Source organism: Scomber scombrus, chromosome 5, assembly GCF_963691925.1.
Source record: "Scomber scombrus chromosome 5, fScoSco1.1, whole genome shotgun sequence".
NCBI lineage: Eukaryota > Metazoa > Chordata > Actinopteri > Scombriformes > Scombridae > Scomber > Scomber scombrus.
This window is the reverse complement of record NC_084974.1, coordinates 16631576-16919590: the sequence shown is the minus strand read 5'-3', so window position 1 is coordinate 16919590 and position 288015 is coordinate 16631576. Positions and strand designations below refer to the sequence as shown.

General features: G+C 38.8%; 16 protein-coding genes and 1 non-coding gene across 20 annotated transcripts; 14 read left to right on the top strand and 3 right to left on the bottom strand.

Moving 5' to 3' along the window:
• Positions 1-5816: 5816 nt before the first annotated feature.
• zpld1b (zona pellucida-like domain containing 1b) lies at positions 5817-10970 on the top strand. Its single transcript, XM_062419499.1, has 10 exons — positions 5817-5940; positions 7252-7472; positions 7586-7767; positions 8093-8165; positions 8930-9027; positions 9361-9441; positions 9631-9802; positions 9895-10000; positions 10528-10557; positions 10798-10970. The coding sequence occupies exons 1-10, from the start codon at positions 5835-5837 to the stop codon at positions 10968-10970; spliced, it is 1242 nt and encodes a 413-aa protein (XP_062275483.1). The 5' UTR covers positions 5817-5834.
• A 2625-nt stretch (positions 10971-13595) lies between these two features.
• On the top strand, positions 13596-18419 carry si:ch211-229d2.5 (zona pellucida-like domain-containing protein 1). Its single transcript, XM_062419859.1, has 10 exons — positions 13596-13692; positions 14131-14348; positions 14743-14927; positions 15024-15096; positions 15243-15340; positions 16588-16668; positions 16985-17153; positions 17246-17348; positions 18087-18107; positions 18283-18419. Exons 1-10 carry the CDS (start codon positions 13596-13598, stop codon positions 18417-18419), a joined length of 1182 nt encoding a protein of 393 aa, XP_062275843.1.
• A 38675-nt stretch (positions 18420-57094) lies between these two features.
• LOC133980844 (CD166 antigen homolog A-like) lies at positions 57095-96501 on the top strand. The gene is made up of 16 exons (XM_062419660.1): positions 57095-57356; positions 81137-81243; positions 81479-81695; positions 81823-81887; positions 82345-82432; positions 82655-82828; positions 83938-84062; positions 84207-84339; positions 87283-87395; positions 87491-87617; positions 88081-88202; positions 91983-92115; positions 92907-92936; positions 93386-93497; positions 94582-94717; positions 94816-96501. The coding sequence occupies exons 1-15, from the start codon at positions 57296-57298 to the stop codon at positions 94682-94684; spliced, it is 1710 nt and encodes a 569-aa protein (XP_062275644.1). The 5' UTR covers positions 57095-57295; the 3' UTR covers positions 94685-94717; positions 94816-96501.
• A 16241-nt stretch (positions 96502-112742) lies between these two features.
• On the top strand, positions 112743-125073 carry dyrk1ab (dual-specificity tyrosine-(Y)-phosphorylation regulated kinase 1A, b). Of its 3 annotated transcripts, XM_062418860.1 has the most exons (12): positions 112743-113552; positions 115696-115765; positions 117431-117627; positions 117951-118043; positions 118186-118374; positions 118599-118746; positions 118849-119135; positions 119264-119410; positions 119972-120112; positions 120252-120555; positions 120829-120953; positions 121436-125073. In XM_062418860.1, the coding sequence occupies exons 2-12, from the start codon at positions 115756-115758 to the stop codon at positions 122021-122023; spliced, it is 2229 nt and encodes a 742-aa protein (XP_062274844.1). In that variant the 5' UTR covers positions 112743-113552; positions 115696-115755; the 3' UTR covers positions 122024-125073. The 3 variants fall into 3 exon arrangements, with proteins under 3 accessions (XP_062274844.1, XP_062274845.1, XP_062274847.1); XM_062418861.1 differs by lacking the exon at positions 115696-115765; XM_062418863.1 differs by lacking the exons at positions 112743-113552; positions 115696-115765 and adding an exon at positions 113802-113917.
• Positions 125074-125328: 255 nt separating this feature from the next.
• Positions 125329-125400, top strand: trnap-cgg (transfer RNA proline (anticodon CGG)). Its single transcript has one exon. It is a non-coding gene; the product is annotated as a tRNA-Pro (tRNA).
• Positions 125401-126362: 962 nt separating this feature from the next.
• On the top strand, positions 126363-130165 carry thap12b (THAP domain containing 12b). Its single transcript, XM_062419114.1, has 5 exons — positions 126363-126661; positions 127413-127533; positions 127637-127744; positions 127839-127875; positions 127997-130165. Exons 1-5 carry the CDS (start codon positions 126573-126575, stop codon positions 129901-129903), a joined length of 2262 nt encoding a protein of 753 aa, XP_062275098.1. The 5' UTR covers positions 126363-126572; the 3' UTR covers positions 129904-130165.
• Positions 130166-131323: 1158 nt separating this feature from the next.
• On the top strand, positions 131324-137440 carry map6b (microtubule-associated protein 6b). The gene is made up of 3 exons (XM_062419115.1): positions 131324-132033; positions 134578-134791; positions 137231-137440. Exons 1-3 carry the CDS (start codon positions 131324-131326, stop codon positions 137438-137440), a joined length of 1134 nt encoding a protein of 377 aa, XP_062275099.1.
• Positions 137441-143208: 5768 nt separating this feature from the next.
• Positions 143209-148643, top strand: zgc:112083 (uncharacterized protein LOC550461 homolog). 2 transcript variants are annotated; one of them, XM_062419258.1, is made up of 10 exons: positions 143209-143245; positions 143705-143879; positions 145093-145319; positions 145422-145533; positions 145655-145807; positions 145910-145984; positions 146509-146629; positions 147064-147202; positions 147289-147413; positions 147532-148643. In XM_062419258.1, the coding sequence occupies exons 2-10, from the start codon at positions 143729-143731 to the stop codon at positions 147962-147964; spliced, it is 1536 nt and encodes a 511-aa protein (XP_062275242.1). In that variant the 5' UTR covers positions 143209-143245; positions 143705-143728; the 3' UTR covers positions 147965-148643. The 2 variants fall into 2 exon arrangements, with proteins under 2 accessions (XP_062275242.1, XP_062275241.1); XM_062419257.1 differs by having other exon boundaries at positions 143217-143245; positions 143680-143879.
• An 8753-nt stretch (positions 148644-157396) lies between these two features.
• Positions 157397-176737, bottom strand: LOC133980313 (mediator of RNA polymerase II transcription subunit 13-like). The gene is given in 36 exon segments (XM_062419001.1): positions 157397-158418; positions 158514-158614; positions 159144-159308; positions 160123-160268; positions 160415-160597; positions 160705-160863; positions 160956-161098; positions 161194-161417; positions 161521-161712; positions 162419-162635; positions 163962-164337; positions 164437-164632; positions 164760-164983; positions 165087-165254; positions 165374-166263; positions 166992-167191; positions 167296-167492; positions 167592-167682; positions 167883-168022; positions 168146-168176; positions 168389-168605; positions 168699-169415; positions 169509-169616; positions 169706-169782; positions 169784-169819; positions 169821-169844; positions 169846-169865; positions 169966-170089; positions 170092-170162; positions 170861-170929; positions 170932-171025; positions 171027-171058; positions 171176-171321; positions 173526-173694; positions 174880-175114; positions 175874-176737. Coding segments are annotated over 36 exon segments (6381 nt in total). The 5' UTR covers positions 175940-176737; the 3' UTR covers positions 157397-158285.
• An 816-nt stretch (positions 176738-177553) lies between these two features.
• c18h3orf33 (c18h3orf33 homolog (H. sapiens)) lies at positions 177554-182237 on the top strand. Its single transcript, XM_062419342.1, has 5 exons — positions 177554-177718; positions 178078-178137; positions 178942-179101; positions 180529-180689; positions 181703-182237. Exons 1-5 carry the CDS (start codon positions 177554-177556, stop codon positions 181964-181966), a joined length of 810 nt encoding a protein of 269 aa, XP_062275326.1. The 3' UTR covers positions 181967-182237.
• A 25836-nt stretch (positions 182238-208073) lies between these two features.
• On the top strand, positions 208074-241068 carry plch1 (phospholipase C, eta 1). Its single transcript, XM_062419442.1, has 22 exons — positions 208074-208314; positions 210883-211126; positions 211521-211650; positions 214100-214270; positions 215632-215725; positions 218117-218320; positions 219140-219260; positions 222127-222298; positions 224128-224235; positions 227489-227644; positions 228396-228458; positions 229710-229804; positions 231672-231769; positions 231876-232055; positions 233510-233617; positions 233922-234046; positions 234313-234397; positions 235788-235934; positions 236312-236391; positions 236540-236599; positions 237104-237482; positions 238337-241068. Exons 1-22 carry the CDS (start codon positions 208179-208181, stop codon positions 241066-241068), a joined length of 5688 nt encoding a protein of 1895 aa, XP_062275426.1. The 5' UTR covers positions 208074-208178.
• A 2204-nt stretch (positions 241069-243272) lies between these two features.
• On the top strand, positions 243273-247364 carry LOC133980971 (extracellular calcium-sensing receptor-like). The gene is made up of 11 exons (XM_062419858.1): positions 243273-243517; positions 243816-244010; positions 244164-244263; positions 244407-244586; positions 244706-244894; positions 245018-245575; positions 245700-245909; positions 246013-246136; positions 246241-246434; positions 246567-246848; positions 246942-247364. Exons 1-11 carry the CDS (start codon positions 243273-243275, stop codon positions 247362-247364), a joined length of 2700 nt encoding a protein of 899 aa, XP_062275842.1.
• A 3066-nt stretch (positions 247365-250430) lies between these two features.
• On the top strand, positions 250431-257953 carry LOC133980969 (extracellular calcium-sensing receptor-like). The gene is made up of 12 exons (XM_062419857.1): positions 250431-250846; positions 253835-254092; positions 254383-254621; positions 254742-254824; positions 254975-255154; positions 255278-255466; positions 255593-256105; positions 256233-256442; positions 256562-256685; positions 256790-256983; positions 257146-257427; positions 257531-257953. The coding sequence occupies exons 1-12, from the start codon at positions 250431-250433 to the stop codon at positions 257951-257953; spliced, it is 3111 nt and encodes a 1036-aa protein (XP_062275841.1).
• A 4010-nt stretch (positions 257954-261963) lies between these two features.
• On the top strand, positions 261964-268140 carry LOC133980968 (extracellular calcium-sensing receptor-like). The gene is made up of 12 exons (XM_062419856.1): positions 261964-262129; positions 262996-263218; positions 263508-263725; positions 263887-263978; positions 264394-264573; positions 264681-264869; positions 264998-265489; positions 265726-265935; positions 266056-266179; positions 266333-266526; positions 267344-267625; positions 267718-268140. The coding sequence occupies exons 1-12, from the start codon at positions 261964-261966 to the stop codon at positions 268138-268140; spliced, it is 2793 nt and encodes a 930-aa protein (XP_062275840.1).
• Positions 268141-270144: 2004 nt separating this feature from the next.
• LOC133980967 (extracellular calcium-sensing receptor-like) lies at positions 270145-274427 on the top strand. The gene is made up of 12 exons (XM_062419855.1): positions 270145-270410; positions 270566-270807; positions 270968-271050; positions 271309-271488; positions 271573-271761; positions 271859-272075; positions 272118-272401; positions 272569-272778; positions 272892-273015; positions 273237-273430; positions 273617-273898; positions 274005-274427. Exons 1-12 carry the CDS (start codon positions 270145-270147, stop codon positions 274425-274427), a joined length of 2694 nt encoding a protein of 897 aa, XP_062275839.1.
• Positions 274428-276533: 2106 nt separating this feature from the next.
• On the bottom strand, positions 276534-280290 carry LOC133980966 (extracellular calcium-sensing receptor-like). Its single transcript, XM_062419854.1, has 9 exons — positions 280151-280290; positions 279592-279886; positions 279356-279442; positions 278858-279127; positions 278544-278750; positions 278183-278458; positions 277749-277976; positions 277511-277634; positions 276534-277417 (listed from the first exon to the last, which is right to left on the bottom strand). The coding sequence occupies exons 1-9, from the start codon at positions 280258-280260 to the stop codon at positions 276534-276536; spliced, it is 2481 nt and encodes an 826-aa protein (XP_062275838.1). The 5' UTR covers positions 280261-280290.
• Positions 280291-282927: 2637 nt separating this feature from the next.
• On the bottom strand, positions 282928-286793 carry LOC133980224 (extracellular calcium-sensing receptor-like). The gene is made up of 9 exons (XM_062418881.1): positions 286585-286793; positions 286036-286330; positions 285786-285872; positions 285253-285522; positions 284942-285148; positions 284580-284855; positions 284128-284355; positions 283917-284040; positions 282928-283838 (listed from the first exon to the last, which is right to left on the bottom strand). Exons 1-9 carry the CDS (start codon positions 286791-286793, stop codon positions 282928-282930), a joined length of 2607 nt encoding a protein of 868 aa, XP_062274865.1.
• Positions 286794-288015: the final 1222 nt, after the last annotated feature.

The window sequence follows — 288015 nt, the reverse complement described above, 5'->3', positions numbered from 1 at the left end:
CAGGCCAGGATCACTCTAACGGAGTGACGCATAGGAGGCGTGTTAGATGAGGGCAACAGGATCGTGGGTAGGGAGGGAACAACAATGCAGGCAAAGGAAACAAACACTGCAAACATATAACGTCCCTGTAGATGTGCTCAAACACAAACATGCTCACTGAATGTATGAAATGTTTTTCCTGACAGAAAGCACTGATGTGAATGTACAATATTGTTTTTTTCTTATCAATCCTTGTCTTGTTGACATTGCTTGATAGTCCCACATACCCCACAGCTGTATGTGTTGTTTTTAAAAAAAAAAACATTATTGCAAAATCACCCATTTTATCCTTTGAATATTTCTTTTCTTTTCTTCTGAACTCATTAAAACCCAATATGCAGCAAAATGTGTGACAAAATACATATTGTCACCTCCATATAAGGACATATTTCTTGTTTTCTATTTTATGGATTATACATAAACAAATATATGTGCTCTTCCTGTTTACCAACCTCTGTTCACCTCATATGAACAAACCTCTCAGACCTCTCAGACCCTCAGATTTATGCTACATAACAATAAAGTTTGTGGTTCAATTCTGGCAACAGATCTTTGTTGCATGTCATTTCCTATCTCTCTCCCCACTTGTTTCCTTTAACCTCTTAACTGTCACTGTGTAATAAAAGCATACAATATACAAACTGTATATAAAAATGGCAAACGTATACATTTATTAGGGAATTTTAAGGGGTAGTGGAGTGTAAAACTGTACTGTCAGCAACAATCACAGATACAGAGCGTATGAAAATCCATTGTATTTTAACAGCTGGGCTCTCTGAAACCCCAAACAGAAGCATTGTGACATTTTCTGTAGCAGACATCTTGAAACATGTCATCAAATAAAAACGTTTACAACTAAATTTGGAAAAGTCATGAACTACCAAGGTGATAAAACAATGTTTTTGAATTGATAGACCCCTAAACAGAACATAAGGACTATATTTTGAAGCAATTGAGATGGGCTTAACATGGCCAGACCCACAGTCGCCTTGAGGCAAAAATGAGCTGTAGGCACTTTTTAGTCCACCCGCAACAAAAAAAAATCAATTTTTCTCAGAGAACCAGAAACCCACCATTACTCCTCACTGGAATACTTCCCATACTCTGGATTTGCTGTGTGACACTTTATTCACAGACCAAGTATTTAAGTTGTCTAACACCTTACACATTGTAGAAAGTGAGAATTTGCAATGGCATTTGATGTTGCTGTCATTGAACATAAGCTGGAGTTTAGCAAATTTAGCAATTTAGTTTAACAATATCAAAGGATATATTTTGATACAGACTCACCTCATGAGAGAGATCATCAGGAGACGGTAAAAATGTTAGCGCTATCTAAAGGGGCCTAAACATTTCAGTTTTATTCTGCTTTATGGGTGGATATTACCAAATGAAACATAGTAAAAGTTCAGTCAGGAAGACTATCTTCATGCAACTCCATTTTTAATATCTCTATTTCAACTCAAACAGCTGATCGAGGACATTCACGCTTTCAGTTAAACTAATCAGATTCCATTTCAATCTCTGTGAGCCAGTCATCTCGTTGCTGTCAAACCTTTAAAACTGTTCCTCTTTCTGCTGCTGTCAGCTGTCATTTCAGTGCCAGATCAGTGCAACCCTCCTCCACCTCCGTCAATTCCCATGTTCATCAGATCCAGTGTCCACGGATTGTTCCACTGAGCTCATCACAGTCCTGCTCCACACCACATCCATCCACATCATCATCCACTGCTATCACCCCTTCACCACCACCAGTGTCTAGATATTTCAGCGGACATTTCTGTGTTCTCCTCATGGCATGATCTCTCTCTGCAATGGTGTCACGATGGGGTCTAATCCAGACTTCTCACATAGTTTTTCAACCTTCCCTTGAGTGCACACAATGTCAAATAAATGTAATTTAATTACTTTCTAAGCTTCTTCTTCAATTAAGTCTCTCCTGTTTGAAATTAATTTGTTGTTTTTTTTGGCATAGACATCTTTATTCAGAAGTTGACAGACAGGAAACATGGGAGAGAGAAGGGGGTGTGACATGCAGTAAAGGACTTCCGGCCAGGATTCGAACCGGGGTCGGCTGCGTACGTGGAATGCACTCTAACCACTCGACCACCTGCACCTGAAATTAATTTGTAATCAAATGACCACAAAGCAGTTGCCATACAGACAAGCTGTAGCCTGTTTATAAAACAGCCTTAAGCTTATAGACGTGCCTAATTTAATTTAAATTATTCAGTGCATATACAAAGACAGCAGTGCTATAAAAAAAGGAAATCTGAACATTAACAAGTCCATGACGACTGGACAAACGCCATCTGTTGTGGAAGATCATGAGATACAACCCGAAATCTCCAGAACGGATACTTGTGGTTTGTTTTGTCATCTGCATAAAGACAGATTGCACACACATGCAAGAGTGCACCCAATGAAAACTGCTAGTGTCAAACTTTTTGTAACAAGATGTTCTGTCTATACTATTTAGCTCAGAGTGAACAGAGGAAGCTGTTTTATCAAGCAACACTAACAGAGTTCATCATCTTCAGGATCAAGGCGCTTTAAAAAACACTAACATATGCATGCAGCACAGAACCCTGCTGATAACCAAGCACACACTCACCCACTCTAAAATAGGTGAGATACACGCATACACGCGCACACACATGCACGTAACTTCAGCAGTGAGTTTGTCCTTTTTTTCTTCTTTTTTTTCAGGGCACGTTTTCAAAATGAAAAATGGTGAAGCTCTTGTGTAGATCTGCTGCAATACAATGACAGGAGTGTGTCAAAACACCACAACAAGGACAGATGATGTGGCGAATTTACAATTATACACGAGCACACACATTACATACAAGGCCCACAAGGACACTTCAGCACTGACAGATCGTAATGCAAAGTAGCAACAGCACATACATCGTCTCATATTCCTTCCACTCATACAATTTGTCTCACAATATAAATCCTTCATATCCTACACATGCTGACTTAAAGATATTTAATTTTGATAGAAAGTTTTTTTTTTCAAAAGGCGATATTCACACATTCAACTATCAGATGCAGGTGCAGTAGAAAGTATCACTTCAGTGTTGAGAAAGAAAGATCATGCCAGCTCTTGCTCAACATCACAATTTATTGATCCCCTTTCAGTCCTTCTAGACCTTCGTCAAGAGTATTTTAAACTATTCATACATCAGAAATCTTAAATAGACAATGCTTAACCCATTTTGTGTTTACAGGTATGGGACAATTATTGTCCTGTTGAAGTGTCTCTCAGTAATAGTGACAATATGTACAATTTGTCACATTACAGTCCACACATAAGAAAAAGAAAAGAAAACAGGAACAAGTGAGGCACCATGGCACACATTTATGTCTATTTACAAGAATATTTACAGAAAATGCATATCTAATGAGTGCAAGCATCAGCCTTGCAGCTTTCATGAGGCATTCATAGTTGTGCAATCATATGAAATACTTGTATATTGAGTGCACCATAAATAGGTCTATTTGATCTCAAAGCTTCTTAAAGCATAACATGCCATGGACTCTCATCATTCAGTCCTTTGTGGGATAATGTTGGCAAATTAAATATCCAGTATATTTCTCTTGTGTTAAGAATTGTATTAATGTTACAGTCTCTCTCTGGTCACCTTTTCAATTACCTGGAAACTGAATGACGAGGCGTCATGTTTGAAATCATTGAAATGTACAGCTATTGGGTAATTAATATAATTTCTCCTTATAGAGCTCTTGTGTTCACTTGTTCACCTGATTTCAACAACTTTTTTACCTTTATTGGAAAACAGAGATCTGCTCTTTATAAAAATGCACCTGAGAAGTGCTTAAAGAAGTTAGATACCACAGTGCTTTATGTTTTATTATTGGCTTTGGCAGTCTTGTAAACCACTGTACTCTATATGCTGCTACTAAGTTGCTATCTCTGTATGTGCACAGACTTTCACATGAGTTGTCTTTTATATAGAAATCTCTCCTTGGGCTCATTCCCCCTCATCTGTGTACACACACGTGTAAAAACCAAAATCAGTATGGCCTGCACTCCCATGATATTCTACAGATGTTAGAACAGAATAAGGCAAAAAAGCTTTTCAATGTGTCTCCCCTTCTTCCTGAAATAATCTACAAAAAGAGTTGAAATTGTCAGAGCTGTGCTGAGCTTTCCCCATTACTATGGGGAAATTTAAGTCCATTTTAAAAAAATGAGAAAATACTTGGTCAGTGTGATAGCTCTTAAATCTTTTCTCTCAATCTTTAATAAAAGACTGAAGCCACAGCTCTGTTGTGAACACTGCTGCACTTGAAAAAGGAAAAAAATGCTTTTATGCATTCTCCAAGCATTGCCTCTGGGCACTGCCTGTTGGTATCTATGTCCATTCAGACTCAAACTTAGCTTTTACTTGAGTGTTGTCTCCTGACTAGAACCTTACTTGGGTTGTATAAGCTCTCACATGTACGTTGCTTTGGATAAAAGTGTTAAAAAACTATTAAATGTTTATGCTGCTCTCTTGGCCAGGTCATTCTTAAAGAAGAGATTTTAATCTTAAATGTAGTCTTTACCTGGTTAAATAATGAATATAATAATTAAAAATGTAATGGAAGTGAGACTAACCTACAAGGACATTTGAAGTGGAACATGATATGTATAGTTTTTATCCTACAAATAGCACCTTTAACTTTGTATGAAATAGTTCAATGATAAAAAAAAAAACTCAGAACGTATAGAAGAGGGAAACAGATTTTCCCCTGATACAAGTTTAAGGTGTTTATGTAACCTTTTAGTTTTTGTTAGATGGACTGCAGTAAAATCAAAAGTGAGTGTGGTATCTCAAGGCAGAGCAAGAAAGTGTAAAACAAACTCAAGATTCCACTTTTGCCTTCTGCGACACTGAACATGCCGTGCGGTGAACGCCGCTGAGAGCCTTTACTCTAAGTGATGCCTTCTGCATCACAATTATCTACACACAGCCCTGCATCAGACCGTGAGTTGACTTTTATGTTCATGTGAATGTGGGCCGCAGCAGCAGTCGATGACAGCTTAATTCCCGGGCTGCCCCCTCTCCCCGCTGAGGTCCTCTGTTTGTGTGAGCTGACAGACAGAGATCAGACTGAGGAGAGATGAGTGAGAACCCTTCCAGTACGCTCAGGTTTCTGGGCTCTGTGAAAAGATTTGTTCAGACCATTCATATCTGATGGAGTTTCCCATGTTTTGCACTGTTGTTGAAGTGTTTGGATAATGAATCTCTCTATCTTTCATATCTTTGTGCACACAACAGATACAAGGCTGACGTTCAGTTTAGTTTAAATCTTCGATGCCACCAAAAGTACATCCCACGTTGTTGAACTTTTCTCTCGTCACACACCCTGGTAAGAGGGGTTCCAATCAATAACTTTGGATGTAGCAGGAAACAGGTAAACAGGTGTAGAGAAAAAAATAGAAGTGGAGGCAGAGAGAGGGGATGAATTGAGCTGGAAAGAGGGGTGACCTCAGTTTAAAAGGGGTTGGGAAATAGAGGGTTTAGGCCAACATGTGTGAGTGAGGTAAAAGGAGGCAGAAGGAGCAGGATAAGAAGGATTTAGGGGACCTGGGGAAAGAAGGTAGTACTGCTTTGATAGAGGTCAGAGTGTGAAGTTGTCGAGGAAACAGGCGAGGCAGGGGAGGATTGTTTCAAACATCTAATTTTGAGATAAGTGCCGTTTTTGAACACGTACCCGAGGAATGTGGTTAATGCAATGTTGACCTTTTGAAGATGACGGTGGGCAAACCTCTCTCAGGCGCTGAAATGACACGAGTGTGCTTGATCGTCCTGCTGATGAGTAACGCTGCTTCAGTCTCAACGCAGTTTAATGGATACAACTGTGATGCCAACTACCACAGCAGGTTTCCCGGTGAGAATGATCCAGATAACATATGTTCACTTTTCAGATTAGAAACGCTTCTTTTACTCTGATTGCAGATATGAGACATACGGCTTCTGTCAGTAGTGGAAAGACACATTTTACTCTTTACAACTGTCAGGTACTTGTACTTTATTGTTGAGCAGCTTTATGTAATTTTACATAATGTGATGGGTATGTAATATATATCTAAAATACAACATATGAAACTTTATCAGTAAGATATCAATGAAAACCTCCTCTTATATCCATCATTATCTCCGATGTTTTCACAGTCCACCAGAGACAGAGATATACCTTTAATGTCTGACATCAAGAAATATATGAAAATAGAAACTATTATATGATTAATAGATTTTTTCTTTCAGGGTGCATTTGTTAGTTATATTAAAGATAAAAACATGTAAGGCCTGGCTGTATATTGAACAATCACATGGATCATGAAGCATTGAAGTAAACACTTTCAGGGACAAATTATGAGTATTGTTACTTTTGATACTTAATGATGCTGCTGATACTATTGAGTATGACCATAACTTTTACTTGTAATAAAGTATTTTTACATTTACATAAGTAAGTAAAGGATTTCAATATTTCTTCCACTTCTGACTTGAATCTTCTAGGGTTAGGATTAGGTTAGGATTGTGATGCAGGGACCTAACAAAATAGCATAAACACATTAACAGACCTGTACCTGCAATTTGGGAGCAGATGATTTGGCCTCTTTGGAGCTCTGGTGGTTTTCTCAAATTGGCCTCAAAAACCTCAAATCAAAGGTCAAATTGTTAGAACTTTTTTAACAGCTTACAAAAACTAGTAATCGTAACATGACTTATCTTTGCAGCAGTGTGTTCAATTGTTATTTAACTAAAGCTCTCTAATTAACATTTTAGATTTTAGTTTTCATTTGTTAGTAAATTGGCAGAGAACGATAAGAAGCAAGAAATAGTCTTGCACCCCTAACTCCCCTTAAAATTGTAGTTTTTACACTAATAGTTTTTGTACAGTTTAAACAAATGTTTTGTTTTAATTAATTTCCTACTTTCACACAGAGCCAGGCTAGCCGTTTCCCCTCTGTTTTCAGTCTTTATGCTAAAATAATTGGCTAAATAAATTTTAAACTACTTTTAAAATCCATGTCCTCATAATCCAAAAATCCTGAGGTTGTTTTCATTCCCAACATCTAATAGGCAACATCTTACAATTAATCAGGTGAAAGAGGTTCTGCAGCTTGAAGACAATAAACGCTGGTCAAAAGTCTAAACTTCCTCTCAACTTTTTCATCCCTCTCTGTTTCTCCAGGCGAGCGGGACATCAGTGTGTACTGCGGGGTTCAGACCATCACCTTGAAGATCAACTTCTGCCCCGTGCTGTTTTCCGGCTACACTGACACAGATTTGGCCCTGAATGGTCGTCACGGGGACGCCCAGTGCCGTGGCTTCATCAACAACAACACCTTCCCAACAGCAGTCCTGTTCAGTATCAGTCTCAGCACCCTTGAGGCCTGTGGTAACAGCCTGGTGGTAAAGAATACACAAACACGAGAACACTGTGTTAATATAATCAATAGGTACCTTCACTGTGCTGTTTATTGGCTTGAGACAAAGTGACGTGGCCGAGATGTTTCTTTCCGCAGGTCAGCACAGCCTACGGGGCCAACGCCTATGGGAATATGTCTCTAGTACAAATTGGGAACCTCTCGGGCTATATCGACACCCCTGACCCACCAGCTATAATCAGCTACTTGCCCAGTTTGTTGTATAAATTCAGCTGCAGCTACCCACTGGAGTACCTGGTCAATAACTCACAGCTGGCATCGTAAGTTGCTGCCCAAAAAAGATCTCTCAGTGTCCAAAGATAGCCTAACCTTTCAGGAATTACTCAGTGGATGTGTTCCTCTTCAGCTGTATGAAGACTTTTTAATTTAATTAAGAGCCTTGATTATTGTTTTTCTGAACTGTGTTGACATTTAAGTAACTCATTTAAAAGCCTGAGTGGCTTTGCGTCTTATGATTTTCACTAAACAGTTTATTCCTACAAAACACGTTAAAAAAAAGAGAAACTGATCAAGATGTAGAGTAAGTAAAGCAAACACCCACAACATGTAAGTAAATAGCACTAAAATAAATGTGTCTTTTCACAGCTCTTCTGCTGCTGTCTCTGTCAAGGACAGCAACGGTACATTTGTGAGCACACTGAGTATGATCTTGTACAATGTGAGTAAAATACTGCATTCAGCCTGTTGCGTGCAATCATTTTCGTTTCAATTCATGGTGGTTATTAGATTATAAAGTTCAGCGGGATTTGGATCAATCAGAATTGAGTTCATGATCTTTGAATCATGTTTGTGTTTTCTTAAAAAAAAAAAAAAAAAGTTGGCCATGTTAGCAGATTGAATCTTCAAGGATAAGTCTAGAGAGTTTTCATATTTTTCTGAATTTTTTGTGTAGCAAAGTCCTGACATGTCAGTGTGTCTCAATGTTATTCCTTCTTATTTTGAATCTATCCATATACATCATCCTGCAACTGTAAATACTCACTAGAGCAACAAATGTGTATAAATCCGCTACTGAATATAGTCCTCAAAAAATGCATAGTTTACTCATGTTTGAGTAAAATTTACTTATGACTACAGTGCTGAAAAAATATTTAACCTTTTCAACAATAAGAAACTATGTATTCATGACATGTTTTAAAGATTAATGGATTCAGTAAGAATAAATGGGCTTGGGGATAAGAGCCTTAGACAGCAAGGAAGCCGGACTTTACTGAGAGACAGACACAAACACATTTGCTTTTGGTAATTTCATAAGATAAACATAGAATATCACCAGCCTTATCTTTTAACACCTCATTACTACAGGACTGAACCCACATACAGATCCTTTTACAGTCATTTCAAGTTTACAAATGTGTATTTGAAATAAAAAATACACATACTATATTTTTCTTTCCTTCGCTTTGACTCTTTTCTGAACAGGATTCAACCTACAATCAACCTCTCTCTATTCCAATGGCTGGACTGGCTCTGAAAACCAGAGTATTTGCTGCTGTGAAGGCCACAAACTTGGACAAACGGTACCACAAAACAATTGTTGACTTGTGAATATTTGTTTAACTTTAAAAATGTGATAAATGTCTGTGAAAATGTTGCTAATCTAACATACATTTCAACAATGTCTACAAAGCAGAGATACGATTTGGGATATAGTCAATCACAGCATCTTTCCCACCATTATTTTTCCTGAGTCAGACTTTTCTTTCTATGGTTTGCTTACATTCATTAAGCCATTATGTTATTATATGATGTGAAGGCGCCAGTCTGCAGGAGAGAAAGGCAGATCTGCGCTTTCCCATGTGTAGTTAGATCTCTATCCTCTATCCAAATCTCACAGTTTTGTCCCCATGCAGGTGGAACATCTTGATGGACTACTGTTACACAACCCCCTCAGGGAATCCTAATGATGAACTACGCTACGACCTATTCTTTGGGTAATCTTGCTTTTTTTCCCCTCAAGATGATAGACCACAAAAGGGAGCCATTATCTATTCAGGCTCTTAACCTCCGCGGATATCCATGAAGGCTACTTTTTTCCTCAATGAATACTTAAGCATACGTCAAATAGTAATTTTCAGTGTGTGCATGCATGTGTATTTGTGTTTCGTGCTCTTTTGACACAGCTGCTACAAAGACCCACAAACGACCGTTTTTGAGAATGGAAAGAGTCAGATGGGCCGTTTTTCCTTCGAGGTCTTCCGTTTTGTGAAACACAGACACCAGAAGATGTCGACCGTGTTTTTGCACTGTGTCACAAAGCTTTGCAGAGCAGACGACTGCATCATGCTCATGCCAGTAAGTACGAGAAATCATGAATCTCAATCTGCGACTCCCCATGTGCCTCCCTGACCTCACAGAGTAATAAAATCTGATTATGTGATTGGCAGATCTGTGGGCGACGACGCAGGCGGGATGAAGGAGTGAATCCTGATTCCCTCCCAGCAGCATCTGGGAACGCCATTATCACCGCTGGACCAATCATCACCAGGAGTGGTACAAACAATAAAGTCACTCTTAAAGGAATAGTTTGCCATTTTGGGACATATATTTATTTGCTACCTTGCTGGATAACATTGTAATATCTGTACAGACCAAATGTAAGGCTACTGTTAGCAACCGGTTAGCTTATCTATGGCCAAAAGATAGTCCTACACATGGTAAAAACCAAAACGTTTTTTGTCAAAATTACACAAATTAAATATACTGTGTTAATTAAAGAGCTTTAGAGGTGCTGGTAAGTGGATTTTTATTAACTCTGTACAGAATCAGGATAGCTTTTATCCCCTTTTTCAAGTCTGTATACAAAGCTAAGCTAATCAGCTGCTAGCTGCAGTTTCATATTTAATAGATTGATATGAAAGTGGTATAAATGTTCTCATCTAATTCTTGGTAAGAAAATGAATAAACACATTTCCTAAAATCATTCCTTTAAATTGAGATCATACATCTACAGAACCATTGAGAATTAACGTATCTGTAAAATTAACCATGATAAACACTTTTTAAAATATTTTTTTCAGATGAAACTCCTGTCAACAACTCTCAACTAGGTAAGTTCTCTTGTGCAAGGTTAAGAGACATAAAGAGGTTTAAAATATGACCTGTGACTAAGTCCTGGGATAGGCGGACAGGAGATACCCATGGAAATTGTTGATTTAAGGCAACAACAACAAAAAGGTTCCACTTCTCTTTCTGAAAGAAAAAGAAACAAACTCAGGTCATGTTAAGCCCCACGTCAAAGAATGTGTCTGTTTTAAGTTTCTGCTATTGTTCACCTTTCCCTCCACCAGCATCTGGTGACCCCTCCCATCCGATGAACCCGGTGACCAGCGCTCTGATCTCAGGCGTGGTCATTCTGGGCGTGGTCAGCGTGGGCTTCTTACTGCTGTTGCTCCACCTCCTGCAGAAGTCCCGCCTCTCAATGGCCGCAGCCTCAGGTGTTTGGAACCCCAGCTTTAAATGACCACACATCTGTATATAACAACATCTGTGTACTGACCAAATGTGCAGAGTATGTAAACGTTGGACACACAAACTTAAACACATTATTAAATTTGTATTGTATTGTTTTAGGTGTTGTGTGTTTATTGCCTTCAATACCTCATTATTCCTGTCCCTCATTGCCCTCTAATGTTTGGCCAGTTACAATGTTTACAGAAGCTTTGCAACAGTTGTGTTTAATTATATATACTTATTTTACTTTTTTTTTTACAAATTTAAACCACAATATGAACAATTATCATAATGTTTTACTGTCATAATGTTGACTTTGAATCTGCATTTACCCCCAATGAACAAATAAGCATCATACACTGTTTTTAAATACATTTAGTGCATTTAATTTTTATGTTTACATTTATTTTCAAGCTCTTTGCTGCTTTAGACAATTTAGCTGTATAATTGTTAAAGGGATAGTTAAATATTTTGTTTATTCCATTAAAAAAATCATTTTTAAATGGCATTTTTATGGGGTGTTTGTAATGGATGAATTGGCAAGCTTTTAAAGGTGCTGTTAGATGTTAATTGCTTGAGTCAGGCTAGCTGTTTCCCCCTGCTTCCAGGCTTTATGCTAAGTTAAGCTAACAAGCTGCTTGATATTTACTGTACAGACATGACAGTTATATTAATCATCCTGTTTAACTCTCAGCAAGAAAGTACATTTCAAAAATAATCTTCTTACTGTACTCACTTATTCTGGAGTAAGTATGTGAGTAAGAGGACCTTGAGCTGAGACTGTTTTTATCAAATGCTTTTTGGAAGGACAAGAATATCAAGACAACTGGATTCAAGCAATGAATATGCAAAAGTTCCTGTTTTGTTTTTGTTTTTTATTGGCAGCATTATTTCATACTTACAATGTGAATAACTGTACATTTTTATGAATGTTTGTATTTACAACATGGCTTTTGGCAAGTTCTTTCATCAACATAAACATTTAACTTCTCCACATGACATATTTCTACTGTGACCAAAGTAAATAAATTCTGTTAATTCTTTAGATGCCATCTCCCTCATGATTTCTCTAATTACAATCAGTAAAGTTTACTTATTTTCCTTTACTAAATTGGCACATATGCGTGAAAGTTTTTCAAATGTCATGGCCTCTATGGGTGTCCAATGTCCAGGAAAATGAACAAACCGGGCAGTTCCAGATCTCATTGGATGACCGCCAGAATTAATCTTTCAATTTTTGCTGTATTGATTTTCTTTCCGATGACCTATATAAATGTCTATTTGGCGGCAGCTGCGTCTCACGTGTCTGACACCAAGGCTGTATTTGCGACCCGCACGGCTCTACTGCATTCATTGCTCTTTATCACTCTAATCCCTTATTTCAAAAGCTATTTTGTGATGTATTCAGCGTGCAAAATGACCACTGATAACTGAAATGAGAGGAATAAATGTTATCATCCTCCCTCTCAGTTTACTATCAGCAGTAATTGATTAAACCCTCCTCCCTAAATGGAAATGAGGCTGGGGTTTGTTCTGAATGTTGAAGCCAAGTTCAGCCAAGTGAAACCCAAAGAAAACTTTTATTTCTTAAGACCTGAGGAATATTTGGGAGGGTGCGTGTGGGCAAGTTGACAGAAAGGATTCTAAGCACATTTAAGTGCACATATCATGACAATAATAATGTGTCCTGCATTTAACAGTGTGGCTTCAGACGTTTGATAAAAGATTGACGGAGACGCCCATCCGCCAATTTGACCCTGATCAGAGCTTTCCATTCCCAGGTGGCTCACCTGACAAGATTGGGTTACTAACTGTCCCTCATTTTCTTTCAGTTAAATTGCAGTATGATCCAAATATGAAATCATGCTCTAAATATGTGGGAAAGTGTGCTTTGGATCACAAGAAGAAATACATGTATTCTGATGTAAATCATGTGCAATACACACTTCAGCATTAAGACTTTCACAAGGTGCAAACAGTTAAAATGCAAGTCAATCTAACATCTTCAAGATGATAACATGCCACTGAATTGTGAGCGTCAAAAGTCATCATGCATATGATCCTCATCAAGGTCACATAAAACCACCAAACACCTCAGAAGACAACAGACCCTCTTTTCTTTATTGTACGTGAGGTCCCAGCTGGATAGAAACCATACATTCCCTTACTTTATTAAGTTTCATATTAGTAGGTAATGGGGCTTTGTTTCACACAAAAGTCACAAAGAGCCTTATGGGCATTGTTTAAGTATGTAACTTTGAAGAGGACTGTGTTGGGTTTCATCATTTGCCTCAAGGAAAGCACCACAACACCTCAGCCACAAAAAGTGAATTGTTTCGTGCAAGTTGAGGCAGCCCCACCAAAAGTGGCCCTGACCCTGTTTCTATCCAATCCCAAACAGTATTGTGACCACACGACGGTCATGTTCACCATATATAGAGCCCACTGCTCTCTGATCCTAAACCAGCAAAGAGACTGAGGAGGTAAGATCCAGACACCAACAAAGTTTCCCTGATTGACAGCACTGGATTATACATTTAAATTGGGCCTCAATGGATTTATTTTCATCTGAATTGTGCTGGACTTGACATCTGTGTGTTTCCCTCAGCTTTTTCACAGAAGGCAGAGCAGTGAGATGGCTTTATTCAGCTTCCTCATTCTGACCTCCCTGTGTATTGCGGGCCGAGAGGCCCTCAGCCTATCTGACTGCGATGCGTTTGCCAGACGACCAAGTAAGATGATCGTGACCTTCAATCTCACGCTTTTGTTTTGGACCAAGGGGGTCATATTGATTTTAGTTCAGGTGTAGACCTTTAGGAGGGTTGTATTGATTTTAGTTTTGCTTCAGATATTGAATCACCACACTTGAAAGAATGTGCCTACCACAGAATGAGGTTAAAAAAGGTTTAATGAACTAAATATTCATTCATTCGTCATAGTGGTGGCAATCTTGTGCAACTATTTATTTTTATTTTTAGATAACATGGAATGAATATATGAAAGGATGTAATATATTTTAAAATTTTGATTACATGATTTGATTTTCATTACATGTGTGCACCACATTTTTTCATAACATTTCTCATATACTCAATAGCTCAAATGCTAAATAGCTCAGTTCTATTAAAATGAATAAAAATCCTATTATTATTTTCAAATATCACCATCAGAATACACTGATATCACAGTGGTGTGTGGCACATCTGCCATTAGCCTGGCTATTCAGATCTGCCCGGCTATCTACACTGGATACAACGAGAGTTTACTGATTCTCAACCACATCAGTGACATGGACTGTCAGGGGACGCTGGACACCTCTGTGGCGCCTCCTGTGGTGAGATTCAGCTTCCCCATCACAGAAGGAAACGCCTGCGGGAGTAAATTCTTGGTGAGTATTATATCAATGTTGATTTCTGTTTTCAAGTCATGATGTATGATGATCATGAGCGTGTTAGTGTTTGGCTGAGGAGAGAGTTAAAGAAGATTTGAGAAACAATATAGGATAATCTGAGTTGTGTTCAGGTTCAGATAAGACAATGGATAAAAAGAGAAGTCACTAGCTGGAAAGTCTTAAGAGGATTTCATCCAAGCATATATGAGGTGAATCAGTCTGCTCTTTAAGTCAGACACATGCAATCACTCAAGCTTCCTTTTCTGAGGAGAGTTATTCCATTTTCTTTCTGAAATTTCATCACCACTGCCTGCTGTGCTAGAGACGATGGGCAACATTTATTTTTAACTATTTCTTTAAAAAAACATGTTTCCATTTAATAATTCCTCAGACCACTAGCGCACCAGGGACGGGAATATTCTCAGACTTCTCCAACATCCAGACTGTCAACGTGAGTGGAGTGGTCCGATCTTTCGACCCCACCATTGGAACAATCACCTACAACGCAGAGCTCAAGTATTACTATTCATGTGCATATCCACTGGAGTATCTCATCAACAACACCCAGATGGATGTGTAAGTGAAAACCTACATTAATACCATGGTTGAAAGGAAGAATGGCAGAATTTCTAATGTTTCACATGCATGATCACATTTCTTTCCTCCTTGTAGGTCGTCCTCCTCCATTGCTTTGAAGGATAACAATGGGAGCTTCATCAGCACCCTAAGCATGGCCTTGTACCAGGTGACACTCAATTCCTCTCTCGCATACATATCCTCATTTCTGCCTGGCACCGCCAAACTGTAGCAGCTGTAACTCTAGAAGATGAATCCTATGTGAGAGCTTGTATAATGTTTTATTTTAAGTGTTAAATTGCCTTCCTTTGCCAGGATATAAATTACACCACGCCCCTTGTCATGCCACCTCTGGGCATCGAGCTAAGGACAAAAGTCTACGTGCAGGTGGTTGCATCCAACCTGACATCCCAGTAAGAATCTTCATCATTACACATCATCACACCTGCAGCTTTCCTTTGTCTCATTGAGATCTGGGCCCGTATTTGTCAAACTTATAAGAATTACACTTTCTCAAGAGTCGCTGTGAGGAATAAGACACGGTAATGATTGGAAGATGACAAATCAAGAACAATCTTTTTTACATATGGGTGAAACAATTGGAAATTTGCTAAAATGGAAAAAAGCCAGACTGGAACAGGAAATACATTATGTTGATAAAGAATTTAGTGCAGACAATGGGAATGCACTGGAAGTGATTGCAAATGTGTTTACACACCTAACTTAAAGATCTCATCTAGACATGTTTGTTGTTGTTGTTGTTGTTGTTGTCGTTTTCCCCACAAAAATGCTTAGTTACCATGTCAGAATTCCTTACAATGACACTTTCTCCTTCTACCTCATTATAGTGTATGATTATGCAGATTTTCTTCATTTTAAAAGTTTAACTGTTGAATAGTAGATGTCTCCTATCTCACTGTAAAGTCTACTCTCAGTGTGCACTGGTGGCTTCAAGTCTCCACATCACACTTGTATAAGTTGCATACTTGCCATCCATTGGTCCAAACTAGTTGTACCGCGCTAATAGGTTTGCACCTTAAACTTGAATTTTTCATGAGCACAGAGAAACTTTCCACTTTCAGCATTTCAATGTGACGACAGTCTTCGATTGTCAAACTCTGCACATACATCATTCTGCAGAGTGAAGCTCAAACACCCAACTGTAGGAGCAAGAAGAAAACATATTTTTGACTGGAGAGAGTGCAAAAAATGGGTTCAGATGTAATGAATTATTTATTATGACCAATAATATTTAATACATTCACTCCAAAATGTGTCAGACCATATGTGATCACCTTTTTCTTTACTGCAATGGGTCTTAACCTATCTTAAGAGACCACTGGAGCTCTCTTAAATTTAAGAGCATTTCCATTTCATAAGAAATTTAATAAACAGCTTTTGTGCATGAAAGTAAATTTATAATCGTTCCCATTCAGTCCAAAATTAACTTTTAGCAGTTTGATAAATACAGGTCCTGGGTGTTGATAATGTATGAATGGCTGCATGCAAGCGAAGGGCTAGATTATTATTATTTTTTTAAAGGTTTTCCATTTCTCCTAGTTTCCAACCGCATATATCTTGATAAATTGCAAATTTGAGGATTCCACCTGTGACCTGGAGTCTCTGATTCGGTGCTGGGGACATCATTCTTTCTCCATAGGTACTTTGTTCACCTGGATCGGTGCTACGCATCAGTGTCTCCACAGCCCTCCAACTCCACCTCCTTTAATCTGTTTGTCTCGTAAGTCAAAAAGCAAACACACTCAAACTCACACTATACTGCTTTCTACTTTTTGTAACTTTTGAATTTCTTCCAGTCCTTCAAGGCTTGATAATGAGTTCAGTCTTTTTGTGCAGCAGTCCAGCTTTGAATTTAAACCTTTTCACATATCTGCAGGTTTCCTCTCTTCCATGTAATGAGTATGCCAGCTACCTGTAAATCCAAAGGGAGCCCTAGTCTTGATTGTCTCCCTGCCTTTCTTTCATTAATACACTGCCTGTATGTATCCATGTCATGTGCAAATGGGGCACTTGTGAGGTTCGCCTTTTATTGAAAGGTGCTCTATAGATCAGCTGACCACCATGCTGGAGAACGGGGATAGCCAAAAGGCCCGCTTCTACTTCTCAGCGTTCCGCTTCATCGAGCAGCAGAATGAGACCATCTCCACCTACTATCTGCACTGCATCACCCGGCTCTGCGAGCGCAGCGTCTGCAGCACCTTCAAGGTAGGAATAAGGTGCCTCTTGCATTTAAAGCAGAAATCTTCAATTCCAGCCAGATCCTCAGCTCATATCCCTGCATCTGGTTTGATCCACAGCAATGCAACAGGAAGAGGAGGAGTTTGGAGACCACTGTTGTCCAGGAGAGCATCACAGAGCCATCTGTGCTCACAGTGGCTATAAAGGCCAGGAGAGAGAGCCGTATGTTCTGCTTCCTGTTTGTGAAAATGTATCATTGAAGGAGTCAGACAAAAGATCTGTAAACTGTACTGATAGCTCCCAGCAGCAAGTAACATTTTCATCTGCACACTAAATATGACGCTACAGCGATGAGAGATTTATCTTAGCTTAACATAAAGGCTGGAAAAAGTGGGAAACAGCTAGCCTGGCTCTGTGTAAAATCTGCCTACAGGCTCCCCTAAAGTTCACTAATTTACCTGTTGCATTTGGTTTGTTTAATCCATATGAAAACCAAAGTGTAAAAACATCAAGCTGCAGTTTTGCAAGAGGTTACGTGCTGGACTATTTCTTGGCCTGGAGCAGTGACTGCAGTGACTTATTGCCCCTGGCCATAACATAGCTACCAATAAAAACCACAACATGCCATTTTTACACTTTTGGCCAGTTTAAACAAACAAGACGTGTTAATTAGTGAGGTGTAGGGGTGCTGGTAGGAGAATTGTATCCTTTATGACAGAAAAAAAATCAATAAAATGTATAAATGAGAAATAGTAAATAGAAAAATAATCTGACTCCTGCCTTCAATTTGTTTTCTTGAAACTGTGTCCTGTTTGTCAAATATAGAGTTTAACCCCTGATCACTGCCTGATTCCTTGCTTCTGCTTCTTTCTCTGTAAAGTTAAATTGAACATTTTAATATATTTTGCTAAATGTTTATCTCTCATAATAAAATACTGACTCTTTCCATCTTCCTTGCAGCCATTCTATCCAAAGAACAGGGTAAGTATGTTTTTTTATTAACTTGACTGCCATGAGAACAGCCATTCACAAAATGTTTAATTAATTAGATTCCTTCAGAATGAAAAGCATTTCATATCTGCAGCAAGTCATAACTTTTTCTGTTGTCTGCTGGAATAATGCATCCCATTTTGGTGTCAATCTCATTTGTGCACAGTGCTTTCTGGTGGCCAGCCTAATGGCAAGAGCACGTCTGTTGGTCTGGGGATTGCTGTGGCCGTCCTCATTGTTGTAGGGGCGGCAGCCATTTTGATGGCTGCATCCTTTTATCGAAAGCTGAAGCGGCTAAGCTAGCAGCGGCACCATAATGTTGATGAACAATCAGATCAAATTAAAAGACATGATGAGTTAAATTCACATACTGGTGGAGGTGCATAATGTATGTAGGACTCTGCTTTACTTAAATTGATTGGAGCACTTAATGTTTCTTCCCAACTGTTCAGACTGCTACAAGCTATGGATGATTAAATCTGACTAAAACACCTATCATGATACAAAAAGAAAAGAAAGGTAGAAAGAAATGGGTTGAAGCAAAAAGAAAGATGTTAGATTTGGTTTGTTGTCAGTGTGTAAATATTCTTTGATTCAAGTATTCAGCATGCAATTCATAAAGAAACATCTGTGTATGAATCATGAACACGAATGATTAAGACAGTGGATTGTTTAACATCTACTTTCGATGCTTTAACAAACAGCACAGGTTTTATTTGCGCAAGGCAGAGCTGACTCAGTTTAATTGGGCTGCTGTAATTCTATCTGTTGCATGTTATATGTAGAAAAGCATGCGTAATAAATTAAATTCTAGATGCAAAATATGTGTACCATTACCCTACATTGTGTATACCAACAGAAAAACAGATGGTGTCACATTAAGTGCAACAACACCAAGAAAATAAGAGGGTAAATGTAGTTATTTATTTGAAGATTTTGCTTGTTTGAATTATGTATTCAAGCCTGAATATTCTCAGGGGAATTTAGTTGGTTTGAATATTTGTAATAATGTATACAATACTGTGGCAACTGTTCTGAGAAATTTTGTACATTTACAAGAAGTGAATGATTGCTGCTGTGTATATTTTTGCCTATTAAAGTTGGCAGGATATGAAAAAAGAGGGTGTGTTTTCCAACAGCAGACACTCACCTGCCACCTACAGTAGCCTACATGCTGCATGCAGTGAACAACAGCCCTACATTCAAGTGCACTTCACAGTCCACGTGAAACAATCCCTGACACACAAGAAGACTTTGATTATCGTCGGTTCAGCCGGGGAATTTAAAGGAAATGAAAAGGATTAATTCATCAAACCGAGTAAAACTGGCACACACTTCTATGCTGTTTTATAACTGGAAGAATGTAGATCGTACAAAAAGTGGAGCTGCTCAATATGAATATCAGTTTTTCAAATTCAGTTTGAGATTTGATTTGCCTTGCTTTGGAAGTGCAGAGGATAAAACACAGTTTGTGTTCAGGTTTGTGGAGTGATGTTTTTGTAACGACTCTCCACTAGAGGGTGTCTAATCACCATTCTTTAATCTCATTATTTGAGGGCTTTTGCTACTGTTGTGATTTTTAAGTTTACCTGTCCACAGTGGCATTGATTAGTACATTTTTATGGATAGTTTAGCAACCAGAACTAAATCTAAAACAATGTCTGAGAATCAAGACATTTAATCGATACATTTCAATCAGGATTAGATTTGTTGCTGCACAACATATTCCTCTTCAAAGCTAGTTGTTGTGACAGCTCCATGGAGAGAAACTGCTTGTATTCCTAGTTTATATGGTCATGAAGAAGGTAAGATCAATGATTTTCTGAGTGATCCAGTGCAAAGTGAGATGTCTTCTCCTGTATACCATAAAATGAACAAGCAAAGCAATCAGCTGGCTTGACAAATGATCTAATTACGAGTTTCTGTATTGTTAAGTAGGCCATGACAAACTCCATGACAGACGACCCACTTTGTTACTCGAGGGGGGATAAATCAGCTGAGCTGGAAGGTATTGCTCCATTAGGACTGCAGTAACTGTATGTTCTGGATAAATCCCCCTTTTATGAGTTCCCTGTAATTTAATTAAACCAACAGGGATAAACGCATGGTCTGTCGCTCTCTAATGGTGTGGACATTAACCTTTAGATCTAGCTGCTTTGCCCTCCAAAATGTTAACAGCCTTGGGAGCCAGAGTGAAGAGCAGCTAAAAATTGACACTTGCTGCTTAGGCTATGTTTCTCCTAATATTCAAAATTGACTCATATGGTGATTCAACTCTGTAAGCAGCATTTGTATCGCTGCTATTAAAACTGTTTATTTCCTACCGTTATCTGCAAAAGACATGAAATCTCTGTCTGTGAGGATGAAATCATACTCTGCAATTCATTTTGCTATTATTGGTCTTAATGTTTTGGTCGGTTTTGTACTCAGCTGAAAGAATAATTGTCCTGTCATTTAAATTCTAATTAATATGCATATGAGTCTGTCTGTAGGCTATACATTATGTTTAGTAGACAGCACAGTTATGAAAAATTGATGGACCAGCTGTAATTTAGCACTGGCATATGAACATGAGGAGTCTTGGAATATGATGAGTTTGAATAAACAGTGTCAGAGTTGTGCTAATGGGCTGATGCGATGTGCTAATGTGCCAAAAAATAAAGCTGTGATGAGTATAAAAGGCAGGTAAATGTGGAAAACTTTACAAAGGCAGGACTGTGTTAGACTGCTGAACAGGCGAAGTCACATTGGAAGGTCGTTCCATTAACCTTTTGTAATGAGACAGTGAAGCTGGGAAACTGCCGGCAAAGTGTAATGTCATGTTCACGTCATATCAGAGGAAGCAGAAGAAGAACGGGATAGGACAGCACTTCTTTGTGACATCCTGCATGTATTTAAATGAATAGTTCGAGGTTTAGGTGAATATACTTATTTGCTTTCTTGCAGAGTTAGATTAGAAGATCGATACCACTTTTATATCTGACAGAGATGATTCAATTAGCATAAAGACTAGAAAAAGGGAAAACAGCTATCCTAACTCTGTCCACAAATCTAAAGCTCACCAATTAAAACATATTTGGTTTGTTTAATATGTGCAATAACTAAAGTGTAAAAGGGACAATACTTTTGGACAGAGCTTTACTGCTCTTTGTCCGTTTCTAGTATGTATGCTACGTAAAGCTAACTGCCACACAATTAACTTTCTGCAAGAAAGCCAAAATTTTAATTAGCCAGCTTTGGATAGCGGATTTTGTCACCTTTGGATACAGCCAAACTCATTTTCAGTTTCCCCCAGTTTCCCCCTGTTTCCCTTTCCATATTCAGAATTTAGCTTTCCTGGCTCCAGCTTAACAGTTAGATTACACTGAAGGACAAACAGCGATGTCGATCGCCTCATCTAACTCTGAGCAAGAATGTAAATAAGCATATTTCTCCAAAATGTCAGACTATTCATGTTCACATCATCAAAGCTGTAATTATAACTGGGAAAGTGGGAGTTTTATGAAAGCTGAGACTTAACTCCTACATACTGTTCATAGTCTGACCCTTTACAGTATCCTCTCATAATTAGTTTAAATACCAAACTTCTAAACTCACATGTGTCTTTATGCATAAACCCTATCAGTCATTATTAGATGGATGGTTATTCCTTCATTTGTTTATGGAGAAAAAATATTCACAGCCACAAATATCATTATGCAAATATATTATGGTCCTTTGTTAAATAAAAAAGAAAAAGATAACAGCCAACATGATTTCATGAATTGAATTTTATTGAATGTAAAGAATGCAACAACATTATTCGATTGTGAGTACAATTTAATATATTCTGCGTCACTTCGGGAAAAGTCCTAAAATGTCATGCTAACAGAAAGATGTCTGAAAATGAGTCAAATTTTACCTTTAGTCTACAATATGTAAGAGTTGATTAATTACATGGAAGTGCTTAAACTCTGCCATTCAGCGTAATTAAACCTTTATATAATGGATATAGTTAATGTGCAGAATTTTTTAAAACCTTAACACAATCATAAATGGTTAAATATGGAAATCTTTTTCATGTCTACTATCTGTATGTCCTGACGCAGCAAGAGTCAAAAGACTTAACCAGGTTTTGCAGTCAGCAGCTGGTTTTTATTTGATACAAATTAAATGTAGCATATGCCCAAGTGTAGGTATAGCATCAGTACAGTCAGTGTATGTGAAGGGGCTTTGTTAGTGTGGCTCCAATTAGTGTTCAGAGAGGGAGTGGGTAAGGGTGAATGTAGGACACCAGAAGACAATGCTGAGCCTTCAGGGGGGTGTTGTGGGATAAATTCAACAAACTCTCATTGCTGCTGCCCACTTGACCGTAAATGTCTTACAAGTGAAGATTATTTCCAATCGTTGATCACTGCAAACATGAAGACAAAAAGAGAGATCAAAAGGAGAAACAGAGAGTCTGAGTCTATTATGAAGATGGTTTGACTGACATGTTGCTAGAAGCATAATACGTCTTATGTGAGTATGGGCATTTGAACCTCTGATTAGCATTAACTTTCAAAAGTAATGAGTTGGCGTGGAGATTCACAGTCAGACAGAAAAATCTTATAGCGTCATCTACAAGTGAAACTGTACCAAGTGCTACAGACTTGTTCAGTATCCCCATCTGTACTTTGCTGAACTTGGTTATCATGCACTTTTACATTTAAGAGGTATGGCAGTTAATACGCTGTTTGGTGGTGTTTCACTAATGGCCACCATGTGATACTGTTGGTGCCAATGCTAATTCGTAAACATTCCCATGGAGAACTTATTTTTCAGTTTATTTAAGACAACAAAACTGTATAAATATCATGCTATAATGTTACAGTAGAATTTACCATTTACAATCCGTTAAAAGCATCAGGCCACGCCTTCAAAATGTTGGCAAACAATTACAGACAAATAATGAAGTAATACCTCATTTGTTGGTCCATTTTTTTCCAGCGTCATCTAAATATGGTGTTTACCAAGTTTGGTGAAGATTAAATGAAATATGTGCTAGCAGAAGCAAAATATGCGTTTAGCAAAAAATCCAAAATGGCGGAAATGGGCGTGGTATCTATCTATCTATCTATCTATCTATCTATCTATCTATCTATCTATCTATCTATCTATCTATCTATCTATCTATCTATCTATCTATCTATCTAGAATATGCTAGAAAGAAGGAAAATGATATGCCCTTAAAGAGCTGATATTTGAATGGTTTCTCTGAGAGTATGAAAAAACATACTGAGGAATAATAAATACAGCTTCGGAGAACAATAGTGTGCAAGTTTGTCAGCATTTACTGTGTCACTGTTGTTGAAATTAGTGCCAAAATACATTTTTGAAACGTGTTCTCAATTTGTGGAGTTTACAAGCTCCTTGCCTCTAAATGAGTGCAATCAGTTGCTCTGCCTCTTCTGATTGCTAAGATTAGCAGGGAAATCTTCCAGCAGGAAAAGGGTGATGACATAAAGTGATGATTGTTCATTGGAGAAATAAATTCAAAATTAATCTTAGTTACCTTTGGGGTCCATAAAATACTTTTTCACATCTATTTTCATGTGAAACCAAATCTTCACAAACAAATAAACAAACTGTTTTGCCTCCATTTCTTGTTCTGATTACAAATGTGGGCTGTGGTGTTATATTGAGAATTAAACCATTTAAAATAAGATGCTTAAAGGACAAGTCTGATTATATCTTTTTTTCCTTTTTTTTTTAAATTAACAACAACGAACCCCAAAACCAACAATTAATTGTTCTTAATAATTGGTTGTGCATTAGTTAGCCACAGAGTTGTACTTGTTGACATGTTCCTTTATTACAGTAACCATGGACACTGTAGTACGTTTTGTGTCAATCCCACATACACCGCCCTGCTGATAAATACAAAAAACTTGTATTAATTGTTCCCTACAAATGCAGTATTTTATCCTGTTTGAATTATATTTGCAAAAAACTACAGTGCCCAGCTTTTTTAGGAAATTATTTTTTCTTTTAAATAATGAATATATGAACTGGTGACCTTTAAAGATTCTGTCTTCAGTAGAAAAGAGTCACACAGAGGCTGGGGAAGTTGCGAGAGATGGACAAACACATGTTGGTCTTCTAATGGGATTGTTAGACATTGAAAAAAATACAGAATATTACCAACTTTAATTCTTGCATTCATTTTTTCTCTTATTTTTCCTCTTTGGGGAAACACAATAGGCTGTAAACACATCGACACATTACCACCAAATACAAATGTTATGGCGGCTTTGTTGGGAGACAACTACAAATTACATATCTGGTAGACACAAAGTGACATCAGCATTTATTTGGAGTCATGTTTTTGTTCACCTGATGAATGGAAGTCCAATATTCTCTCTGCTTTCAGTTTGTTGTTGCTCTCCTGAGGGAAATGTCTGCCTCTTCAGCCACTAAATGCTCCACTGTGTTCACTAGCTAATCTTTGTCTGTCATTTGGGGGCTGTAGGGGGCTATCACAGCTTTTTATTTAAAACAGTTGCCTGCAAAGTGAAGTTGATGAGTTGATAGTGAACCACTATGGTAATGTTGCAGCTGTAAGACCAAAACAATGTGCTGAAAGACACTAAATCACTCTATATCCGAGGAGATCCTACTCAGGTGAGTGACTTCATCACCTGTGACTCCTTTTTTACATTACGTATAGTCATTTGTATTGATTAGTGCAACTTTAAATATGTCATCAACACCTGATTACATAACTTACCATGTAAAATTGCAAATAGGGGCAAGTCTGAAACTGCTTTGAGGATTTGGTCATGCAAAGTTTAGACAGAATAAAGAGAGGTAGAATGTCAAATCCCTCCAAAAGGGGGAATAATCCTATTCTGGATGAGCGGCTCCAGTCTTCCTCCATACCTGCAGTTGAAATCCTCTTAAAGGGTTTTTTCAGGACTTTTAGATTATCAGAGTATGCATCCCTTACACCTGGGTAAGTATGTGAGAAACACTGGAATTTCTCTAAGAAGAGCTGGCCACCCAAGAGAAAAGTATTAAATGTCGTCTGTGCCTGAGCACTTTGGAATCCCTGAAAGCATCTCCAAATTCACTCTGTGAGTTCAGTTTAGTCGAGTTTAAAGCTTTCTGAGAGAGAGGCCATTATCCATTATTTTCTTCTTCTTAGAATTATGGCAAGTTCTATTCAGGATCATTTTATTGCCTGCATTTGGATATTCCATTGTTGTGTCCTGAATAAATTGCCTGAAAAGTGAAAAAGGCCAGCATCACCTTGTCCCACTTCATCTTAACTTATTTGTCAAGCTGTCCATCATCCTTTCAACAGGGGGCTACTTGTTAATGATTGATGCAGCACCTCTTAATGTGATGGATGAATCGCCTGCTGCATGATGGGACAGGGGTGAGTCACCCTCCCCTGCTACCCTCCCCCACCACTCACCGCCACTCCCTGCGTAGGGGAGACACACGCCTTGTGTCCATCCATGGTGGAACAAAGGCACATTCAATTTAAGCCCCATCAATAATGTACAGCTGAGGAGGTCTTTTGCTAAAGCAGCCCTGTAAAAGCCAGGGCATTGTTTGGGTGAGGCAATGGTTTCGACTGTTATATTATCTCAGGGTCTGTACACCGAGTCATGTATCGTATCATTGTTTTATTTATTGTTGCACGGCAGCGTCACTGTGATGTCTGAAAGCCCTCTTGAGATGCTTTCTTTCTCTGGAGGCTGCAGCCTGGGCGCTGGAGAATGTGTCAAAAGAAAGATAAGAAGGATGTCATGGTTTTTGATTTATCACCCATGTCAAACATTTGCACCCACTGTCTATAAACGGGAAATTTGTTTACTCTATGTAGAAGCTGGACTGATGCGTTCTGTGTATGAAATCTTTCATTTTATGCAAATTAGTTTTTTATATACTGTATATATTATGAAACATTTTTTAAAATGCACCTCAAAGACACATCCTGATAAGAGAGAGAAGGGAATAATGAAGCCAGCAAAGAAATAGAAAGTTCAGCAATCACTAAATCAACAAAGTAAAAAGTAATAAAACATTACATAAAATCATGAAGCTATGAAAATTATACTGTCTTTGATCTCATTCCACGATTGAGGGTTCCTGATAGTAAATGCACAGTCAACTTCTATTCAAACCCTTCTATCCTCATACTTTCAGATGACCGCCCCATAAAAAACCCCATGTGAGGATGTCAGTCTACACACAATATCTAATGGGTACTTTAATGGTGAGCGACATAGCTTGGGGATGAACTCAGATGTGTTTTAAAGATAATCAATAACTATGCTAAAACGGAAACAGAAACAGGGCCACCCCATCTTTTTACCAGCTAAAATCTTTGCAGAAACATTTTGTAAATGGACAACAATGTGTAGAAAGCTGCTGTGATGTAAATTGGATGTGATAGAGTCATGGATAACAGTTTTTAGCAGATAAAAAAAGCTGACATATTTGAGATTTCCTCAATTTTGGAAGAATTACAATTTCATAAAGAGAAAAAAGAAACAAAGTTGTCAAAGATATCACTTAGATTTTCTGTCTATGAGGCACAGCAGTGCTTTGAGCCAAATGCTTGTATCAGGATGCTAACTTGTTCATGCTCACAGCGACAATGCCAACATGCTGATGTTAAGTAGGTGTAATGTCTGCCAGGCTCACTATCTTTGTTCTGCATATGTGAACATGCTAACATTTGTTAATTAGCACTAAACACAATGTGCAGCTGAGGCTGATGGGAGTGGCATCAGTTTTGCAGGTACCTGGTCAAAACAAAATCTACACTGAATTTCATAACAATCCATCCAACAGTTATTGAGATATTTAATTCTGAAGCAAAAATGTAAACATCATGATGGTGCTATACAGGAAAGGTTTCATCCTCTGGAGACTGGATGTTTCATGGACTAAATTGGTGACTACTAACCATTGCCATCCCTAGAGCTAAGCCATTAGCACGGCTAAAAATGAGAGACAACATTGTGTGATAAGAGGCCAAGCCATCAGTCAGCTCAGCTGTGGCAATCATGTTATTGGGTCCTACAATGAGGAGCTCACTTTAATGTATTAAGGTGCAGCATTCAATTTTGAAGGTCATAAAGAGGGTGAAGGAGAGATTCAGCTGTTAAATAAAAAGCTTTAGCTGTATCATTGTCATAAAAGTTCAAGGTGAAGGTTATGTCTTTGAGTTAAGTGGCCCAAGGGTAACATAGAAAAAGAAATGGACCTAAAGGGGAACCCTACAGTGTTTTTTTTTTGACTGCAGAGGATTTACCTCTCCAGCACAAACAGAGAAAGTCAAACTGCTTTAAAGTTATTTCACCAAAGCAGCCAAAGGAGTGTTTGAGCCTTCAGCATGAATCACATGATCAGTGGTGTCAAAAGCTGCACTAAGGTCTAGAAGGATCAAAACAGATGTTTGTTTTTTTCTTCTGCCATCTGCTAATAGGCCTTCCGGTCCTTTCATGAGAGTGGATTTAAAAGTGAGGCTGAAAATCCTCAGAATAATTATTTATATACCTGAGTGAAATTAGCTGATTAGCAATTAACGTTTCAAGGAGCATTCATTTGACTTTGTCTACCAGATGAAGAGTTTCAAACTGAAACTGTGAGACTTTACTGGAATAAACCCTGTATAATAGATCTGAATTCTAGTGGACAAAACCAGACATCCAGACATCTTTGTTGCAGATTTCCTGTGTCTGTAGACTCAAAAAGCCATGTAAACAGTTTTAAAAATCCACTGATCTGTTAGGAGCAAACAGTAGTCACACCTGTTCACACGTAGGAATTTGTGCTCATTTAGCCCTTCTTTTAACCTGACACCAACATGGTGCGCAGGGGGCAAAGAGACAAGCAGCACTTACACAAACAACTGCATCCCCTCATACAATACAAATGCCCTTCGACACCAATGGCTGAGAGGGGCAGCTTTGCCCCCAATCCATCTGTGGCCACTGGGGAGCCTGTGAGGATCATGGTTCATAATTCATAGAAGGAGCCAGACATCCATAGAGAGACAACCTGAGGCAGGGAGGGGGCTTGCTGGGATGAACCCTTTTCATTATGCATTGGATCTCTGACTTCAAAATTCAGAAGCGAACGCTGGGTGCTCTGTGGATTTTTTTGAGAGCTGAGAGGTTATTAGTTCAGTCAGATGTGCACACACAGACACACTCTGTGGTCAGGCAGGTCAGGATATACTGAATATCGAGTAATTGCATACATTCTTGTTTGAGGAAGGCTCCACTTCATGTTTGCACAGGTCAGTGATTAAGCAGGATGAGCTAGCAAACTCCTGGGATGTAAAGCAGTGACAAACAGGACTGCTCTAAAGGTTCTGCTAAATCCCCTTAGTGAAGTCATACTCCCACTTCTCAGTTAAATCCTGCAAAGCTGCATTCTCAGGAGTTAAGAGTGATGACAAATGTTAATAAGAGGCTTGATCCAGAATTAAATTACCCTTTTTTTAAGCGCACATCACAGGTGATGTTGTTTTACATGCTGTTGTGTGAAATATGCCATGTCTTCATGTTTTTTTCAGTTCAGAGGCGGAGTCAAAGACAAATATCTACTGTGTTGTACAATGAAGTTGTACTGAATTGTATAGATTTTTCTACCCTCACCCATATATCAAGCAAGTTGTGCAACTGACCCAAACCAAACCAAACCTGACGTTTTTAATTAGAGATAACGGTAGAGTGATCACAGGAAATGAGAGGAGAGAGGTAGGGACTAACATGCAGCACAGGTGAGGTCAGGGTTGGGTCTCAACCGTAGCAGTCAGGGTTAATCTTAATATAATGAATATTTTTGTATTAATAATGTAAAATGAGTTTGTGTAATGTGAAAGGGGCACCCACAAAGAACTATCACTTGATTCTCACTTGAACCTTTTAGTTAATTGTTTGGGTCACTTTACTGTTTTGGCTCTCTCAGCAGTTCCATGGTGTCGTTTTCAGATGCAACAGGAAGCTGTTTTCAGTGAAAAATCTCACCAATGTGCACAACCTGTTCAGTACCACATGTTAAACAGACACAGTTAGTGAACAGCTAGAAACCAAAACAGAGCTAAAAGGAGAGTGAATATTGGTCTTATATTTCTCAGGTGGCCAGAAACACAAAATCAAATAAATGGTTATGTTTCTCTGCATCTCCTGGATGTGTAAGTGGGCAACTGCTGCTAAAAAATAAAACATATAAACTTAAAAGTGAAAATATGTCAGTTTTACATTTACAGCTTATTTGCTTTAAAAAATAAATATTTTCTTAGTTTTAGGCCAATGCAGAGCCCCAGAAAATTCCCTCACAACCACAAGGCCTCATATTGGTGGGATTTCACACTGCTGGAGTGATCTTGACCAGCACATTGACTCTCCGCAAGATCTAAAGGCATCCCTCTGGTACTCACTCTGCACTCTGACCTCCATGTGCAGAAAGTGAAAGCAAAAGTTCCAGCAGGACCAGTGAAATAAATATCACATTATTATTACACTAGTTTTAATAACTAAATGTAAAGCTGTTTGTATCCTGTTGGCATTTCCATCCAGCCTTCAATCGACTGATTGATTATTTGAAATCCAGAGAGAGATTCATATGATATATTAGCAAACACAGACACAATAAAGATATGAATGTATTTTGTCTATCCTTAATAACAATCAACTTATAAACAGTGACAGCTAATAACATATTTCCATTATGGTCCATTTAAATTGAAAAGAGAGAATGATGTTCGCTTGTCCGGCAATAACACACTACATAACTCTCAAACATTAAAATATTTGATTCCACCTTTCGTCTAGCAGAATGATGAATTGCTTTTCACACTCTTCATTTGTCTCGTCTGTCTTCATCAGCATTTTCTTAAACATTGTCTCATTTTTCTCTCTGATAGAGTGAGAAAGACTGATTTCTCACTTAAAACATTCAGCGACTTCCCTTTTCTTTTTCTCACTCCTCTAGCATCTTTCATCTTTTGTCTTTGGTTGTCTCTTTCTGTTTAGTTTTCTATTTTTTCGGTGTGGTTTGAAATGTTTAACAAGAATTCTGAACTGATAATGCATACTAATGTCCACACACCTTTTCTCTGTTATTTTTTTCCTCTTGTATGAAATGCTGCTTGCTGAACGGGTTGTTTTATATGATTTTTATCCGCCTTTACATATGTGTATTGTGATTGTGTTATGCATGTTTGCATAATTAGGGAAACTGAACTTCCTTTGTTTGTTTTTTTTTTCTTTTCATCTTTGTTATATGTACATGTCTGCTCCTGTGGGTGCATGTGCATATGATATTCCACAGTAAACACACTGAGTGAGGAGAACATAACATCTTTGAAGTCATTGTTCACTCCACTGAGGGAAATTATGATATGATGTATTGTGTGTGCATGTTGTGTGTGTATAAGTGTGCACAGAATATCTGCAAAGAATTTCTCCAAATAAGTTTAACTTTGGAATAGCACAATACAAAAACAGATAAACCATGATGAACCAGTATAACACTTAATGTGAATACGGTTATATAAATAGCACTAATGCACTGATTACAGCAATACTGCATGTGACCACATCTACAGTCCACTCTGCCATGCGGTTCACTCAATGAAATTTCCATTTCTTTTTGACGATAATTTGTTTCATTCATAAATAATCACTTCCTCTTTTTACTGCAGCCGTAATGCATGGTTTTCAAGCAGCACTTATCATAAAATCTATAGAATGTTGAGGTGCCTGTAATGTAAACTACTGAAGAAGAGAGACACTCCTGTGGTCAGCATTCCAGGAAGTAATCAATGAGCACAAGCAATGTAGATTCATTACAATAAATTGTGTGAACTTTATATCACATTTTGAAATAACAGGGTTATGTAACATACTGTAGGACCTGGGTGTGGTGTCATATATACAAGTACAATTTGTATTCATATGTACAAACTTGACTCAGTAAAAAAAAGGGAAAAAAAGACATGAGTCCTACACAAATTTCCAAATTCAGCTCATGCTCATTCTTTTGTAAACTTAATAAACAATTGCACTTTTGCGTGTTTATACAGGTTTAGATATTTAACTGGAGGCAAAATGATTAGGTATGTGCTTCACTACCTCCTATTCCTTACCCTTTTTAAAATGCTGAAATAGTGCAGAGTCCCTGTGGGAGTTTCTGAGGAGGGAACCCAAAACACGGCAGCTTCAGTGCACAGAGAGCCGCTCCCATGACACATTTGTACTGGAGAAGGGGATTTATCCTGTTTGGGGGAAGCAAGATCTGAGATCTCAGCATCTGCTCTCCAGCTTGGCACTGTGAGTGCTGGAGGCAAGGCACATCAACACCGTTTGATTAAAGATTTATACCCTTTCAGACATGTTTTCTCTCATTTTTTAGCAAACCTTATCTCCTACATTTTGCTGAGAGCTGTTTAAAGTGAGGGAGTGGCAAATATGCAGTAATAAAGGATGTAATGGGGCAATATTAGAGGTATTTACATTTGAAAACAGAGCAAAAATCATTAAATTAAAAAAAAATTCTATTGATTGTCAGCTTTGGATTATCTCCAGTTAATGCATGACTGGAATGCAGTTTAACTTCATTCACTCTCCCCACTAAACAAATATATAAAAGCCTTCATTCAGAAGATTTGCATTTGAGTTGGAGATGGCACTGCAATTCAAATGCCCTTTTGTCCACTATGGTCGCTGTTGAACATAAGGATTGTTACCCTTATATCCATTCAATAAATATACATTTTAAAATCAAGCCATATTCATATGAATCTCACCCCCAACACACAATTATTTTCTGAGAAGATGGCAATGCATTTGGAAACAAATTCAACAAGAACAAGAGCAACAAAAAACCCACATTCAAGAATACATACAGACATAAGAACACAGAAAATATACAGCAACCAGTCACCACTCAGAGCACACACAATTTAAATGATCAAAAGCCAAACTAAAAAAGTAGATTTTCAAATGTTGTTTAAAATTGTCAATAGACTCGGCTAATTTGATGAAAGGGGGGAGACAATAATCGGATATACCACCAAAGCAACTGATTATTTGGCTCAAGGGAGAAAAAGATAGGACTAAGGATTGACACCTGGGATACCCAATATAACAGGGGAGCAGATGAGGATCCATAGAGACAGAAAAAACATCTTTTTGATATATTTGACACAAACCACTCCAGAGCATTTTCTGAGTATTTAGTCGATTAATCAGGATGGTGTGATCAGTGTTATCAAAGGCAGTGCTCACGTTGAGTAAGACCAAGATGGAGTGTTCCCCCTTCTTCAGCCTGTACAAGGATGTCATTAATGACTCATAACAGAACAGTTTCCGTACTGTGGTATTGACGAAAACCAGATTGAAATTGAATTGGAATTCTTTTCTCCAGTATTTTGGAAATAAAAGGACGTTTTGAGATGGGTCTAAAATTGTTCAACACAGCTGGATCAAGGCCAGGTTTTTTTTAAAGAAGGGGCTGGACACTGGCTGTCTTAAACTAATCAGGGACATAACCAGAGGTTAGGAACATGTTTTTTTCCCATGGTAATTGGGGCAAAATGGGTTAGTAAATTTAAGTGGATCAAGGGCACAATGTCGGATCTGATTCTATTCATCTGGTTACTTGTTATTGTTGATACAATCACAATCTTCAGTTGACGGTGGCAGAGAAAGCAGCAGGAGCTGGTTGCAAAAGCTGATTGATTGTTCTCAGAGCTCAAGGATTTTGTTTATTAGCAGTAATTAAGTCTGAGAAGTAATCTGTTCTTGCATCCTTGATTTTTTGATTGAGCAAAGTTAAAAGTTCTTTCATGTGTAGAAAAAAACATTGAGTTTTGTCTTTTTCCATCTGCACTCAGATGGGCAGTCCTGCTTACAGCCACAGATATGAATATGAAAATGGCCATTGTATAAATCAGAGAAAGTAGAACTTTGAAGCAGACTGATTATTAAACGTGTAGAAACATACTGTTCCCTACTGAATTAGAGAAGTTGCCTGGATGCAAGAGTCAAATAGAATATATTTATGATTGGAGACAAGGTCTATCAATGAAAGAGAGTTATAGTCAGGCCCAGAGTACAAACAAGGTGAAGGGTGTGGCCTTGGTTATAAGTTGAACCAGAGACATGCTGCATGCTGAATGAATCAGTAAGGAATCCAGTGGCAAAATGGTTAGACAGGTCATCGATGTGGATATTAAAATCCCCTACAAGAATAATTATATCATAATTAAGGAAATTGGAGGATAGGGATTCAGAAAATGTTTATAAAAAGCTGTTGTTTGGTTGAGATGAGCATCTCAAAGCTCTGAAAATGACAAACAACAATATTTTGTTAAGAATCACAATAAGGTAAGTGATATGATCCCAAACAAGCAAAATCCAAAGCATTTAAGGTACATTTGAAGATAGACTTATCTTTAGGTCAGTTTAGAAAAAAAAATGTCATCATAAGATATGGATAAGAGAGCAATGACAGTCCATCCAGATAATTCAGTATCGCTGAAATACAGTTTATTAAAAAGATTGGAAATGTCAAAAAGAGAAGTTTACCACCAAGCTACTAGGATTGACACTATTTTATTAAAGGATTTCATTATAAAAAGTAATTGTGAAAGTTGCAGTAAAAGGAGATGAGGATGAGGATTATGGTAATTTGTTTATGTGTCTGTGGGAGGAATGGTATTTACTCAATAATTACCTTTTTTGAAGAACATTTGGTTCAATAAGAGATTTATTGATGATGTTTTATTTTTTTACTACTGAAGAAGAACTTCATGGTTTTTGCAAATACATTAATAATACTTACCCTACATTAAGATAAACCATGGAGTACAGTCAAGAGAACATTCAATTCTTGGATTTATTAATATCTGTGAATTAGAGTGGAGAGCTTGATACCTCTATATTTTGAAAATATACTGACAGAAGTGTTATCTCACATACCCAAAGTCACCATCCTAAGGGAGTGCTAGCCAACATCCCCTACGGTCAGTTTGTAAGGCTAAAATGTATATGTATAAAGATAGTGATTTTGTTGTGAAAGCAAGAGAAATAAAGACAAGATTTGTCCAAAGAGGTTATTTTGTTCATTTCATAAACTGAAAGACTTCTCTTCAGAATCTCTTTTGTGTTTGAATACAATACTATTTCTGGTAAGGTTAAGAACATTATCAAAAAACACTGGAGTCGACTAAAATGTGACCTCTTTTTTGGAAAATATGTCTGCCTCAATGCCAAGGTTTTGCTATAAAAGGGGATAGAATATTGGGGGCATCTGTGTATGGAGAGTATGAAATCTAACCGGCTCTCTGAGGCAGTAAATGGGAATCATAGATGTGGTAGATGCACACACTAGTCTAACACTTATGATACTGGAGAGTTTCTCACCCTCACGTAAAGGTAAAAATTATAATATCTTATATATCTATATCTTATATATCTATATACTGAAGTGTCCATATGGCTCTGTATATGTAGACCAAATTAAGCACAATCCGAAGTTGAGAATAGCTGAACATAAAGCAGCTATAAGAAATGGAAACATGGATCATGCTATTGCAAGGCTCTGCTGCTTCCCTTAAATTCATAGCGATTGAAAGAGTCTAACCCTAGGGGTGGCGATATCATAAATCACTTATTGAAAAGGGAATTATTTTGAATATATACTCTGACTGCCTTGGGGCCTCATGGGTTGAATGAGGCACTGGGCTGTTTTGGTCTATTTCTGTAACATGTGCTTGTATATCTAACCTACATTGTTTCTCTTTGCCTACAGGTGTATGTAGGTAAAACTGAGCGTGGCACAAACGCTTCCTTCCCTTCCCCCATTAAGACAGGTATATCTAGTCTGTATTCATCTCCTCTTATTTTTGGGATGTATTATGTATTTTGTATAGTTCTGTTTTTTTCTAATATCAGTATTTTTTCATTTTCAATATTAGAAAATCTATTTATTTTTAGAATCGTAGTTGTTGTTGCCTGTTATTTGCTTTTTGAAATGCATTTGTGTTGGAAAATTAGTTGTTGCATGTGAATCTGATCAGCACTTGACTATTTCAAAGTACACCTGATGGCAATTAAACACAGAGCCAATCTGATGAAGCAAAGTGTGAAATGCGTAGTTCACTCCCTTCATTTTTTAAAAATTTAATCTGTTGGTAAAATGGTGTCAATTCCAGTATTCTGGTGTGCACTTGTATACTTCATTTTTGACTATTTTAATATGCCCTGCTTCAGCTGGCACTCAGCTCTGTGGGCCTCTTAAACACAAAATTGTCCTCCCCTTATCCTTAACCTCTTGTCCTGTTCCATTGTGCTTACAGTACAAGAGGACACAATGAGATATACCAGTACTGATACTCCATGCCTACCAAATAATAATTTTCGGGGAAATCTCATGTTACCGTATACAATATAGCCACATTTGTTTTGAAAAGGAGGGTTGACCTTTGTTTTTTTCAACAGGAAAAACTGGTTCTCTTGCTATTGATTTCACTATAAATGCTCATATAAGGTTGCATACAACAAGCCTAGGTGAACTGGTGCATGCGGAAAATAACTCATGGAGAAAACATTTACTGAGGTTAACATGAGAGAGAAAGGTTGCAAATAAAAATTATAGCTTACAAATACCTCCTAGAAAGCATTAAAACGTCGCTGCCTGATTATACACGAGGGGAGAAATTATGCTTTAAAGGCTGTTGGTTCATATACACCTGAGTGGGCTGTTTTCTACTGAAGGTGTCAGTCTGCCTGTGCCCTGCAGCCTTGGACAACACCAGTGACTTTTAATTGGTCTCTCTGTCAGAGAATCAAAATGCAAAGCCTGCTCTCAGCCCTTTAATTCTCCACCGGATTGCATGAGTAAAAGCTTTAATAAGTTTGACTTTTTTTGTTAGCATTTAATAATAATGATCAGTACTAAGTCATCTATAAGACATTAGTTAATGATAAACTAATCATGAACAAAAGATTAACATACCTTTTCTAAATTTTCTGAATTTTTCTGAATTACTAAAAATATGTTGACACATTACAATTATGCTGTAAGTCTATAAATGATAAGTTAAATCAGAAATATTAATGAACAAATCATTAGTAGATAGTTAATGATTTATTTGATGTTATATTATGAATCACCTGTGAGCACCAAAGCAGTTAGAAGAAATTATGTAATTACATGAACAAGCATTGTCAAATAATTCGTTGATAATTTGATTTTATGTGGATACACATTTACAAATGATTTACAGTCAGGACAAATACACAGACCTAACTCCACATAGATTTTAAATCCTCAGCTTTCCTGTGTTTCCAGTATTTGCCAGGTGCTTTGTAGATTGTAGCATGTGGCAGTGTTTGTGAGTCTACGGTAAGGGGAATACCTGAACCTGTACATGTTGGGACCTGCAAATATAGCTCTATACCATCCCCTACTACTTTTGTTATTAATGATGTGTAAATGTATAACTAAGTCATTCACTAAGTGCCTTTGCATCCCCCTAATCTTAAATGTAAACAATTCATCATACATAAATGTCTAATCTATCATTTTCAGATTACTCTTCCTGTAACAAAGGCTGTAACAAACCTTTATGCATCCCCCTCATCAACAGTGTAAACACGTAAGCCAAGTAAAGCCTTAGTGAAAAAGTAAGAAGAATTAGCTCAACCACTTAATTGAAGTCAACATGAATTATATCAGACTTGATTAAATTGAGTAAAGGTTTAGAGAATTGCAATCAATATTGAGTTGCATCAACTGTAATAGTCAATTTAAATCATTTTAACAACTCTTCTTATTGGACTTCTAATACATCCATGGGTTGGCCCACGGCCAGTCCAGCCAAAAATAACATCAACAAACAACAGAACAAGTTTATCTGGGATTTGTTTCTCAATATAGACTATAAAAGAGCCTTAAACACAGACACAGTGTGTATCTCTTTTGTTTAAATTCAGCTACCAGCTTTAGGACTGACAGTTTTGCTTCAGCTGCTGTTGTAAGCAACGAATATAAAATGCTTGGGTGAATTTCAGACTGGACATTGTGTCCCATTGTTAATTTGATTGTAATCTGCAATCTCACTGCTGGATGCCACTAAATCCTACACACAGGTCCTTTGATTTTAGTTTGCTCTAAACTAATTTATCCGTACTAACACACATTAATACACAGTAATGTGGGGTGATACCACATTGAGAGGTGCTACTGCTACTGTGGCTAACATGCTAATGTACTAATGAGCATGACAACTTTTACAAACTGCATCAAATTGGTACAGTATTAAAAATGCACGCACAAGCATTTAACTTCTGCAAGTCACACTAACTCCAATATCGGGTGGTGTAATGCTCCCATTATCTAAAGTTATTCTGCCAAATAGCTGCTTCTGCTTTCCCTCCGCTTAATAGACTGCAGCTGCACCCTGTAGTGTTACCTCCACACAAAAGGCTAAAACTTGAATTTAAACACACACAACGGATCCCAACAAAGAATCAGCACTGTCAACACATCAAGGTCAAAACGGTTTTGTCAAAGCACGGCAGGTCATCAGGAACTTTTGGTATAAGCCAATTACTTAGTTATTGGACTCTGCTTACAACAAAGTTTTCAAAACCATGATTTTGTGACACCTGTTACAAAGGACATAGAAATGAAATGTTCACTACTCTTGAGAAAAGCTTTTTTTAGGATAGATATTAAATTGTAAAATAATCTACAGCCAAAGAATAATAACATCATTTCATATAATCACTTTGAATGGCTCACAAGTGATTCACGATAACTAAGCACTTAATTAATTAATTAACCATCTACCAATGATTTGTTCATGAAAATTTCATAATTAACTAATCATTTATAGATTACTCACAACACATCTGTGTCACATATTTGTAGCATTAACTTATAATTTTCAAAGGTATATTAATGTTTTATTCATATTCGTTTATCATTAACTAATGTCTTATGAATAATTTGCTACTAATCAGTATTAATCAGTATTATTATAAAGTATTACCCTTTTTTAATTGTATATGAGCAAGTGAAGATTGAACGTGTCGTCCCAAATATTTTTTTATTAGATGTAAAGTTGATTTTACGCATTTATTTTTGTTCCATTGGGTTGAATGAATTTGCTCTTTAATTAATTGCTTTTTAAAATGTGTTCATCAATATTTCTTCACAGTCCCCAAAGAGAAGCCATCAGATCATCTCAGCAAAGTGTAAAGTGAGGAAATACAAACTGAAATATTAAATACAGTAGTTTTAGTGGGCTTGAGAGTCAATCTTGGGTTGATGCCTGATGTTAATTTTTCATGAGATGAGTTGTTTGCAGTTGACTCATCACAAGTGAGTGAGTGAGAGATGAATGTGAAAGTGGTTGGACGCTGATTCATTACTCAGGAAACATGATGGACTTACTCACAAGCACATCATTGTTGCTCTGAGGCCTCTGGAAATAGAGGTCAGGGATTCAGGGAAGGCTGGGGAGTCGACCTCTGACCCTTATAAGAGGAATGTGCAGGGATGCCTTATTTAGATGGAAAGAAGTGCCGGAAGGCTTTGTTGGGGCGTCAGTAGTTCAATCGTCCCTGGAAGCATAGACACCACCCTCGGGATCATTTACTGGACATAATATAACATGACATTCAAGGAAATTGTGTTTTGTTAGAGCCTGTCTGTCGTTTTGTAGTTTTGACCATGATTATACAGGGTTACGATAACATTTTACTCACTAACGTAATAGTGGCCTGACACAGAGATATCACAACAGTGCAGTCCAGTGGTACAAGAAACATGAGCCACACAGATTCATACAAATCTGTAATTACTTGGAGGTGAAAATAAAGGTGATGCACCTCAAGTGTGCGTTACAAATATGTTCCAAATGTGCATGTGCAAACAAAAAGCTGGTCTTTTTCCACAAAACCCATTGTGTTCCATTGTTAATTTGGTTGTAATCTGCAATCTCACTGCTGGATGCCACTAAATCCCACACACAGGTCCTTTAATTTTAGTTTGCTCTAAACTAATGTATCCGTACTAACACACATTAATACACAGTAATGTGGGGTGATACCACATTAAGAGGTGCTACTGCTACTGTGGCTAACATGCTAATGTACTAATGAGCATGAAAAATGCACGCACAAGCATTTAACTTCTGCAAGTCACACTAACTCCAATATCGGTTGGTGTGATGCTCCCAGTTATTCTGCCAAATAGCTGCTTCTGCTTTACCTCCACTTAATAGCCTGCAGCTGCACCCTGTAGTGTTACCTCCACACAAAAGGCTAAAACTTGAATTTAAACACACACAACTGATCCCAACAAAGAATCAGCACTGTCAACACATCAAGGTCAAAACGGTTTTGTCAAAGCACGGCAGGTCATCAGGAACTTTTGGTATAAGCCAATTACTTAGTTATTGGATTCAGCTTACAACAAAGTCAAAACCATGATTTTGTGACACCTGTTACAAAGGACATGTAAATGAAATGTTCACTACTCTTGTGAAAAGCTTTTTTTAGGATAGATATTAAATTGTAAAATAATCTACAGCCAAAGAATAATAACATAATTTCATATAATCACTTTGAATGGCTCACAAGTGATTCACGATAACTATGATTGTGCAAACAAAATAACTACGTCGAATCAATGTTTTTACAGAAAGTATTTAAAGTAAAGTAAATGTGATGTAACAAAGATACCCACACATTTGCATAAATACTAAGAGGACCTACTGTCCCCACCCACCCTGAGTGTTTAAAACCAAGTTTTGAATTCACAATAAACACAAATGAAATAGCAGTTGATTTTGTAAATGCAGGACAGATACATCAGTAAAAATATCAGTAAAGTATATCAGTAAAAAGTATTTTTATTTTATTTAAGCCACTTAGTCTTGACTTGCAAAACATTTGTGACCTCCTTTGACCTGGGATGCAACAAGTTTGTTGAAAAGTCTGTCAGCCTATAGCTAATTTGCTTATTCAGATCTGATGGCAATGTGGTTTGAATCAAGATGACAAGAGTGCATATCAATACCAGGTGTAAACACAAAGGCTTATGATCCAAATAATAATAATAATTTATCCAGAGACAGACCACATCAGTCCCTACGGATTTAATTCATATGGACACATTTCGTAATAATCCAAATTATTAAAAATACAGCCCTGAAATATACCCAATAGTATGCAATGTAGTATGTCAATTTGTTTAGACATGCATGGTAACATTTAAAAAATGATTTAATAATGTAGCTCAGACAGCAGAGTTTATAACTAAAAAGCTATAAATATTACATTAGATGTACCTGCGCAGCTGCACTTGTAAATTGCCATGGGAGATATTGTATTTTTTTATGTAGGCTAATAAATTAAACACTGTTGGAATTTTATAAGATCACAAAGGTTTCAGCTTCTAATATTGTAGTGCTGATTTATTAATAGGGATAAACTCCAAGAAGTTTTCAGAGAGACAGATGAAAGAAATTAGAGACTGCACTGAGTCTCAGTGGAAAAGTACTGTAGCTCAACCGGAAGTGGTTTCAGGACTTTGGCTTTCTATTAGACCCTTCGGAAAGCTACCCCAGAGCCACAGATGACATTATATAACTGTTTTCACAGGCTAAGTACTCCACATAGTAAACTGATGGCAAAGTGCCTCTTTTAAAGATTATGCTATAAAAACTGATGGTTTGTTTACAACAGGTCTGATCTTCTATGGGTACTGGCCCTTGGCTTTCTCTAATAAAGATGTGAGTAAAATGTAATGGTAACCAACATAAATGAAGGCCAAACTCTGAAAACATGATTCAGGATGTTAGAGGAATAGCTGAACATTTTGGGAAATAAAAGCTTTCTTACAGATATATCCAACAAGGGTTGACTGGAGGGCAAATGGACTTGGTTCTAGATACTTTACGTTTGAACTTTCGAGTATCTACAACAAGTCCAGTTGCCCTTGACTCAACCTTTTGTGGATAACCATGACCTGGATGACTGAGAATCTCCAAAGACATCTTACTAAGCATTTTGGGATGAACACCATTAGAAAGGTATGGGAGTTCTAAATTCAGACTACAGAAACTACCTACGGTTTCACCTGAGATGCAGGCGCAGACTCATACCAAACAGCCTGTGTCTAGGTACTATGGTGAAAGGCTGCAGAGCTGGAGTGATCCTAGAGCACACATAGAACCTGCTATTGAATGAGAGCGTGAGACAGGTCCATTTCACCATTGAAGCTTTGAATAAAGAGGCTGACGGCTTATTTCCGAAGTGAAATCACATCTGCCCAGTGAAGTCTTGGAGAAGGATTTCATTGAGAAGGCATAACTATCTCAACATACCAAAAGTAAGGAAAGTCAGAAAGGGAAATTCCAAAACCTGCCAACAACACTAGGAAAGTAGAAGAATTTACCTGGAGGCAAAAGAAAGATAATTACACACTGGATGAAACATACAACAGATGGGTGAGGAACCGGTGAGACAGGGAACTTCCAATCAGAGCAAGATGTATTTTCAAGTTTCTACAACCGAGTCCAGTTACCCCAATTCAACTCTCTTATGCATCTAAGCTACAGCTTTTTGTAAACAACAACTAATTAACATATAACATGTTAATTAGCATTGGTGGAAAGTACATTTACTGTACTTAAATGCAATTTTGAGACACTTTATTTGATGATTTGGGGAAATATGATTTCTGTTATTTGGGAAAGTAAAAGTAAAAGAAAATGGAAATACTTGAATATTTCCATTTAATGCTACTTTATACTTACACTCCACTACATTTCGAAAGGGAAATAGTGTTTCTACTCCACTACATTTAATTGACAGCTTTAGTTTTGACACAATGGATAATAAAACCAGCTTTTAAAATACAATGCATTGTTAAAGATGAAACCAGTGGTTTCTTGCGTTTTTTTTGCTTTTGACATGTCAGTTTCACATTTCAGATGTTGTTAACAGATCCACCAAATAGTGATTTTTCTCTCTAAACATCTCACATGGTTTAATTTCAATAAATGTTCATATGATCCAATAATTTACCAAAAACCAAAGATTAGAGAAAAAGTCCAAAAACTGAAGACAAATTTGTGTATCATAACTTTTTTTTCTTCTTTCCTTTCCCATTAATCATCTTACCACCCCTCAGATTTTAACCTGACGCGCCAGATGGTTTGTTACACAAAACCATCTGAGAAGTTGTCCATAGAAACTGTTCGGAAAAGGGCAGGGACTTTCAAAAAATACTTGACAGGTGATGGATGAACCATCTGTCTATCACCGTATATCACTGTCTTACCTTGTGAGGCAGCTGGATTCACCCGGATGCTGATTGGTCTGAACAACTGGTGGTTTGGAAACAAACGCATAACTTGAGGCTGTAAGATAATTACTTGATCACTTAACTTCAGTAACCTTTAAAGTAAGAGACTGAGAACAGAAGTCGTCGAACAGCCAACTGGGACTTTTATTGAAGATGTATCAAACACAACAGACACCAACAAAGACTAGCGAAAACAGCTCCTTTCACAGCCCCCCTCCAGACTCTTTATACTACTGTTTTGGCATGTAGGCGTAATTTTTTATTGTGTGTGTGTCAAGTCAACCTGACCTGGCGTGTTCAGCCAAGATTCGAGTTCCTGGAAGCCTAATAACTTTCTCGTAAGTGTTAGCTTCCTGATCTCCTTTTGGGGATACCGATATGGTAAAAACAACTCCTTAAAAAGGCTTGTTGCGACATCCCCAACTGGTACAACTATTGACCTTTCATCTCTCTTGTTGTTCTCACATTTTACTATGATGCACACATATCTGCCTCTACAAGGCCTGACAACACAGATTGTAATGTGAATTCAGCTGACCCACAAGGTAACTCACATTTACCTGTTGACTCTTTGGAAGATGTTGGTAACCACTGGTCAAAACTAAAGTAGTGTAAACTAGCTCCACCTCCAGCGGCTACAACAGTAACATGCTGCTCTAACACTGATGCTTCAGTATTAATAATCTAATGATTTCATATACAATAATATATCAGTCAGGGGGACCAAACCCCTTCTTCTACTGCCATGCTTTAAATACATTTTGCTACTAATACATGTGTACACATTGTACACATTACATTGCTGTATTGGTACTTTTACTTAAGTAAAGGATCTGCATACTTATACTACTATTAATTGGGAGCTTATTGGGAGATGGTAGGTCGATTGTGTTACCATGGGACGGAGCCTGGCTAGTTGTTTCTCTGTGTTTCAAGTCTAAGTGAAGCTAACTGGCTGCTGGTTGTAGTTTCAAATTTACTGTTCAGTCGAGAGCGGTATCAATCTTCAAATCCAACTCTAAGTAAAACATGAAATAAACAAATAAGCATATTTCCTAAATTCCCTAACATTCCATATATAAGAATATAACTGCAAAAGTTGATGCATACAGAGGAACAGTAATACACACATTGGATCTCACAAACACTTCATGCTGATACAATGAGTGAAATGACAATACAGATCAAGGATTGCTATTGGTCTCATTGTTAGTGTCATACATTAGAAATCACAAAGAGCAGAGGCACTCAGGTGTTTTCAGAAATGTCACCAGAATATTATGCTGTCCACGTATCAGGCTAGATTAATGGTTTGTTATCCTCGTGGCAGTTGCCAAGGCTACTGGAAGATGAATGAAATGTGACTTGTTTCTGTAGAAAAGGGACACCAAGATGCACTACAAAGGAGATTTAAAGAGGTTGTCTAATTAGAGATAGAGATGGGCAGGTCTACTCATTATCAATCCATACAGACACTCAACGTGAAAATAGGGTTGACATCAGTGAGTAATTGCATTACCCCTCACCTCTTTCTCCGCTACACACTTCAACCATGTGCTGTAGGATTGCCGATTGCTACACATGAGGAGAGAGTAAGGTAAACCACTTCAATGTGAAATGCACATACTTAAAGGAAAATACAGGTACAGGTATTTTTAAACATTATTTTAGGCCACTTAATGTAAATTACTTTTTTTTTCAGAGCTGTAATTTTTCAATTTTCTTTTTTTTTTCATCATCTTTCAAGCAAAGTTTGGTCTCCATGTATACAAAATGGACAGCCAAAAAGGGCTGCATTGTTGCTGAAAAATCAAGTCCAGTCTAATCCAGAATATGATTACAATGTATAATGTTTCTTTTCTTTTTTTTTTGCATTAAAAATGTTCTGCAATCAGCACACAATTTATATCTGCATACTAACAATTTGAGACTGCAACAACATACGTAACTATTTTCCACTACAGAAACAATTTACAACCTGAACCTTTGAGAACTTGTAGAGCAAAGGAGGTTGGTACTGCCTTGCTATTGCAATGTATTTTACAAACCAGGAAGAATAAGATGTATGTCATTAAAAATTTCTGTGCTTTCCACTCTTAAAAGTTCAAAGTTTTAAAAGGTGCCTGCTGCACAGAACTGAAATGATGGTCACTTCTACATTGTTGTGTTTGTTGTAGTTAAAATGTGACAACAAATCAGCTTGTCCATTCACGAGCGACAGCTGCTTGACTAATCACAGGCGACAGCCCTGCAATCAATCCCCCTCCCCCGCCAGTACCTGGAACTTGATTTAGTACTGAAGGATGTCAAACTGAAATTTAGCTCCAGTTACTTGTCTCCAAGAGACAGTGGAAACAAAAGGAGATCATGGTGCAACGGCAACAAGTTCAGTAATAGGTTGGTTAGTCTCTGTAATGGAAAAACAACATTAGAAAGAATCATAATGTCACCTGGATTATATTTTAATCATGATAATGAACCTGCAAAGTCACAAAATGTCTATGCTCACTGACACATATTTTATTTGTTCTATTTACAAATTATTATTCATTTTTGATAGTTAAGTTTGGACGACTCAAAGCATGTGGTTAAGGTTGGGAAGGATTATGGTCTTGATTACATTTTGGAAATCAAAGCACAAGACAAGATGTGTCCACTTCTTCAACAGTCAAAACAAAGTTAGTTGTGATGTAAGTAGTAGTAAGTAGTCATGAAGTATGCAGGATGCAAACCCCTCTCAGTCCTGCACTTTGGACATTTGTGCAGTATATAAAAATGTAACACTTCCTGGACTGGAAAACAACATTGTCATGACCATAATACAAAGCAGTTTCCTCCAAAACATTATTGGGCAAAACCATTTAGTAGTATTTAAATGTAATCTTTAAGGAGACAGGCTTGAACTGTTAAATGTCATATATCAGACCATCCTTGAATGCACCAATGAGTTTGCAGTACAGCACAGCGTAAACATATCAATGACAGAATTAGACAATTGGCAAATTGATGTATTACCTATCTCAAGCAAGTTTCAGATCAGTACATGCTGATTTTAATAGTGCACTGAAATGAATGCAAAATGATGGCTGGCTAGAAGAGGGAACATCAATCAACAATCTTGTGATTTGCTTTGAAAAATGACCAGTAATGCAGAGGATGCAAAAACATTGTGTTCACTACTGGATGGAAGATGAAAAACTGCTATTATGATCCTCAAAAAGCCTCCATGATAATATGGTATCTGCAGTAGAAATTCTGCACCAGTATGCTCAATGCAACAATGCTCTGGTGTGATCAGTGTGCATGTCTGGAGGCGTGGCAGGTTCACAGGAGGTGTAAGCAGCCCATTAACCATGAGAGCAGCCTGAGCCTCACAAGAGACAGCTAATCTTGTTTTACTTTGCAAATGCATTTGCTTCCACTAAATTGCAACAGCAAGCTGTCTCTGGGCGGATATCAATATACAAAATTGAGCGATTGTTTTTACTGCTTTTGACCTCTCCTGAATTTGAGTTAATCTGGTTAAATTACTGACAAATAAATCTAATTATGAAAATGTGGTTATCACAGAAATACAAGTGATGTACATCAGGGACAAAGAAGAGGTTTTACATTTAACAGCTGTAATGGACAGTGCAAAGGCACAAAGGCTTTTGACAGATATCTCAAAATATTATCCTTCACACCAAGGACTTTTAAAAATAGGATTGTTGAGTCTTTTTTTAGAGCTGAATGATTCGCTTATGATGGCTCTGATATTTGCATGGTTGTCTCAGACACTGCAGAAACTTCCTCTGCAGTGCATGATAAGCTGCACCTCCTGATTCCGCCTGACAGCAGCCTGACAAGCTAATAATGGTTTACTGAGACACTTAGGTTTCCCTAAATGTTTTCCATTTCAGCAATATAAGGCATGCTTTGAAATGGCAAGTGCAGAGGACACCACACGCAATATATATATATATATATATATATATTATATATGAAAATCCTCTTAATTTGACTTAAAGCTGCACAATATGTTTATATTAACATTTTATTTAAGAAAAAAAACTATGTGTAATGTAAAAGGAGTAAATCATAGCGACAAACCCACATTATCACTCTCCTCTACAGTTCTCCCCAATTCTAAAGAGCTTTTTAGGGTCCTTTTCCAGCTTACAAATGTACTGTTGTAGTCCCCTCTCTTCAAAACTCATAGTGAGAAAAAAGCATTGATAAAACTACAGAGCTATCTGCCCAGCACCTTTGGCAGATAGACAGTTAGCAACGGGCTGGTACTGTATGTACAGTGGAGCACTGAGAATCTAAAGAACCAGTTATTTCCAGTTGGTGAAGACCAACACAGTGCTTCAAGAAAAGGGAATATTTGACTTCCATCCGTTAGTTGGCCAGACTAGTGATTGCAAATAAACAAAGGATAAAATAATACATCCAACAAATACGTGTAAATACAGGCAACTATTTGCTGACATGTTCGTCATATCAGCTTTATGTCAGTGTTGCTGAAACCCTGTGTGCTAAAACAGAAGTCAATGTTAACTGACAGAAATATTTCACTATTATTTATAGACAGAAATGACTATATGCCATTTGCTTGATATTGCATGGTATGTACTTCCAGTTTGAAGTGTCATTTTGAAACTCAGATACGGCCAGGAGTAATGGGTAATTGAAATAAAGAAGGGGTTAAAGGGTCAGTTTTAATGTGGGTACACTATATTGATTCAAAAGTTCTTATTTTTAAACTCTGCTTTGATGTGTGTGTATGTGAGTGAAAGGGCATCCAATCAGTGGTTGCTTATCAAGTATAATACTTTGTGATTAAAGTTTTTAATTACTGGCTGAACTAACTGTTTAGAAATCATGCATCATAACCGTCAAAATATTTCTAACAAACACCATCTGTGTCTAGATTTATCAGGCTTTTGCTGCCACTGCTTAACTTTTAAAAAGGTTATTTAGAACCAATCAGCCTCTGTAATAAGAAGTCATGAAATTCAGAGCTGTCTCACAAGAGCAGGTTTAGGTTGAATGGCACAGCTAGCTAATCTCCATATGAAATGCACACTACAAAGGGGGAAATTAGCTGCAAAGAGTAATTGTTTAGAATGAGGCATGGAGAAAGTAAGCACAAGAGAGTGAAGGCAGCAGAGCAGGGAAATACCGGCTCAGTCAAGTAATGAGTCACCCTGTACATGTCCCACGAGTTCACACACAGAACCCCAAAGTGATAAAAAACTGTAAAAAATCCAGCCAGTGCTTAGCAAGATTAATTGCATGTTGATTTCCTAAATGGGATCAGATTGAGGAGTTCAGAAACTTCTGAATAAAAAGGAGCCTGAACCAGTGGTCTAAGCAGTCTTTTGTCATTTAATCACAACATTTCTATCACAAAGCAGTGAATAATGCTGCAATCCATTGTACTTCGAACTTGGAAAAAAACAACTTCTGCCATGGAAAAAGTGCAGTGCAAAGATCATTCAGGTTGGAATTTCAAGTCGAGAACTTGGGCATGATCAGTCCAGTAGAGGTTTGCTGATAGATACACACCTGATGTCACAGCAATATGGCACTGCACACAGTGAGCAATAAGCAGAATTACCTTTTCATCAAGTTTTACTTTCTGTAGTGTTTCTGTTGTGAACTGTGACTTTGTAGTTGCCATTCCCATTCACTTGATTTGTGCTTGATAGAAGTCTTTGTGAGCATGACAAAATCTAATCTGTTAAATCATCTGCTATAGTGTTGGGTTGGAATGAAACTCTGCATGTACATTACCCTCCAAACATCAGTTTGCTGCAGGCGCCCATGTTTTCCAGAGCAGATGCACTGGGACGCATTTAGATTGCAAGTCAGAAAAAAACAAATTGGAACTATTGACTTCCGACTTGCAATGGATTGCAGCATCAATCCATGAAAAGGTGAACAGGGAGGAACCAAAACATCACAATGTCATTAAAAGTACAACCCAAAGCCAACATGAACCAACATTAGCCAAACAGGTTGAAGTCACCTGAGGCATGTCACAGTTATTTAATGTCAGCATGAACAACAGAGCAAAACATGTAAACACTAAATAGAGGCAACATATGTAAGGCCAGATTTTAGATATGTACTGCTTTTGTAATCCATTACCTGCCCTCAGGCAGGTTTCAGAGTCATTTGCATTGTTTCAAACTGTCCCGGGATGTAACAATGGCAAACACCATGCCCTTTTCTACCCCAAGCAACAGCAGCAGCCAGCTCTGCTGCACCCAGCTGTCTCCCTCTGCAGCTGAAGTTGCATTGTCATGGACACGGCATGAGGCAAAGGGAAAACCGGCTAGATACAGTGCTGATTGTTATGGTAACATCCGTTTGTTTGGAGGTGTCGTGCAAATGTAGGTGGGGCTAATTGCACTATGTTCTCGTAGGTCACTAGCGTGCATAAACTCTATGGCTTCTCACTCAGAGCCTGAGGGCAAAGAAGAGATAATGTCAGCCTGACTTGGGCCAACAAACAGACCACTGCTCCTGCCCCAGACTGGTATTGTACCAGTAAAAACCTTCAGGGCAAAGATGCCCCAATCCCTCCACATTCCAGAGTCAGGGGGCTTTAGTCGTCCCTCCTCTGCAGTTCAACCGCCTGTGTTTACACAGTCTTTAATCAGATCTGTGTTGGACTGTTGAGGGTTGGGCTGGATCCGCATTGTTGCCTCAAACAATGACTGGCTTTATGGTAGCAGTGTGAGGTGACACCTGTAAGGTGCTTCTTTCACACCCTGCAAACAAGGTATTAGGAAGTAAATAAGTAAGTAAACTTTATTTGTGTGGTGCTTTTCAAAACAGGAGATACGAAGTGCTTTCCAACAGGAAGGACATGAAGAAAGACAGACAATATACAAGGAATGGAAGCATTAAAACTGAATGTATCAAAGTATCAATATTAAGCTAAAGTGATTCCAGTAAAATGCTGTTATACATTTGAAGTCATTAAGCACAATGTAGTCTCTCATTATGTTTAATTTGCTACCATACTTACAATGTTAAAATCCTCAGGTAATGCAAAATATTTCAGCTCTGTCTGCAAAATGATTGGTTTCTGTCAATGACATCATACTGATGTCAGACTGACTGATTGGATCCCTGCAGGAAAGTACCTCATCTATAATTTTCTTGAATTCACTCAAGACACCTGGCAATCAGAAATGTTTGAGGAGGAATCAACCAGTGTTTGCAACCAGAGAATTCTGGTTACTGCATGTTAAGGACTAAAACAATAGGCATTAAAACTGCTTCACCACTGAGGAGCTTGTTCCAATTAATTAATTCAGCAATGAAATGCAAGAGTATCAACAATGCATACTGTTTGTTTTTGTGAATGACTGTCACCAACTGGGACCAGCACAAGGATCATGAGCAGTAGTGCATTCAGAAATCTGACACCCCCTCAAAATAATAGACAATACTAATTCTTCATTGGAGACGAGAATACATTTAGAGAATGTTGGGGAGCTGTTTACTTCTTTAATCCAAGCTAGATTTACTGGAGATAAATACAGATTATTTTGACTCACTTATTTTATGCTAAACTAAAATATCTCACTGTACAGAGAGGGCATGATTGACAAAGGCAATGAGAAGATGAAAGTCTGATGCAGATTAAACAAATAAGGAGAAAACACTTTAAGTAAAGACATATCTGTTGTCAGGAGGTTGTTACAGCTGCATTGGGGAGCAATACTACACATTGAATTAAAAAAAAGCTCTAAAAACCCACTTTATGCTACCAGATAGTCACTACTACTAAAGCTAGTTAGCGAGCCAGATATTTTTCTCACTTGGTGGAAACCAAAACAGAGCGACAATATTAGACTTTTTTATCACACAAACAGGACTCCAAATAAATTCTAATTTTGCTCCTAATCTGCTATATGTGTAAATAGGTGACTTTTTGTTAACACATTCAACTTAAAAGGCGACAGACAATATGTGAGACTTGTTTGCCGCTTGTACTTCAAGATTCATAATATGATTTTTAAAAAAGCAGACAAAACCTCTGGTTGTCATTTCAAATTTGTTATTAAATCTATCCATAAATGCATACATAAACAGGCTCCTGAGTCACTCAGTGACTGTCAGAAACCCAAAGAGGTTTCTGACAGTCGCTCAGGGGCATCTATGGGGAATTGTAAGCTGCTATTTTGTTGAATGTTTTTCTCTGTTAAGGGGATCAAACTCCTTACCTGCTCACAAATGGGATTATTTTAAACTCAGGAAGAGGAAGAAACTGTTTGTCAAGAACAGACAAGATGATCTGGTGCTTCTCATTAAATTTTTATGGTATTTTTTAATATCTCTTTTCTTTGTGTTGTTTTGTAAGTATTTTCTCTGCTATGGTACAATATGTTCCGCTAATCCAAATTAAATACTAAAAAATCATTAAATAATATTTTTAATATATATATATATATATATATGTGTGTTTGTATAAAAGTGACAGTAATATATGCATACAGCTACTTTTGTCACATTTGACCAAATAACCTTCCAAGGTCCCAACATTTTGTGGTGTATCACACTGAAACTGCAAAATAGGATTATTGTAATGTAATGTAATGTGAAGCTTAGAAATCTTAACATATAGCTATCAGTGGCTGTGTTCCTCTTCTTCTACATTGTACAAAATACATTTAGATCAAACCGCACCAGTTTCCACTCCCAGGCCATAAATGGCATCAGCTGATTCAGCTGTTGTGGAAGGAAAAAAAATAAAAGTTCTTCGTTTTTTATATTTGATTACTTTGTCATCTGTTTGATATTCTTGACATGCCCTTTTCACTCCAATATATCAAGAGATTGTATCTCACTTCTGCTGGTATCTACCCCTTCTGCTTTAAAGATTAACTGGCGAACAGAATGTCAACCTGCTTTCACCACTGTATTGTAAAAAAAAAAAATCAGCAGCAAATGATAGAGCACAGACAAATTATTCCAACAGCTTTGCCTTTGAAATCCCAGCCCAGTGAGCAATTAAAACTTTTTAATTTTCATAACAGAATTCCCATAACTTGACTTATCTTTTGTTTAAGAGTTAATTTTATGGAACATTTGGATGTTGCACGTCATCATCAGAAAGTAGTGAAAAAAGTATTCCCAAAATATCTATTGCCGTATAAAAGAGGGATAACAAGAATCTGCCATTTGTGTTTATCCTGGGTTGTTGTTCAAAGCATCTGCCTGAAGCAGGCGGCATCGAAGTTCTGCCGTCTCCACCAGCAACGAGCCGCCATTAACTGACAAACCGACAAATACTTCCAGGCTCAGGCGGGAAATAAACAATACTGACAGCTGACAGATGCCTGAGTTGTAGCAGACTGGTCTACATCTTCATGAATAATTTCTCTTCCTTTCATGTTGCCAATGAATTACATTCATGCATTGACAACCAGGTAATTTAGGAAAAACAGACACAACCAGCAGCCAAGCCTGCCAGACTGGGTCGAATATATAACACACCAACAGCTGCATACTTTGCAGAATGCAGGTGGCGAAAAGCTGTGAACATTTCACCTGTAATTCATCTGAACTCTATTTTTTCCCCACAGCCCTTGCAGTAATTGATTCTCCCTCACAGATTTTATCGACTATCAGCTGGGATGGTTTCTTTTCTTTGAATATGAATTCCTCAAACAATCCCTGTGACTTGACGTAATCTTTACAGTTAATACATGGTCTCTATATTTGGTGAAAAAGAACCGAGGCACAGAAATCTGTTCAGGAACAAAACAAATATAGAAATGTGTTCATCAAAATCATCATTGCAGACTGTGAAGTATGCCATATGTACGCCACATACGAAATGTACGTTTTATGGTGATTACATACAGTGAAATGAGACAATAGACACCTCTCAGGGTTTTTATTAAACACTTGTAATTCTCTGCAGCATCTCCCCAACAGGTTGTAGGCCTGTTGGAATCACTTTCTTTCAGCATGCACAATGGTTTCACAAGGAATTTGTCTCGGTAAATTTGCGCTGACATGCTGCAAGACAGTTCCACAATACAGGATTAACCGACTACACGCAGGATAAAAACCCCTCACGAGGTGACAAGACATACAGTACCAAAACAAGAACAATTACACGTTCATAACGGATTATCTGTACCACTGTGAGGTTAATGGCAAAATAGTTAGCACTGACAGAAGTACAAATACAGTTACATGCTTCTGACCATTTATGACCAAAGTGTCAGGCACCAGGCGCCTCTCTAAGCATTTATTTGTGTTTTATTTCACAGCATCTTTACAAGCAAAATTATATTGCCTTAACAAGTCTGGGGTATGAAAAGGTTAAAAGTGGCCACAAAACATTTTAAATGTCATAATACATACAAAATCACTTTTCCTATAATTTAAGGGGAGACCAGCAAAATCTCTTCTTTTTCCTATTTTTATTCATGCAATATCATCGCACTGTTTACTACCCTCCAGTCCCTTCTTATTTCTCGAACTAATACTACGGCTTCTAGTGTTATTAAGAAATGTGTCAATAGAGTGTTAAATAACAAACAAAACTATTAAGGGAAATATTTTTATATAAAAGCAAATAGGCTGATGGCAAAAAAGCATCAGTCAACACTGTTGTAATATCAAGGCAAAATGAAACATAAAAAAAACAATTTAAACCTCTTAAAAACTTATAGTATGGAGGGTAAAGACTTAAAGCTGCACTAATAAATGTTTTTTATATAAAAAACAGATCACATGATTTTGTGTATGTGAAAGGAATCGCTAACAGTCAATAACCCACAGAGAATCATCACCTGGCACTGCCCCTAGTTCCTCTCTATGAAGCAATTTAACATATTTCAGCTCACTGTTTTGGTTTTATGGTTACAGCTCACTGCCCTCTTAGTGTCTTTAATAAATACAGGCAGATATTTTTAGCAAACAGGGACTAAAGACTCCTGTACACTACCTTCTCAGAACATACATAAAGTTAGTGACAATGAACACTGTGTAGCAATTAGTGGCTAAAGAACCAAATATTTTGACAAAAACAGAGCTATAAGCAGAGTGAATATTGGACTTATATTTGTCAGGTGGCCACAATCACGACTCTATATGAATCTCAATGTTGCGATCTGCCTACTGAATTTGTATACAATTATTTGCTAACACATTCGCTATTTCGCACTCTTGAGGTTATAAAATGTCAGTGTTGTGTTTACAGATTGTTTTACAGTTGCTGCAGGTTTAAAGATCCTGTGTGTTCTCTTGCACAATTTTTGTCACCTAGTTTACAATAAATAATCAGTTTGTAAAAGAAGTTGCACATAACATTGCTGCATCTAGAAATATTCATAAGATTGTGTGACTGCAAAACTTTTGGCACGGTTGGCATTTCAAACCATGAGCTACATAACACCGAAAGACATTTGGTGTCCTTGTTTGTCTTACTGATACTATCAAGAAGCAGTTTCTATTGATCATCTTCAATATAAGTGATGTATGGATGGCATAAGGTACTCAAACAAAGAGATCCATTCTCCTTTTCTTTGTGTAAATGTGAGGATTAGTTGGGGGGAAAAGTTAGGCTCCACAGAGAACAATGAAATCAATAAAACACAGACTCCATAGAAAGAGAGATAACTCTGCATCGACTACAGGCTGCTCACACACTCAATCAGATTAACTAATGAAGCAATTATCGATCCAAAGTGGGGCTGCTGGGCGGCACAGGACTGGCCATTAAGTGGATCTTCCCCTCCCTTGGCCATGCTGAAAATGTCAGGGTCACTGTGTTCGCGGCTTGACACAGTTTACCAAAGCTCGATCTGTAGGAGACTAATCACTCGTCTGCCTCTCAGGAGCAGTTCTGAAGGGGTTCCACCTCAACAGGATAGAGAAAACATTTAATTGTCACGGGCTGGAGCGAAGCCAAATTAACCTGTGCCATATTTGCTGCTTCCACACAGTGAAAATGAGGGAGTGCAAAAGCGAACTGATGACTGTGAGGCTGCAAATGAGAACTATTTCCTGTTCATGCTGTACTGCCAGTTCTGGTTACCGGTGTTATTGAATTCCTCCCGGCAAAGCTGAATTTAATTATTTTTATCCGTGAAACACACCTATGATAATTAGTGTAGACCTGCAACATATGTGTGTAGAGGGGAAAATAGGACTTCCTGTCTGCAGCATCCTTGAATATCAAAAATGTGTACTTCCATTGCCCGAGTCCGTAGCAACACACTGTTGCTTGTTTCTATGCTCGTAGCAGGAGCTGTGTCACAAGATGTCAAAACAGGAGTGCTCATTCTTTCATCAAACAAATGACAGCAGGAGCTGGTACAGTTCTTTCAATGTGATGTAATTCATTATTCCGTGTGTAATCTCTTTCTCCAGTCATGGAGACTGACTGCAATCGCTCTCCTGTGAATACAAAACCAACACGAGCCTAAGCTGCATTTATTCTCCTGAAAAGAGAAAGCATGAAATGAAGTTTTAGCACATCCTGCTCACAGGTTTACTGTAGATTTTCAGGTTGCAAGAATTTGGGGTTTCTTGTTTTCTTTGTTTGTTTCAATATTAAGTCCTTGACCGGCCCACCTGAAATCCCAATTATGAACACAATGTTATTGTTTGGTAATTGAACACCACGCTCCAGGCTTGGTCATCAGTCAGTCTCATTCACTTTCACCCACACGGAAAAAAAGCAAATAGTTCTTTTTTTCTCTCGGTGCACTGAGGCAGGAAAAATATTGCTTTGCGGTTAACTTCTAATCAAATTGCATTAGGTTTTCACAGCCTGTGCCCTCACTCCATTTGCACAAACCATCACAGACCTACATGAATTACACACCCAGGGTGAGGAATACTTACTTCTTCACCCTGATAGATTTCTCCCTTGCCCAACACACACTGTGCACATACGCTGACACACATTTTGTGATCAGACAAGCATGATCATGCAGTTACAGCACAGTGGTAAATCATTTTATTTGCAGCAAGTGTGGTTTTAATGACATTTTACATGCTCTAATGTTATTTTTACCGACTTCTGAAATGGACTTGATGAAACAGTCGTTGTTACAGCCGTTTTAGAAAGCGATACTTCAACAGAAAAAAGCCCTCATTTATGGCCACAATGTATTTGTCATCATATGTGAAACCTGACTTGAAATCACAACACACCATGCAGGTAAATAAGTAACTACTGACATTATACAGAGCTAAAAAGAGTATAAGTGAAAAGAAGTAAGAGCTCAATTTATGTCAAAGCATTGAGTACCTCATATTAATTCTATTAACATAGTCATTAGATGGATAATTATCATGGTGGTGTTGCTCTTGAATGTGCTCAGTGAAATAATTGAAAAGTAAGGAGATATGAGCAAGGGTTTTAATAATTAATTATGGATAAATTATTTATGTGAACATTTCTTCATTATAATTAACCTTGGACCTACATCCTATAGCCTACTTACCATCATCTGTGCCTGTAAGGCACAAAGTAGCAGTGTGAGACTCTGCATGAAACAAGCCTGGTCTACAAGTCTTAGGCAGAGGGTTGATTGAAAGTGCATTATGTGTGTTTGTGTGTGTGTGTGTGTGTGTGTGTGTGTGTGTGTGTGTGTGTGTGTGTGTGTGTGTGTGTGTGTGTGTGTGTGTGTGTGTACATGTTGGAGTCAGGGGTGTAAAGTAACCCAAGTATTATGCTTGTACGTACAATTCTGCTCGTATTCAATTCAATTTTTAAATGTATTTATTTTTATCCCTGGAGGCTTTTTTTCCAGATGGAATGTGTGTACTTTTTACTCCACTAATTTATCTGATGGCTGCAGTTACTAGTTGGTTTGTAGATTTCTGATTTCTCACTGAGATGCGCTTATAAAATGTCACTCCTGTCAGCTAAAAATAACAACAAAAAAATCTAAATGTCAACTTTTCAGAAACTCTCCAAAACAACCTTATCCCGAAGACAAAGCTAACTTTTGACATTGAACTGACAATGACATCGAGGAGGCATGTAATCGAAATTAACAAAAACATTTTAAACAGAATCGTCCCATTTTGTAAGGTTTCATTATTGATGCATTAGCTGTAATTAAACACTGTGAGGGAGATGGTTTTTCATAATGAGTAGCTACTTTAACTTCACATGAGCACATTTTCTTGCTAAAACAAATGCTAGTTAAATTTCAAGATAAACAGCTATTGGGTAACTCTTCCACATGTGGGTATTCTGCACGAAACAAGTCTGAGGCATGATTTACAGGCTTCACATGCTGGCTGTATGTGTGTGCATGTGTGTGTGTGCCTGTTGGAGAGAGGGTGTGTGTGTGTGTGGGGGGGGTGAGAGTAAAAACGGAGCGAGAGGGAGAAGGTGGGTGAACACGAGGGAGTGAGTTGCTGGGGGTCTTAAGAAAAGGGAGGGTGGAGGGGGGTGCACTTGTGTGTGGGAGCAGGAAGGGGGGGGGGGGGGGGGTGCAGCTGGAGGGGAGGTGTGGGAGGAGAGGGGGGTGTTAGAGGCGGAGCTGCAGACAGTATCCTCCGCCCTCGCGCTTGTCTGCGTACCCCTCGCGATTACCTGTTCCACCAGAACTGATGCGAGCGCGAGTTGGCGAGCACATGCCACGTTGGGAGGAGAGCCAAAAACTGAACAGAACCAGCAACCGAGCTCACGAGGACCATTTTAACCCCACCCATAGAAGAAGTAGAAGAAAAATAAGAAAACAAAAACTCAAGCAAGTGTTTCTTTTTCAAACAAACCTTTAAAACCAACAGCCAACTGAGGATCTGTGAGACTTGCAAGGATGCACTTGTTGTCCGCCAGCTGCGTGCGCGCCCTCCTGTTCACCACGCTCCTCTGCCAAGGTAAGCTATTGTCTCATTATAGCGGGGCAGTGGTGCTGCTCATGCGGGATGCGTCTTCGCGCTTAGCTGCAGGTATGAGAGGGGGTGGGTAAAAAAAAAGAAAAGAAAGAAAAAACTCCCAGCTGTCACACGCAGGTGCCACCAAAACTTCAGACCGGCTTATCAATCACATTTTTGGAGGAGGGGAAGTGGAGCAGAGACGCTTTGTGTTTTTTATAAGTTAAGAAGTCACCGATTTGATTGTGTTATATGATTTTAATTTAAATTGTATTTCTAGAAATGTCCCTCTTGTTTAAACAATTACAAAATCAGGCATCTATTACATAATCTATTGTTCTTTCTGCCAGTTTATAAACCACACTATGCATTAATGCCTAATCCAAATCTATAATCTGTTTAAAAACTTAACTCTCACAGAAGAAAGATTAATTTTTTCTATTTAAGATTGTTAAGTCCTCCTAATATCTATAAGAAGTGACTTTTCCCATGTCTGCTTATGTGACGTGATATTGTCCATCCTTTTTTTTGCATGCTACCCATGATGGGAGAGGCAGTGAGGTAGTCATCCTCACCCAGTCTTCACGTGTGCTCAGGCCATGATGTCATCATGATGCCTCAGTTTCATGTGTTATCTCTCCTGTTAACCATGCTGTTTAGCGGAAAGATGCTGCGTTCACATCCTGTCTCATTTATTGTAATTATGTGCTGCCCGTTGGGCGGGGAAAAGCGCACCTCACTGGCTCCCTTAACACAGAGGATAGGACACATTTAGGATGTTGGCACCTGTAATGTGTGTGTGTGTGTGTGTGTGTGTGTGTGTGGGTGTGGGTGTGTGTGTGTGTGCATGTGAATGCGTCAAAGTTCTGGCTATGAAATGTTGCTCTTTTGGGTATGGTGTGGATGGAGACACTTGGCATGAAGTGGTGTTTTCTAAAATATGTTTGGAACAGGTGCAAAAAAAATGCTTTCTTTGTCTCCATTTTGTGCTTGATATTTAATGTGCAGAAGATATCTTTTCATCCTTGCCTGCAACATTAAGCCAACAGGTAGCAGCATCATGTGTTCACTTCACTCAGCCAGGCCATTATGCAAAGCTGCACGGGAGTGTTCCCTTGGACAGCAAAGGGGCAGAGAGGTTGATCTCACTGTACTCTGTTCTACCTCGTCACACTAGGGTGGCGCCTGTTGTTGTAAATTAACACCCATGCAGCAGCTATCAGTCAGGCTCAGGTGGTTTATTTGAGAGGAAGCGAATGGCCCTTTCAAGGTGTTTTTACACCGCTGTGCAGCTGCAGTGCTGTGTGCTTGAGACTGGTAGAGATTGCACTCAGTTGGTAATGAGGTTAGACGTTGGGGTCGTCCACACCACTGTGTGTTTAGCAGACACACTGCCCTGACCTGATGGGCAGAACATGTGTGTGTGTGTTTGCTTGGACAACAGATGGTCACTGTTGGCTTCTTCATGTTCTTGTAAAAAAAGTGTCAATAATGAAAGATTCACACAAAAGAAATGTTCTTTGTCAAGTTGCTCAGTATGGGCAAAATCTGACTGATGTGGATTATTGAGTTTGGGATTTGCAATAAAAACAGCAACAATACTAATAAAAAACAGGCCTGTGTGTTTATTATATTTGAACAGATGAAAAAAGGAACAGCTCCCGGGGCTACAGTATTAAAGGCCAAGGCATATGGCCAAAACCGGATAGAGCAGAAAAACAGATCCCTGAATTACTCTTAGAACAAATAGTCTAGAAAGATGCATCTGTTTTTTTGTTCGCTGCCTTGTCTCCACCCTTCCCCCACCACCACCACCCTCACCCCGCCCAGACAGACAGCGCTCGGTGTCACAGCTGGTATTACTTGTCAAGCGAGTGGGGCTCTCCCTTTTGCTAATGGACTGATCTCTTGTGGGGGTCACCCAATTTCACCTGAGATAGATTCGCTCTCCTTTCTTTCATCTTTAACTAGGTTACATTCAGACTGATGTGAATGCACAGGAAAAGGGAAAAGAGCGTATTTAATTGTACATGTGGGTTACATGTAAGATCTTGTACAACTTTGGATTTGTGTGCATGTCTATTCTTGTTTATAGGCAGTTTCCTCTCAATGTTTGAAGTCTGTGGTTTTTTTCTCCTTTTTGAAAAGAGATTTCTTTGTGACTTGCAAGTATTGCATTCTTTCATGCAAAATTCAGACGCATTCATGAGAGCTATGAGTCAGGCTTTGAATATAAATGCTGAATCTGAAGACTACTCCACTTTTAAACTTCCTCTCTGAATGTCGATTATTTTTTATCAGCTGATCAATTATTAGAAATGACTAGCTGGATAGATGGAGAGCAAAATCAAATTATGAAGCAAAGAAATTTGAGTAAATACATGAGGAAAAAGTGGGATCTGCAGAATTTAAATAATTGAACCCGACTGCCAAACATAATCATAGCATAATCTGACTAACAAGCTCTTCTTCTCACTTATTAGAGTAGGGATGCTTAAAATGGCCCCAAATGTGATATCTTTACAGCTCATTGTTCTTCTGGACGCTTAACCTAAATTTGGCAGCTCATAATGTCTCTCAAAAAGCTCTGTAGGACTCCCGTGCATGAAGAGGGTGTGAAGTGGAATCTTGTCTAGTATCAGTTGCTGTCTAATGGTAATCTACTAAGTATTGAAGAGAAAGTGAAACAAATGCCATTTTCTCACACAAGAATCACACAAAACAGATATTTACATTAGAGGAGTTTGTGTGGATTATACCTTGATGAGAGTAAGAAATAAGTGGATATGAGCAGAATACAGATGTGCTGCTGAAGGAGAGAAAATAAGGAGCATATCTTGGGCTTCTTTAAAGAAGAGAGGGGCCTCTGAGACAGGCGAGGTTGTACTGTAAATTAAACTGCATTATGGTGGGGAACCCAGTGTCACCTCACATCAGGGGGTGCAGAATTCCTACCAGCGCCCCTGGCAGCCACATTTTATAGCCTGGATGTGAGGATCGAGCTCTTGGGCAATGGGAAATCTAAAAATAACCTGAAGTGATGAAATTAAAACGTGGCTGTTACACAATCTTTGATGCAGGACACAAAAAAGAGCAAATAGAAGGTTTTAGTTCAAAAGTTTGGGAAATCTCAGATTAAAGTCGATCATTAGCCTGCTGTATAACCGTGACAGGAGGAGAAGAAATGAAATGAAGCTAATTACGTGTGCATCTTTCCCACATGGTAAGGACATGGTCACACTAAAATTAAATGTAGACTCATCCCAGTTTGTGTAAATCAATTTAACATGAAAGAGTATAGTTGGATAAAAGCATTAATTCTGATGTAACACAGTTCAATATGGATATGCATTGCTGATTTCTTTTGGTCTTTGTTTGCTCCTCACCCCCTCACACAGTAGGCAGGAATAGTGCACACATGCTCTTTCTCACCCTCCACCCTCCACCCCCAGCAGAACACTGAACAGGTGGATTAGTGTTGATTTTAGGGTCATGATGGGGGTTAGTGTCTCTTTATGATTCCTGTTTGTGTGTGCAGTTGTTGAAGGAAAAGCAGTTTGCTCCCATCACTCATGTTGAGCTAAGCTATGATAAATTGTAAGTTTTAACATTAGAATTGACTTGATTTGAACTTGTTAAGCTTTTATGACAAAAGCTCTAAAGGTTTACTTTTAGATTTGTTCAAAAATCTCATTGCTAAAACAAACTTCACCTTTTAGATTAGATGCAGTGAGACAGCTGTGAAGTTATACGAGCTACCACGTGAACATGCTGAGTTTTCTACATGTCAGAGAGAGCAATATACTCTCAGCTGGACTTGCCGAGCAGAGTGATCTTGCCTTGAGAAATTGAAAGGACTTGTGTGGCAAAAGTAATCACTCTCAGGCAATGACTCAATGAGGAAAAGGGTCTTTTGTTCGCCTGTGACAGTTTTACACACAGGATTATCAGTAAAACAGCAGCAAGTGAATCTTAATTACACTTTTGTGATTGGTTTGCCCCACTTTACTGCGGGAGTGTGTGAGATATATTCCATTTTTATAAAGTCAGCTAAAATTGCTTCTTTAGCCTTCCGGTTTTGTTTTAATTTGCCAATTAGGTCAAGAAAACCTTGTTGAATTTGGCTCCTTAATGACTTCTTATGTGCTGTTTTACTTGTTTAGACTGAGGTGGGATTATTTAAAAGTGAGCTAGACTGTTATCATGTTTTACCAGACTGAACAACAGCTCAGGTTTCTCATTTTGTGTACAGGTTCCTTGCTCTGCCCTGCGAAATACTGGTTTGTTTCTTTATCCAAGGGGAGGGACCAGAGTTTCATTGTTTCAGCTATAAAGAAAGGCTTAACAACAGGAGAGAGATGACTATGCTATGCAGTTGTGCTTCTTTCTTTATGCAGGAATACCCCCATTGAAATGCACGAAGGTGTCTTTAGTTTTGGTGAAAGACCAACGGCATACTGAAATTGGGCAGCTCTTGTTTCAGGGACAAAAAGTGAGGTTGTTTCTGTCTTTTGTTATTGACGCAGCCCCCAGCTTTCACTGGATTCCTGTGGACTCCCACCGACTATATTGTGAAGCAGGCTCTTTTTAAACAAATGAGTGTATGATAGCGACTTCTTGCTCCCGCTCCTCCCTTTGTCATTAATATGGAACAGCACACACCCCTCAGAGAGGGCACAGAGTAGCTGCTGCCTGTCCCTGCACTTCACATGTGAAACCTGACTGTGGGGGGGGGGCTCCTCCATATGAAAAGCCTGTAGCCACACCCATCTTTAACTGGGCCTGGATCTTTGTTCAAATTCTCCATTAGAGTAAATGCTCTGTTTTAATGAATTCTTTGAGAGGCCTCCATTAACTGATGGTAATCATACCACCGCAGAGAATATCTAAGGAATACCATAAAGGGGCACATGTGTGTGGAAAGCCGGGGGGCATGGGCATTAGATGGCCTTTGTTTTTGTAAATTACATTTAATGAACTTCTTATTCTCATTAAAATGTATCTTATAGATAACAAGACAAAGCAATTGCACTTCTCTCACCACTGACAGCACATTGGAGTATCAGCAGCAGGGGCTCCTTTTGACCGATGAAGGGGCTGAACCTCTGATATTTATGCCTGCACTGCCATAAAGTCATTATTTCTGCCCATTTATGAGAGTCAAGTAGCAAGGCAGGAGGTAGCTATTGTATCAAACCTTTATTTGGACTTGTCTTAGGTTCAGGGAAGTCAGTCGGGTTGGTGCAGCTTTTGTGCAAAATGTGAAACATTCATTTTAAGCCCCGGGCCAAATAATAAAACGACATGGAGTTTTGTCTTCTCATTCATTTCTGAATCAGCCTCTGTTGGGTCAAAGCTATTTGCAATACTGAGAAGTCGTTCTGTTCATTCAGATGCTGTTAAGAAGTTTTTCATTCATGAAACATTGCACTGCTACTCATTACGTCTTCCCTTTGGGATTCAACAGAACGGTTTTGTGTCTGCAATTGACCTCGCTATTCACATTCTTTCCATTTTAAAAGCTGTTTCTTTGTGTTGAGCTGATGTCCACCATCCTTCCTTCGTTGACTGCAGCAGTCTGTGGTGCCTGAAGCTATCTTTGATTACACGCTGCTTTGGTTGAACTTGCAGGAGACAGGAGATCTCATTCAGAGAGACTCTCATTCATAGGGGATGGCAAGAGTATATCTCTGATTGGATTTAAAAGTCTGCCATTCACTTAGTGTGTAAGTAAGAAGCTAGATAAAAGATTAAGTGGTAAGTCCATCTCTGGTTCATCATTGTATCAATACACATAAGACTGAATACCCTTGAACCTTGATAAAGGTCCAGAACATCCTGGAGAACAAAATCAATCTCATACCTCAGATAACTGTAGGTTTTCTTACAATGGTAAGAATCTTTTTTTTAAATCTTATTTGCAAGATGGATTTCAGACCTCTCTTTATGTCAGATTATTAACCAGGAGTACTTCTGCAGTAACCGGGGGGGCTATGGAGACATTGAGGTGTAGCTCAAATATAATTTGAAAAGGGAAAATTCAGTAAAACAATACGTCCACGTTTATATTTGTGCTTAGGGAGAAAATAACTATAAAATTACAAATTGGCGCTCATTTTTAGAAAATGTATTGTCACAATAACTAGCAAGCTGCCAGCTACAATAGGTTCATTGCACAATGGAGGCCTCTAGAGCTGTAACATTTAGTCAAGTAATTGATTGTTTGCCAACTATTAAATTAATCTCCAACTATTTTATAATTGATTAATCATTTTGAATCATTTATTTTAAGAAAAGGGTCAAAATTATGTTGTCCTAATTCAATTTCAGCTGCAGAGTGAATATTTTCTGGTTTCTTTGGTCCTCTGTGACAGTATACTGAATATCTTTGAGTTTTGTACTGTTGGTCAGGACAAAACAAGACATTTGAGAGCATCATCATTTTTTGGCATTTTCTGACATTTTATGGACCAAACGACTAGTTGATTTATCAAGACAAGATGAATCAATAATGAAAATATTTGTGAGTTGCAGCCCTGCACACCCCCCACCAACTGAACACATTTATAATACCTTAAAGCCACACATTGGTGCTGTGGACACATAAAGAAAGTTAACAAACAAGCAGATAAATTAAAATAGTTAGCCAGAAGTAATTCATACATAATGGATAACAGTTCGGTTGAAGTAATTAGCTAAAAGTAATGGGAAATGGAATGGAAAATTCCAGCTGCCTCTTCAAATGGTGATATTATGGATGCAGACTTTACCAAACCAACTTAAACATGACAAATGTGTGAAAATAGTATTGCAACAATATCCACGTTTGCATGCATTACTCAACATCCACTTCAATCCATGTTAGATGTTGTTGTAAGCACCCACTGATAATTGCATGTTTCTATTTCAATGTACATACAGTACCAGTCAAAAGTTTGGACACATTTTCTCATTAAAGCAAATGGGATGGCGTGTCCAAACTTTTGACTGGTACTGTATATATAATTGAAAATGCAGATGATTATTTGACCCTTTGTGTAAATGTTCCATGCTACATATAATACATAAATCATTAATTCACCTGCTTTTGGAAGCAATTTTCACATTCAAGCCATGAACAGTTAAGACTTCTTTCCTGGCCTCGGTGCATGTACTTGCTAGTGTGTAACTACTTAGAAAAACTATGATTGAGTGAGAAGAAATGTACTGCACACAGACACACCAGATTACATTATTCTAAATTGTCATGCTGTAAGCAAAAGTGCATCAGCAACAGCGGAAGCTCTGTTTCTACAGATTCAACATCAGATTTTATTTAAAGAAGTCAAGTGGTGGCTTTTCACATGGCAATTACCGCACAAGCGATGCTTTGGCTGATGAATGACTTGTAGATGTTTTATGATAAGACGTTCAGCATTGCTGTTAAGCATTCAGCTGTTCCAGTGCCAGACATTACAAGGAAGGTGAAAAGATGCTTGTCTTGTAATTGGATGCAATACTTAATTTTATAATGGGATGTCTTAAGCTGTCAAATAGCCCGGTCCTGTGAAGAATTTCTAAGTATTACACTTCTCATGTTGCAATTTAAACACAGACTTTTGTACTGATTTATCCTCTTAGTACAAACAAATCTACTGATTCTTCTCCGGCTTGACTGCATAGTGGGCACAAAAGAAAAAAAAGGCAGGAATGTTTTAATAGTAAACTCTGCAGCAGCCTTTCTACCAAAGGGCCTGTGTCACATAAAAGCTGCATTATTACCATGCCTGGGTAGTCTATAGAGTGATGACGTTGTTAAATCTACATTGCAGTGTTTAATTCTGAGTAATGAAGATGCCATAACCCATTATGCTGCCATTCATTTTCCCACTGCACAAGTAGTAGATACAGAGTACATGACACATCATTTCCTCTATAATGATAGTGATTTAATTTGGATGTGTAGGGTCACACAGCAAAAAAATGACAGTGACAAATGAACAGTTATATTTTGGAGAGTTTATGTTAGGGACATTTAAGGTAAAGTGAAATGCTCATCCACTCTTTTAAAAAGAAATCTCAGGATTACTTGTCCTATTATTGGGGGCTTGCCAAAGCATGCTCATCTGTAAACAAAGCCAACACAAATGGATTTACCAAACCAAGGCAACATCACAGCCACAGTTTGTCATTACGCCAATATTTATTAACACAGTAAAATTACCCATTGGGTATCCAATAATGGAGAACCTTGTTACCTTTCCACTCAGGGAAGTATTTCCTCAGTTATTATGCTTGAAATATATTTCTTATTGTCTTCCTTAGTAGTGTCTTGTATTTACCGCATTTTCCTGTCTTGGGGCATTACATCTGCAAACATGCAAATTCTTAAATGTATTCTATAAATTACAATTGAAGACATTGAAGTTTTGTAAGAAATACATTTTTTAGATATGATTTGTCCCTTCTTGCTTTGTTTGTAAAAACAACTTTTATGTCCAGAATCACTCCCTATTTACTATATAGTGCACTACACTTACCCTCCACCATTTTATTTGAGTGCAAATCCTGAATATGTAAATATCTCCATTGTATATGTATAGTGCCCTCAGATATTCCACCATGGAACGAAAAAAAAGTACTTGCTGCTAACAATCCCACAATGCAATGCTCCACATTTTAAAGATGTAAAAAACTACTATCGCGCAACTCCACAGCTGATGTTGATGGCACAAAATTATGACGATAGTGTCCAAAATCTTTATTTGCTGCTTATTACTAAGTGAACTATTTAGTATTTATTATATATGGAGTAAAGAATGAGTGAATAAGGGAGTGATTTCAGACACTAAGAGTCATGCTAGCAGCTTTGTGTGGCAAAGGAAAAGTGGTGCTTTGAACTAAATGTTAAATGCTCACAATGATGTTTAAAATGCTATTGTTTACTTGGTAAAACTTTATTGTTATCTGCCGATAATTTTCTTGTTTAATGGATTAGCACTTTGATCCATAATGTGTTAGAATATGGTGAAAATATTGATCACTGTTTCCTGAAGCCCAAGATACAATCTACAATGTCCTCTTTGTCCTGACAAATAGTCCACTACTCAAAGATATTCAGTTTACAATCACAGAAGACTAAAAGAAACCAAAAAATATTAACGTTTAAGAAGAGATTTGTGGCTTTTTTTATTTAAAAGGATTAGTTAAAAAGATGTTAGTCATGGCTCAGCGTAACTACCCCAAAACAATAGAAAAATGCCATACTGTTAGCGCAGCGGTGTGGATATGTATAAAGAAAACTGCCTCACATTGACGTAAGCTTGGGCTAACAAGTAGAAGAAAACATTCAGAGCAGTCTGAAGCTGGTGCTTTTTGCTCAAAAGGATCAATATTACATATGTGTACCTTGTTATTTGACACTTTGGTAACATTTAATATGAACATATAACATTGTTACATTATATATATATGACTGAAAATAACGAAAAGCCTAATAAATCCCCTTTAAGGGCAGCTTTAGCCTGAATCGCTCTGTTTCTGTCTGACCCTGCAGTAGAAGAAACTCATTCCCCCAGAGGACTTTCTGAACAGCGTGTTGACTCAGTTTGCTTAAAGGGGATTGTCTGTGCCGAACATTCCCATGGAGAATCTTACTTCTAAGCTCTTTAGGCCACGTTGTAGATATTTTGAACATCTTTCAGGCGTAGTTCAGAGGTGTTGGCACATTTTTGCGTATTGACAGGTTTTTGTGAAGTGGTGTGCATCTCTGCTGCCAGGAAAACTCTCTATCAGATAGATATGCAGTGCCTCTGCTCACAAAAGTAGCTTGTTCTGAAGGTACCACACAGGAGAAGAGGCAGGGGGGAGCGGTTTAAGATGAGCAATGCCAGGGTTGATGGTTAAAAGCACTTATCTTGATGCATGGCTTTTCCTCATGTCATGATGGAAGAAGAAAATGTAATAGCCACTACTAATGAAATTATTATGCCTTAAAGGACCCTTGCACCCAAGATGACAGTGACATGCTGAATTACATAAACTGAGAGTGGTTATCTCAACCTATAGAAACAAAAGAGGCAAACAATAGAGCAAGATTGGGTTTGATGTGACAGTTTTATCTACTGTGTGTCACTGAAAAAACAGGATAACACTATTACTGACCTTGCTTCACCAACAAATAAATTAATCTTATGGACATAGATTAATTCATTCCTCATAAAGAAACCTGCTACCCTTTATGGAATACATAAATTCATCATATGCAAAATACAGCTTCCAAGTTTGCACTAGTAAAACCTTTCAGCCGAATCATGTTAGCAGTTATCCCGCCACCTTAAATCTGAAAGTCCTGAAGTCATAGGAGGACTCAGTGGTCTGACAGTGCATGTTAATCTCCAACCTTTCATAGAACTCTATCAAAGCAGACGTTGGTCCACGGGTATTAAATGTGAAACCACACAGATTTGATGTGCAAGCAGGTACATAATCCTTTGTATGTATTATCTGCATTCCATGTATTCCTCCCACCGCTCTCCGCTCTGTTTAGCCAGCAGCGGCTTTAGGACCCCCCCAGAGCCAGAAGCAGAAGCAGGACACAATTTGAAACCGTCATGCCCTCTTAATACCAACCAGGCTGCTTGGCTTATTGGAATGGGGAGCATTGCCTGCTCTGTTTCACAATGAAGGGTTAGAAGGTCAGGACTGTCACTATGAGTCCACAACATCATAAACGACTCTTTGATCAACTAATGTGTAGGTATCAGATGAACGCTGCACTGAAAGCCATCTGCTGAGCAAATGAAAATATCTACCTGTTAATATGTTCTGTTGTTTAGAGCATAACAAGGCATACTTTGTGATACAGCAAAGATGGCAAACTGCCTGAAATTCAGATAATAAAACTACTGCGCATATTTCCATTAATAATCCATTTAATGTTGGAAAAAACGTAGTCCATGCCTCATGCAGGGTCTAATGAAGCACTCTAAAACTGATAAGTGAGTGCATCCTTGTTTACTAGGGCTGATTCGTCTCCATCTCCTACATGTGGGTTTTCTGCCAGCACTGTGTGGTGTAGACAAGGCTCCATTTACCTTCAACAGGGGTGTGTTGTAGCAACATGTATGATTGGTATCCTCAGGCACCACCAACAACCTTAATGTGGTCATACAGATAGTAAAATAGTAAACACAACTGCTCTCCCGGGGCCAATGGGCTGCAAATGTTCAAAGCTTTTCTGCTGAGGGAGTTTGGGGTGGGGGCAGGGACAAGGCCGGCCTACAGGGTAGAGAACACTTGTGGTGCAGGCAGACAGGTACTTGAACAAAAGGCTGATTGCAGCTTGGTAAATAGTGGACTCTGTAGCTACTAGTCGGGGCTAATATTTTGAAAAATAATGTAATTCACTGAATTTTTCACCAACAGGCGGATGCTTTTAGTCTGGTAGATGTGCCAGTCTTGACCCTTCTGTAGGACTCTCTCTGTTTGCATGTGTAATATATTGTGTGTGAGGGTAAGGGTCTTCCCAGCTAGCAGTACAAATAATCATTAGCATTTTTGTCAGAAAATAAGGGCAAATGCTCACCACATGTTCCCACAGAATATGTGCAGATTCCTTGTTTTATCCGGCCAACAGTCCAAAATGTCAATGTTTTTTTAAACAATAAATGACCTAAATAATTTATTTAATTTATTTAATATTGACCAAAATAGTGGGCAGATTGATTGATAATGAAAAACTTTCATTAAAGCTTTAAAGTGATTTTCTGATCAATTAATTGACTTATCATTTCAATACTAGCCTTGGCTTTCTTTTGCCATATCTCATTATGGCTTTAGTGGACCTTTTAGGTTATTAATACAATTGAATTATGATCAATCTGCAGTCCAGAGAGCAGAAGTCAGTGTCTGCTGTAGTCTAGCCTGTATATATGCATAAAACTGATACCTACTCCTGTCTGATGTGATACCTTTTGAAGAGACCTGGTGAAACAACGAGCACCTTGCTCTTAAGGAGGTTGTTTTGAACGTCAGGAATATTTTAAAGCTTCCTATTTACACATCTGGCTGAAGAGGGAGAACAAAATGGAAACATTATGGCAACATGAGGATTCATTTCTTGCACTTAGATTTATGGATCAGTTCAAGCTCTTCAGTAATTCAAAGGGCACTATATTCATTAGTGAGAAGCATTACCCACTGTTAGAGGCTCCATCTGTAGTATCACACCATCTGCTGCACCTCTTTAACCCTTACATTTATTTCATTAGACTGTAAACATTTATTGTATTATCAGTTTAACTGCATTTTTTTTTTTGCCTTAATTGGGTTGATTACATTTCCCTGTGGTAGCCGGAAGAAAGTGTTTTCAAACAGCAAGTCTGCCCAGTAAGAAACTGTGCATTTATCAGTGCCTTATAATCTTAAACCTAGAAAAAACATCAGGGAACCATAAGAAATGTGAAATCAGATACCTGTTTTCAAGACTCTGCTTACTTAAGGTGCTTGCATGAAATGTTTTGAGTTCAGCTGGATACATTGAAATCCCAAGAATATATAGCAGGAATATTAATCAGAGCTGCTTTTCAGGATTTGTTGCCTTTCATGCACACACCCAAGGCGTAAATCTATGATTCCTTACTTTGAGAACTGAGAAAAGTGTTGTATGATTATTTCTAACGTGTCATAACCCTTATTATAATGAGCTTTATCTGTGCAGCAGAGGGATTGAGGGTGTCATTGCCCAGTTTTTCCATTTTAATAGCTAAAAATGATTTGATAATGTCATTTGCCCTTCAAACTAGTGATTTGCTTGCACGCTGTGTCTTTTATTTGGAAATGGGAAAAGGGGAATCCTTACCTGAGAAACATGGTCACTGTGACACAGTCGAGGCATGGAGACCCATTCGTTTCCAGTAGTGTCTGCTACTGACAGGGAATTTAATAATCGTATTCTTATTTGTTTATAACCGGAGATTTGGGTGAGGTCAGCTCTTACGGAAACAGAAGAATGAAGTCATTGCCAACGGAAGGGTCGATGGACAAGTAGGAAGCAGTGTGCGTGCGTCTGTGCTTTGTTAATGGCCTAATGTTGCCTTTAATGGCACATCACAGATGGGAGTTGCTGGTGGATGTTTGGAGTCAGGACTGTGAGCTCCTATGATCTGCCCCAAGTCTACCCACAGGCATTTCAACCACTTCTCCTCTCAGGTCTCCTGACCTGCGCCCCTCAAATATATAATTCACGACATAATGGACGTGATTTCTGAGTGCACTTACCACCCGATCACTCCAGCAGACTGCTGTCTTAAGAGCAGCTCCTGCAACCATGCAGCTCATTTGCTGACGCAATTTATGACTTTTTTTTAAAGAGGATGCTCATGTGGTCGAGTGTATAGAGGAGAACATTTCAAAGACTAATGATCATGCCACAAGATCAATTTCTAGGAAACCTTATGGCAAGTCATTTAGAGTGATAATCACCCTTCTTGTAATGTGCTTTTATCTTTCCCTTCTGTCTCTCCCTGAGAAAAATGTACTGTAGAAAATGACTCTGTGTTACTGCCAATGATGTGACGACTTTTACATATTGTATGTGAAAGGATATTATGCCTTTCTAAATTGTAAGTACATATGTTCTCAAGCCTTATGGTAACATTTATTTATGCTGCCATTATTTCTAGTACCAACAAAGACTTTTTCCCCCACAGATATTAGTATTGTTAAAGTGCTTTCCTGAAGCTTAGTTAAACTATTAAAACTAAATCAAAGCCATATTGTCTCCTTTGATTGTGCTGTCAGCATTTTCAGACTGAAAGAGACGGTACTTTAAAGGAACTTGAACATCATTTATTAAAAACACTTGACAATATTTGCCTTTTAAAATCTCATATTAAACTCACTTGCTAATCAAAAGGAAAATGCAAGAGGTTCTTGAATATGTTGCAATCAATGTATTATTATTTTTATGTATGTCTCTCATTATCCAGCTTCAAAGCTTGAATGTTAGTCAATTAATAATGATGTAGAAATTCAGCTTGCAGTTTTATTATACCTAGGATAGGTATAGTAGGTATAATAGGACAACTCTGTTGAAAGAGTTAATGACACGCAACACAAGGTTTCAGCAGTGAACCTTGAAATTTGAGGCCCATTATGTTGTTTGGTGCTGTGTTTTTAAGTATTACCTCAAATAGCAGGTCAAACACAGACGTGACACAATGTTGAGATATTTCCTAGCACTGCTGAGTGAAATTTAGTAGAATAGGTTTTTTTTTAGATTGCAACAAGAGTAAAAGTCAATCCTTCAAAATCATACTTCTTCATTACTTAAACCAGTGTAGACAATAAAACAGAAAGGCTTAGACAATGTCATGTGTTTTGAGCTTCCTTTGGGCTTATTATTCTCTCCAACTACACAAATAACCAACAGCTGATGCAAAGTGTTTGTGCCTGTTCTCTGGGGATTATAAATAGGCATCCTGGGAATTGTAGGAAATCACAGAAGTAGAAGCAAACAAGATCTGATGGACAACGTATACACAAATAAAGTGCTACTCTCAAATTAAAATCCCACAAAGAACTGGGGAAATGACAAAGATATTAAAAATTTGATTTCATTTTTTTAAATCACGTCGAGATTAAAGTTGCTATTAGATATATTAATAATAAACAATCTATCAAATTAAAATGTATAATGTCAGTCGTAGTGATGAACTTACAGAGAATTATCACCTGACTCTGCATCTCCCCCCAGCTTTACAGAGCTCTGACGAGTTTCAGCTCATTGTTTAACTGCAACTTAACTGTTTTTATTTCACTCTCAGCATTCGTATAGTGTCATTTTCAACCACAGCAGGCAGTTATCAGAGAAAAAGTGCTAAAAAAAAAAAAAACTCCTGCTCAGCACCAAATCAAGCTAACAGACAAAGTTACCAACTAGCTGGTTCACACAGTGGAGCATTTAATAGCTAAAGAGACAGATATTTCCCTCAGGAGTTTATAGAGAACAAAAGCAGAGCTAAAGGAGAATTAATACATTCAATCACGTGGACAGAAACACACCTCCAATTGAATGATAATGTTGTTCTGTAACTGCTCCTTGTATAAAAAAGCAACTGTTTGCTAAATCAAGTTAACAGGTGACATGTTCGATCTGCTTCATTAAGACATATATATATATATGTATGTATATATATATATATATATATATATATATATATATATATATATATATGATATTTTGTATTTTGATCGTATTTGAGTGACAGCGCCATGACAGCCATCATATCTTGATTCAAATTTTGCTAAACTGTAATTGGTGCATCACCCTTCTCCAACTGAGTTCCGTCCACCTTTAATGAGAAGAGCTCAGAAAAAACTCAGCTCTTTCGAGCTCAGAAGAGCTCAGAAAAAACACACAAATAGAGAAATCTCCTTTGTAAAATAACCAAAAGTCTTTTTCACTTCAGTAGATGATTTTGTTTAACAGTAAGAAGCTGATTGAACAAGTGTGTTTTTGTGCCTTTAAAAAGAATTATGATATGCAACAACGATTCTTTAACAACATGGCATTTATTTAGGGAACCAGTCATTATCTACCCAAGTGGCTTGAAATTCCAGAGGGCAAAATAAATCTTCCCTCCATCTTGGGCGCTCCTTGCTTTCTTTGGCCTGTCATCTCAGTCCCTGTCGAGAAGCGGAAACAGAAAGCTGATCCCGCAGCGGCAGGTCTGCACAGGTACTGAGGCTTCCTCAGTCTGAAACCAGAGAAAATGAAGCCAGCATTTTCAGTCACAAGGCAACAATGGGAACCCGACAGGTGGGACTGCAGGCAATACATTAGCCCTGCTCCCACCTGCTGTCATCTGTAGGTGTCTGTTGACCACACATGATGTAGCAAATGAACATTGTTTTCTTTGCCTGAGGGGGAAAGAGAGTTATCTATATGTCTCTCTGGAAATACATTTCAAACTAAATTTTTTTTAGTACCAAGAGAGAAGTTGAAAGCAGGTAAGAGCTATTCATTGCCAGACTACATTAGAGTAAAATGATGCAGGAGGAGCACTGATGAGGGTTATTTTCTTTAGCTTTACTCTTCTGAACATTTGCATCTGTATTTTTTTTTTCTTCAGTAAAATCTCTTACATTCAAAACGTCTTACCTGTTCTCTTCAACTAACAGTTTTTCCTCCAGTTTCCTGAATAACATGCAGTATTAACACATTCTCTGATTGGGCATTTTGTTAGCCAAGCATGAATACTATTGTTGTTTGGGAGGACAGTAGCCTAAAAATGTGCCCCTGCTGCTGGGGTGAAGGAGGGGAGCCATTATGCTTAATAGACTCAGACTAATAATACTGTGTGTCGTATACTCTACATAATTCCCCATTTGCTGTCCATTCTCCTCCTTAGCAGAACTCAGGCTTGTTTTGCCCCGAGGTGACAAACATGGCTGTGATTAGTGTAGGCTTTGAAAATATGAGTGTGCTTATTTTATTTAACTTCGGCTTTTAAGGTTGTCATGTTTTTTGTTTTTTTGTTTAAAAAAAAAAAGACAAGTCAATTAATTACACTGCACTCTTTTAGAACGATGCCATCTTCACAGAGAAATGTGCAGAACACATCAGACTAGGTTTAGAAGAAAAAAACCTGCAATTCCCATTAATTATCAGAATATTAAAGGGAAACTTCAGTATTTTGTGACTAATGGGGACAACAGTGTTTGAAATTGGTCCTGTATGAAGTGGGAGCGCTTCAGCCGGCAGCCATGAAACGGGCTATGATGTAATCCTTGAGGGTAACAGTGCCCCACTAATGTGTATGTTATAAGTGTCTGACAACATCATGGAACCATACAGAGAAAGAACACGTTTTTCTTTCGCCACAAGGAGTTTGTTGTGTTGGAGTACAGAAAGTGTAGCTTATATCTAAAAGATTTTCATGGCTGAATATTTAGCTGACAAGGACTGTTAGTGGACATACATTACAGCCCATTTCATGGCTGCTGGCTAAAGCACTCTTACTCAATACTGGATCGATTTCAAACATTGCTGTCCGCATTAGTTACTTGAAGACAAAGAGATAGGAAAATAGGTTTAAAATTTAAAAAAAAAAAAAAAAAAGATTCACTTTAAATCTTTGGATACTGTGTCTTGAAGTAGATTAGGATACAAATAACGATTATTTTCCCTATCACCAATCTGCTGATTATACTTTGGATTAATCGTAATCATGAATGTCTGTAAAATTTCAAATAAATGTAAAAAATGCCTATCATGACATATTCAAGTTGCTTTTTTGTCAAAAAAAACCCCCACTCAAAAACCCAGATATATGCCGTTTACGGTGATATAAAGTGAAGAAAAGCAGCAAATCCTCACATTTGATAAGTTGGAACTAGCAAATGTTTTCCATTTTTGCTTGAAATATATGATTGATTTTTTTTTCAATCAACTAGTGATCCTAATATCTGATGATTTTCAGTTACTTCAGTGTTGGAAGTAGACTATTCTACTGAGGACACAAAGCTATTGTACAGAATCATAAAGTGTAAAAATAAATTGCTCTGCTTTTCTTGTGACTAATTTCCCATTCCAATATTTCTTCATTTAATAGTCGTGCATCAACTCAGTATTTTATCAATGTCGGACAATATCACACAGTCGTTTCCATCATAAAACTAATAAATGTGTTCAACTTTAGACAACCATTCTTATGTAACTTGTAGATAAGAATCCACAGAGGGAGGATCACTTATTAAAAACAAAAAGAGACTAGACAGGACTAGTTCAGCATAGACCGCAGATAGAGCCTGTGGGAAACATCGTCAGAAAATGAAAGCTTTGTCCCAAGTCTTTCTGTCCATAAATGGACCTTTTTTCCTCACATGATTCCCTCTAAAAGGCCATTACACCCTTGTGAAGGTCAAAGAGACGCAGGGCAACGTCTTCAGGGTGTGGAGCTGCTCTCAGTGCCCTAAAACAGATGGTGCAACTTAAAATGAAGCATGGAAAACAGCTTTGAATCCACACATGTCGTTGTCTTTGTGCCGTCCATTTCACATAATGTAGCCTTTGTTTACCCTCAAGTATTTACAAATAAACTCATATGTGCTGCCCACTTCTGCAAAATAGCTGAATTTAGGCAATTTGTCAACATCAGCATGAGAGCTGAAACGATTTTCAACAATATAGGGCTACAACTGCAAATATTTCTATTATGGATTTATCTGTCAGTGACGTCATACCATTAACCCATTAGTCGTTTGGCCTTTAAAATAGTGAAACAGATTGATCACTGTTTTGCAAACCCCAAAGTGATGTCCTCAAATGTCTTGTTTTTGTCACGACCAACAGATCACAACTCAAGGATGTTCTGTTTACTATGATAGAAGACTAAAGAAACCAGGATATACTCACATTTTAGAAGCTAGAACCAGAAAATGTTGTCTTTTTTTTTATTTAAATGACTTGAAACTATTAATTAAAGTTAATTTTCTATCGACTAATCGTTGCAGCTCTACAGCAACAGTTTTAATGATAGTGTTATTGTTCCAGTCATTTTCAAACAAAAATGCCAAATATTCTCCATCCCCAGCTTCTAATCTAAATATCTTATACCTGACTTGGAAGATTCAAGGAAATTGAAGATGTCACCATCGGCTCTGGAAAAGTACAACGGCCATTTTTCACTATTTTTAACTACTTTTCACTACGGAAACATGATTAGCAGATTTGTCAGTTTGAAAAATATTGTTAGCTGTACCAGCTTTAAGGCAAAACAGTACAACCAAATGAGCTGAGTCAAGTCAAGTTGCTACTCTGTGGGGGGGAAGTTTTGGGCCCCCCATGAAAATGAGATCAACGACTGCCCCCTTTCACTGAAACATAGGACAATTTGGTTTGCATGCGTCCTCATTACATGTTTGAAAAATGAGTCACACAGTTATGAATATTAGTGCTTTTTGTCTAGTCAGCTCCCAGCCATCCGGCAAAAAATAAAAACAGATGCCCTTAGTGTTATGCTATAATGACACTGACAGGCAATTACAGTAGGATGGAAAAAAAGCAAAATTATAGAGCACACAATGTTGACGTTTGGAATAGTGCTTCTGTGGTTCAGCCTGAAACGAAAAGACAACTGTGTGAAAGGGATGTTGTGCAAGTGTGCTGTCAGTTATCCATCACTGACATGGTTACACCCCTTCCCTCGAGGGAGACAGACTGAGATAGTGAGGATGTAGCTGTGTATTTATGTTTTTTGTTTTTTTTTAATCTCTGTTCAGCTGGTTGGTCTGAAACACTTCCTCCACCATGAACTGCTACTGTAACAGCATTTGAATACAGTCATATGCTTGTCATAGGCAGTAACGTATGAGCTAAGGGTGTGCACAGATGGAGAGAGCTGACAAAACATCAGTCCACAGAGCTCATATATTACCAAATAGCTAAAAGGGTGCTTTGGGGATCCTGGTGGTAAGAGATTTTTTTTCCCAAAACCTTCCCACACCTTTCTGTAAGACAGAAGTTCCTCTATTTTTCTTGACAGCAGATAATGAGAGATTTGGCTTATTAAATCACTGATCGCTTCTCATTTCACATACTTGATATGGCTAATCAAAATTCAGTACTTGTTAAATAATTAAAGAACGAAAAGCAGAATGTCATGGAAGGTTAGGTTTTCTTTGATTTCTCGCTCCTTAGGCAAGCACCATTCACCATAAGAATCTACCCTTTCCTCAAGTATTATTGATCTAGTTGAAGTGGTTCTGTCTGGCCCCTCACTGCTGAATCGCTTCTGAAGCGAGGCTATTTGCCATCAAGTCTTTGTGGACATGCGCCATGGGATCTCCATTCACTGCACAATCCTCATTTTAGGCACTTAATAAGTTTGGGCCTCGGTTTTCCTTTGGATGTTGCAGCTGAAAGACGTGCACACACACTCAGGCACACAAATGGGAGGGCATGAGGTAGCAAAACAGGGATATAGAGACTAGTGTGGGGAGGTAGCTGATTTCCCTGGTGAGCTTATATCTGAGCTGTCGTCACCTGTCTCTTCGCAGGGATAGAGGCGCCTTAATCAGGAACACGAAAGCATCTCCTGTGGTGCTGCCTCCTGTCTCTGACTCGCCTGTCTATTACTCGATTTACAATTGTCAAAATAGTAGCTTATTTTTTGTGTCCACTTTGTGAACTGGGAATTTTCAGACAACTTCACTGTCACTAAATGATTTGTAACTAAACGCATGCGATGCAAAGCAATGCAAAGCAATGCAAAGCAATGCAAAGCAATGCAAAGCAATGCAAAGCAATGCAGTTTGATTAAAACTTTATTGATTTCCATCGCAGCCTCATCATACAGACTGTTGGACGTGATGTTTTTTTGTGCATGTGTTTGTCAACGTGAAGTCACACTGTTCACCTACTTTTGTTACGAAGGATTACCTTATCTCGGTAAGCAGCAGGAGCTTTGTCTTCTGTAACTCAACATGTGCGATTAGTCCTCATTGTGTAACAGCGTAATCTGCGCAGATAAAGCCTTTTCCTTAATACAGACTCTTTTAAAGTTCTCAAAGAGGCTGAACACGGCTTTATTTGAATATTCAAAAATGCCTATTTGAATTTGAAATGTAAGGAGTCTATTATACAGGAAGAACGATAACCTTTACAACACTGCAGTGCTTACATTGTAACCTGAATATAAGTGACTCTTGTTATTTAACAGTTGTAAGATTCAGCAGAGTAGGTTGTGCAAAACTCTCTCTCTCCTGAGAAGTTTGAGTCTCAACACAGAAAAAACACGTGAGCTTGGATGCCAAATGCATTTGGATGTTTCCTCGACCATTAAACTATTTTGGTACTAACACGCCCAGGTGATGCACCTAATCCAGACACTGACGGATTATTTTTGGCACCGTAAATATCTCCAAAGTGAAATGTAGCTGCATTTCATCAGATCTGACACATATGCAAACCATGTGTCCATGTCTTGCACAGAGTGCTCATTAACTCCCCTCTCTTAATAGATTCACAATGTCTCCATTTTCCTTTTATGCCTGGGCCAGAAACCTGCACATCTAGCTGAAGCCCATTCAAGCGTGAGAGTCAGTTTCATTACATTTACTTCAAAAAGACAAAACAAGAGAGTGTGGGATGGCTACATCAGCATGCCGTGTTCGCACCAGCAATCTGCATTACCATTTCAGGTGGATCGGACTGATGTACACCCAATTGCAAAAAATCTGGGTGTGAGCAAGACTCTGTGAAATGCAGACACAAATTTGCAGTTCAGTAAACTGCCCATTTAATGCAGGAAGTCTTAGTTGGAGCAAACAGGGCGGCTGCATTTCAGTTGTGTGACAATCAAATATAAGTTCTTCAAACGCTTGAGAGAACTATCTATGCCAATTTAATGATACATAGGAGAATTTGCAAATATCCAAAGTACACTAGGTTACATTTGACTAAACAAAATCGCTTATTCAGGCTGATCAGTGCATGACTTGATTCCAGATAAGCTTTTAATCCTTTTAATTCACTTTATTATGCAAGACAAACAGATTTTAGGTGTGGCAAATCATGGACAATGAGAGGGATCAGTGCAGGAGATAGTTCTAATGTGCTATAGTGGACAAGTGACAGAGCTTATCTCTGTGTTTTGGGGAAGAAATCCTAGTAAAACTGTCAGCAGCTGAGATGTGCTGAGGTTTGTTTTGTCCCAGCCTGTCAGTATTAAATGTCGCCGAGCCTTATTTAAATGCAGGCATTGTATCTATGTGGGTGAAATGCGGTGGTATCTGTGTTTTCTCAAATACTTACTATTTGGTGGGTTATACTGCTTTGATGCTCACTTAAGCAAGTCGTAGATAGAGCTGTAAGCACTGATTATAGTCATCATCGTAGGTATACCAACACCCCTTTGAAGCCCTTTTGTTCTTTTCTGTAGATGTTTCATTTCCTGAATCTGTATAACAGATGTTTTGTTATGCATCTTTCAGTCTAGCTCATTATGAAAGTATATCCTTGTGAGTTTGAAAACGGTATTTAGATCAGTGTCAGCACTACCATGCATGTTTTTTTTGTGTATTGTTACTTTTTCTGTTTGGGGAGATATAAAAAATAAACTTATATCAACAAAATGCCATACTTGTTAAAGATAAAATGAAATCACACACTTTTCTGATACCTGAAATTAGCATTTTTGTTAAGTCTGGGATGTTATTTGGCATTACTGATTTTGTTTCAGCTATTAAAGGAATAGTTTTATAGTTTAGGAAATGCACAGACTTGCTTTTTAAGTTAAATGAGAAGGTTGATGCCACTCATTTCTGTCCAATAAATGTAGCTAAAACCACGAGAGGCTTAGCTTGGGTTAACACCAAGATGGAAAACAGGAAAACTTTACTTTTTACTTTGCTTTTTGTATGGATAAAGTTATATGGCGGAAAGTACACAAACTATCAGAGCTGAACATGAGGCTATATGAAATCATGCTATTGAATTGTCTGTTGTTAGTCATCTGCTTGCCGTAGTGGCTTTACAGACAGGCTGTACAGATGCTGGTTAGTTCAACATCAGACTCGATGTTGTTTCAGATCTGACAGCTCATAAAATTGAGTGACAAGTGTCAGAGTGTGAACTTCAGCTGGGTGTCAGGAAGAGGGTAACACACAGTATACTTTGTTGACTTGAGGCAAACTGTTTGATATTTGTGAAGTAACGTGTAAAATCAATGCGTGACTATTTTATTAATTTGATCAATTGTCTTGATGTGACACCTGACAAAGGGGACTTTAACGTGGGAAAACAAATTAGTCTAGAGTATAAGAAGCAGACTCCAAACTCACCCGAGTATCATGACATCACCACTGTGCAAATATGCCTGTAGGGTCCTCCCGGTTGTTACTCTGGTGTAATATAGACAATGGTAACCATAGTAAAAGTATTTACATTCATTCAAACAGGATTCAAATGAGCATCACAAACAAAGGCAAATGAAAGAAACGTCTTGTTTAAGGCAGATTCATCATTACAGTATAAAAGTCTGATGGGTTAAAACAGGGAAAAAGTGAGAGTAAAACTTATGTTGCAGAGCAAAAATGGCATTGTAGCTCTTTGTGCATGAATTTAATCCTACAATTTCAGGGTTGAATGCACACAGAATATTTGAGTATCTTCATTGTTTGGCACTTTTTTCTGTAAATACAAGGACAGCATTTGTCACTGATAGAAAGTGGTTGGTCACTGCTATGTTCTTATACACTTTGCTGAACTGCTGATGAGCTGTTTTGGATTTAAGCTTTAGCTGTCATCCCCACACACCCACTCATGCATTTACCTTAGCTTGAACTCCAAGATTTCTGAAATGTGAATCTGAATACCAAAAAAACTGAGCAGCACCTCATTTTCAGTCGGGCCATGGCAGCCTCTCCTTCCCTGCAGCCCTCTGGCTCTCACCCCTCATCGCATCCCATTGAGACACTTCTGCTGGCACCCTCCTCCCATCCCCCCTCTCAAGCACTCTGTCTCCATGGCAATGTTTTGAATGAAATTTAGTGCAGGAAAGGTTGGCTTTTTCTTTTTTTGCAAAGGGCTGTAAAATTAGCAGAACTCCATAGAAACTGCTGCTCTTAGTGAATTTAGACAAACATTAGTGGTACTGATAAATGGAAGTCAGAATTGGGGGACATAATATAATAATAATAATAACAGATTTCTAAAAAAATCATGCTGTGTTGAAGCTGACCAGAATGGCCCTCCTGGAAAAGTAATTGAAATCTGTGGACCTGCTTTTTCCTTGCAGTCAGCGCTTTGGTGAATGTTACCGGCCTGTTTGGGGAAACACTCGAGATCCCGTGCAACAATGGAGCCATAATGGCAGAAGACGTCATGATCGCTAAATGGAAATATGTAAGTCACAGTAGAGGTCAATGGATTCAAAATGGTGAAGTCCGTCTGACACCCACTTATCATGTCTGAACCACGCCCAGTCTGAGTGCATTTGCTGTGCATTAGAGCATGCATCTGTCCCTCCATATGACTCTGCATGAGGCGCAGAACAATACAATGTGTGCTTTATTTGAACTGCAGGCCAATGGCATATGTGACAGACATATAACAAGTGAACCCTGCTTTTGCTTTCCAGGACAAAGGAGATGGAAGTTCAGGAGACCTGCTGGTCAAGAACAAAGCACAGAATGTCTCAATCACAGCCAATGAAGACTACAAGGGCCGTGTGAGCATGGCTGCAAACACCAGTCTGCTGCTTTCTGAAGCTAAGTTGACCGACCAGCGGACTTTCACCTGCATGGTGGTGGCTGTTGGTGACATCAGAGAATTCCCAGTTAATGTGGTGATCTACAGTGAGTACAATCTCTCATGAGACTAAAATACCACTTTCAGTTTAGACAGCTGACATGAGTAACGTGCAGCACACAAATCATGTACAATAGCACCCTGTCCGTTAACATATTTTTTCATGTATTGCAGAGGTGCCGGCAGGTCTGGAGATTTCTGACAAAGCGGCGGAACTAGAGATTGGCAAACTTACTAAGGTGTGGTTTTTAATCATAAACATTGCTTATACTTATATTATTTTAAGCAGTAAAGCATCAAGGGAAATCCCTGACTTGAGCTAAGGCATCTTGAGGCATAGCATAGTCCATGTTACTACAGTAATGAGTTCTTTGAAGTGATTCTCATGAATTAGTAAACAGCAGAACCCCCCCACCCCCCACCCTCACCCCTCCTACTGCAATTTCAATACCCAAAGGATGTGAGAGGCTTTAGAAATGCTTTTGGGCATTTCACGGTCTATTGCATAGACAACTCCTCTGTCCTCAAAAGCTGGAGGGGTGCAGAAAAAGCTAATTTGCTCTGATATTTGGTTGTTTAGGAGAATGTAGATGTATCCTGAATTCATCCAATTATGATTTTTCTTTCAATAATTGTGTCTTTTAGTGCAGGTTTTTGTCATTATTCTCAGATTTAAATGGGGGTTTTTTTCTACAGCTAGGAACATGTGTTGCACAAGACGCACATCCAGCTGCCAGCATCACATGGTTAAAGAACAATAAACCCCTGGAGTCAGATGGGAAAGGTGTGTATTCTTCATCTTGTTACATACTTTTAAATGCTAACAAAACAGCTCATCGGAGTGTTTTGAGTAAATTTATTTTTTCTGACTGGGACAGTTGCTGTAACTTATTCTTCTATGATGAATTGTGCTGTATTAGCAGACTGTTTGAATACAGTGTTTTGGTAATCACACCATTGTTTCCTTGTTAGAGTTTTCAGCCAGAGCTGTTTGTTTCTTGTTTAGGGATTTCCATCCAGGCCTCTGTGCAGGTAGACCCTGATACTGGCCTTTCAACCACTTCCTCCGTACTTGAGTACTCAGCCGAGAAGGAAGACACAGATGCCCAGTTCACCTGCAGCACGCAGCACACTGTGGGTGCAGAGCTGGTGTCCTCTCCAGTGACCTTCTCTATCACATGTGAGTCTCCGAACGCTGCAAACAACATTCACATTTTCAGAAGAGTACACAGCAGCACTGTTTGTTGTCAGAGTACTGTGTTGAAATTCAGTACAAAATGAAAGAAAAGCTGCTTGATGAGGGCTGTTTCAGTTTCATCACCACAGATTATGAAAAATTAATTCTTTGTCTTATTTACCTCCCCGGGGGAAGTTATTTTTTTCAGGGCCAGTTGCTTTATTCACTTTTATGCAGTTTATCTCAAAAACTTGCTCACAGACTACTACAATATTTAGTGTAACTGAGCAATTTAGAACTGATCTGGTTTGAAAATATAATTGGTATCTGAGCATTATAAAAAATTCTATCACTTTTTAAAGATGTGTTGATCCAAGTAAAACTGGTGTGTTATTTTCAGTTCTGAGGCTCAGTTATTAAAGTGGAAGTTTCTAAAGATTATAATGTGATTTTGCTTTATTTTTGACTGGTGTATTTCAGTTGACACAACATGAAATAAATATAGACCATTTTTATGTTAAAATCAACATCAGAATACACTGTCTAATTAGGCTTTTCAGGCCCACATCATCAGCAGTTCCTGACCTATAAGAAGAGCATGAGAACTCTTCAAAAACAACAGTAGCTCGCGGTGACATACTGCCACGTGTTATTTTTCAGACTCTTTTTGCTTCCAGCCAACACAGACAACAGTAACACCAGCCTTTAATGGTGACAGCTGAAGAATGAGGTGTGGATTCTGAAACTCTGTTGTGGGATTTATACTGAACACCGCAATAAATATTGAAGGCACCTGCTCAGCGTGGCCTTTAAAGCAGAACTTGAACACTTACAAGAAATGTGAGAGTTTGTCTCAGATGGAGCAGAAACAGTCGGGCTTTGAAAGGATTGTTTGGTCGAGTGCCTCGAAATATGACTGCAGTTCACCCATCTCCTCGATTTTGAAGTTGGTCATAACCAATACTGAAGTTTGAGCTCTCTGTAGCATACAGACACAGTCGGTCTCTGCAGTCCCTGCAGTCAGCTGTTGGGGGCACACGCTCCACTTGATACACACTCCACCCTTACAAACATCCCCCCTCTGACTTTCTGTCTTTCTGTTTTCTGCACAGACTCCACAGAGAACATTGTTCTTCAGGTCATTGCCCTGGACCCTCTTGTTGAAGGAGACAATGTGACTCTGAAATGTGTGGCAGATGGTAACCCAGCTCCTACAAGCTTTAACTTCCACCTTAAGGTACACACTCAAATGCTCATAAATGTTTCTTCTGTCTGTGATCATTACAGATTTGCATCTATAGATTTATTGGTTGTTTATCTTCAAAAAAGCATCATCTCATCAACTAATCACTTGTCATTGATCAATTGTTTGTCTTTGAAGGAGGATATGGTGAAAGTGGAAAACACAAATACTTACACCATCACAGATGTCTCACGTGATACCACTGGCGAATACAAATGCTCGCTCATTGACGACCCCTCGATGGAAGCTATTAAGGACATCACAGTCAACTGTAAGAGACCAAAACATGCTTCATATCCTGAAAAATAGAAATTACTGCAATTTTGCCACACAGCTGCATCACTATTGGTGTAATTTTATTTTCTGCCTATAATCTAAGATGAATATCACGACACATTTCAAAACTGAAAGAATAGCGTCAAAAGGTTGACACTCAGTGTTTGAAAGCTTGAAGACTAAAAATGGCATTGATTGAAATGAGGTTTTAAAGGTGTTTATAATGTTTTGATGGGCTGAAAACATTTTTGAGTTTTCTTTCTTCACAACTGCAGCACTCGTTTTACAGTCAACCCTGTAAACCTTGTAAATGATTATATGTAAACTGGTGCACATATGTTGGTGGGAAATAAGTTTTTAATCATTTAAACTTGAGTTACGAAAAGACAAATCTTTATTTCGAAACTTTTTTGCAGATGTATTTGCACTGGTATTGCAGACTGTTCTTTCAGAGCTGAGTTTAAAATGCCCACTTTAAAGAGATGTGCCCACAGCGGTTTCGAGCTGGCGAGTCACATGAATTATGGCTGCGTTGTCTCACAGCTTCTGGTCTGAAACTCTGAAAATCTGAAACTGTGAAACAGACCATCTGAAAAAGAAAAAAAGAACGGGATCCTGGTAGCAGGGGTGGAACTACAGCAATGACTGATGTGCACAGGATAAACAAGCAGGATGCACAGTTGTCTGTGCTGTCTGACTGTCCAGACTTTGCCAGCTGGTTGACAGCCTCATCTAATTATGAAAAATGTATCAATCTTTAAAGGCACTGGAGATTATATGATCACTGAGAGTAATTTAATGTGTTCAATGTTAGATTTTTAGGCTCAGAAGATTACTTACCAGGAGAAAATAAATCAAGGAATTAGGGCTGTCAAATAAAGTTAATTTAGATTAATTAATTATTTAAATAATAATGTATTATAAAATTCAAATAAATGCTGTTATGGCCATATTGTTGCTTGCAGTATTTCTGCAGTATTATTATCATCATTATTATTATACATTTTGCTGTAGGTGCATACCCACCCACTTAAAATCAACCAAAATACATTCATTGGATGTGTTGTAAGAGTTATACAGCTACAGACCAATTGTAATGGTTTTAAGATATATTTGGTGGTATGGTACTGTTCTGGGACCTCCATGCACATACATGAAAGCCATCAGCAGGGAGAGTAGCAGCAAGCAGTAGTTGGCTGTGAAAGGATAGAGCTGGCTCTGAAATTATCTGGCTATTAGCTGATGTGGGCTGCTGGGCTGAGCTTGACTGTGGCCTGCCTGACCCAACACTGTACGCTCAATTTAGCCTTGCCTACACAGGTATTGTGCTAAATAATAAAGTCACCATATCAGCTCAATTTAGACACTCTGCTTACTTACATATAATGACTACCTGATATTTATCAACAATAGCTCGCACATTAATGCAGCCTTGTATAGACCTATTGATGAAGAGTTTGGACAGTCCATCTCCATTCCACTGTTCTTTTCTGTCTTTTTACACCATAATACACCCATCCATAATATTAATGATATTAAAGGATAAACTTACATTTTGAAAATTGATACCATGCTTTATGGTGAATCAACTTTATTATTCTACACATGCCCAAAAAATAGGCTATGCAGTGAATATTTAACTGTTGTATGTCACATATTGATATTTTTACTGTTCTACATTTAACAATCCAAGATAAACACCATCATTTTGAAAATATCATGGCAATGGTTTACTATTTTAAAAGAATAAGAACTGATTTGTATGTTTAGTCCATAATTCTTGTCACAACATAATTTTTATGGACATAATAACACAGAGAGTTTTTATAGATTTCCATGCATTGTTCGATAATTAGACCCACAAACTGCTCCAGTCCAAGACCGGCAGGGCTATGACCATGGCTGACTGTACTACAGATTATAGACTAACATCTTTGTTGTATTTCTAGTAGGGTTGCCCATCATTAAAAGGTTGCTTAGAAAAAAAACTGAATCAATAAATCGGGGCATTTTGTGCAGACTATCCTAAAATAATATTACATTTTCACCATAAAATATTCACCTATGGAAGATTATGACCCATTCATTAATTCAGGCATGTTTTTTCCATAAAACAAAACTGATAAGTGTCATGATCTGCAGCAAGGCAACGCACACCTCCAGGGAACACTGACTAGCAGTGATGCTGAGCTGAGCTGAGCTGAGATATGCTCACCAGCAGGCGGACTGTCTGAGAGTCACAAAAATACTGTGACTTCAGAAGGATGCTGTCAGTGAAATAAGCAGAGTCACAAACTAACTGAACAAAAAACTGAACACCTGTGCATTTGGTCAACTGAATTAGCTGTATTTCTTGAGTGATTCAGTAGGCTAAACCTAACAAGCGCATGTCAGTTTTTCCGACTTCACTTGACAAAAGATATTACAGCAGTTCTCTCACCAATGGGAACCAGCACCTACCACCAGTAATAATAACAACAATGATAATAAAAATAATAAATAATAATAATAATTAGGGGAAATACCTACTGCAGGCAACAATGTGACCATATTATATTATATACGTTTATTTGCATTTTTTAAGATATTATTTTTTATAATGAATTAATCTAAATTAACTTATTTTGACAGTCCTAACTCTTTGATTTATTTTCCTCTGGTTAGTTATCTTATGAACCTGAAAACCTAACTTCAAAGCTTTTTTTCAATTTCAAAACATATTCGCAACAAGATTTTCATCCCATAATATCTCTCTTTGCCAGCCTGTCTTTCCTCCAGTGCTTTGTGAGGAAAAGTCTTTTGTCAACCGCACTGTCTCTAATAAGCTGCATCTGCAGTGCTGTGTGCCAAGTGCTGGGTTGTGTAGTTTAAAACAGGAATGTTTCAACCTTTGTCAGGTCTCTGAATCATCTTCTTATCATCCTCTCCTTTCTTTTAGACCTAGACATCAATTTAATCCCTTCTGGGAATATTGTCAGGAGTGCCGGTGAGGCCCTGAATCTAACTTTCCAGATTGGTTCTTCCGGGGAATCAAAGGTCTCCTGGACAAAGGTAAAAACACACTTTATATCACAATGCTTCAATCAATGAAAAAAGTTTGTGCTTGTTATTGAAAGTGCTGATTTTTTTTCTCATTATTTAATTAGGACAATATTAAACTGGACAAAGAGCCCAAGTTTAACAAGCTGGCCTACTCAGACTCTGGCCTCTATGAATGCGATGTGACGATGGGGCCCCTCAACAAAAAAGCATCTTTTCAGCTTGTTGTTGAAGGTAAGGGCATAAAGGAAATTCAGAGATTTGGGGAAATGTGCTTCTTTGTTTTTTTCTGTTAGTAGTTGACAGAAAAAGTTACGCAAATGCACACTTGACACTTTGGTTTTTGTAAGTATGAAACAAGTTAGAACAGTTGCATTATGGAGGTTCAAAGGTGCTGATAGGCTGATTTTGTTATGTTTGCACACTCCGATTTCCCTGTTTTCAGTCTTTATGCTAAGCTAAGTTAATCAGCTGCTAGCTGTAGCTTCATAGTTACCATACAGAAACAAGAGCAGTATCAATCTTGCCATCTAACTTTCAGCAAGAAAGCAAATAAGTTGATTTCCTAAAATGTCAAAAGATTTCTTGAAATAAAGACTTTCCTCAGTCATTTTGGGTGTTTCCATGAATGTAATACAATAACAGTGTGGCAAATAATTTTATTCTGATGTATCTGAAGAGCTATGTCCTGTTATAGGTGCTCCAATTATCAAAAAGCTGTCCAAACAGCGCGGTGAAGATGGCCAACATAAAGTCTTGATTTGTGAGGCTGAAGGTTCTCCGAAACCGGCTGTCTCCTGGAGCATCAATGGCACCTCGGTATGTATAGACATGCACTTACATCTCTAAATACAAAAAAATCTGCATCTGCATTCTCTGAAGGTCACTATGAATTTTCTATAAATGCACATGCATCTAGTCATTTCCTTTTATCCTTTTATCATCTGCACTCCATCCTGCCAGAGCACAGAAAATTACATTACAATTATGTTTTCCCAGGCTTGAAGACCTTGGGCGGAAACATGCTGTACTTACTGTAACAAATACAGGACTGTGATTGTAAATGTTGCAATTCTTCAGGTTAATGTAACAAAAAATATAGTATGCGGACAAAATGATAAAAGTTTAAATGTATGAATTGACAACTGTGACAAATGATTCGTTTTTTTATAAAGACAGTTTGGGTTGGGATACTTTCAATTTGCCTGAGTGAGTGATGAGATGTCACACATAACCAATGCTTCACAAGATTCTGTGAAACCATGTACCATCTGCTGAGATTCCCAATACGTTCTATATAGGTTGATACAATTGAGTGCTTCTTTGATAAAATAACATTTGATAGAATACTGCATGCAAATGCCAATAACTCATTGTTTCTCTAGGTAAGTTTGTTCATGGTGCCTGCATGCCAGAGCAACAAGCTCCTCAAAACAAAGTAAACTGGAAACACATGGCACAAAGCATTGCATTCAAAAGGACATACTATGGGCACAATGCTGTGACCAGTTTTAGGACATAATTTATTGGTGAGCTGTGAATGAGGCTGTTTGATAATTTAGCAAATCTACAGTCCAGACTGTCCACTTTGTGGTGTTTAAATCCATTTGCAGCATTTCCCTTTGATTTATAAATGTGAATAATACATGCCATAATTCCCTTTCTTGCAAAAAACTGTCAAAAGCTCCATGTCTTTCCACTTGTTGACAACCTCTACGGCAATGATTGGAGAGTCACTGTGGAAGGTTATCTCTGGTTGTAGAAGCCTGCCCTTTTTATTGTAGTCCACCGTCACGGCCGTGTGCCAGCTCAGAAAATGTAATACAGCAGGGTTTACGCCTGATTTCAGAGAGCACACAAACAACACGTTGTGAAATTTGTCACACCCAGAAAAGGCTTGCATGTCACTTTGAGGCAGGACAGTCAGAGCCCAGATAATCAAGACATGTTTTTTTCTCAATTGTAAAACGTGCTAGTTTACTTTGTATGTTTTTTCGTTTTTGAATAACTGTAGTTATTCAAAAGTAATAACACATAATAGAAATCAGTTTTAACAAATGGTCATGCAACCTAGTGTACATCAGCAAAGGACAAAGGACAAACACATTCAGACTGCTCTGAATGTGTTTGTGCTTTTTCCTTTCTTAAAAGCAGTCTTTCTTTTACTGATGAATCCATACTGGTTGTCATAGAAATTCATCTGACAATGTAAGACTGAGATATTTTAAAAGATGAGAAATATCTCCCCACAGTATTCACTAACTTGAATGCTTTGGTATTCTGTCGTAACTCTCTTCAGTCCAGCTTGTGCTTTTTTTTGTTTTTGTTATGTTTTGATTCGTCCTCCGTAGACCACCTGCTCTCATGAAGGTAAAGGGATTAAAGAAGTGCAGAAAACAGTACAGTTGATGCTCAGCTAAAGACAGTTGGCCAGCGGGGCTCAGAATAATGTAAATATTGCAAGGCCACAACAGCCAATAAGCAACATGAAGGAGAGGAGTGCAATTTTTATTTGGTGATCGCTTAGCTAGTGTTTACAGATTTAATGGACAGTTAAAATGGACGAAAGGTAGACATACTCTTACGTGTATGTGTCTTAATGTGGAGAATCAACTACAGCTGACTCTGTGAGTGAGAGAATGACCAGAACAGCCATATTTTGTGCCACACAATGTTGTGAAAATAAACAATTCCAATCAGATTGTTATTAAATCTAAAATTTAAATGCTTTTCTTTTAACGCAAAGACTTTTATCTAATGTGAAGCGCAACAGTGTGACACAATTTGATTACTTTATGAATTTTACATGATCGTTTTATAGAAATACAAACATGAGGGGAAAATTATTATTGTCAAGTTGATTTAAAAAATAACCTCAGCACTTATCTGCATTTGTTTTGCTCTGGAAAGGATATAAAACTTTTTCTGTCGAGGTCTTAAAAAGCAGTCCTGGTAAGAGGATGTTTGGTTTGTCCTGCAACAACAGCAACAGCTGCAGCAGTGAAATCTGCAGGTAACAGAACAGCAACTGTATGTTGTTCACAAAGTAGCCAAGACATGCTGTAAAAGATTTGTATCTACAGCAGGTGATTTGGAGGCAATTTTGGCTTCATTTGAAACTACATCAGGGTACAGTTTGTGATTATATTTATAGCTATTCAGGTGTCTGGTTGATCAAACAACTTCTGAAAATACATTTGTTTCTATATTGAACAACCATACACTATAAATGGTGAAGACAATCCACTAAGACACTCATATGGTTGTTTAAATGTAATGGCATTGTTTTCCTCACATCAAACCTATGAATAACATCAGCAGAGATGGGGAGGTTGGACTACATAGAGGCAGGCTGTTAAAGGTAGCAAAAAAAGTCCAAGTTGTGCCAGTGTCTTGGTCCTGATACACTTCACGCTTTGCTTTGGCACTCACCCTGTGCTGCAGAGTGAGTGAGTACTCCTTCTTACATGCATGGCGGTTAGTATTTTCCCAAGCTGCCACACTTGTGAACTTATCTGCTCCTAACATTTCTTGGAGGTTGTGCTCAGTGTTTTGAAAGAGTACATTTCTTCATTTTCTCTAAGGCTCAAACACAGTATTTTGTGACTGTCAGAAAGACAAAGAAAAAAAACCCAGCCTTTTTTCAAAAGGATCTTTGTTTCTGTAGTCTACCTGAGTGTAGTCTGATAACAGAGCTGCTCAGTGAAGCAGCGTGAATTACGTATGTATCTGAGGTTGAGAGTGTGTGGTTATCAAAGTACATGTGTGCAGGATGAACAATCTTTTCAGTCCTTTCAATCAGTGCCTAACCTCAAAAATAACCTCAAAACTTGAACCTGTGCTCAATAATGAATCACGTTTATTTTATTTTCTATTATCATTTCTCTGATTAAAGCCTATTTAAGGACAATACTGTAAGATTTTAAGACATCAGATATATGTAGAGGATGTGAAAAGGGTGTTGTCAGTTTGTCTTTGTGTCTGGAGTTTTCCTCTTAGACTCAAGTGTCTACATCCCAGAGGCACATGCTGTGTCTTTGTCATGTCAAGAATGAAGCAAATATCGATCCAACATCACCCCCTAGTGGTACGAATGAGGCCTCTACATACTGTAGACTTCTCCAAAATTCAGTATTGAAAGTAACTCAAGTACATTTACTCAAGTGCTGTGCTAAAGTGCAGTTTTAAGGCACCATTTAATGCTTCTTTATATGTTTATCTCACTATGTTTTAGAGGGATATGTTGTACTTTCTACTTAACTACTAACTTTATTCGACAGCTGAATTTTACAAGTAACTTTTTTATTGGAAAACTAATTAATTAATTAATATAATAATGTACTTTATCATAATGTAACAGTCACGGGATCCATTTTTCTACAATACTTATAATATACAATTACTTTTGATACTTCAAGCACTTTAACTTAGGTAGCATTTTAGGTTTTAATATTTAATATATTGAGACCTGAATGCTTATTAAATCGCTGCTGATTTTGGCTTGTTCTACACCAGTTGGGTTTTCTGATCAAATCATAGTGTCAAGTCAGATATATAAATACTAAAATGTATTGTTTTCTTTCCCTTATCATTGTTCAGATTGACGAGAGTCCCTTCATCAATGGCAAGATAACTCACAAGATCAAAGTTGTGCCTACTGCAAATCTGACTGTGTCTTGTACGGTGTCCAATGAGTTTGGCATGGACACAAAGGATATAAATGTGTCGTCCTGTAAGTACAAAAGTGGTAATGCAGTCCACTAATCTCTCTCTCCTCTTCGTAGTTTTCCTAAAGCCTTTCCTTAACTCTAATACGCATTTGTAGATGTTTTCCTACTTGGCTCACTAACTCTCTGTCTGCATGCTGACTTGACATAATACCGAGATGTTTCATGTCAGGTATGTAGTTGAGTGCAAACCGCCTAATTTAGCAGTTTTTAATCTAAGGAGTTATGTTTCTACACACCACTTTGGGCTAACATAAACATTTCTGAAACAGCAAATCACTATTTTATTCAAAGCTTTTTGTCCATATTAGAGAAAAATAAGTGATAATAGATCATAAGATAAACATAAATGAGTACATGATGTATAAATTAAGTTAGAAAAGCAAAAATAAATTATGCTTTTCATATTTGGCGATTCTTTGTCTTTTGATCACTGAATGAAAGTCCAACTCATTTTAGTATCACTACATCTGTCATGTAGTCAAATGTAATTGATGCATGCACTTAGCACTCGGTTCACACTGTTGTCCACAAGTGCGCAGTATTTACTACCATCCTTTCCTCTCTCTTGCTTACTCATTCCTGTGTGTTTGGGACAGCATTTCACCTCTTTTTTTCCCTTTCCCGCTCAGTGTGTGTATGTTGGGATGCTGGATTTGATCTGTTCCCTCTCTGAACTACTTGCATGCAACAGTAGTGTAGAAGTAGTGGAGAACATTTTTTTCTGGACATCACGCTTGTTTCATTTTTTTTCCTTTTGGTCGGACGTTAATTTTTATTTTATATCTGATTTCAGTATTTGAGGAGGTGAGAATGGATAAACAAGGTAAGTTGTAGATGTCTTCTTGTTTGTAAGAAACAGTGGGAGGGGGTTGAGTAAAGGTTACGGGGGAATCAAATGTTCTCTAAAGGAAGACTCTTTATCAAATATTTACTTTACATTACCACGCAGCTCTACAACTAGAAGATCAATCTTTGGGCTGTGTCTTTTCTGATAATAAAAGTGCAGATATGACGAAGGAATGGAGCTACCAGCATCCTGACAAATTGTCAACATTGTCCATAATCCCACTGGCTGATGAAATGGTTCATAAACTAAGAATATCATTAACATTTTACTCTTAAGAGTCATAATCATGTATAGTGCGGGTGTGTCCATTCATCAGTGCAGTTATTGCAATTTTTTTTTTTTTTTCTTATAATCATTCAGGCTGGAGTTTAATACTGAAATGTGTCCCTTTGGTCTATGATGTTTGTGTTTTATCTTTATTACAGACCAACCAGATGACAATGACAAAACCAAGTTGGTAGTTGGAGTTGTAGCTGGCCTTCTCATCGCCACTCTGGTTATTGCTGTTGCATACTGGATCTACATGAAGAAATCCAAGTAAGAAATCAAAGTTAACCTTTTCTATGAATCCTAATAGTTACATAATAATTTTCCTATTTTGGCTAAAAGGTCTAAAATCACAAATTCCCATAAATTGCAGATGGCCACTTAATCTTGAAATAATACCAATAGGCCACAGGTTTTCTTTGTTTAAACTAATTCATTGTAATTTAATTCAACCCAACTTTAGTTAGAAACAAGCTCCATGTGAGCACGATATACGAAAAGAATTAAGGTGAAAAAATATATTTTGATACAGGGCTACAAGATGAAGTAACAATGACCTGCCTATATTGATGATATTGTATTTAAGTGGTGTATATTTTTAACATTTGCAAAGAATTCACTATTTATTTTGGGTAATACACTAATGCACTTTCTTGCAGGGATTTAGGTGAGAAGATTGATACCATATGTTTGTTAACTATGAAGTTGCAGCCAGGAGACTGTCAGGTTAGCTTAGCTTAGCTTAGCTTAGCATAAACACAGAACAATGGGAACTAGCTAGCTAGTGTAAAACAAGTTGTGGTCTTACAGGGGCATTATGTACTAGTCCACAGTCTTGTCATTACCACAAGGTGCCCAGACAACCAGTGGAGACTCTAGGAAGTCACTGCACCCAACCAAGAAATAGTCTGACACATACCCCACTGTAAAACAATAACTTTTTCATTTTATACTTCCTTTTAAGCAGATTAAACTCAAGAGATATAACGTGTCAATCACTGACCTTTGGACGTGCTTATAGGTGGATTATTTGTTACCTTTGGACAGAGCCACGTTAGCTGTTTGCCCCTAGTTTGCTGCTTTCAGTCTTTCTCCTAAACTAAGCTAACAGTCTCCTGGCTCCAGCTTCATAGTTGGCAGACAGGTATCAATCTTCTTATGTAAATCTCATAGATGAGAAACGTATTTGCCATTGCATATAAGTGTATTTCCCAAAATGTTAAACCATTCTTTTAACTGAATTCAACACAATAAATCTGGTCCTTAATTGTCCCTTAATGTGTAGGCGGGCCTTGGGGCAGTTACCCTTAAAGATTTATTAACATGTTAGGCAACAATGTTTTCTTCTAAACAGGCAAGGAAGCTGGAAGACTGGTGAAAAAGAAGATGGGTCTTCTGAGGAGGAGAAAAAACTGGAGGAAAAAGTGGAGGAGAACAGCCAAAAGGCTGAGGTGTAAAGAAATGGCAACCCTCCTTTGGGAATGTGAAAGGTAGATAAGAAAACATTGCCACCATAAGCTTAAGTAAAGCTTAACAATGCCATACAATTCCGAATAACACTGTTTTCAATTCAATCTTTTCTTTGCAGTGAGACCATGGAACTTTTGCACATTTCTCGTCATCTCTGTCTTTGGGAAAAGAAAAAAAAAACAAGTGTACATTGGGATGAAGACAGTTTGGATTTGGTTTCAGGGAGAATTTTACTAAACAGCATATCTGAACACCCCCAAGCCCCTCAAACCCCCACCCCTCCAATCCTAAAAAAATGAATTGATACTGTATGTGATATACCTAACTTGTATGCACTACTGATACACGTGTAAACTTGTCTACTATTAGGATTCATGTTTGTTAGATTGGAATTTGGGAAACTGAGAAAATGCACATCATTTTGATTTTGTTAGTTGATGCAAGTAAAATTACTACTAAACCAGTTGCCTTTGCTGTAACAATTTGTAGGCCTGCATTAGTCTATGTTTGACTCTCACCACCATCGCTTTTCCATTTCATCACAGTCAAACAACCTCCGCCTTCAACATCAGTGTACAAAATCTGTTCATTTTGTTGCGTACATTTCAGTTGGTTCATTCAGGCATAAAGATGTTGAAATTGAGATGAAAATCCTGAAAGGGCTAAGGGTATATTGTTATACTCAGCATTAGTTGTAGATGGTAATATGATTTACATGTTGCATTGCAGGAAGTAGGTGATGTACCACAGAGTTATTTGGTGTTACATAATTTTTGTTCATTATGTCTTTGCAAAGTACCAGGAGAGAAAATGACAGAAACTCAGTTCATTTTGCTTGCCTCTTTTTCAAATGTACTGTAAATTGGACATAACCACTGTATGACACAAGCAGGTAGATTATTGAGAGAATGTATAGCATAACTCAACTCATTTTACTGGCTTTAATTGATTGTTTTACATAAAGATTGTTTTACATAAAGCCATTGTTTGCTTCCTACTGTTCCCAAGAGAAAGTCCTAGGATCATGGTAGTGAAAGGATTTTATTTTAAATGTCATGCTGAATTCTCAAATTGTGCACCATCAGTGTTGAAGTATGATTGTTTTTTGTGCAGCTATGGCATCATTTTGTGATTGAACACACAGAGAGAACAGGACGTTTGCCTGAAAGTAGCTCCTCTGATATGTTTTCCTTCTTTTGAGAATCTACCTGTAGTTGCTTCAGATTGTGATGTGCACTAGGGTTCATGTTTTTATGTCAAATTTGTGTAGAATACGACTGAATACGCGCAGCTGTACATGTCACAATTTTGGTCATTTAAGAGCATTTACTCAATTTGAAAATTTATCAGACCAGGATGTAACTATGAAATATGTGAGATTAATTTTCTTTTGCTATTTATATTGTACAAGATGAAATATCCTGGTAGGAAAATTCAAAAATTGTCACATAATTCATATCTTGATTGAAATTGTTGATAAATTGCTTGCAGACTTTACAAAAAGTAATGTAATACATTTCCAAGTCATCGGTAGTTTGCTTTGCATTTGGTTGAATAATAGATTCAGCATGTGATAATCTCAGACCTCCAAGCTGCTGTTTGTTGCCTAACTTGTGTAAAACCATCTAATTGGAAGAATGACCAAAGAAAGTGAACATTGCCATGCAAGTATTGTAAATATCTGATGTTTGTTTTTGTACTTTTGTTTAAAATAAAGTGTACATTTGGAAAAGTTATGTCCACCGGATGTTATGTTGTTATTTTTAAAGTTTTCCATCTGATTATCTTTTGAAATAAAGACAAACTCCAATCATATCTCATACTTTTTTTTTTCTTTTTTTTTTTTAACTTTTATGTACACACAGAGAACAACTTCTACTCAGTGCTTGTATAGGAATTTTATAAATCAATCAATACTTTAAAAGAATAAACCATAACAGAGTAGAATATTTTGAGAGAAGAAAAAGAATGTATTTTCAATGAAAAAAATAAATAATGAAGCTTACAGGAAACCGAATTATTGGAATTAGAAAACGTTCTGTATCTGAGACACAACAAAAAACTACAAAACTACAAAAAAATCAAAGACAAATATAAATGATTGAATCTGATTTCCTGTCATGTCATAATCTTTGATACAAACATACTGCATACCTGTTTTGAAGAATTGTCAAAAACTGTTATATCCACACATGACTGATCAGGATTTTATGAATACTGACCTGGGATTTCGCCGTACATCCTTTAGTCTACAATATCAGGATGCCACCTCCTTAAAATAAAAACTGCTTCTAAACAAGAAAACATGAAAGTAGCTTTAGAAAGTATCTCCCTTTTCATAGGAGGAGATGTGTCAGGAAAAGGTAAATAGTCTTGGTACTGATGATGCTGCCACCACAAACAGCTGAAAAACAAATAGATGGATTGATGTATTTCATAAGATCTGCAGTCAGTTCATTTATTTCTTATTATGTCAAATGCAATACCATTTAAACCTCTTTTCTCACAAAGTTTAAATATTGCACAGCACATTATATTTTTTTTTTTTTTTCGCGCAGCATCATTATGTTGTGATTGTGAGAGCATTCATGAACAGAAAAAAGGCAGAGATGGTTGATTTGTCCTACAAGGACAGACACCCTGAACATTTAAAATATATAATTTTCTTCACAGATAAAAAAACGCTTTTACACCATCAATAGACAAAGAAAAGTTGTGTTTTTTCTATACATGCAAAGCAAGGTAATTTACAGGTCAATGTCATAGGGAGTCCTTCATTTGGGCAGCCACAGTGCTGATGACTAGTCATGCCTTTTAAATGGCTCCTGCTTAGCTGACACTAGTCAATCAACCCAATACAATTGCAGGCCTACTGATGTGGATGTCTTTCACCTCATGGGCAGATGGTCTGCCGGATACCCACCGGTGTGGGCTTCTGCTGCTATCCTGTGGCCACTAAATATACTGCAACAAGCAGGAATTGAACTATTTTTGAGATTTGTTTTCTCTGTGCAAGCAGATTAGGCTACCCAATGGACTTTTATTTTTTAACAATGTCAGGATACATTGTTTTAAAGATCAAAGTTCTATTCAGCTTCAAAATACATTAAACTCTCAAAGAAAATGCTACAATTTCTGTTTTCTGTTTAAAAACATTATTAGTGACCCAAGAAAAATAATTTGGTATAATTTTCAAAAACTTTGAACACATCACATATTCAGTACTCTGACCACTGATGAAAGTTGCAGACATACAACTTTCTTGTTATTTTGAAAGCAAGTGCTACACAACTGTCATAGCTCACCAAGCAAACATTGGTTCATTTGTCTGATGAGGCCTTGTAAGTCACTGGTGTTTACAGAATGAATTGGAAAGTAGTAAAAGGGAAATTAACCAATTCACAGTGAACATAGAAAATATGATGTTATAAATATGTATATTAATTGACTGAATGATGAAATCAAATCCTGTATATTAGCCAGATACTTTTGAGAGAAAAGCTTTAATGATTTTTATATCTTTTTTTTTTTTTTACAAGAATACAATCTATATTCAAGTATTTTTCCTTTGCAATTACATGAATATTTCATGATCTTGAAACACTCTGCCTATTATATCATGAGAAAATATTTTAAAAAAATACACCCCTTGCCTCGGTGACCTTCAAAAAGTATTAAACTAGATGTCCTTGGACAGTCAAACATATAATTTGTCGACCCTTTTTATAGAAAAATAATTAAGATGGAGTTGGAGGAATTTGTAATGTGATGAACTGAAACTGAAAAACTCGATGTTTACATTTTTCTTTTTTCTTTTTGACTGTTGGCAACCACTTTCCTTTATGTGGCTGCTGCAATAATAATTGAATGATTTGCTGTATCTTTTTAGAAATATTTTGGTCAAATTGTGCTAAATTGTCCTTTCAAACAAATTAGACAAGGTAAAGAATCTTCAAGGTGATCTAAGGTAGTTTGGGTAAAGGTAATGCTGTCAGTATACAGTGTCAGTGGAGATACAATGTATACTAATGCAGTGAAGTCCAACAGGCACCAACAGCCCAACAAGTAGAAAACATAACCAACTGACACACTCATTTTAATTGAATCAGTTTCTGAAATTGTTTTGCACATGTACAAAGAAAACACAGCCCACTTGCAATGTTGTCACAAAGGGGAATGACTATACACCCCTCTTTCCAAATACAGATAACTTTAAGGTTTTTAGCATTGTTTCCAGTGAACGTGTTCTTCTATGTGCCTTTTTTTATTTTTGCTCCTCTAATTTCACCAAATTATCGGCTATGTGTCATCTCTTCGAGCATTTATGAGCACACCCAGGCCATTGCTTTATGGGAGTACCCTCTCTAAATAGAACTAACATAGGTTCTTGAAACAACTATCAAAACTTAACAATTTGCCACTGTAGGGAAGTCGGTACACACTATGTCCAGTCCAAGGGCATGAGTCCATAGCTGCATTATAGTTGTTTTTTTTAGGCATGCACACAAAAACACTTTTACATTACAAGATTCTCTGAATAGATAACGTGGCAAAACTGGACGAAACGGATAGCAGTCAACGGAAAATAACGGCACTCTCCTCACCCCATCACTACTACAAACAAAACTGATAAAAGGAGGTGCAGGTGATATTAATTACTACTGCTATGACCCAGTGACACACACACACAACACACACATACACACATACACAGGCACACACCTCTGATAACTACCACTGAGTGATAGGCGTGCAACCCAAATACATCCATTGCTCCTACATTCTAGCCCCTAATTATTAAAACACAATAATTACAAAATAATAAATTATCAAAGTGAACAGTTTAATTTCAGTGTCCTTCGCTCTAATCTCTTCAAGATTATCTAGGCCAGAGGTTATCAGCGCATAGTCAGTTGAGAGAGATCTTTACCACCACTCTTGAAAGTTACATCCGAAGTCAGTCATGCTGCATCTTTGTGACAGGCCTGTCCAGGCAGCTTATTCTGGTCGTGATCTTTACTTGTCATAGAAGTCCGCTCTCATCTGGAACAGCTTCAGAGTTCTCCCCATGACCCAAGACTTATGGGGTTGGGTCATCCACAATGAGTAAAATGTCCCCAGGAATGAAACTGCACTTGACCCTGGTCCACTTTTAACTTTACTGAAGTTGCAGTAGGTATTCCTTTATGAATCTTTTCCAAAACATACTCAACATATACTGTACTTGTTTTCACCTGCAGACAGCATAAGTCCTGCTTATGAAAGAGACCACGTGGTAACGATGGCTGAGCTTTGAGGAGCAGAAGGTAGTTGGAAGTCAGAGCCTAATGATCATTAGGATCTGTGCATTTGTTATTGGTCTGCTATTAAGAATAGCTTTTACTTCACATAGCACTGTATGGAGACCTTCCTCAACAAGTAGAGTTGGGGACCTTCCTAATGGAGCAAATTAAACCCTAACCCTAACCCTTAAATCCATCCTTTAAGAATGACTCTGCTCCAAGTCCCCTGGAAGCAAGATCTGCACAGTTGCATAAAGGTGTTCACTTACAGTTAGGTCCATAAATATTTGGACGCTGACACAAGTGTTGTCAGTTTACCTGTTTCCCAAAATATATTCAACTAACAGCTATGTAATGAATATGGGTTTAAAGTGCAGACTCTCAGCTTTAATTTGAGGGTATTCACATCCAAATGGTTTAGGAATTACAGCTCTTTAATATGTACCACCCTCTTTTTGAGGGGACCATAAATAATTGGACAACTGATTTAATTAAAAGCTGTTTCATGTACAGGTGTGGACAATTCCTTTGTTATTTCATCATCAATTAAACAGGTAAAATGTCTGGGGTTGATTCCAGGTGTGTTCTTTGCATTTGGAAGCTATTCCTGTGAACCTACAACATGCAACTGAAAGAGCTCTCAATTCAAGTGAAACAGGTCATCCTTAGGCTGCAAAAACAACAAAAAGAGAGCTCTCAAGAATATTAGGAGTGTTCAAATTAACATTCTAGTACATTCTGGGGAAAAACAAATGCACTCTGTAACACAAAAAGGCCTGGATCTCCACAGAAGATAGCAAGTGGTGGATGATTTGCATGATACTTTCCATGGTTATGAAAAACCCCTTTACAACATCCAGCCAAGTTAAGAACACTCTCCAGGGGGTAGGCATATCATTATCCAAGTCTATCATAAAGAGAAGACATCATGAGAGCAAATACAGAGGGTTCACCTCAAGTTGCAAACCATTCATGAACCTCAATAATAGAAAGGCCAGATTGGACTTAACAAAAAAACATCTAAAAAGCCAGCAAAGTTCAGGAACAGCTTTCTTTGGACAGATGTAACTCTGATCAACCTGTAACAGAATGATGGGAAGAAGAAATTGTGGACAAGGCTTGGAATGGCTCATGATCCAAAGCATACCACATCATGGCACACATGGCTTCTAATGGCAATAGTTCACTAGTGTTTTTTGATGCCGTGACAGTGGACAGATGCAGCCGGATTAATTCTGAGGTGTACAAGGATATACTGTCTGCTCGGAGTCAGCCAAATTCACCAAAGGTCATTGGACCACGCTTCACAGTACAGATTGAAAATGACCCCAAAAGATACTGTGAAGGCAACCACAGAGTTTTTTTAAGCAAAGAAGTGGTATATTCTGCAATGGACGAGTCAATCACCTGATCTCAACCCGATCCAGCAGGCATTTTACTTGCTGAAGATAAAACTTAAGGCAGACAGCTCCACAAACAAACAACAATTGAAGACAGCTGCAGTAAAGGCCTGGTAAAGCACCACAAAGAAGGAAACCCATCGTTGGTGATGTTCATGGGTTCCAGACCTCAGGGAGTCATTGCCTGCAAAGGATTCCCAACAAATTTTTAAAAATGAACATCTTATTTATGATTATTTAGTTTGTCCAATCACTTTTGAGCCACTGAAATAAGTGGACTGTGTATAAAAATGCTTGAAATTCCTAATACTTTTAAACCATATTTTTGTCCAACCCCTTGAATTAAAGCTGAAAGTCTGCACTTCAATCACATCTTGATTGTTTCATTTCAAATCCATTGTGGTGGTGTACAGAGCCAAAATTACGAAAACGATGTCACAATATTTATGGACCTAACTGTATCTCCAATGAGGTGGATTTCTTTCAGGATAAGGGTTTCTGAGACCCTGTTAGCAACAAATCTGGAGGTCTAGTTTTTGATGTATTTCAGCACTGAGGTGCTGTCAGTCCAAAACATAGAGTCAAGCAGCATCATCTGCAATTCTTATTTCCAAAATCTGTCTATGCTTGCTGCTACTACTGCTGCTGTTAGCTCCAGTGTAGGAAAGGTTGGCTTTAGGGGAGCCAACCTAGCCTTTCCCATGATAAAGACACTACACATTTGTGGACTGGTGTTGTACAACAGCTAGTAAGTGACTTCAATAACCAACCTCACTTGTGTCTGAAAAATGGTGGACCTGAGCACAAGTCTCAGTTACAAGTCCACAGACTTGAAGCATCTGCTGACTTTGAAATCCTCCAGTAGGCAGAGCTCCTGTGTCCATTTTGTCCCCCCTATTGCAGTGGGAACAGGTATTATGTCATTCCACCCAAGGACTTTTCTGCACAGATTCTGTAAGATTAGTTTGGCCTTTAGCGCCACTGTTGACAGCACTCCAAGTGGGTCCATAGTCCATAGACAAGATCAGCTTGGTGATGAGGTTACTCCAAAGAAATGGACAAGCACCCTTGCTCCAAAGAAATGGACAAGCACCCTCTTTCACGTGTTTTGAGAAGTCTCCACTGGGCCACCAGAGAAACCTTAGCTGGTGAGACCAGGGGCCTCATTTATAAAACAGTGTGGAAGATTCAAATCAAGAAGTTGTATACGGACAAAACACAGAAAGTGCTTACACAAAAAATACTAGATTAATAACACAGTGCGCATGCAAGTCCCACCAGTTTCCCTTTATAAATAACAATCACCTTGAAATTTGATGCATGTGAGCGAGCTTCTTCTCCAACCCTTTTAACACCCATAGTTACCTAAAAATAGTCAGTTAAATGCATAATATTAATCCATACTTATGGCATGAAGACAATGATGGCAAATTCTGACAGAAAAAAAAATGTTTAAGTTTTTCGCCCAGTGAGAAATTTAAGTTCTTGTTTGGGAGGTTGGGACAAGAAAAAGGTTTTGTTTGGTGGACACAGTGTGGACATTACAAATGCCAATAAGTCTTTGGAGTGGCAGCATGTGGCAGACGAAGTGAATGCTGCTGGCTCAGAAAGTCAGACCCTCTCCAAAATAAAAATGTGGTCTCTTGATCAGCGACTTGCAGGAAGTATAGGGGAGTCCTTCTTGTGTGGAGAAGTGACGGAGGTGGCAGGGGACAAAGATATGCAAGATGCACCAGATGACTGAGATACGTAATTAGTATTCCCTTGTTTGAAAAGAGAGTAAACCAAATGCTTTCAAGTTGTGTTTAAACATTTATTTACGCAAACAATTGAGACATTTTCTATTGTTTTTAGTCGCTGCTTATTCCACCGTGGTGAGTAGTGTTGCATCTGAGCAGGAGCTGAGTGCACCAGCACTTGCTCCTTGTATGTCTCAACCCTCTAGTGGTTGTGTCCTCACAGATGCCTGCTTTTGTCACTATGCAACATTTAGAAATGAGGCTCCAGGTCCTTGCAGCAGTTGTGTATTCAGTGATGTACCTCAGAATCATCATGCAGCACACTCAAATACAACTCTGATCTTCCTCTTGTGCAAATGATATACAGTACACCATGGTGCGGTATATACAATACTTTACCATGGCTACATGCCAGGTCTTTAGCAGACATCTATTCAGGCTAACCACAGCAATTAAGTGGCCTGCATAATCTACATGAAATGGGGCAACTCTCTGGAACTTTTTTTCAGATTCAGGGCCCTGTTGCTAGTTTATGGTTATCAGGCATGCTCACCTCCCTGAGGTAAAGCAATGCTGTTGTGACCATCCACCAGCTTAACAGTGTTTTTGACCATGTCCATAAGTGACAATTCGTTTGATGTTCCCAGCCATTCATCGTGTCTGTATTGTGGGAACTACAATTGAAAATGCTGCATCCACCATTTATCCAATCTCACAACTGAGAAATTATTAGCAGTTTTTACGTTGTTCACAGTCTGCTCCACCAGTACAAAGCGGCCCATTAGCAGTCCATCCCAACATAGACTGAATATCTGGATGGAAAAGGAGGTTGTGCTTCAACAATGGAATTCTCAGAGGAGTGTTCAATCCAAAATCCACTATGTTCCACAAATTTGTCTGAGTAAAATGTCCCTCCATCCTCACTTGGAAACACCTGTGGGTTCCAGAGCTCTGGGTACATTCAAGTCAATTAAAAGCTCAACATCTGAATTAATTTCAGGTAGATTCATGGCACTCTGAACAGATCCTGCTGTTGTAGTATATTGTTCCTACTTACAGGTATTTTCTTCCATGTAAAAACATCTGGTATTTCACAGTACAGGCTTCTGCCCAGGCCAGCTACCTCCAACAGCCAAAGTAGATTCCATGCTCTTTCAGAAAGGCAATCAACATTATGTGTCCTCTTCTCCAATACAGAGTACAGCTCCAGAGCACAACTCCACCCATGTATTGAGACTTAAATTACATGTAGTTGAACTACATAGCTTAACTACAATTTGCTGTAACTTGCTGGTAGTTAAACTACATTCATATGTTGTGCTGCATCAAGTATTTCAACTACTTTTTGGGTCATTTTTTGTAGTTTAACTACTCAATTTACAGACTACAATTTTGCCCAATAACATGAAATATTTTTTTATTAAAATACCTATATAATATAAATTTGATTTTACCATTACTGTGTTCCAGAACTCTCTTTGAAAAAAGGCATGAGTCATGTCATGACATACCAACAGTGTTGTTCAAGACACACCAATCTAGAATATGTCTACCCTGTATTTTTTATTACATTTTTTGTTGACTGATTTACATTTCTGCTTTTCATTTTCTCTTTATATTACCCAACATGTCTATAGATTACATGTCTTTGGTGAACCTACAGTATGTTGACCAAAAATGTCAGCTTTTTTTCTTTAAAAAAATAAAACTGAGTTGAGAGGCATATTTCTGTTGGCATGTGAATTTTTTGTAGGCTATTATATTTAGTTTCATATACACCACATGCTGATTTATTTAACGCTGAGTTTAATGAGTATAATGAGTATAAGTACTGTAGTTGCTAAAGCTTTTTTTTAGCTGTAGTTTTATAAACTACTGCCAGATTGAACTACATGTAGTTTTACAAGCTACGCTTGAAAAGTAGCTTCCCCAACACTGTGTATGTCCACCCATGAAGTACAGGAAAACCCTTTTGTCAAATAAGCCTCCTTCCTTTCTTTGTATGGGCCTTTTGATCCACTGTCATTGCAAAACTACTTCCTTTACTTAATATGCGACGCTGATAATGCCATCTTTGCTTTACACTGTTTTTGGAGTATATTTTTATCATGGTGACAGCTTCTGACGAGCTCTCTTGGTTGTCACCTAGTGTACTGCTCTAGGAAGTACAGACAGTGTGTTGCAATACTTTCTCCAATACTGTGTTCAAAGGCTCTCTTAAAAGCATTATACAGTAGAGGGTCTTCATCAAACTCTTGAATCTGTTTGGCAAAGATGAGAGATTTTGTTGATGCACCAGCAATGCAGATAATTTCATTATGCCTTGCCATGGTGGATAACAAATTATTACTGTCACCAGTGTGCGGTACAGGAGCATGTGCACCTTCAAACTGGGAGTTTGTTGAAACATCAGGTTTTGTGTTTTGAGTCATCCCAAGCTTGGGCAGTCTTTGATGCAGTCATATTTCTCGACATCATTGTAAATGAGGACTCTGCCTCAATGGTCTTTTTCGAGGTAAAAAAAAAGGTTAATAAATAAATATCAGCTTCTGCTTTAACATGGGCAGAGGTAGTAGAGGTACTTGGGGTCCCAGATTTTGAATCATGCCTTCTGCGGCTAATATTTAAGATGCTGTCTCCTGACTTAATTTTATCATGTGTCATTTCAGATAAGGCATTCTTCTCCTGATGTGAAGAGATTTTATGAAGATGTAGCTCATCTACTTCCAGACCTGGAGGATTTCCAAAATCAAAATCAAAATCTGAGCAGTTCCTTCAAGTTTTCCTTTTTTATATGTCCATGACTTGAGGCCAGTCTGTCAGTCTAATTTTCCTGAAGTATTAAAGACATCAGTAACTCATGCTTTGAAATTGTGTCCTTCAGCATTTGCATCAAAAAATCCAGTTACCTTGCACTTGTAAAGCTTTGCCATCATTTTTCATGAGATCTTTTAATGCAGAGATGGCACCCTTTATTTAGCCTTTTCATTGAGAGTGACTGTTCCTCTGACATTATCATTATCAACTCCATGTACAACTGAACCAGCCTTTGATCTGCTCATACTGACATTAACCAGCAGTGTGCACACAATAAAACTCATCATTATTTTAAAAGTATCTGCCAAAATCTGCATCAGTCATCCACATCCAACTTTACGCTCACAAACAAGCAATCCACTCACAACAAGTTAACTCATACTTGGGTAACAACAATACATGCAACAATCAGCAACCACTGCATCCACAATATATGGTGGTAGCAATATTCAAGCTGTGTCCTAGCAGGAACAAACTCACAGTATGAGTTACACAAACCGTAGGACATAAGTGCTGCAGTCCACCCATTCATCCATCCATCAAGTTTTACTCAAAGTCCATATCCAAAGTGGCTGAGTAGTCCATCATTTGAAGTGCAGCATAGCATAGCATTAGAAGGTGTACACACGTGAGACCCCTGGGCCAGTTTTCCGTTGACAATGTTGTGGCTACTATCAAAACATAAGAATTAGCCACTGTGAGGGCTAATGTAGGGAGGTCTGTCCAACACGTGGTCTCTAATATAAGAGCATGATTAGCTGCACCATTTATAGACACACACATAGAAACACATTTACGTTACAAGATGCTCTGTGGATATATTGGGGGAAAACTGGACAAAAAGCATTGCAGTCAGGATAGCAGTCAACGGAAAATAATAACAACCTTCTCACCCTTCTTTGTTACAAACCGTACTGATAACAAGCAGGTGCAGGTGATATTAACTACTACTGCTATGCTCCAGTGACATATACGCACATACCTCTAAATGGGCACACAACCCTCATACATAGGAAAGGAAATTATTTACTTTAAATTTGGTCCTAGACTTTCTTAATAAAAAAAGTCTCAAAGAGCTGCATGATCAAATTGTTATATCCCATTCAAGTTAGTTGGAGGGCTAAACCAGAAGTTAGCCGTATTAGCCCATGGAAGTTTCTAGTGAGCATGTTCCATGGGTGAATGCAGTCCATAGAGCATGTGCGATGTGCCATACAGTATGTGCGATTACCATTACCCATTCAACCTGATCGCGAAGTTGGCCTGCCGCCACCACCACCATCACATGATGTCCATTTAGACACCCTAGGTTGCCAGATATGAAACAATGGCAAGCAAATACAGTCATGAAAGCAAGTAAACTGGATCAACTTACATAGATTCCACCCGACCTAAAAACCCATGTGAGCTTAAAGTGGTGAGGAGGGGAGGGGGGAAGAGAACTCTCAAATATTTTGAATTTGGACTGCAACACCCATTTTAAACGCTTTCTGTCAGTGTCACATGTTTCTGTGGCTCCAAATGATGTCACACAAACAAGATGGCAGCTCCTGGTTAGGGCATGGGTGTATATGGTTGGGGCTTGGGGTCGTTGGTTTGTGTCCTAGCATCATTATGGTGACAACATGGGGTGAAGGGGTCATGTAGTGAAGTAGGCGTGTCACGTGGTAAAGTGGGTGTGTTGTCTGCAGATAGACTCTTCTTGATCCCTCAGAAACATTATGGAACCCCCCTTGGGGTCAGGTGAGAGAAAGAAAGCTCTATCTGTAAATCTGTAGTCTCACTTTAGAAATCTGAATGTATGGTTTATGAACCATGCTATCAAATTTATAAACTGTGCCCTTGCATTACAAAGTCATGCTCATGGACTTGTAAACCATTCTCTAAAAATAAAAAAAATAAAAAGTATAATATAGTATTATTGACAATCATATAATTCTTTTTAAAATAATGTCTTAATTTCTAGATTTTCATCACCCTGTTTGAAATTTTCATGACACAAAGTTTGGCTATCAAATAATCTATATACCATGTGCACAGATTTCTAAACTGAGAGTAGGCCTACAGATTTCCACTTTGATCTTTTTTTCTCAGCTGAACCCATGGGGGCTCCATAAAACATGGATATGCTTGTTTTTGTTTTTTTTCCTGTGGGTTTTGAACATTAGGTGTGGTTTGACAGTCAGCGTGCATTAATCTTGCAAAACACTGTTTGCAGTTGCTTTATGTGTGCATTAGGGTCTCTTTGGTGACTGCTGGGATTTGTGTGTTGTGGGTGCATCCTGCATGTGCTGCAAACTGCTGCTGTGGGCTACAAGTTACAATTTGTGGTCCATCACTCACAGATAGCACTCACTCAAAGACACTGCATTGGATAGACTACCCTCTGACTATAGTGTTGGGTTAGAAAATGAAAGCTTGTTGGCTAAGCAGCACCCCTTGCAAGTACTGAAAGGCACATGTTAGAATTGTTCAGAGCCAGTGGGTTTGGGGTGTATAAACTTTTAGAAATGTTATGCTGTTAAACTGTAAACTAGTTGCTAGCACCACTGAAAGTTTTGTTTTCTCTGCAGACTGAGAGTGGAACATTTTAAATGCTGCTACGCTTAAACTGTAATTTTTGGATATACAGATATTTTTGGATAAAGAGGAGGATATATAAGCTACTGTTGGGTATAGATCTGGATCAGAGTCTGACTTATTGGCCCATATGTTTATCCATACAAGGAATTTAACCTCGGTTTCTAATTTCTAAATGAATTAATTTTTTGACCTTATAAAAAATATAATGTATGGGTTTAAACTATGATCTGAAATGCCTATGGACAGCCCAAAACAAATTACAACCTTTGACCACCTTTGTATTTAACACATGACATATTGAATTCGTAATGCCTGCTGTTGTATGTTGCGAAATGCTGAGAAATGAAATTGCCTCAGTCAAGATGTTTTGCCTATAGATTTGGCAATTGCATCCTCTTCCCTGACCATGGACATATATTTTAAGCATAGTTCCTGCAGTCAAGCATAGGTAATCAGCAACAGGTAGGCAAAACAGACAAGTTAACAGGTAATAGGCAAAAGAAGTTACGAATGAACAGAAAATAAAAAGGAAAACTCTGTCCATACAAAACACGACTAAATTGGTAAGGAGCTAGTGCGCAATCAACCACACAATCAGATTAAGAAAAACAAAATCATTCATGCATGTTTTTACAGAGGCTAGTGGGCTGTGTACATAAACAAACACATGGCTTTCAAAATTGAACATATGATAAAAGAAACATATTTTTACAAACCTGACTCTCTAATGTTACAATGTAGAGGCATTGTCAGTCCAATATCTGGCTCTGCCCAGTGTGGTACTATAAATTAAAATAACCTCTACTCAGTCAGGTGGGAAGTTCTGAACTGAACAGTCGTGATTTAGGCACGGCAGTGGTTAGCACTGTTGCCTCATAGAAACAAAGTCTTAGGCTTGAGTGTATGGACCAGCTGGGGCCTTTTTCTGTGGGGTTTTCATGTTTTCCCTGTTTTGACAAAAGTTCACCTGTATAGTCAAACAACACAAAGGTTAGGTGTATCGAAACTCTAAAGTTCCCTGCCTACCCTGAACCGAAAACATGATTTGTTATTATTATTGGATGCATGGATGGACACTTGCCATGACTGTTGTATGACTGGTTTAAACCAAGAGAGTTGTGAGTACAATCTGTGTAAATAGAGCTTTTGTTGCTGGATAGAAAAGTCATTTGTAACATTTGATTTATCTTCTATAAATGAGTCATGAGACAGACAGGAGGAGCCATAGCAACATGTGGACACATTTGAGGAGAAAACCTTTGTTGTGGCAGTGAATATTAATAGCAAATGGCTGGAGATGGAGAGTTTATGAGCAATAGTGGCGCTCAATTTATTTCCCAAGATTTTGGGAGGCCCTTAAAGTTGGTGGAGTGAAATATGTATCATTCTGCTCCGCTAACAGATCAGTGAAAACATTTGTACACAGCATGAAACAGGCCAAGAAGGCTTCACAATGACAAGGCTCTATTCATCAGCCACTGAACAGTTTCCTGCAATCTTTTAAAAATGCCCCATGCAACCCTAAAAGTAGCTCCTGTAATACTCTTTATAAATACTATGGATGCACTGACTGCATGTTGATGCATGATTGACTAGGCTTCCATTGGCATCAGTGCTGTACTGGTATTTTGGACAAGTGCAGCCCCTATTTTTTTTTTTTTTTTAAAAACACCAGTTTTGACAGACTCAAACCACCTAAAACAAAAAAATATTATGCTATTGAAACTTCAAACCAGTTAGAGAAATGAAGGCAGGGGGCAAAAGAAGTGATTACCACTTTTGACATCATGTACTGCCACATAACCACAACAATTGTCCAAGATGACTTAAACAAGTCCCAGGCTGTAACATGGCTCTACAGCGCCTCTGGAAGCTCCAATAGTAATGGCGCTATTGGTGATAGTATTGCACTGGAGCCAACAATGAGTTGTAGCTGCCAAGGCAGACATGATGCTTGAGAATCAAGTCTCTGTCTTACATGTTGACGAAGGTTTAAAGCATGCACCTACGAGCATGGTTTTTGACATCACAACTAATTTACAAGCCAATTGTGGTCCAGTATTCAACTTATTCAAGTGTGATGTGGAAACTTTAAACTTCCAGTGCACATACACTGAAAATGGAAATTTTCAGTGAAAAAGGAGACATCTTTTGTCCAGTATTTTAACTTTTGAAATGAAATATATTTTGGAGAATCTGGTAGATGTCATTTTGAACATTTTAACAACATTTTTTGTAGAAAAACTTAAACACATATTTCAAATAAGAGTATTTTATACACATCTTAAAATATGTCTAGAGGGGGTCTTTAAAGAAAGCAACGTTTATGTTACAGAGAATGCTTTTAATAAATAGCCATAAATGAGACTGAGAGGTACTGTTGCAGCCTTACTGTCCCAAACAGTTTTGAGTGATTATACAGATACTGTACTGACTTTATGATGTTTTCAGTAATTGTAGGCACACTATACTGCATCCAATGGTTCCAACATTGGATAAGTGCCAACGGTTACTCTTGTTTTTAACTTTGCTCTAACTTTTAACCTGAAGTTAGAAGCCTAAAGGCTATGACACGTTGTTTAGAAAAATACACTGTGCTTAAGAGAGGTGACAAACTAAATATGTTACTTTTATGTTTGTATTTGTTTAGTTTTCATAATTTTAGAACATTTGCAACAAGTAACCAAGAATTGTTTCACTGCAAATATTTTCCAGTGCTTAGTTGAAACCTTGCAAAACATGATTAATTTACATTGCACAAATATGTAACATGAGAATGTTAAAGTCTATAATGTGATTGAGTCACTGTTATCTTATTGTATGATATTACCATCAGTTTTTACTATCTCATAGCACAAAATAATGTTAAATAGGTCAGCTGTGGAGGTTTTCTTGTTCCTAAATCCAACTTGTTTCTCAAGATCCTTAGATTTCTAGCCCTTAAAACTTTTTTTGTCTATATATATTCACAAGTCAGACAAGTCTTGCAAGCATTATCCATTAGTGAGACTTGTCTGGCTTGTGAGACTGTGTGTGCTTGTATCAGAAAAAAAGCTGTCCAAACATTCTTTCGTCTGAATTGCATGACTCAACAATTGGATTTAAATGCCTTATTTAAATCAAGAATTTGCTGACTGTAGACATGAACACAAACATGGATAAACGCACTATTCAGTTAGTATATAAACTTTCAAACACTGAATCGAAGACAAGAACGAGAAGGACAAGTGAGTCATGTTTGATGAAGCTTTCCTCAGGGAACAGTGATTTCTGCCAGGTCAAGACATTACACATAATATGTGCTTGACTAAAAAGCACAAATCCATTGTAACCATTTGTTTAAGCTGTGCATCAAGACACAGACATGTAGCCTACACACAGACATTTTATTGGAGAATGGTAGTCTAGTCTAAAAAAAAGAAGAAGCAAAAGATGAAGTATTGTAAAAGTGCCAAAATGAATGCACTTTAAGAACTCATCACTCGAACAAATGTACTTAAAATAATTAAGGAAAGTTCTGTAAAAGTCTTTGCAATATTTATTCATTTTGTGAATTTGAGGTTTTTCAAATTTTTTTCATCAAGTTGAAAAATTATAATCTGACTCAAGTATTTGTAGACTCAATTACTTTTTAATTTGAGAAGAAAGCTTTTATATCATCCTGTTGGCAAACAAGATTTACAGAAAGTATATGGAATAGTTATAGCACACAGTAATGTGTTATTATCATTATTGTTATTATTAGTGCTGTGTGGCAGGCTATATTATTTTCATTATTAATATTATTATTTATTGTCTCTTTCTGGACAAAATTATCTGGTGGGTGTGTATTTGGGGGCTAATGACCTCGGTAATCCTAAAATGTATAGCTCTTCAAATTATTTTGGTACGGTCATTCTTCAAAATCCAGGGCAAGACCATAAAAACACAGTGAGGACAACATGATGTAGACTGCCATACTACATAAATAATGACCGCATATCACATGAGCAAAGTTACCCTCATAATTGATTAGGGTGGTTTCAAATTAGAAATATAAACATAGTATAACGGTATATATTAAGCAACAGGTCAAACACTGTTAAAAAAGAGACAGACAGGGACAACACTGGAGTTATGTGTGTCCTGTCACTCTGGCCAGTTAGATTTTATTCGTCATTGGTACATCCGGGCACTTTATTTTTTTTGATTGACAGTTGCCATGGCAACAAGCTAGAGCATCGCCATTTTGTCAGGAGGGTTTTTTTCCCCAGCTCAGTCTTTTCAAATGTTCTCCCTTCCCGCCGGAATAATGCTGTCAGTGGATGTACATTTGACGTTTTTGGATAACGAAATGCTTCTAGCGGATCGGATTATGAAGATCAAGGGGCCGACGTTTTAACATAGCTGAAATAATTAGGCAGCGCCGCACTAACTGAGTTGTCCGTGTCTCTGGTCCATCGGGCCGGTTCACTGCGCAGGTTTGGACCGCGCGCCATTTTGTGAAAATTGACACAAAAATTCCTAACCAAAATTATCAGAGGACACGGTTTCTGTTTCGCGTTTGAAACACTCCGAATTGAACCGCACTGTCGCGTTTGTCGAGGTGGCCGACGCTGTTTTTTCGCAAAGGCGGTGTTAAAATCGGAATTTGGCACACATTCAGCGGTGGCCACAGTCGTTAGCTTGAGGCTAGCCAGGGCAGCTAGCTAACGTTAGCTGCGTTCATTTTGTCAACTAAGGTTAGCTAGTAAGTTATGCGTGCTAGTTAACGTTAGCATGTTGCTAGTCATCAGCTGATATAGAAAAGGCTAGTCAAAAGTTGCTTCGATTACCAATGTTGTCTATTAAAGCTGGGGATATGAAAGGCGTATTAAATCTGGCTGGCGAGTTATTTTAGAGTTTGCCGGTCAGGAGGAAAGAGGAGAGAGGGGGGGATCGGATTTAACGTTAACATTACTCGCTAACCGTGCAGGGAGGGGAGAAATCTCAAGCTGGATAAGTTTCCTCATCATACAGGTTATTGGACTTTAAATGAAGATCGTGCCATCAGAGGTGAGTGACTATATATTTTTTCTCTTTGACATCAAGCCGTCATCGGCTCCTAAAAATAAAAAAATGCATGTTAACGTTACATTTTTTTTATTGCAGATGTGTGAGTGTGTGTGTGTGTGTGTGTGTGTGTGTGTATATAAATGTAACACGAATGGTTCACAATGATGGACGCGACAGTGAAGTTGAGGACGGTGGTGGTAGCTTATGGTATGGCGGCGGCTAGCTAACATTTTGTGGCGGTGCCGACTACTACCCGCTTTTGAAGCCAACGGTACAATATTTGCTTCCAGTCAGTAGGTCAAACCGGACTCATTTTAATGTCGAATGGGAGCAGCTTTTCCGGCTGGCTGTGGTGGACTAAGAAGGTGCAGCGGATTGGATTGTGTGTGTGTGTGTTGGGGGGCTTTGGAGACGGGAGAGAGAGAGAGTCATGCTGGCACCGTGTTAACATTACAGCTAACTGCGATATTAGACACTGTCATTGTACGGATTGAAGCAAATGTTGCCGTGTTAGCTTAACAACCCCCAGCGTTTTGATTCACTGTCAATTCAATGTCTGATTTTATTAATTTAATATTACATGTGCACAGGTCGGGTTTTTTTGGGTGGGGGGGGGGGGGGGGAGTTAAGACGGCACCCAGAGCTCACCTATTAGCTAACCTGGCTAACGCCTGTTAGCTAATTCGGCTAACCTGGCTAATGGTTAACGCTGACTTGTTGACGAACCAGCTAATGGGCCCCACACACAACCCGTTGGCTTGACCACAGCGTCACTAGCTAACGCTGGATTGGTGAGAGATATGCCTTGCTTGTCCCGCAGTTTTTTCAGGGTAACGTTATAACGACGACAACGTTATAGCTAGTTAAGACTGCTAGCGGTGTAGCCATGAATACGTTTTGTCATTTTTTATATATATAAATATATATATATATATATATATATATATTAACGAGGAGGTACACACACACACACACATATATATATACACACACACACATACACGGACCGTATGTAGCAAAGAGAGGACGCAAATTAACACTGAATATGCTTTCTAAATCCCAACCATGACGAGATACACCCCATCATCTGTAAGTATAGAGAGCCACTCGGCCACCACCGTCTTTTATCCACGAAGGTTAGGTTTTTTTATTTGGTTCCCCCCCCTTCTTTCTTTCTTTCTTTTTTTTTGGATGGGTTACATTTGATTCAGCTTTGAAACGGATATAATGAGTTGGGCGTGAGAAGAGATGACACATAGAGGGGCTTTATTACAAGAGGTCTTTTAGCCAACACTTATGATATGATACAGCTACTAATAGCAAGCTAGCTGTCTTTATATTTAGACCTAAAATAGGGCCCGTTTATGCCGTGATGATGAGTAGAGCCAGGAAAGGAACTGTTCATGTGTCAGTACTGAAAATGAAGAATAATCAAAAGGTTTGGGAGAGAGAGTTAAGAGCTACAAGTGTGCTTGTTAAAAAACAAAAATTAAAAAAGAGGCCTTTTGTGGTCAATGAAAAGCTTGAATTTTATCCCAGTAGGGTTAGTGATATTTAAAAAGTCAGCTATTATGTATTATGACTCTTAAAATGGGCTCAAACCAAACTTTCTTTTAGCTGTTTGTGAATTTGCATAAGCTTGTACAGTCATTTCTCTCTTAGGTCAATTGGCCTCTGACTGGCCATTACCTATTTACCTATAAAAAGTCCCTAAATCCACTACAATATAAAAAAGTTGATTGTCTGTGGACATGGTGAGAAGGAGATCCAGTGCTGTGAAGTCCACAATATCAATCCTGATTTGTTTAGTTAATTTTTGGAGGTAGTTTGTGCCTATTTTGTTTTTAATAGTTTCAAACAAGAGCTTCAGGCCTTCAGTTATTTTGAAAGTTTAATTGCCTGTGCTTTAACTACTTTTGACTGTTGCTCTACAAGAGGCTCACCTTTTTATATTTGGATTTTAGCTTTATATACATAAATCCTGAATATGTTATGATATATTTATTTACCCCCCCAAAAGCATACAAAGTTTTTGGAGTGTCATCTGTCCCTTCCTTTCAACTCAAAAGTTTTACCACTATGAAGTTAAATAAATCCCCACCAAAGATGCACAATGATAATGATCTGTTTTTATTCTTTGTAGTGGGTTGTGGTTTGCTGCTGGACTCTCCTCCCAGGATGATATGAAATTTTACAGGAGACGATGCATCCAGGTTAGCTGCTATAATATATTAAGCCTTAACCCTCTGGTGGGAAGTGGTGAACCTAAGATCTCCTACTCTTTAACTTATTTTTACTGTTTTTTTTAAAATAATTATTTTGCATCCAGACTCACAAATGTAAGGACATTAGTAGGTGGGCAAAAGTAAAACAATCTGTAATTATAATAGAGACACGTCGCACTTAAACGTTTTAATTTGACAGAGCTTAAAGAGGCTGAAATTTGTTTTACATTATTGTCTTCAGGTCACAGCTGAACAAACAGGAAAATAAAAACAAACTAGTCTATTTTACTATATTATGCTATAAAAGGGTTAAAATTATTAGATTTAGACTTATCCAATTCATCTAAATTGTCAGTATATATTTGGGTTAACATAAATGAATTATTATTTAATATTATTACTATAATCATTAAGTGTATATAAGTGCGTGTGTATTTATATATATATATATAATTATATATATATATATATATATATATATATATATATATATATATATATATATATATATATATATAGTTGCATGTACATATAATATACACACAATCTCGGTTTCTTAAAATACAGCCTTTGCCTGGGCTCTATCATTTTACAGTTCCTCTTATTTCTGTCAGTGGATGTGTATTTTCTTCCCTTTTTCCAAAGCTGGGTCAGCTTTCTAACGCTCTCAGATGGAGTGCAGGTTTTTGGGCTGTGCAGCTATTTTGCTGTCAGGCTCTTGTGTTGAAAGCAGCGTCTAAGTGTGCCAAAGTTCAATTTTATTTCTTGTTTATTTCTTGTTTTCTCATTGGAAAATGGGAGCAGCTCTGCCCTGGCAACAAAAGTAGGCTATTTGCATACTGCGTTGTGATTGGTCTGTGCATTGATGGGCTTGCCAAATCACGCTGTATCTCTGTGGTGATAGGCTATGCTAATTAGGTGCTGTTGCTGGGATTCTGAATAGTGGTTACTGTGTAGCACTGGTGAATTGTGTTGTCTGGTGAGAGATGCTGATAGCTGAACATGCTATTTAATAATTTTTTGATTCCTTCTGGCTTAAAATGAAGGATGATTCACTGTACAGTGTGGAGATGCTTTATTTTCACCCCTTTTTACTGTTAAACCTGCTGTTTTGCTCCTTTTTCTTCACAAAGGTTGATATATTACTGCTATATTTTATTTTATGGGTTATTCTTTTGATGCATTTTTGTTGTCTTTTACATGTTATACAAAAATACACTTATGTATTATAACCTGACATTTCTATCAACGTTGCATTTATCCTTGTTATTGTTCTCCTCTTTTTATGATGCTTTTGTCGGTTTTTAAAGTGGGATCTTAATAATTTCAACATAAATGTAAATGTTACAAATACATAATTTGCATTTTGCATATATTTCTGTTCCATAAAGGTAAATTAAGACACTTTAGGTTGTAGAAAATCCTCCCTGGTTAGATTTAGCAGCAAATAATGCTTATATATATGAATTGTGCATAATATATAGCAAGCATATTTTCCTGTTTTGTTTTTTAGGCCATAATCTCATGTGTGGAAGAGAGGATGCAACAATTCTACATTAAGATTATCACCCTTTTTGCATCTTTCTGGGTTTTGTTATATGTCATGTTGAGTTAAGTTAATATGCAACTCATGGCAGTGTTAATTTCTTCCAGGAGGAGAGACTTCAGCATGCAAACCTTCGTCCGTCCGGCTTGCGCCCTCTTTTTCTTTACACACTGCTGGTCTTCAGATGGCTGCTCCAATGCCCCATACGCACCAGCAGTACAGTGACCGCCACCAGCCAAGCACTGACCAATCTGTTACGGTCTTACCGTACAGCGACCAGACACCACAGCTCACTGCCAATCAGGTACACTAACAGGGTTACTACCTACACATGCTGCTCTTGGATTGGACTTTTTTTCTTAAGTCTTAAAGTGTGGTATTACAAGGATTGCAATACTTGTGTGATATTAAAGTCTACTTCCCTTTTTTGCTGCTGTCACCAGGCAGAGTAGCTTCTTGTCAAATGTTTTTTTTTTCTTTTCAGTCTAGCCATTTTAATATTGTGCAAAATCTATTGTATTAAATTTAACGAACAGCCTCTGAGATTTAGCAAGAGCCCTGTTACTTACCATAGTACTGTGCATATTGTTTATGAAATGTTGTGATTTCCCCTTTTTGATACTTCAGAGGCACATGCCCCAGTGCTTTCGTGACCCAACTTCAGCTCCCCTGAGGAAGCTCTCCATTGACCTTATCAAAACATACAAACACATCAATGAGGTTAGTTTTGTTTTTACTTTAAATTCATCCATCTGTATAATCAGTTTGTTATATTGTAAATATTTTGAAAACTTTGCAAAATTAAGAGTAACATAAAACATCTTCCTGTGTGATCATGTGGACTGTTTTTGTTCATTTTTAGGTGTATTATGCAAAAAAGAAGCGACGGCACCAACAGGGTCAGGGTGAAGACTCCAGTCACAAAAAAGAGAGGAAAGTCTTTAATGATGGCTATGACGATGATAACTATGACTACATCGTCAAGAATGGGGAGAAGTGGATGGACCGCTATGAGATTGATTCCTTGATAGGAAAAGGATCCTTTGGACAGGTGCTTACCTATAAATTACATATACACACATTCTTGGTTGAGTATATATGATGGAGAAAATAGCTATGAAGTTGGAGTTGGAGAAAATAGCTATGAAGTTGGAGTATTTTGATTTCTAATGCTGCCAACTTAAGGTTTTCATATTTAGTCAGTAGGTGTTAATGTTCATTGTAATAACAGCTGTTTGAGTTTAACAATTTTATGTTTTTTGTCGGCATCTTAAGGTCGTCAAAGCATATGACCGGGCAGAGCAGGAATGGGTTGCCATTAAGATCATCAAGAACAAGAAAGCTTTCCTCAATCAAGCCCAGATTGAAGTGCGCCTCCTAGAGCTCATGAACAAACATGATACCGAGATGAAATACTACATCGGTAATTCACTCTTGCAATCTGCCTCAAATGTGACTAGACATAAAATACATTTGGAGTGTTTTCCTTTATTTGACTAACACTAATCATTCCTTTCTTTTACAGTTCACCTAAAGCGTCACTTCATGTTCCGAAACCACCTCTGCCTCGTGTTTGAGATGCTTTCATATAATCTGTATGACTTGCTCCGAAATACCAACTTCCGCGGCGTTTCACTCAACCTCACCCGGAAGTTCGCCCAGCAGCTATGCACGGCGCTGCTCTTCCTGGCCACACCTGAGCTCAGCATCATCCACTGTGACCTGAAGCCTGAGAACATCCTCCTCTGTAACCCCAAGAGGAGTGCCATCAAAATAGTGGACTTTGGCAGCTCATGCCAACTGGGACAAAGGGTATCTAGCTGCAATTATCCTTATCAGCAACCGTATGAATGTCCCTAATAGTGTGTGATGGTTCGTGTGTTGATTCTGAACAATGGTATAATGAGGAGAATCTAAATGGCTATGCTCTCTTTTTGTAGATATATCAATATATCCAGAGTCGCTTCTATCGTTCCCCAGAGGTGCTGCTGGGAATGCCGTATGATCTGGCCATCGACATGTGGTCCTTGGGTTGCATCTTGGTAGAGATGCACACTGGAGAACCTCTCTTCAGCGGAGCCAATGAGGTATAAGGACACAAAAATACTGAACCTAAATCTTCACTAATATTTGTTCTGTGTTGTTTTTTTGTAATATAATTGAGTAATTGTTTCATTTCAACAATTATGTTTGAACCCACATTAAAAAAAATCTGAATTGTATGTTCGTGTGCATGTTCACATTCATCTCAATAAGAAAGTATTTCCATACTTTTGACTGGTACTGGTGAAAATTACCTTTTATAGTGGACAAACATCCAAAGGTGCCCTGCATGTCTAGTCTACAAAATGTTAGGTAGACCACAGAGTCTGGCAAGTGGACTTCACAGACCTGAAACATATCACACATCACGCATTTGTCAAATATGTTGTTGTAACTGTGGTCACCTTCCTGAGCTTGAATATTTTGACTGTTATAAGTCATGACATTTGATGACATTTAACTTCACCTGTAATGGATATAAAACTGTTTTTATGTTTGTTGACTTTTAAATTGCAGAAATACAATATTAATGCCATTTAAAAGTTTTGCCTGACGGTTTCCTCTGTTAGCATGTGAAGTAACTGTATTGATAACAACTTCCCCAGGTGGACCAGATGAACAAAATAGTTGAGGTTCTTGGTATCCCGCCTAATCACATAATGGACCTAGCCCCAAAAGCCAGGAAGTTCTTTGAGAAGCTTTCGGATGGTACATGGAGTGTTAAGAAGACCAAAGATGGCAAAAGGGTGAGCTCATGTCTTTGCAGATCTTCTGAAGTCCTTTTTGTGTTGTAATTATTATTTTAGAAAAGATAGTTAATATTAGGATATACATAAGTCACTGGTGTGTTAATCTCTTAATCTTTGTCTACTTTGCCATAAATAGTATAAACCTCCAGCCTCGCGGAAGCTCCACTCCATCCTGGGTGTGGAGACAGGGGGTCCAGGTGGCCGACGGGCGGGAGAGTCTGGCCATGCTGTTGCTGACTACTTGAAGTTCAAGGACCTGATACTCCGGATGCTGGACTATGACCCTAAGAGCCGCATCCAGCCCTACTATGCCCTGCAGCACAGCTTCTTCAAGAAGACTGCGGATGAGGGGACCAATACAAGTAGCAGCGTGTCTACAAGCCCCGCATTGGAGCAGTCCCAGTCTTCAGGAACCACCTCCAGCACCTCCTCTAGTTCAGGTATCTGCCACTTCAAATCTCTAACAGACAAATCACTTCACTCCAGTTAGAATATCGAGTATTGATCGAGTGCATTTGTAAAACTTGTAATGTGAGCTGTAGCAAATTTTAAAAGTAAGATGAACCTTTAAACTAATTATTCATGTGTACTTCACTGTTGAACTTCAAACAGCACTAATATTTGCTTTAGTCAACGATTGCTTATTCTATTTTAACATTTGATGATATGTTGTGAAGGCTGCATTTTCTGTGACACTTGTTTTTACCCCTCAGGAGGGTCATCTGGGACAAGTACCAGTGGCAGAGCAAGATCAGACCCTACCCATCACCACTTGCATAGTGGAGGACACTTTGGCACAGCCATGCCTGCCATTGATGGTGACAGCCTCTGCCCACAGGTTAGAAGTCACTCACAAATAATGTCGAGTCATTAATGTAGTTTTCATTTAAAGTTTCAAGTGTTTTATTCCTCTTTCTCCTTAACATTGGTACATTTTTATTAATTTAGTTATTACTCAGATGCCACAATAGTAGATGTATGATATTTGGTTTTATTGGAACTTTTTGAATATATTTCCAATCGGCCCATATATATCTATTTTTTAAAAAAGTGTAGCCAATTTTAATTTGCTCTTGATTGTTGTTTACCGTCTGTCTAATATAAGACAGCAGCAAATTCTAAAACTGTTGTCTTAAAATCAATATCAATTTCAATCATAATTTTAATCTCTGTTTCTTAATATCAGTAAAAATGTAAATAAAGTGCCATTAAGATGTTACATGAATAAGAAAAGACTCTTTATAACGTCTGCTAGGCCGTATCTGGAGGAATGATTATTTTTCAAACAGGTGACTCTTGTTATTTGCTTGACATTAACAGGCAAGACAGCCTTACCCACCCCCGCTGGTGTGGGGAGGTGGCGTCGGACCAGAATCAGTCGCCGGAGAGACCCACCCAGTCCAGGAGACCACCTTCCATGTTCCCCCTCAGCACCCTAAGGCCCTGCATCCCCACTCACATACTCATCACCACCATGGGCAGATGATGGCTACGCGGCCACGCCCACGCCACTACACCTCCCCGACACACAGCTCCTCGACACAGGACTCCATGGAGGTGGTTCATGGCCATCTGTCTATGACCTCCCTGTCTTCCTCTGCCTCCTCTTCCTCTACATCGTCCTCTTCCACTGGGAACCATGGCAACCAGGCCTACCAGCTCCGCCATTTGCCCGCCGGAGCCCTTGACTTTGGTCAGAATGGTGGGCTGAGCATGGGGCTAGGTGCCTTCTCGAACCCACGGCAGGAGACTGGCATGGCAGCGCACCCTGCATTCTCCATGGGCACGAACACAGGGCCTGCCCACTACCTAGCGGAAGGCCACCTGGGCATGAGGCAGGGCATGGACCGGGAGGAGTCTCCAATGACTGGAGTGTGTGTGCAGCAGAGTTCAATGGCCAGCTCGTGACTGCACTGACATTTGGCTGTGTGTTCCCCCTGTGCGTCATTTTTAAGGTGGTGTTTTTTACTACAAGGTGTGTTGAGAACAAAAGCTGCTCACGTCAGAAGGGAGATATCACTGAACCGCTACTACAGAGAAAAACCTTTGTTAAAAAGTATATATGTAATTTTCATCAGTTTTTCTTTTGCAATCATTAGGCACAAAATAATACTGCAGAGTAACCATAGTGAGATTGAGACATCCATCTTACCATTTCACCAGTTTCATGTAACCACCAAGTAATCACCATATGGTATTATGTGGCAAAATCTTCTAAGGAGCATTTCAGAGCAAAGTTTGAAGCTGTTTTGCAGGTAGCTGTTGGTGATGAAATGCTTGGCGTCCTCTTTTCGTGGACTGCCTGACATTACTGTTCAACTGGTTCTTAATTATTTTGCCCTTTTTAAGTGAAATTTCACGTAAAAGCTGCTTGTAAATCCTGTAGCTTGACAATGAGGGGAAGTGTTTGCAGTGATATTTCTTGTTGTTGGTCGGTATTGTGTAACTCTTGTCAAAGGGGAGCACATAGCAGTGGAGTCCCTATAGCGTGTGCTGGCCGGGTGGAGAGGAGACCCCGCAGGTTGATACTTGACACCAACCGGGTCGAAGGAGAGGGAAGCACCACCCCTCAGGCCTAGAGGCCCCGTAGTCCTGCGAGCTGCAACCGGGCCCGGCACAGACGAGAGCAGCGATGGGCACGGGAGACGAAAGGATCCAGCCCAGCGAAAGGAAGACAGTCAGTGGCTGGTTCTCAATAACCCTTTGGCCTTATGACTCATGGACTTGGAATGGGATGGAGCTGGACATTATCATTTGAATTAAGATGGCTTTTCTCTATTTTTCTCTCTAGACAGCCCTTAATTCTTTAAGGAAATTAAAACAATTTAGAAAAGGTAAATAAGAATGGTAATTTGAGGCCTTTCTCGACAAAGATTTCTTCTTCAGCAGGGCCCCACATAACAGGGTCTTATTGTACACAACAACCTCCTAAACATTACTTCCTTGAAAATCTTATTCACTGGTTAAGGATTTTGCAGTGGAAAGAACTATTCCAGAGTCTACCCTTTTATGTTTTTGTTATTTTTCCCTTTTGCATGTAGTTCCTCATCAGAACCACCTGCACAAGTCTCTCCATCCAAAACATGGAAACTGAAGAAAAAAAAAATGAGTTAAGTGACTGCCTTTTTTCTCCTCAAATTATGCTGTGAATTTTACAAGAATTTATTTTCCCTTTGGATATGTTTTTATACCAAAGCAGTTGTTTTATAGCATATAGGTGTCTGTAACCAATAATGTAGCAGTTCACCACTTTGACGCAAAGTTTATCAAGATCTTATTTTAACGTCAATACAAACAGCTGCAATATATTACTTTAGCAAAACTGGAGACCGTTGTTGAGACCGTTGGCTATTGTGTATTCTGGCCAGATTTGTTTGCAACGTTTTACCAAAACTGTTTCCATATTAATTGGTAGATTATTTTGGGAGTCTTTTCAAACTTTGGTATGTTAGAGAATTTGGTAGTTACTCTGCAGGCTCCGGAGTAGCAAGATAGAAGCTGATGGTTAAAAAAAAAAAAGGAGACTAATGCGTTCTATTTCTGTGTTTTGTCGTTTTTCTTTTGCCCCCATCATACTATTTCAAAGGGTTTTGCTGCCTTTCATACATCATTTGGTCAACTTGGCTAGTTTCTGCTGTGAAGCAAGACTATGTCATTTTCTTGGCATGGTAAGGATAATTGTGGCAAATCAGTTTGTGTTGAATGGTATTGTTCTGATTTGGTAGGGCAGATCCCCATGATTGTTGTCCTATTCAAAGGGAAAGGGTGTCCGTCAGCCCACAATCACATGCTTTGACTAGGCAGACATGCATGTCCTCAAAACATTAGTCAAAAACCAGATTTTCTTTTTTTTGATATCAGGGATTTTGAAGTGCTTTCTTTCTTCTGTTGCTCATTTTACCAGTTTTTGAAATTAGAGAGAAAACCTGCTCACAGCCACCATTCAAATTAAAGGGCAGGGCCACAGGTCATGCTGTTGTCATTTTAAAGGAGAAACCATCATAAGAAATCATGCTTGGTATTTCCACAAACACAAATGTAAAGCTACCTATATTGAGATTGGGGTTTTATCTGGATGTCAAGGTTAATTGCAAATTTGCAATCATTTTTCATACCCCGCAGAATTTGAGACATTTAGAAATTGCCAGTGGTTTTATTACTGGCACTCATACTGGTACTAAACATTCCAAAAATAAAGACTGAAAAAGAAAAAAAAATTGACTGCAGTGACTCGTAAGTGTGCGCCTATTTCAGATCATGCTGATTGACCTCTTATTTAGAGCAGTTGTCATGAAATGCAGCCCCTTTTTAATAGTTGAAATAGAATTTATGTATATATTTATATTTTTTTAATAAAGGAAGTATAGAACTCACTACCTTGCTCCTGCTGGTATGTTGATTATGTTTGTCAATTTGGTGACCATTCAGTGGGCAGGAACTCCTGTTTTCTTAGTGGCAAAACCTTGCCTTTTGGCAAAGGTACTTGACTACATCAGGACAACACTATGAGGTAGGGTTTGAATCAAACAGGGAAAGCTAGATCTTCAAACCTTAATAATTTTCACAGGGTATATTGTAAGTGCATGTACATCACAAACCTTACTTTTTGGTTATATGAGAAGCACATGGTTGAAAAAAAGGTTCCATCTTTCATAAGCCTGTTCAGTTTGTGGGTTATACACAAACACGTATACTTGTTGACATATCTGAACACCCAACAGAAGTTGAAATCCTCTTATTTAATTTGGATTTATCCTTTTCATTTTTTGATTTCACATTTTTTCACTTTTTTTGTACATGCAACATGCACTATAGAATTGAACAGCATGGGGGAAAGGATAAGTCCATGTATCCACAGATTGTAAGATCTAGTCAAGACTTTGCTGTGTTTATGACAATGCCCTTTGTATTATATTAAGACAGTCTTATGTATGATATATAAAAAGAAGTTAATTGAATTGCTCTGTGTGTCTTTATTGTTCTCCGCCAACTCCATTTACATTAGCTACTGTCAAAGAAATGTTCACTATTCACCCCCAGTAACATGATCATACGTAATCTACAAAGATGCGTCATCACGCAGTGCTTCTCCCTCTACCTGACGTGTATGTTAAATGAATGTATAAAACAGTAAAGATAGAGTAGAGATAAAAACACAAGTCTTCATTGTTATGATATTTTATAAAACAAAAGGACGCGTTCTTCAATGCCCTGGCTCGTTGGTCTAGGGGTATGATTCTCGCTTCGGGTGCGAGAGGTCCCGGGTTCAAATCCCGGACGAGCCCTGTTTTTCTCTCGGAGTAAAAACAAATCAAAATTGTTAAAGAAGAGTGACTATGACTCATACATTGGCTACGTGAATACAAAATAAATGAATATAATCTCAACATCTGGCCAAAAAACAACCCTTGTCAGTTGTAACACATTTTATATTTTGCTTCAGTGGTGTTTTTTTTTGGTGCGGTTTTCTGCTGATGACTGTGTTTGTGGTATTATTAAAGAGCGTAGACTCATATTATGAAGCTCAAGCTGTCCCGTCCAAATCCACGTAAAAAAGCCAGGGCTCGTCCGGGATTTGAACCCGGGACCTCTCGCACCCTAAGCGAGAATCATACCCCTAGACCAACGAGCCAGATGTATAGAAGAATCCCAAAGCGGTATTTTGTAACATGGCCTATTTCATTGACGTTGTTTTATCGGTTTATTTAATGACAGCTACGGGGAAAAACTAACGGTATTTGTTAGCTAGTTAGTAGTTATAACAATCACCGGGAGGCATCAGTAGGATATACTACTAGTGATCGATGGCTAATGAGTTTATGCTCCACAATAACGATCCTTTATCAATACCTAGAGTCAGCTAATGTTTGTCGTTTTGTCTCTGTAACATCTGAAACAGGTCATCACACAGCATCTACTGTACATCACCTAGTTTAGGACGTAAAGAGAGAATCAATCTGAACGCCCTGCCCTCGTAGCTAGCTCGGTTAGCTCCTGTTTTGTGCTGAATCAGTCGGAGGGGGCAGCAGTAAGCCTGGAAGAGCCACTGCTGACACATGGGCAAAGAAGAAGAACAAAGGGAAAGGATGCTATCTTTTAATTGGTCGACGGGTTGTTCTGTGAAGCGCGGGCGTCCAATAGCGAAGGAGCACAGTTCGGCTCTGACCAATCAGAGCGTGTCGTGGGCGGGATGGCGTCCTGCAAACCGATCTATTCTTCACTCTGACCGTTTTGAATGTACGGTGAAACCTCCGCGCTGTGTTTAATAGTTGCCTTTTGGAAACGCCTATCAGACACTGTTGTGGCAATATAAGTTTGTCTGTTAGTGTGTGTATTTACTCAAATCCACGCTAGCCTTTAAATCAAAGCGATAAAAGTCACCATCCATCTAACAGGGAAACTGAAGTTAGCAGATGGTCCTAGTTAGCTGAGTTAAGCTAACTGGCTAGCCCGAAGCATGCCGAATTTTTGCGCGGCCCCAAACTGTACACGGAAGAGCACACAGTCGGATTTGGCATTTTTTCGGTTTCCACGGGACCCTGAGAGGTAAGGCATCATATCTGTCCGTTAACATAGTTATTTATCCGATCAGCTATGTGTGGTTTCTTAGTTAGGAGTTGCACGAAAGTCATTTAAGTTGGTTACTAACGAGCACATAACTTCATATAAACCCCAGTGATGTATTTTCAGATGGATTTCTAATATAAGTAGATATTTACCAACGCCAAATGAACATAGTAGTAAGAAAAGTATGTGGTTTGTTTGTGAATTTCTTTTTAACTCCAGTGTTTACGTTGCTGGCTGTGAACCAAGTCACGATCAAAGTCTCTGTTTTTAAACTTTGTGGCAGGGATGAATTAGTTTATATACTTGGTAGGCAATACAGATCCTTTATTAACTTAGGTCTAGATATTTGGCATCAATTACTTGGATGTAATGTTGTCACTGCATATTTCTCAGTGACACACACTGCAGCTTTGAAGAACTACTGCCAGTTCTATATTTGATCATGTAACATACAGCAATCTATTTGTCCTTTGATTTAATAGTTCATCTTTTAAATTTTACTGAGCTGTGGTCAGAGTTGTCTTCACAATGTGACATTTGTGACATCCTTTGTTATACAGTGTGACAGTTGTAGTATACAGTACCTGTCATGTTTAGGTATGTGTTAATTTTCCAGTATGAACATATCAAACACTCAGTAGATGGTCAGAAATAGTATACATTGATGAAGCTACTTTTTCAATGTAACCCTGAAATGTCAACCAAATTTGTTGTGTGTGGGTTTTTTCAGATGCCGAATTTGGGTAGAGAACTGCCGCAGGGCAGATCTAGAGGCGAAAACATCGGACCAGTTAAACAAGCACTACCGATTATGTGCGAAACACTTCGACCCAGCGATGGTGTGCAAAACGGTGAGTATGTGACATGGTTGTAGCCTGCAACCTGGTAGAATGTTTTCATTCTTGTCCAAAATATGTTAGTCACTTACTAAAAAGTTAATTTGTTGCTTTCCAGAGCCCCTATAGGACTGTACTGAAGGATACAGCTATTCCCACCATATTTGATCTGACAAGCCACCTAAAAAATCCTCATACCAGACATCGCAAGCGGATTAAAGAACTTGTAAGAAAAATAAATATCAGCTCTTAGCTCACCTTTCTTTCAAATGCACCTCTTTAGTTTTCTGACTAAACGATGCCTGATTCTTTCATTTTAGACTGAAGAAGATTTGAAAAAGATCAAGGAAAGGAGATGTAAGTGAATTGGAAATCATTAATATACAATTTTTAAAAAGCATCTTAATTTTATTCGGCACCAATCACCTACAAATGATCACTGTCATTTTCTTCTCTCTCGCTCTCTCTCTCCCCCCAGTGGCATCCTCTATTGACCAGCTTGCTTCTAAAAAAGAACCAACAGCTGAGGATAGCAGTAACACCAATGAAGATGAACCTCAACTGTCCACAGAGGAGAAGGAGTTTCGTGATTACTTGAGGTCCTTGTTTGAGGTTGTGGTCACGTTAGGAAAACAGAGCATCCCCTTAGCGGCGGACCAAGCATCTGAAGCTGAATACAAGTCCAACAACTTCCAGGCCCTTCTAGATTACCGCATGAACGCTGGAGACGAAGCTCTGAGGAAGCAGTTCGAGGCAACAGCTGTGAACACAGAATACCTCTCTGCAACACAGCAGGGCCAGCTGCTGGATGTGTGCGAGAACACAGTGAGAGAGGAGATGCTGATGGAGGTGAGAGAGAGTCGCTTCTTCTCTCTAGTCACAGGCGACCTTGTTGAATTTGCCAAAGAGAAACATCTGCCTGTCTTTCTACGCTTTGTGAATCAACAAAATGTCCTTCGAGAGGAATTTTTGGACTTTGTGCCATTTGATGGTGACGAGTCTGCGCTGGTAGAGAGGCTAGAGGCCCAGTTGACTGACCGTTGGGGGCTCAGCATGGAGGACTGTCGGGGTCAGGCACACAAGGCCACTGGGTCCTCCACCACCAAGATGAAAGCTGTGGCAGTATTACTGATGGAAAAGTATCCCTTGTTATTGCATATGTCTTGCTCCCATACAGCACTGAACATCCACCTTGCCAAAAATCTACCTTTTCCTAACGTCCAGATCATCATGGAGACTCTGAGGAGGATCGGTGCGTTCTTTAGAAACCCGTTCACTCAGGATGAGCTAGAGAAAGCTATCTTTACTCACTACCAGAAAAATGAAGAGAAAGGAGCTACACAGAAACAAGCCTGTGGCCCAGGTTGGACTGAGCAACACAATGTCTTTGATGTGCTGCTAGATATGTTGCCACCCCTTGTGTTGTGCATGGACAGCATTCGAGGCAATGATGTTGGAAAGTTTGCTGATGTTGTCACAGGAGATGCATATTCCATTATGGAAACACTGGCTGACTTTGAGATCGTCGTCACCATCGTCATCTTAAAAAATGTCCTCACGTTCACCAGAGCCTTCGGCAGGAACCTCCAAGGGGAGACACTCGATGTGTTTTGTGCTGCCAACAGTCTAACTGCTGTCCTGCATTCACTGAACGAGGTCAATGACAACATTGATGTCTACCATGAATTCTGGTACGAGGAGGCTGTGAGTGTGGCAACAATAATGGAGATTCCTGTGAGGGTCCCGAGGCTGTTTCTTCGGAAACAGCGTGCAGCCGATGTAGGAGAAATCCAGGCAGAGGCGTATTTTAAGGAGTATGTTACAATCCCCGTTATCCATGGCATCATGCAAGAGGTGGAGGACATGTTCTCCGAAACCAACGTGAAAGCCCTTAAGTGCCTGTCACTGGTACCAGCTATCATGGGCCAAATGAAGTTTAACACCACTGAGGAGAACTATGCAGACGTTTATCGTAACGACCTCCCCAACCCAGACACGCTTCCCGCGGAACTTCACTGCTGGAGGATCAAATGGAAGCACCGGGGCAAAGAGGTGCGTTTGCCCACCACCATCCACGAGACGCTGCAGCTTCCAGATGTCAAGTTCTTTCCCAACGTGAACGCCTTCCTCAAGGTGCTCTCCACCTTGCCGGTGCTGAAATTAGAGGACAACAAAAGTGACGTAGCCAGTGAACGACTGCAAGCCTATCTTGACAGCATGCCTGCAAAGCAGTGGAACAGAAGCCTTGCCATGCTTAACATAAACACTCATGTCAAACATGACTTGGACGTCATGGTAGACAAATATTGCAGACTGTACCCAGAGGACGATCCTGAAGCTGAGGCAGAGTCTGAGGAGGTGGCCGAGGAAGATGTGGCAAAATGAAAAGCTTGTGCAGTAATGAAACTGATTGCAGCAGATCAGTAATCAGATTACTATCAGCCTCTAATGTGTGTCTGGTGTATATACATCTGCATCTTTGTACTAATAGTTTAAATGTGAATATGTAATTAAATTACATTAGTGTTCAGTCCTTTTAAGTTTCCAAGAAAAAGTGATGATGTATATAAATGCTTCAGCCTGATTTTACATTGTATAAAAATGTTAAAATAAATGATTAATAACTCATGTTGACTCAGTAAATGATGACACCTCAAAAATGTGCATAATATGAAAGGCGATGTATTTTTATAACATGCTCATTAAATGTGTTGGGTTTCTTTATTTGTCACATTTTTTTTAAAAATGTTCTGTTCCCTTTGCTGTTGATCTGCAAGTGTTTCTTATTTTAAGCTACTGTGAGGCAGGAAGAGCACAAGAGGGAGCAGTTACACCAACATTCACATCAGCATCATCCCTGAATTAATGCTCAACAAGGAGGTCAATCTTTACACATCTTGAGCAACATGTTTTGAGCTCTTTTGACAGAATAGCTGGGACTTAACTAGAGGAAAATACAACTGATTTGTAATAATGTTACATATTTTACATCAGCTTTGACGGTATTTTTAAAGTGTGGTTTAATATGATCTTTTGTGTCTAACTCAAACACAAGATCTTTTCTTTTTTTTTTACCCCTCTTTGCAGTGGTGTGCCTGCTTGATTTTTCAATCTGATGAATTGCAGTCAAGCCCCACCCTGAAAACATTTTAAAAGCCAAAAACACGAGCAACAAATATAAAAGCACTAAAGTAAATATTTAATGAACACTTATGTGTACTTGGGCAGTGTTTGGTGCATTTTAAAAGTAAAAACCTTTTTCTTTTTTTTTTAACGCATTTTCAGCAGCACCATCGGCCATTTCCTCCAAATGGAACAAAAGGCGACTGTTCCATCCACTGTGGATGAAGTTGGCATTTTCTAGGCCTGGCAGCTCAGGGGTTAAACGTGTCTCCTCCTCTCTGCTGGCCAGACTGACGAGCTCAGGTGACAGTTCACCGTGCAGACTCGCAGTGCAGACTCTGGGCCAAATCTCGTAGCATCACACCAATGTGGGTGGGGTCGCTTTGATGCGCAACCAGACAGCAATGTGCGCTCCACAGCAAACCAACAAAAGTCAATTTAAACTTCAGTAAGAACAAGCAGCCTGCAGGAGGAGAAGAGGGTAGGAGTGTGGGCTCTCTCTATCTCTCAGGTATACTGATAGAGAATCACATAAAGCTAGATGGAAGAATAACCCTGACTGGACAAAAACTGAAAAGGGGTGAAGTCTTCGAGTCGTGAGTAGGGCTTTTATTTACACATTCTCACCTGATTTTGTTTTTTTTTCTCCTGTGTATCTCTTACACTACACATCTCTATCATCATGGCATGGCCGTGCATAACGCGTGCTTGCTGCATCAACCGATTTTGGACCGAGCTGGACAAAGCGGACATCGCAGTGCCTTTGGTTTTCACCAAATACTCGGATGTGGCCGACGTGCAGCATATACCCCATCACCCGCAGCCCAGACAGAAGAGGGCCGGTGCCATTGCCATAGAAACCCAGCCTCATCCCGGCGAGCAGGAGGCTGAGAAGGCACCGCCCGCAACGGGTGGTGCAGCGGGCAAAGATGGCTCTTCTGCGTCCGTCATGCGCCAAGACTTCAAGGCGTGGAAAGTGCGCCCCGAGCCTAGCTGCAAGCCCAGGAATGAGTACCAACCCTCGGTGGGCCCGTTCAACACCAAAACTCAGTATCAGAAGGATTACAAGCCCTGGCCTATACCGAAGAAACACGACCACCCCTGGATCCCCAAACCCAGCGCAAAGCAGGATCACGGGGCTGTTGAGGCCGAGACCGGCGTGGAGAAAAGCGAGATCGAGGAGAAAATGCAAGAGAAAGAGGTCAAAGCAGAGCCGAAAGAGTCTGTGAAGAAAGCCCCAAAGAGGGAAAAGTCAGCGGAGAGGAAAACGGATGAGAAGACGGAGGCACAGATATCTGCAGATGTGAGCGCCGAGGAGAGGAAAGGCAGAGCAGCTGCAGACGCTGTCAACAGACAGATAAAGGAGGTTATGTCGACTTCTAGCAGCTACAGGTAAGAAGATGCCTGAGAGAAAGACATGAGCATACAGCATGCTATAGTAAAATATTCTGTCTATTAAAATAAATGCGTCAGTGCTGTTTATTCCCCCTGTTACACAACACTCCTAATATGCCACACTGCTCTGTCCAGTAATAAAACATCATTAACTTGGAGTTTTTCCCGGTTGTCATTATGGGATGTTTGGTATTGCGTGGTCTCTTGTTACAATCTCCAGTGATTTCCAAAGCAAACTCATACTGCCACACATAAAGGTTGCATTATTGATTTTTCTCCCTACTTTATCCTCCCTGAGAGTACTACCAAATCAATGATGTAGCCCATGAATGAGTGAGGCCCGTAAAAGGCTCTGAATGTAATCATGAGATTTAACATGGTTTCTTTACACAGGCTTCCTCCTAATTGAATTGGAGAGGCATCATGCATGCAAGTTAAATGAGATTTCGGTGGCTTCATTCTGAACCCACTGAAGTAATGAATATACCGTCATGCAGGTTGCAACAGTGAAGAGAAACTTTTTCCAAATACCAAATAACAACTAGCATAATGTGACACATTTTAAAGCTGAGTTATAATGTGCTTTAAAAGCAGTGCAACATAACTTAATCTGAATCGTGAACAAATACAATGTCAGATTAATGGGAACGCAGACTTATAAAAATAAGCAACGACAACATAGAGATGACATGAATCTCTTGAAAGTTCATCAGTTGCTGAGAGGCCAGATGTCCCCTATCTTTGACCTAAAATCTAAAATCTGCAAGATAAAAACAGGCTTTCCTGTAACATCCAGCAGCTAAAATTGAAATTGACTGAACACTTTCTTAATCACTAAATAGAAACAACCTTCGATTTCAACAAAGAACAAAAACATGTAATTCAGTACAGTCCACCAGTTTATCAGTTATGAAACAGAGGAGCAGTAATGTTATCGGTCTATACAAATATTAATCTCTTAATATCTTGCTGCAGTTGTTATATGATGGATTGGTTAATATCCTGAAGTGGAGCGCTGAATGCACTCTTGATAGTCTCCCAATACAGTTACAATTTTGCATACTTCTTATCATCTATGATAGTCTGTATTTAAAAGTCCAAGAGCCCCGAATTTAGCTTTCACACAGTCAAGCTCCTGTTAATGCACTTAATCCTCGTCCTCATGGATGAGGATAAAGTTCAGTGGTTCACACTAGAGCTCAGAAAGTAAATCTACAGAACAAATTTTGACATCAATGCTAAAAATAAGAGTTAACCATGGAAGATAAATTAATAGGTGAATATGATCCTGTGATATAAATAAAGTATACAGCAATAAATTGTCAGCAGAGCTCTGCATGGCCTTGTGCTGTGCGGTGGCTTGTTGAGTGAAACAAGTAGACAATATAAAAGCTTGGACAAGTCCCAAATTAATAATATATGACCAATCCAATTTAGGATCAGCATGTTTCCAAGATGGTGAAGTTGTGTTTTTACCACGCTCCACCTCTAATTTCCGATTTACATACATGTTATTTGGCTGATTTGAAAATTTCGTGGCCACATTGTGGGAGAAGTTTTAAAAAATGCATCCTAATAAAAATGCTTTTGTTTCGATAGTTCACTCACTAAGTGCTGCATTATCACACCCAAAAGCTAAGGCTCAAATCTAGCTTTTTTTTCTCAAATGATTAATGCCTTTCATGACGTCAACTTAAAATGTAGGGAACACATTTTTTAGTTTAGTTTTATTACCTTAAAATGTAAGTTTTACATTAAAATTGAAATCATTATATATTTTACCCACTCTGCACATATTATTTCATTTATCAGTTCAGATAAAACTTGTAGGTTCACAAATGCACCGTCATCCATCGTAATGTACCAGCTCTGTTTTTTTCTAATCAGCATGATTCAGATATTTTAGGGTTTACTGTTTTTGGCTTTGTCACTTAAATGGCAAAGCACAGGAAGTGGGCAAAAACTATGAAATATAATCTATAATCTTAAGAGTGGCACGAGGAGCCATTTATAAACAACTTAAGTTAGTTTATTCATAATTTTGCCAAAATGATATTCCATATAACATTACTACACAGATTTGTTTTTAACTATGATTTATGTGTGATGCCAGCAGCATCATTACCTACAGCTACATTTTACTGAAAACCTAACGTCACAGATGTCAAGAAAGTGACAGTTAAATGACAGCCAAAAGTATATGGGAATAAATCAGGTAACAAACTGGAATTACTGCAATTAAAATGAGTAAATTCAGTGTATTTCTCACTACTATAAAAGAAATGAGCATAAACCAAGTTGCCCATCCAGGACATTAAAGCTTAAAGCTTTATTTTTTTACCACAATATAGTATGGAATGTATAGATTGTGCTTCAACAAAAAATAACCAGATAGTAAACCAAACCAGCATTTAATTTAATATTACAACTTAAATGACACAAGGTAGTGTATATAAATTAAATGTTTAGCTGTCACCTAAAAAATAATGCTGCCTTTTGAAAGACACTAAACCTTTATGTCTGCTTTTCTGTTACTCATAGGACCGAGTTCAAGGCATACAAGGACGTGAAGCCAGTGAAGGCCATCAAAGCTCAATCTCAGTTTAAACCCCCAGAAGAGGAGACCAGTCGGGAGACCAGCTACAGTGCCACATACAAGGGGGAGCAGGTGAAGGCTCACCCCACTGACAACAAGCTGACGGACCGCAGGAGGGTACGCAGCTTGTACAGTGAGCCAAGCAAGGAGGCCACCAAGGTGAGCCACTGTAACTACTGATGTAAGGGCAATACTTTGAAATACTTCTACCACCATTTACTTTCTGAGTTATGTTTCTTTTATGTACTGAATGACAAACAGTAAAGTGAGGTGTAAAATGTGTTAAATGCCCTCTAGGACTAGTACTTGGTTGTTACCAGCCTGTCAATTTCATTTTGTTGTAAACTTGTTACTGATAAACTCACCAGAAGTGCATTTTTCCCCTAATGAACCCAAGAATGGTCCTCAGACTTATTATACACAAACTACAACAGTTTCATACTTCATTTAAGGATTTTAAAATGATAAAATAAGCACTTCTGCCATTCTGCAGATAAATCAATCAGTTAAGATATTTGTTAAGCAGCCAATCTGTGTACATTTTCACTTAACAAAAGATGACAATGCATCAGTTTGAAATCTTTCAGTCAATCCCATCTCAAGTAAGCCTTTATTTTAAGATATTTTTTGACACTGATTGGTATCTGTGTGCATGTTAGCAACAGATGAATGTGTCTATAGTGGTGTGTTCATATGGCCACTCCCTCTCTCATTCTTGTAGGACCTCTCAGAGACTGAGAGCAGCTCTGTTCTAAGTCTGCTGTAGTCAGGTGTGTTCACTGTTTCTTCTAGAAGGCATGGAGGCTGATCAGACACAAACATGAATACTAAACACACACACACACACACACACACACACACACACACACACACACACACACACACTCACTCACAGTATGCACCAACACGAGCCACAGTCACATTTATCACTCAGCTGCCAGATGCAATCCTGCTAAAAAATTATGAGCCACATCGTCACTGATTGCCCACCTCTCAGCTTGCACCACCCACTACCACCTTTTGTGGAGCTCAATAGTTTCAACAACCGAACATGCACTTTCTGTAGTTATGTGCATGAGGGTGGATTCAATAATGGATGGAAGAAACAATGTAGCTTAAATGCTATCGACATGTTACATAACAATAAAGGCAAAGCAATTTATTGCATCAGTGGAGGCCAACAAGTCAATCATTTGTTCATATTTGATAAGTATGCATTTACACTGATCTTCGCTGTTTTGGGCTCTATTTTGGTGACAGTGTATGGTGCGAAGTACACTTGGCAAAATGGTAGTTCCTCCACATTTTTCAGTGTCTGCACCCAATTGGCTCATCATGAAAGTGACTACATCCTAGTGGCTAGAGAGGGACAGTGACAAACTGTGCCATCAAGCATTGGTAACAGTTGTTTGCAGATGATTTTATCTTTTTGGCTTTTTATATCTGATCCGTGTAGGAGCAGTTTGCAGCTGAGTATGATGCAGCCGTGGTAAATACCTGATTTCATTTAGTTATATTTTTATACATCGGGCAGGTCCATAGCAGTACTAAAAAATAGTAAATACGTTCCCAAGCTTGTGTACTATGATTTTGAGGTGCCAAGGACTTTCCTCTGAGAACTTTTGTGTTGAATTTAATCTGGCCTGTTCACTGCTTTTAAGGATTTTTTATTCGTTAATGACTGCACCCCCTTCCACATTCAAGATCAATTCCACTTTGCACGCTGTGGTTGATAACATTTTTTTTTTTAAATTATTAGCATTTCTGTATGCACCACCTACTGCACTTTGCACCAGAATCCCTTTATTCACAGAAATAGAGCCCTTTGTTTCTACTTTGAGCCTTTTATAAACATGTGTCACCTCTTACACAATAAAAAATTAAGCTGTATTTATTCAGCAAAAGTTGAGCATGCGTGCACTTTATTTTACATCAACACATTTATACTCACTGACACTTGGGAGCTTCATCTGTAGTTTTACTGTTGGAAACTCCACTAGAGCAGAACTAAGTGCCTTGCTCAAGGGTACCTACAGTACAATTGATACTATGTTTTTTGAGGAATGGGGCCTCTTTATTTATTACTCATTCATCTCTGCACGCACATACTCCCAGACGGTTTGGGAGTCAATTTGAATCAATGACCCTCCAGTCATAAGCCTGTTTCTCAAGACTCCATAGGCTATTGCCACCTGCTAATAGCTGAATGTTACCAAAAAATGTCATTCTGTAAAACATAAGACTAACATCATGTACTAATACTGGCCATGTAGTTTGTATGTTGTGCTTTCTTTAGTAGTTGGAAAGCTGCACGAACCACTATTCTTTACAAAAAAGGCACAAATACACCTTTTGTGCTGTTTTTTAAATTTCTTTTACCTTCATTTCACTAACCTTCACATGCAAATATCACCTATGCCACATGGTGTCATTTGCCTGTCATTAATATAAGTAACAGGGTAAAGGAGGTATGTATTGCATGCTAAAAATAGGGCTTTGACATGATTTAGAGTCTGTAAAGTAAGTTTGACATCAGTTTAAGTTTGATTGGCTGTTTTTAAAACTGAATTTAGTGTTTGTACCTCTCTTCTCTTCCAGGTGGAAAAACCAGTGTCTCGCACCAAACCAAAAAAGACACCAACAACAACAACAGGAAAGATGGTGAAAAAATCAAAAGAGAAGCAGATTGCCAGTTCCCAGTCAGCCAAGAAGAAAGCCTCTTTGAGCACCCCAGAACCCAAACCACAGGGAGCTGTCACAAAGAAGAGCAAAGAAATAAGCAATAGACTGGCTGAAGCAAAGCAGTAAAAGTTACATCTCTGCATCGTGTTGTTTGTTTTGCAAAATCAAAGGCTACTTGACAAAAAAGGCAAATCTCTTCCCTTTGGTTTATTTCCCTTACCTGTTGTTTTTGCCGTATTGTCATTTACTGTTCACTTTTGGATGGGCACTAATGTTGAGCTTTTAGACTAATGCAAATAATTTCACTGTAAACTGAGTGTGTGTGTGTGTGTGTGTGTGTGTGTGTGTGTGTGTGTGTGTGTGTGTGTGTGTGTGTGTGTGTGTGTGTGTGTGTGTGTGTGTGTGTGTGTGTGTGTGTGTGTGTGTGCAAGAACGTATGGGATCCCTTGTATTTTGGTGCACAGAACCGCTTTATATTATTGAGCACATCATTTGCACATGGTTTATATGAGTTCTTTTTGACATCAAACTATCAAAAAAGAGCCATTGGTACATAGTATGTGTACAAAAGGGCATTTTTACCTTAGTCTGAATAGACGTCTCCTGACAGTTGAGGTTAACATTAAAATGATTGTAGAAAATGTCAAAGGGACGCTTTCTCTCTGAGACTGTATCAAACTTGAGGTTTTGTTAAAATACAAAATCTGTTTTACAGTTGCGTTTCCTAGTTACAGTGCCTCCGCTGTATGGTCCTGGTTTTCATTTCATTGTTCTGGATGATATCTGGTTTCATCAGTTTGGTTGCTAAGAAACCAAATCAAGTGTAACATAATTGCTACAGCCTGCATGCAAAACCCCATTTTTGGTTGAGTAGCAACATTTTAGCAGACTATATGTCACAGTCACATTCTAGCTTGTAAATTGAGCCATTTAACATAAATGTATAGGGGCAAGCCCTTTTCAGATATAATGCATGCGTAGTAGTAGATTCTGGTCACACCTAAAAACAACGAAACACAGTAAATAAAATCATAGTCTAGTGGCTGTAAAAGCTTTAAAAAACACACACCAGCAATATGGTTCCACCTACAAACATATTTCTTGCAGACTAAATAGAGATCCTCTCCTTTAAATTAATAGGAATACTGCAGTTTTTTATAATGACTCAGTATTTTGTGGCATTGTACTCCATCCTATCATTTGAGCTGTTATGCTGTTATTGTGCTACATAAAATAAAAAAATGCATATAGGCCTGAAAAAGCAGAGCCTATTGTATTTAGTCAATAATTCTCACTTTGAATGGGCTGATCACTCCAGGTGTTGAAGGACAAGGAATGGGCCAGGACTTGAAGTTCAGCTCTTTAAAATGCTGCTGTCTGAAAATTCGCAAATCACATCTGTTCGTTATGCGTGTGACATGAGGTGTTTTTACTAAAATGTCCTCACAGCCTTCCCTTTCTGGTTGTCGTCTACCGTGATATCCTCAGCGGCCAACTTGGCTGCTGTATGCGAGAGCCCAGTCAAGCACTAGCCACCGTGAGTCTGCTTCCAGTTTTAGCTTCTGTGTGCGTGTGTGAGGGATGGGAGTTTTTCCGTGTCTGACCTCTACAGCCTGCTGCCTGCTAGCATCAAGTCTGATCCCACCACAAGAAGTGCTGCTATGCACTCCAACACCCTGGTGCTATATCTCTCATCCTATATGCTGTCTGGTTCAACTGCGTGTGGCGTCAGACCAGAGTGAAATGATGATATGACAATGTCATACTGCTGCAGACATGTTGTGATGTTGTGCTTGTATTCTCAGCTTGCTCTGAATGAACTCTGATTAAAATGATGCTACAAAATCATGTGTTGTGACTTATTGCACCCTTTGTGTCAGACATTAGTATTTTTTGGATTGTAAATATATCATCAAGTCCTCAGTTTTTCACCCTTAGTAGTTCTTTTGGGTTCCAAAGAAGTTGCACATTTTACAGATTATTGTTATCTGTACTATAACATGTTACATTCAAATATAGTATTTGATGTAAATGTAGAAGTATTTGTATGTTATGGTAGGAAGGAGTGATTTAACTAGTAAAACCAAAGGCAGAAATACATATTAAAGGCATAAAAGGAGCACAGTAAAAATGTCTGTGCAACTAAATGCATAGAACAAAAATTTATCTACAAGGTGGAACTTAATTATTAAATATAGATAATGTATAAATGTTCTAACTAGATACTGCATGATACTGTTATCCATTAGTGTTTTTTTCTAAATGTAAACATAATGCAGTTATATAAGCTGAAACTTTCAGTTATCTAAAGGTCAAGGCAATCCTTAAGCAATAATTTCTATAAGAAGAAACTTTCATGGTTAAACCCAGAGTTCAAGATTTATGTAAGTGTAACCTGTTTATAACAAATGAAGCTCTCTCTTGCAGTTTTCACTAGGGATGATGTCTGGACCACTGAGCAGGCCACGTCATTATACTGATGATACTGTCTATCAAGCCAGTTGGGCCAGCCACAGCAGTGTAGCCGAAGCAGATACTATGTAGGTATGAGGCTTTTTCTTTGCTTTGGTTGGAGGAGGATTAAAGGTAGTTAGATCAGGGATGAAGAATGGTGTTGCCTGTCATAAGGCCCGCTAGATTTATGATGGTTCAGCCTGAGACCCACTATGGCCCCGTAGTGATAGGTCAAACTGTAACTTAACATGAATACTGGGCTTTCATAACAATACACCCAACTTTTGCCACATTTTTCTCTGTATTGATAACTGTCAAATCAGTGTTATTGTTCTGAACAGTAATGGCATCTGAGAAATTTAACAAATTGGAAATGCAACACAATTCTCTGTGTGCCAGTCATTCATTACTCTGAATAAGGGATAGTTATTATATTTTTACATCATATTTTTAAAAATATGGTTAAGATGTTTAACTTTAATCAAATTAATAATGTGTAAAAGTTGGACTAAATTACAGTAAGCATATTGAATTGCCACTTTTGTTCTGCTCTCATTACTGTTGTCATCATTTTTGGGGATAGTAAAGTCTCTGAAACCATCTCCATCTCTGAATTGTATGTCTACAGCACACCTAGAGGCCAAAGTATATAAGGCTTGTTAGAGACTGAGCTTGATGTGCCCTGCAGATACTACTGGGTTTTGTTTTACTCCTCAAATCTCAATAAATATTACGAATCATTCATATAATGTTTTTCTAGTAATCTAAATAATATAATATAGGCTTTTCTGTATTCTGGCAGTCTGTGGATTAATTCAAGGATGCAAAATGACAAAAATGTATGAAATGAAACAAAGAACAGATGTACAATGGAAGCATAATTTGATTATTTTTCAGTTCATTCAGCGACTGGCTTTTGGATGTTGGTGGTCATTTTTCTGTGAATCAGTCATCCTGACATAACATTGCATGAATAATTCAGTTGTTATGGGTTCGTATGTTTGCAGAGCAGCATGAAATATTCAATAAAAGATCGGCGATGGCACTGAAGCAGCGTCCTTTCTCTAAATGACTTGTCTGTCTGGATACAGACTCACCTACACAGCCTCAGTGCATGTCCATTTTTGTCATGTTTAAGCAGCTATTGCCACTATAGTTATCCTCTGTTGTGGTTATTTCATGAACAACAGAAGCCCTTATGTTTGTCAGTTGAATTCACCAGCATCCAAAAAAAAGGTTATTTAACATGTAAATGTTGGCCTACTACAATCAACAGCACAGTAGTAATGCAAGTCATTGAGTTTGCAGCAGATCTCAAATTCTTCCTTTCTAAGACACCCTTCTTTAATAAAGATTACATGTCTAGTTCTGGATTATACACAGAAACATAAAGCCCTATTTTGAATATGTCCATTGTTAAGAGAGACCACATTAGGAAACATGCATCCTCATCAAGCTAGTGTATTTCTTGGACATGCTTATGAGATGAGGAGTGTGGTGCTATAGTCAGCAAATTCTGACCTCTAGTGGATGGGAAACTATTGTACAATCTCACTGCATCACTGTAACAAGCCTCCACCTGAGAAATAACAGCCTGGGCAAAACCCTGCTTCACCTTCCATTGTTGTCTAATAGGTTCCTAGACTTTTTGAGGGCTACGGAAAGCCATTCCCCATGGTCTCCCCTCTCTTCTCTTCTGGTTTTTATGTCTGTGACCACAGAGGCTGCAGCCCTTCTGGCCTACCTAGTCAATCCTGAAACGCCTCCTTGCACTTGAAAGCTTCATCCAACCACTGTTGTGTTTTGGCTTTGCTGCCATGACAAGAATGAACCACGGAGGCTTTGAATGTGGGTCACTAGGATTCTACGTCCTCATCCTTCCTCAGGATATAGGAGAATTCCTCCAGAGGTGACAGTTGAAGGCCTTGCAGAAAGGGGGCTCTGCCAGATGATCCCAGTCGAGCTTATGTTCACCGGATCTGTCTGGTAACTTCCACTGCCTGGCTGTTCTGCCTTATCACTTAAGCTTATTTTTATGTAACTCTTATAAATTAGATATTATATAATGTCTTAATACCTTTTATGTTTTATGTAAAGCACTATGAATGGATGCTATACAAATTAATCTGCCTTGCCTTGCCTGTCCAGGTAATGCTGAGATGTCCTTAACACCAAAGCTTCCAGGCTTCGAGGGTAAACAAACCTTTCACTGCAAGAATTCATGGATCTGACAATATGTATATTCTTATTACAATGCTATAGATTTAAAATACACATCGAAGCAGTGTGGCCCCATTTGTAGTGTGATTTCTTAGTGTATGCTGTGCTAAGTAAGCTTAGCTATACAGTAAAATATTATATTGTATAGCCTATTAGAGGACACTCCAGACTTTTAAAATATGAGGTTCACAAACAAATGTGGCTTACATGTCAGTCACTATCACTCCTGTGCAGTAGTGCCAAAATCTGGGACAATATAACATATGCTGTGGATGTAAAGGCATAGCCTAAGAAACAAGGCAATGTAAAAGGACACATTTAAATAGGATTTTAAAGAGTGAAATGAAGTAGAGGATAAAATAGAAGATAAAAACAGACTGTTGGAGAGTGCGAGGCAGAACTGAGCTGGATACTAAAGTTGTGCTGAATATAAGGACTGGAATCACAAGGAGGATCATAACACACTCACCATGATAGTAGTTTAAATGAATCTGTTAATATAACATGGCAAATGTAAGGGTTTAATTTAGTAACTGAGTTATACAGATTCTATAAGATAATTAACTATACCAGGGAAACAAAACCTTTAATAGCATAAATACCTCCGTCTCAGAGAACTCAGATTCAGTAAGTAGTGGTTTGTTCTGCTTTTTTGAATTAAAAAAATAAATAAAAATACTACTAATACTACTACTACTACTACTACTAATAATAATAATAATAATAATAATAATAATAAAAATAATACATAAATAATAAATAATAGTAATAACAATAAAGAAAATAACAATAGAAGAAGAAGAACAACAACAATAAGAACAACAATAAGAACAACAATAAGAACATGAACAATAATAAGAATAAGAGTAAGAATAAGAACAATAATAAGGAATAAGAACAAAAACAAGAAGAAGAGTAAGACGAAGACGAAGACGAAGACGAATAAAAAGAAAAAGAAGAACTCATCGCTGAACATAGTGAAACAACAAAAACTGTAATGAATTGTCTTCAACCATGTGTGTATGGCACTGAACTGTACAAAGGGATTGAAGTAATTCAATGCTGTTCTACAAATGTCCTGTAGAGGCCAGCAGTATGTCTTTGCTGCGTCTAGTCTGACCCAACTCTCACCAGAGGAAGAAGAAGAAGAAGAAGGAGGAGGAGGAGGAGGAGGAGTGACCGGAAATAAACAAAAGCAGACAAGCTGAGAGGAGGGAAGAAGCTGCTCGGTGTCTGCAGCGGGCAACACTCATATTTGTAAGAAAGACTGGCTTATATTAATGTATGAAGGGTGTGAATCGTTAGTGTGTGTTTACAAACCCCTCCATTAAGATGTCATATATTCCCACGGTAGCATTGAACGATTAAACATGTGATTAGCTGCATAAGTAAAGTCCTAAAAATGGATTTGGAGCTGTATTTGGTTCAGCGGGAGCTAAACTGTTAGCTAAAATACCTACTTTTACATGTATATAGTACATGTTAAACTTTAATTACGAATCAATAGTTAGCTGTTTTACTCGTTCCGCTGATGAACACACTGTCCCAGATAACGCTGACTGCTATCATTTTGTAGATAACCTTCAGCTTGTCAACACTTCAGTATGTCTGTCAGCTAACGTCGGTGTCAACATGTTGTCATTCAACTCTAGCTAGCATTAAAAACTACCCAGCTAAGCAATTAACAACAGTTTCTCTCTGTTAAAATGTGTGTAGGAGGGCACACCGTGGGTCTCCACCATGATGACAACCAAGAGACTCGACAACTTTGAGGTGGCCTGTGAGTGGGCTTCATGCGACTTCAAGGGACACACCATGGAGGAGCTGAGTGACCATATGTCGCTGCATTTAAAGGACTACCTGGGAGATAAAGATGCTCTGGAGGAACTGGGTGAGTGTACATGCTGCTAAATATCTGTGTCCAGACTGTTCAACATGTTTACAGCCACCAATGTAGGGCTGGGAGACTTTATTCTAATCATGAATTCATAAATCAATGCCATTGAGATCAACATTTCTTGGCAATAGACACCCACGCACTGAGAAAAGAAACAAACCTGTAAGATTAAAGCACACACAGACAGCACTGGGAAAAACTACAGATGGGTTCAAAATGTTTCAAGTCTGTCTTAAGTCAAGTGCTCAAATCAACATTAAAATAGGTTTTTCTTGCCATAATCTTTCCTCCTGTTCATACTGGCCATTAAAATATTCTTTCATAATGCACTTACAATGTAGAGTGATTGGGGACAAAATCCGCAAGCCTCCTTCTGTGCAAAAAATGTATATAAATGTTTATCTGAAGTTTATTTGAAGCTTCAGCTTAGATATCTTTCAACTATGGTCTTTTTAGTGACGAAGTCCCTGTTTTTGTTACTATACTTCCACTCAGCTCAACAGGGAAACACTTTCCAAGGCAACACAGGGGGGAAATTTGATGCAAAGTATGTAAATGTAGCAGATATCCACTTACTATGACCAGCTAAAGCTTCATACAAGCTTCAGATAAACTTTTAAATGCATACTTGCGGATGGATTTAGGCCCCCATCACTTTCATTGAAAGGACTTTTGGACTTGCCCATGAACTCATCTTATTGTATACCGTGTTTCAGGCGATGGAATAAAATAATAATTATTAATAATTGCATCTCCTCTTGAAGCTACAGCCATTTTATCACAGTATTTACATTTTGTTGTGATAAGTGTTTTTTTCTGTATCAGCTTTTCCTCGTTTGCACCAGAGCTCTCAGCTGCAGTTTCTCCAACATTTGAGTCATTTTCTGATTCAGACACTGAACAATAAAAACTGCCAGGTGGAACAATGCTGACTCAGTTTTTCTCTGTTAACAACGACCTCACACAAAAGATGTGAGCACATGCTGATTGGTTATTACTATGAGTGGGATTGTTATACTATTAGGAGTATTAAAGGGTTAGACAACAGCCTGTCTGGAGGAATTTGCTGAACATACAGATTTTAATAAGGACAGTTAAATGTCAGTTTTCTTAACTTTAAGTTGTCCAGCCATAGTTTGAGAAGTGTCATCGCTCTTTTTGCATCCTATGAATGTCCACTAATGACTCATTTGTTCTTTTTGTTTAGATGAGTATTCTTGTCTCTGGAAAGGATGTGAATTTGTGTCCATGGGCAGCGCTGCAGAGCTGGAGGTCCACGCTTATTTCCACAACTACCACGGTAAGTTAAAGTTTGTCGGGTCACAGCTGCTGAAGTCCCGTCCTGACCTGCCCAGCTGCAACCAAGGCCTGCATAGCAACAACCTGCTTCCCGAAGGATCAGATGGATACGTTTGCCAGTGGGAACATTGTGATGTAGGTATTTTTAGTTTAAGGTAAACACAGAACATGATCAACTAATTTGTTAAATAAATATAGATATTAAACTATAGAATCTATTTTTTTGTGTCTATACAGAGTGCATTTAACAATCCGGAGTGGTACTACCGACATGTAGACAATCATGTTGAAAGTGCCGAGCTGCAGTCTCTCCCACAACAACAACAGGCTCTCTTCTGCCATTGGACAGGTATAACTGAGCAAGAAATGTTAAAGAGAATCTTAGTTATCTTCATGATGTGTCCAGCTTCACTGGCGGCGGCAGAGTTTGATCCCACATTTAAATTTTACTTTTGTTTTTGTGCTCACAGGCTGCGATGCCTTCTTCAAGATCAGATACCGTCTGAGAGAACACATGCGGAGCCACACTCAGGAGAGACTTGTAGCCTGTCCCACCTGTGGCAGCATGTTCTCCAGCAACACAAAGCTATTCGACCACCTCCACAGGCAGGCCGAGCCAGTGGGTGAGCAGGACACTTTGATTCGTATGACTTTTCCACTAAATGTGCTGCTAAGTGTATTGCATAATGCTGATTTCTCTAAAAACACCCATCTCATTCAAACAGACTCACTGGTGTGTGAACACTGTGGCAAAGCTTTTTCCAGCGAGAGGCTCTTGAGGGATCATGTTCGTCAGCATGGTAATAACTTTTCACAAGTCTAAACTTAAATTATTGTGACAGTGCAGTTATTAAGTGTGAATTTAAAATATTTAACGATGATGAGCTGAACACTAATCACCATTTGAAATAGTTACCTAGATGTTGTAACTACAGTGTTATATCATGTTAAAGTTGATAAATCACGAGCAGTAAAACATTTAATGTTAAATCATTTCTGTCTTAATCAGCTTGTTCTTATGTCTGTTTGACATTGCACCATTTTTGATTAATTAATGAAGTGTTTATTCACTTAATGTGCAAGAGAAAGGGTTTTACTTCAAGGTATCTTCAGCTGTGGCTGCAGTAAATTTATTAAAGTCATATTATCATATAGCTGTTCTGCAAGGTCAGTCCTGGCTAGATAAAAGCATTTTTGATTAATGATTTATCAGCCATATAAAGCTTTATCCATTTCCAGCTGTCAATTACTAATTGTGGTGTCATGTATCATATTTTCATATTGCACAGACAATATCTTGTTTGTTCTTTCCTTTTACTTCCAGTGAATCAGGTGAAGTGTCCTTTCTGCGACATGACCTGCACTACTTTGGCAGCTCTTAAAATCCACATCAGGTTCCGCCACTGTGATGAGCGGCCCTTCCCGTGTGACTTCTGTGACAAAAGGTAGAGCTTCAACACAGATAAAGAGATCTCCAGTTGACAACAGCTTAACTTTGTCAAACAGCATGTACAACCAGGTCTTCTTTGATAGTGTCGTAATGTTTAAAGTAATACATCAAGTTTCAGCCATTTCATGAAACTTCTTCAGTCTTTATTCTGCCATTTTATAAAGTTTATTGTTCCTTGTCTAGTTGCAAGTAAGAAAGTATTAGTTAGGGAGACAAAAAAAGAGAAAACAGAAAAGACCGTTTTTAGGGGGGGGGGGGGGGGGGGGGGGGTCTCCTTGTTTTCCCTTTGCCTTGGATTACTGAACAGTATAACACATTATTTCAACATCAGACATTTATAGTGAGGTGTTAATGTGTTTTTCATCTATCTCTGTTTTGGATTTAATGAATACAAATCATTTCAGCATCATAAATTCCTTTTGTCTACAGATTTAAGAACCAGCGCGACCTACAGAAACACACAGAGGTCCACAATGAGGGGTCGGTGTACCACTGTACAGTGGAGGGCTGTGAATATTTTTGTCACACATTCCCAACCATGAACCACCATTTCAAGAGAGTGCACGAGGTTTGTTGGCATCGAGCTGCTGTAATCTTGTTGACAGTTGTGATTATGCTGTGTTATTGACACCACTGTATGGTTTTCACCAACAGGTTGGGGGAATGTCCAAATATAAATGTCATATCTGTGATAAGGTATTCTCCTGGTGTTACACTCTCACACTTCACCTTCGCAAGAAGCATGAGCTGAAATGGCCCTCTGGACATTCCCGCTTTAGGTACGTCAAATAAGCCGATTAATACTTTACCTTTCAGCTCTCAGGATATGTCAGATGTAACTATAAGATATGTGAAAATAAATATTACTTTTGTGGTTTTTCCTTGTTTTCTCCACAGATACAGAAAGGATGTAGACGGCTTCCTAAAAGTGAACATGGTTAGGTTTGAGACTGTGGAAGTGACGAAGGAGATCATGAAGAACATGGCCAAGAAGCCTCAGAGCCTTCGGAAAAGTCAGAGAACCAGCAGCCGTAACAAAATACCTGCAGTAACACCAGAGAGCGGCAGAAGCTCACCTGCAGGATCCTCCTCGCCCTCCTCCAGTTCCTCATCCTCATACTCCTCAGAACTCTCTGGAGGTGAGGACGTCTCGTCTCAGCCCAGCCCCAGAAGCAGTGACTCTCCTGTCTACTGTGTCATGAGTACCATCCCTCACATTGAGGATGAGCCTGGAGGAATAGCTCAGGAGGACTGTGACACTAGTGGGACATCAGGAGCAGTTCAGGCTCTGACGGAGGTTGCGAGGGGCCTGGGCATGGACGTGGTGTGATTGTCCACCGTGCACTGCACCATAGAGCCTGATTGATGTAGGCTTTCTTATAGCTATTATGCAATTGAATTGTTTTACCTCTTTAACTATATTTTTGCAGTGGAGCTGTCAGTGAAGTCTTCACTGGGACTATATTTTTGGGCCAAAGCTTCTGAATGTTCTTCAGCACTTTTAAAGTGATGTTACATTCATTTCCTGTCATCTCTCTGTTTGGAGACCACAGTTTCACTATCACAGCTCTTAGTAACTCAAATGCCTTGGCTGAGCTTTGTAATGTCTCGCATTCATATAATATTGCCTGTAAAACATAGGTTAATGTTTCTGTGAGTTGACAAAGCTTACATGAATGTGATGAGTTAAAAGCACTACAGCGCTAGATCTACAAAATGTTATTCCTTACGTGTTCTTAACACATGAACTTCCATTTTCTGTGATTATTTCCATGATGTTGCCGACACAGAGGATGCCAGAGGACATTGGTTTTTATTGTAACCTTTGATTATAACTTAATTTTATTGTTTTTAGTCAGTTTCATTGTTATACATTTTAAATACATTTTTGATACAAAAGTGAGCTTTTCTTGGTTTTAATTTTAGGTTACAGTGACCCCATAAATTAATTTGAGTCTCTTCAACAGCTTCTTCCACCTCCACACATGAGCTTTGATACCACAGGACCAATCCATATTCCACCCTCATGTCTGAATCAAGATTTTCAATTTAACCTAACAAAAAAAAAAATCACAAAGCAGCTTTCTCTTGTGTCTCTATATTTTTAATCATGTAATCAATGTCATTGTAGTGAAAGTAAAAAAAAAAAAAAGAAAGAAATTCTGAAGACTGCCATCCTTCATTAAAGGGATATTCTGCAGATTTCTTCTTACAGGAAGTACAGTTCATCTGTCACGACGTGCTCCACTGCTTGTAAAAAACAGTTTTGTAATGTATTCTGTGGGAGTCACATTGATGTCATCAGGGTTATCTCGGCTTGGGCTTGAAATTCTCAACAGAAAGTCTGTTACAATCTGGAGTTGCAGAGGTTTAAAAGAAGGATTAATGAGACGGGGAGGTTCTAATGAAAAATGCTGATCCAGTTACATCATGGGAAATTTAGGATCCAGTGTTTTTGGAGGCTCAAAGTCAGGATACCTCTCGATTTGACTCTTAAAAAAGTGTCTCCTGTGTGTCCCAGTTTGTCACTATGACTGGATTGTTATATCTAGGATAGTGTGCAGCTTCACACCATAATGACCAGTGACATCCAGTGAGTTAGTGATTGTTATGGGAGAAGCTGCCCTCCTTTATTTAGTCAGACTGACTCTGGTGACTCAACACCCAGTGTAGGATGCAGCCAGAAAGCTGGGATGAAGGAGATAACTCATGGTAGCACAATGGCAGTGGTGATGTCTGCAGTGTTGGAGATGGTAGCTCTCATTACCTGAGTTTATAAACTTCCTCCCGCTGAGGTAAGCCATCTCCTGCTGCCTCATAGCGAGAGGGAAATGAAGATGTGGGGCTGAAGAGCCGTGAAAAACTTCTTTGTGCTTCTGTGCTTCATGAGGTATCTTGATTATCTTGCAGCCGTTTAGTAAATGGTCTCCTACAAGTTGTTGTCTTAAGCTGTGATTCATTGTCTTAACTTCATTCCCTGTTTGCTCCCATGAAGCATTTTGGTAAGCATACATCTCAGCTCCTGGGTAGGAGACAACCCCCATAGGCGTTCTGGCAACATAATATCCACTTCTGTAACAATACAGGGCAGAGGTATCACTCATGTCAGTATGTTGCAGTGGCGTGGTGTGAGACGACAGATCTGTACAAGCTGTACTGAGCAAAGGTGGCTCAAACTGGTTGTCTACAACTTCCTGCTTCACCCTCTTCACCTTATTGAAACTGCCAGTCTCGAGAGGCCTTTTCCTGTCATGTGAGACTGTGGCGTGTCTGCCAACAATTTCAGGAGCGACCACCGTGTGATCCCAAGAATGTTCTTGAAGAGGTAAAACATTCAAACAGGCGTCCAGCTGGTGGTGTCTGTGCTCCTCCTTATCCATTTTCTCTTTCCAGTTTAGGTCCGGGTGCTGTCCTAGTATCTCCCTCTTGGTGGTATGGATGTGAAAAGATGGTGTTGATGATGTATAAAGGCCAGAAGAATGACTTCTTTTGAGGTTGCTACTATTCTCTGTTGTTTTTCCTGTTTCACTCCTTTCAACATATGCTGACTGTCCACATGTAGAATCTGAAAATGTAGAAGAAAGGAAAAGAAAATCCTCATGTTTGTCATATGCCTCTGTTAAATGTTCTGTATTTCTGACATTGTTGTTCTTGGACTCACCTAGATAGGGCTGTATGCAGGAGTGCTGCTCTGGTTCCTTGTGTTGCACTGAGTCAGGTAGGCTGGTGGTCACTTCTCGATGGAGACTATTCGGTTTTGGCTGCGTTTTCTGTTAATTTATAAATCAACCAGATACAAAACTGCCAGTTGCAATATGAGATATCATTCAAATCCTTCCACAGTGTAGAATTAAATTACATGCTGAGATTATACATTATTCAAAACTAACGACTAAATTCTGATCAATTTAATAGACTTATGAATTATTTTTCTAAAACTTGTTGTTAATTTAAAGTTTATATTGTTCATAGATGCTGCTGTTTCTCTCCTGATATTGACCTGCACTGGCAACTGAAAGACCTAATATAGACCTGTTCTCATCTGACCACTTTTTCAGCTATTAATAAGGCAATGAATCAAAAATAAATCCCCAAAACATTCAAATACATTCATAATAATTTAGGCATTTATTCACATCATAGCTCAGTTTATGTAGATGACAAACAAAAATCCAATTTAATTGACTTTCATTTCACACACAACACACCATATTTGTTTATGTGACTAAAATATTGGTGTATTTAATTATTACCTTGAGTTGCTTGTGGTAATAAATTCGCCATGCTATGCAGACATGTTGTGCACTCCATCTCCCTCGTTTCTGTAAAAAAAAAAAATCTTTAAAATACATTTTAGAACCTATTAGGTGATTTGCAAAGCTTGATTTGAGTAAAATCATTGAACTAATCACAATCTGACTGTTTTTAACAAAGACAATAGAAGGCAAATGAAATTTCACTGAATCTTTCTACAGTTTTATTGCTTTTTTGACATGTCTTGTATTAAATGGTGCATTGTGGACGTACTGTTGACTTGATGGACTTCTGTGTCATTCTGTGGAAGGCAGTGACGGGAGTAAAGGACTGCAGCCTCGTTGTTGCTCTGACAAGATGCTGGATGACCTGCAACATGAGGTAAAACATGATGTCTTGAAACTATTCTTAGTGGTTAAATGACAAGAAGATAAAAATGGAAGAAACTCTGAGTGAAATAAAGTGAAGTGACTCAGCAGAGAAAACACTGAGCTGGGAATTGGTCAAAGTTGGTTAAAGTGATTAATAAAAACAAAAAAACTCTCCTACATGACTGTCTTGAGCTCCCGTCATAGCTGGAGCAGGAACGCCAGCAGAGGACTGATGAAGGATGGGAGTGAAAGCATGCTGGTGAGTGTACTGATGCATGTCTTTGTGCTGATGGAGCACCTACGTTTTTGATTCCTGAGCAGGTAGGACGGTATATTCTGCAGAGAGAAATCACAAAGGTAATCATCAGTAGAAACAGTGAAATGATGTTTAAATAAGCTGCATAATATGTAATTAGGTGTGTAGGTAGATTCAAATCATGTTCAAGACATGTTGAAGTTTAAACACACCTTTGAAGTCAGTCTTGTATCTCCGGCAAGAATCCTTGTACGTGAGAAAGTTAGGAGATCAGCCAGGTAACAACAGGTTCTTGATGTCTTCTGTAGGACACAAACAGAAAGAATCAGTGAACATTCACAGAAACATAAACACAATACAGTGTATAGTTTTGCAACATGCATATTGCATGATATACATCTTAGGCAATTTGCCTTGCAAATGACAATATCTTGTTAGATTGCATTACTGGCGATAATCCCACTGAGGCATTCAATGTGCCAATCCATTTAATTAATTTAGGATCCATCTGTTCCAAGGGCACATAATGCTGTTAGTGAATGGAGAAGCAATGTGAATATAAACTAGAGGCTAACATAATGTTTGTCTCTGCAGCGGCGAGATAAAGTTTAGTAAATCTTACGAATACAGAGAGGAAAAATCAGATGACTATCAAAATGAACTAGACATGGACAACATTAAGATAATTTAAGCATCTTGATTTAATAAATTGAAATATTTATTTGAAGCTTCTGATCTGTGCAATTTATTATTATTTTTTTTTTATCTATGCTTTTTTGTTGATTTGTGCATATTAAAAGCGTCAATAAATATTTTAATATTTTGCAAGTAACATGCTTAAAACTGCCTTCATGTATGTCATTTCATTTTGTAGACATACAGAGGACTGATTACGTAACAGGTCTGTCTTACAATACAACATGACGAATAGCTTGAAAACATTTGAATGTACAACGGACTCTGTTTTTTGGCCACTGAGAGTAAATAATAATGGTCTTATGATCTTATTTTTCTATAATGTAAGGTGTAGATTTATCTAAGGAGCCATTTCTCTGGTGTTGTTTTTGCCATTGCCCCTTTAACCTCTGTAGGCTGCGGCAATCCAATAGCCTGATCCCTCCTTTCTCATAAAGACAAGATTAGCTGGAGGTTACACATCCCACGTTCTCTTAATTTCGTCCATGTCAGCGTGCCACAGAAATCTCTTAATCTCATAAAGGAGCTGTCTGTTAGAAGCGCAAACAGAGTGAATGAGGCATCAGAAACAGCTCACTGTGTCATCTGAGGGCACAGAGCCCAGGACCTCACCTTACAGAGAAAACAAGCTGATTCAATTACATCTACTGACGCTTATACTTGAAAATCTACACAGATGCTTTTTAAATCCTTGTTAGTGCTCAGATGTCAAAAGTTAACAGATACAATTCTTATTTAAAACTTTTATTAAAGTAAAACACAAATTGCCCAACAAATTAGTTTTACACTTATTTTACATGTGTTTTACACGTATACTCATTAAATTATTTAGAGATGCTATGATTAATTACAGAATATAAATGTATATTCAGCCGCAAGTTTTATAACTGATTAATCAATTTTTATGCATGATTTTTAAGTAAAATGGAAAAAGTAAACTGAATATTTTGGGCTTTTGGTTGGAAAAAACTAGACATTTAAAGATGTCAAAATGTGTAAAGGGAACTGCCCAAAGTTTATGAACCAAACAACTAATCAAGAAAATAATTTGTAGATTAATTGAAAAATAATTACAGCTGGAAGCTCTAAAACAATTACAAAGCCAGTGTAGTCATTCATTGATAAATCAGTGCATTTTGAACACAACATAAGGGGAGAAGACAGAAATATCAAAAGTTCTTGTTTAACAGACAAAAGAAATGTTTTCTTTGCTCTTTGAATATTTATGTAGGTTTATGTTATTGTTGTTGAAAGTCACATTGAACATTAAACAGCCTTGTAAGCATAAAAAAGGTCAAAGTAATCAGCCGGTGTAACGTTATGCAAGACATGTAATGCTTGGCCTCCATCTCCTTATTTAACGTTGCAGTATTTTCTCCTTCTGATAAAATGAAACGCATATATTCTGTAAATATGTTCTTTACCTGTGTGATGAGCTGAAATCTCTTGACTTCTGGATTTTTGATGATCTGGTGAACAATATTCAGCCCCTTAAAGCCTGTTTATCAATCACCAAAGTGAAGATAAAGACTTTAATATGTCCTTTCTTACATTTGATTAACTGTTGATCTGGTCAGCCAACAGCAGAATGAGTCCAGTTCTGTGTCCGTCTGCAGCTCTCAAACAGTGACTTCAGTTCAGCATGGACCACCTGTTGTTGTGAGCCAGTGTCAGCTGTGTACTGTATCTGATCAATTAGTGTTACTTACCAACAACAGGAAAGACCATTAACTACTCCTAATTGCTTACAGTAATCCCATTAGACAAAGACAGCTTATGTGGCAACAGACGGGTTTTTCTCAGCAGAGATTGCAGAGAGAAAATGAAAATCTAACACAAATAAATTGTAACATGCACAGGCCTTTATCCGTACAATGTAAATAAACCCATATTTATTGTTTACTGATAGTTATTAGGGGTCCAAGCAGTGAAGTGTTGCTGCTGGATCCCTGTTGTTTGTCTCATTATTCTTCTTACAATTTTTCTCCACTGAAAGTGTTTGTGCGGCAAAAACACCAAAATTAGCAGGTGGGTTGCAGACTCCACCTCTTACTCAGGCACATAAAATGACCCTGTAATAATCAGGTTTACATTTTTGCTATTATCTCATAAACAGCTTCCATCCTTCAATCCAATCCTTCCATCATTTTAATCACTTAGTTCATCTGTATCTTTGATCTTCTACTATAAAAAAAAAAAACATCTCAACAACTCATTTTGTGAGTATTTCTCAGTTTCTTTTCATATTTCTTACATCTTGGCTGGGCCAATTGTCCTAAAACTTAATCAGGATCAGCTGCAGACTACACTGATCTGAATCAAAATAGACAAAAATATTGCAGTTTTGCACGTGATGTCATTGTCTCAACTTGTGAGAAGGTGTGTGGCACAGTAATTGAATCACCTTCTCCGAGGATACAAAGGTCAAGGGTTTAATACTCAAGGTGGCCAGGTCCTACTCGCCAACAATGTAGCAATTCATGCATTTGTTTTTTTAAGTGCTTACTGAGGTTACTACTGAAGGTTGCCAGACCTCATTTCTCCTTCTATTTTTCACTGCTTTTTTAAAAAAAAGAAGTTTTCTCAAAATCCCATTTTCATCGCTGGGCAAGTTGTCCCAAAACTTAGTCAGGATCATTTACAGACTTCACTGAACTTAAGTTGTTAAAGACATTTTGATATGTCAATACATTTAAATTAAACCAATCAATTTTCATTAAAATAGCAACAAATGTGGTTATGTGAAACATGTTTTCCCCTAAAAGTCATAAGATTCATGCGCATAGATATCATATATCATTAACATTTACTACTCATACTAATATTATTATTACTATTACTACTTTACTTCTAATTTTAAAAATGTAAGGGGATTTAAAAGACTACAGAAGAAACATATTTTGTTGTCTAGTGTGTACTGTACAGTGTGCCAATTCTACATACAAATAATACTAGATATACTGGAAATTAAACATGCATTTTGGATCTTTTTTCATCTTAAACTCTTAGTTACATTGTCATAAACATTGTCACAGAGAAGCTAACACATTGACACAGATGGCACAGAAAAATCTAAGACAACCTTTTTGTTGGCTATAAACACCAAAGCCCAATATATCCACAATGGGTTTAACACTGAAATGTTTCCAAATACTGGAACAGATTGCTTTTAATTCTGTGATTTGGCACCAGCCGAGCTCACTGTCCTATGTGGCCCCTGACGAATTGGTCTATCATTCCATTGGATCCCATTAAGCAGAACATAAGACGCTGATTGGATGAGACTTTGAGATGACATGTTCTCCTTGATTAGCTAATGCCATTCTCGCTAACCAGCCAAATCCTGTTAGTATGGGCAGAGTTAAAGTTGCTGCTCTGTCGATGAATAATGTTCAACCTGCCACAAACAATTAGGCCTACCTTTTATGACCTACAATTCATTGACGTGTCAAGACTAATTACACCATTTAAAGCAGCTTCCCCAACAAGGAACCACAATGGGAGTTATTTTGGGCTGATTTTGTTCATGTACACCTATTATTAAAATGATTGTTATTTAATTGTATTTGATGAGGACGGTTCAATTTAACATAACTCCGAATACATGAGCATGATGCATAGAGTTGCTGATTTTCAACTCCCTAGATGAGCCCAGTATAATTAAAATATACAGCTTTCGTTATCATAAAACCACAATATACTACAGATATGGAAGTACAATAAAATACACACGCGCACACACACACACAAAATCAGACATTACATAGACTTGCATTCATTTTATGGGAACTTATTTTGACTCTAATCTTTATCACTGACTCAAAAATCAGCATTTTCTTAACAGGGGACACAGCTTTTGTCTCTAATTAACTGGTGGTAAGTTTGACCTTTGTCCCGAAAAAAAAAAAAGAAGTTTATGATAGATCATACACACACACTATCATAGTAATGTGAGTAATGAGTACAATTAGCCAAAAATTGATATGGCTTAGGTATTCTTTTAGCCAGCACTGAAACACTTTGTTAATAATAATATTAATATAATATAACAATAATTTGATTTCAGTTGTTAATGTGCTCTAAAGGTGACAACACTTTAAGGAGAAAAGGACACAAGAACAAATTTGTTCTTGATACTTTTGGGGAAAAATGTCAAACTTAGGATCAGTTAATTGAGGACAACATGTCCAAACAGAGACAAAAGCTGTGTCCCCAGTCGAGAAACAGCTGATTTTTGGGTCAGTGGTTAAGATTAGAGTCAGAGTAAGTTTCCAGGAAATGAATGCAAGTCTATGTAATGTCCCCAAAAGTGACTATGGTCTGACTTAGTGTGTGTGTTCATTTGATTGTACTTCCATATCTGTTAAAGATTGATCATAAGCAACATAACTTAAGTCAAGTACATCCAAGACAGCATTTCTTTGACTTCATTATTATGTCAAATTTGAAACTTCTTTGTCTTGTACTTGTATTTTATTTTTTAAATTGTATGTTTTTATGTCCAATTCTTACTGCTAAATGATTGGTTTTAAGGGGAATTTCATTGTATGATTATTTTGTAATTGTATAAATTCTTCTGTGGCTCTAGAAGAGATTTGTCAAGTCTGGAAAATAAAAAAACTGAACACCTTTCTGGTAATCTTAGTTTGGAGATTAGAAAGACACTACGCCGTTTTTCTAATGATGTTAATATGTATACTTTATAAAAGGTATAGTATACAATGCTTGATTTGGGTTGCTGGCAGTATATACTATATGTCTCATAATGCTTTGTCATTTTCAAAGTAGATGGAGGAGCAGCTCAGAGCGGCAAACCATTTTTTTTCTTTTTGAAAATACATAAAGATAGTTTATGTATTGAAAAAAAGTGCTGTCTTGAGATTTTGTATATTTTAGTTTAATTAGCAGGGACATTGTGAAATTGTATTTCAATTGACATTGTTTCCAGTAAATTAACTGTGTACTATTTGCATCAGTAATAGCACATACTGTGTATAATTACTATGTTGTGTGGTATTAGGACATGTGGCAGTGATGGTCAATAGAAGAAGCTATCAAGTTGTATTATGGGAAGTGTAAGATCCAATGTTTTTTAAATTCAATGTGTATTTTTGGCGTGTGTTGGCATTTTCAAAAAAATCTCAAGTGTCCAACTTTGAAAGGAAAAACAACTTTATAACTGGAGAAATATTTATCTACTCACAGCTGTTTAAAACCTGTCCAAAAAAAAAAGTGAACAAATAAAAAGAGGATAATGTAGACGCACTTTATTCCTAAAACAGAAGCTGCACCATCAGTAGCGGCACACAATTATATGTACACATATACACACACAATTACCTAAATCTGTTATATAAAATATATAATCTGACAATGTACCTTTTAATTCCTCTTCAGAGCTCATTGAGTTACTGTGCGAGAGACTCTGGAGCCAAAGCAGACAGAGAGGTAAGTCTCATCCACTCATTGGGTGGGACGCAAATGCCCAGGCCAGCTTTTACTTCATTTTTACAGCGTGGCAATAAAAAGGTCTGTACCCTTTGAAAAAATAAGATTCTAAAAGCAATCTACAGCAAAATTCACTTGAACAGGTTTTTCCGTGTTGTAATTGAGAAAATTACACTTTTTAAACCAATTCCTTTACAGTGAGATGTACACACCCTCTAGGATTTGTAATATATAAAAGATATTAAGCATTAAAAATTCCACATTTAAAAACTTACAATAAATAATATATGCAGGCATTTCATTAAGATAAAATTTCATAGATTGCAATCTACAGTCGTTAAAAAGACAATTTATTCTCCTTTATGAAACCTCCCTTGATCATCCAAAATGCTAAAATGGATTCTTGGCATCTGATTGATTGATTGGTTGATTGGAAACTTCCAGTCAGTCAGTGAGTCAGTGTTGTGTGTGAGATACACCAGGGAGGAGGAGAGGAGGAGGAGGGGATGCCTCCTCCACGTTTGCCCTGATGGAGTGCGAGGTCCTTTGAGTGTCGGGGATCCATCGTAGTAGGAAATCCACGATTTGACTGATCAAATCTCAGCAGTTTGATCCCGTTAAAGAGTTCAGAGCATGTTCATGATAAAGTTGTACATCTGGGTGAGCACCACAAAGTGAACAGGCAGACAGGAGCGCCGGTCCTGGGTCGCAGGATCGCATGTCAGCCAGGAGAGGGCGTTGTATTGCTCTAGAACAAATCTGTAATGAAGAGGGAGGCACACAGTTAGAAACATGTTATTTTAATAGTACACAGCTCTCAAAGTGTGCAGACTCTGGAGATCTAAGCAACATACCTGAGCACATCAGAGGTGTGGTTGGAGTCCAAGGGGTGGGAGTGTTTACTGTGCAGAAGCTCGTCTGATTGGACTGAAGACACATGCAGGTGCAGAGAGGCCTGGGAACAGGAAATGTGAAGATATGACTCAAATTCAGGTCTTTAAATTTTAACATTACTTCTGAGCACCAGGAGCTTTTCATAGATAGGGACCTGAGGCATACAGCGTTTCCAAATTATGTTATGTCTTTGTCTTATCACTGGTGGAAACTTACTCTTCATCTGATTTAATTCAGCACCCTTGCGCATATGACAGTCCCTCCCAGAAAAGTAATCAGCAACAATTCTGATAATCAATTCATCAAAAAGTAATTTTTCCAAAGTAATTTATTTCTGCTTCTCAATTGTGATAATTTCCTGCTTTTATTTGTCTTATGCGATGATAAACTGAAAATATTTTTACTTTTTGGACTGTTGACTAGACAAAGGCAATTTTAAGAAGTCATATCAGGCTTTAGGAAGGTGTGACAGGCATTATTCAGTGTTTTCTGATGTCTTTTAGTCAAATTAATCAATAAAGTGCTTTAGAGTGACTGAAAACTCTCACACGGGAGTTTCACAGAGCTCAGAGAACTTTAAAAAAATCTACCTTGAGGAAGAGTGGGCACTGGTTCTGGGCTTGAGGGCAGGCAGACCAGAACCAGTCAGGCAGTGGTCCAGTCTTGGCTGTGGAGACAAAGTAGCCCAGAGCCATCGGCTGTTGCAGGATGTTCAGGGCCTCCTCGTGGGACTCCATACGATCTGCACTCTGGCCCTGCAAGACGACGTCCATTGAATTTAGAGACAGAACTACAATTGTTCTCAACGACATGCACTTTTGGTTAAAATACTGTCGTTAGGTCAATGTCATGTTTATATAACATCTAGTATTTTTAGATGTATTATTTAAATAGTGCTAAATCACAACAGAAGTTATCCCACTTTTCAGGTCTAGACCGACTCTTTAATTTAAATTTACAGAGATCCACATGAGTGAGAAGTAGGTAACCGCAGTTAGGAAAAACTCAAGAAACCTTGATCAGAACAGAGCTGTAGGTGGTTGGACATCTGCCTCCATCAGTGCTACATTTGAATGGACAACATGAAACCCTGCGACCAAATCCTGTTTTACTAAAACTTTGACCACAAAAACTCTCAGGGAGACAGAGTATTCATTTTTTCTAACTACAGGTTCAGTTGAAATATTGTTTTCAATAAGTGTGTCTTCATTCAAAATAGTCATTTTCTATCTCTTGTTTCAAACACTTCAGAGACTGAATCTCTGAACAGAGATTCAGGTTCAGATTTCAGGTCTGTGCACAATGTGATTCAATTTTGGCACATTCAGCTTCACCTGAGGCTCACCTGGTAAGATTTTGAAATTGCTTTGTCTCAGTAGATGACAGAAGAATAAAGCGAAATTGTACTCTTAATTTGAGGGTAAAAAACACACAAGCAGAAATTAAAAAACTATAGTTAGAACTGATGAGATGATGAGCTGATCGGGTTGATTATGGGAACACTGGAACTGTGTTTTGGTTTCTCATGTTGGTGAATTATCTTTCCAGTTTGATGTTTTGATGACTGACCTTGCTTCCATCTCCCCCCTGGTGGTAGTGGGAGCCAGGAGAATGAACGGGGGAGGTGGTCGGGGAGTTGGGCAGGATGTTGATGAGGTCGGGATCCACCATGTCATTGTCAAACAGGTCAAAGATTCCCATTCCATCAGAGCCATCTGCAGAGAGGAACACGCAGAGAGCTCAGGGTTTGTTTATGGCTGAACTGTATTTGGCTTTATCTATAATTCAACAACTCGTGATGTTACACCTGTCCAACAAAACTGGTGCATTCTTTAGAGGCCGTGTCAGCGACAGAACATACCAGGATTTATGGGGTTGAAGTTGATGTCGATGGGCTCTGTTGTGTTAGTGTTGACCTGCACCATGGCTGAGGTGGGGAACACCAGGATGTGTGTGCAGGATGTGTCCTGAGGTGTGCTCAGCTGCGACGTTTGCATGTTGAGTGTGGTGCTGCGACCAAACACTGAACCTGTTGACACAGAATCTGCCGAGACAAGATGGAGGAGAGATCATCATTATGATGGCAAAGTAAAAACTAACTTTTTGTGACAGTCTAAACAACCTGTTTACTTTTTTTTCATTTGGTTTTACCTGGCATGATGACAAATGAGCCTTGGGGCTCCATAGCAACCAGACAGGCGCTAAGGATGCTGGGTGTGTCCGCAGCAGAGATGCCACACATCCTACATGTCTCCTTCAGACGTTTACTGAGGGATTGCAAGTTCCTCCTGCTCAGCAGAATACTCCAGTCTGAAATGTGAAGTAGTTTGAGAGAGTACGTTAGTTTGTCGTTGTGTTTGCCGTTGAAGTGGTAACTGCACCCTCACTGCAGGTGTACGTACCTCTAAGCTCGCCGTGGCCCATTCTACCGAGCCGCCCAATCACCACCCTCCATGGCAGTGATGTCACCTGCACCAGGCCTAGACACCACTCCCACAGCTTCTGCAACCCCACTCGCCTGACTGAGCCCTTTTTCCTGCGAGCCCTGCAACAAACACAACACCAAGTTTGAATACAGATAAAACTTAATCACTATCTCAACTTGCTTCATACTGATGCTCAGACTGTGTGTTCAGTTACCTGTTTGGGACATCGATACTAATGATGCACGTCTCCAGCAGCTCTCCATGTTGGTCAGTGCAGGAGGCCAGCAGCCAGCGCTGGTCATGGGACAGACAGTAGCCAACAAACAGGACGTTGTACTTCTGAGACGCCTCTCCAAACGTCTCCCCGAGCTCAGTCTGCTTGTCTTTCACTGGAGCCAAAATGAAGGGCGGCGTGTACAGACGCAGACACTCGGGCCTCTGCATGAAGAGCAAACATTAGTTAATAAGAGAAAACAAATTCCACAACGCTGCATTGGCTGGCTTTCTTTAAAAGAAGTCACATCAATTTCAGATATATTACCTCTGGGTTCTTGAGTGCCATGTCGATAGCAAGACCAGGGCCAAAGCCTGTCAGAGCCTTGAAGTTGGTGGAGTTGGGCAGAGGCCGACGACACTGAGTGAACACGGAGAAGGCCAGGGACTTAAGGTGCTGTCCGTAAAGGTGGCGCTCCCCGCTGTGCACCGGCTGCAGCAGATACTGGCAGGGAACAATCTGAAGAAGAGAGAAGAAAAATTGTATTTTAGACAGCCTTATGATATTTTACCTTTGGGGTTTTTGTTACACTAATTTTGTCTCAATATGAAACTGTTTTAAGACAATCATTGCTTTACTGAACACAAACTATATCACCAAAAAAAAAAAAAAAATCAAAAAAACAATTTATTTAACAACGCATGCATGTTGTGATAAATCCATATACTGTATGCATCATCTGACAGTTTCGGTGAAATCAAATAATATATTCTTGCTGTATTATTCTCTAATGCAATTCCCCCCCCCCCAACACCAGAGTAAAGATTTATAAATAGAGAGATATTACACCTGTTGTAATCACTCATTGCTGCTCTAATGCTCAAACCATTAGCACCTTTACAGTGTTTCAAAATCCCCTTTGGTATGTTGATGCAACTTTGTGTCACTATATCACAAGCGAGGCAACTACTGCCTCTATTGTTCTCTGCTAATTAGTCCCCTGCTTCTTCTCACCTCCCTGTGTGCCTGCTGGTAACCTGCTCTGTTGTGGCTAAAATGACATATCAGTCCAAGCACATCACTCACAGCTCAGCGGCAGAAAGACAACTGAATGTGGGAGCTACATGTGTCCATCTGGTAATATTCTGATAGACTTTGGCTCACTCACTTCTATTGCCATAAACCTTCTAAACTCTCTGATGTATCTGTGTCATGTTTCCTGTACCTGTACTGAGACAGCATTTCTGATGCGAGCAGGAAGAAACTGCAGCATCTCCATGTAGCAGCGCAGTAGGCCCAGTGTGTAGGCGCTGGAGTGAACCTCTCTGTCTGCGTCTTCGTAGCTGAAAGGGTCCACGATATACACCACGATGGCAGGTGGGAAAGACACAGCGTGCGACTCTCCATCTGTCGGCTTGCCCACTTTGTCTCTCTCCATTGTGCTGGTAAGAAAAAGGCAGAAACTTGATAACTAGTCCAACTAAGCACATACAATAATCGTAACTAAAGCTCTTCAAACTGTTTATACTATTAGTGTGCATACAACACAATTAAAAGACAGAAAAGGAGACGGGGCCCCACATGGGTCATAGAAAAAAAAAAATATAGATATGGAAATAAGTGCAAACAGATTAATAAACTTGAAACTAAACTGCGGCTCAGTCGTGTCCACAGGAAACCTTTAAGAAGATAAGTGCATTTCTGAGCAGCTACATTTTTTGCTCACGTTTTACAACATGCACAGAGTCATTATTGTAACCTGTATTTTGGTTAATTTTGTTGTGATCATAAAATAATGATTTTATTGGCAGCTCAGCGGCTGGGTAATCACTGCTGGTAAACACAGTATTTATGAGCTGAGATCAAGTGTCATACTCGTTCCGTTACCTGACAACAGGAACAGAAAAAGTAAATCATGAGTTTAGCGTTAATCCTTTCATATTTTTCACCCTCTTAATACTGTATACTCGACGGGGCTGAGGTCATTAAGCTGAATCCACAGGCAATCACTTCCAATTTATTTGAACATATCCACAGATTTCTAGAAATCCTACCACACGATCCCTTAATTACGTGTTGTTAGCATAACAAAAAAAAGCTAAATGAGAAACATCTCTTTTCCAGTGAGTAGTTTTCACTAATAAGATGTAATATTGAAATCAGAAACACTGCATGTTTGCAGATTGCACAGATGCGTGTTGACTACCTGGCCAGAAAGGAAAATCAGTCAACTGCTTATACAAACTGTACTGTTATGTCATCTTCAGCAAATAAACAAACCTTAACCTACACTAATAAGCACATTTGCTAATTTAAAACATGAAATAAACTGACAAAGCTGAACTACTGTTATGCTGATATTTAGTTTTGAAATCATCCTACACATTTTGAAAAAAAAGCAGCACTTAAGTCTTCATTCACAACTTTTCTCTCTCATGTGTCCACTGGCTGTCTGCTGTCTCACAACATGCCACAACTGCCACCACCAACCTGCTTGTTTTGACTGTACCATTACGAGATGACGGTTAATTTACTGAGATCTTAAATGTGTCATGAGCAAAGTCAGAGGAAATCCATATAATTCATTTCTCTCAAGGTTTAAGGAGTGATACCTTTTGTCAATATAACAGAATAAGATTTAAAAAACCTAAACAAGCCTCATTCAGCAAATATAAAAGAAGGCTGTCTGACAGGGTCATAACACATAATTTGGTATTTTAGAAAAAGATTCAATCTCTCCGACTATGACTTCCATCGTGTTAACTTACGTCTCTGGTACTTCAGTGGGCACTTGTGGCTGGTTGGCAGAGGGTCCGTTTTCTGCCAGAGCTCCTGACCCCTGCGGGTTTGACTGGGGTCCATTCTGAGACGTGCTGCCTTGCAGCCCTGCTGTCCCAAACTGGGTGTAGGAGCTCGGCTTGGCTGTTGCCATTCCCCCGATAGTCTGGGATCCTGAGGAGGAGGAGGGAGGGGTGCTGTTGACCTGGGCAGGCTGGGCAGAGCTGGTGCTGGAGCTGGTAGTGTTGGTGCTCTGGGGTCCTGAGGAGGTGCTGGAAGAGCTGGAGGTCTGGGAGGAGGAGGCCACAGTAGGGCTGCGCTGGGACAATAGAGAGCTATCCAAAGACTGCTCTGACAGGTACGGAGCTGAAAGAGGTCACACAGGAAGAGGAGAAAGGTGAATGATCTTTGTTATATACACTGTGTGACCCAAGTCTGTGTTTTAAGATTTATGAGTGAAGTTACCTAGATCATAGCGGCACACTTGAGCAAAGAGTTTGAGCTTATTAAAGGCTTCATTGTTTCCATCCCTGGCAGCCATCTTAAGAAACCAGTCACTAAGGGGCTGCTCCGTCATGCTCCTGCCTTCTGTGGTGCCGACCTTCAGTATGCCCTCTGGGTGACTCTTACAGATGGGCCTGTGTTGCCCAAGCTGACATGCCTGTCAAGTAAAAGGGAGAGCATGCAAAAATGAAACAAAGTGAGTCATTTCTTAAGAGAGAGTGAAACTGTTTTTGTGGGCATGTCAGTACAAGAAAGATGAGTGTTATTAACGGCCAGGTGCGTACCTCATACATAGCACTCAGATCTTTGAAGAAGGTCTTGGCTCTGCAGACCAGGGCTTCATTTTCTGGGCAAATAACAACGAAACCCACATCCCTCTGGGAACCAAAAGGATCCAGGAGAAGCTTCTCCCAGTAGGGTAAGCCAAAAGGAGACAGCACCACAAAATCATACTCATAACCAACTAAAAAGGTGGGGATGGGCAGAGGCTCAGGAGACTCATCTGTACCTGTGTTGAGAGGAGGACAGAGTTTAATCTTTGACTCTGAAAGCAACAAAGGCATTAAATCTCTGAATTTCCGTCTGATTCGGTATGCCTGCTTCACACGTACCATATGATCCCCTCCCTGCCATCTTGTGGAACTGCTGCCAGGTGAGCGGTCCCTGTACGCCCCATGAGCGCACACTCCTCTTCTTCTGAATGGTGTCCTGCAGCACAGGCTGGAGGGATAACAACACCCGCAGGACGTCCTGAGAGAATAGCTTGCTCATATCTGCTGCTTCAAGAAGAAAAACAAAGAAATACATTTTAACTTTACAAAGACTGATGGTGGGAATGAAAAAAAAAAGAAGAAATATAAGATGTAGTAAGAAGAAATAGCGATACAAAAACGCATACATTTGCATTTTGGCCACTGATGAAGACAGGTGCTTTTCACCAGTGCTTCATCGACTTTGCCACCTGACATATTGTCCATAAACTGTCTGCCATGCTCCAGTGCCATGTAGCAGTCATTATAACAGTCTCTCTCTTCCACCCTAAGGAAAGAACTGGGGGTCGAGCTTGGTTTGGGGTACTCCACACCCGCCATAGGGGCAAACGGGTTGGTGCACTGGTCCTGCAGCAGCAGGATCAGCTCATCTGGAGGCTTCTCCTTAAAGCTGCCAGCCTTGTGCGTCGTGGAAGCTCGAAGCTCTTCGAAACACCGCTCTGTATCCCGACTGGCGTCTGAGCCACGCACCACCACGTCCAGTTCGTCCTCCAAGAAGAGCCCGGCTGACTGGCCAAAGCGTCGATTGGCGACGGCACTAAAGCCACATGTGCAGGGGTACTGGGCCTCGCCATTGTCCTTGAGGTACACACCTACATCTGCCCCTCGGATGTTCATGTTGCAGACACACACACAGCAACTGTCGAAGTTGCAGTCCTTGAAGAGGTTCATGACTGACTCTGAGAGTATGAGGGTGACGTAAAGGCTGTGGGCCTCTGGTATGGAAGGTACAGTGGCCGGCTCCACGGAGCTGAGCGGTCGACAGGTGGATGGCGTCGAGGCAGGGGAGTAAAGTTCAGAGTTGTCATACTTGAGCGAGCCCTGGACACTCGAGGGACCGCGGGGGGTCCGTGGAGTGCGTGGTGTGCGAGGCGTGGGCACGGAGAAACGCGGCGTGGCTGGGGAGGGAAGGATGCCAGTGCCGCTGTTGCTGGGAGGTGCACTGCTGGACATGAAGGGTGTGTGGGTCTGAGGGGTGTAGGTCTGACTGTAGTCTGGCTCCACACTGGGGACGTTACTGTGGCAGAGAGAATTAAAAAAAAAAAAAAGGTTGTATTTCACTTTCAGACCATACCAGAGGTTTTACACATTCATTTGAAAAAAATCCACACCATGTTATTCTATAATAGATAACTTGGTTATAATATAATAATATATAATATATATAATACAATATTCTTCTATGTGTTGGAAGCATTAGTCTAAGAAATTTCAAACAAAACTACCTAACCCTAAACCTTGTATATTAATTGTAGAACATGTCTTGCTGCTACAATCAATCCTCATCCGTTCCTTTTCTGTCTGGCAACTCAAAAAAATGGAAGAATACAAATGTATAAACTTGAAATGATGTGTGTATTTGTAGCTTAACAAAAATGTCCATACATGATTAATATGTGGGAACATATATCAAACTGTTGTTGAAATATACAGTTAGTGTAAAATGTGCTTTCAAATGATGAAGACATTTATCAACAGGCATAACACTCTGCATCAAAGATGTGGTGGATTGATGTCTGAGCTGAAATATAATCAGTAGGATAACATTTTAAGTGCTGTGCTGGAGTGTTGTCAAGCGTTACTGCTTCATGTTTAAGTGGCTGAAAAATAACCCTACAATCTTAATTATTAGGATCACCAAATCACTTGATGAAAATAACCCCCACACCAATGCTCTGACATGAACACATGAAAACACTGAGGCGAATTAAGTAATAACACTATTGATTTAGAGCTGTTCTTCACCTGTCTTTGGTGAGGAGATTGACGTTGGTCACCGGGGGTATCAGTTCCATTTTGCCCAGGGTCCAGCTGGGTGTGTACATACAGTCTTCTGGCAGTTTGATAGGCAATAGACACTGGCTGGGTAGCGTCTTCAGAGGGGCGTACATGGTGCAGCCAATGAAAGGCTGAGATGTCTCTGGCTTGTACACAAAGGAGAAGTCCTAAAAGCAGAGACATTAGTCACCAAAAAAAGAAAATTACCAAACATGAATGTAGCAACATTTTCCACATGATTCATACTAAGCAGGTGTGTGATGTGTGGTACCTTTATTTCAGATGGCTTCGGGCTGCAGAAACCTTCCTCCACCTCCATCTTGAAGTGGTTGTTGAGCTGGCTGCCATCCAGCAGGGTGAGGCCCGCCCCTGCTTCCAGGCTATCCTTGCTCCCGGAGTTCATGGGTGAATAACCCTGCTGCTCAAGGGAAGGCGGGGTGGGAAACATCTGGTGCAGGTCCGCTGAGCCTGAAGAAAGCAGAAATTATTACTTCTCTTGAGAAAACACCTGTATTAAATGCTACAATATATGATTCGTAATTATTAACTGATGCTTAGTATTCTTACTTATGCAAGACAGGGGGTCCAACGTGGCTGGTTTCGCGTCTTTACAGCCAAACTTGTCCTCTGTCCCAACTCCAGCTCTTTTGGATCCAGGCTGTGCAGATAGAAAAAAAAAGGATATTCATCATCCATTTCAAGTCATGTTCATCTGGAAAGCTCTATATTGCATACGATGTCTCAACAGGCTTTACAGGACCACATCAACAATGGTACTTCAGTATATTTCAGATTTCTTTGGCCATATCATGTAGGCCGTGGTAGTACAATTGTGGGACAAACACTCATTCAACATACATGTACTGATGCACTTAGCGCTAACTCATCTTCATCCGAGTTGAAGATTTTATCCAGGTCACTGTAGGACACCGCCAAGTCGTTCTCATGGATGAGGCTGGTTGAGGCTGAAGGTTTACTACCTGATGGACCCTGACCATCTGTGTGACAATACAAAATCAGAGAGAAAGTCATGAATAAGATCGAATGACAAAGTTTGAAATGCTAAATCTAACTTTGGATTGGACTAGAGAAAAAAAAGAAAAAAAGGAAGGTATTCTCACCATCCGCTGACGTCCCATTTCCTTCATCCCCCTGGATCAAAAGAGGAAAACATTATTGGAATTATTGCAACCTTTCAGAAACATGATCGTTTTACATCATTTTGCTCTATGTAATATGGTTTTCCTAATAGTAGTAAGACATGATAAATTCAAGGTCTGATCAGAATCATTTTAGGATAATGGTGTACATTTTGCAGCAAAAAACTCCTTAATGAACTGATAACAGTCTTGTCAGGAACCCACTTTGTGTTTCTTGTTGCCGTCTCTCTCAGCTCCAGCCTTGTCCTTCTTCTCAGTGAAGCTGAACTCTTCGTCTCCCTCTACAAAGGCGTAAGGATCCGGCTCTTCGCCATGTTCTCCGTCTCCTGTGGTGGAGGAAAGATGGCTGTTTCTCCGCTGGGCGTAAGTCTTAACCAGCTCCTGGGACACCTTCAGAGGATGCATGGAGCCTGCCATCAACCTGCGAAGAGAGTAGTAGTGTAAAGATTATTAGACGTATGTCGTTTGCAATAATGTTTTAATTACAAGTGAAGATTAATTCTAAATGACATACTCAGTGACAGAGACTACGTTTTCTGATCCTCCACCACCTCCAGAATCATCTCGGATTCTATCCACAGGTAGCTGGGGTGTCAGGTAGTTAGAGGCCTTCTTCCTGGGTAGGTTGAAATACTTCCAGGGGTTGTGGGTGGAATCTTCATTGGGGTTGATGGCTGAACCGACAAAGATGGTGGGCTCCAAAGTTTCATTGAAGGCAGGGGGAAAAGGCAGAGGGATGGACATGTTCTCCAGCTGAGGCTCCTCAGACGAGCCCTTCTGTGGCAGCAGACAAGGCTCCACCGACGGAGGGTAGAACGGTTGGTGAATGGGGGTGGATGAGTTCTTCATGCCACCCGGAGTCATATCACCTTCTACATGGTCACAGGGATGCGGGCTGAGAGGCGGGGGAGGCGGGGATCCGACGAGGTCTGCGGGGGGGCCATGCGTGTGCAGCGTGGGGGCTTTGGAGGGTGCTGTGTCCACGTGGTGTAGGCTGGGATATGAGCCCTCCTCCTGTGTTCTTAAACAAAGCCTCTGGGTCTGTGGCTCCAGGGACTGCTCTTCGCTCACAGAGTTGCGGTGGTGAAAAGGCGTCTGCGGCCTCTTCTGCTGCTTCTCCCCCTTCTCCAGCTTCTCGCCCAACTTGTGCTTGGGGGCCGGCTGGGCAGGCTGGCCTGATGAAGGCGGGTGTCCTGAGGTGCTGCTCGATCGCTGTTTCTGATTCTTATGTCTAGGTGAGAAAATACAAAATGTTAACAAGATACTCTTTTAATTTAAAAACAAAAATTTAGAGTCACTTGTTAATGCCTATCACTCAACATACCTTGAGCAATTGCAATGTGGCCTGTGAGTACACTCCACGAAATCCCAAAGTCCACTTTTGTCTGACTCCTCCTCACAGGTCCCATTGGTCAAGGTAGTAAACTTCCTCCTATAATAAAAAGAGCAGATAAACATTGTTATCAGGCAATTATTATTGTAGGTGCTAATTTTGTGGAGGAGATAAAGCTCTTAACATACTTGTTCCCTGTACGATTTATGTTATACTCCTGCCACACCGACTCCACCATCTGGCTGGCCAGCCTGCGAGGGATTTTTTCCCCCATGAAGACTATTGTTAGAGCTGTAGCCATCAAGATGCAGCGGACAGTTTTAACCACCCTCTGTGCAGGCTGATAATCTATGAGGTGACGGTAAGATAAACCGCAAGGTTAAACACCAATTTTACAGGTTTGTTGTTGAATATCACATTCTGGTAAATGTGCCGCTAGAAGTCTTACCAGTCTGAGCCTCCTCTGGTGACGTTGGAGGAGTAAGAGTGACAGAGGACATGGCAGGATCTCTGTGAGCAGCCTGGCCCTGCTGAGCACCGCACAGGCTTCCTGAGGTGTTGGCTGAGCCCCTGAGGGACCCACAGCAGGGAGGTCCGACAGGGGGAGAAGCACCAGGCAGGAAGGGTAAACCATCCTTACTCCCGCTGGAATAGAACAAACGCATTTTTTGACTTCAACATCTTGTATTGGCACATTAAAAGGTGCACAAATGTTTTGGTCTCTGCAATGTAAACGTGACAATATTTGTTTCAACAACTAGATAATTCATTATAGCTCAATCGTGGCTCTGGAGGTTTTTTCATGGGCCAAATTAATGTTTCTTACTTATTTTCCCTATTAAAGTGTTTCAAACTTCATGATATAGCCATATATATTTTGCAATGTAGAAAATAAATCCCATAAAAACAGAATTATTTAAACCACAGGATACCACTGCAGAAACCCGTTTTATTCTGCATTGCTATCATTGTCTTAAATCCACCCAGCCATTTTTATCACTCTTCATAGGAATTATACAGACACAGGATGGCTGGAGGAGGCAAACCCTTTTCTCCATTTTTTATTAATACTTTTGGGTCCTATTGCAACTGTTTGCTGTTCTCATGTCCATCATAGCATTAAAGGCTAATGGCTGGGAATATTCTATATTTCTGTTATTGTTAATAAATTGCCCCAAAAAACTAAAATCATGTCGGAGAGTATTGATACTTTTCAACTCACTTCTAACTAAAGAGAAATATACAACATCACCAATCTAATCCCCCTAACATTAATCAAACATACAAAGTTTAAGCACAATGTTCTGCATGTACCGATCCATTAACGTGTTATGATGCCTTACCAACAAGGACCTCTACAGCTGCCAGGGAGTCGTCCTCCCAGTCTGTATCCTCCATCTTGTCTCCTGGACCTCCTTGGGAGTGGGGCCGATGGGATAAAACTGCCGCCACTCCTCAATGAGCTTCTGAGTTGGGTGGTCTGACATCTTAAAAGCCTGGCCCGTAAGGTGTCCCGTTCAAGCCGTACGGGCTCAGGATGACTAGAGAGAAGAGTCACAATACTGATATAGAACACTTCTACTAATAAATTCACTAAAACAAGTATAAACAGCACGTAAAACATTACTATCATGCAGAGCTGGTGAGCTCCTCCCTACCTTGCAAGGGGCTGGAGCTCTGCTGGGCGAGGCTGAGGTGCTCCTCGCTGAGTCGCTGAAGAGGCTGATGTTGAGCAATCTCCACACTCGTGCACACATTGCTGTCGCCGTGTACGAAGAAGGTGAACGCGCAGGACAGGTGCTCGCTGCAAGGTGTGTCAAAGATACATCGAGGAATTTTAATATTTACAGGTAATAGTCTTCAAGCATAACCACATCATCAAGTTTAAAAAACACAAAAAAACCAAACAACTTGACTCATGCTGCAACTTGTCGCCATCTCTCTCTCTCTCTCTCTCTCTCTCTCTCTCTCTCTCTCTCTCTCTCTCTCTCCTCTCTCTCTCCTCTCTCTCTCCTCTCTCTCTCTCTCTCTCTCTCTCTCTCTCTCTCTCTCTCTCTCTCCTCTCTCTCTCTCTCTCTCTCTCTCTCTCTCTCTCTCTCTCTCTCTCTCTCTCTCTCTCTCTCCTCTCTCTCTCTCTCTCTCTCTCTCTCTCTCTCTCTTTATCAAAACTTTCTCGCAACACACGGGTAAAAATAAACATGGGAGATTATAGCAGCCATGAAATGTTAAAACAATATTCATCTTTATTTTCTGACTACTTCTGGAAGGCCAGGCGGCTAAATGCACTAAAATAGTACTTGTTGACATGGTTGCTGTAAAACCACAGTGCAGACTCAGCATTTTCCAAAGACTGCCGTGTTTACCAGCCAGCTAGGGCAGGCGACAGCGAGACTGCCAGACTCTTCTGTTGGAGGTGCTGCCTCAACATACGCTTGTAGACATCTTTTTGTAAAACCGGTGAGCAAGAAACCGCCTCCTGTTCTTTGCGACAACTCTTTAATAAAAGCTGCTGAGTCGCTCTGAAGCCATTGACGAAGCTGCCAGAGGGAACCTGGCAAGGGGGCTGTGCATCAAACACAAATCAGCTTGGATCAACACAGCCAAAAAAGCCCAGGCACAAATTAGCTCGTCAGGGAACTCCAGGATCGCCCCCCCCCCCACAAGATAAAAAAAGACTGATGTAGAAGTGACGCAACATGCCGATGATTATTATTTCATGCCTTCCCAAAATGAAACCAAGTGAGAAATGTGTCACACTGATGATGCAATTAGATAAGTGTAATGCTCTTGACATACTCCCTTCACATCATCTGTTTTAATTCCAGGAATTCTTTGTCTTCGTATGAAACTATGAAACTACCATCAATTCAATCTGTAACCCCCATGAACTTAATCTGTACACCTACTGTATACTAAACTGAAATCAGAGCAGCGGATATGATATCACAGTTAATAGTCTAGGATCATGGTTACCCTACTTTAGAAAACCCTAATGTTTAGCAGACAAGTTAATGTTTTCTTTGAGAAGATGATGTCTCATCCCTAGAAAGCAGCTATCAGCTTATAACAACACAGTTGAAGCAATCCAGCTGCAAGCGGCGTTTCTCCAGTTGACTTCCAACGGGAATTTTACTGATTAAAGGCTGTCAGAGGCCAGGAAATTGTTATGGGAAGTTTAAAGCTCTGAAACTCAACTTTTATAACAGTGACGATATCTGCCCAATAAGGCCGTCCCCTCTGCAGGAAACACATGCGTAACACTCTGTCATCCACCCTGAGCGTTCTCATACTCTGCTTGCACATACTGCCAATATCTTGCCCAACACAAAACACAGACTTGTGTTCAGTCATTCAGCACAACAAGTACAATTCATGACGTCTTGTTTTGCTGCCATGTTTATCTATAGTGGTTGCTGTTCCTTTTTGAGTTGTGAAGAAATTGCTTGAGGAACATGTAAGATGAACTTTTATGACATGGGTGGAAAGGACCTTCACTGTCACTACACTGGTTGATACCAACAACATTGTTGTCACTCATTTAGCTCACCAAAAGTATTTTCTGACATCCACACAGATTTTCTGATGCCCAAGCTTTTTTTTTCCTTTAAAGACTGCTAAAACTTATGTCAGCAAGTCAGTGGAATTCATTATTCAAAGTAAGCTAGATGACACATTCACTTCCTTTTCTTTTCACTGGAGGGAATTTGTTTTTAAACGTCTTCATTAAATGTTGGCTTTCATTACATGCACGTTAATATCCAGAAAAGTCAAATGAAGCTGAATGAATTCATCAGCGATTTAGAAAAACACAACAACTTCTGTAATCAAGAGAAATGGAGAGGAACAGATTGCAGCAAGTGGCATGACTACATTGTTGTGCTGATATAACAGGTGGTGGTAATTCCCGCTGACTCACACAGAACATACCTCAGCTGACCGTTAGCGGGTGAGTGCTGGCTTTAATATGAGAATTTATTTCATTACGCACAAGTTTGAAGCAGGTCATACCTTTTGTTAATGGTCTTCTCTTCTTTCTGGTAGGGCTTCACAAACCACTTGCCAATGCGAACAAAGCCACGGTTCATGAGACAGCGCTCCAGCAAGTTGTGGATGGCTTTGAACAGGAGTGTTCGACACTCGTAGGACAGGCCGCTCTCCCACTCGCCATCCTCCTCACCTGAAAGAGGGTGGAGACATTAATCCAGATACTTATAACCAACAAAAGACAACCTCACATCCTGTTGAGTGAAAGCGTCATGTTAACTGTAGTAACCTATGGTATGCTACGTTGGTCTGACAACCATATTTTGGTTTATAGACCATCATAGCAATACCTTCAGCTAATCTTATTGGCTACTACACGATAATGTGGTCCAAAACTGAGCAATTCAGTATTTTAGGTGTTAACACAGACAATTTATGAAACAGAAAATGTACCTTTTTTTTTTTTTAAATACACAGTGAAACTTTACTGCGAGAAGTTCCTAACTTGTTCTGCTGGCTAAGTCTACTCATAGATATTTCATGTATGCTGCTCTGGTCAACAATGTTTTTCAATCTAATAATTATTAAAGTGAATTTCAAACTCCAAATTAAACTTTAAATTGTCCTTTCAGTTTAGTTGATATTTGTGCAAATGAGGCTACCAATGCTGAAGAGAGAAACAGAGGCGTGACAAATCTGTGTCACCATCAAGAAACACTTGATCCTCCTTGAGAAGGGAGACACAATACCAGGTAAAGCAGCCACTGTGGTTCTTTCTGCAGATGTGCAATTTTGTTGAAGATATTAAGAACTCTTCAGCAAAAATGAAGACGTAAGGTGACTGTGATGCATAACAGCTTGCTCTAATGCTACCATACAAGCCTGAACCTCTGTGGCTGAAAGCCAACAGATTCCACAAAGCTTTAGAAACTTTAACAGAACTGTTGGCCACAAATCAGTCATCAGACTTTGTATTGTTAAAATTGGATTAGAATCTCTGTCATAGTGTAAAATCGCTGAACTTATCCTCAAACAGTAAACATGTTAAAACATGAACACTTTGAAAAAATTGACCAATTTTTCCTGAAACTCTCATTCAGTGCAGCAGCTCTTAAAAGTGTCTTAAATATATCAGCTAATACACCTGAATATCATACACCATTATCATAAAGTTAGATAAGTTGTACTTATTGCAAAGCACTAAATTAACCTCTCAGATTGTGTGAGACCATAAATATAATTTAGAATGCATGTACAGCTATTATTGATAATTAAACTGGTGCGTGAAATATATTTCAAGTGTAATAAACTTTAAAATTTGAGACTCACAAATCTTCATCTAAAGTCTAAAGAAAACATTCCTGCAGGACACACTTACTAGAGAGCTCATTATGGATAAGCTCGGCAAAACTGGGGTCATCCCCCCACCAGAAAAGCCAGAGCTCTCTGCGACCCGGGGTGTGGTGCCTTCTCCACACACTCAGCACATCTGCCGCCAAGCATCGGCTGAAACTACACAAGATAGGGTCCTCCTCAGTCACTGGGAAAAGAATGGGCGATGAGGTGGGTCCTTGCCACACAAAACGCCTCCATTTTATCCCAGTCAAATCGGCCTATGAAGAGAGAAACAATGAAAGAATGAACACAGACAATATTGTAAAGCACTAATAATCTGTTGCTGACAGCACAACTCAGTAAATGTGAGTTTCTGCCCCTGCACACATTCAGTGCAGTAGTATTAAGCAGCTGCAGACTGCTCTTCCTGTCACACAGAAATAACTTCCAGTGAAAAAAGTTACAAACTGAGACTTTTCCTGACGTCTTGTAAAGTTTTGCAATACTTTGTACATGTGACACTACAAATCATGACTGAAAACATTAGTCATGCAGCTATTAACAACTGGTGAAGTACACTGTAAATAAGTCTAAAATCTGATTAGCTGATAATATATATCTCAGCAATTGTGTGCCTTATCTTCTAAAATATATGTATCATTCAGTACTGCAGTGTCACTTTGATTACAGAAAATATGATGTGTTTAATAGGTTTTAAATAATCCGCTTGTTGGCCTGACCTGTAACCATCATGTTACTACCATTAATCTTAGCTTAATAAAATCGTAACCAATGCAACGTAAACACACGATCATGCCGTATTTATGAGCATCTCTCCAACATAGTTATCCTGCAGTATGTGCAGTCTCTGTTATGAAAGTTTAGCTAGATCACGATTTGCAAGTTGCAGGCCCCGATGCCTTCACGCCAGTCTGCAACTGACGTTACAAAGCTTGTTGCCTGATTAGCCAAAATGGCTTTCTGGCCTCTCAGTGTGAGAGCTAAAGCTAGCTAGCAGAGAGCAGGCAGAGTCTCACCAGGCAGAAGAGGTTGGAGTGGCAGTCCTCCAAACTGGCCCCGTTTGGTACAAAGCACGAACTCATCCTTTCACTGCGTGGTCGTCACGTTAAAGTCCATCATCTCAATCACCGTCGGGGGGGGGGGGCAATAGCTGTGGTAGTTTAACTCGCCGGAGACGCGCTGTTCAGTAGTAACTACCCCGTTAAAACAACTTGCTAGCTAACGCAGAGCTAGCTACTCAAACACACAACTTCTAGCCGGTGCTAGCCTGAAAGCTAGGCTAGTGTTAGACAGGCAGCCAGATAGCGTCAACTGTGAGCTTGTAGCTATTGGATTCATCAATCCTATCTGAAATGTATTGTCTGATCTGGTTAGCCGCAAGCTTGCTGCTACACTACCTCAACAACACCAAATTAGTCCCCGTTAAACATGAACCGGGGGCAGACTCTCGTTCAATCAAAACACCAGAAAAGTTAGATGCGCAATCAAAATACGAGCCCGAAAACTACAAAAAAAAGAAAAGAAAAGAAAAAACTTCACCCCCCCAAAAAAAAGCTTAGTCCCTGGTGTGCTAATGCTAAAGCCAGCTAGCTGATCTGAAACAATTTCAAAGCAGAGGCTCTCTCCCCTCCCCCTGAGCTCTCTCCTAGCCTGCTAGCACACAAGCTAACATACCACAGCTTCAACGCTAGCTTGTTGGCTAAATAAAACAATTAGCTACACCGCCCTCCTTTTCACTAAAACAGCCACAGTGCTCCGACATAGTAAAAACTACTCCTAAAACGGACGAAACGCCACATTTGCGAGACTACTCATCGGCTTCTCTCCTTTGACTGATCCATGGGTCCTGCAGATTTCCATTATTTCAGTTCATGGATTGAATTCTTTAATGGCGGCCAGGAGGACAACTCTGCCTCTCAACTCCTATTGGCCAATTTGTGGTAATGGGGGCGTCATCCGGCTTCAAGTAGCTCCATGACTTCACAGTTTACAAGATGAAAGCTTCAGTGCATCTGTCATACAGTCAGTGGTCACTCCTCAGCGATGTCTGCTACTAAACATGTTTCTCTTTTTTTGCAAAACATCTGCTACAATTGAGACCGAGCCAACAAACTGAGGGGGATGTTGGATTTAGGGTTATACTAAAAAATAAAAATAAAAAACAACAACATAAACAAGGATTTTTTTTGCACAAAATATGAATTATGGTAAATATGAATAATTAATAAGAGGATATTTATATTGTATTATTGAGGCTTTATTGGTGTTGTGCATTAAATCATGCTGCAGACATGAAATCTAGGCCAAGGCAGACAAAGATGTGGACGTCACTGATCCCAGCGGTATTATTAGACTAATATGTTGATGATATAAATCTCAGCTGCACTGTGCATGAGCAACTTTTTTTTTTCTTCCATTGACTGTATTCACATGCTAAAAGTATCTTTTAGCTACAAATAACTTGACACTCACCGTGCAAAAATGCACATTATCTCTTTCTTTCGTGTGTGTGTTTGTTTGTGTGTGTTTGTGTGTGTTTGTGTGTGTGTATGTATGTGGCTTTAATATTATATATCAACTTAATGCATCTAAGGCGCACTTTAATGCCACCCTGTCATACCCAAAGCAAGCCACAGGGCGGAGACTTTACACAGGCGATGCTCCTCAGTACGTCCCTCCCAAATAGGCGGAGCGAAATGCATCGAGCAAATGTCAACAACATGCCGGAGTCGGCTTGCAGAGAAACAGAAACCGAGGAGGAAAAGAGAAACAGACAACAAAGAGATCACGGAAACGAATCGTCCAATAACATCGTGTCTATCATATCTCAATATGCAGATGATAATTTAACACTTGTGCGGGTAGGAACCTCGTTTATGTGCAAGCAATGATCTGCATTTGTCTGGTGGTGCACCGTGGTCACTTCCTTGCAAAATACTTACACTTGGATGCATCTAGTCTACATGTAATCTTTAAATTAGCATATTTACTTTAATCTCCACTTCTTGAAAAACACTCCTGTTCCCTCTTAACTCTTCCTTCTTATGGTAACATATGGTGTCATCATATCATCAGATATTCTGCTCACCACCACCAGCAGATATCCCCCAGTGGGGTTTGGATGCCCCAGTGGAGTCTCTTGTCAAACTCCAGCACATACTGAGCTCATGGTATCTCTGTCACCCTGTCAAATCTAAACCGTCTCTTGTCTCTCACACAGAACATAAGCACCGGACTGGCTGTTGCTGGTGTGATTGTAATAGCAAGGAGTATCAAACTGGTAAGAGAGAGAGAGAGAGCCACACACTGGGGCAAAGAGGGCTTTCAATTGATGATGACATTTTACAGAGTAAACTTTAACAGGTATTCTTAACAGCCCGATTCAGCACAAACAATTCCTTTTTGAGCCAGTTCATTTCAAAAAGTAGCATATTATACTTAAAGGAGAATTGCAAGAAATGTTAAGTCTGTCCTAAAACGGTGTCCTGCCATAATCCTTTCTCCTGTTCATACTGAAGATCCCTTTATAACACACTTACAATGTAAGTGATGGGGGGCCAAAATCCAAAAGCCTCCCTCTGTGCAAAATTGAATTTAAAAGTTGAACTGAAGCTAATATGAAGCTTCAGCCGTCTAAATGAGTCACACCAAGTAGATATATTTCAATGTTACTCTTTTTAGTACCCAAGTTCCTCTTTTTGTTACTATACTTCCATCACAGCTCAACAGGAAAACACAAAGAGGACATTTGATGGTAAAAAGACTAAATATGGTAGATGTACTCTTGATTGAGTAACTCAGACTGCTGAAGCTTCATATAAGCATCAGATATACTTTTCAATATATTTTTGCACAAAATGACTGGACACACTGTGGATTTTGGGCCCCTACACACCTGAATGGGATCTTTTAATAGCCAGTATGAACAGGAGGAATGATTACAGCGAGGAAAACCTTTCAGTGTTCATATGGGCACATGGCATTTGTTTTAAGATCCTTTAATTTGTGTTAATGAAATGCATTTTGATATATTTCACCAGAATTAGTTACATTGCCACTCATTTGTCTCATTCCCCCTCTTCAGATTACCAAATTTCAAGCTGCATCTGATATCCCCGCTCGATTCATTGAGAGGAGTGTCAGCCTTCGTGGGAAAGTTCATTCGATCGCCGAGAAAGGACTTGAAGTGGAGCATGTCCCAATTTATCTGCCAGTCATCTCTCCGTTATTGTCAAAACACAAAGGTAAAGTGGGATATCCTTTAAGTGAAATCACGGAACCATGTACACTTTCAAGCAAAACATTCACACAAAAGAACAGATGAAAGAAAAGAAAGTTCATTTACAAGAACAAGTCATTGGGAATCTGAAAAATCTGTATAGTGCAATCAGCTCATCAAATCTGTTCATCTAACACAAATCCCACCTACTGCTTTTCTCATCAGTCCAACAGCATGATAATTTACTGCAGGTGTACCTTTTTATCTTGTTATACCCAAAATGTCATTGTGACATTTTTACTTTGTGAAGTCAGACTCTTTTCATGAGTGAGATTGAAGGGTAAGCTTGTTAGCTCTGCTATCAAATCATGGTACTCACTGAGCAGAGTACACCTTATATAGATTGCTCCATCAGCAACGTCAGTATGAAGGACAACTAGCTATTTCAAGTATTACTTTGGTCCCACTTGACCGCTACATTTTTTAAGGACCAGTTCAAACAAATTACAAATATACATATCTTCCCACTAATCTCTACTTGATTTTAATCATGTGGATAGGTTGGGTTTTGTTCACACAGGTTTTGAGAGTCAAAAGTATTTCATTTGTGGTGTTTGGAGGATTGTACAGAAGACACAAAACTACATACCAAGTATTCTTTCTGGAAACAGTGTATTATACTGTAGTGCTTTCTACTGAGAAAAATAGTGCCCATGAAAACTGTTGACTGTGAGATCTGTGGAGTATCCCGTGTAAGCAGGGGAAAATCACTATTTGGTGGAGCTGTTAACAACTCATAGAAAATTTGACCCAGACTAATGCAGACTACACATCAAAAGCCAGAAACGTTGGAAACCACTAGTTTACTTTATTGTGCTGTATTTTAAAAGCCATTATTATATCTCCCTCTGAAATGTAGTTGAGTGGAAATATAAACTAATAAAGTACCTCAAAATGTTCTACTTTCTACTCTATTACATTTATTTGACAGCTTTAGTTACTTTAGATGAAAATTTGACACCATGGATAATATAACAAGATTTTAAAATACAACACATTATCACAGATTAAACTAGTGGTTTATTTTTTTTATTATTTTTGGCTTTTGACATCTTACAAAAAGCCATATTATCCATCGTAAAATGTTGATCTGAAAACGAACTACTAACTAAAGATGTCAAAAGATTGTATTGATATAGTAATAGTGATAAGATTGTAGTGATTGTAGTAATATTTCCCTCTGAAATGTAGTGGAGTTGAAGTATAAAGTCGCATATAATGGAAATGCTCAAGTAAAGTACAAGTTTTTCAAATTTGATAGATTTGGTTGTTCAGAGTTTTTTTTGTTTTTGTTTAGTGTGCGTGATTACAATCTGTTAGTACACTGAAGATGCTTCATGTCAACTATTTTACCTTAATGTGTATGATGAATAACTTTTGTGTCCTGGTCAGGTGTGAGTACATCCCCGTTGCTGGTGAATCTTGCAGGAGTGGAGCTGACTCCAGAGGGGAGGGAATGGCTGCACAAGAACCTGGCCCCTGCCCAAACAGTCTGGTTAAAACTGATCAGCAGAGAAGACGACATACTAAACTGTTTGGTGTCCCAAAGCAGGGTGAGACATCTAATAACCAGTGGTGGAAAGTAACTAAGTACATTTACTCAAGTACTATACTAAAGTACAATTTTGAGGTACTTTATTAGTTTATACTTCCACTCAACTACATTTCAGAGGGAGATATTGCACTTTCTACTCTATTACTCTATTACTATTTATTTGACAACTTTAGTTACTTTAGATGAAAATTTGACACCATGGATAATATAACAAGATTTTAAAATACAACACATTATCACAGATTAGACTAGTGTTTTATTTTTTTGGCTTTTGACATCTTACAAAAAGCAGTGTGTCTAGGCCACTTTTCAGATGTCTATGACTTATTTACAGATCCACTAAATAGTGTTTTTTCCCTCTAAACATCTCACATGGTTTCGTTTCAGTAAATGTTCAAATCATCCAATATTTCACCAAAAATCAAAGATTAGAGAAAAAGTCCAAAAAACTCGAAACCGATTTGTGTATCAGAACTTTGTCTTTTCTTTTTTCCTCTCATCTTACGACTTCTCAAATTTATCTTGTGAGCCTTTGGAGGGGCCAGACCCTAGGTTGGGAACCACTGGACTTAACTAGCTCCACCTCCAGCAGCTACAACAGTAACATGCTGCTTACACACTAATGTTTCAGTATTAATAATCTAATGATGTCATACATAACAATATATCAGTCAGAGGGATGAAATGAGTACTTTTACTTCAATATTTTAAGAACTTTTTGCTTTAAATTGTAAATGTAAATTTACAGGATTTGCAATGCAGGACTTTTACTTGTAATAGTCTTTTTACATTGCTCTATTGCTACTTTTATTTAACTAAAGGATCTGACCACATGTTTCACCACTGTAAATAACTGAGACACATGGGAAAATTATTAGTAGCTCAACCTGGGCCCGATAAGTTATAGTTTTTTAACAGAATATATCATGTCAGGAGACATGTGACTGATCAACTGATAAGAGTTTATTATCCATGAAACCAGTTCCTTGTCCTTCCTCTTCTCTCCAACAGGGGTCAATGTGGGGCAGCTGTATAAATGAAGAGGTTCTCAGGCTGGGTCTGGCTCGCACTGCGCCTGTCGCTGGAGTCCACCCTGACACTCGTCTATACTGGCGTCTCCACAAACGGCTGCACAGGGCAGAGGTCAAAGCCGAGAAGAAGGGGAGGGGTCTGTGGAAAGAAGACAGCCTATGGGAGAGGGCTTCCAAAGCTGTCAGGGACAATATGATATTCAGAATGATGAGGAGGTTTTTTAAGAGGACTGAGAGTGACTGATAGATCCAAGACATTCTGAAAAAAAGACTTGGTTAGCTTTGTTCTGAAATAATCAAAATGTGACAGCACACTTTATCACAAAGCTGTTTTATTGGAGGGAGTACCTGTTCATGCTAATTGATATTGTGACTCATCTAAAATTAGTTTAAAAGTCTTGCCATGAATTGAAAAGAAGTGTCACCCATTATCAGTCTTGTCTGGTGTGACTGCTTCTCAAGGCTGTGAATAGTAGTTTTCCTGATATAAAAATTAAACTATGTGCTTTACATTCCTCATGACACTTTGGGGAAAGGGTTCTGTTCATTTTTGACTGTATTTTACAATCTTTAAATGTTTGCTATGATAAAGAAAGGGTTATTAAGAAACCTTGATACTAATCCTTGGCTTTCACTTACCCCATTAAACCACAGCTAAGCATGGCCTACTGCGGTGTGTGTGTGTGTTGGTGTTTGGGACACCCCACTAAACATAAGACAGGGGCGGGGTATGTTAATGATTTTCAAAATGAAGTGGGGGGTCTACTTTTCCCTTGCTGAGATCACTGTTGCTATAGAAACACCTAATGTGAAATACAAAGCGAACAGAGGGCTAAACTCTATATTGGCCTCACTCAAACCCCATGGGAACCTAACATATAGTGTGTGTGTGTGTGTGTGTGTGTGTGTGTGTGTGTGTGTGTGTGTGTGTGTGTGTGTGTGTGTGTGTGTGTGTGTGTGAAAGAGAGAGGGTCTTTAAGTACTTATAAAGAGGGCCCTTTTAGCTGTAATGCGGCCAAGACATTAGAGTAGTACTGGAACACAAAAGAGAGGAGAAAATGGATGTAAATCATTACATCATGGTAGAAAAAACTGATTAATACACAACACAGGATTATTTCTTTTCTGCTGAAGAATGTATCAGATATGTTTATCAGCCAGTCCCAAAGCAAATTTCCTGTCTCTGGGATTATGGTCATGTGTGTTTGCCATTATTGTTTGCAGTCTACAGCCCAAATTACACCTTGTGCTTCCATGTGTTTTATGGTTGTTATCCAAGCAAAGCAGAGGAGGAGGAGGAGGAGGTTTCAATCTGCAAATGAGGCCAGACTGTGATGTGTCCTATCCTGTGGGGTGCAGGGTGAGAGGGGGTCTCGGTGCAGTGAGAGGTAGCACTGGAGCAATCCAATGGGCACAAGGAGATTAGTGCTGAGGGGAGGAAGGTCACAGGGGTAGAAGGGGATTTTGGATCCGAGCACAAAGGCAGGAGAGGAGGAGTCACAGTGGAAGGGAAAGGGAGTGAAGTAGAGGGGGGGGGGGGGGGGGGGGGGGGGGGGGGTTGATGAATCAGCTAGTCCTCCTTTTGTTGTGCAAATGTTACTAGCGACTGTTACGGCTGGAGTGGCTCGTGATTGGTGGGCTGGTTTAAATTGTAAGGTGCATTTCAGGCTGATGGCTGTTGCTGCCAGACTTTGAACTGTCACTGAGGGAGGAGTGGGAGGCAAACCACGGCTGAGACAAGCAAGGTGGTGAAAGTTTCTGAAGCTGGTGATCACAGAAAATGTGTTCTGCTCACTGACGAAGTTTAAATGTTCAAGATGAATTTTACTGTGACTGCAGATCTGATTTTGTAGATGTTTAATGTTTGAGCTGTAGGAGGTTCTTTAAGTAGTTTATTGATACAAAGGAGAGTGAGAGGATCATTACAAATCTGTCAGGACATCAGTTAAATATTTAGGACCTTCATCTTTCATTTAAAAAGAAATAGGAAAATATGATGTCTGATAAAAAATGTTTAAGAAAATGACATTAAATATTTCATCCAGTTACATAAAGAACAAGAAAGTATTTTCAAGGGCTACAACTACCAATTATTTTCATTATCAATTAATGTGTTGATTATTGTTCCGATTAATCAGTTAGTCTAAAAAAATCCAAGAATGATGATCACTGTTCACGAAGCTCAAAGTGATATATCTCATATATCTTCTTATCTTCGAAGTTCAGAACCCAAAATTGAGTTTATTACAACTAAATAAACCAGGGTATATTCCAATTTGAGGAGCTGGAATCAAAGAATTAAAAAAATAAAAATAAAATACTCAAAATGATGAATTGAATTCAAGAGTAATTATCAAAACAGAAGGAAATTGGTTTTCTGTCAATCAACTAATTGATTAGTCGATTAAAGCTCTTGTATAGTCAAACACACTAGCACAAAGGATAATAAAGATTTGAGAGTATGGAGGTTTAACTATGGAGTGTTCTTACATTTTGATATATTATAATTATATATATGTATAATTACTCTTTTGTATTTGTGTTGTTCCTGAATTTAAATCAAAGCACTGACTGACTGAATGAATAAACCATCTCTTTTAACTCCTAGTTGTACAAGCCCAAACTGAAGCAGTCCACTCCCCTAATCCATTCCAGGTTTTTCCAAATCCACTGGTCGCACATTAGTAGTAGTCGTTTGAAAAGCCATCGTGTGTGATGTAGTGGTGTGTACTTGCCCACACCATTGAGGTTGTTGGGATGTTCACTGACTCTTTTTCTGAAACCAAACCTCTGGGACTATCACTGAACTACATTTGTGACTCATGCCATGGATATTTGGTGCCTGAAGAACCTCTGTTCCAGTGAAAGTGACAAGATTTTATAAGGAAGCTGACAACGTGGTTGAATCTGAAACTGAATTGATAAAAGTAAGTAAGCTCATCATGCTTCATGTGATACATGCATGATTGACAACAGCTGTTGTGAAAAACAACAACACTTAATATCTACTTGGCACATTTTACCAAAGGTTTCTTGGAAGTGAGCTGTACTTTTCCAACTGTGGTATACAGTAGCATGTCTGTGACTTTAAATTCACTGTTGGTAGGATACTGTATACAGTATCCAAGAAGATGTGCACCTGTTAGTCCTGTGCTCCTGACTACACAGGCTTTGTAAAACAGAAACTCATGACATTTTAATCATTATCTTTATTGTCCTACTCTGCAGGTAAGCTACAGGAAATTAGGCTGTAATAGTTTTTTTTTCCCACTCTTAAATCATTTTAAGAACTGCCAGAAGTGATTTGATCACTTACATAATTTTGTCATGTATGTTGCATGTTTGCTACTACAATCAATAATGAATCTGTGCAACTGATCAAATATGTTATACTTGTATGTATATAATGTATTTCCACATTTTGGTGCTCCTTGCCACTGTGCTTTATAAACCCAGATTTGCAGCAGGGCAGCATAACAAAGGCCTTTATTACACTCAGCCGGGCTTTATAAACCCAGATTTGCAGCAGGGCAGCATAACAAAGGCCTTTATTACACTCAGCCGGTAGCCATCCCAGAAGAGAAAGAGAAGGGGCACACCCCCGTCCCACAGCAGAGTCCTTGGGGATTTTTTGATTTGATTTGAGTGGTTGTCTGTAGTTAGCCGGGTGTGAAAGACAAAGAGATTTAAAGAGACAGAGAGCTGGTGTAACGCCGAATGAAATGCATCCTTAAACACAAAGTTAACTCTGCATCTCTGCTCCTACTTGTCAACTTTCAACACAAGGAGTGTCTTTGTCTGTTGGCGAAGCTTCTTTGTAAACCGATTCAGGCATATCAGCCTCAGGTACAAAGTCAGTTACTTTTAATGTGCAGTTTGCTCCGGTTAATTGAGATTTCACTCAGATGAGGCAGATTTTTGCTCTCACCTGATGTCACAATAAACACTCAATGGTAAACGACTTTAACATTGGGTAGCTTTTTCATCACACACACACACACACACACACACACACACACACACACACACACACACACACACACACACACACACACACACACACACACACAAACAAACACACACACACACACACAGGCGCTATACAGTGCCTGTGTGTGTGTGTGTGTGTGTGTGTGTGTGTGTGTGTGTGTGTGTGTGTGTGTGTTGCGCGCAAAGGAATGTATCAGTCGTGAAGTGAGTCCCTTGTTATTATGTGACTCAAGTATTGTGAACAGTGTATCAGTTTGCTGGTGTAGGGTTGTAGGAGTGGAAACATGACTCTTTGTGGGTGCTGTGATCCCTCATGAATAATTGAGGTTTCTGGGTGGAAAGGAAAGGAGGACATGGTGTGAACCCTTTGGGATTGAATGAATCAAATTGTGAATGTATGGATGTGTGTGAGGATGAATGTGTAGGTGAAAGACTGTATTCTTTATTCTATTTTTTAAAAAGAAGATCAAAACAAGCACTGACAAGCTGTTACATTCTGCTACTGTATGTCAGAGGTCAATCATACACTTGCTCATATCTATTTACAAACTGTGAAACAGGAAACTCTGTGTTCTGGACTCTTTAGGTACAAGCTGACGCGCTATCAGGTAAACACAGATTCCAATACAATTTCTCACATTCCAGCAGAAATTTAACAGTTCCTTGTTGTTGGTGAGGACATGAAGCAGAACATGAGCCTAAACCTTAGTGTACATGGACAGGAAAGCAACAGGAGGGCGAGTTGGGGGTGTCTCTGCTGGAAATAGATGTGAGGGGATTGACTTATGACCTTACCCACCCCTCAATTTCACAGTAAAGCAAGACGACTCCACTGCACATGTTTACACTCACATGCACACCGCAAGTTAAAATAAGATACATAAACTTAAATATTGTAGCCGTGGAGACACTTTTATTTTTTCTTGCTCAGCTGCAGGAGATTCTTTTACTTGCACCATATTCGTTTTTTACGACTCTGTAATGTTACTGCAGTGTCTGTTGACAAGCTCTGATAGCCTCACTGGCCATGTTGCCCCTCTGCAACCCAACTCTGACCCCTCAATAACCTCACTCTCTGTCTCCTTATCAGGTCAAAGGCTCAGCAGTTCAACAGTCCTGGCTGGACATTTTTGAAGTTACTTCCTGTTCTTGCCGTTTTAGACTGCACAGTGCCTCATAGTTGCTTATATTTCTTTTAGAGGATGCTCCACATTTGAGTTCTTTAAAGAAACACAAAATCAGACCAACCCTAATATACTTAAATGAACGCACATGTATTATATACACATCCAGAACACAAACACATAAAACAGAAACTTAAATAAAAGATTCATTTTAAAATATATATTTTTTAAGGTTAAAGGAGGTAAAACTGAGGTTGCCTATATTCTAATTTGACACACAAATAAACTGTTTCACGGAAAGGCTCAGCAAAATTTGAGTTATTTTTCTTTTTTTGTTTGTTTTTACAAAAATGAACATGTCTGATTTACAACATGAAGAATATTCTTAAATGGGTTGATTCTATTATCTTTATGTTTCGTGCTGCCTATAAAGTCACGCTGAGTTAGTGAAGTTTTAAAACACAGCATGAAAGCATCAGTCAAGTCATCAGCATACCAAGACTGTTTGCTCTCTTTTCTGATAACTGCTTAACAAGCAATTACAAGCTACTCATTGACTCTGAAGAGCAGCAAGTTATTTTCAGTCTGTTTGTCGTTTGGATCCTTATCCTTCACAAATGACTTGTAGTTAAGGAGGCTGAAACAACGTAACTGGGACACTAAGTGCATTCACTTATATCAGAAAAGCTGCCAACAGCATTTTTTTATTTTATTAAAAAGATGGCTGCTTTAATCACCCAACATTTTTGACAGCTGGTCACATAAAATAGATTGTATATCTCATTATTCATGTCTAAACCGAGTGCTCTTTGGCATGTGCCAGTGTGGGGTGACAGATGCTGCTCTCTTTGTGTGCACGTTTCATGAGAAGACCATTGTTACATGCGTAGATGAAAACAAATGTGAGGGGAGTTTTATGGCATGCATGTTGCAGGCAATTTTTGCCATCATTTTGATCAGTTTCTATGATAAGATTATACTCACTAAGTTAATTTGCTGTGATCTGGAGACACAGAGACATCAGTACAGTGAAGTCAGACAGCACAAATAAATGGGCAGTCAGATGATCAGACTAGTTGTTAATAAGCAGATTATCTAAACTACTTCATTTGGTGGCATGTAACAACATCAGCTAAGAAAAACAACATTATTTATTTAGGAATCAGAGAAGAAGAAATACAAATTCTGATTCATCTATTTATTTTGAAAGAGAACACAATTTCTTTAAAACCATCATCAATGTAAAGCTGGAAAAGAAAACAAATAGTCCAAACATTTTTAGTAATTGTCCTTCTCAGTATTTATTCATATGTTAACCAACCACCTCAAACAATGGAGATTGTGTTTTTTCAGTCTTTCACATCTTATCAAATAATAATACAAATAACGACCCTTTACATACTGTTAAGAACCACACAAAATACCAGATCCACTTAATAAAGAGGTTATTTATTTGGTCCTTTGTAGAACCTTTGAAGAACATTTTCAGAACCTGTATTGTTCTGTGTGAAACCAAAAATGAGCGCCCATGAAATGTCAATTATAATCCGTCATTGTACAAGCAAACCTTTTGAACACAGAACAACGGCAAATCTGGTGGATCAAAGTTAAACCAGTAGCTTAAGATATGCCTAAAGGTGGATATGAAAGTGTTAAATACATTATAGGTGCATTTACTTGAATTTGTTAAGCTGTCACTGGAAATACTACTTTCCTGCTAAATTAAAGGACTAGACATCAATACTCATTCACTCAAGTGTCTCTTATTGCAGTGATATAGGCATGCTCTCAAATGTTACATTTACACTTGAAAGACATGATCAGATAGAGAAATATGTGACTCTATGATATAAAGGTCATTCAGCTAGATAAGGACTGGAATCTTCTGTAGTAGCACTGCATGTTTCCACAGTCTGTATGAAACAGAATCTGTCAAATAAAATGTGTTTTACACGTAGGGGCTGTCAGGAAAAGCGGAAGTACCAAAATGCTGCATGCACATGTTTCAGATTGTATTACTTCAGTTTGATTTAAATATCTACTCCAACAAAACTTTAACTTGCGGGCATCCACGACCTACTTCCTGTCAGGAACGGAGATAGAGTGGCTCATCAGGCAGTCTGGCTGCAAAACATTTATTTTTCAGCTGCTTTCTCTCCCCTGTAGACAGGAAAGAACAGGGTGTATTCCCCCTGAGGGTTGGGCCCTCCAATAGATGAGACGACTACTAGTATTACACGCGGTCAGAAGGGAAGAGGAGTCAATTTACTTGCCCTCATGACATGAACATGACTGCAAACGCGCAGAAACCTAAAAACATGCACTGGCACACACTTAGAGACACTTTCTTAATATTTCATAATACAATACATATGACTTTAACCTTAAGGCAGCCGCATTATGATATTATTTTGCTTTGTATCTTTGTGCAGCATGCATGCAGCTTTACAGTGACTTCTTTTTACCATGTGAGCTCAGAGTTGATGGCGGCTTCATTTAATCTAGCTGTATGACAACCTGACATGCCATTAAAGCTGCTCAAACAATGTCCCCAGTCATCTACCTCTGCTCAACTCCTATCTCTAATTTGGATTCTGTTATGAAAACAAACAGTTATTTAGAAACATTATTCTATAATTAAGCGGCAAGCCACAAGAGGCCTGTGCTCTACAGTGACTTCAGAGCAGTTGAGAGGCATTACAGAGATAGGTGATGCAGAGTTCAATCATTATGAAGTAAAGCTTCAGATGACTTTCTGTACTTAACACATGAAGACAACACAAAAGACTGTATTAAATTATATTCAATATATTAAATATTAAATATGGCAAATGTTTTATTGTTAATCAGAAATGCTGTATTTGGCTCAGTGTCAGCTCTTAGAAGCTGCACGTCGGGAGACTTTCACCAGCTCCAGAGTAAGCACTCAGAAAGTGCACCAGGCTTTGAAGCCAATTTGACTTAGAGATGACAACTTGCGGGTCCGCCTTGGGCCCAAAAATAATTTTTCCTGCAAACAGTCACGGGGAAGGCTGTGGCTGTAAAATGGTATGGTATACAAAGTATAGTAGTAGGATTTCACCACATTATCTTGTTATTTACTTGAAATGTCGTTTAGAGCCATGAAGCCTGGGCTTTTGACTTGCGGGTAGCATTTACATACATTAACTTCAAGTTGGAACTTTGACCATGTTTAGCAATACATATCCAACATCATATCACTACCTAAATGCCTGGAAGGTTATTATGTCCCTTTTTTTAAAACTATACTTTGTTGCTCTTTCTTGCTTCTTTCTTTTTTTTTCACTGAATATTTTGGAACAAGGCAGGTTGTCTTATTGTAAGAATGTAACTTTCATGTTTGATCAACTGTTCATGTTTTGCAATTATATTTGATCTTTTTTATTTTGTTGGAAGTTAAATTGTCCGCACCAGAGCTAACTGTGGGTCATCAGAGTATTACAGTATTACTAATAATTAACTGATAAATGATAAACAATTACAAATAATTAAAAAAAAGATTATTTGTACATTATTCAAAGGAACCACTATTTTTTACAGATCTGTACTATAAGTCCTGTATTCTTATTTTTCAGGCTTCTTATATCATTAAATGGTTGTCAAACAGACAAAGTGAGTTCACTTCTGTTCATCTGGTCTGTCATAAACACCACACAGATCACAGGTTTCTATTTAAGGTGGTCTCAAGGGTCAGAAGAAAGTACTTTCACCCCAAAGATTCTTGACCCATAAGCTCTTGGTGTTCAACCAGACAGTCACCTCTCCTTAGGTCAGCTGGCACCAGACACCAATAACTGTCCCAGAGGCTCCAAGCCTTTCCAGATCAATTCATCTCCTGTGTGTGTGTGTTTGTAGTGCGTTTTGTGGAAAATAATAAATCACAGGAAGACAGACAAGCAACAGGTGGGGAAACACTAAGAAGTGAAACCGGCAGTATGAGAGACAGGGATGAAAAGCGATCAGGAGGAAGTGGTGGAAAATTGGGAATCCGGGAATATGGTGAGGAGAAACCGAAAGAAGATAAATGAGAACACCTGGTGAGAGAGATTCAAAGAGCTACAAACTAGTCGACAAAGAGAAATGGCTACAAGGATGGGATCTGGTGGGATAACAGTTTGGAAGATCAGATAATATTTTCATGGTAGAGATCATATAGAGACAGTGAAGATACTGGCTCATAGATGGCCTGAATAGCCACAGGCTGTTACTGTCATTCATTTTGAGTGTACATGTGAAACCTTTGAGGAAATACTAATCACATACTGAACAGCGAGGTGGGACGGGTGGCAGCTAGATTGTTTGCTAATTTGCATAAATATTATACAGTAATGTGACATCTGCTTATTGGGTTTTGACTCAAATAACACCAAATGTACTATACAGCTGGCAGCTGAAATACATAATTCTACTTTAAAGCTGCAGTTGGTAACTTTGATGAGAGAGAGAGGACTTAGCATCAAATTTGAAAAAGTACAACTTTCAGATCACTCCCCCTCCCTCTCCGCAGCACTTCTGCCCTGCCTCCAAAGTCCATCCCCCAGAAGAGGCTGATGTGCGCGCGACTGCACGCGACCATGAATGTGCCGTGTATGCTGTTGTTGGTAACGGAGGTATAGGTAGTTTTGTCCTCGCTGATGGTTGTTGCTGCGCCATTACTTTCTCTACGCTCCTGAAGCCGCTCTCCCGAGCTGAGGAGGAAGGGGGAGGGGGCTGTGTGCGTGAGCAGTGATTGACAGCTGTCAGACACTCCATCAGACACCATCCTGGCTCTGATTGGTTCTTTTTGTCTGGTTGCGATTGATTCTGTCAATTTGCCAATTTGCAGTAGGAGCAATAGGTGGGGCTAAATGAGCCTGTTTTTTTGTTTTTTGTTTTTTTACAGATGACTAGTTTCATGTAATGCTGTCTTTACATAATGACAGTCTTAGCAAATATGACAAAAAGTTACTTTTATAAGACTTACCAACTGCAGCTTTAAATGAGCAAGATCAGTCGGAAAACATGGCCGTCATCAACCAAAACATGTCTTCAATGGGTGGGGCTTAGAGACTATTGGATATTACTCATTAACCAATTGTCCAATCATCATAAATCTTAGTACATAACTTCAGTCCTGTATGGTAATATGGTTATAGGTTGGTAATTTTGACCCATATAGGTCATTACAAATGCCAGAAAAGTGCATCTTAAAACCTGGTGGTCAGAATTTCACAAAAATTGGTGTGCATGCTCTGGGGGCAAGTATTAGCCAAAATCTTGACTGCCATGCTGATTGGTGCATGGGCGTGGCCTATTACATATTTGCTCATAACTCAAGATGCCTTCAAACAATCCTGATTAAACTCACTGGAACATCCTGCACTATCCCCTGAACATACACACCAGTTTCATTCAAATCTGATGAAAGTGGGACAAATGGTGGAATGTTGAGCGTGCAGTTATCGAAATGATGCAGGCTGTGTGATGATAGTTGATCTCATTCCTACGTTAAACAGAATTAAACTTGCTGAATTGATTTTTCTCACTTTTGTGATGTCTGAAACCTGATTGTTTTTGCTTGTGGCTTTAATTTTCAGCATTTGAACTGCTTCCTTCTCTTTATTGCAAAAAGCTTTGAACCCAATAATTGCCACTTGCAGTTATATTTTTAAATTAAACTTGTCAGTCATTGCAATTCTACAGATGTTAAACATTCCTTAGATATATAATAATAACTTTATTTATATAGCACTTTTCTGAACTGAGTTACACAGTGCTTCACCATACAGAGTAAACAGTAAAATATGTTGAATTAGTAATTAGATGACAAGAATAATTTAAAAGTATGACAAAGAATGAAGCAGTAAAAAACAGTGAGGAGAATACAAAAATGAAACCAAGACAGGATAACATTACACATTTTTTCATATTCAGCACCAGATTTTGAAATGTTTTTCATCAGTCACGTTTGCAAAATGTGTGTTTTAATAAAATCCTACCAAAGAATCCACTTTATTCTAAAATGTAACTAAAATAAACACAGCAAAATGTCAAGCACTGAAAATTAGGATTTATATAGCAATTATTTTTTCTTCCTTTCTGAATAAGAAGCAATATTAACATAACCATTTCTCTTGTACTGTTTGCGTTGACATAGTTAGCAGTTAGTTAGTAGTTAGCTCAAATCTCAAGACACTTCTGGTTTGATGTGATATGATGGTATGATGATCTCTTAGAGATTGTTTCTTTTGCATATATTATCTTTTATTAACTTATTACTTACTTATTAACCCCTAAAATTCATGGAACTGTTTCAAGATCCTTTAAAAACACAGTCTGATTTTATGCTTTCTTTTTTAACTCTTTCAGAGATCCTCTAGGTTATTGTCGTCATCCTCTCACCATGAGCTCCTGGGTGGTGAGCAGGAAAGGAGAGCCACAGTACCGCCGCCACTTCCTGACAGACAACAGCATACTTCATGGTAAATATAAGACATGACAATATAATATAATGTACATTGTGTACTTTCCCTCTGATACTTATGAACTGTATGTCATGAGAATGGACAGTAGAGGGAGACTCGTCTTCACTTTTGTGCCTTGAAGAAGTCAAGCTTACAGGCTGCATCAAGCTTCAGTCTTGAAGATGTTGTCTGTGCTCTGCATTCAAGCTACATAATGTGTTTGTTAAGAGTAAAGAAACACAATATGTGCACTTATAAGATGCAACACCTGAATTTTTTTGCTCTTCAAACATCACACACATTCAGTACACATATGGTGAAACTAAATGTGACATACCCATCTATACCAGTATGTTTTAACAGATATAATTTAACAAATCACAGCTCATTTTCCCCTTTTTTTACATTGCATAAAGCTGAAAGGAATCCACACATGTGATGACATCAGTTTGATCTTGATTCATGAGGCAGCTGCAAACTGACAGTTCTGCCAGACAAATCCATGACAAATCTCTGATACGTCGATCTGCTTCTGTGGCTCTCACACCTAAGCAGACAGACTACTTCAAGCCTCACCCTAACTGACTACAGCCAGCATCCACATCCCACCCTGCAGACTGTGTTACATGCAAGTGAGCACTTTCTGCTAGTCAGTGAACCGTAGTGGAAATGAGACTTGACTCTGTGAATGATGGATTGACTTGATTCATGCATAGAATAATACAGATTTTTGTCATAGGGATATTATCATATTAATGGGAATTTCACCCATTTCCCCCTTTTAAATCCATTTCTTCAAGCCCAAAATGACTTTTCTTCTAGGATCTGTGGCTAATTAATGAAATGAAAGTGAAAATGAATAGCATACTGAACATAAAATGACCATAAAACAAATCCTGATGCGCTATTTCTCAAAGGGAAAATAGAAAACAAACAGAGCATAATGTCTGTGAATAAAGGAGGGTTACCCTTTTTTATCTCTGTCTGTGTTCATTAATTAATTCCTGGGACAGTTTGCCCTTTCTTGTCAGTCAAAACAACCTTGTAAACCTCTCTCTTTCTCTTTTCTTTTCCTATTTATTTTCCACATGGCTTTGCTTCAATTTGCCTCTTCCCCTTCCTCCCAGTTGCTTCCAGTCTTTTGTGAATGACAGAGTGGGGTGATGGTTTTTGTTTGGCCATGGTACATAAATCAGTGTGGGAAGTGGGTTCGAAGTGGGGGTTGGAAACTGTCTGTGATCAGGCAGGTGTGGATGAAGAGAAGTTTACACTTAAAGTGAGCAATCACTAGAAAGCCCCAGGTACTTGCTTATAGCTGGCACACACACACACACACACACACACACACACACACACACACACACACACACACACACACACACACACACACACACACACACACACACACACACACACACACACACACACACACACACACACACACACACACACACACACACAATCAGCTGTGGGTGACAGATATTACTTTTTGTTCCTCCAGACAGCACTAATCGATTTGGTAACCTCTGCCTCTGGCTCTTTGGTGTTTGGACAAAGCTGTGTTTGCTGGCCTGTATGTGTAGTGTGCGTGTGCTTGGTTTCTCTTCCAATCTTAAATTACATGGCTTTAATTTGGACCAATGAACAAGACTAATCTGTTAGTGCCTATTTTACTTTCATTTGGAAAATGACTCAATGGAATGATACACTCCAGCCTTGACACACACACACACACACACACACACACACACACACACACACACACACACACACACACACACACACACACACACACACACACACACACACACACACACATTTCATTGAGATTTATCCTAACCTTAACCATAACCATTACTTTCCCTAATCTAACATAACCCTAAATTTACCTTAACTTTAAACAAAGTCTTCACTGTAAAAATGAATCATTTACATCAAGGGGGCTTGTTTTTCCCCCCCATAAAATCTACAACAACATATAGAACTTGCTCTCTCTTTCTGTCTGGTGAGACTCTGACCCTCAACATGTGTATCACAGTGTGTCCCTGATATCGTGTCTCCTGCTGGGTATCTGAGGAAGCACTTACACTTGCATAGAGAGAGTCTGAGAGCGTAACGCGTGTCATAGCATTGGCTTTTTCTTCCTGAGAATACACATCGAGGAATAGCTGCCAAAAAACAAACAAACGGATGTGGCACGAGTTCCTTTTGGTGGGGAATTCAAACGGAGCTGCGCTGTCACCAAACATCAGAGCCAAACTGTCTGGAAAAGCTGATGAAATGTCCAAATGGCCAACTCTGGTGCTTAAGCCACTGCTGTGCACAGCATTCACTCTCGCTCACTCCGCGCCAGTATTAAGCGCTTGCTTATGAGCAACCCCTCTCTGTCGGTCCATCGAGCGTGCGAAAAATCGGCTTATCGTTTTTGCCTCTGTGCGCCTGGTGAGAGGAGAGGCTGTGCGCGCAGAGGCTGTGGATGTGAGAGGGTTTGGTGATTTGTAAATCCACTCCGTAGATCACACAGAGAGGCAGACGCGGAGGAACAGTTTGTCTGGGGCTTGTTTTTGGGATAAAGTGACACTTTACCATCATAGCGCGCTTCTTCTGAGCGTCCAATCATGATGGAGATATTGACAACTCGGGTATGTTTTAATAGTATGTCAAACAAAAAGGGAATATAAATCATGTCCAAAGCGCATGGAGGGATCTTGTGAGACCAGCAACTCCAATCCTAAATGGCAGAACTTGAAGTTTGCAGAAATCTCAGTTTGGAAAGGGGTAAGTGTTCAATTTTAAGCTTATTGTCTTTTGGTTATTTCATCCTTTAGTCTCACATGGAGAGGATTACTCTGTGCTGCAAGCATTCTTTTGGGTGGCAGCTAGCATGCAATGCAAACAGGCTGATGTCCATGCGTAAATTCTCCATTGCACTTGTTGTGGAGACATTTAATCACCCACGCCGCTATAAACATTTGAAAAAGGAATCTTAATTTAAGACTATTTTGATTTGCATCAATGGTTCAGTAATTGTATCGATACAAGGCTAAAAAAACGTCATAATTAATTACATAATATCACTCAGTAGATATATTTTCATGTGAATAAATTGATGGCTGATGTTGTCAGTTTGTCAGAGCTCTTAATGAGGAGTAGTAGTGGAACAGCGGGAAACTGTCCCTGGTGCTGAAAATGCCCCTTTGTACTTGTCACCAGGGGGCAGAAAAGCCTCTTAATTTGTCGACTTATTCTGCCCTCAGGCCATCCAGCACATAGATGTGCCACCTCATTTGCAGTATTGCATCCTATGCACTTTTCAGAGAAACCGTGTTAAATATTTTTTATGCAATAATTTGTATCGCAAATTTAACAGTCTGTACAGCAATACCTCTTCTATACCAAGATCCTCGATTTTGAAAAGGAACCCCCACTCCACCCAACAAAAAAAAAATGGAAGAAACCTCACAGCACCAGAGGGGATCCCTCTTCCAGGACAGACAGACATGACAGAAAAACAGCATGGAAAAAAACAAGACGACAAAATTATAGATTGATCCTGAACAAACCATTCTGGAGATGTTCTGTCACTGCAATGTTTGGTAAGAAGATGCCTGACAGACTGACACACCACATAGCTTTACCACATGCCATAGCTCAATAACCAAGGTGGATTTATATGTTGAGCACTACATATTATGACAGAGCTTTGGGTCCAGCTTTGATGGCAAAATTGAAGCCCCAGCAGTCCCTGGGCTAGAGCGACCCTTTTGCTATCTCCCATACGCTGTCAAAAATATGGTGCATCCCTGGCACTTAGAAAGCAGGATGTGTCAAACTGTCAGTCTTTTCTCCTGCAGCGCCCATGTTTGTGTGTTTCTTTCACGATGTTCGTGTTAGGGTGTGAGAAGGAGGGCCCCTGCTAGCCTCAATGAAGAAAAGGGCTACCTCTTTATTCATTTTGGCAACACTTCTGTGAAGAAGATTTGCATGGCACCATGAGCTCTCGCTGAGAGAGAAAAGGAGAGAAAATGATGGAGGGAGAAAAGGTTTGGAGGAGCATGCATGGCTGCTAATCTCCTCCACATGGAGGAAATGGCTTTTCCATGTAAAATGTGTTTTTCCTCATGTGTCTTTCCTGTACTGCTGATGATGAATCTCAGCACGTTCCCTTTCTTTTCACTCTCTCTCTCTCTCTGTCTCTCTCCCCTGTTGTCTCTACCTCTTCCTTTCTGTAGCTCCAGGGCAGAGAAACAGCTAACAGACACCATGGGAGGGAACACATTTTCTCTTCTCCTCTCCTCTCCTCTCCTCTCCTCTCCTCTCCTCTCCTCTCCTCTCCTCTCCTCTCCTCTCCTCTCCTCTCCTCTCCTCTCCTCTCCTCTCCCCTCCTGGTATCAAATTTATCTACAGATATCCTGATTTAAATCAAATATCTTAACAACTTTAGACTATGTAGTCACATTTCTCAAACTAAGGTATCAAAACAAGTATCATTTTGATATCGACACTAAGACTCAGGCAGTATCAGAAAAAAATAACAGTGCCATGTTAATTATTGTTATGTCTCTCCCAAGTCTTCCTGGAGAACCATTTGTATTTACATAGAATTTCAGTGATGACGAGTTACTGTATTTTCCCGCATGTTGACTTGAGCTGCTGGTATGTCACTTTTTTCGAAGCATTAAGCATATAAGATGTGAGTGTAAAACCTCAGCTTCGTAAACAGAATGAGATTATTTAGGTTGTCATGAGCATAAAGCTGTATCTGTGCAGTTGGCAAGTTCATATAGAGATATGTGTTCTATATACCTGTGTAAGAGAGAGATAGGAATCAAATTATCCATAACTACTGGCTTTTATTTCACTTCCCTCCATCCACTCAGGAATTAATAAGCTACTCAGAAGTTTGGTCCATTTAGTTACGTAGCAAACACCCTGGAAGGCCTCTCCTGTGTGCCGGAATGAAACGGCAGGCAGTTGTGGTTTCTTTTTAACATTTCTTGTGAAGCATTTGAGATGAGACAGTTTACAGTGCAGTCTGGCACAGCTGCCAAAGATACTGTATCTCAATCCACTTAAAGTCACCCTGCCATGCAGGCTTTTGGAGGAAGAAAGAAGAAGCCTGAATATTGTAGGGAAAGCTGACATCACTATATACTATATGTGCACACAAAACCTACACACACACATGCAGGCTTCAGTTCCCTGCTTTGATGTAAGGGCTGAATTCCTCTACTTGGGGAGCCCCCTGTAGCATCTCTGGTGAATGCATTATCATGCTGCAGTTGTCATGTGTTTATTTTTATTCCGGCACCGCTCTCACTCTGCACCCTAGGGAGAGCTGGGGACTTAAGTGCTGCCTTGAGCACTCTTAATTAGGCGAAGTGAGTGACTATGCGATAAGAGCGCATGTGTTTTTCCTCTTTTTGCTCATCATTTCCCTGTGCTTCCTCACTCTTTATGTCATTAACAATAAGGTTTGCCAAAATATTTTTTGACTTCTTCTGTACAGGTTTTGTGTAATTAGTTTGTTTTAAAAAGTGTTTAGAATTTTGAATTTGTCCCCTAAGGTATCAATACTTACTCATGGGTGCCACCCAAAATCTGACTATCTCAGTTTTTGAGTGTTAAAGATGATGTTTTATTTCCTTTATTTAAACTTGGATTATTGCTAATATAATTGTACACATTGATGCAAAGTAACACAAGAGGAACACAATAGAAGATTCATTTACTGCATTAACAGTTGCTAAAAATGTTAGAGGCAATATTTGAATAGATTGCGATTAATTGAACTGTGGCTGAGAGTCTGGTTCTGCTCCTTTGTAGAGGAGCCTGCATGTGATTGCTGGATTCATGTGAGTTTACTTCCAGTGACACACATCAGGTGGATTAGAGCCTGAAGCAACCCAGTAGGTATGCATTTGAGTGTCTGTCTATCTCTGTCAGCTCCGACTAACAATAGGTTCAGGCTGTTTCCCTGCCCCCCACCCAGTGCATGTTGCAGAAAGCTCCAGGCCTCTGTGACCCTGAACAGGAACAAGTCAGCAGACAAAATGAGGCAATGAAATGTCACTTCACTGCTTGTTCATTATATTGTTGGTCTGTTTGTTATGCTTGAGTAAATATGGCCACCCAGTGGTCACTTTATTGGCCATCACACTTTTGGAGCAGGTGACAGAGTTTTGATTTTGCCAAGGTTCAGTCTGTCACATCTATGCTGCCAGCATTTCGTCCCACCACGATGCAGCTGGATTTCCCCACACATTTATCCAGAAGTCATCATTGGTCACAGAGCTGTGCATGTCACTAATTTGATTTCATAAGATGTTGAATGTCCTGAGAGGAACAGCGAATTAGGGTTGAGACTGGATGATGTAACCCCAAATTTAGTGGTAAGAAGAAGATATGATGGGATTAAATGAAGTATCATTTGGGGTTCATCATCCTTGATTTACACCTCTGCAGTGATATTAAAAATCATCCTGTGTGTTTATTTAATCTGAAAAAGAGACATTTCATATTTTTTGTGCATGTGCAGTATTATGCTTGTAAAAAGCAAGCAATTTGATTTCAACATATTACCAAATTATAATAGAATTTAAATGAAACCAACTATAAAAAATATTAATTTGTTAAATATAAAACCTTGCAGACTTACCATGCAGACAGTGGCCAGATAGTAATAATGCTTATTTCTGAGTCACCATTAAAAATAGCCTCAAAACGGATTTACTGTTCATTCTATTCAGAGGGGCCACACTAGTCTTTAGTCAAAATCATTTGACATTACTTAACAATTCCCTAAACATACCATGTGTTTTTACATTGACCCTCTCTACATTTCACTTCATTTAATCACAATTTAAAAATGAATAGGTATGAGATGTGAAAGTCAGCAGACTCAGGTTCCCATTAATTGCAGTCTCCATTAAAAAAAAAAAGGCACTATTACCACATATCTGCCTGGATATTGATCAGTAGTAATTTGTCCCAGTCCCCACATACAATGCTATTTCATCAGTATTGTTTGAGTGGTTAGCATCCAATCCTCGATCCTCCATCACATGGGACAGGAAGGCTGACCTGATTGATGTTACATATGCACAAAATGAAGAATGAAAGAGCCCACCAGATCATCCATCCATCCATCCATCCATTTGCTAAATCTGCTTACGCTGCACAGATCATTATGGTGCACACATCAGTTAAGACGCAAAAAGAAATAACATAGTCAAGCCTGTACTCTCTTTTTTATGGTATTGTGTTACTCTGAAAGTTTATAAAAGACTTTCCTGATTGCTGATCATGTGGGTGGAAATGACATAACAGAGTAGAGCGTGGGCGGAGAGGACTTCACCCTGAGGAGGGAAAAGCTTTTGTGAAATAGAAGGGTATTTAGAGTTGGACAGATGTGCTGTCTGAGTATTTCAGTGGCTCTTCCTGTAGCAGACACACCCCACATGTCAACCTATTACTGTAAGTCTTACCTTCGCTAGTGCATTATCATGAACATTATGTCATCGTTCTTATCCCCGTATCCCACTGGTTGACCTGCTGATAAGCATAGCCACACACACATCTGTTGCACTCTCCTCCCCTGCTCTTCATAATCACGGCATAAACTACACAACAATACTTGAGCTGTTGGATGCTAAAACTAAATCCGTCCGAATGTGGCATGTTGGCAACCACACTGACACAGCTACACACGTTCTGAGAGACCTGCGAATATCAGAGAGAGCTGGATGGAAAGAGCAGGAGGTGGGAGTGGAGAACGGATGACTCTGAGATAAGTGGAAATGTATGTGTGTGTTTTGAGGGAGAAGACCGTCAGATGAAGGAGATGAGAACACAGTACAGAGGAGGATGAACAGCAGGAGTTTTGGAGTTTTTGCTTGTTGTTTGGAGTTTGAAACTTATGGTCTGAAGCAAGTCTGGAGTGTCTGTCAAATTTGATGTGAGAAAAAAAGCTGTATTTTCCGAGCTTGTAGCTACAGGTGGAGTGTGTTACATACTGGGACTGAGCTGAGGTGGAATCTAACTGGCTCGTTATTTTCCACAGAGCAAATGGAGTAAATTTGCTCTTCACTGTTTGGTCCCACTGCTTTATCCGCTCCTAAAGTACAATCCACCTTTATTTATGGTCCTGCAGAAAAATCAGCTGTGTTAACTGTAGAGATGCTGCTGGCACGGAACGTCTACCATATTGGTGGCACTGTGGCTGTACCACAGAAATGTAGGCTTACACAGATAGGTAAGTTAATCCGGTGTGAGTGCATGTTTGTCTAGACACTATAAATCAATGTGCCTTACAGTAAGAAAACTCATAAACTCTGTATCTGCATTATATCCTTTTTACACTTGATATGATTGACTTATATCTTGCTCAAGATAATTTATTTTAACCCTTTCATGCATGAATTATGATAACCTCCGTCAGGATTTTTCTCCTCATTTTTTTCATTTCTCTTTAAGCATGAAAAAAAACATATTTGAACTTATTTTTTTCTTTCACCAAATGATATACTATTACATTATAATAACATAAATCAACTGATCTATAACCAAAAACATTACTGCGGGTTTAGTGGTAGTGTATGGGATGACGTACTAGTGTCCACTGTGGTGGCTGAAGTGTAACTACGCCATCAAAATCCTTTCATACATAAGAAAACAGCTTTTGAATATCTGTCCACTGCAGTGACCACTATGCGTGAAAGGGTTCAAACATTATTATTATTATTATTATTTATTTATTTGAATTTTTTTTCTTTTTCTTACTTTTATACTGTGCAGGTTGTTTTCCACTGGTAAAAAGGGTGTGAATGTGGACAAACTTGTTGTATATTGAACATATTGCTTACTGCTGCTATTTATAGCAGGGCTCATGTTTATGTATCAGAGTATCCCCAGGATGATTGAATCACTCACTCTCTGTTACCATTACTTTGATCCTACAGAAAGCTTGTTTTAATGAGGTGTTGCTCATTACATGCAAGAGAAGATTTTTTGTAAATTGATTTCTGTGTGCTTTATCAATCATCATAGTGACAATTACATGTAAATGTCATTCATTTTGTCCTATGGACAGTCAATCAACCAAAACTGAATCACATCTTGATTAAAGTTCACCACACAAAACAAACGCTCAGGTCATGAAAGCTTAGAGCAGTAAGTGAAAAATTACAATGCCATGCCCCCACTCATTCAGACCTTTTTATTTTAGTTTAATTGCTTTGCTTGTTATGTTTCATCAGCAGCAGAAATGACTGGGATAGTCGGGATGGTCGAGCCTTGTGTCACATGAATAGTGCATGAAGGATTGGCCAGATGCTGCTGAATATGAATTTATGTAGTTCTGAATAAATTATAATAAACCTTTCGACTGTGGTTCTTTCCAGTCATCATCTTCATACCAAATCTTAACTGAGATCTCAGAGCAAGAATTGAAATATTAGCCCTAGCTGATTAAAAACTCATTGAAATGAAGCTACAGATATGGCAGAGGAGATTCACAGGCCAGTTTAGATTCAAAGTGACAGTTAAAAGTGATGAATGAAAACTGTTGTTGGTGATAATGTGATGCCAGGTGTTATGTGTTTGCTGTCCCGGCCTAACCTTTATTGTATGCATCTAAGTGAGGACAGGCTTTGTTCGTCAGGTTATCACAGAGGCGTCTCCATCACCTACCCTATTAAAATATGTTTGAATTGCCTGGGCCTCGGTGGCAAGACAAAGCTTTGATCTGCCGTCTCTGCTCTTTGCCGACAGAGATGATGAGTTTTTACACATTCACACACACGCACATAAACACAAATACAAAGCAGTGAATGAACAATCGCACATGCACATACTTTGTATTCACCAAAATGATGCAACCATCACTGGTCATTTGAGAACCACTTACATTAGTTCTCATCGTTGGTCAAAAGGCAACTCCACTGTCCTGAGCAGATATTAACCCTAATGCATCTCCCCAATGGTCCTCTTGCCTCTCAATCTTCAGGTTTATATATGCCTTGAAAAAAGGGTTGGCACCAGGGATACAACTGATTTAAATAACACTTGTTTTTCAGTAGTTGTAGTCAGTAGCCCCTCTGACTTGTGGTGTTCCCGAAGGCTCCATCCTTGGCCCCCTATTGTTTTCCATACACATGCTTCCACTAGGTCACATTATCTGTAAACTCCAGTGTCATTAGCATTGTTATGCAGATGACATGCAGATCTACTGTATGTTCCATTAAAACCTTTGTGGAAACCAACACAAGCCTGATAACTTGTCTATTGGAAATCAAGTTTCGGATGTCCCTTTCTTCAGTTAAATGAAAATAAATCCCAAATAATTGTATATGGTCCTCCAGAGTCCTTCCCCATTTTGCAGAAGAGCCTTGGTTACATCTTTTAAATCACTTCTCAAAACATACTTTCTAGTTTTGTGTTTCCAGTTCTGCAATGTTTTATGTACTTTATTTATTGTTTTGTTTTTGTTTTTTACAGTTTTAATTCTCTATACTGAATTGTTTTAACTTTTGTTTTTTCCTTTGTAAAGCACTTTGTAACTCTTTTAAAATGAGTTATATACATAAATTACATTTATTATTGACACTTCTGGTTTGACTCTGGTTAAAGAATACATGAGGAGAGCTGATAGAGATAGACTTGAGAAAAATGGGGGTAAATGGAAGAGAAGGCAACGATAGGGATCAAGTTGACACTTTTAAGTTGTATTTTGACAAGAATACACTACAATATACTCACAATTGAGAGTGGCCTCCATTGAAACCCGTCTGTAATGAAGCTTTGGCTTTCAGAAGGTTACTTGAGATAAAAAAAAATGCAGCTGCCTATTTTCTTGTTTCAGAATAATAATTTTTTTTTATATAAGATGTGGTCACTTTTAAGGGCATTAACTCAAAAATTAGGTAACATTTCATTTAAATGTGGCCTATTGACCATAATTTCCAAAAGTATGTATAGAACCTGTGGTATTAAGTTGGAATGAAGTTGGCTAAAAAGGTCTAACACAGAATTAGGTGATAATTAATATGCTTTATAAACAGTCAAACCAGACTGGGTCGGACAAAAGTTGCATGGTCGGCAGGAAGATAAAAGGAGGGTTAAATATCTGCAGCATCACACAGCAACTCAAACGATAAGTGTATCTCCAAACTGCGTCATTAACACCGGCTCAGTCAGGATATGATGGTAATTCATATTCTGCTGCACATCTACACAGGTCAGCTGTTACACACAGATTCCAGGTTTATATGGTGGAATTGTTTAAAATAAAGCAGCACTTATGGATGAATCCTGTGCTCCATCAGTACTGTCAGGAAGTTTTTATTTTAAAGTACTTGAAAGTCTGAGATAAGCCTACTGCCTCATATCACTTGGACCTCCCAATGTTTGACTAAAGATTTTGCCTGAGCTGAACATTTGAGCCAAACAACAATCTTTGACTATTCTTAACCAAAGTGTTTTTATTGCATAAACCTAACCACAACCCAGTCTCTGGTGCTGGAGTCATAATGTGGATAGTTTAGATGTATATGACCATTTCTAGGAGACAGGGTTGCAATATGTCAATGTTGTGTTTGCCCCAAAGTGACTAAAAAGATAAATTCATGATGCTTTTAGCCATTACACCAATATGACCAAGTGTGGTTCAGAAAAATAAATCATATTATCATAATTTCAGATGTTCACATCATTAATGCCTTATACTGTGCAGAAATTTAAGCATAGAGTTGTGGTATGCAATAAAAAAGGGAACCTTTGCGTCATCTATCTATAATCCCTCACGTTTCATAAGAGGCCTAACACTGAATGCAAGAAAGCTGCAAGACAGTTCTGTTGTCTTTATTTAATGTAGGAAATTAAAAAAAAGAAGTTTACTGTGTTAATTACATGGCAGTTTGTTTCTCTTCTTTTCACAAGTTGTTCCAATTGTCCTGCACTTTGGGAGACGCTTGTGTGTATTATGAGTATGTGTCCTTGGAGGATCATATCGAGAGCAGAATTTGTGTCGTTGCTAAGCCTATCTTCAGGAAAGAGAGCCTGTTAACCAGTACTCTGCTCAGTGTGTGCTCTGTTAAGTACTCTTAAATAAGTGTTTTGGAGCCCTGAGAGATGTGACTGTAGTTGTCTTTGAAGATAATCACCCATGTCTTCTCCAGATATGCATTTTTTATGCATGTGCGTGTGTGTGCACTTGTGTGTGTCCTAATATAGCTGACAAAAGTCACACAATGTCAAAGCATTTAGCTTCTTCAATTTCTCTAAGGGTTAAGAGTTTGTAGCTGTAAGCCCTGAAGACTTTGAGTCATTAGACTCCTTCGCCAGATTTTTCATGCTTGTTTTCCAACAGGGTTTTGATTTTGTGCAGAAAATACTACTGTGTTCATAAGCCAGAAACATGTGTACATTAGTTGTAGGATACATATTATACCTAATATCTTAACTGTGAATTTTGGAAAACATATATTTTTTTGTTTTGATATACCATTAATGAGTGGTTTAAATACAGTACAAATAACACAATACAAATAGTAGGTTAATGTGTAAATGTTGTCTCTGCTGTTTATTTTCTTTATTGATTACACACAGATTTTGGGTTTGGGATTAAAATTAGAGGCAGGATTGTGTTTGACATTATTGTACCAGGTAATGGTCTGGTTTGTGTTTATGAAATAATTGTAGTCAACAAAGGTGTTCACAGGTGTCATTATACAAATCATTGCATGTGTGTATGCTGCTTCATATCAGTCTTTGTAACTGTGCCTACTACCTTAAAGTGTAATTTGTGATGTCACAAATTTGTGTTGTCAAAGAGGATTGTGATTTCTTATAATACACACCTTCCTCTCTAGCAGCTCTGGATTGGATTGGAGTTGTTGACAACTATCCGAAACCTCCCATTGCTGTAAGCAGGGGTGTGGCCTAATATTGTCCTCATAGTTTGTTTATTAATTAATATTGCTGTTGGACAGAAACCTTGTATCGCCATATTTCATCATTTTTATTTTTATTGTTTCATACATAAATGCTATTGATCTCCCTTTATGCCTGTCTGTGGGTTTCACAAACATTTAACCAATGAGTAGTATTAAAACAAGCTTGTGACTAAATCTTGTTACTCCATTGGATCCATTTCCTGAAAAGTAATGGTTTTAGATGTACAAGGTTTGCACCCGACATGATCTAATAAGGATATAAGGGTATGACATTTTATCACATATTGTGTACATATACTGTACAGGTGTGATCACACTCTTATATTTCCCCAGAGAATGAGATGATCTGCGGTTGAATTTTGTTAATTGTTTTTACACAGAATAAAAATAATTGTGAATGCACAAGTAGTGTACAGACATTTTTCATCTGTATCTGTACCTGTCCTTCAGTTTAGAGGACTTGGCTCAATCTCATGTTTTGATAAGCATCCCAACATCCAGCTGCTTTTTTAGACGTTTTCTCAGTGGCATTTTACTTAACGTCCCCTTATTTAGCATTTATAGGCAATATACACTATGATATAATTAGCAGATATGTGTTGAATAATGTTTTAGTCAAGGTTAGTCAAGCTGGTGTAAAACAGATAATCAATGAAAATATAGTAATAATATAAAATGTGTCACAGAAGTTATAATTTCTGGCAAACACTGCACATTAAAAAGACTTAAAGTGTTTAATAAACCATTTATTAAATGTTTGTATGAATTCTATACAGGAGACTTGGAGCAGGCGAAAGTAAAATGTTAGAGATATATGTAAACATGGGCATGAAAACAAATGCATGCTGAGACATAACAACACACACTTACTTATAAACACAAACACACACATGCATGAACACATTCCACTAATGAGGATGGAAATCTCACCGTCTCTCTGCTGTCATCCTTGTCTGTATCCCTGCCACCAGCTGTCACAAAGAGTAAAAAGTTTGAAGTTTTGTCTTTCATCCTTTCGCAATGCTGGACAGTGCCAGGCAGTCAAGTCATCAAACACAATCATCATTTCACTCCCTCTGTTCTCTTTAAAACGCTGCACCATTATTTTCTCTCTCTAGCTGTCTCCTGTTCGTTTCAAGTATCTTTAATTGAACCTTTGCCTATTATAACTGCTAGGTATGGTGTTTTCCCTTGCGTGTATATGATGGACATACATACTGTTAATGCACTTAGTGTGGAAATGTGTAGTATGAGGATGAGCGGAACACTGTTTTTGGAAATAAATGTCAACTTTTGAAATGTAGTTTGTCAAATGCTGTAAGCACCACAAACAAATTATATCCACCTCCTCGGTGGAGGCAGTAATCTGAGAAACAAATATATATTTGTCTCTCATTTGTGCCTCCACCCATTTAAACATATATAAATTGTAATTTGGTTGAATCAACCTTTAAAAACCTCACTGCAATTTTAAAACTGTTTTGATATGTTTCCGGCAGTGTTGAATGAAGCCCAGATGTAGCTTCCACCTGCCTCAGCGTGATGCTGAGATGTTCTTCCTGTACAGCCCAGAAGCCCTCTGTGAAACTTAGAACAGAGAGACACTCATTAGCTCTCTTTCATGACACGATCTCTCTCTTTCTGCGTTCTCTGAGTTGCTTTCAGCAGGAGGTCCATGGGTAACAGAAAAGCAGCTCTGTGTGGTCAAACAGTAGCATCTCTGTTTCAATTTGGACTCTGACCCACATCAGCTGCTGGCTGTTCAGCTAATTGTGCGACACTGTGACACTTCGTCTCACTTCTTTCCTCACGAAAGACAAATAAAGCCAGACACCTGTTTCCTTTATGTCTTAATAAAGTTCTCTGCTGACCCCAGTGTTTGTGTTTGTGTGTGTTTTGTTTTGTCTTTTGCAGTGGAGCGATGCATGAGTGTGATGCAGTCCGGGACACAGATGGTGAAGCTGAAGGCTGGATCCAAAGGGCTGGTGAGACTCTTCTACCTGGATGAGCATTGCTCTTGCATCCGCTGGAAGCCCTCACGCAAGAGTGAGAAGGCCAAGAGTGAGTTTGCACGCGCATCTACACACACACACACACACACACACACACACACACACACACACACACACACACACACACACACACACACACACACACATACAGATATTAGTGCAAATACACATTATCTTACTGTCACTGTGTGTCTGTACTACTTTCCTCCTTAAACACTTAAAGCTCTTGAAAGAAAGAAAAACACTTCCGAAGGCAAAAGCCTTACTTGCCTTACCTTTACTCTGGTAGGACCAGCAACCAATAATGCCAATGTTGGCAAATTTAAGGTGGATATTACTGTATAATTGACATTATGAAGTCATTGGACTGACCTTATCAAAATAATGTTTTGCTACTGTTGCAATAGGTCATGGAATTTAACATGATCCCATAGTTGTCACTTGTGGCCGTTGTGGCTGCTGCTCATCAAAATTGCATAAAGGACAGTTCTGGTTTATTAAACTTAAGCCTTATTTTCATAGCTCAGGTATTTCTTTCTAAATGGTAACTCACCAAGTTATGGAAATTGCTGAGATATGGGAACATGGCAACGTCTCCAACTGTGGTGATTATACAGGTTTTAATCAAAACACCAAACATAGGTGACTGAGAAAATGAACCAAACCGTTATAAATATCATTTACAGTTCATGAGCTCACAGATTGTGTCTCCTTTTTCTGGTGTGAAACCTATTTTTCCTATAATGTCTGATGAATTTCGAAAAACTGAGCATGCCACACTGCTGGCTATGAGAGGGATTATCATTATACATTTCATGGACCCATAGAAGCATCAATTCTTTTACTTTACTGGTTGATACAGAATCAACCCACTGTACATGTGTATAAATTGCAGCATGTGTGTCAACATTAAATAAGCCTCTTAGATCCTCTCCGTTGACATGATTAAAAAAAAAAAAAACAGCTGCTCAAATCTTTTTCTTTGAATTTGTATGTGAGTGTATCTGTGCGTGTGTGTACTATGCAGGATCACATTAAGGCTGCTACTGTATATTACTTCCAGTGAGATTATGTAAACGGAAGAGAGCATGTACTGTGATTTTTTCACTGTACAATTTTGGATTGTATTATGACAAAAATATATTTTTGGGTGGGTAAGAAGAGAATTAAATAAATAAATTCATCATTAATGTGTTAATATAAGCAAATGGTGCATCTACAAACATAAATCTTCATCCTTTGTAAGAAAACAGATTAGTGCATTGATGAGGGTCATTAATTAATTAATTAGAATTTAAACAGGAGTTAAAGAACCACACCTGAGAATCATGAGGAGAAAAATGAGTGAGGAGAAGCAACCATTTGAGGGTGTACACATACGTGCACAACAGGACAGTTTACTGGAGGCTGATTTTGTCTCCTAATGCAGAGTCAAAAATAGCTAAGTTCATACTCCAATCTCATTATACCGTGATACACTCTGAGGCCTACAAGAAATGCCTTCTCTGTGTATTTTTACACAATAAAGACAATCAGAGAGAGTAAGGAACTTACATATTTTGGTTATTTGTCAAAAGTGATGCATTGTCGTATTTTACACTGAAATGATTATTCTGCTGAATGCTCCATTATTCTGTCATTATATTACAATGATGATAGGCAAGCTTTTGGCAACAACATTAAAGGCTAGTATTTATTCATTATTTTTCTTATAGCCAACAAATCTAATGAAAAGACCAAAACCAACAATGTCTTGCCTCATTGGTTTCCTACTTAAAATGTACATCCTTAAAAACAGGTCATAAATACTGTATATGCTTTTATAAAATAAATAAATAAATAACAAAAAGGCTAAATCATTTCTTAATACAGTTGGGCACTATTGTTTTTAGCTTACGTTACCCAAACAGGGATAAATACTGCGTTATTGGGGGTCTATTTTCAGTAGTGGGTTAATATAAATTTTATTGCAGCAGGATGATATGTGTGGGATTGACTCAAAATAAACTACAGTGTTGACGGTGTTTGATGCTTCTCTGGCGATTGCCACCTTGCTGTGGTGGAGATGCTTGTGTTTACCCAGAGAACAATGAGTGATGCCATCTGGAGCTACTGTTCCTGGTATGGCCAACCATGATCGTAAGGTTGAGGGGGAAGGTACAGACCAAGATCCAAACCAAGACCTCAGTGGTGGAGTGGTTAGAAGATGGTGGCAGGTCAGCTTACTTGGCCTTCTTACTGTCAACAACTTCCCTGAAGGTGTCCAAGTCCTCTACAGGACCGACAGAAGGCTCCTAAACCTTAAGCGGTTTAAGGCCAAAAGCAGAGTGCTTTCCACAACTACCATGGAACTGTAGTATGCAGATATGGTAATGCACTCCTTACCTACTCAGATCAGTTCAAATCAAGGATCGGCCTCTATTGCCATCTTCAGACATCTTGTGGGTGATCGCTGATGACTATAATGATGTTTTAATGGTAATAAAGGAACATGACATTCAGTACAACACTGTGTCTTATACTTAATTCCAGTGTATTATATTGTTTCTGTTTCCTCTGATTTATACCGTAATGTTTTTTTTGTTTTCATCTCCATCCCACTTCCTCTCTCCGTTAGTCACCATTGATTCACTGTACAAAGTGACAGAGGGCAGTCAATCAAACATCTTCCATCGGCATGCAGAGGGCAGCTTCGACCCAGCCTGCTGTTTCACAGTGTACCACGGAAATCACATGGAGTCCCTCGATTTGGTGACAACAAATGCCGAAGAGGCCAGGACCTGGATAACTGGCCTCCGCTACCTGATGGCCGGGATCAGTGATGAGGACTCACTGGCCAAACGGCAGCGTACACATGACCAATATCCTTTATAAACAGAAATGCATGTATCACTATCATGAGGTTTTTTCTCAGCTCAGTGGGAAACAAAAATTTTTTTTTATTTTATTTTAAAAACACAATGTGAATTGCAAAGTTTTTCACTTCACGCAAACCTCTTGCCAATAAAAATACATAATACCACTAGATCTGGCAAGAGAGATACTATTGAGACCTCTAACCTTGGTCAGACACATTCTGCAATATATGTCCTGGATCTTCCTAAAATAAAAGTCTAGGAGTCAGGGGTGTTTCTGTACCGTCAATGCTCTACATACAAGCTCTAGTCATAAACAACACCTGGACCAATCCAGACAGATTTAACTCTTTTAATCTCTCAGATACAGACCAAATGTTCCTTAACAAGGCTGTGTGACGTGGATGAAGCAGACATTTGAAGAGGCTGATAAGAATGGAGATGGTTTCCTGAACATCGACGAGATCTACCAACTCCTCCACAAGCTGAACGTTAATCTGCCTCGCAGGAAGGTCAAGCAAATGTTCCAGGTCAGAACATGGAGGCATTTTGATACAATCTTTATTGAATTTTGGATAATATTTGATTACAACTTTTATATCAGAACAATATATTGCTCCATTAAATTAGCTTCTTCACAAATGTAACAAGCCTTTGCATTCGGTAAAAAAAAGAGATTTTTTTCCACTTGAGCATATTACAATTGCCTATATATGAATATTTAAGGTTTCTGATGTCACATTACTGTTGCATTTTTAACTTTTATGTGCGTTTGTGTAATTCAAAAAATGTGCAATGTACATATGCAAGGGAGACACGTTTAGAGGAAAAGGATGAAAGTAGTGGTAGAGGAAGGCTGCTTTAATTTTTAAAACAGAAGTCACATTGAAAAATTGGTCTTGGAGATCCACACATAGTATCTACTGTTTTTTCTAAGGTAAGTTATAGTGTGCAGTAATACAGTGGCGTGTTGGTGACAATTTTGCCAACTATTACATTTTCTTGGTTTATCCATTGAACACAAATGCAATTTTCTGTTTAAGCAGGCAGGATTGACTTTGAACAACTAATTTAAAGGACTAGTACTAGGGCTAGGATTTAGTGGCATCTAGTGGTGAGGTTGCAGACCACTGAATACCCCCCCCCCCTTCCAAGCATGTAGTAGAACCCATGGTGCCTGCAAAAATGCAAAAGGCCCTCTATAGAGCCACGTTTTTTTACATCTGTGCTGGGCTAGCATAACAACATGGCGGTGCAACATGGCAGGCTCAATAGAAGAGGACCGGCTGCCTATGTAGATATAAAGGGTTCATTCTCATTCTTATTTTTAAGTTATTATGCACTAATTAAAACCACCATGAATACCTATGAATTTCTCTCAATTCTGTTCTGCTAGGTGCCGCTAAATTCTACACACTTCACCTTTAATTACATAGTTCATTATGCTATTAGAGTGTCAATAGTTTTTACCGAATCTTTTCTTAAGTTTCCAAATGGATCTTGTTACATTATATTGAGCGCATAAAGAGTCTTCTCACGTCAGAATGTTTTTAAAACGTGTAATTAAAATCATTATACAGCATTTTGTTTGTTTGAGTGTTTCTGGGTTCTAAATCAACTAAACTGCAAATTTCTCTATAACTCACTTCATTTTTAGGGTTTAAATTAGATAGAAAACTTAACTGATTCATTTATTTCCATTGAAGCATGGGCAGATAGCAATGTTGCCACCTGAACAGCTTGTGCAGCAATAGCTTAAAATACCTAAAATACTACTGATTCTGTTTGTTTTCTACCCATGCATTTCTGGTGAAGTCCATCACAGAGATTTATCCTGCTGGTTGTGTGTAGATTCTGTCTGTGATCCAGTCCCCAAATGCCCACAGCGAGCTCATTATGGGAGCGTGATGGAGGCATTAGCTGGTATTATTAGATTTGGTGTGAGTTGAATGGGCCCCCGTGAGAGCCAGGTAATAGGAGACGCTGGATCCCGGAGAGCAGACAGAGCGAGGTGGTAGGATAAAATGAGCAGTGAGCCCTGCTGTGTGTGTCCTCGGGCAACGTGTAGTGAGATACGAAGTGAGAAAGAAAAAAAAAAAGGTTGGAGAGGTAATCTGTCTGTGACATAAAGACTAGTACTGATGTTTGTATCAATGTGAAATAGAGAGAGGGGAAGACATGATATGAGATCGAAGAAAAAGAAGAGACAGTCTGCAGCTGCCTTTACAGCTGACAGGTCTACACATTTTCTAATTTTAGACTATATGCATATTATTTGAGAACAACATTGCAGATAGGGTTTGCAGATAGAAAGAACTCAGTGAAATTAAAATTTTACCTTACTGTCAATTTAGCAACAGCCTATTTACATTCAGATTGTGGGGGAAAATAAACAAATGTATGCACAACATCACTCGCAGTCGTACCGCATTCCCTTCTGCAATTATGTAAGTGTGTAATCTATTGAAGCGTTGTAGAATGCAAATACAATGTGTAACACACAATCATTGCAGGAAACACATCATATGAGGCTTATGTCCAGAGGAGTGGAGCTACAATATGTTTTAAGTTTTTATTAATTAATTTTAAGTGAAGTTTGCAGTTCAACATTTATGATATTTCTTGTTTATTTTTAAGTTTATTGATCTGCCTTATGTTTATAGGGTCCTTGCCAATATGTTTATGCATTGTGTTTTATTGCATTATCAAATTGTAATCATTCTCAAGTATCATTGTTGGGTTTGGCCTCAGCGTATTAGTTTTGCTTAAATGTGCACAAATGTCACATTTTCCACATAAATAAATCATCAAAACGTTATTTTAGTTCAGTCGTCACAAAGCACTGCTGAGTTAGATTTTGAAAGTGGCCACATTGGTTCACTTTGGGCAAAATAAGAACTTCTGGTAAGATATATTAAGCCTTTTTTCTTTTTTTGTTGTTAGCTCTGATCATCAAAATAATTGTTTCACTCCTCACAGGAAGCAGACACAGACAATCAACAGGGCACGCTGACGTACGAGGAGTTCTCCGTCTTCTACAGGATGATGTCTTTGAGACGGGATCTTTTCCTGCTAATGATGGCATACAGTGACAGGAAGGACCACCTGACAGCGGAGGAACTGGCCAACTTTTTGCACAACGAGCAGAAGGTAAGAGGTCACACTGATCTCGGGTTAAAGACAATTAAATGCTCAGCTTAGGGATGTTGAACCTGACATATTTTTATGGCGAGGTATGCAAACTACTTTCTCCCCAATCATCATCATTTGGGCTGGAGCCACAAAAAAAGAGTCAAGATTGATTATATTCCACCTTAGTCTAAGATGTTACTCCCTCTGTCTCACCTGTCTGCCCACAGGACTCTGCTCCACTAAGCCAATTTATCACGCCCAAAATTGGTTTGTCTCTTTGGAGCCCTTGTCTTGTTCTTTACAGTTTTTCTTTGCGTTTCTGACACTCTCTTTTCTCTCTCACATTGCAATGGTGTCATTTTTCATCATATTGTATTATCCGCCTCCACCATGCAATGCTGTGTTAAAACTGTTCACTGAACATGCTGCTTGTTTAACACTGCTGACACTTAATTTTATTGCAAAAAAAGTTTATTTTTAAAATTGGAAACTATTCTGTTTTCATTTAGTCTCTCCACTGAGATTAGATCATTGTTATATGTTATACCTCAAAGCTTCTAAGCAAGGTCTTAAAAATCAAATCTACTTTTGTATAAAGCTAAGGACCTGCTTAATTAAACCTACATATATGTAACCTATTGCGTAGGGTTTTGTGGAAATGCATGTAAAACTCACATTAGTCAAATTGTCATTTTACAAAAGACATCCCTAAGAATTATCAACAAATGTACAAGAACCCTCAAACCTCTGGTTTCTTAAATTACAGACAGTGAAATATGATGATATTATAGACTAGAAAAATTGCTATTGTTACAATTGTTGCTAAGCTCACAATAAGTTACTATCTAAGAAACTACAAAACATTTGAAATGACAGTCGATATAATCTTAAAGGAAGTTGTATGTTGAAGAGAACCAGAGGTAGAACAAATTTGAAAAACAGTTGAATTTCTGTTAAAGGGGTGAATTTATGTATTTAACTTAAGGATGAATTTAAAATGTGTAAAACAATCATTGTATTTAACAACATTTTCAAAAATTATGTATTGAATAAGTACAAGAATATGGTGGTGATGTTGTGTTCATTGAAATAGTATCCAGTTACTTATCGATTTATTTCCGTCTATCCTGCTCTGCTTTATTTTGAATGTATATGAAGTGTGTATGAAGTACTTGGTGTCTTGGTGAATTTAAAGGGGTTTAAGCTTTAGCTTCAGCCTTCACCTTTTCGGTCTTACTTAAGAGGATTTGTTGAGTAGTTCTGTCAAATGTACTTTTTGGTATATATTCCGGTTTAAAAACATTTACATTTTTCTTTATGTGCTGCAGATTGAAATAAAGCTAGATGGTGATGAGTTTGTTTATCTCTTTTCTGTGTAGATGGTCAATGTGACTCCAGAGTACATTGCAGAAGTCATTGGCAAGTTTGAGTTGTGTGATGAGAATAAACAAAGACGCGTCATGGGGATCGAAGGTAAGTTTCTCCCATTTCACCAATTTTTTTCAGATCTTCCATTAATTTCCTCTCCCTGCATCTGTCATGGCACACCATCAGGTTGAAACTCCATCATTTTGTTAGATTTATAAAAATCTTTTCGGTACTTAAATTCATCAGATAAAAAAACAGTTAACTGCAAATGGGGCAGTGGTAGCCTGAGGATCACATGATCAAATCCCTCCGATTGACAGGATAAATCTGGGTGGGGAAGCAGTGATGGTCCCTCCATCATTACCACCACTAAGGGGCCCTTGAGCCCAGTGGAGCTGCTCAGTGGACTGGACAGCTTCCATATATGAATGTGTAACTGTGTGAATGTTATCAGGGCTTAACTGAAAAATAAAGCATTGCTCTCAGTGAAATTTCCCCGAAAAAAAACAATAATCACACAATCCTGATAATAAGTGGCTGACAAGATTGAAGAATGACCCTGAATGCTCTGGGATTCTGTCTACGTGAAGTGCTCATCTCTAAGTGTCATTTTGAGTAACTGAGGGGTTTGCTTAAGGGAGAAAAAGGAGTGAGGATTGAGGAGGGTAGCTGGAGTAAGGAAATTGCAAAGTCAAAATGAGGACGGGAGGAAAGAGAAAGAGAAAATGAGAGTGACAGAAATGAGGAGATGAGAAGTGGAGGAGAGGTGAGACTAATCTTGTTGTCAGAGGCATGAATACTACATGTGTCTGTCCGATCAGACCAGTATGATGCCCTCCCTGAAGGCCTGAAATGTGTGTATTTAAACATACATGGTGCTCAGATGTGACAGTAATGCACACACAGATTCACATAAACAAATTTTTATGGTGTGGTGAGCTCTTACCTACGGCATTTGTTCTCTATGCGACCGTCTGTTCAGTATATTTTATGACGCATAGTGCACTGCTACAGTCTGGATTTAGCCATGATGGTACCATGACGAGATTGCATGTCCTGTCTGATTACTGATGTTCCACAGCAAAAAGCATTCCTGTATTTGCATCACGTCTCCTTTTTTTCCTCATTTCCTCTCCAATCTTCTTCTTCCACATTGACTGGCTGCTTTTTCCATCCTCTGCTTACTTGCTGATTTCTCCTTCCCTTGGTATTCCTTTCTCTTTTTTTATTTCTTTTCTGTGGATGAAAGTATGCTTTCTCCTTTCTCATTCCTCTTCATTCAGCACCATCTAAAAAAAAAGTTGGCTGTGTGAAGTATACCTACCTCGAATGCAATTTCAAACCACACCACTGTGGTTTTAGTGGGCTTGCCTGCAATTCCTGTCATTCTTTGGTATTTTCCTGGATGTCAACCTGCTGATAAAAAGATTGAACTGTTGAACTGTTCATGAAGAGTGTGCTAAATCCAAATTTGGTAATTTTCGAAATTTTATAAGGGGCATGTTATGATTTGGCTGGTCATTTGAAATATAAGAGATTTTGTGTTTTACTGTTCACTTTTATTTTAAACATTCAAAATAGCTCACATTGTTGTTGTGTTTCACCACCTTTGAATTCTTAACTTAAATATTTGTTTGTTACTTAACAATACTAAGAGTTTAAAGCTGCACTAGTGGCTCTGTTAGGTGCTGTACTTAAGCACAGCATTGCTTTAAACTAAAGCAAACTAATGCTGACATGATCATACTTAGGCGTTTATCATGACAATACTTACTTGCTGATGTTTAGCAGGTTAAAAAGTTCATCATGTTCACCATTTTAGTTTGGTCTGTCAGCATGCTAGCATTGGGAATGTTATTAGTTTTGCAGGTATTTGGACAAACCAAAGTATTAGACTAATTGACATTTTGACCTTATGGCACTACAGGTGACATGAAAAGTTAAGAGATTTCCAAAGTTATTGCATTTTTTCTATACATGTCATAGACCATCCAAAAACTGTTGAGACATTTCAATTCATTTTCCAAAGTACAAATATCCACCTCCTGTGGCGATAGAGGAAACATCAGTGTGGTCCGTGGGACTATGAATGTTTGTACACATTTTTTTATGTCAGTCCATCAAATAAATGTGATGAGATATTGCACAGGAACATTTTTGACCTGATGGGTGTGCTAGAGAAAAAGTGGATAAGAGAGTATCAAAATTCATCCCCTGAGATATCTTTACCAAATGACATGGCAATCCATCTAATAGCTGCCTGCACATTTCAATAAAAATGAAAAATTTCAACCTCAAAGTGGCATAAAAAAAATAAAAAACATCAGTAAGATCAGTAGGATTTATGTCTTGGGGCACATGAATGTCCATTTCAAATGTCACAACAATTCATTCAATAGTAGACATTTCAGTTTTTAACAAAGTGGTGGACCGACCGACCACTTGTTGCGATTCTATTCTAACTAATTTTTCTCACATGTTTGTATTTCCCATCAGGTTTTACGAGTTTCATGCGCAGTCCAACGTGTGACATTTTCAACCCTTTGCACCACGAGGTGAATCAAGACATGGAGCAGCCTCTGTGTAACTACTTCGTCGCCTCCTCTCACAACACATATCTCACTGGAGACCAGCTTCTCTCCCACTCCAAGACTGACATGTATGCCTGGGTGCTGCAGTCCGGCTGCCGCTGTGTGGAGGGTAAGAATATGTCTATATTTAAATACCATACAAGACTATTCTGATTGTGCATAGACCTCTGTCATGGAGGACAGTTTGACATGTCACGCTGGAAAAAAACACAGTTGTAAATAATGAAATGAAGGATGGTTGAACTCCATTTTGCTGTTTCAGTTTCAGGGTCTGTGCTGGCTCATTGTGATACTTGCATAACTTACTGGGACACTTGGGAACACAACCATTTTTAATTGTGTTAGTAACACCTGTGCTATTGAAAAAAAGCCTATTGTGCTTGGACGCAATGGGTTTTGTGAGTCTTTGTAATTGCAACACCCCAAATAGCTCTACTCCATTTTGAGCAAAAATGTAATAGAACCATGTGAAGATATGGATGTTTATGGATATGAAGGATGTTTAATGCTTTTTACTGCAATTTGTAAACATATATTGTGTTAATGCTATCAAGTTAAAACCTAAAGCCCATTTTGCTGTGTTTATATTAAGTCATAATATATAATAAACAAGCCCATAGATGCAGCAACACTGAAAAAAAACCATAACACAATGTAGCACAATCTTGCATCTTTTATTGTTTGAACACACACTTATATTCACACTATTTTGTGTCCCAGAATTAATTAAGACCAGTATTTGTTAGTGGAAAACAAAACTGCCAAGAATAAGAGCTCTGACACAAACACTGTGTTTCTTAAATTCAAAGAGGACCAGTGAGAAGAAACAGAAAACTGACAAGAGTAACAAGATGCTGAATATCAGGATGAGACCAGGATAGAAATATTTTCCATATTCATGCCTGTTTGCCTCTTTCTTGTCCTGCAGTGGACTGTTGGGACGGACCTGACGGAGAGCCAATGGTCCAGCACGGTTATACTCTGACCTCCAAGATCACATTCAAGTCTGTCTTGGAGACCATCAATAAATATGCCTTCATAAATAACCAGTGAGTTGAAACTCCCTATGTGTGTGTGATTGTATGTGTGTGTGTGTGTGTGTGTGTTTGAGAAATTTTATGGAAACTAGGCACCAGGCACTTCCATTCTCCCAAATGTATTGTAGTGGGAGAAAAATGGCATAGCGTGCCCAATAAAAATGCTTTTTAGTTATTTCTCCTTTAGTTTAATCACTGATATAAATGTGACTTAAGCATCATTTCTCATTGACATTCAGTTAAGAAAATAATATTGCTTAAGGGAAAACAGCAAAAAATTTCTACACAGTTTAGGGTTTATGTTTATATGCACACACAGATTGTATTATTAATTGTATATAGTTAATTGTATATGCTCCAGTATGGAATGAGATATAATAGCATCAACACAGCTGCAGAACTGCTTTTTAACTAGTCTCAAACTAACATTTCTGACACCACTTTAATAAAAAATCTATGAATTTGACAGAAGTTTCCCCCACAAGGTTTAACAACATTTGCAAAATTTAGACTGCCAGGTTGGTGTTTTTCAGAGAACACTCTGATTCCTGGCAGTAATTAGCACCCATTACTGAGCCATCTGCTTAGTAACGTTTCCTCTGGCTCCCCTGAGGAGCTACTGTTTGTCTCTGCTGGGTCCAACAATACCAAAACAAAGTGGTGAATGATGCATATTCCTTATGCCACATATGCTCACTTTGACAGCTATTGCATTTACTTATGATGGCAGCAACTGCGTTAAAAAATCACACATTTTATTTAAAAGCACTGACAGTACTGGAGTAGATATAAATTATGTAATTAAACCAGAGGTGTAAATACATTTGGCTGTAGCTTGTTGGAACTTTAACTACAATAAGATTAGGTTGTGTATCATAACCCTAACTTGTAGTCGTTCATTTTTAAACATTTTTTTGTGGCATTGTGGAATGTTATTTATAACTGGTATTGGTCTTGAAGACATTTCAGAAAATACGCTTCTTGGCTTTCTTGCCAAAAGTTTGATGAGTAGATTGAGATCAGTCTTATTTGTTTGGAGCAGGAGCTTAGCTTAATTTAACACAAAACCCCATATAACCACAACTTGATGTTTTTACACACACTGCTTTTTGTATGGGTTAAATAAATTAGTTACAGCATGTAAATTACAGAGAGTAAGAGGTGGATGGAAGGCAGGTTTAAAAAAATCTTTGGACAGTGCCAGGCTAGCTTCCGCTGTTTTCAAGCTTCGTGCCAAGCTAACCGTTTCCTGAGTGTAGTTTCATATTTAAGAGAAAATAAAGAAAATACAAGTAAATTGTAATTCAACATTTTGAATTAATTAAAGCTCAAATTGATAAACATATAGCATATCTTCAATGATTTTGCTAACAACTTTCTTTTGTTGGCAACTGATCACAGAACAAAATGAAGTAACACAGTAACTATGCAACAAAACAAATCACCAGGAAGACATATAAGTCTAAGGCAGAAGGAAAGACACAACAAATTAACAAACCTACTTAAGTGCATGGATGAAAACTTACACCACTTTACCTCATTTTACCTTTTTTGTATTTATTTTATAAATTTGCATGTATACAGTTACAACTATGGTTTACAAAGTTGTCTGAACGACTGCTTTACTAATGATCCTGGTGTTCCATTGTGATTTAAATTTAAATGATGATTTAAAAAAACATGTGTTCAGTGTAGCCTTCTGAAAGCAAACATTCACGCTTGCTCATCAGAAAATAACTGCAATGTACATATTCTCACACACCTTCTTTAATAGCAATCTGTAATAATGCAGACAGCAAGAACAGATTAATAAACGGAACGTTCTGTGTTTTATCTTTCTCTCTTTCTTGTCTCTCCAGCTGCTGTTCTCGCCTTTTACATTCAGATAATATTTTATCATTGGTGCCACCTGTTAATATGATTAATGGCCCCTGGGTTGTATTGAAATGGAGCGAGTTTCTGTGCCCTCCCACATCCACACACACACACACACACACACACACACACACACACACACACACACACACACACACACACACACACACACACACACACACACACACACACACACACACACACACACACACACACACACATTTTACAGCTCATTGAGCTGCCTCACTGTTTCACCTGAGAGGATCTCCAGGATGTTACTGTCTGGGAAATGAAATGACTTTGGATGTTACTGTCTCTGTTGTCTCTTTTTGTCTTTTTTAAAGGGTCTCTCTCTCTCTCTCTCTCTCTCTCTCTCTCTCTCTCTCTCTCTCTCTCTCTCTCTCTCTCTCTCTCTCTCTCTCTCTCTCTCTCTCTCTTCTCTCTCTCTCTCTCTCTCTCTCTCTCTCTTCAACTATCTGTGCATATGTGTGAGTATATATGTATGTGTGTTTTATGGATCAGAGGTAGAGGTGAGAATAGGGCTTTGTCCCCTGAGGGAGAGCTGTCAGTCTGACAAACGTGACATTTGAGCTGTGCTGCTTTGTGGCCACAAGTCATTTCACCTTTTCTAAATGAAAACACAGACACACACACCACCTCTGCCAGACACACACACACACACACACACACACACACACACACACACACACACACACACACACACACACACACACACACACACACACACACACACACACACACACACACACACACACACACACACACACACACCATGTCGCAGAGGTGAAGAGGTGTCTATGCAGCTTCATTTCTTATCATTTACTTTCTGTGTTCTTGAGAAACTGAAGTACAGTTTGAAATGTCATTCACACTCATGTCGGCAGATCAGTTTCACTTCAGTCCACTGACTGCATTCAAGATACATTTTATAACTGTTGACAGGTTTTATATCATTTATGGAAAGTCTTTTTCTTTCTTTCAGGTACCCAGTAATTCTGTCAATAGAGAACCACTGTACCATCCAGCAGCAGAAGAAGATTGCTCAATATCTCCGAGAAATCTTTGCTGACAAACTGGATGTGGGAGATGCACTGAACAGAGACTCCAAAACATTACCCAGTCCTAACAGCCTGCTGGGCAAGATACTCATCAAAGTAAGAATACATAACAGGTTTGCTGATGATGGATGGATGGATGGATGAATGGATGGATGAATGGATGGATGGATGGATGGATGGACGGTAGATTAACCGTTTATGTTTTAAATGAATGAATAAATACAGAATATGCCCAGTCATTTAATGCACTTGTGAATGAAAGCCTCTAGATTACACTCTCTCAGTTTCATTCCTCTTTGTTCAGTGAAGAAAACGGAGCACTTGTAATTGCTCCATATTTTACTTCATGAGCGCTACTGTACTGAGGACGGGGAGTGGGAGGGGCACTGCAAGGCAGCTAATTACTCCCATAAACAGATGAAGAGAATAAAAAGGAGGAGGGGAGGACAAGACTAGGCCATCATATTATAGAGAGGAAATAAGAGAGGGACGAGATGCTGGCATGTGATGACAGACTGACAGATTTATTTCATAACATATACACAAACAGAAGTACAAAAAACATGCATTTTAGATTTCTATTAGCTGTAGCAATTTTGTAGTTAACCATGATTAAATGAATCTTTTAAAATATACTGGCATCCCATGAAAAATATATTATGTGTTTTATCTGTAGCAGAGTCACAAATAATCTTATATTCCCCAAATATCTGGTTAAAATAATCAAGTGACTGAACAACATACAACTTTACCACAGGATTGGCAGCAACAGCACCATTGTGTCTGTCATATTTCTAATTTGAATGATTTAGTAGGATTTTAAAGTTCAGTGGCTTCAATATGAAATTGTCCCCCAATTAAAAATAAAGAATATATTTTCCATTCATTTGAAATTAAGGAACCACACATAACACACATGTCATCAGGAAGAACTAATCATTCAAACACTAATGGCACAGCCTTCAAGAGTAAGAGTTGGGGTTCAGTGTATTGCCCAAGGAAACTTTGACATGTGGACTGAGGGAGTGTAAGAGAGAGAGAGAGCTTCTGGATGTGCAAGAGCTTTTAGAATTTATTGGACTTTTTGTTATAAGAACCAGATCAAATTGACTTTATCTGTAATGTGAAGAAAGCCTGCATTATTCCCCTGGATAAGCAGAGCTTTGGCCCTGTCCCCCCAGCCAAATGTCTAGAAAGTAAAAGAGCATTATTGATTTTCTATAAAGCCCTTTACACCTCTCTAACAGTTTTCCTCCCCCTCTCTGCCCTCTTTTGAGAGCCTTTCCCCTCTCTGCGTCCCCTAGAGGAGCAAGAGGCCAGAGGGTCACAACACAATAAAGAAAATGGTTTAAGGGTTTTAGACGGTCACAAAAAGAAGGAGAGGGGATAGACTGCTTGTGGCAGCAGTTAAAGCGAGGGTGGTGATATCAGCCAGTGAGAGACTGGATGTACTGCAGAAAGCTTGGAGTCTGCCATTGATTTTGAAGCTTAGAAAATCTCAACTCCCACTCACACGTCAGAATAGCTCACTAATGGGCTTCCACTCTGCTGAAAGAGCTGCTCAGGGAGCTTCTCTGAGAATCCACAGCTGATTGTACATTTTGTGTGTTTGTGTGTCCAGGAATGCGTGTTTTGTGCTTTTACTTGCACTTATATGTGGCACTAATGGCTTTAATTCTACCTATATAGTATGGAAAAGGAGCCACATAAAGAATTTTGAGAGAGGATACCTTAATGCGTCTGTGAAATATATATTGCATTCTCCGGTGTTATTCCTGGACTATCTTCAGGGTGCAACCTGTGTGGGCGTTATTGAGTATACAAAGTGTTAAAAGCGAAGAGTGAAGGATTGTTTATGCACGGGTCAAATGTAAGTTTGTCACTCTTCTCCTGTCTCTTTGTCTGTCTTCTCTCTCTCTCTCCAGGGAAAGCGTCTGCCTGCCTATCTGTCTGCAGACGCTGAGGAAGGGGAGGTGTCCGATGATGACAGCGCTGATGAAATTGAGGACGACTTTAAGCTCAAGAGCAGTAATGTACGATAGATAAAGGAGTGTTTTGTTAATTGTTTGTTAAGTGGGACATAACATGCACATTTACAGGTCTACATTTTTATTGAGGGGCTCTACAGGAATATCCTTACATGATTTTACAGTTTAAAAAATCCTTATTCATCCTGTACTGGCCCTAAATGCCTCTGTCTGAGACAGGGCTAGTGAGCTAGTGTTAGCCTTGATCTAAGGTAGTGTACAAAAGAGGTTATATAAACAAACAATAGTAGATGGACTTCACTTCTCATCCCTCTTCTTTACTTTTTGAAATATAAACTTCTCAAATACTTCATGCACAAGCCGAAATCAAATTGAAATATGCGAGTGGACGATACGTACAGCCAATGGAACAACCTTAGTAACAACCTTAACATTTAGTTAGTTTGGAACTTTGACTGTGTGTAACATATACATCCAACATCATAACAGTATATAAATGACAGAAAATCACAAAAAACATGTTATGTCCACTTTAATCATCGTCATTTTTTTAATACAATTCTTATTTTATGAGCTATCCTAATAGCAAGACAACTAACAGTGTCAGCCACATCTTTCTGTCATCTGTGTCACGTGCCTGACAGAACAAATATGTTCCTATTGTAATTAATGCTGCTTTCTACACAGGCCAAAAAGCTAATCATGTTTCACTCATGCTTTACATGTGAGGCATATTTTCATACTTTAAGTCTGTTTTCGTCCATTTTACATTTGTTACTTCAGTGACTGTGAATTGAGTTCTGAACACTGGCAAAACAGAGGTGACCTACACTCAACACGGTGCCTGAACGCCTCCTGTTTAGACAGAATGGAGCATTTACTGCTGCTCTGTTACGCCTCCTGTTTAGACACGGTGTAAAATGTTAGTAAGTCACTCTCGAAGAACTTTAACCATTTGAATGGGACACCTAAGTAGCTGTGAAATCTCTATTATTGTTACAAAGACCTCTGCCAAATGTTTCTACATGCCGCTCCAACCAGAGGAGTAGCAAAATGATTTATATGAAAAAACATCGAATTAGGCACTTCAATAAAAGTTAGCGTAATTGATGTGAGAATACAAAAAGGGTGTTTTTTAAATTGTAATATTATTATTTTTTTAACCTTTAAAATACTTTATTATAAAAATAAAGAGGCAAACGTAATTTAATTGAACCTGCCTTTTTCCTTTATTGCTGTCTGTTTGGGCAGCTTCCTTGTGTGGCTCTATTCTTAGTTTGTTCATCCAATAAAAGGCAGCAAAAACAAGAAAAAAGGAACTAATCTTAGAAAATGAAACCCTTTTTTTCTATGCATATGCAACACAAAGAGAAGTTAGATAATCAGATCTTAATGATTTCGTTGTGTTCAGGGTAATGAGTTTACTAATTGGGTTGTAATGTTGTTGTTTGTAAAGTTTTATTTATCATCGCCGCAGTAATGTTTGGGGATAATCAATGTTTAATGGTGCAGATCCCTGAGTATTAAGCCAATACAAGTGTAAAAAGAACAAGAAAAAGAACTTGCTGTTTTTATTTATTGATGAATACAGCTACATGTAAATCTATGCAACTGTAGTTCCAGGGTTTTCTTTTTTATCGTTTTTTTATCACATTTAAAGCAGGAATGCACTCCAGTTATTTTCCAGATGGTTCACTTGTGTGACTGAGTATGGCATCATTCTACCACATTTAGCTGGAGGCATGAGGCCACAGATGCCACTTTGGATGATCATCCCCATTTTAAAGGGATGGTGGCAGGTTTCCACTGAGAGGTTTTGTATTTAGCTCATTAAACTAACTAGGGATAAGCATAACTTTGGCTGTACAGTAAGCTTTCTCAGCAGTAAATACCAATGCACTAATGTTCCGATAAGAAGGCAACACATAATGTTGTCAGTACATGTTCCAAGATCATGGATCTCCCATCATGGGCTCAGGCCAACATGTACAAGCTACACAGTCTTCAGAAGGCCTGTTAAATTCTTTGTGACCCCCGATACGTCTTGTTGCAGGCCTTGAAGTGGCGTCCTCAGTTCCCTACTCACCAACTTGTACCTGAAACAGTTTAGACATGCAAATGTAGATGTGTTAATGTTGATGTAAGAAAAGTAATAGCTGCTGCAATTTGAACACTTGTGGCAGTGTTACAGCTCACTATAGCCCTCAAAATCAATCATTATTTACTGTATAGTGCACTATATTTACCTGGTGAGTATGAAGCGTGAGAATGTATCACATTTCATATACATTATAGCATGTGCCAGTTTGATTTTGAAGATCTTTCTTAAGAATGTATTATTCATTAGACTCCGGTTTCTAGTGGCTATAAATGTTCTCACAACAAACAAACAATTATTATTACAATAACTATTATATACAAGCAAGTAAGGGAAAACATATAGATATAGAAACAACAAATGGACAGCAACATACAATGTTTATGCAAAGTTAAAGCCCTGTAAATCGTAAACAGGATACAAGTAAAGGTGCAAAGGTGTGCTGAAGTAAATATTATGTGGGTAATCTAATAAATTGCTTTATATACAGTACCAGTCAAAAGTTTGGACACACTTTCTCATTTATGTGAATGGGAAAGTGTGTCCAAACTTTTGACTGGTACTATACATACAGTAGGTGGGTCTGTGCAGTTTATATAGCCTGCTTAAATATATATTAGACAATGATGGATTATATATACTTTACTGCACATTTTGTATTTTAAACGGATATACATTTATGTGTAAACATTTGCAAAGAGGGCATACTTCTTTTTTTTTTAGCACTCAGACTCAGAGCAGTGTATTCTTCACAATATTCAGCAGAGGAAAAATACTCCTATTACTGTCATTTTGGATCTTTAAAATATAGCATCTTGAATATTAAACACAATATTTCTCTTCCGTACTGTAAAAAAAACTTCTGAAGTGGTTACACTCACTGTCCGATTGTGCAGAAGTCAAAATTGCATCAGTTTTCACTCCCCCTGGCATAAAGTCTTACTGGTGTTGGTTTTCTTGCGCTTTTTGAGGCAACACAGCAGGTCTGACTGTTGGTGCTGCAGCTCTGCAATTCGTTAATATTGGCTGGGCCCGGTTTCAGGAGTTTCGCATCACCGGCACTGTGTGTCCTTGTTTCGTGAAAGTAATACTCTCCATAATCTCCTGTCCATAAATGTGTTTTTGCAATGTGTTTTGTGTCTCTCGCTTCCTTGCCTTTCTTGCTCTCTAACCTGCTAACTCCATTCTGCTTTCAAACAGGGGAATGGTCATCACCAGGTGGAGTCTGACATCAGAAAGAAACTGGACTCTCTGCTGAAGGAGTCTCGCATTGGAGACAAGGAAGATACGGAAAGCTTCAGCATCAGAGCCCTGCTCCGAGCCACACACCAGGGCCTGCAGAAGAACCTGCGGCAGGTACAGCCCCAAGGCAATGGGTAGAGATGCATGCAGCAGAGTAATACATGTCAACAGATGAAGAGAAGAAAGAGAGGAGAGGGGGGATAAAACTAGGCCATGGTATTAGTCACGGAGGGAGAAAATAAAGACTACTTACTGCACCACCCACAGGTCAAATGTACCCACAAAACACACAAACAATGCACAGACAAACAGCACTTCCTCAGGCCACTCTGCAGGGAATGCCCTATTTCCTCATGCATGGGCGGTATTTCATCTAAAGCATGTCAAAACAGACCTAAAGTGATGAGAAACTAAATGTCTGCAGTGTTACTCAATATTTTATTTCCCTCCTTGCCTCTCATGCTATTTTTAGAAGCTTTAGTTTCCTGAGAGCCACTTCCCAACACCCACAGTGGGTGTCGTGCCTCAGAGTTTCCTTTTCTACTCCTGCTTTGCTGGAGATTCCCTTTACCTCATTCTGTCTCCAAAGCTCTTTTTGTCACTCTCTTCCTTACCATAATTTATCTTCTTTCTCTGTCTCTCCTATTCTTATTTCTCCCCCACTCTCTTCTTCAGCTGTGTTGTGGTTTATTGGCTGATGTCTGTTGCAGCCCCTCCAGCTACTGAGCTTTCGGGTTTAAGTGACTCACTGGGTGCTAATTTGGTTGTTATTAGATTCACACCAAATGCTTAACACATGAGAGTAAACAAGCATACACAAATACACATGTAAAATAGCCTCTGAGTGTGTTCTCCTTGTATCTAGAGCTCCAAAGGTGTACTGAAGAAATCCCAGAGCAGATCCTTCATCACGACGCTCAAACATAAGGTGAGGAGCATGGAAAGAGAGGATGCTTTTTGCATTTTTGATCTTTTGTGGGTTCTCAAATGGGGAATTTGTGTTCAGCTTCAGATTGGTTGGTAATGATATACTTCGATACTTTAAACCACACAAATAATAAACCTTGATAAATGACCATTGAGAGAGCCGACTAGATCCAATAGAGCTGGAAACATCAAAAAATACCACAAGCAAAGGTTAGCAATTACATCTCACTTAGTGTGTCAGGGCTCTTTAAATACCACTGAACAGCAAGGTGTACATAATAAACTGCCCATTAAGTACATTGTTCAAACAGTAGAGACAAGAGTATCTTTGTAAGATTAAGAAACTGATTAGCATCACTTATGGGAAGGGAAACAGAAACCTATTTTCATAAAATCAAACATTGGAAATTTAAATATATTACACCCTTTGTAGAATTATCTTAAGCCTGTAGTAGGAAGCAGGGTCATAATTAAGACAGGTTTGTGCATAAATGTTGTATGAGTGGTTATTTGGTTTTGTTTTTCTCTACATTCTCTCATTCTCAGTCTGGTTATTCCATTGATTTTCTTCCTCTACCCGTTTGCTTCTTTTTAACCTTCCATTCTGCACTCTTTCCCCTCCTCTGTTTACCCACTCTCGTCTTGTCTTCATTGTTTCATGCTTCTGTCTTTGCATATTTTGCATCCTCTCACATGTGTGTGTGTGTGCGCGTGTGCGTGTGTATGCGTGTGAATGCATGTGTATATGTGCATGCATTGGTGCATGTAATCTGTTGGCAAGCAGCCTAAAACCTGTAATTACTGTGACCCTCATCCCCTCCTCAACTCCACTTTAGCTCTAATAGGGATGTTGCTTCTCTCACAGAAGAATACACTTTACCAAATACACACTCTCTATAATTACATAAGCTATACCTAAAACACTCACCGACATGCAAAAACTCAAAAACAATAACAACACTCTATGATAACACATCTATGAAACACATACAATTTCAAAAGAGAGACTATCAGCAACCTCTGCCCACTAAAGAACCCACATAAGTTTGTGTGTGGGTGGTATCATGTATGATGTGTATTTAACACATTTATCAGAATTTAAGTTGAAAATAATTTGCAACAAGAATGTAGGCACTATTTTTCCTCTTTTCAATGTGTCAAAAATAGAAATGAAATAGTAAATTAAACCTTCCTTGCAGTGCTGCTTCTGTGTCTGTTAATATATTTGTGTATGTGTCTGTTCGTTATCCAGAGGCACTCTAAATCCAGGCTGACATGCCAAAGTGTGGACAAGGAGGACGACAGTCCGGAGAGGTCCTGGAAAGAGGCTGGAGGACAATTCAACAGGTGATCAAGGCATTAGTAGCTTTCTCAGTAATAATTTCTGTTTAAGTGAGGAAAACAATTTTGGACTTGAAGCCTGTAGCTTGGCTGCTATTGATTTGTTCTCCTTTCATGTAAAATTGATAATCTGTCAGATGAAGGACTTCAAAAAAGTCTAACATCAACACTTCTATATTTTTTTTAAAGTCCTAGGCTACATTCATTCTGCAAATATTGCTTAATTATACAATTATAACTTCATGCTCAGAACTGATTTTTTTTTGTGACACATAATATTTTTAATCTACTAAATTTAAACTTTACTGAACTGACTCATATGCCCAAAATACTAAAGACAAAACTCCTGTGATGAATGAAATTAAGGCCATGGCCAGGGGCATCATGTATGGTGTTGTCATATTGCTCCATTAACTCATTTAAATCATAGCTAGGTGTATTGTATAAAATATAGGAAACATATTGCTTCTTGTGCTAAAGACTTACTTTTATTAAATGTAGTTTTAATGTTTTGTTTAGACAAAGTTTTTCCTGTGATCAGTGGAGGAATATTTATTATTTTATTAGCAATATTTCATCATTAATAATTCTCCATTACAATAAAAACTCCTGCATTCAAAATTACGGCAACAGAATGAAATTAAAAAGCAAAAGTGAATAATACCAGAGTATGCCAGAGTTATTATACTATTGCAGCATTATTATTGATGTAATAACATGTAAGTGGCACTTACCGTAAACGCTGTAGTTGGTCAAAGTGGAGCTAATCTTTATACATAGTAGTTTTAATAATAGTTATTCATTCACTGATTAAATGCTTTGTATGTAAAATCTTAATTGGAAATGTATTTCTAGTTGTGAGGAGTTGAAAGTACAAAATATAAAAACTCAAAGTACTCAAGTAAAGTTCCTTAAAATTGTATGAAAGTACTATATTTGAGTAAATGTACTTTCCATTACTTCCCATGTCACTTTGAGTTTTGCTTCTACTGCATCTCAAATGTTCCACTTCATTGTTCCTCTGCTGAAAACCTCCGTTGTAGTTGTCCTCATTCTTTCCTCCAGTATGCCACTGTGTGATTATGACAAATGTTTCATTGGACTGAAATAAATGCGCTCAGTTATTAAGTGTTAAGATGGATATTCATCAAATGTAAATTAGATATTCATCATATTTAGAACCACGTACAAAAGTGGCCAAAATCAGGATTCAGTGTTTTTTGTCTGCTCATACTATGGTTTTAAAAATACAGATCTGATTCACAAATGTGGGAAAAAATACACACGTAGAGGGAATAGCAACTTGAATACAACCCAGTTCTCTTTCACGCACATTCTTTGAGCAGCTCTGTCTCCTTTTTCTTTTTTCTTTGTGTGTGAGCACTGGGCAGGAAGTATGGAAATTCAGCTGTTTTTTCCCCTCCTTTAGTCGGTTTCTGTGTATCAGGCCTTTGTCTCCCTCTTTGTTCCTCCATTATCTGTTCCTGGTTGCATATTCATATATGCATATCTTTGAGAACTGTCACAATACACATTCCTGTAAGCACGCATCTGTGTGACTGGCTGTTCTGCAAGATTGCGTGTGCATGACTTTGTGTATGTGTAGTTGTATGTGAGTCTTGCTGCACTGCATGCGCTCTGGTCCCTATTAAGCTTTTTGCTTTTGATGCCCTTTACTGCCATTTGCACCTGCCTCACTGATGGACATCCCTCTGCCGCTTGTTATGCTTTTGCCAATGTAAATGCTTGAATGGGTATTTGAGTGTGTTCATGGCTTCCTAGACATCCATCTTACTTGTCTCATATATACATACATGATCTCACTCACTCTCCTCTGTCCTTTCTTGCAATTTTCATCTGGCAATTGTTTTAGGGGTGGAAGGAAGAGGAAGACGATGAAACTGAGTAGAGATCTGTCAAACCTGGTGGTGTTCACCAACTCTGTTGCCTCGCAGGAGTGTCTGAATGAAGGTGAAACATTTAGTTTTGACTGCACACACACATAGGCGTACAAATAAGCGTATTGCAATATCCTTTAAAAACATTTACCTCATGCCTAACCCATGTTTCCCTTCAGGTACTCCAGGTGATGTTTTGTCATTCAGTGAAACCAGAGCCCAGTCTCTGGTCAATCACAGAGCTGAAGACTTCTTGGTGTTCAACCAGAGGCAGCTGTCACGGATTTACCCCTCAGCCTATCGCATTGACTCGTCCAATTTCAACCCCCAGTTCTATTGGAATGTGGGCTGTCAGTTGGGTGAGCCCGCTGTCTGTCACTCAAAGCTTTTGACTCGTGTGGAGCTTATCTTTTAATGAAGCAACATACACTCTCATTATTTGACACTGTATAATAAATGCATACACATAAATATACTTCATCATATACTTCATGTATGCATATCACATTCTGTGGTTTGCTATTTTCCTGATTTGGTCATCTTTGCAGGGCCTAATGGGTAAGAGTGTGAACTCAGTTGTGCAGCATTGCATGTGTGTAACTGTGATTGTGTGTGAGTGTATTTATTGGGTTACAGTTGGAATAGTAATTTGTGAGGATTAAGCAGAAATACAGTATATAGGCCTAGATAAATAAAAAAATAAGATCAAGTATAAATATATATAGATAAACTAAAAAAATGTCTGGATCCAAATATTATCAACTGCACAGGAACTGAACAATCCAATGTCAAAGTCAAACAATCCAAGATCGCAGCGGTGTATAAGACTATTTTTGGGGGGTGTCATACTGGGAAAAACACTTTCCTTTTACATACTATTACAGACTTATTTGAATGCACCAGTAGTTATGCATTTATAAACACAGGCGTTTATACTCCAAAACTTTCTCAATTTACTTTTATTTGAAACACAATCAAAACACACATATTACACCTGAAACAGTGTGTCAGTTTAATGGTTAATGGTCCGGTAATGATTTGCTTTACTAAACTGGACCGGTATATTAACTCTGACTGGGTTCGGGTTAGGCTATGAGTTTCAATTAAACCTTTTAAAAGAACACAATAACTTTACATATTTGATACAGTGTGTACCTGTATGCTTACTCGAGTCCCAATAACTCTTCATCAGAGCTGTCGCTGTGCGTAAATAGACTACTGCACCCGAGTCACGCTTTTGCACATTGTGCTTCAACATCTGGTCTGTAAATATTGAAACATCACAGCAACTAGTGTCCCCAAATACTTCTGATCAACACACAATCATTTTTCCGCACAAAATACAGCATTAATGGGTCATCAATAATCTATCTGTTTTCATCAGCTGCCAAAACAGAAATGTGGACGCTCACATCATTATGTTTAAAGTTATAGCTATTGTTATAGTTATCGTTTCCAGTGTGGACAGCCTTTTATATACCTATAATCATATGCAGATCCAACCTCTCTGTATTTTACTGGTGAATAGGACACACCGGTGTATAAGACACACCCCACTTTTAAATGAAAAAATATTGCGTTAAAGGTGCAACTTATACACTGGTTTTTACAGTACTTCTTTGCTAATCAGTTTTTATGTTCCTTCCTTTATTGAATAAAAAAGAATTGATAAACAAAAGAGGAACATTTTATAAATGCAAAAGTAAGTAGAGTGAAGAATCACTCTCATTTTAGCTTATTTATATTGCACCAATAGCTTGATGTGTAGGGGTTACGTGACATTTAGTAATGAAACTATTTTTTTCTCTTTTAGTGGCCCTGAACTACCAGACTGAAGGCAGAATGATGCAGCTCAACAGAGCCAAGTTCATGGTGAATGGAGGTATTGGCTATGTCCTCAAGCCCCCTCCCATGTGTAAAGGTACTACAACAAATATGCTGCATACACACAACCAATAAAAATACAAGCATGCAAACAAATGCTTGATATGTTCATATAAATAAACACTGATGAGCAATCAGCTGTTCATGATGTAATGCTCAAAAGAAGCATATAAATTGTGAATCCAGTAATAGAGTTTAATGTAAATTTAGCAAAGTCTATATAGTTCTGTCTGTTATTTGTTCCTATGCACATCCTGTGTGTAAATATTTGGGTTTGGATTTTTTGGATTAAGTGATGACATAATCAAAGTCCTTGCTCTGCTGTCTTTCATTCCCTCCAGGCTCCTTCAACCCATTCAGTGCTGACCCACTTCCAGCTTACCCCAAAAAACAGCTCATTCTCAAAATCATTAGTGGACAGCAGTTGCCCAAACCTCCAGATTCCATGCTGGGGGACCGTGGAGAGGTACAAACACACTGAACTCTGATTCTGTCTCACACACATATCAATAAACATGCACTGTTACACTTGCCTTCTTAGATATGTTTATCTTGCTCTTGATCAGAAATATATATTCAACAGCATGAAATTTAATTTAAAGTCATAATACTTATGTGTCATCTTTAAAAACAACTACAACTAAAAAGACTGTCAAATTAATTTAATGTCGTGTAATATGACAGAATTGTATTGCCTTTTTTATCATCTCACTGCTCTTCCTTCTCTATCAGATTATTGATCCATTTGTTGAAGTGGAGATCATCGGTCTGCCAGTTGATTGCTGCAAGGAACAGACACGAGTTGTTGATGACAATGGTTAGACACACACAGATGAACTTGAACAGCAATACTGTAAACACACTGAACTACTGAATGTTTTAACATGTCATCTCTTGCACAACAGAAAATGACCAGAAGTTACTCTAAATTCCTAGAACTATATGATCTGATTAGCATCAACCCATCGCAGCTTCCTAACTGCCTACAAATTTTAGTTTGACTGATTATTTCCTTTTGGTGAGATGTTGAGTATATCATGTCATATCTGGCCAGGGCTGCATAGTTCCGTCAAATAGAATATTATTGTAGAAAATATCAGATTTCTTCAATTGTATCATCTTTATGTTAAGTTTTGTTATTGTATTTTAAAAAGAAGCCCTTTTCATGGACTACATTTTAACATGTCACAGTAGGAAGAGCTCAATAGAATGAATGATGGCTGAATTCCGTTTACCTGCTTCAGTTTCAGGGTTCCAGATTAGTGTAGAACAGAGTCCCCGTTAATTTTATCAGTAACACCTGTGCTTTTCCTACTGAGACCACTCAAAATGTCTGCTGTGGAAAAAAGGGCCTACTGATCTAACATTTTAATTGATCGCAATTACAGAAATGCAACAAATTCTATTGCAGACCTTTAGCCCATATAAAACAGACTGGACAGACTGATCTCTGAGAAATAGGCTCTGCCCTAACAAGGGATGGAATAAATGTCTGCACCACATATTAATCATGATGATTATTATTATTACAATTTTACAATGGCTTGATTTTATGTTATGACCTATTCATTACTGTTTTGCAACAATGCAATGCAAATGACTACTGCTTTGTTGTGATACAGTACCACTTACATATTTTTGCACTTTATTTTCTATTCTCTGAAAAGGGATTTGAAAGGTGCCATATGCTGTACATACTATGTGTATATTACACTATACATATAGTATAGTATACACACTATGGCACGCAAACAAAAGTAACTTAATTTCTAATAATGACTGCAATCAATCCTTAGAAAAAACAACGGGTATTAAACAGTGCTCTAGCCACAGATGCTACACACTTTTGGTTATGGAGCGCTGCTGGGATCAAAAGTCAGATTAATTAATAAGAGGCATGAAAGAAGCAGAACAGAGGGGTTTGCTAACACATCTCCATAGATGAGGGCACCCATCAGGGGGAGGGGAAAAGCCTCCCCTGGGGAAGGTTATGGAGCCATCATAGCTCAACAGTATTATAAGAATACTTTGCGGGGCATTCAATCCATGAAATACTATGATCTGACACACCACTACTACCAACATATTTTACAATTCATCAGATTTACATTCACTTTCAGTCTTTCATGATTTACATCTGTGCTTGATGGACATATTGATGAAGCACATCCTAATGAGCATATATGATATTTGTATATTTTCCTCAGGTTTTAATCCAGTATGGGAAGAGACCTTGTCTTTCACGCTCCACATGGCTGAGGTAGCTTTGGTGCGCTTCCTCGTCTGGGACCATGACCCTATTGGACGGGACTTTATTGGTCAACGGACTGTTGCCTTCAGCAGCCTGATGCCTGGTCTGTGCAGAATTCATCAACTATTTCAGCTATATCTGAAAAAAACTATTTATAGTTCTGCTATTTAACACAAATAGATGGACAGACTCACCAATACAGACTCACTCTTAAACACATAATTCCCTGATGGCTTTAACAGTGCTATGGTTATGGGACACATTATCATTTGTCTAGTGAACCATGATTTGTTTGATTTGTAAAGTGAAAGGTGGTTGGAGGTTATTTTTGTTGTCCACATCCATCAGAGTTGTCCCTGAATCACTGATGCCCTTCCTCAGGCCCCTACTACACAATCAGCAACCTGATGACAGCTATTATCTTTCTTCTACCACTCATTCTCTCGGTTACATGCTTTCTCCTTTCATCTCTAACAACAGGTTACAGACATGTTTACTTGGAGGGACTGACAGAGGCTTCCATCTTTGTGCATGTGTCAGTGCATGATGTCTATGGGAAGGTGAGTGCTATATTTTCCAGGTGTTCACTGTAGTGATCTCCCCGGGAACCTCTTGAGAATATTTTTTGGAGGTAAACAGAAAAAAACATGTTTTTTTCAACGTATCAATCTGTTGAGGCTATGCTTCTTTAATTCTTTGTCTTTCTAGTGGAGCCCTCTAGTCCTGAACCCCAGCTTTACCATAATGCACTTTCTAGGAGCTAACAAGGTATCCTGGTAGCCTACGCTCTGTGTGGTTCTGCATGAAACAGTAATGCATGAGTGCAAAAGTGCAGTTTGTCTTCAGTTGTATTTGCTCTGACTTGTTTGTGTGTGTGACATGAAACCACTGAGTCATACAGTTTACTTATGAAGTCATTTTTTAATTCAGATTACATTTCTTTCTACTGTTGTGATATAATTGTCAACAAAGATGGAATAATTTGCAATGTAAACTTGCCTGTATAATCCACAATGGCCACTTACACATTTTGATAACTGAAGGGGTAAGGATGCCATCTATAGGCAATACATGTAAAAGCATGCAATTGTAAACTGTAAACTGAGTTCAATAGATGGCATATCTTATTCATTGTTTCAATGAAAATTAACACTTTAACTTCAAAGTTTAATTTGTGAAAAGTTATATTTAGTCCATATCAGATTTCACCATCTTTGCTGATATCCTTTTTCACTTATTTTTTCCTTGCTGTTCTGCTCCTCCTGCCTACAGGGTAATCAGCTGCGAGGTATCCGGGGTTTGTTTAACCGCTCTTCCAAATCCTGTGTGGATACAACCGGTGGCCTTCGGAAACGCTCCATCAGTGATCACTTTCTGCGGCGCACAGCCAGTGCCCCAGCAAAGGGTCGGAAGAAAACCAAGATGGCACTATCAGAGTCAGTGGCCTCGATATCAGACCACAAGAATGGCACAGGTGCAGTAGGAGAGGACATGTCAGGGAAGGAAAGAGTGGTGGAAAAGCGTTACCAACCCCGGGCCCCCCTCACCCACAGACCTATCTCCATGCCGTTAGACAGGCTTCTGCAAGGGCAGCTATCCCTCTGCTCCTCGGACAAGGAACAGCATGAAATGGGTGCAGACACTGTCATTGGTGGGTATTTAAAAGTCATCCTAGTAAAAAGAAATATTTTACACATATTTTGGAATTATGCAAATTACACCCACATTACATCCATTCCGTTTAGTTTGCATTAGAACTTTGTAAGATTTGTGATTCATTATCTAGTACCAAAACAAAACAAGCCATAGTAATATGTGACATTAATTATAACATTGAGTTGCTATCCATGTAATTCTTAAAAACTGTATTACAAAAGTGCCACTGATTTTGTGTTGAAATTAATGGAGTTCACATTTCTTAAAGCCGTATTTTGACTTGAATTGCTTTTCATGCTGATTAACTATCTAAAAAAAACTTGTGCACTAACCATATGAACTGACAGACTACATCCTACTCTCCATGATACCTTAACATGCCTTTTCTGTCCCATCTTCATTTGTTGTGCTTCTTTATAGTAGAGAACTGACTAGGATATTCCTGCAGGTAATCTAAAATACCTATTGTCTGAAGGTTGCATTGTTCAAAAACATACCAGTATTACGTCCACCCAGTGTATTTTGTTCAGAAGTGGTTTGAGAAATATATTGCTGTGTCATTTGATCCCATCTGACCAAAACAATCCCATTTGACCATCTCTTTCCTATTCTGATGTTCGCATACATGGATTCCTCCTTTTTTTTTAAACGTCCACAGCCTCATTTTTCAGCTTCCCCTTCACAGTTGTACTTGGTGATCCATTTGTCTGTGTATCGCTATTGCCTTGTATTGGCTCGAGTGTTAATTGTTGTCATTTAATTGTTGGTTGGCTGGTTGTTCTACATTAAGTTGTATTTTTATGAGTCCTTTCTTTATTAATCTGTATGTTGAATAATCTGTGTCCATAGGAACCTTCCCCTTCGACAGGCCCAGATCATCTGTGGATCTTCTCATCAAATCATCAACTTCTATTGAACAAAGCATCTCTGCCCCTTCTGAAACATGCATTAACAAAAATAATGAACTTGACCAATCAGAGGAGGCTTCTTATATGGTCATTGGTGGAGGAGAAGTAAGAAGTGAAGAAGACTATGTCAATTACCAGTCAGAAGGCAATAAAGTCAACAAATCAAAGATGATCTTCACAGAGACAGAAAAAAATAGTTTCAGCTCACCTTCCAAAAGCAAACAGATAAGACCAGATAAACCAGAAACATCATCAAACAGCACAACATTCACAGTTGCACCTTCAGTCTCCTCCTCCTCCTCCTCTGCCCCTTCCTCTGTGGCACCTCTTTCCCCTATCAGTATGGACTGTGATCTGAAGAGTCCCAGCTCTTTGCATGACAGCACCATCTCCAGACTCATTGATGCTGTGTCGTTAGGCAATGAGCAAGACACACGTGGCTCTATTTCTGCTCTGATTGGTCAGTTTGAAAGCACTGTTGACCAAAATAATTTCACATTAACCCATGATCATACCCCTTCTCTTAACTCAAACTTTAGGCCTACCACCCCTAAAATGCTGCAAGATGTTAAGTTTCCTCTCAAGACCAACACAGCATCTGCTAGTAAGAAACACATGATAAGTCCCCAAATGTTAGCTCAAACAACAAATAATGTAAACCTTGAAATCCATTCACCACATAAGATTTGCCAGGCAGACCTGCCTGCTCCTGCCCTTCTTTCGAGCCCAGAAACCGCTGAGCTTGAGGAAGTGTACACCATTCTGGATGAGGAGGTACTGTTGCCTGTATCAGTGTACAACCTGAAGAAACAGAAAGTCCATGTTCAGGCAGACACTATGGATGGTACACCCTCAAACAGCTTGGGCTCCTCTCCAGCAAAGGTGGTTCAGGGTTTAGGGAAAGGACACAATGTGGGCTGGGATGGTATGCACAGAAACAAGTGTGGAAGTGAAGAAGTTGGGGAGGCAGAGGAGAGTGTGTATGAGGAGGTGTATGATCCACCAGCACCAGTACTGGAGCAAGAGAAGGGTACCTCTAAAAGGCATATAGGCTCCTCTGTAAACATTGATTGTTTGCAGTTTTACCATGATTCAGCTGAGCATGCTTTGGCAGAAGTGGAGATAAATGTTGATGAGGATCCTTTGGAAATGATGCTGACCTCGCCGAGACATGGCCACCCATGGGAAAGGCTCACAAGTCCCACTAAACGCAATGCTATTTATCAAGCCAATGAGTCCACTCCCAAATACTCCCAAAAAAAACAGCCTTTGTCATACCATCATCCTCAACAGCAATACCCATCACATGCACCCAGTGTACCATTTTCACAGTGTCCCTCCCCAATTAATCAACCTTCCCATCCACTGTCCAACCATCTCCAACATCAGTCCAACTCCTGGCATTCTCCCTTCCACAGACCCTTTGACTCTAGATCTTCCAACCCTAGTCCACTGCATCAGAGCAGCTATCCCATCCCTCATAGCAATCCTGAGGCTTTTAACAACAGAGACTTTAATATGTCCTATACACAACAGAGGAGCTATAGCCAGATCTTAAATAGATCTCATCAACATAGGCAAGGGTATAGACAAATAGAGAGGGAGCAAGAAAGGTGTTTCCACAATGGTTTCTCCTCTTCTGAAAGTCTCCCTGGCCAATCTGCCAGTGGAGGTAGAGGCCTATATTCCCCTTCCTCAGACTTTGATACAGTGTACAGCCACCTGGACTATGACTGCATTACACCCTCATTGGAATTCCCAGCTCCTGGAAACACACAACCACAAAGCCAAAGTCAAACACTATCATACAACACAAACCCAAAGCAGTCATGGACTCAAAATGTTTCCCTTATTAATACTGGGCTCCAGTCAAAGCCTGAAACCAAAGTTTCTCTACACTCCAAATTAGGGCCTTCAACTCATCCCCCGCCTGGTACAATAGATTCCACAACCCCCAGCCCATGTAAGTCCAAGTCCCTGGGAGACCTGACCTCTGAGGATATATCATGCAACTTCCAGAGCAAATACCACATCATTAGCCGTAGTTTCATCACTCCACATATGAGGAAACAAAAGAGGATGGGTACCATGGGGGAAGTAACTTTTCAATCACAGTCTTGTGATCCACTTACAGAACAGCTACGGAAACTGGTCAGTCTAGAGGGGGATGACAGTGAAAAAGTAAGGCTTCAGCCTACTCTGTTGTGTCAGGAAACACAATTCCCACTGGAACACCCACAGACAACAAGCAAAGCAACCTCTGCTTCCATTGATATAGATGATTCTCCTCCACTCCTTACCCGTCGCCTATCCTCTCGGAGCCAAAGCCGAGTGCGTCACATCAACAGTCGTGCCCGTGAAAGACAGCTAGAGGCACTTAAGCCTCGGCCGGGTGTAGTAGAGAGTAGTACCGCCAGCATTGGTGGAGTTGTATTGAGGAATAAATCAGCCTCACAGAATCCACCAGCTAACAGACACTCTACTGGCTCTTACATAGCAGGTTATCTTGGCCAGCTGGAGGACAGGGGACTTCCTGAAGGAGCTTGTACATCATTACGTTATGGAAATGGGGACCACTATGGAGACCGCTACTATACAGATGACTCTCTTCCACCTGCAGACTCATCCCACTTTCCGTCAGAGCCTGAGGTCTACTTTTTGCTCAGACTATAGCCCTGACCATAACCTAAAATGAGATTAAGGATCAAGTGTGATTCTTGATAATGTCTGGTAACACCAAAAACCAGATGAGATGATCAAAGAAATAAATACTTGCCATTGTTCATTCCTATATTGTCAGAGAATTCAGTTTAATTTATAGCAGTCAGATAAATCTATTCTGGGTTATTTCAAGAATAAGATACAGTCTGTACGATATAAGTGAAACATCACATATAATCAAACATATAATGGATCTGACAGCATGAATTCCCTGTATGAAATGTCCACTATTCAGTAGTGAATGGTCTATCTGATCTGGCAGTGTATTGTCTATATTCTGCTTCATGTGTAAATGTACTGTGGTGTACTGTCCAAACTGTGTACATTGACTATGAAGCAAAAAAAGAAGGATTGAAGTTTAAGCAGAGAGGGAATGTCTTTCTTTGTATCATTTAGATGTGTAGAATAATCAATCAGCTAATTTTAATAGTTGGGGTTCATCTTTTCAAAGGTCAAATGTAAGTCTTCCTTCTCTTTTCAGTGGTATTTCTTTATTTGTGTTGTGTGTAAATATTCCTGTCATTGTTTGTAATCTGAGATGGGTTTTAATTGAGAACCAGTTCTAACTGTACATTTATGTTTTTGTGCATGTTACCTGTGAACATGTCAAGCATGACTATGCACCAATTTATACAATAGATGTTGCATTGCCCAACAACATTTGCACAGAACAAATACAGTAGTTGCATTGGAAACAACAGAGGATGTAGGCCTGTATTGCAATACAGTAAACTTCTGTGCTTGGACTTACTGCTCTCTATGATTTGTAGACTTTTAAAAATTGACTGCAAATTTTAAATTTGGAATTTAAAGCTTTTTATTTTTATAATTGCTTTGATACAGACTGCAAAAATAATATCTTGTTGGTTCTGGTTGTTGTATTTGTATAATTTACGGTAATTGAACAAAAACAGTGACATCTATACAGGCTTAGGAAGGGAGGTTTGCAAAGCTGCAGGTTTTTTTTTATTGTTTCACTGTCCATTCTTTTTTCTTTCTATTGTTGCTCATCGGAAGAGTGTGAGCATTTTCCTACCAATGCAATAAAATATTGAAATATTTGATTTCAACAAATTCTATGTGTATTTCTTGTTGTACTCAAAATGTTAGATAGCAATAATATAATAACATATTGCAACATATTTATTGAAAGTCACAAACACGGCCTCCTCTTTCCTCATATGCCACCTTATGCATAATGGCAGATAATTGCTCATGGAATTACTGTAATAGAGCTGACAAATGGCACACCTGTTGCTCTGGGTATTAAATTCCCCATACTACTTCCAGGCTAGACTGTTAAGTTTTATGGATCAATCGCAATACAAAATTCACATTAAGATACACATTAACATTAGAGTTAAGCAGCTTCCCAAAACTCTTCACATACCTATCTTAAGTTTGAGCCATTCAAACTATTGAAACACAATTGTATTTATAGGAAGCATAGGCTACTATACACACACACACACACATCAAAAAACAAACCATGTTATTTCTACTAAGCTATAGTATTTGCTTTTACAATGTAGAGTTAAGAACATTACCAAAAATCCCCACTTGCTTACTTTAAGTGATCTTGGGTCTTTTGAATTATTGAAAAACAATTGTATTTATAGGAAGCATACTGTGAACAGATACACACACATCACTGCTAACTTCATAGGCGCTAATCACTTGCTAGCATTTGATTGTTTTTCCACCATCACTCTAGAGACGAATAATTTCAGGTAGTGTGCTTGTGTCATCAGTTTTTCTTCCTACTCGAAGGCTTTACAACTATTATAAATACTCACATCAACAATTAATTTGGGCATAGTGGAGTGTATGTTATAGTCTAGATACCAACCAGACGTAAAAATTTACAATATGATATAAGCTTAGGTGAATCATGATTCTGTTTAATGCATTCTCCCTGCAGGATGCTGACTTGAGACTACTTTAATGGAACTTTTGTCTTTGCTAACAGGAACTGTTCAATGTTGTCTATGAGGTACCACACCATTTCCTCTGAACTTATTGCACCCCATTGGCAGGTTTGATGTGAATTATATTTTACACAAACTGAATTTGATTTGTTGCACTGTTCATGCATATTCTAACATTGAGTTAATACTAATGTGTTTATGTGTTAAATGTTCAGAACAACTGCATCCATGTCTTGGTTTCACTGGCTCTTCACTCAGTGGGTTCCCTCGCTGCTGCTTCTCAATGTGCTGGGCAGACAGACAGGGCTGCATGTGGTAAAGGCAATACTGTGTTCTCGGTGGGGTACACCGAGCAACAAGGGCCTCTCCCAGGATGGAGATGTGATTATCGGTGGTCTCCTTAATCTGTATTACGTACCCTCAGCTGTGGAGCAGGGCTTCACCAGACTGCCACATTATAAACCTTGCACTGGGTAAAACCTAATCACAACTTGTAATGTTACAGTATGTTTGGTGGTTATTATGTTGTTCATATTGTGACAGCAGATTGTCTGTGTTTTTTATATGAGGTACATTATTATTTAGAAAAAAATATATCCTGTATATCTGAGATCATACTTTATTGTACACAACACAATTGTCTCGAAAGATTTAAGCTTGCATGCATGAAATGTTTGGACCCTTTTTGAATTTATAATCCTGTCCATGATTATTTTTTATATTTAACTGATTGATATTGTAGTTAATTTCTTGCATCTCCTGTGATCTCAGTTTAGATCTACTAACATTAAAATATATGTATGCTATGACGTTTGCGGTGGATGAAATCAACCGTAACACCACCCTGCTACCAGGAGTGAAGCTGGGCTACCGTATACTTGATAGCTGTAGCCGATACCCCTGGGCTATGCAAGCTTCGCTGTCACTGGTTGGAGGAGACACAAACAGCTGCAACTTAACAGCCTCTATGTCTCAATCTGCAGCTCATGAACAACTTGGAGAGACAACAGGTAGCTATGACTCAATATACATTTGTATACAATTAAAATCTGCTTGTACAAACAACAACTGATATGCCGGTATAAAACATTGTCATTATTTAATACTATATCTAACAATATCACCAGGTGGTCAGCCTGTTCCGTTGCTCATTGGTGCTGCCACATCCTCAACAGCCATAATACAGTCAAGGATCCTGGGGCCTCTCTCTGTACCTATCGTGAGTTTCACTACCCCAGGAAATAAATTTTGATTAACCTTTTTTATACAGTCTACATTAAGCATTGACAAGATTTTCATGAAAAAAAGTATCAGTACAAGAAGAGAAAGTGTCAAAATAATAGTTTTGTGTCTTTCCCTCAGATAAGCTACTTGGCGAGCTGCCCCTGTCTTAGTGACAGGCTCAAGTTTCCTAACTTCTTCAGAACAATCCCCAGTGATACTTACCAAGCCCGAGCCATTGCACGACTAGCCATACGATTCAACTGGACTTGGATTGGGGCAGTTATAGAAAACAATGATTATGGTCAAGGGGCAATACAGGTCTGTCTTTTTGTTATGTTGTAAATTACATGAAAACATCTCTCAATTACCTTCTTTATATATAGAACAAACAGTATATATGTATGTACATATTTGTTGTTTTATTCTCCATATTTCAGATATTTCAGGAAGAAATTCAAGGGAAAGGGGTGTGTTTGGAATTCATAGAGACTTTCAGCAGAGAAACTATTGAACGTGATGTCAGATATGCAGCAAACACAATTCAAGCTTCGACTGCGAGGGTTATTCTGATTTTTTGCTGGTATATAGATGTAAAGAAACTATTTCTTGAACTGGCCAAGAGAAACGTGAGTAACTGGCATGGACATTTGTATAGACTAAGGGTTCATCATTAAACAAATCCATTTATTTTGTAAAATCAAAACGCTAGCTGTTTTTCTGTAATTTATTTCAGTGTCCTCTTACTATAGGTGACTGACAGACAATTTCTGGCCAGTGAGGCTTGGAGCACCAGCAGTGATCTTCTCCAAGATCTTACCATCTCTGTGGTGGCAAATGGAGTTCTTGGTGTGGCCATTCGAAGTTCGACTATACCTGGATTTGAAAATTATCTCAAAAGTTTACACCCAAATCATCGTCCCAATGATGAATTCTTAAGATATTTTTGGGAAAAAGAGTTTTCATGCAGTCCTGCAGCTACACAGTCACATGCAACACCTTCCTCCTCATATTCTTCTTCACCACTGAAAACAATGTTTGACTATCCATCAAATATTTCATCTTCATCCCCTGAAAAGAGGTCCCTTCAGAAAAACTCACTACCAACCTGCAATGGGACAGAGTCCCTGGAGGGCATGCAGCATGTCTTTACTGACACCTCCCAGTTAAGAGTGGCATATAATGTCTACCTTGCTGTTTATGCAGCGGCCCACGCCCTTCACAGCCTTTTTTCCTGCCCCAACAGAGATAGCCCTCTTAGAAACAACAGCTCCACCTGCTCCTCTCCAAAACATGTCACACCCATAGAGGTAAACATGGTTATCTCTGACTGATAGCTCTAGATGTTTGTTAAGATTGTAAATGAAATTTTCAAATGCTATTTTCTTTTCTTTTTTTTGTCAAACATTTCTTCAACTTTTCATGATTTCACAGCTGTTACAGCACTTGAACAAAGTGAATGTCACCACCCCACAGGGGGAAATGTTTTATTTCCAAGGGGCTGACATTCCAGCCATGTATGACCTGGTCAACTGGCAGACAACTCCTGAGGGGCCATTAAAACTGGTTTTGATTGGTCGTGTGGATGAGTTTGATCTGCACCTTAATGAGTCAGCTATTCAGTGGAGCACAGGACCCAATCAGGTCAACATATTGTCTTAAGGCTAATAACACATTAATATAAATGTCATTGCCAATTCACAAGATTGACTTGATGATATGATATATGATTTGGCTTTTTGTTTAGGTGCCAATTTCAGTGTGCAGTGAGAGCTGCCCCCCAGGTACCCGAAAGGCCAACAGGAAAGGGGAACCTGTTTGCTGCTTTGATTGTATCCCATGTGCTGAAGGAGAAATTAGTAATAAAACTGGTAAGGAGATTACTTTAAAATAATTTAAAAAACATGTTTGCAACTTAAATGTTCATCTTTCTGTTTTATTTTCCTTCTCTCCCTCCTCTGTTTCCCTCTCCTAGGTTCCCTTCACTGTGAGCGTTGTCCATCAGAGTTTTGGTCCAATGCTAACCAAACTGCCTGCATCCCACGCCAGCTGGACTTTCTTTCCTTTAATGAGACCTTGGGCATTACTCTGACTACAGCAGCTGTGTCTGGTGCTATTGTGACAATAATTGTCTTTGTGGTATTTCTTTCATACCATCAAACACCCATGGTAATAACCTAGAGCATTCAAATTTTTTCCCACATTTCTTTTTTGCATTATTTTGTCTTGGAAAATGGAAAAACTAATTGTTGTATTGCTTATGTGACCACATCTTTGCCTGTTAATCTGATTTGCGTCAAGGTACGAGCCAACAATTCAGAACTGAGCTTCCTGCTTCTTCTGTCGCTGAAACTCTGCTTCCTGTGCTCACTGGTGTTCATTGGTCGTCCATCAGTCTGGTCTTGTCAGTTCCAGCAAGCAGCATTTGGGATCAGCTTTGTACTTTGTGTTTCTTGCCTCCTGGTCAAGACCATAGTGGTTCTGGCTGTTTTCCGCTCAGCTCAGCCTGGTGCTGAAGCCTTGATGAAGTGGTTTGGTCCAGGCCAACAGAGAGGAAGTGTCTTCCTCTTCACCTGTATACAGGTGTGAATATTGTTTTATGTATTACAGTATTATATATATCAATAACTACACTTGATATTAAATAATATTGGAATATTTTTTCTTTTCATAAAGGTTATCATCTGTGTCATATGGCTATCCCTCAATCCACCTTTGCCTCGAAGTGATCTGGGTTTTCAAGGGTCAAAGGTCACCCTGGAGTGTGCCATGACCTCTGTGGTGGGCTTCTCTCTGGTTCTGGGTTACATTGGGCTGCTTGCCTGTACCTGCCTCATCTTGGCCTTTCTTGCAAGGAAACTCCCCGATAACTTTAATGAGGCCAAACTGATCACTTTCAGCATGCTGATCTTCTGTGCTGTCTGGGTGGCATTTGTCCCTGCTTATGTTAGTTCTCCTGGGAAATATGTAGTCGCTGTGGAGATTTTTGCAATCCTGGCCTCAAGCTATGGATTATTGTTCTGTATTTTTGCCCCCAAATGTTTCATCATTCTTTTGAGGCCTGAGAAAAACACTAAAAAACACCTGATGGCAAGATAGTAGTTTCTGGCTTGAATGTTAGCATAGGACGCTTTAAGATATTTGTTTGGTGGACAGTAGTAAAAGATCTATGTTGCCCCAGACAGGCACATGTGTGTTTTTTATATCACTTCCTTTCATCCAAACCAATTGTTAATGTCCTTAGTTGTATAAAGTACAAAGTTAAAAATGTCTCAGCCACACATATTGTAGTTATGGCTTTCAGAAAAAAAAGAACATTTCCGCTGTTCCAGACATTATTGAATATAAATATAATGTTGACCAATATCCATTGAAGTAAAACATACTTCAATAAAATGCTGCTCTGCTTTGTTTTGTATTAATATGCTTGATATATTTTGCAGTCATACTGTTTTGAATCCAGTGCCAACATTAAAATTAAATATTGTTCCTAATCTCAAGAAGAGTCACATTGAGTTTGTCTGAGAACAGACTATTTAAACAAAAAATAAATTCTGTTAATTTATTCATAAAAGATTATGTAGGGTTAGGGTTAGGGTTAGGTGTACCAAACCATGTAGTTTTCTTATATTACATACATACATGAATTCAAAGTAAATAATAAAGATTCTGTACTTTCACAATGGGTTATATGTCCCATTTTTCAAGTACTGCATATTTAAACAAGCATAATTGCTATTCAGAATGAATCATCACAAAAGTTAATAGAAGAAATAATCACAATCTTCTCTGAGAGATATTTAAAAATAAATCTGCAACCCATTATCCTATCAGGAGTTAATATACTCATCACTTAAAGAAGTGATGATGATGATGATGATGATGATGATGATGATGATGATGATGATGATGATGATGATGATGATGATGATGATGGTGATTACAGAGGCTGACAGCATGGAAACTATTTCGCGTTAACTGCACATTCCATATAACAACCACTAGATGGCCTTATTATACCATTTAATGATAGTCTGATACGTCTTTCTGCATCTCTCGAAAAGGCCTCTTCCTTTTTGGACTAAACGTACATCTAAAGTCCACACTTAGCTTGTGCAGCTGTGCAACATCTTTACCAAACTGCCAATTTATGTATTTGCTTTAATAGTAATTTAAAGTACTTCCCTAAGATTAATGTATAGTAACCTAGCACTGGCTGTGCACGATTAACTACTCCATAGTCTGAAATTAAGACATCAATTAATGTCAAGATAGGTTGAAGTGAGCATGTGTTCATATTAAACAATTTTTAAATAGACAACTGTAATTAATTGTCCATCACGTAGTCAACCAAAAGAAAATGTGGACAAAATCATATTATAGGACTTAGAAAGGGGATAGGAAAACATCTGACAAGCAGCGTGTGGAATTATTTTGGGTTCTTGACCATGGATGGAGAAGTCACCATCAAGATAAGGCCTTTGTAAAAGGCAGCTGCCTTACTCTTCAACGACAACAAATCTGCAGGCTCACCTGCTAGCTTACCACTCCACTGAGCCAGCGGAGGCACCACAGACAAGTGAAGCAGCACAAAGTCTATAGCCTTGTTCACACCCAGCCTCAGCAGGCCCCTTGCCAGGAGCACATAAAAAGGCCATCACTGATAAGATAGAAAGATTTAAGGATATGCAGCCCCTTGGTGTTATTTCAGGAGAAGGGTTTCAGGATCTCATTATGGAACTGGAGCAACAATATAAAATTCCCAGTTGTACCACAACCTCAGCCCACATAGTGAAGTTGTATGACATAAAGAAAACATAAAACATAAAGACTTAGAGGACAAAACACTTGCGCTGTTGTAAAACACTCATTTTACAACAGACAGGTGGATATCACTGGCCATGCCTATTTTACTTTCACAGCTCACTGTATGTCAGACTCATGGGAACTCGACAATAATGTTTTGTATACTAAGGAGCTGATTGTATTATTAATTGTATACCTCGACACAGATTGACATAGACAAACGAAAATCGGTACACATATGTACCGTGTAAAGACGCACTAAAATGTCTCTTGGACCCATACCCTCACTCCAACAGGAAGTCGGCCATTTTGAATCAAACTTGCCAATTTCGTGCCATTTTGGTGTTTTCCACGTATCGTATTTGAACGAACTCCTCCTAGGGATTTTATCTGACCGACTTCAAATTTGCACAGAATCATCTTGAGACATTGGAGATGAAAAGTTATCAAAAACTTCCTGATTAGGGATTCGGTTTGGGCGTGGCGGCACCGACAATTTCCTTCGCCATTCGATCCTTCGCCAAAAAGCAGGAAATCCTTATAACTACTACAGACATCGTCCGATCTACACCAAATTGATCACGCATGTAGAGGGTCCCGCCCTGAACACATCTATGTATCAATATTGTGACATATACACAGCGCCACCTACTGGACACAGGAAGTCAGCCTCATATGACAAACATTATCCGATTTATATGAAATTTACAGGATGTCTTCTCCACATCATACACTACAACATGACATATAATTGGTGGGTGATCTCTAGCGCCACATAGTGGACACAGGCAGGAAATCCTTATAAATCCTACAGACATCGTCCGATCTACACCAAATTAATCACGCATGTAGAGGGTCCCGCCCCTAACACGTCTATGCATCAATACTGTGTCATATACACAGCACCACCTACTGGACACAGGAAGTCAGCCTCATATGACAAACATTATCCGATTTATATGAAATTTACAGAATGTCTTCTCCACATCATACACTACAACATGACATATAATTGGTGGGTGATCTCTAGCGCCACATAGTGGACACAGGCAGGAAATCCTTATAAATCCTACAGACATCGTCCGATCTACACCAAATTAATCATTAATTAATATTGTTTTCTTATCTAGAAATCTTTTATCTTAATGTTATTTTTAATCGTTATTTCACTGAATTTATTATAGTGCATTTAATAAAAAATGTTATTGTCTAAACCACCAGCACCAATACTGGAGGTAGAAAAGGGTATCTCTAAAAGTTACGGGCTTCTCTGTAAACTGACTGACAGTTTTACCATTATTCAGCTGGGAATGCTTTGCAGAAGTGGAGATAAATGTTGATAAGGCTCTTTGGGAGATCATGCTGACCTCGCCAATTCATGGCCACCCATGGGAAAGGCTCACAAGTCCCACTAAACGCCATGCTATTTACCAAGCCAATGAGTCCACTCCCAAATACTCCCAACAAAAACAGCCTTTGTCATACTATCATCCTCAACAACAGTACCCATCACATGCACCCAGTGTACCATTTTCACAGTGTCCCTACCCAATTAATCAGCCTTCCTATCCACTGTCCATCTCCAACTCCCAGCTTTCTCCCTTCCACAGACCCTTAGACTCTAGATCCTCAAATCCCAGCCCACTGCGTCAGAACTGCTACCCCATCTCTCAGAGCAATCCTGAGGCTTTTAACAACAGAGACTTCAATATATCCTATACACAACAGAGGAGCTATGGCCAGATGCGGAACAGACCTCATCAAGATAGGCAAGGGTATAGACAAATGGAGAGGGAGTAAGAAAGGTGTTTCCACAATGGTTTCTCCTCTTCTGAAAGTCTCCCTGGCCAATCTGCCAGTGGAGGTAGAGGCCTATATTCCCCTTCTCCGGACTTTGACATAGTGTACAGCCACCTGGACTATGACTGCATTACACCCTCATTGGGATTCCCAGCTCCTGGAAACACACAACCAAAAAGCCAAAGTCAAACACAATCATAAAGCACAAACCCAAAGCAGTCATAGACCCAAAATATTTCCCTCAATGATAATGGGAACCAGTCAAACCCTGAAACCAAAGTAGCACAGTGCTCCAAATTAGGGCCTTCAACTTCCTCAGTCTGGTAGATTCCACATCCCCAGCCCATGTAAGTCCAAGTCACTGGGAGATTGGACCTCTGAGGATATATCATGCATCTTCCAGAGCAAATAGCACATTATTAGTCACAGTTTCATCACTCAACATATGAGGAAACAAAAGAGGATGGGTACCATGGGGGAAGTAACTTCCCAATCACAGTCTTGTGATCCACTTACAGAACAGCTATGTAAACAATTCCCCTCCACGTCCTACCAGTTGTCTATCCTCTCGAAGCCTAAGTCAAGTTCGTCACAACAACAGCTGTGCCTGCGAAAGACAGCAAAAGGCTCTACTGTACAGATGACTCTCTTCCACCTGCAAACTCATCCCACTTTCCGTCAGAGCCAGAGGTCTACTTTTTGCTCAGACTATAGCCCTGACCATAACCTAAAATGAGATTAAGGATCAAGTGTAATTCTTGATAATGTTCGGTTACACCAAAAGCCAGATGATCAAGGAAATAAATACTTACCATTGTCCATTCTTATATTCTCAGAGAATTCAGTTTAATTTATAGCAGTCAAATACATCTTATTCAGGGTTATTTCTAGAAAAGGATACAGTCTGTACGATATAGGTGAAACATCACATATAATCAAACGTATAATGGATCTGACAGCATGAATTCCCTGTATGAAATGTCCACTATTCAATAGTCGGTGGTCTTTCTAGTCTGGCAGTGTATTGTCAATATTCTGCTTAATGTGTTAATGTACTTGGGAACTTTGGTTCTCTCTAAATGGGTTCCTAGATTGGTTGGTTATGGTTGTTTTTTAATGTTATTATTGTAATTTTATTATAATATATTTTGTATTTTGTATAATTTAATGGAAAAAATACAGAGTGACATCCATACCTGGCAAAGAAGGGAGAGCAACAAAGCTGCAGGTTTTATTAATTGTTTCAGTGTCCATTCTTTTTTCTTTCTATTGTTGCTCATTAAAGTGTGAGCATTTACTTACCAATGCAATAAAATATTGAAATATTTGATTTCAACAAATTCTATGTTAATTTCTTGTTGTACTCAAAATGTTACATAGCAACAATGTAACATTACTACATATTTATTGAAAGTCACAAACATGGCCTCCTCTTTCCCCATATGCAACCTTATGCATAATGGGAGGTAATTGCTCATGGAATTACTGTAATAGAGCTGACAAATAATAGCACACCTGTTGCTCTGGGTATTAAATTCCCCATACTAGTTCCAGGCTAAACTGTCACACTTTGTTAAGTTTCATGGCTCAATCACAATACATGAATCTTCAGAAATATCAGAGAGACATATAAAGGCTACACTGTTAATTCTAACATGTTCATTTTACTCAAGTTTACTTCTTCAGTTATCTTAGTTAAGATTGTCAAAGATTATTGTGTGTGGTATTACACCATAACTTCAACTTAATTAACTTTGTTGTTCAATTCCATATAGCACCAAATCACAACAGAAGTTATCTCAAGGCAGTTTTCATATAGAGCAGGTCTAGACTGTACTCTTTAATTCAATTTAATGAGACCCAATTTGGCGACAGCAACAAGGAAAAGCTCCCCTTTAAGTGGAAGACACCTCAAGCAGAATTGAGCTCTAGGTGACACTCAACCAACACACTTTGGATAGTCCAAGTTCTGAACATAGAATAAGCCAAATAAGACACATACAACTTTTGGCAGATCTCACACATTATTTAACATGAACCATCCCTCCAGAATGACCGCTCTTTGAAATTCAAAGTGTAGGAAATTCAGAGTTGGGCCCTGTTTCTTGTTCAGGGATGACTGTAAGCACTGCAACTGCAACTTGGCTGGAGTCACCAGCTCCATCTTTAGCCTAAGCAAAGTAAGTTCATCAAAATAATAATATTGGAGCTAGTACCTTTATTATCACAATAATTAACCACTGATAGTAAATTCAACATTTTGGTTAAAATCTAAAAAATGTACCACGTTATTTCTACTATGGTCTACTATTTGCTTTTACAATGTAGAGTTAAGAAGCTTACCAAAACTCCTCACTTACTTATTTTAAGTGATCTTGCATCATTAGAATTATTGAAATATTATTGAATTCATAGGAAGCATACTGCAAACGCATACACACACATCACTGCTAACTTCATACACGCTAATCACTTGCTAGCATTTGATTGTTTTTCCACCATCACTCTAGAGAGGAATAATTTCAGGTAGTGTGCTCGTGTCATCAGTTTTTCTTCCTACTCAAAGGCTTTACAACTATTATAAATACTCACATCAACACTTCACTTGAGCATAGTTAGGTATATGTTATAGTCAACATACCTACCAGACGACAATTTAACGTGATTTGAGCTTAGGTGAATCATGATTCTGTTTAATGAATTTTCTCTGTGCAGGATGCTGACTTGAAACTATGATCTTACATTTGAGCACTTAATGGAACTTTTGTCTTTGGTAACAGGAACTGTTGAATGTTGTCTATGAGGTACCACACCATTTTCTCTGAACTTATTGCACCCCATTGGCAGGTTTGATGTGAATTATATTTTACAGAAACTGAATTTGTTGCACTGTTGGTTGATGCATATTCTAACATTGAGGGTCTAACACTAATGAGTTAACATGACATGTGTTAAATGTCCAGAACAGCTGCATCCATGTCTTGGTTTCACTGGCTCCTCACTCAGTGGGTTCCCTCGCTGCTGCTTCTCAATGTGCTGGGCAGACAGACAGGGCTGCATGTGGTAAAGGCAATACTGTGTTCTCGGTGGGGTACACCGAGCAACAAGGGCCTCTCCCAGGATGGAGATGTGATTATCGGTGGACTTCTTAGTCTGTTTTACATACCCTCAGCCATAGAGCAGGGCTTCACCAGACTGCCACATTATAAACCTTGCAATGGGTAAAACCTAATCACAACTTGTATTGTTACAGTATGTTTGGTGGTTATTATGTTGTTCATATTATGACAGCAGACTGTCTGTATTTTTTATCTTTTTCTTTTGTCATGGTTGAAAATTTAGTTTAAAATACAGATTTATTTTTGGAATTTGAATCTATGTAATGATAAGCTAGAAAGTCATGTAATGTTAGCATTAATAATTTATGTTGAATTTAAAATCCTGTCCGTGTCTATTTTTGAATCTTTTCACTGATTGATATTGTAGTTAATTTCTTTTTCTTCCATCTCAGTTTAGATCTACTAACATTAAAATATATGTATGCTATGACGTTTGCGGTGGATGAAATCAACCGTAACACCACCCTGCTACCAGGAGTGAAGCTGGGCTACCGTATACTTGATAGCTGTAGCCGATACCCCTGGGCTATGCAAGCTGCACTGTCACTGGTTGGAGGAGACACAAACAGCTGCAACTTAACAACCTCTATGTCTCAATCTGCAGCTCATGAACAACTTGGAGAGACAACAGGTAGCTATGACTCAATATACATTTGTATACAATTAAAATCTGCTTGTACAAACAACAACTGATATGACTGAGGTATAAAACATTGTCATTATTTAATACTATATCTAACACTATTACCAGGTGGTCAGCCTGTTCCGTTGCTCATTGGCGCTTCCACATCCTCAACAGCCATAATACAGTCTAGGATCCTGGGGCCTCTCTCTGTACCTATCGTGAGTTTCACTACCCCAGGAAATAAAACTTTGATTAACCTTTTTTATACAGTTTACAGTAAGACATTGACAAATTGTCATTAAAAAGTATGCATAAGGGAAGAGCAGTGTCAAACTAACAGTTTTGTGTCTTTCCCTCAGATAAGCTACTTGGCGAGCTGCCCCTGTCTTAGTGACAGGCTCAAGTTTCCTAACTTCTTCAGAACAATCCCCAGTGATACTTACCAAGCCCGAGCCATTGCAAGACTGGCCATACGCTTCAACTGGACTTGGATTGGGGCAGTTATAGTAAACAATGATTATGGTCAAGGGGCAATACAGGTCTGTCTTTTTGTTGTTATGTTGTAAATTTCCTGGAAAAAATCTCTCAACTACCTTCTTAAAATATGGAACAAACACTATGTATGTATGTACATATTTGTTGTTTTATTCTCTATATTTCAGACATTTCAGAAAGAGATTCGAGGGAAAGGGGTGTGTTTGGATTTCATAGAGACTGTCCACAGAGAAACTATTGTAAGTGATGCCAGACGTGCAGCAATCACAATTCAAGCTTCGACTGCGAGGGTGATCCTGATCTTTTGCTGGTATACAGATGTAAAGAAACTATTTCTTGAACTGGCCAAGAGAAACGTGAGTAACTGGCATGGACATTTGTATAGACTAAGGGTTCATCATTAAACAAATCCATGTTTAATTATGTAACGAGAAAATGCTAGCTGTTTTTCTGTAATTTATTTCAGTGTCCTCTTACTATAGGTGACTGACAGACAGTTTCTGGCCAGTGAGGCTTGGAGCACCAGCAGTGATCTTCTCCAAGATCTAACTATCTCTGAGGTGGCAAATGGAGTTCTTGGTGTGGCCATTCGAAGTTCGACTATACCTGGATTTGAAAATTATCTCAAAAATTTGCACCCAAATCATCGTCCCAATGATGAATTCCTAAGATATTTTTGGGAAAAAGAGTTTTCATGCAGCCCTGAAGCTACACAGTCACATGCAACACCTTCCTCCTCATATTCTTCTTCATCCCCTGAAAAGAGGTCCCTTCAGAAAAACTCACTACCAACCTGCAATGGGACAGAGTCCCTGGAGGGCATGCAGCATGTCTTAACTGACACCTCCCAGTTAAGAGTGGCATATAATGTCTACCTTGCTGTTTATGCAGCGGCCCACGCCCTTCACAGCCTTCTTTCCTGCCCCAACAGAGATAGCCCTCTTAGAAACAACAGCTCCACCTGCTCCTCTGCAAAACATGTCACACCCATAGAGGTAAACATGGTTATCTCTGACTGATAGCTCTAGATGTTTGTTAAGATTGTAAATGAAATTTTCAAATGCTATTTTCTTTTCTTTTCTTTTTTGTCAAACATTTCTTCAACTTTTCATGATTTCACAGCTGTTACAGCACTTGAACAAAGTGAATGTCACCACCCCACAGGGGGAAATGTTTTATTTCCAAGGGGCTGACATTCCAGCCATGTATGACCTGGTCAACTGGCAGACAACTCCTGAGGGGCCATTAAAACTGGTTTTGATTGGTCGTGTGGATGAGTTTGATCTGCACCTTAATGAGTCAGCTATTCAGTGGAGCACAGGATCCAATCAGGTAGTCAGCATAGTTGTAGTCAACATTGTGTTAAAGCTAATTACATATTTGCAGTTGAAATAAATGGTGTTGTCAATTCACAAGATTCACTTGATGATATGATTTGTTTTTTTGTTTAGGTGCCAATTTCAGTGTGCAGTGAGAGCTGCCCGCCAGGTACCCGAAAGGCCAACAGGAAAGGGGAACCTGTTTGCTGCTTTGATTGTATCCCATGTGCTGAAGGAGAGATTAGTAATAAAACTGGTAAGGAGATTATGTTGAAAGAATTTTAAAAACATGTTTGCAACATGAATTTTCATCTTTCTGTTTTATTTTCCTTCTCTCCCTCCTCTGTTTCCCTCTCCTAGGTTCCCTTCACTGTGAGCGTTGTCCATCAGAGTTTTGGTCCAATGCTAACCAAACTGCCTGCATCCCTCGCCAGCTGGACTTTCTTTCCTTTAATGAGACCTTGGGCATTACTCTGACTACAGCAGCTGTGTCTGGTGCCATCTTGACAACAGCTGTCTTTGTGGTTTTTCTTTCATACCGTCAAACACCCATGGTAATAACCCAGAGTAACGTGACAGAGCTTGTTGGATGCCTTCAGCATTCACCTCTTTTTCACATTTCTTTTTTCCATTATTTTGTCTTGGAACATGGCAAATCAAATTGTTGTATTGCTTATGTGCCCACATCTTTGCCTGTTAATCTGATTTGCGTCAAGGTACGAGCCAACAATTCAGAACTGAGCTTCCTGCTTCTTCTGTCGCTGAAACTCTGCTTCCTGTGCTCACTGGTGTTCATTGGTCGTCCATCAGTCTGGTCTTGTCAGTTCCAGCAAGCAGCATTTGGGATCAGCTTTGTACTTAGTGTTTCTTGCCTCCTGGTCAAGACCATAGTGGTTCTGGCTGTTTTCCGCTCAGCTCGACCTGGTGCGGAAGCCTTGATGAAGTGGTTTGGTCCAGGCCAACAGAGAGGAAGTGTCTTCCTCTTTACCTGTATACAGGTGTGAATATTGTTTTATCTGTTACATTATTAAATTTTGTGACATATATCAATAACTACACTTGATATTAAATAATATTGGAATCATTTCATTTTTCATAAAGGTTATCATCTGTGTCATATGGCTATCCCTCAATCCACCTGTGCCTCGAAGTGATCTGGGTTTTCAAGGGTCAAAGGTCACCCTGGAGTGTGCCATGACCTCTGTGGTGGGCTTCTCTCTGGTTCTGGGTTACATTGGGCTGCTTGCCTGTACCTGCCTCATCTTGGCCTTTCTTGCAAGGAAACTCCCCGATAACTTTAATGAGGCCAAACTGATCACTTTCAGCATGCTGATCTTCTGTGCTGTCTGGGTGGCATTTGTCCCTGCTTATGTTAGTTCTCCTGGGAAATATGTAGTCGCTGTGGAGATTTTTGCAATCCTGGCCTCAAGCTATGGATTATTGTTCTGTATTTTTGCGCCCAAATGTTTCATCATTCTTTTGAGGCCTGAGAAAAACACTAAAAAACACCTGATGGCAAGATAGTAGTTTCTGGCTTGAATGTTAGATAACTCTTCATGATATTTGTGTAGCCCTCCTCTTTAGCACAATAGCACAAGATTTAACTTGCCACAGAGAGGCACATGTGTCTATTGATCTATTAATTCCTCTCATCCAATTAAGTCAAATTGTTAATGTTCTTAGCAGCATGAAGTTAAAAATTTCTCAGCAACACATATTGTAGTTGTGGCTTTAATTGGCAACAGAATTACTATGAACATTTCTGCTGTTTTAGATGTTATTAAATGCAAATATGATGTTACTAATCAACCATTGAATTAAAATACACATTTTAATCAAGTGCTGCTAACTAAAAGTCTGACTTATTTATTTTGTGCTTGATTGTTCTGTTTTGCTGTGTGACTGTTTCTCATCCAGTGCAAACATTAAAATTAAATATTGTTCTTGATATCAAAAGGGGATCCTCCAGTTTTACTGGGAGCACACTATTTAAATACAAAATAAATTATGTTAATGTATTAATTACATATAATGTAGCATGTGTACCATACAATGCATGTTTATTATATTATATACATGCATAAATTCAAATAAAGGTTCTCTACTCTCAAAATTGTTTTTGATGTGTTAAATGTCCATAACATAATAGCTATTATATAAACAGGGTTTCAGAATGACTCATCACAATAGTTAATGTAGAAATAAAAATCTTTTCTGAGAGATATTCAAAAATCTGCAACCTATAATTCTATCAGCAGTTAATATACTCATCACTTTAAAGATGTGATCATGATGATGGTGATTATAGAGGCTGACCGCATGGACACGTTCCAAATAATGACCACTAGATGGCCATATTGTACCATTTAATGATAGTTTAATACGTCTTTCTGCATTTCTCAACAAGGTTCTTCCTTTTTGGTCTAAACAGACATCTTAAATCTGTGCTTAGCTGCTATGCAACATCTTAACACAACTGCCAATTCATGTATTTGCTTTAATAGTAATTTGCACTACTTCACTATGATTGCTGTATAGTAACCTAGTACTGGCGATTAACTACTTCATAGGACATCATTTTCTGTCAAGATGCGTTGAAGTGACCCTGTTTTTACATTAAACAATTTGTAAACAGGCAACTGTAACTGATTGTGTATCATGTAGTCAAATAAAAGAAAATGTGGAGAAAGTGGTATTGTAGGACTTAGACAGGGGACAGGGGACAGATTCATTGAAAGAATGTATGATGAAAAAAGAATGTAAATTTAAAAAAATAAATACATAAAAAATATTATATATACATATATATATATTTAACAGCTGTTCATACAGATCAACCAATGCAAGGCGGCTGACCCAAACGGTATTTCTGGACACATCCTACCACCTACCAGCGGTGCAGGTATTCAAGGACCTATTTAACCTGTCCCTCTGCCTCTGGACTGTCCCAACTGGACCACCAACCCCATCACCAAACAGCAGAAAGTGTGCATCACACAGCAGTTGTGGGGTTGATCTCCCACAGCAATGAGACAGCCTACAAGGAGGGATGACCATCCTGGAACAATGATGCCAGGACAGCCACCTCTCCCTGAACGTCTCAAAGACCATGGGGGTCATTGCGAATTACAGGAGTGGGATGGGAACAGTGATGGAGAGAGTGTTTTAGTTATATTGTTATATTGGCATGTGCCACTTATAAACAGCATGTCACTAACAGATACAATCTCTCAGACAGATCCTTTTAATAAGACACTGAGAGTTTATTTTTCATACCATGTTTTTTCAAACACACAAACACATATTGAATACAACATTTTTAAGGTCCTGCATTAAGCTGATATCACCACCTTCAAACTTTTTTTATGCATGATAATAATACATAATGCATGAAATGCAATAAAATGAAAATTGACAGATTTACAGATGAATGACCTTCTATACCTACTGTATCTAATTTGATACACATATTTTCAACAGAATTTACCATAAATAAGATACAAAATATTTACTAATTCAACATTGCATTGGTTTATCTGTGCGCTAAATGTATCTGATTGTATACATCAGGTTTTTCAGGGAAAAAAATATGATCACACTGATGATTTAGAGGTCTCTAAAACTAAAGTATCAAATGTGATTCACCTGGCATTAGGGGGTTAAAAGGACTAGTGTTAATAGGTTGTATCCATGCAAGTCACTTTCACACTGATCCCACACCTATTCCCATTAGTGAAGAGTTGTTGGTCTACTTCACTTGTGTTTCATGCCAGTCAGAGTGTATTGAGGTTAGCCCCTGACTAAAAGTCTGTGTGAAAGCCTGGTTGATTCCTGTCATTCCTTCTGTGGCCTTTGCTGTTCCACTGCCCGTGCAGAGGGGTCCCTGGGGAGCTGACTGCTTAATCATGAACAGGTTTCTGTCCATTTATTCTGTCCATTCATTTTAGTATAAAAACCTTAAACAAAACCGACAAGACTAATGCATTTTATTTTAATTAGCTGCCATAAAATCATCATGCTTCAAACCATGTTTCCTGACCACAAACAATACAATGACACTTTTAAGATTTTTATTGAATGACATTGACATCACATCGGTCCATTGTTTGAGTGACCACAACACTCAGTCTGTACCAAAATATGCATATAGCAGCTATAGTATAATCATTTATCTACTTTATGTCTATTTTTTTATTATGGCAGTATGGTAGCAATGATTTGCAAAACCTAGAAAACAAAATACAAACTTGCACACAGCCTCTCATTTCCCCTGTGCCACCTCTCTCTGTATAATGGGATATAATTGCTTGTGAAATGATGAGGTAAAGAAATTATACACCTGTGGCTCATCAGCACCTCCTCTCTTTAACCACCCAGAATTAAGTGTGATGCAACTTAGTCCTTTGAGATGGCAATGATTGCACCTTAGTGTGGACACTTAGATTAACATAGAATAATACAAAGAGAGTTATAATGAGATTAATACAAATGTCAGATTTACAAAGATATCAGTATTTGTTTTGTATGTTGTATATTGGAAATAAGGATCCAGTTTATGCAGTTTTGCATTGTTGCATCTTGTAGGTGAAACAAGAAAAGAATAGTACAAAGGAAGTACCAAAGAAGTACATAGATATACCAGTGAAAAAAGAAATCTGTAGCTGTATTTGTCCTGCATGATGTACAACAAGTCATTGTTGACTTTTTAATTGCGATCGTCCATAGTCGCAGTTATATGTTCATATAAAACATGGTCATTTAGTAATATGAGCCTGGAAGTAACTAAAATGGAGCCTGTTCTTCCAGTTCATTAGAATGATCTTTGCCTAAGCTGAAGGGAGAAGGGGATGTTGAGGCCAAGAATCTCTTTCAAGTGTGAGATATTATGTTGCCAAATGTTTCAGTACCTATACATTGCCATAATGTGTGTTGATAACATTTCTTATTAGGTCACCTTGAACAGAACAAAGAGTCAAGTAATCCCATGGTGCACCCCTCCATCATCATTGTATCACTAGGGTGAGAGGTGCTTAAAACAATTTGTTAAACCATCTGAAGCCCATAGCTTGTCAGATAAGAAGACAGCTATGTGTTCAAGAGAGGAGGTTGTTGACAAATGCCTTCTAAGGATCAGACCTTGTGAGACTTGGTGTCCCCCTCCAAGTCTGTCTTGTAGAGGTCGATGGATGTCACCATGACTGTGACAATCCAAGGACAGATGACCAACACAGGCCTATTCCAGTCTTGTATGAGCGATAGCTCGTTTTAAAGGCTAGATAAGCTAAGACCTAGTATCTGAGGCGCAGATTTCTTTTTTGCTTCTAACTAAACTGATGAAACAGCATATAAGGCCATGACCTTCTTTTGGATGGTGAGGTGTCTCAATCTTGCTGTCTCCATCATATGTGCGAGGGGAGATGATAGGCTGCCTGTGTTGCCATCTGCCATGTTGGGGCAAGATGCAAATTTGATGCTCAAGCTCTGGTCATGGTGGATGTGCTTTGGCAAAGCCATGAACCGCTCCACAGACTAGGATGCCACAGCTGACCTCAGTCTTTTTGGACACCAACTGGCACAGCAAAGCTATCACTTCCCCTTCCCTCCCTTCAACGTTCTTCACCCACCCCATAGAGGGCCCATTTGAAGAAGTGAACCTTATCTTTGAGGCCCTAGTTGGCCACAGAATGGGCCAGGTTCTCAGTAATTGAACCCCTGTTTCTAGGAGCTGATAGGAGTATGGTTGGACCTGTTGTCCTAGGCCCATGGAATTGCATGTTTTTTTCTCAGGGGCTCAAGGTCTAGGTCCTGGCCCCTGTGAGGGCCTAGTTATGACTAGTCTGTGGCAAGCAATCTATAGGGAGCCCATGCTCCATCGGTTAGGGCAGCGTTTTCCTATCAGGGAGTGTTTCATAATATGCTGTTATTTGAGACAGCTGAATCATGCCATCTTGTTTTCTAATGTGCACATGTGGACCACATCTGCATGCACACATTGCTGATTGTGGAATGTATAGAAACAAATCCCCTGTCTACATGTAACTATGTCAGAATCTGTACTGATTTATAAACAAACCTTTAGGGCTTGTCTAAATCTATTATTGTTTGACCCTGCATTCAGAGTGATTTGGATTTGGTACAGTGTCAATCTGTTAACTGTCATTCCTCCATGGGCTGTACAGCTGTTATAAATAGCCAGAACAACATCTATGTTGTGCATAGTAGGAGGCGGGGTATGTCATAGTGTAGCTACCCTGTCAGTTTTTAAAGCAAGTTGTGTCTGTTGTAAAATACAACTTGATATTACAATTTGTTGGCTTTACAGGTGAATATCATATGGCTGCAATATTATTTTTCTCCTATTGCATTAAAAAAATAGTTGATCTAATTTGACTTTTTATTGCAGGAACACTTTAGAGCTATTGAATTTATTGTATCTCTGATTTATGTATATTTTGCCAATGAGAAACCAGTTATCTAACTGAATATACTGCACATATTTTAAGTGCACATAATTTCTGCATCCATGTCTTGGTCCTCCTGGCTCTTCACTCTGTGGCCCTCTTCAGCCCTGTCCCTGCTCCTTGTGGGGCTTGTGGGCAGACAGCTGGGGCTCAGGGTGGGACTGCAGGTAGTTCAGACACTGACTTGTTCTCGGTGGGGTACACCAAATAACCAGGGTCTGTTCCAGGATGGGAATGTAGTTATTGGCGGGCTCTTTAATCTTCATTACCAAACTCCAGTAATAGACCATGACTTCACTCAGCTGCCACACTACACATCTTGCACTGGGTAAAACTCTGATCTGCGTTGATTACTGTGATTACTGTATGACACATGCATATGTATATTTAACAAACATAGAAATAATTAGCTGTATATTCTCTATTCCATATGCTGCTAACTACTGGTTCACATGCTCATTTTACTTGTCAAGAATATGTTGTTATAAATGCTTATCTAAAAAATGATGCAAAATGATTATGTATATTATTTGCAGCATATTGTATATTAGTGGCTTCACAATCAATACAATATTTTGACTGATGTTTCTCTGATTCTTTCTCTCTTTTGGTCTCAGTTTAGAACATCTTCCATTACAGTATATATATGCGATGGTGTTTGCGTTGGAGGAAATCAATCAAAACCCAACCCTGCTACCAGGTATTAGCCTTGGTTACCATATTCGTGATAGCTGTGCCCTACACCCTTGGGCTACACAGGCAGCACTGTCACTAGTTGGTGGAGACAGCAACAGCTGTAATTCAGCAGCACCCCCAGAAATCAGAGAGAGGAGAGGTAATAAACCTTGCATTCACATGCACCTGATGGGTATCTTTTCTCCATTTATAACAACTGAAGGAAATGCTTACAGCATAAACACTGTGGTGTTGTGTTTAAAGCAGAACAAGGAACTATTTTCATATAACAAATGAATTTATTTCTTGTAATGTCATCAGGTGATCGGCCTGTTCCTTTGATCATTGGTGGTGCCTCATCCATAACAGCTCAAATACTCTCCAGAGCCCTGGGGCCACTCTCTGTACCTTTAGTGAGTTATATTGAACTCCATTTTTTTATTGGCGTATATTTTGAATTCACATATATAACAAATTTAAATGATCAGGAGGAATTAAAACCATTTATAATATTAAAAGCCAAATGAAAATCTTAATTTTCACTTATATTGTTAAATTATGTTTTATGTTGTTTTTTAAAATTTGTGAAACACTATTTGAGGAATTTTGATGCATAAATAGTGGCCCATTTATGTTTTCTCCTCATTTTCCGCTTTCTATTAACAAGAAGGATGTTGAAAAAAGGACTCCAATTAACTTTACCGTAAACTGCTGCCAACACAGTATTCTTATATAAAACAAACCTTGGTTCAAAATGAGATTACACTAATCTTTATTTGTATTTGTAATTCAAAATAATTATATTTGTATGAGTTTTTTTTCTTTTAGATGAGCTACCAGTCTAGCTGCCCCTGTCTGAGTGACAGGCGACAATTTCCTAACTTCTTCAGGACCATCCCCAGTGACATTTACCAAGCCCGTGCCATGGCACAGCTTGCTGTACGTTTCAACTGGACCTGGATTGGAGCAGTAATAGCCAACAATGATTATGGCCATGTGGCAATAAAGGTGTTTTCATAAGTTGTCACATTAGCATTAGAAGAAATGTTATGGCATCAATACAAAAATCTACATAAAAATGAAATTTTTATACTTTCATTGTTCAACTGTATTAGGTTTTTCAGGAGGAGACTCAGGGAGCAGGGGTGTGTCTGGCATTTGTAGAGACTCTGCAAAGGGAAAAAATTGTGAGTGGTGCCAGGCGAGCAGCATTAACAATTCAGGCCTCAACGGCAAGGGTGATTCTGATCTTTACCTGGTATACAGATGTGAGGGAACTCTTTCTGCAACTGGCCAAAATAAATGTGAGTACCTGAAATACAATTGTATATAAAATCTAGTAAATAATGACAGTGCTTAAAAAATGAAATAAATAAAACCTTTATCTTTATTATTTACAATTATCTTGATTGTGTCCTTTTGCTGTCACAAGGTGACTGACAGACAGTTTCTGGCCAGTGAAGCTTGGAGCACCAGCGGTGATCTTCTCCAGAATCTTGCCACCTCTAAAGTGGCAAATGGTGTTCTTGGTGTGGCCATTCGAAGTTCAGCTATACCAGGATTTGGAAATTATCTTAGAAGTTTGAACCCATCTCGCCGTCTTGACGATGAGTTCTTAAGAGAGTTCTGGGAAAAGGAATTTCTGTGTAGTCCTGGGGCTTTACATGCCTCTTCATCACCAACTCGTGCAAATGGTTTGCTTCAAAAGGTTTCTCTACCGATCTGCAGAGGAACAGAGTCCCTAGAGACGGTGCAGAATCTATTTACTGACATCTCCCAGCTAAGGGTGACATATAATGTCTACCTTGCCGTTTATGCTGCAGCGCACGCTCTCCACAGCCTTCTCTCATGCCCCAACACAGACAGCCCTCTAAGAAACAACAGTTCCACCTGCTACTTTCCCAAACATATCAAACCAATTGAGGTAAACACAATTATGTTTATTTCAACACAACCATGAGATTTATTTGACACTTTACATCCTGATCGATATTTTTGATGGCGACATTAAGCCATCAAAAATATGGTTTAATGTCATATTTGAATGTCAAATTCTATATGACATTCTATTTGTCATATAGAAACTTTTGTGCTGATACTGTAAATGTGCTTTTAAGCAATTAAGGCATTTACAATTTCTACATTTTGATGGTCTCACAGCTGTTGCAGCAGTTGGAAAACATAAACTTCACCACTCCACAAGGGGAAATGTTTTATTTCCAAGGGGCTGACATTCCAGCAAAGTATGACCTGGTCAACTGGCAGACAACTCCTGAGGGGCTACTCAAACTAGTTTTGATTGGTCGTGTGGATGGGTTTAATCTACACCTTAACGAATCAGTTATTCAGTGGAGCACAGGATCTAGTCAGGTGGTTAAAAATGAAGAATTCTGATTCAGGCCCATGCCAAAATTTCTACTGAATTAAATACTTACACAAGATTCACAAGATATTATGTACTTGATCACATGGTTTGACTTGATGTTTTAGGTGCCTACTTCCGTATGCAGTGAGAGCTGTCCCCCAGGTACCCGAATGGCCAACAGGAAAGGGGAACCTGTCTGCTGCTTTGACTGTATCCTGTGTGCTGAAGGGGAAATAAGCAATAAATCAGGTGAGGAAACTGCAACATATAATGTTCAGTCAGCACTGCAATAGCAGCACAACATGCAGTAACTGTTACTGTGTGTAATGATTTAAGCTTATCTAGATTTTTCCAATTTGTGTTTCTTCCTAATTTGCTTTTTTGTTTATCTCAATCTCTCAGCTTCCCACCACTGTGAGCGTTGTCCCCCTGAGTTCTGGTCCAATGCTAACCGAACTGCCTGCATCTCTCGCCAGCTGGACTTTCTTTCCTTTAATGAGACATTGGGCATTACTCTCACGACAGTAGCTGTGTCTGGTACCATGGTGACAACAGCTGTGTTTGTGGTTTTTCTTTATTACCTTCAAACACCTGTGGTAAGAACCCAGAGAAATCTACACCTTCTACAAATTATTCTTTGTTTTTAGTTGGTACATGTATGTACTGTTCTACTTTCTTCAAGGCAAAATTATTGCCTTGCCTACTGTATAATATCACATCTAAACTTCTACAGCCATGCTAGCAGTGTGGTGAGGTTAAACTTATGCACTGTGGTGCTTTTAGCTAAATGCAGATGTCAGCATACAAGCATGCACCCAGTGATCATGCTACCATACTGATGTTCAGCAGGTAAAAGGTTTACAATTTTCAGCAGGAAACACAAAGTATAGCTAGAGGCTAAGGGGAATACTATCGGTTTTGCAAGTAATTGGTCATAAACCAAAGTATTGGAGAAATTCCAATTTGGGCCCAATGATAGTGCTACAAATTTCATGGCAATCCACCAAACTGATAGCGTTGAGATATAGTATGTCACTCAAAACCACAAATGTCAAACTCATGGTGGTGGTAGAAGAAAAGTCAGAGGATCATCAAAGTTATTATCATTGGAGGACCATGGAAGTATGAACCAAATTTTGTGCCAGTCCATCGAGTAAATGTTGAGATATTTTGAAAGGATAAGTGAAAGGTTTTATGTGCTAGTGGATAAGTCAGAGAATTGGCAAAGTTATGATATCCCATCTGAATGCTGAGTTATTTCTATCTGGACCAAAGTAGTGGACTGCCAGACAGAACAGCAGTGTCATTTTTTGAACCACCCTGCTAGCTTGGCTGGACAAATTGTTTAAAATATCAGTCAATATCAATCAACCAATCATTGACTGTTCATGTGTTTGCTTTCTCTGATTGAAGGTTCGAGCCAACAATTCAGAATTAAGCTTCCTGCTTCTTCTGTCGCTGAAACTCTGCTTCCTGTGCTCACTGGTGTTCATTGGTCGTCCTTCATTCTGGTCTTGTCGGTTCCAGCAAGCAGCATTTGGGATCAGTTTTGTACTTTGTGTTTCTTGCCTCCAAGTTAAGACCATAGTGGTTCTGGCAGCTTTCCGCTCAGCTCGGCCTGGTGCCGAAGCCTTGATGAAGTGGTTTGGTCCAGGCCAACAGAGAGGAAGTGTCTTCCTCTTTACCTGTGTACAGGTCAGGGTTGCAAATGCACCTCTTTCATGATAAAATTATTATTACAGTATGTTATATTAACCTGACATTGTGCAATGCTTTTTTTCATCCAGATTTTCATCTGTATCATTTGGCTATCCCTCAATCCCCCAGTGCCTCAACCAAACTTGGCTGTCCCAGGGTTAAAGGTTACCCTGGAGTGTGCCATGACCTCTGTGGTGGGCTTCTCTCTGGTTCTGGGTTACATTGGGCTGCTGGCCTGCACCTGCCTCATCTTGGCCTTTCTTGCAAGAAAGCTCCCTGATAACTTCAATGAGGCTAAACTGATCACTTTCAGCATGCTGATCTTCTGTGCTGTCTGGGTGGCATTTGTCCCTGCTTACGTTAGTTCTCCTGGGAAATATGCAGTTGCTGTGGAGATTTTTGCAATTCTGGCCTCTAGCTATGGTTTACTGTTCTGTATTTTTGCTCCAAAGTGTTTCATCATTCTTTTGAGGCCTGAGAAAAATACTAAAAAACACTTGATGGCCAGGTAGCACTGATAAATTAAGAATGCATACTGTGACTTGGTAGATGTGAATGAGAGTGATATTAATTAAATAGCGACTTAAGGCCATCTAAGTTATCATTTCCTTACACTTTCCTCCATCTTTATCACAGTACTGTGTCTTAAAAACAGTCTGTTTGATTTACTTAAAGTGTGACATTTCTTTTGATACCATACAGTGCATATCGTTTTTTGACCATATAATGTCAACTATATTCAATTAGACCACTGAATAGTTTGTGTTATACTGTATGGAAAAATTGCATTTTATATATTTTCCAACGAATTAAAAATGATAACATACATCTGTTTTTCTTCAATATTTACTAATATTACCAATGTTACAAACCATCTGTACCATCATAAGAATAATTAATAAACTTACATAAAAGCAAGTAAGGTTGTATTTTTGTTTTGCTATTCTACTGTTTTATTGACACCACAGACTCTGGCATGAATCTTGATTTGAGTTTCGAGAGAATGAAAGTTCTGAGGAGTTATATCAGATAATACATAACAATAATTTGAAATACTGACTTTTTGAGGTGATCATGTTAGAATACATCACAGAAACAATAATGTATTGTAGGGAAAGTAATAAGTAGGTGGTCAGACTTTGGGATTTTACAAAATGTGTGGATAATATCTAAATTACTATTACACCATTAATCATATACTATTTTTATTGTTATGGAGCGTGATTAAAGAAAAGTTGATACATTGAGGCTGCAGTGGTTAAACCATAGCCTCTTCAGCCAGTGGATCTGAATTAAATTATCGCATCACATTTGCAGTGGTCTAATTTTCTTCTTTAAAAAAAAAAAAAAAAAATCCCAAAATAGTACCTGCAGCATCAATTTGAACCTGGCATGAGGGAATTGGCACAGGTTGAGCAGGTGTTTTGTTGAGTCATGAGAACAGATTTCGACCAAGGTCTAATGTGTTGATATTAGGTAAACAAATGCATGTTATGTTAATGGTTATGGTGGAGTTATGTGGATGTAAGCTTGTGCCAATTAGTCTAATGCTAATGTGAATACAATTAAGAGAGAGTAGATAGCCTTGGTGTATCCCTCAATTAACTGTTAAAAAAGCTATGGTCTGAATAAACTGACGATTTTTAATGTAGTATGAAAGTCATTTCCCCCTCAGCTAATGTGTTGTCATGACAGAGATCTCAGCAGCAGCTTCGACTATGCATTGACAGTTTTAGTGAATGTTATTGGATGACAATGGTTATTAACATCCGTTACATTCATATTGATTTCAATTTCAGTGGCCTATTTGTTGGAGTTTTTGTCTGCCTTAAATGCACCTCTTCAAAAAGGAATAACTGCATGGTCTTTATTAAAAAAAAAGTGGTCTCAGATTTTGCTTGCTTTGCTTAGAATCTCTTTTGTGCTTCATACATGTCTTCTTATCATGTCTGTTTTACAGTAAACACCCCAACCAAACAGGTTAGTGGGAACTGTTCTACATCAGACAGGCCTGTTTGAAAAGTAAGAACTAATTGTGCATTAACTTGCACATACACAGACACCCTCCATTTCTAACATCTGCCTACACAAACACCAATCACTGCCAATTATGCTATTGTTGTTTGAGTATCACTCTTGAGAGGAGTGATTTGGGATTGTGTGCATGTGCCATTGTGTTTACTTGCTTGTAATAAAGGCTTTACATCTATTATAAATATCCAACAGTTTATCTGTTCACTTTAGGGTGGGTTGGGGGCAGGTAACCGTGTAGATAACCTGTTAGTTGCCAAAGTTGTATCTACTGTATGAACATTTTCACTTTGACCTGCATCTTGTTTTGCTCCACAGGTGGATGTCTTACAGGGAAAACTTTATTGAGAGAGATTAGATTAGATTTTACTCTTTCTTTGCAGGGACAGTTTATAGATACTGATTGTTTTGCCAATGAAAAAACAAGCTTCGTAACTGAGTATATTGCAGTGTACATATTTCAAGTGTCAAGAACAGCTGCATCCATGTCTTTGTTGTCCTGGCTCTTCACTCTGTGGCCCTCTTCAGCCCTGTCCCTGCTCCTTGTCGGGCTTGTGGACAGACAGTTGGGGCTCAGGGTGGGACTGCAGGTGGTTCAGACATTGACTTGTTCTCAGTGGGCTACACCAAGTACCCATCGTTTGTTCCAGGATGGAGATGTGGTTATTGGTGGGCTCTTTAATGTTCGTCATCAAACTCCAGCTATTGACCATGACTTCACTCAGCTACCACACTACAAACCTTGTGCTGGGTAAAACTCTGCTGTTAATAATGATCTTTTTTCATATCGCATCTGTTCTATTTAAGATGCCAAACTATTCAATATCTAGATTTGTATTTATAGTCTATAGAGTCAATTCAACATTTTGAATGACATGTCTCTCATTCTTTCTCTCCCTGTTTCAGTTTAGAACATGTTCCATTACAGTATATATATGCTATGGTGTTTGCGGTGGAGGAAATCAATCATCTTACAACCCTGCTACCAGGTGTGAAACTGGGCTACCATATACGTAATAGCTGTGGACTTCCCCTGTGGGCTCTCCAGTCAGCACTGTTGATGGTTGGAGGAGACAACACCAGATGTAATTTGACAGCTCCTCTGGACTATTCTGATGGCTATGGAGAAGAAAACGGAGAAAGGAGAGGTAATTTTACCTGTAGCTTGGTTTTTACCTAAATGAAATTCTGTCCAGTTGAATGATGACTGTATAATGAATGCACTGCTGTATTTGAAAAAGAAGCAAACTGTATTCTTCATGCAACAAACCCTTAATTCAATGACACATGTTTTAATGCCCTCATCAGGTGGACAACCTGTTCCCTTGATCATTGGTGGTGCCTCATCAATAACAGCCCAGATACTCTCCAGAATCCTGGGGCCACTCTCTGTACCTTTGGTGAGTTTCAAATGCAGCATAAACACTAAACTGTAAATGTTTCTCTTTGGTTTGAAGGGTTGGTGCAATGTTTCACTTTACTATTTACAACCTCTGCTTAACTGTTGTTACACACTGTACACTGCAAGAAAATAACACAAAAACATTTGGGGATGAAGACAAAAAGAGTGGATGTTAATCAATTTAAACACATCTGCTTCCTTTATAAAACACCTGAAAGTAACAATGTAACTTTTTTGTGTCTTTCAGATCAGTTACCTGGCAAGCTGCCCCTGCTTGAGTGACAGACACCAGTTTCCTAACTTCTTCAGGACCATCCCGAGTGATATTTACCAAGCCCGGGCCATTGCCCAGCTTGCCATTCGCTTCAACTGGACTTGGATTGGAGCAGTGATAGCAAACAATAATTATGGGCATGCAGCATTAAAGGTGATTCCATTTGTAATGTTTCAATATAAATGTTCCGATATTAATACATTTCCTTTGTGTAATCTGTACATTCCTTTTACTTAGGTATTTCAGGAGGAGATTCAGGGGGCAGGGATGTGTCTGGCATTTGTAGAGACTCTGCAAAGGCAAAATATTGTGAATGATGCCAAACGAACAGCACTCACAATTCAGGCCTCAGTTGCAAGGGTGATTCTGATCTTTGCCTGGTATACAGATGTGAGGGAACTGTTTCTGCAACTGGCCAAGATAAATGTGAGAACCTGAAATAAATGTGTAAAATGTTTATTATATTCATTTTATTTAACATTTTTCATTATAAGTAGCTTGTCTGTCCTTTTGCTGTCACAAGGTGACTGACAGACAGTTTCTGGCCAGTGAAGGTTGGAGCACCAGTGGTGATCTTCTCCAGAATCTTGCCACCTCTAAAGTGGCAACTGGTGTTCTTGGTGTGGCCATTCGAAGTTCAGCTATACCAGGATTTGGAAATTTTCTCAGAAGTTTGAACCCATCTCGTGGTCCTTACAATGAGTTCTTCAGAGAATTCTGGGAACAGGAGTTTGGATGTAGTACTGAGGCCACATATCACTCTTCACCACTCAAATATGTAGCACCTCAAAAAAGGTCTAGCCATCCCTCAAATAATTCTACTTCAGCTTTTGCCAAATCATCTCTTCAGAAAGCTTCTTTACCACTCTGCAGGGGAACAGAGTCCCTACAGAGAGTGCAGAGTCTTTTTACTGACATCTCCCAGCTAAGGGTGTCATATAATGTCTACCTTGCTGTTTATGCTGCAGCCCATGCTCTCCACAGCCTTCTCTCATGCCCTGACAGAGATAGCCCTCTCAGTAACAACTCAAATTGCTCATCTCCAAAACACATCAAACCCATAGAGGTAAACCAGATTATAAGCCTTCCCCTGATACAAGAAATGCAGCCTTTAACAACCTATGCTTCTGAAATTCCAACTTCTCACTTTTCATAAATATATTTGTTGCAAGCATCATCACAGGCTTTGTCATTTACAATATGAGCAGTTTCCATATTTTTTTGATTTCACAGCTGTTGCAGCACTTGAACAACATGAACTTCATTACACCACAGGGGGAAAGGTTCTTTTTCCAAGGGGCTGACACTCCAGCAAAGTATGACCTTGTCAACTGGCAGAAAACTCCTGAGGGCTCACAAAAAACAGTTTTGATTGGTCATGTGGATGGGTTCAATCTGCACTTTAGTGAGTCAGTTATTCAGTGGAGCACAGGATCCAATCAGGTAAGTAAAAAGGAAAATGTTATTTATTCAGATATATAACTTTTTTCTTTTTTCATTGAATTTTTGACTTTAGTCAGATGACATGTTATTGGTCCTTGAAAATCTTTGTTTAGGTGCCAATTTCAGTGTGCAGTGAGAGCTGCCCCCCAGGTACCCGAAAGGCTAACCGGAAAGGGGAACCTCTCTGCTGCTTTGATTGTATCCCATGTGCTGAAGGAGAGATTAATAACACAACTGGTGAGGAAATTATTTCACAACATAACAAAAAAATATGTCTGCAGCTTCATGTTCTATTTTCATTGCCTTTTTACAATGTAAAAAATGAGAAACTCATGACTTCTTGCTTCCTTAATGCAGTAACCCTGACTCATATCTCTGTCTTCTAGAAGCTTATCTACACCTTTCCCCTTTTTCTTTCCTTTCCTTTCCTTCCCCTCTCTTCTATTTTCTTCTTCTAGGTTCCCTTCACTGTGAGCACTGTCCAGTTGAGTTCTGGTCCAACACTGAACGAACCGCTTGCATCCCTCACCAGCTGGACTTTCTTTCCTTTAATGAGACCTTGGGCATTACTCTGACTACAGCAGCTGTGTCTGGTGTCATTGTGACAACAGCTGTCTTTGTGGTGTTTCTTTGTTACCGACAAACACCGGTGGTGAGAACACAGAGTAATGTATGCATATACTGTACAAAATCCTCATTGATGTGTAGTTGTAGTTGTATAATGTGAGGACCATTGTCTACATGTTGGTTACAAGGTAGAATTATTACATTAGTGAAGAAAATATAAGGTTAGTTTGATATTTTGGACTTGTCTTTTTTATATATGACTCACTTTTAGGTGCGAGCCAACAATTCAGAATTGAGCTTCCTGCTTCTTCTGTCGCTGAAACTCTGCTTCCTGTGTTCACTGGTGTTCATTGGACGTCCTTCACTCTGGTCTTGTCGGTTCCAGCAAGCAGCATTTGGGATCAGCTTTGTACTTTGCGTTTCCTGCCTCCAAGTCAAAACCGTAGTGGTTCTCGCAGCTTTCCGCTCAGCTCGGCCTGGTGCTGAAGCCTTGATTAAAAGGTTTGGTCCAGGCCAACAGAGAGGAAGTGTTTGCCTACTTACTTGTATACAGGTACTACAGCTATGCTCTACTTTAGATAAAATGTTTGCATATTTTTTCTTATTCCATAATATACATTGATTTAATTATATTTTTACAATGCTTATTTTATATCCAGGTTATCATCTGTGTCATATGGCTGTCCCTCAGTCCCCCTGTGCCCCAATATGATCTGGGTTTCCAAGGGTCAAAGGTAACTCTGAAGTGTTCCATGACCTCTGTTGTGGGCTTCTCTCTGGTTCTGGGTTACATTGGGCTGCTTGCCTGCACCTGCCTCATCTTGGCCTTTCTGGCAAGGAAACTCCCCGATAACTTTAATGAGGCCAAACTGATCACCTTCAGCATGCTGATCTTCTGTGCTGTCTGGGTGGCATTTGTCCCTGCTTATGTTAGCTCTCCTGGAAAATACACTGTTGCTGTGGAGATTTTTGCAATTCTGGCGTCTAGTTATAGTTTACTGTTCTGTATTTTTGCTCCAAAGTGTTTTATCATTCTTATAAGGCCTGAGAAGAACACTAAGAAACACTTGATGGCCAGGTAGCACAGATAAATATAACATTAAATTATTTGGCTAATCAAAGTTAACAAATGTTCTTTGTAATGCCTTCTTTTTAGGTCATTTAAGTTGTGTTCTCAGTTTGCATGTATTTATTTTATTCATTCAATTCTGTATAATTAAATAAAACAATCTTTAATTAATTGTTTTTGATTTTCCTAAAACAGAAAATATTGTATAATGGCATAGTAGCTTATTGATATTGATGTATATGTATCCTCTGGACATTACCTGAAGGCTCTATTCATAATTACTGTTTATAATAAACCATGCAGCATAAAAAACTGCTTGTTTTCTGTGTTGTAGTCTGTGCAAAAAGACCAGTTAGTTAGTTAGTTAGTTAGTTATCAGGAATTGCAGGAAAAGCAAACTTCAGTTGTCTGTCAATGATCATCAGTTCCTGATACCTGCAAGACTGACAAAAATGTCTAGACTAGTTGAACTATGATTTCAGTCGCACCCTTTTTACATGATCACAGTCAACTGACAATTTCTGTCACTTGTATAACAATTGTAACACATACACCAACTGAACAGAAGAGTTTATTCTTCTAACAGCATGCTGTCGTAGCATTGCTAACAACAAAAACATTGTATGGAGGTTACCCATACGTCTTTGCAGGTTATCTAGTACAGTGTAGGACTAAAATACAAAAAATCAACTAACCCTATCCCCTTGTCATTTTTGTTTTCTGAGCTTCGTCAGCTTATCTGAACAGTTCACAACCTTTACTACCTTGCCGAACACAGTTCTGGGCTTCATTGTGGATTGTAGTGAATGAGGGTTTAGTGAAAATTGTAGCCTACTTTGCTGTTAAAGTTACACAAGTCTGTCTTAAAACATTAGTCAGGTTCCTATATGACAGTGACATGTTTTTTTTGTTGTTGCTGTAATCATTCTTCCTGTTCATAATGGCCATTCAAAAATCCCTTTAAAATGCCCTGACAATGTAACTGATAGGGAACAAAATCTAGAGTCCTCATTGTGTGCACAAATGTATTTGAAAGTTTATCTGAAGTAAATGTGAGGCTTCAACAATCTGAGTAAGTCAAAACAAGGGAATATCTTCCACAATTGCAGTCTTTTTACATACATTTCCCTCTTTGTATTTTCCCAGACAGTCTTATCAAAGAACACTTTGGAACTTTCGATATAAGATGGCATTATCTACTTGATTTGACTGATTTAGATGTCTGAAGTCTCATTAGTTAGTTTCAGATAAACTTCTAAATAGCTACATTGTTGCATGGAAAGACTATGGATTTTTTCTCCAATCACTTACATTGAAAACACATAAGGAATACCAATATGAGCAGGAAGAATGATTATAGCAAGCCTCAATGTCTCAATGTTCATGTGGGCACCAGACTATTGTTACAGACTTGAAAAATTGTGAACTCATCCTTTTTAGTGTGTTCAACAAGGTGGTTAGGCTGATGGCACGTTTTGATGGCAATCGCCACCTTTCAGTTTTGTTGAGTCTTCTTTTGTCTTTGAAAGGGGTGCCTTAGTAGGCTGGAATAAGGTGCCGACCATGGCTTAGGTGGCACTGTGTTAGTGTCAAGTTGTGTTAGGGTACAATATCTCAGCTCAGATGCTTGTATTGGGTATATTTAATATGATCAGCGTTGGCAACAGTTCCTTTGTACTCAAGAAAAGTAACAGAAAATTCCTTATTTTACTGTAAAGATCAGATTTTATTGCTGTTGAGTTTTTTGTATCTTTAATTTGGGAGTACCTTTGGGTGCAGTGACAAACATTCACACCCATACACACAGCATGTATTATAGCATTTCTATTAGCATGTAAGATTACATAGAAAATCACATTTCATCAAATAAAAAAGGTGCTTTTGACATAAAATACATAGAACATAAAAAAATGAATAAATCATAGTGTTCAAGTTCTTAACCATGAATGTACATGTTGAGATATTTCATATTCAAATACATTTTTGGCATCAGTTCTGCTTTTCCGATATTTAAAATTATATTAATAAACTATTTTACTGTCAGTATTTATGTATTCTACATTGCACTACTGTATAGAAACCAAGGATTCATTTGGTCTTATGAAACAAACTGCAGCTTTTATGGAGTAATGCCTCGACCCATGATTGCTTTCTTTGTGTTTCTCTCTGGTCTCAGCAGAATTATGTAACATTTGGGGCCAAACAGTGCCACCAAGAGGCCAAAACTGGAAGCTAGGATGGCAAATACCTCCACAGCATCTGCATATTTGCCTGGAGAGCTAATGTAAGCAGGGACAAAGGCCACCCACACAGCACAGAAGATCAGCATGCTGAAAGTGATTAGTTTAGCCTCATTGAAGTTGTCTGGAAGATTCTTAACCAGAAATGCTAGCAGGAAGCTGAGGATAGCCAGTAAGCCAATATATCCCAGCGACACGGCAAACCCAATAGTGGAGCCAACTACACACTCATAAACTATCTTGTCATTGTGGTATTGAGTGTTTTTATGAGGAGCTGGTGAAGATGTGACAAGCCACAGAGTGCAGATTGCTGCCTGGATAGATGTAAGAGCCAGAACTGTCCCTCTCTGCTGCATAGCACCAAACCACTTCAGACTGGCTCCACCTCCTGGTTTGGAGGCCTTGAAAACAGCCAGAACCACCAGGGTTTTCACCAGGATACACGAGACACAAAGCACAAAGCTGATTCCAAATGCTGCATGTCTCAGCTGGCATGTCCATAGTCTGGGACGACCAATGAACAGCAGTGAACACAGAAAACATAGTTTCAGTGAGATTAAGAGCAGGAAACTCAGTTCTGAATTGTTAGCGCGTACCAGGGGGGTACTGCGGTGATAAATGAAGATCCCCAGGACAACAGTGCAGATAGATGTGCCCAGCAATGATGTGGTTTTCAAACAAATACCCAGAGGCTCATGGTAGGAGAGGAACTCAATTTTCTTAGGTACACATTGGTCACGCTGCGGGGCGGACCAGAAGTCGTCTGGACAACTTGTGCACTCCATAGCATCTATGAGAGTAGAGGAAGTGTTCAGATAATATTTGTCAAATGAAATATTAATAAATGAACACTCACCTGTATTATTGCTGATTTTTCCCTCTGAACAAGGGATGCAATCAAAACAGCACTCAGGTTGACCCTTCTTTCTGGCCTTTCGGAAACCTGGAGAACAGCTCTGACTGCACACTGATCGGGGGGGCTATAAGATAAATAAAAACTAATATCTGTCATTCTACACATACAATGCGAAAATTGAAAATTGAAAACTGATCAAATGTCCAGAAGGAAAGTTGGCTGAAAATGCAGAATTGACCTCTTTGGATTCAAAGTTCCAGAAGATTTTGTCCTCATCAATTGTGAGCTCTTCGCCTTTGATCACTGACTTCTTAACTGCACCCACAGTTTGAACTTTTATTTTTCCATCAGGGAGCCACTGCCAGTTCATAATATCATATATTGGTAAAGCATCACCATTCTCATCAAATGACACTTGATCACCAAATGGTGTGGTGAAGTTGACCTTTTGTAAATAATACACAAGCTATGTAAATTATAATATGGGATAGAGGAAAAGCAAAGAAGACGTAAAAAAAAAGGAGGGAATTCAGAGCAGTGATAATACTGTATATTTAGTGACAATATATCATTTCTATCCATTATATGACCCAGCAGTGGGGAAAACTGCAAGAAATACTAAGGCACAGGATTTAATCACATGGAAAGGTCAAGTGTAAGTGAATATCACACCTGCCACGGCTCCAGTCTTTGCAAAGTGGCACAGCTGCGCCTGTTGAAAGGCCCTCTGCCTGGTACACACTGCAGCATGTCATCGAGGGCGTGCGCTAGAGCATACACAGCCTTGTACACATTATACTCGGGCCTGAGGTTAGAAAGATCCAAAAACTCAGTTTCCACATTTTCTAGGTCCTCCTCTCCTGTGCATAGTGCTCCCCCAGATTCCACCCAACCTGCCAGAGGTGGCGTAAGTCTGCACTGAAATGTGTGTTCCCAAAATTGATTTATCTGAAATATTCAAAACTATGTTATAGACAATAACTTTGTAGTATTTCAACAAATACAACATCAGATTGAAAGGTTAGAATCTCACCATGTTATTGCTATAACTGTTGTTGTGATGTAGGTCTGGATGTATTCTTAACAGGAAATCCTTCAGGCTTGGTATTTCTCCTCGGCGGATGGCAATGCCCAGTGTGCCACCCAAGTATGGCATGAGGTCGGGGGTCTGGAGCACAGCAGCTGCTGTCCAGGCTTCACTGGCAATCCACTGACGGCCTGTCACATTCTGCCTCATCACCTGTGCAAAGCATTATATAAAAAATATAAATGTACACTCAAAGTATGTGTCTAGTCTTCTGAAGTACAGATAAGTCATTGAATCTAGTTTTGGATCAAACCACTAACCTCTTTCATGAGGGAAATCATGTGACTCTCATGTGCAAATACAATGACCACACGAGCTGTGGATTTCTTCATTACATCCACAATCCTCCTTAGCTCAGCTCGGTCATTACCCCAGGGCAAAACCTCCAAATAGGCCAGACAACCTCCACCAGACTGAGCCAGGTCAGCTTGGAATGATCGGGCAGCATGGAGTCCATAGTCATCATCACTGACGAGCAGACCTGCCCAAGTCCAGCTGAACCGTTTAAGAATCTGAATCATAGCCCGCACCTATTTGAAAAGAGAGTGGAGTGATTAGTGTGCAGGTGGGTTCATCATTTTAGCGAAAAACTGCACAACGGATCATTAATTGTTGCCTTTCTGCTTTGTTATCTGAGATCAAACACCCCTGTTAATGACAAAAAGAATGTGGCTGGTCATATACAACAGAAATAGTTGTGTCATTGAAATTCAGGAAAACTGCACATGATATGTTTTACCCATTTTCATTTTTCTGACCTGGAAAGCATCACTTGGGATCGTCCTAAAGAAGGATGGAAACTTTTGCCGGTCACTAAGACAGGAACATGTGGCAAAATAACTCACCTGTGAGATAAAAACAGACTACATCCATAACAATTTCAAAGGCTTTATGGGTCTTTCACCTTTTTAAGGTTGAATATTTTATGTTTAAAATTGTAAATTCAATCAAAATCTTCCAAAATAATTGATAGTAAGTAATGCAGAAAACTTACCATAGGCACTCTGTACAAACCTAAGACAGTAGAGATAGCAATCGAACGTGTCGAGGAAGAATCGCCCACAATCCCCAGAACTGGAGGGGCTCCTACACAGCCCTTATCGAACATAAATTCCTCCTCTTGACCATTAACTAATGACAATGCTGCACGGAATCCAATTCCTAGTTTGACACAGTTATCATACAGACTGTATCCCAGAGTCACATTAGGCAGCAGGTTGGAGTTTCTGTTGATCTCATTAATAGCAAAAGCCATGGTCTGGGCCTGCCTGAATCCTAGAACATCAAAACTAACATAAAAATGACACAATTTATGTTTTGTTAAAAAAAAACTAAAATTATATGATACAGTAAATGTACACAGATACATGAACAAGTACATTTTCAAAAAATTAAGTCAGTTGAATAGCAATAATTATTATACATGGATTGAAAAACAACAAAACATCACGGCAGCAAAAAAGTAATATATTTCTCTCATAATACTATTTTATTACAAATTAGATTGATTTTTCCCCAGTTCTTTCTTTTTGCTGCTTTTCTGACAAACTCACTCATGGCAGGTAGGCTCTTGTGGCTCTGAGGTAAAAGACAGGTCAGGAAAGACAGAAAAGAAGTGGATTTCAAACAGTCCACCCAGAACCACATCTCCAGCCTTGTGCATCCCATTGAGATGAAACTGTCCCTGTAATCTGCACGAGGCAGAATAAAGAGGGGAAGACATGGCAGAGGAAACATATGAAGACACTAACAGGAAATACATCTGCAAGAGCAAATCTAAAAATGCCCACATAACTTTCCTCCTATTTACTCCTTTTCTGAGTCCAGTGATTTAGTTTAATCGCAATAAGACCCCTTTTTATTGACTTGCAATGTAATTTATTCTTGCATGCACCACCTATTAGGGCAGGAGAAGAAGTAGGGGCAGGGCCAAAGATGCATTTAATTCCATATTGATTTTGTATTGAGGCAGAATTAATGTGTTGTCATTTAATAGCATTTCACCAAAACAATGTCAGCAACCGCCCCACCCCATATTATTTATAGACAGAAATGTCTGAAAGTTGCATGACAATCAACTTAGTATATGGCTTTTAAGTTTGTTGAACATCACATAGAGTAGACATTTCCATATGTATATTAGATTAATGTCATTAGTCTTGTCATTACTTACCAATAAAACACACATTTATTTACCACTTTGCAAACATCAGGGCAGACAGTAAGAAAGAGCCAGTGCATAGTGAGGATAACCACATATATGTGTGGGGACACGAGCAGACCAAAGTAAGTTAAACATTTCTCAAGTCAGCCCCTGATGTATTAACTTAACTATTGTCTAGTCAGAGTTTACTAAAATGTCCACTAGAGGGTAGCAGCAGACTAAGATATTTGTTATTGTCTTCCCATCCATTTTCCACTGCTCCTCTGCCTCTGTTTTATTGGGGGTTATTGCATATGACTGGTATTGTGCACAAACATGAATGCATCTGCTTATATATTTGTCTGTCCAATGAACATAACCTAATTTCATTTATGCTGAGTACATTTATATACATATTCTGAATTTACTCTTGCTCCTCACCTGAAATGTAGCAATATACTAAAATGATGGCTTTGTCTAAAACTCAAAAGGTATCTTATTTAAAAGGCATTTAAAAGAAAAACTTGCAACTCGAGTTTAGTAATATCCCTTGAACTGATGCCTAAATTAAACCTGTGTGAAGCAAGCACAAGAGGATATTATGTTGTAAATGAAACTCAAAAACAATGAGAAAACTGACATTTTTGAATTTTATAGTCTCTGATGCAAATTAGTTAACCCATGAGCGAAACCACAAGGCAGAAACTTAATCATTGTGAATTTTGAACTTAATTTCAATGACGACTTCAGAAAATAATTCTAATAATGAATACAAAAATACAGGAAAAAAATACAGAAACTTGCTCTCCTGTATAAAAACTTATCCTGTAGTGTATCTGATCATTGCAGAGTTTCCAGGGGTGATTATTGTTCAAATTGCTTGTGGTTCAATAAATATCCAAGTTTGCACAGGGCACTTTGGTTAAAGGTTGTGGACTAATCTTAGCTTATTATTCTTTTGAATGTGAAGAGGGTTTATTTATTATTACTACTGTATTATTATTTTGGTCACTTTTCTGATATGAAATAGGATCCCTGCTGTAAAATCCAGCTAGAACCAGTTTAAAATGTTAGCTGCTCTTGCTGGATTTCTACCTGCTGAGTCGGCTTGCACAAGCTGGTTTAACTGATGATCAGTTGGTAGACCAGTTTTGTGTAGATGGTTTAAGCTAGGTTTTTGACAGCCGATAAACCAGTTACAAATTCCGTGCAGGTAGCTGGCGTACCAGCTATTAAAAAGTTTTCCAGCTACCAGTTCTGAGCTAGTATCTGGTTGAAGCTGGTTTGAGCTAGGTTTTGACAGTTAATAGGTGGGCCTACCAACTGTCAAAAACCTAGCTCAGATTGGTCAAACCGGTTACCAGCTCAAGCAGGATTTTCCAGGAGGGATGTCTACCATACAGTAAACATGGGAGTTCTGGGGTTTTTTTTGTAAAATTGAGTTGACCTTTGAGGCAACAAAGGTATCACGGTAGGCATTTTCATTAGTACTGTATATTTTATTTCAGATGTTAAATTTGGTATTTTTTGAAATAATGAATTGAATTTCATTCCATAATTTGACTGTATGTTGTTTAATGAATACTTTCCTCTTTTGTTGTTTTGATATGATGAGGTCCAACACTCAATTATGTTTAATTAATGTTGGAGTGATTTCCAAAAATGAACTACTGGAATTATTTTTTTGTGCTCGTCTATAATATAATCCCCCTCGGAAAAAGTGTAGTATTTTTTTTTTTTTTTTGTTTCCCACTGTGCAACCACTGCAAATGCATAAACTGATGCTGTTCCAAATGTCCCATTGGCAAGTAGCTTCCTCAAAATCAAAGTCACTTGTGTAAGAAAGTAACTTGATTAGGGATTGACATTTTCTGCCATTTGAGGTTGTAAAATTGTATGCTTAAACCAAGTCTATGCCAAGTGTACAGTAGCCTAGTGCAAAAATACAACATTCCTGTGTTTGCCATTGCTAGTGAGATGGCACTCAACTTTTTCACACAGCTCAATTTTTTTTCCCATCTTTTAAATTCAAGGAAATAGAAAGTTAAATTATCAGAAAAAACTGCAAGTATCACTTTAAATCATTCTTTATTGCGTCTAGTTTCCTCTGCTTAAGACCACTAATAAACAAGAAAACAGATGGGATAAAATAGATTTATTCATTTTGTACAGAAAGTGATACTTTTATCATTTGTTGATGACCCGACCCATGATTGCTTTCTTTGTGTTTCTCTCAGGTCTCAGCAGGATTATGTAACATTTTGGGCCAAACAGTGCCACTAAGAGGCCAAAACTGGAAGCTAGGATGGCAAATACCTCCACTGCATCTGCATATTTGCCTGGGGAGTTCACATAAGCAGGGACAAAGGCCACCCACACAGCACAGAAGATCAGCATGCTGAAGGTGATAAATTTGGCCTCATTGAAGTTGTCTGGAAGATTCCTTGCCATAAATGCTAGCAGGAAGCTGAGGATAGCCAGTAACCCAATGTAACCCAGCAATACGGCAAACCCAATAGTGGAGCCAACTACACATTCATAAACTATCTTGTCATTGTGGTATTGAGTGTTTTTATGAGGAGCTGGTGAAGATGTGACAAGCCACACAGTGCAGATTGCTGCCTGGATAGATGCAAGAGCCAGAACTGTCCCTCTCTGCTGCATAGCACCAAACCACTTCAGACTGGCTCCACCTCCTGGTTTGGAGGCCTTGAAAACAGCCAGAACCACCAGGGTTTTCACCAGGATACATGAGACACAAAGCACAAAGCTGATTCCAAATGCTGCATGTCTCAGCTGGCATGCCCATAGTCTTGGACTGCCAATGAACAGCAGTGAGCACAGAAAACATAATTTAAGTGAGATTAAGAGCAGGAAACTCAGTTCTGAATTGTTGGCGCGTACCATGGGTGTGCTGCGATAATAGATGAAAATGCCCAGGACAACAGCACAGATTAATGTGCCCAGCAATGATGTGGTGGTTAAGCAGATACCCAGAGGCTCATGGTAGGAGAGGAATTCTGTTTTCTTAGGAACACAATGGTCATGCTGGGGGCTGGACCAGAAGTCTTCTGGACAACTTGTGCACTCCGTAGCATCTGTGAAAATAGGGAAGATGTTGAGATTCATGTTTATATTATATCTCAAAACTACAATATTTAAAAACTGAAACTAACCAGTCACATTACTGATCTTTCCTTCTGAACAAAGGATGCAGTCAAAACAGCACTCAGGTTGACCCTTCATTCTGGCCATGCGGGTACCTGGAGGACAGCTCTCACTGCACACTGACCGGGGTGGCTGTAAAAAGTATAATAAATATCTGTTATTGTGCACTACTTAACCCTACTATATTGAATTATTTGTGGGCCAAAGAATAAAGATTACCCCTTGGATTTCAAAGTTCCAGAAGATTTTGTCCTCATCAATTGTGAATTCTTCACCTTTGATCACTGACTTCGTAACTGCACCCACAGTTTGAACTTTTATTCTTCCATCAGGGAGCCACTGCCAGTTCATAATATCATATATTGGTAAAGCATCACCATTCTCATCAAATGACACTTGATCACCAAATGGTGTGGTGAAGTTGACCTTTTGTAAATAATACACAAGCTATATAAATCAAAATATGGGATAGAGGAAAAGCAAAGACGACATGTAAAAAAAAAAGGGATTTCAGAGCAGTGATAATACTGTGTATTTAGTGAAAAGACAATTTCTGCAATGGTAATACCATCCATTATACGACCCAGCAGTGAGGAAAACTCTGGAAGAAATACTTAATCACAGTATTTATCATATGAACAGGTTTAGTGTACTGTAAGTGAATATCACACCTGCCACGGCTCCAGTCTTCGCAAAGTGGCACAGCTGCACCTGTTGAAAGGCCCTCTGCCTGGTACACACTGCAGCATGTCATCAAGGGCATGCGCCAGAGCATACACAGCCTTGTACACATTGTACTCAGGCCTGAGGTTAGACACATCCAAAAACTCAGTCTCCACATCCTCTAGGTCCTCCTCTCCTGTGCATAGTGCTCCCCCAGATTCCACCCAGCCTGCCGGAGGTGGCGCAAATCTGCACTGAAATGTGTGTTCCCAAAATTGATTTACCTGAAATATATTCCAAACTATGTGTCATAAACTATACCTTTGTAGTATTTTTGCAAATACATCAGATTGAAAGGTTAAAATCTCACCAAGTTATTTTCATAACTGTTGTTATGATATAGGTCTGGATGTGTTCTTAACAGAAAATCCTTCAGGCCTGGTATTTCTCCTCGGCGGATGGCAATGCCCAGTGTGCCACCCAAGTATGGCATGAAGTCAGGGGTCTGCAGCACAACACCTGATGTCCAGGCTTCACTGGCAATCCACTGACGGCCTGTCACATTCTGCTTAACCACCTGTGCAATTCATTATACCAAATATATAAGTTCATACTTAAAGTATGCGTCTAGTCTTCTGAATTACACAGTCATTGAGTCTTGTTTTGGATCAAACCACTAACCTCTTCCATGAGGGAAATCATGTGACTATCGTGTGCAAATACGATGACCACACGAGCTGTGGATTTCTTCATTACATCCACAATCCTACTTAGCTCAGCTGGATCTTTACCCCAGGGCAAAACCTCCAAATAGGCCAGACAACCTCCACCAGACTGAGCCAGGTCAGCTTGGAATGATCGGGCAGCATGGAGTCCATAGTCATCATCACTGACGAGGAGACCTGCCCAAGTCCAGCTGAACCGTTTAAGAATCTGAATCATAGCCCGCACCTATTTGAAAAGAGAGTGGAGGGATTAGTGTGCAGGGGGGTTTATCATTTTAGTGAAAAACCAATTAAACAGGTTCTAAAATGGACCATGTCTAATTTTTCCCATTTAGTTTTGTTTGTTATCTGAGACCATATCTGAGACAGATAACGACACAAAACAGTGGGTCGTCATATACAAGAGGATCAACTGTGCCATTGCAATACAGGCATGAGAAGAGTACATGACATGTTTTACCTATTTTCATTTTTCTGATAGATACTCACCTGGAATGAATCACTTGGGATCGTCCTAAAGAAGGATGGAAACCTTTTCCGGTCACTCAGACAGGAGCATGTGGCAAAATAACTCACCTGTGAAAGACAGACTGCACATCCCTAAAACATTCAAAGCCTTTACAGGTTCGTTATACTTTTTTTAAGATAATTATTCCATGTTTAAAATTGAAACTAAATGTTAAATTCAATCAGAATCATCCAAAAATGATTATGACGAGAGGTAAAGTGTAAAACTTACCATAGGCACTCTGTACAAACCTAAGACAGTGGAAACAGCAATAGTACCAGTAGAGGAATAATCACCCACAATCCCTGGGACTGGAGGAGCTCCTACACAGCTCTCATCTAATATAAACTCCTCCTCTTGACCACTGACTAATGACAATGCTGCACGAAATCCAACTCCTAGATTGACGCAGTTATCATACAGACTGTATCCCAGAGTCACATTAGGCAGCAGGTTGGAGTTTCTGTTGATCTCATTAACAGCAAAGGCCATGGTCTGAGCATGTCTGAATCCTAGAACATCAAAACTAACAGAAAAAAACACTGCAACTTATACATATATAAAGACATGATACAATAACTGTCAAAAAAGGTGTATGTTGCACAAGTGGCATATTTTGCAAACAATTAAGCCAGTCAAATAGTAACTTTATAAGTTTTATAATTAAATTGAAAAAAGATTGAAATACAATTATTTTTAATATCTGGATAACAAGAATACATTCAAAAATGGGATGATTTCCCCCAGTTTCTGCTTGTTGTTGTTTTTTGACAGACTCACCCATGGCAGGTAGTGTCTTGTGGCTCTGAGGTAAAAGACAGGTCAGGAGAGACAGAAAAAAAGTGTACTTTAAACAGCCCACCCAAAACCACATCTCCAGCCTTATGCATCCCATTGAGATGAAATTGTCCCTGTAACTGGCAAGAGGAGGAATAAAGAGGGAAAGACACAGCACAGGAAACATATGAAGACAAGAACATGGAGTACATGAGCAAGAGCAAATCTAAAAATGTCCACATGACTTCCCTCCTGTTAACTCCCTTCCTGAGCCCATTCAAGTTTATTGCTATGTCAGCCCTTTTTATTGGCCTGTAGTATAGTTTAATTTTGCATGCACAGCCCATTAGGGCCGGAGTAGGGGCAGGGCCTAAAACCATCGTTTTGTCTCAAGCCAACCAAGTTTTTGGCCTATTCTCTTTTAAAGAGACAGAGCATAATTAAGTCCCACCCAACCCAGAGGGAAAAACAATTCATCCCTCAATTGAGTTTGTATTGCATGAAGGTGCCTCCTTGTCACATCTGTCTACTAGAAATAAACAGAAAAATGCATGAAAGCTGCTGTGTGGTGGGATATACTGCCGCCAAGATAAAAAGCATAGAACTAAGTTTTTAAAAGCTGATGAACCGAAAAACTGCCGTACTGTGAAGACACAGGCCTGAGCTGTGTTGCATGGACAGCTCACAGCTAAAAAACTTCTGTATGAATATAAAAACCAAAAGGTTATTTAATTGAAATGTATGCCATTTTTGTAATAGATGTTTAAATCACAGAATAGTTAACCTGAATTCAGCTAAAATGCTATCTTTGAAAAGGTCCTGAGTGGGAAATGATTGCATGTCTGTGTGTGTGAAATCCTCTACTATGTTTAAAAACAGTAGTTGCTATATCAGCTGTGAAAAGTGTCATGCCAGCCTGTTATGTAGCAACCCAGTCAGGGCATTTCGTGAAATAGTAACAAAATTAAATCTGTAGATCCGTGTACATGGACACACTTTTTCCAATTAATCATGACACACAGCATGACTTTAAAACTAATGTAATTCAATTGGAAGTATATTTCGTGCCTACACCACATTTGCCTAACTTCCACCAACTATGACATCTACATTGTATAAGTTACACATTTCCATGTTTGGATTTGGCGGGTTGGGTTGATGGTTACACAGATGAGTGGCAAAAAGTGGACTTTGCTGCAGTAGACTGTTGTTTGCCTCCCATTTACAACCGCAAGTGTCATGTTTCCAACTGCAAGTCAGGACATTTTTGTTTTAGTGGTATTTATGTAGCCATGACAATGAAGGTAGCCTAACTTTCTGCAAGTAACATTAGTAATTTAATCATTTATGTGATCATTTTAACCCAACCATGATCTTTCTCTAACCTTAACCAAATGGGTTTTTGTGCCTAAACATAACCAAACCTTAACCCTG

Bases quoted from the DNA above. Each gene is read 5' to 3' on its own strand.
- zpld1b (XM_062419499.1), top strand. From the start codon at position 5,835: ATGACACGAGTGTGCTTGATCGTCCTGCTGATGAGTAACGCTGCTTCA. The intron at 8,166-8,929 runs GTGAGTAAAATA...TTTTCTGAACAG, and splicing joins TGAGTATGATCTTGTACAAT to GATTCAACCTACAATCAACC. The intron at 9,442-9,630 runs GTAATCTTGCTT...CTTTTGACACAG, and splicing joins CGCTACGACCTATTCTTTGG to CTGCTACAAAGACCCACAAA.
- si:ch211-229d2.5 (XM_062419859.1), top strand. From the start codon at position 13,596: ATGGCTTTATTCAGCTTCCTCATTCTGACCTCCCTGTGTATTGCGGGC. The intron at 13,693-14,130 runs GTAAGATGATCG...TATCACCATCAG, and splicing joins TGCGTTTGCCAGACGACCAA to AATACACTGATATCACAGTG. The intron at 17,154-17,245 runs GTAGGAATAAGG...TTTGATCCACAG, and splicing joins GCGTCTGCAGCACCTTCAAG to CAATGCAACAGGAAGAGGAG.
- LOC133980844 (XM_062419660.1), top strand. From the start codon at position 57,296: ATGCACTTGTTGTCCGCCAGCTGCGTGCGCGCCCTCCTGTTCACCACG. The intron at 84,063-84,206 runs GTACACACTCAA...TTGTCTTTGAAG, and splicing joins GCTTTAACTTCCACCTTAAG to GAGGATATGGTGAAAGTGGA. The intron at 88,203-91,982 runs GTATGTATAGAC...ATCATTGTTCAG, and splicing joins GGAGCATCAATGGCACCTCG to ATTGACGAGAGTCCCTTCAT.
- dyrk1ab (XM_062418860.1), top strand. The intron at 119,136-119,263 runs GTATCTAGCTGC...CTCTTTTTGTAG, and splicing joins CATGCCAACTGGGACAAAGG to ATATATCAATATATCCAGAG. The intron at 120,954-121,435 runs GTTAGAAGTCAC...TGACATTAACAG, and splicing joins GTGACAGCCTCTGCCCACAG to GCAAGACAGCCTTACCCACC.
- thap12b (XM_062419114.1), top strand. From the start codon at position 126,573: ATGCCGAATTTTTGCGCGGCCCCAAACTGTACACGGAAGAGCACACAG. The intron at 126,662-127,412 runs GTAAGGCATCAT...GGGTTTTTTCAG, and splicing joins TTTCCACGGGACCCTGAGAG to ATGCCGAATTTGGGTAGAGA. The intron at 127,876-127,996 runs GTAAGTGAATTG...CTCTCCCCCCAG, and splicing joins AAAGATCAAGGAAAGGAGAT to TGGCATCCTCTATTGACCAG.
- map6b (XM_062419115.1), top strand. From the start codon at position 131,324: ATGGCATGGCCGTGCATAACGCGTGCTTGCTGCATCAACCGATTTTGG. The intron at 132,034-134,577 runs GTAAGAAGATGC...TGTTACTCATAG, and splicing joins TCGACTTCTAGCAGCTACAG to GACCGAGTTCAAGGCATACA. The intron at 134,792-137,230 runs GTGAGCCACTGT...CTTCTCTTCCAG, and splicing joins CAAGCAAGGAGGCCACCAAG to GTGGAAAAACCAGTGTCTCG.
- zgc:112083 (XM_062419258.1), top strand. From the start codon at position 143,729: ATGATGACAACCAAGAGACTCGACAACTTTGAGGTGGCCTGTGAGTGG. The intron at 143,880-145,092 runs GTGAGTGTACAT...CTTTTTGTTTAG, and splicing joins AGATGCTCTGGAGGAACTGG to ATGAGTATTCTTGTCTCTGG. The intron at 146,630-147,063 runs GTAGAGCTTCAA...TTTTGTCTACAG, and splicing joins TGTGACTTCTGTGACAAAAG to ATTTAAGAACCAGCGCGACC.
- c18h3orf33 (XM_062419342.1), top strand. From the start codon at position 177,554: ATGCATCGAGCAAATGTCAACAACATGCCGGAGTCGGCTTGCAGAGAA. The intron at 177,719-178,077 runs GTAGGAACCTCG...TCTCTCACACAG, and splicing joins ATAATTTAACACTTGTGCGG to AACATAAGCACCGGACTGGC. The intron at 178,138-178,941 runs GTAAGAGAGAGA...CCCCCTCTTCAG, and splicing joins TAGCAAGGAGTATCAAACTG to ATTACCAAATTTCAAGCTGC.
- plch1 (XM_062419442.1), top strand. From the start codon at position 208,179: ATGAGTGTGATGCAGTCCGGGACACAGATGGTGAAGCTGAAGGCTGGA. The intron at 208,315-210,882 runs GTGAGTTTGCAC...TCTCTCCGTTAG, and splicing joins CAAGAGTGAGAAGGCCAAGA to TCACCATTGATTCACTGTAC. The intron at 235,935-236,311 runs GTCTGTGCAGAA...CTCTAACAACAG, and splicing joins CTTCAGCAGCCTGATGCCTG to GTTACAGACATGTTTACTTG.
- LOC133980971 (XM_062419858.1), top strand. From the start codon at position 243,273: ATGTCTTGGTTTCACTGGCTCTTCACTCAGTGGGTTCCCTCGCTGCTG. The intron at 244,011-244,163 runs TATGTCTCAATC...ATATCTAACAAT, and splicing joins AGCTGCAACTTAACAGCCTC to ATCACCAGGTGGTCAGCCTG. The intron at 246,435-246,566 runs GTAATAACCTAG...ATTTGCGTCAAG, and splicing joins CATACCATCAAACACCCATG to GTACGAGCCAACAATTCAGA.
- LOC133980969 (XM_062419857.1), top strand. From the start codon at position 250,431: ATGCTGACCTCGCCAATTCATGGCCACCCATGGGAAAGGCTCACAAGT. The intron at 254,093-254,382 runs GTAAAACCTAAT...CTTCCATCTCAG, and splicing joins CATTATAAACCTTGCAATGG to TTTAGATCTACTAACATTAA. The intron at 256,686-256,789 runs GTAAGGAGATTA...TCCCTCTCCTAG, and splicing joins AGAGATTAGTAATAAAACTG to GTTCCCTTCACTGTGAGCGT.
- LOC133980968 (XM_062419856.1), top strand. From the start codon at position 261,964: ATGCCACAGCTGACCTCAGTCTTTTTGGACACCAACTGGCACAGCAAA. The intron at 263,726-263,886 runs GTAATAAACCTT...TAATGTCATCAG, and splicing joins AGAAATCAGAGAGAGGAGAG to GTGATCGGCCTGTTCCTTTG. The intron at 266,180-266,332 runs GTGAGGAAACTG...TCAATCTCTCAG, and splicing joins GGAAATAAGCAATAAATCAG to CTTCCCACCACTGTGAGCGT.
- LOC133980967 (XM_062419855.1), top strand. From the start codon at position 270,145: ATGTCTTTGTTGTCCTGGCTCTTCACTCTGTGGCCCTCTTCAGCCCTG. The intron at 272,076-272,117 runs GTACTGAGGCCA...TCAAATATGTAG, and splicing joins GGAACAGGAGTTTGGATGTA to CACCTCAAAAAAGGTCTAGC. The intron at 273,016-273,236 runs GTGAGGAAATTA...TTCTTCTTCTAG, and splicing joins AGAGATTAATAACACAACTG to GTTCCCTTCACTGTGAGCAC.
- LOC133980966 (XM_062419854.1), bottom strand. From the start codon at position 280,260: ATGCACAAGGCTGGAGATGTGGTTCTGGGTGGACTGTTTGAAATCCAC. The intron at 278,459-278,543 runs GTGAGATTCTAA...TGAATATTTCAG, and splicing joins ACAGTTATAGCAATAACATG to ATAAATCAATTTTGGGAACA. The intron at 277,977-278,182 runs GTGTGATATTCA...TAATTTACATAG, and splicing joins AAAGACTGGAGCCGTGGCAG to CTTGTGTATTATTTACAAAA.
- LOC133980224 (XM_062418881.1), bottom strand. From the start codon at position 286,793: ATGTACTCCATGTTCTTGTCTTCATATGTTTCCTGTGCTGTGTCTTTC. The intron at 285,873-286,035 runs GTAAGTTTTACA...TGTCTTTCACAG, and splicing joins GTTTGTACAGAGTGCCTATG to GTGAGTTATTTTGCCACATG. The intron at 284,356-284,579 runs GTGTGATATTCA...TGATTTATATAG, and splicing joins GAAGACTGGAGCCGTGGCAG to CTTGTGTATTATTTACAAAA.